Source organism: Mercenaria mercenaria, chromosome 3 (genome assembly GCF_021730395.1).
Source record: "Mercenaria mercenaria strain notata chromosome 3, MADL_Memer_1, whole genome shotgun sequence".
Lineage (NCBI taxonomy): Eukaryota > Metazoa > Mollusca > Bivalvia > Venerida > Veneridae > Mercenaria > Mercenaria mercenaria.
Genome location: NC_069363.1, coordinates 23422117 through 23687475, shown reverse-complemented (window position 1 = coordinate 23687475; position 265359 = coordinate 23422117). Strand labels below are relative to the sequence as shown.

Here is a 265359-nt window from a genome sequence, read left to right as displayed (position 1 = left end):
CTCCTGATTACATTAGTTCAGAAATACACTCGAGAGCCACATTTTAGCTCGCCTGAACCAAAGGTTCAGGGTGAGCTATTAGTATAGGTGGATGGTCCGGCATCCACATTTTCACTTAAACATCTCCTCCTCTGGTTCTGGGACGATCTGTATATGAAAAGAATTGGAACCACTGCCTTACCCTTGCATGATCGTAAGAGGTGACTAATAGGGTCTTAACACTTGGTTTTGCAGTAACTCTGATTCCAGAAGGTATGCAAATTTTGATTCCATAACTCATGTTTTTATTTCGATGTAAATGAGATGTGGAACCAAAATTTGTAGTCCTGTTTGGTGCCATATAACCTATACAGTGTTGGTGCGCCGTAAAACCCAAATAAATAAATAAATAAAACTTCTCCTCTGAAACTACTGGTCAGAATTACACCAAACTTGGTCAGTAGCATCCTGGCATAGCCCTCTATCAAGTTTGTTCAAATGATTCACCTTGGGGACCCCTTGTAGGGGCCGCTAGAGCAAAAATTTGGAATACCTTTAAACAACTTCTTCTCATGAACGGCTTGAAGGATTTCCATCAAACTTGGTCTATAGCATCATTATAAGGTCCTCTCCCAAGTTTGTTCAAATTGGGGCACTTGGCCCCTTTTAGGGGCTGCTAGATCCAAAAATTAGAAATAGCTTTAAATGACTTCTTCTCATGAACCGCTAGAGGGATCTTCATCAAAGTTGGTCTGTGGCATTATAAGGTCCTCTACAAATTTTTAGCTCGACTATTCAAAGAATATGGGAGCTATCCTACTCGCACCGGCCTGAGCGTGAGCATCACACAAACGTTAAAGTTTGCGTACCACCCCAAATATTTGCAAAGTCCATTGAGATATTGCTTTCATATTTTGCATACTTGTTTACCATCATGACCTCAGTCTGTAAAAAGGGGGAGGCAACTCTATCAAGCATTTTGTCTGAATTATGGTCCCTTTTCAACTTAGAATATGCTTATTGTAATGTTAAAGTTTTACTCATAGCTTATATTATACTATCAAGCACTGAGAATAGTTGAGCGCGCTGTCCACTGACAGCTCTTGTTTTCAAATGGGGACAGTTGGCCCTTTTAGGGGCTACTAGAACTAAAAATAGAAAGGGCTTCTCATGAACCACTTACTGAATCTTCATCAAATTTGATCTATAGCATCATTATAAGGTCCTCTCCCAAATTTGTTCAAATGGGAGCACTTAGCCCCTTTTATGGGCCACTAGAACTAAAGATATAAATGCCTTTAAAAGACTTATTCTCATGTACCACGTAATGGATCTTCATAAAATTTGATCTATAGCATCATTATAAGTCCTCTCCCAATTTTATTCAAATGGGGGCACTTGGCCCCTTTTAAGGGCCGCTTGATCCAAAATTAGAAATACCTTTAAATGACTTCTTCTTATGAACCACTAGAAGGATCTTCATCAAAGTTCGTTTGTGGCATTATAAGGTCCTCTTCCAATTTTGTTAAAATGCCCCTTTTAGAGGCCACTAGAACTAAAAAAAAGGAAATTACTTTTAAAGACTTCTACTCATGAACCGCTTGATGGATCTTGGTCTGTAGCATCATTTTTAGGTCCTCTCCTAAATTTGTACAAATGGGGGCAGTCTGTCCCCCAGCACAAAAATGTAAATGCCTACTTTTAAGCCTTCAAAAGACCTTCTCATGAACTGCTTGATGGATATTTATCAAACTTGATTTTTTGCATTATTATAAGGCCCTTTACCAAAATTTTTCAATTGTGGACACCTGGTCCCTTTTAGGGGCTGCTAGAGCTAAAACTAAAAATACCTTAAACAACTTCTAATGAATGGCAAGATGGATTTTCATCAGACTTTGTAGGATCATTATAAGGTCCTCTCTCAAATTTGTTCAAATGGGGGCAGTTGGCCCCTTTTAGGGGTTGCAAGGGCTAAAAGTAAATATGGTATACATTTTAATGAAAACTTATCGTGAACCATTCAGTGGATCTTCATCAAACCTGGCCTGTGGCATCAATATAAGGTCCTCTTCAAAATTTGTTTAGTTTGGGGTGTTTGGCCCATTTTAGGGTAAGATGGTTATGGTCCTCTTCAAGTGAGCGACTTTCTGATCATCATAATCTTTGTTAGAATGTTTGTCTCTATAAAATCTAGGTCAAATTTAAAACTTGGTTACCAGAGGTCTTAAAACTAGGTCACGGGTTCAAATCATTGAAAAACATTTTTTTTCACACTAGTATTTGATGTCAGAATATTTGTATCCTTGAAATCAAAGTCGGAATTAAAACTTGGTCGCATGAGGTTTTAAAATAGGTCACAAGGTCAAATCAAAGAATAATCTTGTTAACACTAAGGCCACGTTTTCTACTTTATCTTCATAAATTTTTGCCAGAATGTTGCTCTCTATGAAAGCTAGGTCAAGTTTGAATCTGGATTATCTAGGTCAAAAGCTAGGTCGTCATAGGACATTGTTAACACTCTAAAGGCCACATTGTCTTCCTGGTCATTATGGGACTGGTCAGAATGGTTGTCTGTTTGAAATCCAGGATAAATTTGTAGCTGGGTTACTTGAAAACTAGGTCATTAGGTCAAGTCATAGAAATCTTTGTGAACACTTTAGAGGCCATTTTTTCAACTTTATAAATCATTGCCAGAATGTATGTATGAAATCTGTGTCAATTTCAAAAGTGGGGTTCCTGAATAATCTTAGTTTCAGGTGGTGTTCCTGTCCTCGTAGTACATCGATAATGCTGATACAGGTATTCCCAGGTACCTCCCTTAAGATTTACGAACATTGGCTGCAGTGAAAATCTGAGATTCTTTATTTTCGTTTCTTCACCCTTCTTCAAAATAATCTTCCCAACTAGCGTGATATGACCATTTTCGTTTATACAACGTGTTTCAGTCATATACGACTGTTGTTCGGTACTCCGCATTTGAATTGGCATCTTGAATGATCTGTTAACTCGTGCTCGCAACGCTTCATATTTGGCAGTTCAATTTTCGCGCTTGTCAACCTGAAAACAGAAAACGTTCGTTCTAATATATCACTGAGAAGCAAACATGACTTTTACCGCTCAGGTAATGCAGGAATTTAATCGTCTTGTATACATTCAATAGGTACTCTCAGTATAGGTCAGAAATAACGTCTTGTAAAGAAAAATGGTTTTATAGTTTTAGTTTTACAAGAGAAGAAGCTCTTTACAACGACTAGGAGAGCTTGACGCATTGAACCGCATCAGTATATGCTATGGGATGTTTGTTCGAGAAATAGGGCATACTGAACTGTTGACGGATTTTCAATATACCGGTTACATACGTCCAAAGAAGGCCTAACTACCGGAATTTAAAATAGTTTGGTGCTCAGTTAATTCTGTATTCTGCACTGGAAAAGTGAAGTCCAGTCAAGGACACCCACTACAACCTAGTTCCTGTATGGAATTCATGAACTTCGGGAAAATTATTCTAAATACAGCTATACTAAATTTAAGGCTCTTCCAGGGGACTTTATGGACTTACTGTTTTTAGCATTTCTATTTAGTCAATCACTTCAGTATATTTTAAAGCTTTAAAAACACATTTGAATAATTATCTTGCATTGACACACAATGCAGTCTAAAATACCAGGTACAAGTATTCAGTGTGCATACTGCTCCATTAATAGACATTGGACTCCTCTGTAACGTAGAGTCTATTTCTTCCATTTCACGACAGATTAGCGGCTGTATCACTAGCGCTGATCCATATTCACAGTTATTTTCAAAATGACATACTGAATATGATTATTCGCCAAAATTTTGCCCGTAGAAACGAGAGTTCGAAAACTCGTTTGAAAAGTATAAAGAGCGTAACTTTGGTTACATTTAATGTGTCACGCGTAAAATAGGCTGTTGTACTCTACCAAAACGATGGACTCGAGCCAAGATCTGGTCCGCTTCGGTCATCTTCGGGGATGGTATAAGATACACTGTGAAATCAGTTTGATGTGCCGACAAGGAAAAACGGTCTAAACTGTTACACATTGATATTATGGTACTTCTCAGACTGGAACCCTTGTTACTGTTTAATTCAAACAGTTCAGGAAGGCTGAAAAAGCACATTGAACGATGTCAATACGTTGCTGGATGTTTGTTAATTAAATAAATAGGACATACTAGTACTGTGGTGACGACAGAATTCAGTGTGCCGGTGTAATGAAGTATTTCGACCCCCATAGAATAACGAACCCCCGGTCATTATTCTATAAAAAATGTGACTCCTTTCCTGTAAAATATTGACTCCCCTTATAAAAAACTGACTCCCTTTGAAAACTCTATAAAATAACAACCCCCGGTCATTATTCTATAGAAAAACTGACCCCTTCAAGTAAAATACTGACTCCCTAAAGATGACTCCCTTCGAATCTCATAGAATAACGACCCCTGTTATTCTTCTATAGAAAAAGTGACTCCTTCCATGTAAAATACTCACTGCGGAAATTACTACATTCGAACTCTCATACAATATCGATTCCCGGACATTATTCTATTTAAAAAAGTTACTCTTTCCGTGTAAAACACCGGCTCCTAAAAAGACTTTCGACGATAATATCTATTAAAAAGTGATCCCCACCAAACCTAACGGACAATTTTACTAGATCTACAACTCTAATACCCTCCATTGCCAATAGTTAACATTTTGATTGTACTACTACTACTGGTGCCGCTACTTCTATTGCTATTACTACATGTACTTCTTCTTCTTCTTCTACTACTACTACTACTTCTACTACTACTACTACAACTGCTACTACTGATACTACTATACCTGCTTCCACTAATACGTCTTGTACATCTACCTCTTCTTCTCCTGCTGCTGTTGTTATTGCTGTCACTTATTCCTTTGCTGCTGCTGCTGCTGTTACTGCAACTGCCACTACCATTGCCACTACTACTACTACTACTTTCTATTGTTGCCGCTACCGTACTTTACTGCCACTGCTAAGTATTGCAACTTCTATTAATACTTAGTTCTATGCTAGAAGTTTCTTGTGCAGTTTTCTTCTGAAAAATTACTTCATACCGAAGTTTGCAGGGATTATTGACACTGGTGTGTTTTGTGAACGTATTGTGAATTGTTATTTTCCTGAAAAAAATGTATACACCAAGATACTGCGTCTAGAAATAGAATCCCTTTTCCCGTTGCGGAATGCTCTAATTTCTGTGTCAAATGATGGTATCTGGGGCTAATGGTCAAACGGAAGGACGGACGGACGGACAAGGGCAAATCTATATGCCCCCCTCCCCCGAGTGGGGGCATAAAATGCAGCAATTAGGCCTTAGATACATGAGTTATCACTAAATTTGACCAAATGACCGGGGGTCGTTTTTTTATGGGAGTCAATATTCTTCGGGAAGTTCAGTTTACTTCACGTGGGGGAGTCATAGTACTATGATCTGGAGGTCATAATACTATGACCGGGGGTCACTTTTTCTATAGAATAATGACCGGGGGTCATTATTTTATGGGGGTCGAAATACTTCATTACACCGGCGGCATAGTCCAGGTAATGAGGCCTCATAAAGGAAGTTGAACATGTTTGGGTGCTCAGTTATTGTTGTATTCTGTACCGAACAATGGTCTCGAGCCAAAATTTGGTCCCCATGTCATCGTCGGGGACTGTATGGGACAAAACTATGGAATCAGTTTTTTTTGTAATTAAAGCAAAATGTGCCGACGAAGAACGGTATCGTATTTTTCGACATTTTTATTTGTCAGAAAATGCGCTCGAATCCTTGTTATTGCTTAATTCACAACGTTCAGAACTTATGCCGATATATTGCTTGTATGCTTGTTCGATAAAAAGTACATATCACATTGCGGACAGATGTTCAGTATGCCGGCGGTATAACGTCCAAGGAAGGCCTCATAATGAAAATTGAAGATGTGCGGATGGTCATTTACTGCTGTTTTCTGTACCAAAACGATGGAATCGAGCAAAACATCTTGTGAAATTTGACAAAGCGGCCATATGATTTATAAAGTAACACTATAAAGCAATATTACTGCAAAGTTCTTAATTAGAATTTTGTTTTTAGAGTATTATTTTTTGTCGAATTTATCAGAAATTGTGTAAAAAGAATGTTTTTCATAAAGTTGTTCGACTGCTGTGACCAGTGATTTATGCCTGCTGGGAATAAAACGGAAAGAGAAAAAAAAGTCAGTTTTAAAGCCGGTGTTTGCGCTCTTTCTCTCACATTATTTTTAACTTTGACTTTGAAAACATTATATACCTTGCTTGCTTGAGAAAGTCAGTGTGAAATTATGTTATTTTTTCGATGTCTACCAATGTGTCCCAACAATTTAATGTGTTCCGTTCAGGTCCTACCGCTGAACACCGAATTTTATTGTATACCTGTAATATTCAAATCCTTATTGTTTTTGTATCTTTTATCTTTTGTAATTTCATTTTGATCACATCATTTCAGTAAATAAATTCATTAAAACATATTCCTTAATAATTACAGTATATTTATAGATTCAATGGCATTACAAATTTTTTTAAAGAAATATCAGATTTTACCATACTTTCAGGAAACGATGTCTTTGAATAAAATTAGATGTATTTTGAATCATATAAATTATCACGTGCATGTCGAATTTACATTTCTATACGAAAACATAGTTCATATAATAATAAATATCTGACGCAAGGTAAAATGGCCCCAGTTTTGTGCGTAACGTCTATGCCAAAGTTAAACAAAATTGTTGAATTTGTAAACAAACTTGGTTAAAAGTTAAGTTTTTCAACGTGGAGAATGTTTTGCTTGCTAATGTTTTTGTTAATGACTCCCACAAACAATTTTTGGATTTCACTTTAGTCCAGCTTTGGAGACGGAAAAAGTACTGAATGTCATCACGCCTTTTCATGCTTGTTCTCACAACGGTGGAGATCGTCTGCATCACGTAAAATTAATCTTCTTAACGAAACAGCCAACCTTTATGAGATGAAATTTGCCGGAGAACCATGCTAATGAGCAGCATAAAAGAGCAGATTAATTTGTTCGAGGACAGCACATTACGCAAGAGCGTCAAAGTGTTTTTTTCTTTTCCTAGGTGACAGGAGACTGAACAGAAGGAAAATAATTAAGTTGGAACTAAGGTTTCGAATCAGTCAGATTGTCTCGCATCACACGTATATGTGTTTCAGGACGATAGCTGTTGATTTGACATCCACAATATCATTGTCAATAGTTGTCTGCGGAGTGCGGAGTTGAATTAGAACGAGAAAAAAACCAGTGCTAAATGTAATTTTGGTTTCGAATCAATCAATCAATCAGTTATTTCCGAACTTTTTTTTTTTATTAAACATCATATTAGCTTTAACGTAAATGTATCATGTGTCTATATCCGCCTTTCATGAACCCTCTTAAAATCTTCTGCGAATACTGGAATTGGATTTCTGTGCACATGCGCGATGGCGGTTCCATCGATTTTGTGGAAGAAGAATTTTTTCCAATAATTTGGACAACCACACATATGGGTAGTTAAAATTCTAAGTGTTTTAGTAAAATTACGACGTAATGTTCTCGTATTTTTTTATATTGATTATGAAGGATTGATATACATACTCTTTAAGGTAGGCCTTCTATCATTTTGTACATTTTTTGTTGTTTTACACATATCAGGAAAGCTGTGATTATTGTTAACTGAAATACTCCCTAGAGATTTCAGTTTATGCATTATTATTGCTTTGAGGAGACGGACATTGCTGTATGATAAATGGAATTCCTATCAGCACCAAGTCTCCGCAATGGTTCGTATTAAATAACGTAAACAAGAATAGGTGGTTTTTCAGTTAACAAGTTGTTGCACTTCTTTACATATTGTATTTGTAGCTTTATTAATCAATCGCAAAATTTTACTATGCGTGATACAGGGAGCATTCTTGATAAAAGTGTATAATCTCAATGTATACACCTGCTTCAAATCAAAATATAAATAAAACTGGCATGTTTTTTATAAGTATTTTCCTCGATTTGTGTGTTATCGAAGAGACAGCTATAATGGTAACAAAAATAATTCTTAATCTCTCTGAAATATAAGACAATGCATTTACTGTTTTGCATCACTTTATAGAACTCCGAGGGTTGTAATGGGAACTTTCTTTTATTTTCAACATATATTAGTTTTTATTTCCACCGCCAAATTTTATATGATAGGGTAAATTTCATTGTGAATTTCGGGTGTTGTTAACACCAACAAAGTTTTACTATTTCGTTTTTACTTTGGCATTATTTGCTGAAGGGTTGTGGTAAAAAATTCAACATATCTTATTGAGTATGAATGCAACATTTACCTTCCGAAAAAAAAATGTTTGGATTTTTTCATGGGTCAGAATTTAACACAGGGGAAAATAATAAGGTTTTGGTGACAAAATTTACATTGTTAAAGAGATGTTTCAAATCTTAAAAGTTCTACGATGACCCTTGGAATGATGTGAAACTGGATCTTGCAAAATAAAAGCCTAAATTCAAGGAAAATTGGTGGATCAGACAGTATATGTCCTCTGTGGGTTAACAGATAGATATATTCCCTGGTTCAAGTTTTCATTTGTAAGAAACCGAAAAGTTTTCTATTATTATTCTTCTTATAACGTCTTTATCCAGCCATTAAAAGAAGAAAATCTCGTATATCTATTGATTTGAGTATGCTTATCTGTGCAGGAGACACGATAAAAGTCGACAGAACGATCAATTAGTTCCAGCAGGCTACATTCCCATAGGTTTTCTAAGCCACCGCGACTAATACATATTTCATCCCGGAAACACTTTTAATTACGAGTCTGTAAAAAATTAAAGTGAACAAGTCTGTAAAACTTTCGGTACAATTAATATGAATATTCTGCAAACTAGTGTAAATCTATATGGGGGAAGTCTATGACGATCACAGAAGAATGAAAGCTATTTCAGCGCGAGCAATTTTGAATTACCAACATTTACGTTCCATGCGGACAAAAGAAATACTTTGATGCTTTCTGACAACACTTTTCCGGGTATTTATTGAATACAACTCGTATGCATTAAATTTGATGAGAAATCATTCTGAACCTGTTATAGAACATAAAACTTTGAGAGGGAAATGTACGGAATCCTGTTGGGGCCATTTATAATGTCGCCGTCGCGTTTGTGGGGTCGACACACGACAACGCGAAGTGACATAGCGACATTACGAAGTGACACCCGGCAATCGCAAACGACGATGACAATCCCAAACGACAATGTCGCGATATCCACTTTGAAATGTCGCCTTTCAAAAGCACGATATATCGCGATGTAACTTCGCGTTGTCGAGCGTCATATCGCATTGTCGCTATGTCACTTCGTAATGTCGCGATGTCACTTCGCGACGGCGACATTATCAAACGACATGCGATAATCTCAAACGACGCTCGACAACACGAAGCGACATTTTCCTAATGTCGTATCGTATGTCGCGTGTCGCGGGTTTGGGTGAGGGTCGACGCGCGACAATTCCATACGATACACGACACGCGAAGTGACACTCGACAATACGAAGCGACATTTTCATAATGTTGTATCGCCTGTCGCCCGTCTACCGGTGAAAAGGTAAAATATTTCCGCTACTGTTCTATTCTGCTCTAACCTGTGTCTTTGATAGGTCAGTTCATGGTTTACGCTATTGTATTTTGTTTCATGTTTTGATCTGCTTAACTTTAATTTAAAAGCTATGTATCTTATAACTGTAATGTAATTTTAAATTCTTTCTATAATAGTTCAATTATCATTTTTATGGAACATTATATAAATGCTTTTATGTAAAGCACTTTTGAACGTATTTTTATATGAAAAGAGTGCTATATAAATGCGGTATATAATAATAATAATAATAATAATAATAATAATAATAATAATAATAATAATAATAATAATAATAATAATAATAATGATAATAATAATAATAATAATAATAATATGATGATGATGATGATGATGATAACTACTGATATGTTGTATTTTAACAAGAGCACACTCATTGTTCATGAAACTGACTAAACAAATGTGTTTTCAGTTTTGATCTAAAGCTGACTTCAGACTGAATGTCTTTCAGATAGCTAGGTAGATCGTTCCACCATTTGAGACCAACGACCTGCTAATTTTGTTCGAAGGCTGGACGCCCGTGTAATTCTTTCAGAAGTTCTACATTCTAGCGGCATGGTTTTTGACTCGTTGTAGTTTATTGATTTGGTAGGCTGGAATTTCGGTAAATAAACTGTTGCAGAAGTCAATGTGGGAATGAACCAATCCATGCACTAATGATTCAGTTGACTTTTGTGAGAGATGTTTCCGTGTAGCTCTAAGGTTTCGTAACTGCACATGAGCTAACTGACACTTTTTCTGGATGTGATGGTCAAAGTTGAGTGTATTGGTCATGGTTACATCCAGGTCTCTGACATGATCGGCGCATTTTACGTTTACACTTGTGATGTTCAATTTCGCTAACTCTTGTCTGGTTTCATACATAATTATTTCAGTTTTAGACTGATTCATTTTCAGTTTGAAGGTTGTCATCCATTTTATGATTTCACTGAGACAACTGTCAAGTTGTTGAAGAACAGTTGTCTCATTTTGAGAATTTCCCGCTCGAATTTTCAACGCAATCTTGTGGTCATCCGCGTATCCATAGAGATCGGCTGGATATTTCTGCACAACTCGGTTGAGAGCCGATATATACAGGGTAAAGATCACCGGTCCGGCACAAGAACCCTGCGGGACACCAAGCCTCAGTGGCTCTGTGTCAGATGCTGACTGTTCGACTAAGACTTTCATTGTTCTGTTCGTGAGATAAGATTCTATGCATTTCAGGGGAGTGCTATGTATACCAAATTCAACTTGAAGGATTTTAATCAGTATCGGGATACCAATGGCAAGTCGATTATGACCACGATTGTTGCTTGATTTTTTTCTATGGTTTCCAAAAGATCATTATACATTTTGGCCATTGCTGTTTCAACCCCGTGATATTTTCTATAGGCACTTGGTAAACTGGGAGGAGACTGTTAGCCTCAATATGCTTATTGATTTGGTTTAGTGCAGCTTTTTCAAGAATTTTGGAGAGAAATGTTAAATCACATGTTCTATTTGCGATAAGAGCATAGGACCGAAATATCACTCTGAAATGTTTACAATTTTTATTAACAGATACAAAGTTATGTTACGAAAGCGAAATTACTTTTAAAGGATGCATTCATCCACTGATATAAATAGCTGTTTATTTGAATAAGCATTCAGTAATAAGTATTTGGCATATAGTATTTCGCATTTCACAATTAAAACTTAGCATTTATCATTTGACAATTATCCCTTGACAATCGAAATTTGACATTAAGAATTTGGTAAATAACATTTGCACTAACTTTCTGGCATTTAGAATTTGACAATAAGCATGGCGCACCAGTCTTCCATACAAACTGGAAATTAGCAACTGGTAATTAGCGACAGGTAAATAGCAGCTGACAATTGCATATCAAAACTTCATTTGAAAATAGTAAATCACAATAAGTAAATGACAAATAGCAATTGACTTTTAGCGAGGGGAAATTGGCATGTCCCAACCTGCATTCCATAAACATTTATTGCTACCGTTTTTAACTTCTTTTTAAATAGCAATTGGCAATTAGAAAACAACGTGTCATAACCAAAATTCCATAGCAACAAAATACCACGGAATATTGAAATGCTTAAAACTTGTTCATTGCTCGGACTCAGTGTTATGATTCGCGCTTTGTGAGCTTACGAAGTCCATTCAATATTAAAGGAATAATATATATGAGCCGTGCCATGGGAAAACCAACATAGTGGGTGTGCGACCAGCATGGATCCAGACCAGCCTGCGCATCCGCGCAGTCTGGTCAGGATCCATGCTGTTCGCTAATGGTTTCTCTAATAATAATAGTCTTTGAAAGCGAACAGCATGGATCCTGACCAGACTGCGCGGATGCGCAGGCTGGTCTGGATCCATGCTGGTCGCAAAGCCACTATGTTGGTTTTCCCATGGCACGGCTCATATAATAAAACCATATTTTGATATATTTAAACACGACGAAGACGTTATACGCTATACGCCTGCGGAATAATTTTCTACGCGTCGTTTAACCAATTCGGAGTGATTAAATATCTGCTATATATTATCCGAAATTCTAATATGTCTTTTAAGTAAAAACGTGGATGAAACAGGGAAACACTAGTTATGCATGTACGGCGCAAAATACTTGGCAGACGTGACGTCAACGATACCGTGTTTAATTAAAATATTAAAACAAAGCTAGGTTTTTGTGTGTGTGTTTTTTTTCTCGCCTAATAATCGATCCAGAGTATGTAAATTAAGCGTAATATAGTTCTATGATATCATTAATATATCTTTGATTCTGAAATGTCTTTTATATAAAATTGTAGATAAAATATAGTCCCAATTTTCCCGGTGTCTGTACGTTGCTAAATAATCGAATCGGTTATACTAGTAATTCACTCTTGCTATACTTTCATGAGCGAATAGCCTCTTTGTTTTATTTCGATATGTTAAAACAGCATTTTATATTATTTCTTAAAATGCGTTCCCGTTGGAGATAGAGGTGTTGGGAAATTTATTACCTTTCAAGAACAGTCTCTGTTAACCGTGTCTGCTACTATTTTTCTTGGTGTTCTGCAGATGGCATCAAAGTACATATTTGTTTGCATTTGCGGAAACTGCTTTATCTCCAATAGAAGGGAAGAAGGGAAGAAGTGAAGAAACGAATTTTATCTCATTCAAGAATACTAGAGGACTGTAATAATTTAGTCTTTTAGTTTAGTCATGATAGGATATATTATGATTTTCACTAAGACTAAGACTTGATTCACCATGACATTAACAGCTTCTCGACATTCTTCGTTAGACTTCGGTTAATCGCGTAGGCGTGGAAGCTATTTTCCAGTAAACAGAAGCGCGTATATGTCGTTACGCGGCGCCTCTTTGCCAGGAACAAGATGAAATTACGCTGTCAAGTGCGTTAGGATATATGGGAACCTTGCTCAGAATTGAATTACTGTCACACTGTTAATGTTGTTCTGTCTTGTAGTTAGGATTGGCGACAAACGGCTTTCACCTCCGTAGGAGAGTGGGCTTTGGCGCCAGTAAACTACAATGTAGTTCAAACTTTGCCATTGACCATTCCAATGCAATTGCCTGTGTTCCTTCATGCATGTTTTTTTTATAATTATTACAATTATTTGTGTTTACGTATGCATGTACATAGCCGGTGTGCATACATTGTATTTATATCTTAACACATGTCGCTGTTTCCACGTGGAGTGCTATATGTGCGACTGCGTTCTTTGATTGTGACGTATCCTGTTGGACTTTCCTCTTTTTCCTTAATCTGACGCAAAACAGTCACATTCCATCCTAACTGTTTGCACAGTTAACACTAACTGATATCCTTAAACTCTGCAGAAGGAATCAGACGCAATCCCTTTGCTATATAAAGAAATATAAATCAAGTTCGTCACACAGTTTTATCACAGGAATACGCTGTTAATTACTATTGCTTTAAATAACTCCAGTACCCCGTTCCCCAAATCACTTGCTCATAGCATTACAGGTATTGCAGAAGTATTTCATGAACAATTAATTTCCTTAAGTAATGGCAGTTTTTTTTTTCATTTGTGATCTGTTTAAAGAAAGCAAGAAAGCAACTTATTCATCACCATCGACATTCTTAGAATCGACATAAAATTATATTTTTTTTTTGTTCTAAAAGGTTTTTGTCTTTTTGTATAAAACAAAATTTTGACGTATGATTGGTTTTTTTTCTGCATTGTGTACATGCTACGGAATAATGTCAATAGTGTTTTTAACTGAACAAACTCGTAGAATTGTACCCTGTTAAAAGAGATATGGTCAACATTGGCTCGAATGACAAGGAACAAGTAAGAATGTAATTAGGTAATAATCATGTGTTTGTCTGTTTTTAGATGACATAGAATTACTGAAGATATACGTTATCGTCTTGGGCGATACACACAATGGCAGCTAAGGAAGACAAAAAAGGCTTGTTAGAAGCAGAAGAACGTGTAGATACATCAGCAGATGTCGCGGAAGAAATCCATGATGCTCCTTCCCAACCGAGCAGCTGGAAATCAAGTAAATTTACGACGTCGCGGAAGAAACCATGTCCGGACTATTTTGGTGTGAAGTCGTATCTGCACGACTTTTACGAAGCAACTTACAAAGACCCATCGATTTATGAGGAAGAAGAGGACTTCCGGTTCCTGTTGCGTTCTAATCAACGTCGACGAAGATGTCCTCAAATATGGTGGAAAATTTTCATGTGGCTTGGTGTAAATTTGCTCGTATTTGGAATTTTAGGGATTCTTGTTGGATATCTAGTGCCGCAAAAATCGATTTTCTCTAAAGTAGATGAAGAAAACAGTGAAGGATATGTTGATCGAAGTGCAATGGCTTTTAATACGACTTTAGATATATGTAAATTGATTGGATTAATTCTTTTCTGTATCGGCGGAATGACTCTTGCTATGGCTCTGCTGTTTCCAAGTTTTCTGACGTCATACTGTGATGAGGACCCAGCAGACGACAATTTCAGAGTGAAGCTTGACGATGAGACAACTCCACTCAGTCCTGTCGAAATGTCAATTCCGAAATCATCAAAGGTGAAAAGTGTTCAGCCGTTGCGTACAGTACCGGAAGCTGTTGTGACTAACGAAGGCGTCGTGGAATACAGAGACTAAGGAAGACTATCTCATCCTTTGTAGAAATGATTATTTTTAGATGGCTTTACGTGTTTGGTACATTGAATAGGTGTGATATTACAATATTTACATTCGAAAATGGCAAACAGTTTAAACTTTATTTTACTAGCCAAAATTAGAGTTCATACGATTAAAAATGGTTGTGTTTATAAACTGGAAGAATAAATATTCCATCGAATTTGTAGTTCCAAATTATCATAAAAAATCTGTGAAGGACAATTGCTTCCAAAATTATAATTATGTTTTACCTTTCAGTATAAACTGTTTATGTATTGAGCTACCTTCTCATTTCATAAATGAAATCACATCTTCTTAATCTTCACGCTTACATTGATACATATTCGTTTTAGAACCATTACGATTTATGGTAAATTACTCTCGGCAATGTAATATAAACGTGCAAATATAGCGAAAATACACGTGCACAGTATAGTCGTAGAAACGATTTGGCGGATGCAACACATAATATGAAAGGACGAGGAACCGCTCTTCTCAAATTAAGGATGATCAAGAAAATGAGACAGTTTGGTTCTGTTCTATGATCAATATTAGGCTTCAAATAGATCTAAGAAGAAATAATTTCAGTTTCAAAATGAAACAGGTAACCTAATAAATAGAAAGAGCTGTCAGTGGACAGCGCGCTCGACTATTCTCAGTGCTTGATAGTATAATATAAGCAATGAGTAAAACTTAACATTACAATAAGCATATTCTAAGTCGAAAAGGGGCCATAATTCATTCAAAATGCTTGATAGAGTTGCCTCCTCCTTTTTACAGACTGGGGTCATGATGGTAAACAAGTATGTAAAATAAGAAAGCAATATCTCAAGGGACTTTGAAAATATTTGGGGTGGTACGCAAACTTTAACATTTATTCTTCAGTCAAAACTTGACAGAGTTGCCTCCTCCTTTTTACAGACTGGGGTCATGAAGGTTAACAAGTATGCAAAATATGAAAGCAATATATCAATGGACTTTGAAAATATTTGGGGTGGTACGCAAACTTTAACATTTGTGTGACGCCCACGCTCACGCTCACGCTCACGCCGACGCCAGGGCGGATAGGACAGCTCCCCTATTCTTCGAATAGTCGAGCTAAAAAAGGAAGCATTGCCCTGCATGAAGAACTCATTTACTGTGTTTTCCTTTTAATTTAAACATCGAAGTTAAAATGTCACCACAAAGCATAATATGATTATGGCTGCAATCACAATATGGATAGAACATTTAAAAATGATATTGATAATGTTAACATATGTGTTTATTTGCATATATTTATATCAGGAAACAGAAGATCATTTTTATTGATGATTTGTTGATGTGGCGCCGTAACTAAAAGCTGAGACACCAATTCGAAGCACAAGGTGCTATATCGCAAATAAAATATTGATCAATGGGGAACTTTAAAGTACTTCACATTATGCCAATGCGAAATATTCACGCAAATTCTTCATATATACTTGTGGTAAGAAGACTAATCCCTTTCAGTAAAATATATTTTTGTTTGGTTTAGAGGAGACACACCGACACAGTTTTGGTTATATGGCAGCTTTTCCAGCTTTTGACGGTGGAGGAGTTATCTCTATGAGCACTGTTTCAGGCAACCTTCTGTAAGTCTGGTGTATTGCTTCAGCTCATAAGAATTTTACGTCCAAGCGAATTATCGAACCCACATTGGTGAGGAGCAAGTGGCATGAAGTCAGCGACCTTAACGTCTTGGTCACGGGTGCCCAATGTAATAAAAAAGTTTCCTTTAATAGAGATACGTGTATTACTACTGCTGGTTGATTCACGCGACACGAATCATGTGTACCAGTATATTTTATACCTCCTCCCCCAATCCGGCGTGCATACATTTTTATAATCTGAAATTGAGATTTCGATTCGCTTTGATCACAAAACATTATAATTGCTGAAATGCATTTACCAGACAACAGACAAATTAAAAGGCTATAGTCATATATTTACATTCAAATGTACACCAGATTACACAATTTGAAATATACTTTTCATAATTTTTCTTCGGGTGCATTACACATCTAGAAATTGCTCCCCTCCTAACCGAACATCTTTGATCTGTACCTGGTTAACATTGCTTTCAAACATTGTCGAGACAATGAAATATGTATGTTTTGCTGTAAATATCGAGCCAGAAAAAATGACGACCATATTCCTGTTGGTGTAAAACATAGTTCAGAAGACTCCGATCTGAAAATAATCCGTGTTTCGAATCGCTGTAAAGACCAAAATTTGATATATCGCGGTACGAACATAACCCTACGAACGTTCCGCCTTTGGAATAGTCGCGTTTTAGTTATGAAATTCTATTCACAAGAATTTCTCCATCACTGTAGACCAATTTAAGTAACTCGACAATAATTATTGTATGTTACATCTTGCTTGAAAATCATTATTGGACGTCATGACGAAGGTCGTTAATTATTCCATCATGTGCCCACTCGAAACCTGATAATGGCGCACGTGATGTACCATGAAATTAATAGAGAAGAGAAGGGATGGTGTATACAGATATATGAAACTGGTATACACGTTTTAACTCCTCTGCCAAGCAACCACGCGATGGTTGGAAAACAGGGACGACTGCGTATACAAGGCCATTTACTGGTCTTACAAAAGATCTAAATGTCCATTCCAAACATTTTCACATAATAGTAGTTTCGTCATGTGTGACGGTCTGGAGCAAAAGCGTTTTGAATGTCCTCTTGTCCAAATTCAGTAACTGATTTGTATAGCGCCTAGCTTTTGCAAACAAAAAAACACACATTCATAAAAATACGACATGTCGAGGTTAGATAATCATTACATGTATATGTTGAGCGCAAATAACCAATCTGCGCTATTTACCAAACGCGCAGCGCATATAACAAATTTTTGTACGTTGGTTATATGCGCAACGATTTACCAATCGTTGCGCAGGATAAATTTAACCTGCCCGATTTACCAAATGCGCAGCGCAAATAACAAATGTAACTTTATATATCAGAAATTTGCATTTCGTGTTTGATAAATCATGCAGTTGGTCAATTTATTAATAAATATAGATGTCAAATGCTGAATATCTCGGTACTTAAATTAGGTGTCATAAATTTGTTTCTACATCAGTAAATTCACGGCAGTCGGCCACCAGGTTTCAATACCTCCAATCTTAATATACAAGATGCAATAAAACCCAAACATGCGTGAAGGTGTGATTTCCTCCAGCTTGCACACGTCGTCCCCTGGTATGTTTTAGGCTATTTTTATAATTTTCTAAATGGATCTATAATGTTACACCTGTAACTTGCGTGGCAGGTCGGTCCTGCGCTAATAGCAAAGTTTGAAATTACACTGTATTTCAGACATATTTCATTCGTAAAACATACTATTTATGTAACTTTAAAATGAATACTGTAGAAAAATGAATAGAAAAAGAGTGATTTCTGTCATAACGAGAACGAAATATTACATTTTTTATCCGCGCAAGATGTGTGTCTGCGCTAATAATAAATCTGGAAATTACTCTGATAACTTGAATGTTTCTCATAAACTATGTTAACTTAAACTCTTGCGCAGATAACAAATGTAATATTTCGTTCTCGTTTTGACGGAAATCACACTTCTTTCTATTTTTTTTCTACTCCGAAAACATTTTTATGAAGTTACATAAATAGTATCTTTTAGAATTGAAATATGTTGCAAATATCAACGTCAGTTCAGAAATTGCTATTAGCACAGGAACAACATCCCGCGCAGGCTACGGATGAAACATTATATTCAGATTTTCAAAAGCTACTTTTTTAGATTGTAATCGAAAAACGAAGTAAAAGTTAAAATGGTTTATAAAAGATATTCAATTTATTGGAGTAATTTTCAGACTTCTATTAGCGCAGGACACACATCTTGCACACCTACAAAATGTAAAATTTCGTTCACATTTTGAGGAATTTTATTAGTTATTCATTCTATTTATCTCACTATAAAACATTAAACAATTATATAAGTATAAAAGATCTGTAAGTTCGTTTTTTAATTCTGCTTATTTTTGTTTTATTTTTAATCTTGGTCATGTCAAGAGATATGCTCACGTCGGTAAAAAGAATTGCGCTTTTTCAATATGATGAAAAGAAAAGCGATATGGTGAAATGTGGTAAGTGTGTGGCAATTCAGTCTGTTATGTAAGTCTCCTTTATGTTCTATATTCGGTATAAAATGACTGCGTGTGATCGAATGAAGTAAAATACTTTAGTTATAAAAAGAATAGAGAGGACGATGTGGCTATCCGAAGGAAATCACACCTTCACGCATGTTTGAGTTTTATGGCATATTGTATCACATTGCAGGTATTGAAACCAGGTGACCGACTCCCATGAATTTAATGATGTTGAAATAAATTTATGACACATTTTTAAAACCAAGATTTGCAGTATCAGTCTGTAATTGTTAAACAATGTAAAAGTTAGCATGGTTTATGGCAGATATGCATATTAATTATCAGAGTAATTTCCAGATTTTATGTTAGCGCGGGATCGACATCCCGCACAGGCTACGGCGTTTAAAAGTTAAAAAAAGTATAAAAATAAATAAAAAAAATACTTGTGTTATTAAATATACTTGGGATATTTTGTATCATTTTAACGTTTTTTAACACCTATGACAAATGACTCTTAATACCGTCGTCAACAGAAATTTATAGGCCATAAACTACCAGGGACGTGAGAAATTACCGTATAAATACGCTCATTTACTTTAAAAAATGTTTTTTCTTTTTCTTTACAAATTCACACCTTTACGCGTGCCTGATCACCGTCAGTTTTACAATTTTATGTAGGCCTACAAGTCTAACACTCTAATGATATTCAATTTTATCGGGAGATATCATTCATATGTTAAAAGCGCAGACTCATTTACCAAACGCGCAAGACAGTTGCCCTGCGCACATAAGAAATATATAAGGTTGCCCGATTTACAAATCGTTGCGCAGATAACAAATTGGTTATTTGCGCTGCGCGATTTACCAAATGCGTAGATTGGCTATATGCGCGTAACATATATATAGTAGATTAAGTCAGAACAAACAGAAAAACTCCAATCTCTGAAATAACGAATCATATTATAAAATAGCTGCAGAATGATTAATCGCTAATTTTAATTAAACAACAAGAGAATCTCATTTTCCAAAACAAAAAGAGAAAGTTTGGAGTATTTGTATCGTCAGTAGGAAGATACACCAACAATGACCTCCCTCGGGATATTCATTATACAGAGATAACTCTATCAGAATACTAATAATTCAAAATGATGCATGGTCCTCGGAACAACAAGAAGCCATAACAAGAAACAACAGCGACAACAAAAAACCAAGTTCTCAAGTGTGCTTTCGCTGAAAGCTTGCTTTCCAGCGTCTCACATTTGTTTCAATGCTTTCTTAGCGCCACTTAATAGAAGCCGCCCCTGGAGGACAATGTCTATTAGAATATGGTAAAGATGTCTCGCATTCTGTCGTGTAGTAGACCGGGAAGAAGTTCAGTTCATGAGAAATATCAGAAACATGTGAAACACGCAATAATTTTTCATAGAAAAATACTGTTACAGAATATTGTATAAAAGAGGTTTTTCAGCCTATTATAATAAGGAAACATTAAATATATGATCTGAATACATAAAAAGTAACTGCATGTAAAACTCTGTATTAGATAGACAGTGTATATAAAAATACACGTAAAAATGGTACTAATAGCTTCCTCGCTTGGTGCTCAGCATTAAGAGGATAGTGCTAGGACAGGTCAACCCGGTGTCAGTATAATGTGACTGGGTGGGATATCATGTCACGTCTACGGCGTGATATTCCAGTGAGGCAGTACTATAAAGTTGGGCATTGTGCTCACTGCTACAAGAAGACACCTGAAAAATTGTTGAAAAAAAAAATTGAACACGCACGCATGCACGCACACACACACATAAAATACAAACTTCATGAAGGCACTACATGTATTTTAGAGATGCAAAAAAAAAAGCTACAACCTCAAACAGTAATAAAAAGGATCTTTTTCTGGGGGAAAAATGCCCCCCAAAAAGATCATGGGTAAATCAGTGGTAAAAATAGAGACAGATACGCATAGACTTTGTTGTAGTCTTAGGTACAAGGTACTTTTCATCTCCTGCAAACTATGCACTTTTTACTGCTAGGCATGGACAAAATTTGGTTTGAGCAGAGTATTTAATTAGTCAGTGATAAGTGAATCTACTATGTCCTATTTACTGAATACAGAAATTGACAGCGACTGGCCCAGTTGTTCCCCTGGTATTGATTGGAACGACTGGCCGGCAAGATCACAACAATATACGTCCTCTTCCTTGAGGGACACAACAAATAAATGTGTTATAAGTCTTCATCAACAGCCATACAAACTTTATTTACTTGAAATTGATTAATCGATTTGTACGTCTACAAGTTTACAAGAAACTGTTTATGCAAATTAAACAACGGCGGAAGCGCCTAATTGAAACAATAAATAGAAAATTGTCGGAAACTTAGATAAATGAATATGCAGTGGTAATCAATTCTCACACAAACAATTCCCATGATTGATAAATGCCCTCGTCAGGAAATCACATGCACGCATATTGTTAGTTCAAGAACTCTCTAGAATTCCATTAAATGGTACACAATCAAATTTGAAAATGCCATGGTGCGATTTAATTTCGCAGAAATATTTAGAATTTTTGACGCGAGATAATATCACCTTCTACTAGATAAGTGCAAAGAAAGGCTCTAAATAGCATCTTGTTTTCAAACCAACATTCGGTCCGAGTACAGGAATGTTGAGACTGTTGGCAGAGGTTACTCGAACCTATGGCCTCCACATATGTAGTCAGACACTATAAATGCTAAAACTTTCCATGATAACACCAAACGCGCGCGCCGTCATTTTACTAATACAAATTTTACAGACCGGATTTGAGAAATGAGCCTGCGTTGCCGTAAGAGCGAGTTCACAGTTTGTTTCTGTTAAAGACTTAAGAATTATGTTCCACCTTGAAATTCGGGAACTGAGTCTATAATGCGGTATGTCGGCTGACTCCAAACACAACTTTGGCGGTAGGAACAACACCATGTTATAATGATCATAGCTATTATTATTACGAATTACAGACAGTACGTAGGAACGTACCTGTATAAATTACTAATTACTTTGACCTCTAAATGTAACAATCACCAAATGGAGCTCTGGGCTTCTTACAAAAGTACGACATTATTTTTGAAATACCTCATAAAAGTTACAGATCAGAAAAAAGTGTCTGTGTCTCATTGGATGATGTGAACGATGCCCCCTGTCTTGACGATGTCTTCGTTTTTGCATCGTTCTATTATGTTGATGTCCTCTGTACTGACATTATGAACGACTAACTCTGTGTGTGTAGACGTAACACACCCTATTACCTGATATCCCTCACGCCGAGTGATGTGTCTACCAAGGAGTAACAAAATCAATAATGCCGTGTTGTAAGTGACTTTTATTTGTATTATGACTTATATCTAGACATTAAGAATATATTTGTTTTGTAATGTGCCCTTTGTCTCTTCAGACACTGTGAGCGACTCTTATTTGTACTATGACTTTTTCTCTAGCCATTATGAATATATTTGTATTGTACTGTGACCCCTTCTCTTCAAACACTGTGAGCGACTCTTAAAGACACTGTGGACGACTTTTTATGTACTATGACTTTTTTCTGGACATTATGAATACATTTGTATTGTACTGTGACCCCTTCTCTTCAGACACTGTGAGCGACTGTTAAAGACACTGTGAACGACTTTTTATGTACTATGACTTTTTTCTGGACATTATGAATATATTTGTATTGTACTGTGAACCCTTTCTCTTCAGACACTGTGAGCGACTCTTATGATACTGTGAACGACTTTTTATGTACTATGACTTTTTTCTGGACATTATGAATATATTTGTATTGTACTGTGGCCCCTTTCGCTTCAGACACTGTGAGCGACTCTTAAGACACTGTGAATGACTTTTTATGTACTATGACTTTTTTCTGGACATTATGAATATATTTGTATTGTACTGTGACCCCTTTCTCTTTAGACACTGTGAGCGACTCTTAAGACACTATGGACGACTTTTTATGTACTATGACTTTTTTCTGGACTTTATGAATATATTTGTATTGTACTGTGGCCCCTTTCTCTTCAGACACTGTGAGCGACTCTTAAGACAATGTGAACGACTTTTTATGTACTATGACTTTTTTCTAGACATTATGAATATATTTGTATTGTACTGTGACCCCTTCCTTTTCAGACACTGTGAGCGACTCTTAAGACACTGTGAACGACGTTTTATGTACTATGATTTTTCTCTAGACATTATGAATATATTTGTATTGTACTGTGACCCCTTCTCTTCAGACACTGTGAGCGACTCTTAAGACACTGTGAACGACTTTTTATGTACTTTGATTTTTCTCTAGACATTATGAATATATTTGTATTGTACTGTGACCTCTTTCTATTCCGACACTGTGAGCGACTCTTAAGACACTGTGAACGACTTTTTATGTTCTTTGGCTTTTCTCTAGACATTATGAATATATGTGTTTTGTACTGTGACCTCTTTCTCAGCAGACACTGTGAGCGACTCTTAAGACACTGTGAATGACTTTTTATGTACTTTGATTTTTCTCTAGACATTATGAATATATTTGTATTGTACTGTGACCTCTTTCTATTCCGACACTGTGAGCGACTCTTAAGACACTGTGAACGACTTTTTATGTTCTTTGGCTTTTCTCTAGACATTATGAATATATGTGTTTTGTACTGTGACCTCTTTCTCAGCAGACACTGTGAGCGACTCTTAAGACACTGTGAACGACTTTTTATGTACTTTGATTTTTCTCTAGACATTATGAATATATTTGTATTGTACTGTGACCTCTTTCTTTTCCGACACTGTGAGCGACTCTTAAGACACTGTGAACGACTTTTTATGTACTTTGACTTTTCTCTAGACATTATGAATATATTTGTATTGTACTGTGACCCCTTTCTATGTACTTTGACTTTTCTCTAGACAATATGAATATGTGTTTTGTACTGTGACCTCTTCCTATTCCGATACTGTGAGCGACTCTTAAGACACTGTGAACGACTTTTTATGTACTTTGACTTTTCTCTAGACATTATGAATATATGTGTTTTGTACTGTGACCTCTTTCTATTCCGATACTGTGAGCGACTCTTAAGACACTGTGAACGACTTTTTATGTACTTTGACTTTTCTCTAGACATTATGAATATATGTGTTTTGTACTGTGACCTCTTTCTATTCCGACACTGTGAGCGACTCTTAAGACACTGTGAACGACTTTTTATATACTTTGACTTTTCTCTAGACATTATGAATATATTTGTATTGTACTGTGACCTCTTTCTATTCCAACACTGTGAGCGACTCTTAAGACACTGTGAACGGCTTTTATGTACTTTGATTTTTCTCTAGACATTATGAATATATGTGTTTTGTACTGTGACCTCTTTCTGTTCCGACACTGTGAACGACTTTTATTTGTACTTTGACTTTTCCAACATTGTGAATATATTTGTATCTTACTATGACCACTGTCTCTTCGACACTGTGAACGGCCTTTATTTCTACTTTGACTTTCTCTACTTTCTCTATACATTGTGAATATATTTGTATCGTACTGTGATCACTGTCTCTTCAGACACTGTGAACGACTTTGGGTTTGTCCTCCCCTTGATTCATCAATTGCCCTCTGTTTCGACACTGTCAACAAATATGAAACGACTTTGTTTTGTACTCTTATCTTTGTCTCTATTTACACTATGAATGGTTCTAATTGCTAGACCATAGTGAAGGTCTACTTTTCTACGTTGACCTTGTACACTACACAGTTTTCTTTACACCTTTTAACTGTGAAAGATTTTGCTTTGTGTTATGACCTTTCTCTTGATTCTGTTAACTACTTTAATTTCTACTACGACATCTCTCTAGACACTGTGAACAACTTTGCATTGCACTTTGACCTCTCTCTATAGACACTGTGAACTACCTTGACTTGCACTTTGACCTCTCGTATAGACACTGTAAACAACTTTGATTTGTCCTTTGACCTTTCTCTATAGTCACCGTGAACTACCTTGCATTGCACTTTCATCTTTCTCTTTAGACACTGTGAACTACTTTGATTTGCACTGAGACCTCTCTCTTTAGACACTGTGAACTACATTGCATTGCACTTTGATCTCTCACTCTCTCTCTCTCTCTCTCTCTACAGACACTGTCATCTACCTTTCATTGCACTTTAACCACTCTCTTTAGACGTTGTGAACTACTTTGCACTGCACTTTAACCTCTCTCTCTCTTTAGACGTTTTTGAAATACTTTGCATTGCACTTTAACCTCTCTCTCTTTAGACGTTTTTGAAATACTTTGCATTGCACTTTAACCTCTCTCTTTAGACGTTGTGAACTACTTTGCATTGCACTTTGACCTCTCTCTAAAACACTATGAACAACTATGCATTGCACTTTGACCTCTCACTATTGACACTGTGAACTACGTTGCATTGCAATGGGGCCTCTCTCTATAGACACTGTGAACTAGTTTGCAGTGCACAGTGACTTCTCGTTCTAGAAATTGTGAACTACCTTGCACTGCACTTCGACCTGTCTCTATGGACACCGTGAACTACTTCCCATAGCACTTTGACCTCTCTCTATAGACACTGTGAACTACTTTGCACTGCACCGTGACCTATCTCTATGGACATTATGAACTACTTTGCATTGCATTTTAATTTCTCTCTATAGACACTGTGAACTACTTTTCATTTGCATTTTGAACTTTCTCTAAGGACACTGTGAACTACTTTGCTTTGCACTGTGACCTCTCGTATAGACACTGTGAACTACTTTGCACTGCACTTGGGCCTCTCTCTAAGGACACTGTAAACTACCATGCATTGCACTGTGATCTATCGATAACTACTTTTCATTTTCACTTTGAACTTTTTTCTAAGGACACTGTGGACTGCTTTGATTTACACTGTGACCACTCGTATAGACACTGTGAACTACTTTGCATTACACTTAGACCTCTCTCTCTAAGGACACTGTTAACTAACTTGCATTGCACTTTGACCTCTCTCTATAGAAACTGTCAACAACATTGCATAGCACTTTGACCTCTGCCTCTAAACACTGTGAACTACTTTGATTTGCACTGTGGCCTCTCTCTATAGACACTGTCAACTTCTTTGCATTGCACAGGACCTGTCCCTATAGACATTGTTACCACTTTGTTCTGTACTGTGACCTCTCTCTATAGACACTGTCAACTTCTTTGCATTGCAGTGGGACCTCTCTCTCCCTCTAGACATTGTTACCACTTTGCTCTGTACTGTGACCTCTCTCTGTAGACACTGTGAGCAAATTTGCATTGCAATGGGACCTCTCTCCCTGTAGAATTTGTTACCACTTTGCTTTGTAACTCTCTCTCTCTCTCTCTCTATAGACACTGTCACCTTCTTTGCATCTCTCCCTCTAGACATTGTTACCATGTTGCTCTGTAATGGGACCTCTCTGTATTGACACTGTGAACAACTACTTTGCTCTGTAATGGGACCTATCTCTATAGACACTGTCAACTTCTTTGCATCGGATGGAAACACACTCTCTCTCTCTTGACATTGTTACCAATTTGCTCTGTACCACGACCTTTCTCTATTGACCTTCTGAACAACAACATTGCTCTGTAATTGGACCTCCCTCTATAGATACTGTGAGCAGCCTTGCATTGCAATGGGACCTCTCTCTCTCTCTCTAGACATTGTTATCACTTTGCTCTGTAATGGGACCTCTCTTTATAGACAGTGTCAACTTCTTTGCATCGCAATGGGACCTCTCTCCCTCTTGACATTGTTACCACTTTGCTCTGTACTGCGGCCTTTCTCTATTGACACTCTGAACAATTACTTTGCTTTGTAATGGGATCTCTCTCTATAGACACTGTCAACTTCTTTGCATTGCAATAGGACCTCTCTCCCTCTTGACATTGTTACCACTTTGCTCTGTACTGTGACCTTTCTCTATTGACAATGAACAACTACTTTGCTCTGTAATTAGACCTCCCTCTATAGAGACTGTGAGCAACTTTGCATTGCAATGGGACCTCTCTCTCTCTCTCTCTCTCTCTAGACATTGTTACCACTTTGCTCTGTAATGGGACCTCTATCTATAGACACTGTCAACTTCTTTGCATTGCAATGGGACCTCTCTCCCTCTTGACATTGTAACCACTTTGCTCTGTAATGGGACCTTTCTCTATAGACACTGTCAACTTCTTTGCATGGCAATGGGACCTCTCTCTCTCTCTTGACATTGTTACCATTTTTCTCTGTACTGCGACCTTTCTCTATTGATACTCTGAACAACTACTTTGCTCTGTAATGGGACCTCTCTTTATAGACACTGTCAACTTCTTTGCATTGCAATGGCACCTCTCTCCCTATTGACATTGTTACCAATTTGCTCTGTACCACGACCTTTCTCTATTGACACACTGAACAACTACTTTGCTCTGTAATGGGACCTCATTCTATAGACACTGTGAGCAACTCTGCATTGCAATGGGACCTCTCTCTCTCTCCAGACATTGTTACCACTTAGCTCTATAATAGGACCTATCTCTATATACACTGTCAACTTCTTTGCATTGCAATGGGACCTCTCATCCCTCTTGACATTGTTACTTTGCTCTGTACCGCGACCTTTCTCTATTGACACTCTGAACAACTACTTTGCTCTGTAATGGGACCTCTCTCTAGACACTGTGAGCAACTTTGCATTGCAATGGGACCTCTCTCCCACTTGACATTGTTACCACTTTGCTCTGTACTGCGACCTTTCTCTATTGACACTCTGAACAACTACTTTGCTCTGTAATTGGACCTCTCTCTAGACACTGTGAGCAACTATGAATTGCAACGGGACCTCTCTCCCTCTAGACATTGTTACCACTTTGCTCTGTAATGGGACCTCTCTCCATAGACACAGTCAACTTCCTTGCATTGCAATAAAACACGAGTGTCATTATGGTCCTAAAGATGCTGACCTTGGAACTTTTAATCTTAAATATATATCATGACATACTGCATCATGATATCTTTTCACTAAATAGTAGCTTTAGCAAGAATCAACACTACATACAAACTTTTAACCTGCTGTGATATCGCTGAAGACGGCAGAAAGACATTAATTCTAATCATTATAACTTCATAAGATTTGGCAACATTTATTGGTGACTATAATTTAACACCACCTTCTGCTTGAACTCATTGTCAGATCCCGCCAAAATTGCTATGTTTTATATTGTTTCAGTGGCTCAAACTAACAACAACTCAAACAAATTTTGTTGGTCCTGTTGTGTTTCGAGCAAATAAAGTCTGACTGTATTTACCAAACATTTGTAAATCTACTATTATTAGAGTCATTTTGTAGCATTACTGATGCATTTGAACTGAATTATACAGAGTTAGTTGATCAAATTAGTAAAATATATTAGTAAAATGATAGCTAATAAACACTGCAAAAAATGATTCTCTGCAGATGACAAATTGATGGATTACAGAGGATTACAATATATCCTCATTGATTTGGTTAGCTGAAACATTAGTGAAATGATACAGACAGTATGTGGGTATGTAATAGCATTGATTTAAATGACTTAATGTTACTGTTTTCTTCAGATTTAATATTCATATGTGATCTGTAAAGTATACTGGAGTTTGATAACCGTACATTAAGTTTTTACATTTTGTTAGGATGTGTACAAAGTGTTTATAATCTGTCAAAACACTGATCACTCAAAGCCACAAGAAAAAGAGTCAACTTCTAAATTTATCTGGGGTTTTTAGTGGCACAATATAAAGAAAGTAGCTGTGGACCACATGAATAGTTGGAGTAAGTCAAGGTGAACAGGCAAAAGATGCTAGAGTAAGTCATGGTGAACAGGCAACAGATGCTAGAGTAAGTCATGGTGAACAGGCAACAGAGATGATAGAGTAAGTCATGGTGAACAGGCAAAAGATGCTAGAGTAAGTCATGGTGAAACGGGAAGCATATGCTAGAGTAAGTAATGGTAAACAGGCAACAGATGCTAAAGTAAGTCATTGTGAACAGGCAACAGATGCTAAAGTAAGTCATGGTGAACTGGCAACAGATGCTAAAATAAGTCATTGTGAACAGGCAAAGACATTAAAGTAAGTCATGGTGAACAGGCAACAGAGATGCTAGAGTAAGTCATGGTGAACAGGCAATAGAGATGCTAGAGTAAGTCATAATGAACAGGCAACAGATGCTAGAGGAAGTCGTGGTGAACAAGCAACAGAGATGCTAGAGTAAGTCATGGTGAACAGGCAATAGAGATGCTAGAGTAAGTCATGGTGAACAGGCAACAGATGCTAGAGGAAGTCGTGGTGAACAGGCAACAGAAATGCTAGAGTAAGTCATGGTGAAAAGGCAACAGACACTAAAGTAAGTCATGGTGAACAGGCAACAGAGATGCTAGAGTAAATCATGGTGAACAGGCAAAAGAGATGCAAGAGTAAGTCATGGTGAACAGGCAATAGAGATGCTAAAGTAAGTCATGGTAAACATGCAACAGATGCTAGAGTATGTGTGTGTGTGTTCGGGTTTAACATCTTTTTCAACAATTTTTCAGTCATATAAACGACAGTGTCTACTTGTAGCAGTGAGCACAATGCCCAACTTTATAGTGCTGCCTCACTAGAATATCACGCCGTACACATATGGCATGATACCCCACCCAGTCACATTATACTGACACCGGGCTGACCAGTCCTAGCACTATCCTCTTAATGCTGAGCGCCAAGCGAGGAAGCTACTAGTACCATTTTTTATGTCTTTGGTCGTGGTGAATAGGCAACTAGTCGTGGTGAACAGGCAACAGACACTAAAGTAAGTCATTGTGAACAGGCATCAGAAATGCTAGAGTAAGTCATGGTGAACAGGCAACAGATGCTAAAGTAAGTCATGGTGAACAGGCAACAGAGATGCTAGAGTAAGTCATGGTGAACAGGCAACAGAGATGCTAGAGTAAGCCATGGTGAACAGGCAACACAGATGCTAGAGTAAGTCATGGTGAACAGGCAACACAGATGTTAGAGTAAGTCATGGTAATATGCTAGAGTAAGTCATGGTGAACAAGCAACATAGATGTTAGAGTAAGTCATGGTGAACAGGCAACACAGATGCTAGAGTAAGTCATTGTGAACAGGCAACACAGATGCTACAGTAAGTCATGGTGAACAGGCAACACAGATGTTAGAGTAAGTCATAGTAATATGCTAGAGTAAGTCATGGTGAACAAGCAACATAGATGTTAGAGTAAGTCATGGTGAACAGGCAACACAGATGCTAGAGTAAGTCATGGTGAACAGGCAACAGAGATGCTAGAGTAAGTCATGGTGAACAGGCAACACAGATGTTAGAGTAAGTCATGGTAACATGCTAGAGTAAGTCATGGTGAACAAGCAACATAGATGTTAGAGTAAGTCATGGCGAACAGGCAACAGAGATGCTAGAGCAAGTCATTGTGAACAGGCAACACAGATGCTACATTAAGTCATGGTGAACAGGCAACACCAATGTTCGAACAGGTTTCTAGGTGTAACATGTCTATGTTGCCTTTTAACACTTTTACATAAGTATGTTGTAGACAGTCAGATGAATTGTCTTAATGTTATTTTCATATTTCTTCTTTAAAAAGGACATAGACTGTGGAAACATGATAGAGGGTAATGTTTTGAAATATGCACTGTCTGATTAGAATAAGCAAAGTGGCGAACTAAATCCCTAGTGGCATACTGAATGGCTTGATGGTCTATAATCAAAACTATTGACCAAGGTCCAGAGGAATGAGGACCATAATTTTGAGTATTGACCAGCAAGCCATTCAATCAGTGTTTTGTTACATGACACAAGAAAATAGTTATATTTTTTAATTTTTAGACTTGTAGCCCAGTAAATGTGTTTGGACTTGCAATTTATATAAGGAATCATGTAAAAAAAAAAAATGAACAATTATATTGCAGATAGAAATAACTAGAGCTATCACTGAAGGTGATGAATGCACCCCCCGCATGCACTGACACTGTACATTGCAATCTGACGCACACAAGATTGCATAATTATGTGGACTGTATGTATATAGACTCTATGTATATAATATAGTAACAAAAATCAAAGTCCCATAACTCTGCAGAATAATTTTCTTAAAGAACCTAACATACAACATGCACAAGTAAGGTTGGTACTGATCACTTGTGTGCAGTTTCATTAAATTGTGTGCAATGGTTCAGGAGATTAGGCGCGCACAAGATTGCATATGCAGACTCTATGTATATAGTATAGTAACTAAAAACAAAGTCCCATAACTGTGCAGAATATGTATCAAAAAGAACGTAACATGCACCATGCACAACTAGGGTTAGTACTGATCACTTGTATGAAGTTTCATTAAATTGTGTGCATGGGTTCAGGAGATTAGGCGTGCACAAGATTGCATATGCAGACTCTATGTATATAGTATAGTACAAAAAAAAAACAGTATATGTATCAAAAAGAACGTAACATGCACCATGCACAACTAGGGCTGGTACTGATCACTTGTATGAAGTTTCATTAAATTGTGTGCATGGGTTCAGGAGATTAGGCATGCACAAGATTGCATATGCAGACTCTATGTATATAGTATAGTACAAAAAACAAGAGGGCCAAGATGGCCCTAGGTCGCTCACCTAAGAAACACACCATAACAGTGTAAAACATGTTTGACCTTGTGATTTCATGGAAATAAATATTCTGACCAATTTTCATTAAGACTGAACCAAAAAATTGGTCTCTTGCAATAAAACAAGCATTTTCTTAGATATGACCTAGTTTTTGACCCTAGATAACCCATGTTCAAACTCGACCTAGATTTTATCAAGGCAATCATTCTGACCAAAATTCATGAAGATCAATTGGAAAATACAGCCTATATCACATACACAAATTTTTTCTTTGATCTGACCAAGTGACATGTTTTTGACCTCAGATGTCCCATATTCAAATTCGCCCTAGATTTCATTAAGGCAATCATCCTGACCAAATTTCATAAAAATCAATTGAAAAAAAAAACAGTCTCTATCGCATACACAAGATTTTTCTTTAATTTGACCTAGTGACCTAGTTTTTGACCTCAGATAACCCATATTCAAACTCGACCTAGATTTCATCAAGGCAATCACTCTGACCAAATTTCATGAAGATCAATTGAAAAATACATCCTCTATTGTATATACAATGTTTTTCTTCGATTTGACCTAGTGACCTAGTTTTTGACCCCAGATGACCCATTTTCGAACTCGGCCTAGATTTTATCAAGGTAATCATTCTGGCTAAATTTCATGAAGATCAGTTGAAAAATACAGCCTCTATTGCATACACAAGGTTTTTCTTTGATTTGACCTAGTGACCTAGTTTTTGACCCCATATGACCCATTTTCGAACTCGGCCTAGATTTCATCGAGGTAATCATTATGACCAAAATTCATGAAGATCAATTGAAAAATACAGCCTCTATCGCATACACAAGGTTTTTCCTTGATTTGACCTAGTGACCTAGTTTTTGACCCGAGATGACCCATTTTTGAACTCGGCCTAGATTTCATCAAGGTAATCATTCTGACCAATATTCATGAAGATCAATTGAAAAATACAGCCTCTATCGCATACACAAGGTTTTTCTTTGATTTGACCTAGTGACCTAGTTTTTGACCCGAGATGACCCATTTTCGAACTCGGCCTAGATTTCATCAAGGTTATCATTCTGACCAATATTCATGAAGAATAATTGAAAAATACAGCCTCTATGGCATACACAAGGTCTTTCTTTGATTTGACCTAGTGACCTAGTTTTTGACCCGAGATGACCCATTTTCTAAATCGGCCTAGATTTCATCAAGGTTATCATTCTGACCAATATTCATGAAGATTAATTGAAAAATCCCGCCTCTATCGCATACACAAGGTTTTTCTTTGATTTGACCTAGTTTTTGACCCGATATGACCCATTTTCGAACTTGGCCTAGATTTCATCAAGGTTATCATTCTGACCAATACTCATGAAGATCAATTGAAAAATACAGCCTCTATCGCATACACAAGGTTTTTCCTTGATTTGACCTAGTGACCTAGTTTTTGACCCGAGATGACCCAATTTCGAACTCGGCCTAGATTTCATCAAGGTTATCATTCTGACCAATATTCATGAACATTAATTGAAAAATACAGCCTCTATCGCATACACAAGGTTTTTCTTTGATTTGACCTAGTGACCTAGTTTTTGATCCGAGATGACCCATTTTCGAACTCGGCCTAGATTTCATCAAGGTTATCATTCTGACCAATATTCATGAAGATTAATTGAAAAATACAGCCTCTATCGCATACACAAGCTAAATGTTGACAGACAGACGACAGACGACGGACGACAGACGCCGGACATCGAGCGATCAGAAAAACTCACCTGAGCCTTGCTCAGGTGAGCTAAAAACAGTATATGTATCAAAAAGAACGTAACATGCACCATGCACAACTAGGGTTGGTACTGATCACTTGTATGAAGTTTCATTAAATTGTGTGCGTGGGTTCAGGAGATTAGGCACGCACAAGATTGCATATGCAGACTCTATGTATATAGTATAGTAACTAAAAACAAAGTCCATAACTCTGCAGAATATGTATCTAAACAAACGTAACATGCACCATGCACAACTAGGGTTGGTACTGATCACTTGTATGAAGTTTCATTAAATTGTGTGCGTGGGTTCAGGAGATTAGGCACGCACAAGATTCCATATGCAGACTCTATGTATATAGTATAGTAACTAAAAACAAAGTCCCATAACTCTGCAGAATATGTATCTAAACAAACGTAACATGCACCATGCACAACTAGGGTTGGTACTGATCACTTGTATGAAGTTTCATTAAATTGTGTGCGTGGGTTCAGGAGATTAGGCACGCACAAGATTCCATATGCAGACTCTATGTATATAGTATAGTAACTAAAAACAAAGTCCCATAACTCTGCAGAATATGTATCTAAACAAACGTAACATGCACCATGCACAACTAGGGTTGGTACTGATCACTTGTATGAAGTTTCATTAAATTGTGTGCATGGGTTCTGGAGATTAGGTGCACACAAGATTGCATATGCAGACTGTATGTATATAGTATAACAAAAAACAAAGTCCCATAACTGTGCAGAATAATACACTGAAAGAACCTAACATGCACCACACACAACTAGGGATACTACTGATCACTTGTGTCAAGTTTCATTAAATTGTGTGCATGGGTTCAGGAGATTAGGCGCGCACAAGATTGCATATGCAGACTCTATGTATATAGTATAGTACAAAAAAAAAAAAAACAGTGTATGTATCAAAAAGAACGTAACATGCACCATGCACAACTAGGGTTGGTACTGATCACTTGTATGGAGTTTCATTAAATTGTGTGCATGGGTTCAGGAGATTAGGCACGCACAAGATTGCATATGCAGACTCTATGTATATAGTATAGTAACTAAAAACAAAGTCCCATAACTCTGCAGAATATGTATCTAAACAAACGTAACATGCACCATGCACAACTAGGGTTGGTACTGATCACTTGTATGAAGTTTCATTAAATTGTGTGCATGGGTTCAGGAGATTAGGCGCACACAAGATTGCATATGCAGACTGTATGTATATAGTATATTAACAAAAAACAAAGTCCCATAACTGTGCAGAAAAATTTTCTGAAAGAACCTAACATGCACCACGCACAACTAGGGATACTACTGATCGCTTGTGTCAAGTTTCATTAAATTGTGTGCATGGGTTCAGGAGATTTAGCGCGCACAAGATTGCATATGCAGACTCTATGTATATAGTATAGTAAAAAAAAACAAAGTCCTGTAACTCTGCAAATTTTTTTTCTGAAAGAACCTAACATGCACCATGCACAACTACTGTTGTTACTGATCACTTGTGTGAAGTTTCATTAAATTGTGTCTCGGGGATGAGGAGAGATGGTGCGCACAAGATTGTGTCTACAGACAGACGGACAGACAACCTGAAACCAGTATACCCCCCACTTACAACTTCGTTGTTCGGGGGGTACAACTATTACAGTATTCAAATTATTCCTTTTTTATAATTTCATTGCATTGCCCAACTACATTTAAATGTGTAGAACTTAACCACTGGCATTTAGGTAAGACCTTGACTATTACCAGAGAGCATAGAAAGTTTGTAATATCTGTAAAGCAATGCCTATCAATTCACACCCATTTATAAAAAGTCAGAAAAAGAATTTAATCCATGTTATGAAATGAAAATATCTAAATTCATAATCTGTTACAAAAACAAAGATAAATAAAGAAATATAAAAGAAAAATATGTCATTTCATCAACAAAAACAAAATTTTTACTGTTGATTTGATGTATTCATGGCTGTCATTCCTACCAATAACTAGACCTATCACTGAAGATGATGAATGTACCCCCCACATGCACTGACACAGTACATTGCAATTTGACGCACACAAGATTGCATAATTATGTGTACTGTATGTATATAGACTATGTATATAGTATAGTAACAAAAAACAAAGTCCCATAACTCTGCAGAATATTTTTTGAAAGAACCTAACATGCACCATGCACAAGTAAGGTTGGTACTGGTCACTTCTGTGAAGTTTCATTGAATTGTGTGCAATGGTTCGGGAGATTAGGTGCGCACAAGATTGCATATGCAGACTGTATGTATATAGTATATTAACAAAAAAACAAAGTCCCATAACTGTGCAGAATATGTATCTAAAAGAATGTTACATGCACCATGCACAACAAGGGTTGGTACTGATCACTTGTATGAAGTTTCATTAAATTGTGTCCAAAGGTTCGGGAGTTTAGGCGCACACAATATTGCAAATGCAGACTATGTATATAGTATATTAACAAAAGACAAAGTTCCGTAACTGTGCAGAATTTTTCTAAAAGAACCTAACATGCAACATGCACAAGTAAGGTTGGTACTGATCGCTTGTGTCAAGTTTCATTAAACTGTGTATATTGGTTCAGGAGAATAGGCACGCACAAGATTGCATATGCAGACTCTATGTATATAGTATAGCTACAAAAACAAAGTCCCATAACTCTGCAAATATTTTTTCTGAAGAACCTAACATGCACCATGCACAACTACTGTTGTTACTGACCACTTGTGTGAAGTTTCATTAAATTGTGTCAAGGGGTTGAGGAGAGTTGGTACACACAAGATAATGTGTCTACAGAAGGACAAACAATTTGAAACCAGTATAACCCTCCTTACAACTTCGGTGTTCAGGGGGTACAAAAATGTGCTAATTTTACCTAAATTAAAAGTTTTGTCCATGTTCTTTGACTAAAAATGTGATCTATAAAATGAATGAAAACATATTATTTAGTTTTCATTTGGGTATGGCAACATATTTAACTTAATGTCTTTTTTCCTTAGATATATTATATGTAATTTGTCTCCAGAGACCATTTTTATGTATAACAAAAACCCTTTCATTTAACACTTAATTTTTTCAGATTATCTTGGGGATTGTCCCCCAAACTTCCACCCTCTCTGTGTGCATAAAGTGAAAATCACTCCAGGAATGTCCGTCTGTAACCATTGAGCTCAAGATTTTAGAAAAACCAGTTCACTCATTGAACGTGTTTAGTACTAATAACCAGTATACTCATTAAAGACTAACAAGGTCAATTCTATCTAATCAGACTAGTGTGCATGCTTAAGTGCTATTACACCATACTTATATACTGATGACAGTACTTTTGCAGTACAGCATGAGATGATTAGGAAAAATAATTACAGTTTTAGTCCACAAAGTTTCAATTTCTAGATGAAAGAGCAGAGAAACTGTTTGCCAGACAGACATGATACTAGACCGCTGTAAATATCTTGTAAATCATGGATATCTTTTGAAATTCTTCAACCTATGAACATCCAAATTCAGTGAATTGGTATTGCCCATCAATTGGGATAAAGGTTTTGCCCTTAAAAAAGCATTTTCTGCCAACAAAAAACACTTGTTTTTTCAAAGTGGATATCTCATCCCTAACTTACTGTTACTTAGCTGAACAGCCATTATATAGTTAGTAAAATACCTATTTCTAATAGAAGGTACTAAGTAAAACAAGGGGGCCAACATGGCCCTAGGTTGCTCACCTGAGTAACACACCAAAACAGAGTAAGCATGTTTTACCTAGTGATTTCATGGAGACAAATATTCTGACCAATTTTCATTAAGATTGGACCAAAAATCGTGGCCTCTAGAGTGTAAACATGCATTTTCTTTGATTTGACCTAGTGACCTAGTTTTTTACCCCACATAACCCAGATTAAAACTTGTCCATGGGAAGATTGGAGCAAAAAAGTTGCCTCTAGAGTGTATACAAGCTTTTCCTTCGATTTGACCCAGTGACCTAGTTTTTGATCCCTCGTGACCCAGATTTGAAATCACCCAAGACTTCATGATAACAAATATTCTAAGTTTCATGCACATCAAATGAACATGATTGTTAACAAGCTTTTCCTTTGATTTGACTGGGTGACCTAGTTTTTTACCCCATATGACTCAGTTTCGAACTTGCCTAGGAATCATCAAGATAAACATTCTGACCAAGTTTCATGAAGATAGGGTCATAAATGTGGCCTCAAGAGTGTTGACAAGCTTTTCCTTTGATTTGACCGGGTGACCTAGTTTTTTACCCCATATGACCCAGTTTTAAACTTGGCCTAGAAATCATCAAGATAAACATTCTGACCAAGTTTCATGAAGATAGGGTCATAAATGTGGCCTCTAGGTTGTTATCAAGCTTTTCCTTTGATTTGACCTGATGTTTCGATCCAGGCCTAGAGATCATCAAGATAATCATTCCTGTTCAAAGCATAAATGAAACCTCTATATGGCTGAAAGGGCCAAAATAGAAAATTTACTCTAGAACTCATGATGGAATCTAGCCGGTTTTCAAAAGGAACCGCGATCTTATTGTGACTTAAGTTGTGTGTAAGTCTGGTTAAAACCAAATATAAAATGTCACTTCTATCGTGTTCACAAGGCAAAATGAACAAATTGTGGCTCTTTCAGGGGTCAATCAGGGACCGTAACTCAGGAACCTATAAAAGGATCAGACAGATTCATCATGGAATCCAAGAGTTTTTGTTGTTAAAGACATTTTGCAAGTCTATATCAAATCAAACCATAAATGAAGTCTCTATATGGCTGCAAAAGCCAAAATAGCAAATTTTGGCCCTGTAAGGGGCCATAACTCTGGAACCCATAACTCTGGCCAGTTTTCGAAAGGAACCGAGATATTATGTCGATACAAGTTGTGTGAAAGTTTGATTAAAGCTGATTGCAAAATGTGGTCTATCGTGTTCACAAGCCAAAAATAGCAAATTTTGGCCCTTTAAGGGCCATAACTCTGGAACCCATGATGGGATCTGGCCAGTTTTCAAAAGGAACTGAGATATGCCAATACAAGTTGTGTGCAAGTTTGAAGAAAACTGATTGCAAGATGTGGTCTCTATCATGTTCACAAGGAATTGTGAACGAACGACGGACCAACGACGGACAAAATGCGATCACAAAAGCTCACCCTGTCACTACATGACAAGTGAGCTAATAATATACATATTTTAAATTAATACATGTGAAACAATGATCTTGACCCAAGCAAACCAAATGCAACTGAACCTTGGTCTCTGTGTATGATAGCCAAGTACCAAGTTTAGTGTAAAGTTATATGTCTCATTCCTAACAGGTTACCAACCAAGTTTTTTCTTCTTTTTTTAATAACACTGTCGTAGAACTTGACAAAAGTAACCCAAAATGCAACTGAATTTTCGCTTTCACAAAAGCTACCTATTATACAAAGTCTGGTTGCAATTTCTCATTCCTAACTTAATTTTTGATCAAAAACCTCTTTTTTATATGGAGTAATAATGACCTTGACACAAGCAACCCAAAATGCAACCAAAAACATTTGTCGCCATGAAAACTACCTATTTACCAGGTTCATCTCATTCCTAACTGAAATTACTGCAAGAAGAGCATTTTTTATCTATTTTTAATGATCTTTACCTATGCAACCCAAAGTGCAACTAAGATCTTGGTCTCCATGCAAACTTCCTAGATTCCAAGTTTGGTCCCCGTATCTTATTCTTAACTGAAGTTAGTGAGCAGAAACAATTTTCTACTTTTAGTAACAGCGACCTTGACCTCAGTGACCAGAACACATACTTCAGTCTCTAAGAAAGATATATAACTATATACTCTGCTTGCTCGCAATACTCCATACTAAAATTGGATCTATGCCATTTGCAAAGAAAACTTCTGTATAGTAAACATTATGTATCAAGGGCCATAACTTTTGCATTCCTCAAGCTATTTCAGTGAAACTTGCAGATACGCATTTTCCCAATAACTGTTAAGTTACATTATCATGTTTTACTGAAATATTCCTTACAATGTCAGACAGAAACACTAACACTCAAGGACTTTAAAAACATCTCATCCATATATGGAAGTTATTTCATTCTTTCAACTTGAATGCAAATACTTTGACATTCAGTTATTATTATTCATTAAATCTGATCTGAAATGGTGTTTTTTGTGATACTTGAAGCACAACCATCATCACCTGAGCACATGCAGCTTGTGTTGCAATTTATGTCAGGAAAATTTCACATTGCAACTTTACAAAAATTGAATGTTATAACAAGTCTCATGTCTAAATTTCCCTACTTTTGTCTAAATTAAACAACTATTTATTTAAGGAGGTAGGTTACCTTGTTACCAGGGTAAATTCAAATTAGTTGAACCGCAGGAATTTATTTAAGGAGGTAGGTTACCTTGTTACCAGGGTAAATTCAAATTAGTTGAACCGCAGGAATTTGTTGTATTTCGTGTAATTCAATGTTTTAACTGCTTCAATCTCAATTCAGTTTATCTCTGTCCCTTCAAGTACATTTTTTATCCAGGTTTGAAGTACATGACCCTCCGAAGGTATTTTATATTGAAAGAAGGAAAATATGGATATTTAACACTTTTCAGTGTATTTTGGTTTCATTGTTATCCGTAGAAGTCTGCATAATTGATAATTTTACTAGTATGTACATTAGCTTTCCAATATAAGCTTAAAACGTATATGTCGCGGGGCTCGTGTATCCGTGGTAACTCATTTTCTCTCATGTTTTTAAAAACTATGTATGAAAACCTTTTGTTTTTTAAGGCTTCAGCGCCATTCTATTAATGACCAACATGGAATATTTGGGTAATATAATTAGCAAAAAACAAAGCACTTTACATGGTACCCTATTTTTCTTAAAGTTTAAAGTAACAATGGCAACAAAGATGTTTAAAATAGCTTATGTCTTGCTTTTAATCGTAATTTCTTATAAAAAATATCAAATAAAATTATCTTTCTTGTTAATATAGCTTTAAAACATCTTAATTCTAATGTAAGTAATATTTTCGTGTTATTTGCATTAATTTAAACAGATTTCCCAAAGTGAAATCAATAAAAATAGGTGGAACATTAGCTTCTTGAGTGGTAGTCACTGAATAGTTTGTAAAAATATACATTACAAAAATCTTTGATTAAAAAAAAAAAATGTTTCGATCAGGTTTTTTTATAGAAGAACTATGTCTTAAGTATGGATGCGGACGGGCAGAAAATGAAATAAAAACACTTTTTATGTACAATATATATGTACAAAGTGCCATAAATCTTGTTTTCCTCAAACAATCTGAATAAGTCTTGCATGGCAGCAGTTCCCTATAGCAGTTAACATTTTTACCATGTTGTATTGAAACCCATCAATCCAAGTCGGAGATAGGACTCCGGACAGATAGAAAATTGAATACAAATACTGTATGTTTTATATACATATAATATATATATATATATTGTTTTCCTCAGGTAAGGTAATCTAAAAAAATGCAAGGTGTCATCTCCCTATGGCAAGCAATATTTCTATCATGTTTTATTCAAATACTCTAAACCATGTCTTAGATATGGCTCTGGACGGATGGACAGACAGACAATGCCAAAATCATAACCCCAGGCTGGGGATAACAAGACCTGTTTCTGTATGTGCTATGAAAACATTGTAATTCTGGATAACCGAATATGTTATAGTGAGGCTTGAAATTAATTATGACAGATCATCATAATATTAAATAACTGTGAAAATAAACATCAAGGAAAATTAATTATTCAATTTTATTTTTTACAAGCAAATGCATTTTACATAAAAAAAAACAATACTCAATGTAAATAGAATATATAAAATACTTAACAATTTCATCACAGACTTTCAGAGCAAATATGCTCTTGAAAAATAAATCATGTTATCTGTATGTAAAAAGTTCTATGTAATGAATAACAACCCGCTATTGTGTTGTTTTAAAATTTTCTCAGGAATTTGTATAATGCACTTAGATAAATGTCACTCAAAAAGAGCGAAAATAAAAAAAATATCAAGAAATGAATACATGATTGTACTTTCTTTGTTACAAAACTAAACAGGAAAGTAACTTCACCCTTTGCTAGGCCCAAATAAGAAAAAGATAAAAAGTTCACAAATTTCAGTATCTTTTGAATAAGTACAATCTTTCCATAGGAAAGAACAAAGTTAAACATGAAATTCATGACTGGATCATATAGTATACAGCATATTTATATCACTGTATGCCCTATTTTTTTTTTATTACACCAAGATTTCAAATCTGAAAAGTTACGGAATCAAAATATCTTGACAACATAAAAAGTCATGAAGCTGGTAAACAATGTTTTGAATATTCATGTTATCACACCTACAAGCTTGTTCTGATATCTTGTACAAGTGGTTAATTTTCTGATGAGAAACTATTACAATTTTTGCAAATGGGATATAATTGTACCTTAGTCATGCATTTAGCTTAAGCCAAAAACACTACCATAAAATATAACCATTTTTAAATTAGTAAGTTTTTTAACATTTATATAAAAATTAAACAGTTTAATACCTTAATCAATTAGATATAACATGATATGTTACAACAAAAGAAACAAGAGCTTTCAGAGGACAGCAATGCTTGACTATTGATCCCTATTATTAAAAAAATAAAATGTGTGAAAACCCAAAAAGGACAAATGAAAAATTGAATCTGTGCATTGCATGTCAGATCAGTAGACAAAGTGTGAAGTTTCAATCCATTTCAAGAAATGGTAACTGAGATATTAGCTTACACATAAAAACTTAACCAAAAATTGCTTAACTGAAAAAGGGGCATATAATTATATCAATAAAAAAGCAAAATAGATAGGACTCTTTTCAGTGCATGTCAGATCATCAAAGTGAACAAGTGTGTGAGCTTTCAAGCCATTTCCACCAGTGATGACTGAGATACTAACTTACATACAAAAACCAAATCAGGATGTGGAAACTGAGACAGATGCCACAACAGGAAAGTGCAATAGCTCTACCTATTCTTTGAATAGATCCACTAAAAACTGCCTGATGGAAAAAAAAAGTATCTCAACCAACTATGTATTGATCATTATTCAATCACATAAACATTTCAACATAAAAAATGTCAATTTCTGTGTTAAGTGAAATCTTTTACTCATACAGTGTAGTAGCTATAAAAAGGGAAGAAAGAGTTTGTAGAAACGTAGTTACAACTTTTTTGTATCAAACTGAGGTGTGGACTGAACAACATTTTAAATAATTTCTACAGTCAAATAGCTGATGAGAAAAGACATCATCCTAAGGATCAAACTGATATGTACTGCATTTGACAGACAATGTCTCACGTTGTGTACAGCATAATGACAGAAATATGTGTATGTGTCTTTTCTAAAGTCGAGTAGAGTATAATGACAGAAATATGTGTTAATGTCTTTTCTAAGTATTCTGTCAAATATAGAAATGAGACACTTTCAATGCACGGGAATGAAACAACAAATCACAAAATGGTATAAAAACAATATACATGTAATACTATTTTTAACAGTTGATGCATCTTGTTTTCAGCAGACAATATTACTCAACCAATACTGTGGATACATCTAAAGTTAAGTTTACCACAAACATTGCAAGAACTTGACAAATATGACAACAGTTAGATCCACTTGCCACCTGCGTTATAAATGAATGACTGTCTTCCCATATTAACTGGTCTGTAGTGAGCTGAAAATACACAAAACAAAAATGTCATAAACATCTTGTTACCATGGAAACTGTAATTATCTAAATAAAGGAAACAGTTATAGACTTGTATTCCTACTTAGAATACAATCAGATATAGGGACAGTGCGGTGGTGGTGGTGAAAGGATATTAAAGGGCAAGAAACTAAATACAACAAGAGCTTGTAGAACACGAAATGCACCCCTTGATGCATTATGTAATTGCACAAGGAACAGCATTTATTTCATCACTGTACACAAAAGTTCTACTGTTCTGGGTCAATGTGACCTTGACCTTTGACCTACTGACCTCAAAATCAATAGGGATCATCTGCTGGTCATGATCAACCTCCCTATTAAGTTTCGTGATCCTAGGCCCAAGCAATCTCAAGTTATCGTCCAGAAACTGTTTAATTGTTCCGGGTCACTGTGACCTTGACCTTTGGCCTACTGGCCTCAAAATCGATAGGGGTCATCTGCTGGTCATGACCAACCTCCCTATCAAGTTTTGTGATCCTAGGCCCAAGTGTTCTCAAGTTACCATCCGGAAACAGTTTAACTGTTCCAGGTCACTGTGACCTTGACTTTTGACCTACTGACCTCAAAATCAATAGGGGTCATCTGCTGTTCATGGCCAACCGCCCTATCAACTTTCATGATCCTAGGCCCAAGCATTCTTGAATTATCATCCGGAAAACATTTAATTGTTCCAAGTCAATGTGACCTTGACCTTTGACCTACTGATCTCAGAATCAATAGGGGTCATCTGCTGCTCATGACCAACCTCCCTTTTAACTTTCATGGTCCTAGGCCCAAGCATTCTTGAGTTATCATCCAGAAACCATTTTACTGTTCTGGGTCACTGTGACCTTGACCTTTGACCTACTCATCTCAAAATCAATAGTGGTCATCTGCTGGTCATGACTAACCTCCCTATCAACTTTCATGATCCTAGGCCCAAGCGTTATTGAGTTATTATCCTGAAATGGATTGGTTTACATACAGACCGACCTACCGACCGACATCTGCAAAACAATATAAAAAAAAGGAGAAAAATTTTGCAATGTAAATTGTTGCAGTCTGCATAATCGTCTTATCATGTTTTTGGTGCAATTTGAAGTGAATTGCTGAAGTCCTATTTCATAACCAGTCGTCCATTTTTCCAACATAGAGGTTATTCAATAATCCTGAAGCTTCTTAATTTTCACAAACTCTGTTAGCTGCTAAAAAACATCAGTTTTATCTGACCGCTGCAAATCATACACAAGTGCAATGATGGTCCTGTATCACTTATATGAATACATATGCCATTAAAGGTCAAGGCAACACAGTCACTTATGACTGAGCTCAATTTCAAGTGATTTTCAAGATCTTTTCAAGTATTATCTTCACTTTTCAGGGCTTATTTTCCTTGCAACCTCGTTCTGAAATCTTAATCTGAATACTGTTTCAAATTGGCTTTACTTATCATTTATTGTAAAATGTATATCTAAATCTAAAGGGTGACAAGGCCTAGGTACAAAGAACATCATCTCTTCAGATGTGATGGTGATGCTGTTGCTGTGCCTTTTCAGCCCACTTCCCCCATTGTTTACACATTTGTCAAACATGAAACAGATGTGCTTGCTTTTGTCGGCTTTGTGTGTGTTTAGCCAAGGTGGTGTCCAGTTTATGTCGGGGTACACACTAAGTCAGTGTATACACACAGGCCTTTTTCATCATTTTGGGAATGCTACCGATACCAGTGGAATTGGGAAAATGCTCTCGGAAAATGTCTTAATTGGGAAAATTTGCAAATTACCAAAATCTATGTGAAGATATTTTTTGTGTAAAATAGTAATGAATTGCATTTCAGTAATTGTTCAACAGTATAACTGTTGTTTTAATAATCAAAATATACAAATTAGCAAAACAATTTTAAAACAAGGTAACACTCATTTGGGAATTTCAGATTCAGAACTGGGAAAAAAACATACTTTTTTGCTTTGGGATTACCTCCTTTTACCGGAGGTAGATTTATAGGGAAAAAATGCCCTGTCACACTATGTCTTGTTTATCTTAAATCACAGTACTATTTTTACTATTTCACTAATTTAAAATCTCTTGAAAAACTAACAGCTAAGTAGGTGGCAGGGGAGAAGTTTCCAACTTTGGCTCCAGCTGATATTCTAAAGATATTTTTGGATACCCTTATTCAAACAGCATGAAAATAAATATTTAAATTACTGACAGTATATTCTAAAAGAAACCAATTTGCATGTGCAAGTAGCTTCTAATACATTTGTATAAACATTTGGTGGCAAAGCTCCATAATTTTTTTGGACATTATTTTAGAGGCATATTTGAAAGAACTGTTATGGCATTTTTACTGCAACAAGTCAACAGTACCGGTGTTTTTTAGCCAATTTTTCTCCTGAACCATCATGGATGGCAGATACTTTACTTTTCAGGGATTTACATACAAACATGCTTAAACTGTATTTAAATATACAAATTTGTGTGTATTTGTATTTAAAGGTCCAATACTAAGGAAAGTGAACATTTTAATTTCTTTTAAAAAGCACAGAAACTATTTCATTTTATTGGAAAATGAAAGTTGGTATGTAGAAATTCGAAATAAATCGCAGTATATGTACAATTATTTTTCTATGAAGTATGAAGAAAGTTAAAAAGACCTGGGGGGTCATTCTGTCGATTCATTGAAATTTCAACATAATACACATACATTTCTTTGAGTTCCAAAGACCTTCTGTAAATTTTGACCTGCCAATCTTCATTATTTAGTGTCTTGCAGAAGTCTATGCACTGGCTATGAAAAAAATTGCCAACTCACTTTCCCTTAGTAATGGACCTTTAAGTATACAAATTTGTGTGTATATCATTTTTTGAAAATAAGGGAAAATTTTTTTTCTAGTAGTTTTGGGTATATTCAAGCAATTTTAAAAGAAGAATGAAATATATTCTGTGTTAATGTCAAAGTAAGCTATTTCACTGATAAAGGACCTGTTGTAAACTCTGGCCTTAAATTCTGATAATGCAAAAATGCAAAACTGACCACAGAAACCAATTCCCATCATTAATCTGTCTTTATCATGAACATTTACATGAAATCTGGAATCAATAACCATGTTTAGACTCTGCATTGATAACCTGTCAAACTTTCAGACCTTCATCCAATAATAATCAGCCATCAAATTCACACTTGTTTCTGAGCTAAGGCGATGACAAACAAGCATATTGGAAAATGTCAGCCATGACGTCAAGGGAAAAACATCACACATGCGTAGGTAGAAATCTGGTGTTGTTATTAATTTCTGTTTTTACAGTACCATGTAGTACATCAATCATGCTATTACATACATACACAGAGATACTGAACTTAGATGTTGAGCCATTCATAAATTATGTACAATATATATTTTACCCCAAAATATTTATTTTTACTGGCAGTATGTAATTTATGAGATGCATTCAGAAACATAAAGGAACCAAAGTAGGCAAATGAATATTGTCGAATGCTAATTCTATCTTACATTCTTTCTCCATTCAGTATTACTAAATTAATTTCATGACATAAAAAATATTAGTAAAACTGGTGTATGCTCGGCTAGTCCTGGTATAAAGGCAATCAATAACAAGAGCTGTCCATAGGACAGCGCGCTCCACTATTCGGGGATTTCACAGTAAAATGAATATATATGTCTCAGTAAGAGACCTCCACTTTAAAAGGAAGATACACCAAGGGGCATAATTCTGTCAAGAACACAAATTAGAGTTATTGGGATTGTTACCGCACATGCAGATGATGAAGGTAAAGATATATTTTGAGTTTCAAGTCATTATCTTATATAGTACCAAAGTTATGTCCAGAAAATGAAGTTTGTTAAAAAATTTAAGTATGAAAGGGGCATAATTTGGTCAAAAATACAAATAAGAGTTATGGGGATTGTTACCACACATGCAGATGGTGATGATAAAGATACATTTTAAGTTTCAAGTCTTTATCTTATATTGCATTAAAGTTATATCCAGAAAGCGAAGACTGCAAAAAAACTTTAAGTACAAAAGGGGCATAATTCTGTCAAAAATATAATTTGAGTTATGGGGATTGTAACCACACATGCAGATGATGATTATAAAGAAATATTTTTAATTTCAAGTCATTATCTTTTAAAGTAGATCTACCAAAGATATGTCTATAAACAAAGCTTTCTAAAAAATTCAACATGAAAATAATTCCAAGTACCTTGACCTTGGGTATAATGGGCCCAGCCCCTGCACATACTTTGTTTGTATGCTGGACAATGTTTATGTGAACTTACAGTAAGATATAAGCAATAATAACAAAGACATGACAGAAAAACAAAGGTTGCCGAAAAACTTTAACCTTAAAAATAACCCAAGTATAACACCTTGGTGACCTTGACCTTGGATATAATGGGCCCAGTCCCTGTACATCAAGATAGAATTATATTTATGTTTCTTGCATCTCAGTGTTATCAATCAATATTCATTAAATCCTATTAAGTAGTTACAGCTATTAAAATGTAAAATAATATACACAAATGAAAGAAAAGTCAACAAAATATACCAAGTACCAAAAAGGACAAAAATAAATAACCATCCAGGATCGTGTTATAATGGTTACTGGCATTTCTTTTCTGGTTAGTGTTCATTGGTAGTTCCAAAGCTCTTTTCTGAACAAAATGAAATGAAGTATGGAAAATTAGATAAATTTATTCATGAGTGAGAGAGAGAGAGAGAGAGAGAGATGGTAGAGATGGTTTTTGCTAGTTTAATGCATAAATATCCTATGGTTTGGGCTATATCCTTTGAACTTAAAGAAAATACTTGAAAAAGTTTCCACTAACTACTCAAGGGGATATATAACAAATAATACTGTAACATTCAATGGACTATAATCTATTAACTGGGCATAGTACATGTATTTCCTAGCCTTCAAGTACTTCAAGTCAGTTCCCTTGTAAACTGTTACAGTGTTATCAGCACAATGATAAACAGCTTTTAGTAAAATTTCAAAGTTCTGAAAGCTTGCCACCAATGCCTTGAAAACTGTAGCAGGATTTTGGACACAAAAAATGGCAATTATATGCTTAGAATGTATGCTAGAAAACATTTCAACTGTTTTCAATTCTTTTCTAGTCTATGTAATTCATAAAGGTTGTCACTGTTGTATAGAAACATTTTCTTATTCCAACATAATGCTTATAACTTAGAATTAAAAACTATGAGTTTTGTAAGGCTTTAAGCTATATTCCCTAATTTTCAAGACTCTATGTTGTATTCCCTCATTTATTTTGTATTTTGTCTGGGCTAAAATTGCTGTCGGCTGAATGAATTGTTTAACCAATAATTAAGTATTGTTCTTCAGCGTGTATTCATCCATCAATATAAATGGAAATTCTAGAACTGAGAAATTGTGAAGAAAAATGTGAAAATCAATAAACCTTTGATACAGTGTTGATATTTCCAGAAACAAGCACACCAAGTTAATCAATGCTGAATGGATATACTGTCTTAGATTTCATTGATTCTAGCTGTTCCATACAGCTGCTATACATATCCAACAGCTTTCTTGGCAGTTGAAATATAAAAAAAATTAATGAGAATACTGACTTCAGGTGATAGAATGTCAGACATGTGTATGTGAAAATTCCTCCTATTTCCTTCCATTTTAAAAAGGGGAGAACAATTCAGGAGAAATGGTAACTTTTAGAGGAAGACACTAGGAGACTCATCTAACATTATTTCAACCATGGTAGCTGGGCTGAAACACTGACCATTTGCTAGTAAGTCATATATTAATCATCAATGGAAGTCTCCTCCCCAAAATAATATAGAAACAGAAGTTTTTTTTTGTAAAACAAATATGCCACAAATGATGACCAGGCAGTAACTTAGGCCTTTGATCTAATGACCCCAAGGCAGAAGAAGTTGTTAACCAAATGGTCTACTAATGGACAGACAGACAAATAGACAAACAAACAATTGGACAGACAGACATCAGAAAACTGTTAAGAAATGGGACCACTCTAGGTGGATTCTGCTTTAAAATTTTGAAAATTGTTGAAACAATCCACAAAAAATATTCATTTATAGGATGATGAAACCAGGGTTGTCCTTGAAACACATTTCTGTGACCCCCAAAAGTATTTCTGACTGTGTTGCCAATGAAGCAAATGAACTTGTGACCAAAGTTTCTGTAATGCAAATTTTCGAACCCAATCTAATTAAATGAGCACTGGTTCGCACAAAAGTATGAAATAGTAACATGGACTGTGCAACCAATATACCTCAGGGTCTCTATTTATTGTAAACTGGCCTATACCATGTTGCAATTTAGACTGTGTACAAAGTTTTACATTTTGATTCACTTCAACTTCACATGCTATATAACAATCCTCTAATGTTTTGTGACTCTAGGTCAAGTACATTTTGTGATACATGGGACACAAACTTTTATTTTTTGACTAAGTCAAGGGCTAAAACTTTGGTCTTGTAAAGTGAAATAAAAAGGTGCACAAATTCACATGTTGGATAACATTGATTCCTACATGGTTTCATGACTCTTCTGAAATTTCTTTTAAGATATATGCAACACAAACTTTTAAGCACTTTATTTCAATTTTTCATTATGTTGTGAAGAAAACACAGCTTCACTGCACTAGAATAGCCTTAAGTGTCCATTAATACCAGAACCTGCTCTAGGTCAAATACTTTATGAGATATAATATATGACACAAACTTTGGCTCTTTTTATGCATATTTTTGACTAAGTCAAGGACCATAACTCTGGTCATGCTGTGCGAGACCCCAATTAAAACACCATGGGCACAACTTCCTGTGTTCAATAACAATCCTGTGAGGTTTGATGACTCTTGATCAAATACTTTTTGAGATTTGCATGATACCAATTTGGATGGATGGATGGATGGATGGATGGACAGACAGACAGACAGACAGACAAGGCAATGCTAAGTGCCCCCACCCCCTCTCCTCCAAAATTTTGGAGGGCACAAAAATGACCCCTCAAAAATGGAAAATGACCCCCAAAGCCAAACACAAAAGGGGTCATGATGACCATATCAAAATCTCCTAGTGAAAACCTTGTGAAATGTTCCCCTGATCAGTTTAAGCCATACTGTATACAGGTTGTAAAAGTAACAAAGAGCCGAAACTACGACAGGTCAGAGACCATCAATTCAAATCAAAGGCCTGAATGGCCTGAGTCGGCTAATGATTGATGTACTGACAGTATAGTCTACCAGTTTCAGTTTGTTTTTAGTTTTTTTTCTTAAAATTTCATAACACAGCTCGATATTTACCCAAAATATTATATCCGGATACGATTACACTTTTCTCCAGTTTGAACAATATATTTTACAAATTGTGATGATACGAAGACATTTAGCAGCAATTGGCAGTATCTGACATTGAAGTTTACGGTTAAATTACCTCTTATTTAAATCTTTTCATAAAAAAGTTATTTCGTTTCGTGAAAGCAGCCAAACATAGACGATCTACTTTCGATTTCAAAAACTACAAGAAAATACAATTTAATGTTTCGCCGATTTGTTAATTTCACGAAAAATAAGAATTAAAATCATTTTTAATATCACTACTAACTAAACAAACCAGTAAGAGCCTCTTCTTCCGATAATTTATCCGTTTACTGACTGCAAAATTCAACCCACGCAAAGTTTATAGAAATCATACGATGCGTGTTTACGTTCAATGTGGGAGTCTTAAGGCTGATGTTACCTAACGCATCCAGACGATTCAGATTTTGTTTTTAAAAAAGCATTGTGTGCGTTTCTGTAATTTTATTTACGTTTTTATACGCTTAAGAAATTATTAGACATGCGTATTTGCATTATTTCTATACGTAATTTACGCTAATACGCATCTTAACTGGAGCCCTGTGGAACTATTTTTTTGTCTTTCGCTGGATGTTACCCAAGCTTTGTAAGCCTGCGCAATTCTTAAAATGCACATTTATGCTTAATGAGTTACATTCGAGAATTGCACAATTACAAGTCATAAATATGACAGATTACATCGTATATTGGTCATAGCAAAGGGAATTGACACAACTTAACTTCATTCATGCAGTGAACTGTTTGAAGTTTGAGAAATCTAATGGAACTACATCCCTTCACTGTGTTATTTGGTCCATTTAGAGAATCGTTGGATAGCAAGGACTCGTCAAAAGGCTTTCAGCCTTTAGCCGACTCAAAAAGTACAGGGAACTTACTGGGAATGAGGTAAGTGTATACCTGGGAATAAGGTAGCATGTGTGCATTCTGATTGGTCAGTCATGTAAACAAACCCAAGAAGTGATTATTTTTTTCAAAATGGAATATTTTTACTGCATTTACAGTATATCATAATTTATACATTTTGACAAAATTTGCTACATTTTATGTGTATTGAAAAAAAGTTTCGTCAAATGAATTTCTCCCGCCATGACAACGATGTAAACAGGGGGTCATCTCATTCACACGAAAATTACTTAAATAAAGTATCACTATTCATATGTTTTTCGTCCGATATTTTGGTGGAACTAAGATAGTTCTTGAAAAAAATGTGTTTGGATATACATGTTTCGATTTATGGAAGGCCGTACACGCCATAATGTTATAATGGAAGTCTATGGGAAAACAATTGGTGTTCTCTACCCTATATTAGAGCTAAAACGTGACTTTTGTTGAAAGCGATCACAGGTAATGTTAATGGTCACAAATCTGTTGCAGATGATGTAGAAAGACGTTTTCATACAAAAGTAAGCGTGAATTTTGAATATTTTTTAAATTTTGGCCTCTTTGTTTGACAGGTGTGCCCATTTTTATCTGAGGTTTTGGACCAGAAAGGCTCATTTTTATGTCTGTAATGTCAGAGAATGATCAAAATTGATAGACTTTATTTCTATTTCTTATGGAATGAATCATATTTCAGCTTCCAAACAAAATCCTATGCCAATAACTTAAATTTTCGCGAAAAAATGCAATAAAATGACGACAGTGTCTGAATCTGGGCCTGTAAATCGACAAGGGGTGACCTTAGTAAACTGTCTATATCTTTCTTAAAACTGAACATTTCTTGATGAAACTTTGTGAAACAATTGCTATTGGATTGTACTTAACAATAAAACTGTAAAATGGGAAAAGGTGAAACGAAACATTCATCTATAGGTCAGAGATAATCAATTCAAAAAAGTACAGGGAACTTACTGGGAATGAGGTAAGTTTACACCTGGGAATAAGGTAGCATGTGTGCATTCTGATTGGTTAGTCATAAAAACAAACCCAAGAAGTGATTATTTTTTTCAAAATGGAATATTTTTACTGCATTTACAGTATATCATTATACATTTTGACAAAATTTGCTACATTTTATGTGTATTGAAAAAAAGTTTCGTCAAATAAATTTCTCCCGCCATGACAACTATGTAAACAGGGGGTCATCTCATTCACACGAAAATTACTTAGATAAAGTATCACTATTCATATGTTTTTTGTCCGATATTTTGGTGGAACTAAGATAGTTCTTGAAAAAAAATGTGATTGGATATACATGTTTCGATTTATGGAAGGCCGTACATGCCATAATGTTATAATGGAAGTCTATGGGAAAACAATTGGTGTTCTCTACCCTATATGCCTTTAAAACAGAAAATGGGTGGGATAGAACGATACTTTATGCAGAATACACTGTTCCCTAGAAGGTTGGACTTTTTTGCCTCTATTTCTGCCTTTTATGGAGCGCTGTCAAGATAGGTCAGAGAATGACCAGGGACCAAATCAGGTCTAAGGCAAACCATCTGGAAACAAAAGGGCCATGATGGCCCTGTATCGCTCACCTGAGTACCATTGCTCAAAATGATATGATCAAGTTTTGACATAGAGCACACAGACATACACATTAAATATCATCAGGATAAACATTTTCATGTAACAGTCCCTTCTGACCTAATCAGGGCCAATATCAATACCTAGTTTGAGGGTCCTAGGCTCAAATGCTGCATTTTTGTACTAACATGACTATTCCTTACCCTGGAAGACTTAAATAACATTTAAAACCAATCTCATTAGATGCTGCTGAGATAGATTGGTTTACATAAAATAAAGGGAGGTAATTTGTCGTAAATTCAGTCAATATGTATCTTCACTGATTGTCCAAGTCCATCTGTTGACATAAATGAAATTTCAGATCAGTATCTTCATGAGTTACGAAGATATACCCATTTTAATTTGAAATAAAGGGAGGTAATTTGATATAAAATCAGTTCATAGTTATCTACCCTGATTGTCTCAGTCCAACTAATGACAATATTGAAATTTCAAATAAGTCCTATAAGTACTTACTGTTATAAATCCATTCTGATTACAATCAGGGGAGGTAATCAGATATAAAATAACTCTGGATCTGACAGATTCGTCATGGAATGCAAGATTTATTGTTGTTGAAGATATTTTGGAAGTTTGTATCAAATCAAACCATAAATGAAGTCTCTATATGGCTGCAAAAGCCAAAATAGCAAATTTTGGAATTTTAAGGGGCCATAACTCTGGAACCCATGATGAATTCTGGCCAGTTCAAGAAAGGAACCAAGATCTTGTGGTGATACAAGTTGTGTGCAAGTTTGGTTAAAATAAAATCATAAATGAAGCTGCTATTGTGCAGACAAGGTCAAAATAGTCAAAATAGCTTATTTTGGCCCTTTCAGGGGCCATAACTCTGGAACCCATTATGGAATCTGGCCGGTTCAAGAAAGGAACCAAGATCTTATGGTGACACAAGTTTTATGCAAGTTTGATTAAATTCAAATCATAAATAAAACTGCTATTGTGCAGACAAGGTCAAAATAGCTAATTCTGGCTCCATCAGGGGCCATAACTCTGGAACCCATAATGAAATCTGGCCAGTTTATGAAAGGAATCAAGATCTTGTGGTGATACAAACTGATGACGGATGACGGACGAAGGGTGATCACAAAAGCTCACCTTGTCACTATGTGACAGGTGAGCTAAAAACTTCAGGGAGATCAATCCAAGGATGCTATAGATTAAGTTTGGTGAAGATCTATCAAGTGGTTCATGGAAAGTTGTTTAAAGAAGAATTTAGTGCCTGAATGAAAATGGATGACAGTTTCTTATAACATATTATTAACTCATCCAGTCTTTGACTCCTGTGCTATAGACCTTAAACATGTGTGTTATGAATTGTTAGCACAAATACGCCTTTGAAGTTTGTCAGCAACCTTTGAAGACTTGTCTTGCTGTGTCACATGCCATCACATTATGAAGAATGGTTATATCATTTATTCTCATAATTCCATAATGAATGGAACACAATATGACTTATCTAAATGTGTCTTTGTCTTGAGAGCTATAAGCATGGAACTTCTGCATGGCATTTTATATGATTATGTTAACATTTACACTGTACCTCCTTTCAGGTCATTAAAATCAATTCCCTAACTAATGTTACAACATGTATAAAATAACAAATACATTCTAAATTAAATTAAATTAGTCATGGATTTCATAAACATATTTCCATAGAATATGGCCCAGACCAGAGTACAAAATTGTTTTCAGAGACAATTCGTCCTGCAACAGAGTTCACTAGTCTATTCCTGCAATTTTAAAATGTCCAACATTTTTTTGTAGACGAAACTTATACATTGTGATGAAACAGAAATCTGTTTTACGTAATATGCATCACAGCAACACAAGGGCACCTGTTTTAGATAGGTGATACATATGGAATCAGTAATAAACAGCCAATAAACTAAGACATTGTGGCAGCTTTTCTTGATTATTTCAGATTAATTGGTACATTCATTGCATTACTGATTTGCACCGAGAAAAATGCACTAATCCTGCAGGATGACCTAAAAGAAAAATCCACTCATTCTTAGGCTGTTTCTACTAATCAATACCAGCAGATGAGTGGAATTTTTGTCCCCTGTTGACAAAAAAAATAGAAAATAGTCAACAGACAACCATACTTACTGCTGACATTTAGCTTCTTTCAAGCATATCAACTGAACCTCTTTAGAGGTGGAAGATAAGTTATCAGTCGTGCATCTTGGAAGATTAAACTAAGGTTAAGACTGCATCTTCACACAAGACACCAGGACTTCAAGCAAGCACAACCTATTATGATTCAATCCATACACTCAAATGAACTGAACACACTGTTAAAAATCATCATCTCCTGATATGCGAAATTATCTCATAATTTAGCTGTAAGGTGAAGAGCCTTACCTGGTCCTGGCTGTTCTATATTTTTAGCATTAGAAGTCCATCTACTGGTTGTGGAGACAAACGCTGCTCCAGACATATAATGTCTAGGTGGTCCTTCATAATCAACAACATCGTAACTCCCTGGGCCAGGAGGTGGAGGAGTTTCCGGCAATGGCATGGCAGGTGCTGATATACACAAGTAGTGTTTTCTCCTGTATTAAGAAAACAAGAGGGTCATGGTATGTAGTATTACCTAGTGGATCTCTAACTATAGTGTTCAAATTATGCCCCTGGGGTGAAAGGAGGCCCCGCCCTGGGGACTGGGCCTCTTTTCACCCCAGGGGCACAATTTGAACAATCTTCATAGAGGACCACTACTGAGGCTCTATGCCTTGCAGTTTTAAACAAGATTTTTAAAGTGTTTTCCTATATATGTCTATGTAAAATTTGTGACCCCCGGTACGAGGCCTCTTTTCACCCCACAATTTGAACAATATTATTAGAGATCCACTAGGTAATGCTACATACCAAATATTAAAGGCTAGGCCTTGAACTTTCAGACAAGAAGATTTTTAAAGTTTTTTCCTATGAAAGCCATGTAAATGGGACCCCCAGGGCAGGCCTTATTTCACCCCAGGTATATATTTGAACATTTTTGGCAGAGGACCACTAGGCAATGCAACATCCAAATATCAAAACCTAGGTTTTGTGGTTTCAGAAAGAAGATTTTTTAAACTTTTCCTATATAAGACTATTAAAATCAAGTACCCCCCCCCCCCCCCCCCGGGACGGGGCCTCTTTTCACCCCAGGGGCACAATTTGAACAATCTCCATCGAGGACCACTACTGAGGCTCTATGCCTTGCGTTTTAAACAAGATTTTTGAAAGTGTTTTCCTATATATGTCTATGTAAAACTTGTGACCACCGGTGTGAGGCATCTTTCACCCCAGGGGCACAATTTGAACAATATTGTTAGAGATCCACTAGGTAATGCTACATACCAAATATTAAAGGCTTAGGCCTTGAACTTTCAAACAAGAAGATTTTTAAAGTTTTTTTTCCTATGAAAGCCTATGTAAAACTTGGGACCCCCAGGGCAGGGCCTTATTTCACCCCAGGTATATAATTTGAACATTTTTGGCAGAGGACCACTAGGCAATGCAACATACCAAATATCAAAAACCTAGGTTTTGTGGTTTCAGACAAGAAGATTTTTAAGTTTTTTCCTATATAAGACTATGTAAAATTTGTGACCCCCCCACCCCCCACCCCCGGGACGGGGCCTCTTTTCACCCCAGGGGCACAATTTGAAAAATCTTCATAGAGGACCGCTACTGAGGCTCTATGCCATGCAGTTTTAAACAAGATTTTTAAAGTGTTTTCCTATATATGTCTATGTAAAACTTGTGACCCCCGGTGCGAGGCCTCTTTTCACCCCAGGGGCACAATTTGAACAATATTGTTAGAGATCCACTAGGTAATGCTACATACCAAATATTAAAGGCCTAGGCCTTGAACTTTCAGACAAGAAGATTTTTAAAGTTTTTTTCCTATGAAAGCCTATGTAAAACTTGGGACCCCCAGGGCAGGGCCTTATTTCACCCCAGGTATATAATTTGAACATTTTTGGCAGAGGACCACTAGGCAATGCAACATACCAAATATCAAAAACCTAGGTTTTGTGGTTTCAGACAAGAAGATTTTTAAAGTTTTTTCCTATATAAGACTATGTAAAATTTGTGACCCCCCGGGACTGGGCATCTTTTCACCCCAGGGGCACAATTTGAACAATCTTCATAGAGGACCACTATTGAGGCTCTATGCCTTGCAGTTTTAAACAAGATTTTTAAAGTGTTTTCCTATATATGTCTATGTAAAACTTGTGACCCCCGGTGCGAGGCCTCTTTTCACCCCAGGGGTACAATTTGAACAATATTCATAGAGGACTATTAGATGATGTCACATGCCAAATATCAAGGCTCTACAAATTGCGGATTTGGACAAGATGATTTTTAAAATTTTTCCTTTCAGTTGCCATGGCAACCAGAGTTCTGCATGGAATTCAATTCTTTGAAAAAATTTGAAAGGAGGTCACCTAAGGATCATTCCTGTGAAGTTTGGTGTAATTCTGCCCAGTGGTTTTCAAGAAGATTTTTTTAGAGAATGTTGACGGACGGACGACGCACATCTGAGGACGGACATTGAGCGGTCACAAAAGCTCACCATGAGCCTTTGGCTCAGGTGAGTTAAAAAGCTTTCAGGTCTGTTCATAGAAAATACATTATTTACTTAAATTGTGCATTTTTTAACTTTTTAGCAGTTTGTCAAAAAGCCGTCCGTAAGACAGCATGCTCGACTTTTCTCAGTGCTTGACTCTGAATAAGAGCTTTGCCAGTAAAAACTTTATACAACTTTAACCAAAAAATTCTAAGTTAAAAAGGGGCATAATTCTGTCAAATTTCAAATCAGAGTTATGGGTATTATTTCTCCTGGTGTAGACTTTGATAGTAAATGACTATTTTAAGTTTCAAGTCAAAAGCTTTGATAGTAACAGAGATATTTGACTTTATCAAAAACTTCAACCAATGGCGACGGCAATGCCAGGGCGAGTGCAATAGCTCTACTTTTTCTTCGAAGAGTCGAGCTAAAAACTGTCCCACACCTAAAATTCTGAACTTGACTTTCAATTAATTGAACTGCAGAAATCAAAATGGACCAATCAAAGTCTTTAAATGGGTAAAATAAGAAGTGTGTGAATTTATGCATGTATGGCCTGGATTCATTAGTCCAGAGACTAAATTGTGACCAACCAAAAAGTCTATAAATATTGTTTTATTGCAGCTGTCTACACATTTGTTCAACAAAGTACTTCAGAGACACAAAATGTGACACAGTAATAATAAGTATTCAAACTTCCATGATCTAATAATCTTTCACACCAAATTTATCAGAACCAACATTCGGTAAAGCAGAGCAAAACATTGAGATAAATATAGCCCTCCTACTGACTGCTGAAGACAAAAAATAATCCCTGTTACCTGATTAATAATATTTTCCTCAAAAATACCTTTCTTTACAATTTCATTAAATCTTGAAAAAAGGTGAAAGTCAACACATACCCATTCATTAAAAATCTACCTTAAAGGGCAAGGAAAGCTTGACAATAAGTTAATTTTATATGAACACCACCCTCAAGCCTTTCATAACGCTGAAAGAATTTTTAAAATCGGATAACTATTTAAAAAGATATGTCAGTTTGAAATTAAGAAAATGGCTGATCATGGAGGCAGCCATTTTAAGTGTGTTTATGACGTCATTACACACTACTGAATTCTTTATTTAGCAACACCCTTTTAGATAGATTAATTTTATATGTTTCTTGAGTGGAAGATGTAAAACATGGTAATTTCTTTCATTATAGCTTGAAAATGTATAGAAATTGTTTTACAGAAATAAGTAAATACAGTTCATTAATGTAACTAGAAATTTAATAAATCCGCCATTTTGTTTTTCGTTGCCATGGAAACAAAATGGCCACCATTTTGATCACATATTTAAATGCTCATAACTTTCTCATTTTTAAACCGATTTTGAAAATTCTTTCATTTCTTTAAATGATTCAAGAAATTCTAGCAGATGTAATTAACATAAGAACAACGTTCCCTTTCCCTTTTATCCTACAAGACTGATATGTGCTTCTCCATACTAACTCTATCATTTGCTATATGTAAAGCGCCTTCGAACGTGTTTATCATGAAAAGTGCACTATATAAATCTGGAATAATAATAATAATTATATTATGGCAAAAATTTGTGTCGTTATTTTGGAACGCTTTGAAAGGATAAAAAGTTACAGAATGGACATGAGATATTGCAAATTTGACTTCGCCAAGTAACTTCTAACCAGTTTAACTTCTTAGTGATCTGTCATAAAGTTTTCATCTATGGGATTGTCACTGTCTGTATTCTGCTTTGTTTAATAGATTGCATGATGTTAAGTCTTTTTAGTTTTATGTACTCATTAATAATTAACTGCACAATCCAACCTGAAATCCTGTTTGTGATAAAAACTGTTTATGTGATCTTTTAGATACATCTGCACTTGTATCTGAATGTGAATTCCCACTGGTGACTTTTATCAAATAGTTACGCTCTGTCTTAGGCTGCATATTTATTTATTTTGTGTAGTATGTGCTCCCTGTTATAAGTACCTAATAAGCTTACTTAAAATTGTGTTGTCTTGCTTGTATATTCCACTTGTAAATGAAAATTACTTTTCTTGACTTGAAGTTGCATTCTGCACATTTTCTCGCGACAGCAAATATTTGTTCTAAGATAATTAAATATCCTTCAAATATATGGAGCCAACATGAAAACCAGCCTATCTGACCTCTGATCAAACTGAACATTCTTTACTTTGAACTGACATGTATTAAAAGTTGTTATGGATGTTGCCTCATTATAGCAAACATTTGAATCTGTCCAGTTACAGGGATTGTTTAAAAAATATATAGCAGATACAACAAATGGGTGATAGTGAAGCTACATATCTGTCATGACAAAGTCATTTATATGAACAAATGAAAAGTCTTACATTAAAATCCTTGAGAATCAAAGTGACTTATATGTATATATGTAAAGAAAAAACATAAACTTACGGAAAAAGCTGTTTATTTGCTGGATCTACTGCTTCTCCAGGCTTGTATGCACCAGGTCCTGGAAACTGTAGATCAAACATGGAATTACTCATCTCATATTTCAAGACAGATTATCAACATTTATTTTTGATTTAAGTGCATAATTTTAACTGTTAATTTTTCATTTTTCAATGCTTTACAAGAATGATAAATAATCTATGTCAAGGTCTAAACAGTCAGAACCATTCTCTATTGAAATAGGGGGCAGAGCCAGACGAAAAATAGGAGGTGCCCAAGTTCATATCATGATAAAGACTCATGCAAGGTTTCATCGATTTATTTGACATACTTTTTGAGCTAGGTGCGTCACAATTTTCGGACGCACGGACAAGATCAGATCTATATGCCCCCTCCACTCAGCTGTGGGGGCACAAAAATAAGAATATAAATACCTATAAAACATTATATGGTACATTATAAGAGAATGTAAAAGAATATAAAAATCTCAAAGAATTATTTAACTTTTTTCAACATTAACTGTGCAATGCCATGATTTTGTTTCACACATTTCCCGTGACATATTTTGTCAATAATACATTGAAATTACATGAAATAAAAGTTGTATGTTTTACACGCAAGAACAAAAGATTTTTCACTCATTAACATCAGATTTTAAATTTTTATTTGTGGCTGCACCACTCATGAAAAAATAGCATCTGATATTCACTTGGTAAAAGATATCTTGATCTTAAACTGAAACAAATAAATATCCTCTATAAACACATTGTAAGTTGAATTGTTTTTACAATGTTCAGTTCCCAACTCTCAAATAAATAAAACCCAAATCTGGTCCGATCCTTAAACATTTTGTATTATCCCCTTTTCAATATTTCTGAAAACTTACTTTGGGGGGATCTGGAGCCATCTGTCTTTTTGAAGTTGATTTAAAACTAGAGAAAGGTATTTTCACATTCTCGTGTAACAACGTATCATTTACATCATACTGACCTGAAAAAAAAAAAGACTTATAAACACTGTTTTCTTTTGAGTACAACCCTGTGATTTCTTTGAAAAGACAAAAAGTGCAAGCAAACAGCTTGTGAGATGAGCAGTTCATTGGATTTATAAATGAATTATGCATACATCTAAGGTATGCATTTGGTAACAGATTTCGTGAAAGTTGCCAAGCTTTCTGAACGTCAGAAAAAACTAGCAAATATTCCAGAGCTGGCAAGAGGTTACCCTTAAATGGACTAACTGAGTACTCTGAAAGTGCCTAGTGGTATAAACTTATTGACATAAGATTTTTGCAAAATATTCTTACAAACAACCAAAACTATTGTGCATCAGGTAATAAACCATTGCAACGCTTTTGAAATATTGCAGAAAATTTACATTCTTCTTGCATTTTTACCAATACCTCACTTTTATTTTCACCCACATTCTGTGCCAAACTTGGTGGAAATGAACATGCTGAAAAATTTCACTCAAATTTAGGGCAAGTAGCTTTAGTTTCAAACTACTGTTTTCATTTATAAGTTAGTATTTAGCAACAAATCTGAACTGGTTTTGAATCAAAATACTACATGTAGAAAGCCTTTTATATGAATTGTGAAAATGTCAATCTGACATTTTTTCTTTTGAGAAGAAAAACATGTAGTCTGGTAAATAAATGTGATACCGGCAGAGTTCGACACTAACGGTGTCCCGGGATCCCGAGGACACCAAAAATCCGCAAGGGATCCTAAAGTTCACAATTTCGGTGTTCCGTCGGGACTCTTGATTTTCAGATAAAATATGATTCTAAAAAAATGAAATTTCCAAGCCTTGTTTGCTCAAACATCGCTCTTTTGCTAAGCTAAGCGTTCAGTTGACCAGAGGTCCCGGGTTTTGACCCGCGAAAATCGAGAAAAACTCGTATTTTACCCGCATAAATTACGGCACGTGCATCAGCTTGACTCGCGGAAATTTACTTAGATGCGTTCCAAGTTCGATAGTTCTGCCCCCTGTCAATCAAAATCCCAGTGAATTTCAATATTGTTCGCCAGCACAAGCGGAAATATGACAGTAGGCGGAGCGTCGTATGTTAATTAGCTACTGACAGATGTCAGTCATGCCACGCGCCAAATGACACGTGCTTATCTCGCGGTTTGTATTTAGTACAATATGCCTTGTCATTATCAAAGGTGTTTATTGATCAATGTTTACATGTTAATTGATACACAATGCAGCCTTAGATTATCATGTTTGTACCATTATTTTGTGTGCTCGATACGATTACATAAGCCGGTCGGCCGTTACGGTCTATAACAAATTTATTATCATTGCCGAGGCTTTGTTTGGGCAAAACAAATTAAATAAGCAAAATTATACGTGGTATGATGAGAAAATAAAGTTAAAACAGTTATCTTTTCAAGAACTTTAACTGTTACTTTTGTTTTTCGTATTTGTCTCTCGTTTTCTAGACCGACATTTTCGAACATTTTTATCATTTCTTACAAGATTTTTCTAGTACAAACTAAAATAAAAAGCCAATGAAACGTCTGCATTTACGAAAAATATGATCACTGTTGCCAAAGCAGCTCTTATTTAGAAGAATTTGCTGATAATAAAAGCATGCAAACACTAAACCCCACCCACTTTTAGGCAATGTGCAAAATAAAACAACTAAAATATGAAATGTTTAAGAAAATCTGTTATGACCAATGTACTAGCTGTAGATAAAGTCTGTGGGAGTTGCATTAATAAGGCCTAAAAAATCTTTGTATCTGGTAACATGCTAAAAAAATTACGGTAGGTAGGTCGGAACATTTTTTTTTTTTGAATTTTTTTTATTTAAGGGAGACTTTGGAATTTTTTTTTATGTCAAAAAAAAAATGATTACAAATAAGGGGGTTATAAGGGGGAATGAACTAGGCGGCATACATTTAGACGAACCACAACAAATGGCAGAGGAGTGCAATGGTAGTGAAGATGAGGGGGAAAAGGACTTGGACAGAAATGACATTATTCTTTTACAGCAAAAGTCATACAAGCTATTGTTGTCGTTGATGTAAAATGGAAATAAATCGAAATAAAATACATGTAGTACTGTAAACAGTTGTGTTTGTTAGATTTTAGTTTTTTCATGTTCTTACCACATTTTGTTATCAGGGACTCCTAATTTTCAGCAGGGATTCCTAAATTTCCCAGCAGGTATTCCTTTGGGATACCTGGCAAAAAAGTTAGTGTCGAACGCTGACCGGTATTTGTTTTAGACCCTGCATTGGATTGTATAGTAAATGTTTAATGGTATTCTGTTAGGGAATATGTTGTTATTGAAGAATCTGAATGATGCCCAGCTGGCATCATTGAGCATTTTGAGAAATTCAAGATGGCGTCCAAGATGGCCACAGAAATCAGAAAAAAATATATCAGTGATGAAATAAGTAAGTTACAAATTGATATTTGCAGACTGATTGTACTTTAAATATTTCAAACATATTAATATATCTTTATTTATCGAATTAGTCAATCTAAGATGGCATCCATAACGGCTGGAATTCAAAATGACGGCTAAAATGGCCGCCACAATTGCCTTATTGGCATACTGTATTAACAAAGCAACTATGGTAATCAAATTTGTTGATATAAGTGTTGCAATATGTTATAAAACGATACATAACCTGGAGCAGGTTTCTTTGAAGCCTCTTTGAGATTTATAGTTTCTCTCTTTGATTGTGACTTGAATGCAGCATCTGCTGTGACATTGTTTGACTTCCCTACCTTGCTCTTCAGTACCTACATAACAAAAAACAACAGTTTTCTCATATTTTGTGTAACAATTCTCTATCTTCAAGATAACATTTTCCTATTTTAAGTTATGCACGTGCTTCTAAAAGGCCATTACATCTTACATTCTTTTTATAAGAATTAATACTGCAACAGACACATGAATCCTTTCTTACTTTCAGTAACTAACAAATGAAATTATTTTCAAAACTACTAACAATTAGAAATGATTTTGGACGTTAGCCCATTTTAATAGGAACAAGGCAGTTTGAAAGACAGCTAAATCCCCCACCACTGTTATGGATAGTGAAAGGGTAAACCTTTGACCTTTAGCTGTGACCTTGACCTTGAACTGATATGGCTGACTCATGAAGTCTGCACAATGTCTTGATGAGGTGATCATTTGACCCAAGTTTCATGAAAATCCTTCAAGGGGTTTAGGAGATACAGAGCTAAAACCTTTGACCTTGAGTTTACATGGCTGACTCATGAGCTCTTGATGAGGCCATTATTTGACCCAAGTTTGATGAAAATCTTTCAAGGGGTTTAGGAGATACAGAGTGGACACAAAATGGAAGGCTCAAACCTTTGACCCTAAGCTGTGACCTTGACCTTGAGCCAGCTGACTCATAAGTTCTGCACATTGTCTTGGTAAGGTGATCATTTGACCCAAGTTTTATAAAATTCCTTGAAGGGGTTTAGGAGATATAGAGCGGACACGAATTGGAAGGCTAAAACCTTTGACCTTGAGTTGTGACCTTGACCTTGAGCCGGTATGACTGGCTCATGAGTTCTGCATATCGCCTAGATGAGGTGATCATTTGACCCAAGTTTGACGAAAATCCTTCAAGGGGTTTAGGAGATATAGAGCGGACACAAAATGGTTGGCTCAAACCTTTGACCCTCAGTTGTGACCTTGACCTTGGGCCGGCATGGCTGACTCATGGGTTCTGCACACCGTCTTGATGAGGTGATCATTTGACCAAAGTTTGATGAAAATCCTTCAAGGGGTTTAGGAGATATAGAGTGGACACAAAATGGAAGGCTCAAACCTTTGACCTTCTGTTGTGACCTTGACCTTGAGCTGGCATGGCTGACTTATGGGTTCTGCATATCGTCATGATGAGGTGATCATATGACCCAAGTTTTATAAAATTCCTTCAAGGGGTTTAGGAGATATAGAGAGGACACAAAATGGTAGGCTCAAACCTTTGACCTTGACTTGTGACCTTGACCTTGAGCCGGCACGGCTGACTCATAGGTTCTGCACATTGTCTTGATGAGGTGATCATTTGACCCAAGTTTCATGAAAATCCTTCAAGGGGTTTAGGAGATATGGAGCGGACACCAAAGTGTAACGGACAGACGGAAGGACGGAGACCATTCCAATAACCCTCCACCATTTGTAGCGGGGGATTAATAATGAGTTCTGTTGCAAACAATAAGTATGTGACATGTTTGTGAATGTAATTTCTGTGTAAGCTGTTTGTTCATTTTTATGATCTAATTATTCTTAGTCAATCAACATTTCCTTACTGGATAACATAAAAGATGGTACCCAGCAAACAACCGCTACGATAAAAGCCTTTCACTGGTCAATTCTATTTGTGCACTGGAAAAGCATACCTAAAACATCAAAGAGAAAAAAAATCTTAAAAAGTTATGAAACTTTTCCCTTTCCAGTATCCACAATGTCACACTATAAATACAAAAAAAAAAAAAATGTACTTACATTATATGCATTTGGAGCAGGTTTTTCATGTTTTGGATCATTTTCTATAGGTACTGCTATAGGTCTGTGGAAGTTACCCGTTGTTCCAGATTTATTAAAATCTTTCTGTGTGGTGAGCAGACTTGGTAATGCATATATTCCAGGGCCTGGAGCATTAGACATCAAATATCTTGTCTGCCTCTTGGTCTGAAATTATGTAATACATCTAGTCAAGGTCCTTACTGACAGAAAAACATTTGCATTCTTTGTCTTAATCATTCATAGTTAGGGAAGTATAAAACTGCATATATTCTACAAATTGAAAAACAATGACCTTGTCGTGAAGTACGTTTTACCAGAAAAAAAACTCATCTCATAAATAAAATGAGTATGAGAATAACTTTGTTATGTTTTCTCCTATCATTTTTGCATCACAATAATTTATTCATCAAAGGCAAGCTGATACTAAAATAATTACTGTAACTTTAAATACCAAGCAGGTAACTTGATGTAATGCAGTATGTAGATTCATTTTTCAAAATGATATATTTTAAAAAAGTTTAAAATATACTTGTAAAGAGAACATTGATGTGGATTGTAATACCTTTGATGCAAATCCACCAGTTCCTTTTTTAGAGAAGGATGTACTGTTATTATCAACTTTTATATGTCCAATGTAGCTGCCTGGTCCTGGTGCATCTGTCTGCAAGCAAGTCAAAATCAAAATGTACATTAACTAAGAGATAGATTCTACAACAAGGCACTTATACTTGATACTGAAACTAGACAAATGTACAATTTTCTTTCTTGAATCAATTCTTCAACTTCAGTGATTTTTGTGCAATGCCTGAATGTGACAGAATCTGTAAATTGATGCATTGTAAAAAGGTTCATACTCAAACCATAAACAAAAACAGTATCTGTTCCATCTGTTTGAGTACACTGGAACTGGGGATTTCACCTTGCTCCACAAATCACACTACATGGTAGACAGGACTTCATCTTGCTCCACATGTCATAGTATGCTGGCAAACTTAAAGGGTCAAAATACACTGTTAAAGGGATTTCATTTTGCTCCAGATGTCAGACTACAGGATAAAGGGGACTGCATGTTCCTCCACATGTCAACGTACACTGGTAAAGATTTCATCATGCTACAAATGACAAAAGTGCATGGTAAAGGAAATATCTCATCTTGCTCTACATGTCAGGTAGACTTTAAGATTTTGCTAAAAAAACAACAGAGTAACTGGTTTTTGCAATATCATCTGGCCACAACTTACAGCTAAATATAGAGGAAACCCTGTGTGGGGAAAAATAAATATTCAGGAAATGTAACCTATTCTCATTTTTTTTATTCCCCACTGTAAGCTTCACACATACTGAGGAAGATAAATGTATGTCAAAATATTTCTTGCAGATAGGACTAAATAAATTCTGTGTATTCTGTGTATTTTGAAAATTGCCTTAAAATTGTTGTTTCTCTATTGTCCAAGTTTGAGCAAATATTTGTAACATATATGAAGCAATATAATTATGAATAAATACATTTTTATAACTGTTCCTTCCTCTTAAACTTCTATATTCAAAAGGGAATGAATGGAACCAATTTGAACTATGTCAGTAGCTGAGATTTCTGAGTTTCAAAGATGACAAGAGCTCGTAGAACATGAAATGCCCCCCTTGATGCATTCAGTAATTGCACAAGGAACAGAAATTATTTAGTCACTGTACACAAAAGTTCTAGTGTTCTGGGTCAATGTGACCTTGACCTTTGACCTATTGATCTCAAAATCAATAGGGGTCATCTGCTGGTCATGATTAAGCTCCCTATCAACTTTCACGATCCTAGGCTCAAGCATTCTCAAGTTATCGTCTGGAAACGGTTTAACTGTTCTGGGTCAATGTGACCTTGACCTCTGGTCTCAAAATCAATAGGGATCATTTGCTGGTCATGTCTAACCTCCCTATCAACTTTCATGATCCTAGGCCGAAGGGTTCTTGAGTAATTCCTCTGGAAATCATTTAACCGTTCCGGGTCACTGTGATCTTGACCTTTGACCTACTGAACTCAAAATAAATAGGGGTTATCTGTTGATCATGATCAACTTCCCTATTAAGTTTTTGTGATCCTAGGCCCAAGCGTTCTCAAGTTATCGTCAAGAAATGGTTTAACTGTTTCGGGTCACTGTGACCTTGACATTTAACCTACTGACCTCAAAATCATTAGAGCTCATCTGCTGGTCATGATAAACCTCCCTATCAACTTTCATGATCCTAGGCCCAAGCGTTCTTGTGTTATCATCCGGAAATCATTTAACTGTTCCGAGTCACTGTGACCTTGACCTTTGACCTACTGACCTCAAAATCAATAGGGGTCATCTGCTGCTCATGACTAACCTCCCTATCAACTTTCATGATCCTAGGCCCAAGCATTCTCGAGTTATAATCCGGAAATGGTTGAACTGTTCTGGGTCACTGTGACCTTGAAATTTGACCTACTGATCTCAAAATCAATAGGGGTCATCTGCTGGTTATGACCAACCTCCCTATCAACTTTCTTGATCCTAGACCCAAGCATTTTTGAGTTATCATCTGGAAACCGTTTAACTGTTCTGGGTCACTGTGACCTTGACCTTCGACCTACTGATCTCAAAATCAATAGGGGTCATCTGCTGGTTATGACCAACCTCCCTATCAACTTTCTTGATCCTAGACCCAAGCGTTTTTGAGTTATCATCCGGAAACCGTTTAACTGTTCCGATTACTGTGACCTTGACCTTTGAACTACTGACCTCAAAATCAATAGGGGCCATCTGCTGGTTATGACCAACCTCCCTATCAACTTTCATGATCCTAGGCCTAAGCGTTCTTGAGTTATCATCCGGAAACGGATTGGTCTACATACCGACCGACAGACCGACATCTGCAAAACAATATACCCCTCCTTCTTCGAAGGGAGGCATAAAAATTGTTGTAAGTAATTATTTATTAAAACTTTAATGGTACTGATAACTGTACCTGAGGAAGGATGATGCACTCATAGGTTACAAAGCCTTTTTGTTTCTAAAATGATGCAAAATTCACATTTCTAATGCATGGGTTTCAGCCCAAAACAGTGTCTAATCAGACAAAAACGATTGTAGGACATTTGCCCCCCAGGACATTTGCCCCCCAATGAAAAAATGATCTGCTGGACATTTGCCCCCCAGTTGAAATGGCAGATAGGACATTTGCCCCCCATGGCTTATTTTTGGAATGGACATTTGCCCCTCAATATTTTTGTCCAATATGCCAGTATATATAACTGTATTTTTTGTTGTTTTATTATCAAAATTACTCTAAAAGGCAATTTTCAGTAAAAAAAATACTGTTTTATTAATAATAATTTGATAAATATGTTAATTACTTTTAGGTGTTAAGGTAAATAATAGCATATTATTGAGTAATAAAAGTGCTCATAACAGCGTTATAATTTCTTAATTAGTGCAATGATTTTAACACTCAAACTTGTTAATTTGGCTATTATCTACTACAAAATTGTATAAAACAAAGATATTGTACCCTAAAATATGATGAATATCTTGTACGAAGTTCCTAAAAAGTCACTGGGGGACAAAAATATTGGGGGGCAAATGTCCATTTCAGAAATAAGCACTGGGGGGCAAATGTCCAATCTATCATTTCAACTGGGGGGCAAATGTCCAGCAGTCCACTTTTTCATTGGGGGGCAAATGTCCGAATGTAGGACGTTTTGGCCAGCGGACGTTTTGGCCCGGACGTTTCGGCCTAGGATCTTTCGGCCAGGCATTTGTTGGGGGTAGGACGTTTTGGCCAAAAATAAACTGTGGTTCCATATCATGCAAATATGGTCTGGAGATTATTCTAAAGAATGTTATAGTCAAAGAAGTATAAAAAACATTTATATTTATAGCTCTTTGTTATGGTGTAAGTGAATAAATTAAACTGATAATAAAACATATCATGGTATTTTATTTTTATTTCTTTACAATCTTTTATATGTATACACATATATATATATACATTGTGTATGTGTGTTTGTGTATGTGAAAATATTTGCCATTTACAACAAATCAAAAGAGTTATGAAAATTAATTTTTCTTCACAATTATTTTTCTTAAAAAATGATCAATTATACTATTATAACATATTAATATCCAGATCATATTTTGCATATTATGGAAATAATTTTTTTTTTTGGCCAAAACATCCTACCTCAAAAATTTTCTTGGCCAAAACATCCTAGGCCAAAAGATTCTAGGCCAAAACGTCCGTGGCCAAAACGTCCGTCCTCCAAATGTCCTGGGGGGCAAATGTCCGGATCCCGACAAAAACACATGGTCATTTTTATGTAATAATTTTAATAACTATGTAAAAAAATCAGTTACATAAATTTCAAGTTATGAAACAATAATTATCTATGGTTAGGTAACAAAATGTTGAGAAAATGTTATCAATACATTAACAAGATTACAACCAATTGTGAATAAATAAATCTATCAGTATCAAAAGACTGTGATAACAGGTCCCTTTATTTCACTGCTTACATAAATGGCCCCAAGGGGCTTACTGATTACATCACCTTGCAAACTGACATGTTGTATAACCTTAACCAATGAAGCAGAACAAAACCTTATATAACTTTTTTTTCTTTTTCTTACATAACATAAAAAATGAAGAAAAAAATAACTTTGTAAATTTAGTTCAAACTTTGTACAGAAGAAAATTTATCACTTTTAACTGTGCAATGCAGAAATATTAGTGTTTCTTTCATCCCCTTCCCTTAATATTATGAATTTCATTATTTATCTTAGTTCAGAGAACAGAGCCTACACTCATCAATGTTACAAGTCTGAAACTTGGACAAAAGAATGACAACTATTCACAATACTGAGGTAGTGTAACTTATGTTGACATAGCATATTTATAATTGGGATTTTTCAAAGCTGATTGTAACTGCACAATGTACATTCACACAATTTCATTTCTATCAATGGTACTCAATGGCAGAGCAAACAGAAAATCGAGCATTTTAAGTCATATGAAATATGGGTCATTATATGCCCTATTATATACATGTAAATCCTGCCCAGATCTTAATGAAACTTTGCATGAATATCATAGCATATACTACAACAAACAGCTATGTAAAGTTTCATTGATAAGTGAAGAAGGCTAACAACTTCACAATACTACTTCCTAGAAACCTGTCTCCATGCCTCGAGAAAGTCATGGCCACATGCTACAATTCTTAATCCAGCCACAGTAAGAATAGGTTTTAACTGTATGGGACCTGTCTAAAATGGCCAACACAGTCAAGACTGTAGCAGTGCAACACAGAGCTGCTCTCGTTACACAGGTGACTATCGCTGAACTCCTTTACTTATGGCATCAGGCTATTGAATTCCCTACTGACAAGCATTATAGTCCCACCATGCATCCAAGCATTACAGGCTAGGATACATTAGTGGAGATGGAATGATCAAATATGTGATTTTTTAAAACTGTATTTAAATGCATGGGGAGCGGTGGTCTAGTGGATAAGGTGTTGGCCGTTCAATCCAGGGGTCGTGGGTTCGAGCCCCACTGGGGTCACAAGCATGACTTCTCATATGACATCAGTACTGGTTTTTCCAGGAAGCGGACTTGAGAGTGGTTACAATAAGCTTGAAGCTTTCATCACAATCGAGCTAAAACAAATTAGTATAAACTAAACTAAACTAAATGCTCAATCCTTAAAGGTATCACAAAAGCCGGTAATATGGCGCAAATGACATCGCCATTGAAAATACATGTAAAATACGCATTTGTGGCAAATTTGCTGGATAAAAACAGTTTAGGGAGGTACAAAACAGTGAAGTACATGAATGATCAGCAATAGAAATTTTAAGCAAGTGTTAATTTTACACTAAGCACATCTTTAGACTTTGGAACGACATCGATTATATGTTTCTACTACAACAAAAACATGCATACCACTGTATTATACGGCGCAAATGGGTTTGGATAGATTCGAATTATTAAAATTTGAACGTTGAATACTTCATAGGATCCATGTTTTCAGGCAGAAATTTAAAATCTGATGAATAATCTTAATTCTGCAAATATTAAGCATGCAAACTTATGTTAAGATGATATTGTCATTTTGTATATTGTGTAATGTTAGACACCATGTTGCATTATTTTAGACTACTCTAATATTTTTATCACTTGAGATTACTCCTGTACTACTGATCCCTACTAGAATTACTAAAACACTTAAAAATATACATATTGTACATGCCAGTAGCTAAAATCTGTTTTATATGACTTATATTACACTGCACACGGCTACGTCCTTGTGCACCATATTACCGGCAATGTAAACAGAGAGCACGGAGAAGGTTTGTGTTATTACAGACGTGAAAACAAGTTATGTTTAATATTATATTTGCTTGAAAATCAGTATGATAGATCAAGTGTTGTTTGTTTTTATAATGAATTCACATGTTGGTGAAAAAGTAGGCGTTTTAATATTTATAGCAAATCAAGAAGTCTTAACTGCGCCATATTACTGGCCACAGGGCAATATTAGGTACAAATTTCATATTTAAAAACACGAATAATTACTTCATATAATTTATGTAAACATAAAATCAACAAGTTTATGTGTATTAACAGCATTAAGTTTAACATAGTGCACACTCAGTATACATGTAATGATGTATAGACAAACACAGTATAAATATGTACCACCATTTTAACACTCAACCTTTACTACATGGCATTTAATCATAAATGTAGCTCTGTAAGAAAACTTAATTTATATATTTAGTAAAGTTAAATACATCTGATGAGGATTTTATACATATGAAGTAAATATTTAAAGATAAAATAGTATAGTGAAAGATAGCCATTGGATATCTTTAATGCATACTATTTTTTTCAAAATGTGCAACATTATCCCCTAAAAAAAACAACGACAGAAAAACTATATTTCACTATTGAAGATTCAGGTATTGCATAAAATAAAATAAATACTAAAAGAAAGAAGTTCAACTATGCTCCAGAGGAGCCATGCACAGTCTTTTGGAGTAGAAGAATACTACTTTTGTTTAAGATAAAGGTAGCAGAAAAAAAAATTGACATAGATATTGGTTTATAATTTCTTCAAAATAATCAAAATCAAATAAATAATAATACTAACAAAGTGACTCTCTAGTTGAAACCTCTTGGCTTGAGCAGTGAAACCTTTCCTGTCAGCATTGTCTGTGACTATTGTTTGATATTTACTTGGGATTGAAGATGTGGCTGCCACTATTCCATGACCTACAAAGACAGACAATAATTATTATTGATCTATTTTGAAAATATCTTTTTTATGAAATGAATAAAAACAAGTGAATGAAGTATTGCCATGCAATACAAAGTCCCCTACTGGAAGGCACCTAATTTTCTCTACTGCAGTATAACATAATGAACTGATATCTGTCAATGATGTATTAACAATATTGTACTACATATACAATATGTTATAACAACACACTTGGATTAAAATGTGCATATATAAAAACCCACCGTTGTTTTCATATTGAATTTTTTTGGCTGATTATAAAAATGTTATCATGTAAGTTATTTATAGTAACAACAAAGGGAAATTAATCTTAAAAAAAAAAAAAAAAAAAAAAAAAAAAAAACATATAATGTAAGTCCACAAGAAACTCTTTACCAGGTAGAGATAGGTCAAAATACACTTAAAAATTGGATGTAACATGCATGCTGTACCACAGAAAAGTGGTCTCGATTTTTCTCTACCGCCAGTAATAAAAAAGTTACAATAAAATCTATTTATAGTAAAAACAAAGGGACGTAATTCTAAAAACAAGGGTGCCTCATGGTGGTGAACATTTGGTCCAAGTTACATCAAAATCCCTCCATGCATGAAGAAGAAATGTTCCTTACAAAGTCATTCTTGAATCTGACCTTTGACCTCTAAATATGACCTTGACCTTAGACCTAGGGACCTGGTTCTTGCGCATGACATGTTGTCTCATCCAGGGGAATATTTGTGCCAACTGATATCTAAATCCTGCTTTGCATGACAAAGTTATAGACCGGACAGGAAAAAAATCCTCTTGACCTTTGATCTCAAAGTGTGACCTTGACCTTTAAGCTAGGGTACTGGGTGTTGCGCATGACATGTCGTCTCACCATGGGAAACATTTATGCCAAGTAATATTGTAATCCCTTGATGGATGACAGAGTTCTGGATTGGACAGGGAAAACACCTTATTGACCTTTGACCTCCAATTGTGACCTTGACCTTTGAGCTAAGGGTTTGGGCTTTGCGCATGACATGTTATCTCATCATGGGGAACATTTGTGCCAAGTAATATTAAAATCCCTTCATGGATGGCAGAGTTATGGACGGGACAGGAAAAAAACTCAGTTGACCTTTGACCCCCAATTGTGACCTTGACCTCTGAGCTAGGGGTCCGGGATTTGCGCATGACACGTCATCTCATCATGGGGAACACTTGTGCTAAGTGCTATTAAAATCCCTTAATGAATGTCAGAGTTATGGACCGGACACGAAACAGACCCTGTTCATGCTATGTTAACATTTGACTGCTAAGTGTGACCTTGACCTTTGAGCCAGGGGTCTGAAAGTTGTGCCTGACACATCATCTTATTATGAGGTACATTTGTGCCAAGTAATATTAAAATCCCTTCATAGATGGGAGAGTTATGGACCGGACAGGAAAAAAGCCTTGTTGACCTTTGACCTCCAATTGTGACCTTGACCTTTGAGCTAGGGGTCCAGGTTTTGCGCACAACACGTCGTCTCCTCATAGGGAACATTTGTGCCAAGTAATATTAAAATCTCTTCATGGATGGGAGAGTTATGGACTGGACAGGAAAAAAGCCCTGTTGACCTTTGACCTCCAATTGTGTCCTTGACCTTTGAGCTAGGGATCCGGGATTTGCGCATGACACATCATCTCATCATGGGAAACATTTGTGCCAAGTAATATTAAAATCTCTTCATGGATGGGAGAGTTATGGACCGGACAGGAAAAAAGCCCTGTTGACCTTTGACCTCCAATTGTGACCTTGACCTTTGTGCTAGGGGTCCGGGTTTTGCGCATGACATGTCGTCTCCTCATGGGGAACATTTGTGCCAAGTAATATTAAAATCCGTTCATGGATGACAGAGTTATGGACTGGACACGAAATTGCGGACGGACGGACGGAATGACGGAAAAGTGCATTCCTATAGTCCCCGAAACTGGTTTTCAACCAGTAGGGGACTAATAATAACTGGAGATAAACAAGGAGCTGTGTTCAATAAACGCTTGATGCCCCCGGTGGCATCCTTGTCGATACAAAGCAACCTAAGTCCAAAATGAGGTCAAGGTCAAACTGAGGTCAGGTGATGTCTAAAGATGAGGAATAGTCACAGGTTACATATGTATTAGTATCAATTCATTCTTGTAAGCAGTATTGATGCTAGACGAAACGGTCCCATTTGGTTAACCAAGAGATGGCCCATATAAAGCAACCCAAGTCAAAAATGAGGTCAAGGTCAAACTGAGGTCAGGTGAAAAATACTGATGTCTGAAGATGAGGAATAGTCACAGGTTACATCTACATCTACATCTTTCACCCAACCGTCGATTTCCGACTATCACTGGGCGGCGCTGTCAGAGAAACAGTTGTTAAAGAAATGATATGTTACAATGTTAAAATTAATAAAAGATAAAAAAGACAGTATGCTACAGTTGAAATGGGGCAGAGGCAATAGAATTACATACTGACCATCGCCAGCCTCTCTCTATAGATACTGAGACTGGGGCTAGATTTAACATAAGTTGGTAGGGAGTTCCAGAGACGGATGGTCCTTGGGAAGTAAGAGTTAGAAAAGTACTGAGTGTGAGACATGGGGATTAAGTAATTTAGGTTTCTAGTTGGAATAAGATGAGATTGGTCGACTGCAACTGTCTGCGTCCTTATTTTATAAAACATTACTAATGAGCTGTGTAACCTTCTATATTGGAGTGTATTCCATTCTAAAGTTTTCAGCATTTGTGTAACACTACTGGTGTAACTGTAGTCGTACATGACGTACCTAGCAGCTGACCTTTGGACATTTTCGACTTTGCTAGTGAGGGTTTTTTGCCAAGGATGCCAGACGCTTGAACAGTACTCAAGTTGAGGGCGGACATAGGTGTTATAGGCAGCAATTTTGACCTTTTTATTGTCAGTTTTCACATTCCGTTGTATGAAGCAAAGAGTGGAAGTAAGTTGCTTTGGGAGTGATATTGTCAATGCGTCAACATCCTCATTAGTATCAAGTCATTCTAGTAAGGGGTATTGATGCTAGACAAAACGGTCCCATTTAGTTAACCTCGTACGGACGGACGGACGAACGAACGGTCAGGACAATCACTATATGCCTCCTGCATCAGTAGATGCCAGGGGCATAAAAATATGCAGACATGTAATACTGTTAAAATTCAGAAGCTTGAAAATCTCCTTTTCAAAGCCTAAGACATGCTTTTCCTAGAGAAATTCAGGACCATTAAAACATCCCATGCCTGAATGTAATGGCAATCTCCTGGCAGCCAGCTTTAACACCCAGGGAATCAGCTCTATGGAATGAATTACATTGTCACAAAATGGTTAGTTACAGACCCACATTCATTCCGTAGAGTTGATACCAAGATGCTTAGATTATTTCGAAATTTTTTATCTTCATTGTCACAAAATGGTTAGTTACACACACACATTCATTCCGAAGAGTTGATTCCATGATGCCTAAATTATTTTGAAATTTTTTTATCTTCTAAGTCACTTTTATATATTCATAGTTTAGCCCCCGGGGGCTAAAGCAGGAGTATATATAAGGCATTCATTCCGCAGAGTTGATAACATGACTCCTAAATTATCTCTATTTTTTTATATGATGATGGACTTTGCAACATTCTCAGGTCCATTCTTATAGATGAGTAGTCACAGTATAAACTCTACGGAATGAATCTAATCAAAATTACGATAGTTAGTTACACAAACACATTCATTCTGTAGAGTTGATACCATGATGCCTAAATAATTTAAAAATTTGTGTCTTTTCCCATTGTCTTATATATACTCCTGGTTTAGCCCCCATAATGTATGTATGTATGTATGTATGTATGTATGTATACTGCTTGACGCCCCTTTCGGGTATAACTAGCAGGTGCGCGTCTGTGCCAGAATAAAGTTAAAAGAATGACAGTAAGATGTCAAAAGGAAGATAGTGCAAGATAAAACTGTATTAACAAGAGTAAAATCAGGATAAAACAGGGTGTAGTCACTTAATAGTAGTGGGATGCGTTAACAGCATGTCTGAAATGTTCAGGATCAGGCTGATTAACGATCAGGGGTGGCAGCTGATTCCATAGGGTAACGGTGTATGGAAAGAAAGAGAACTTAAAAACATTAATGTTTGTATGGATCTGCCTAAGGGAGTGTTCGTGCATGTGACGTGTTCGTCTCAATGGCTGTACTAGATACGGAGGGACTGGAATAGCTACGTAACCATGAACGATTTTGTAAAACATGAAAAGTCTAGCAATTGTCCGTCTGTCCTCGAGTGTCTGCCAACTGAGATCATTTAACATGTTTGTTACACTATCATAATATGAATATTGACCCTTTACCCACCTGGCAGCTCTCCTTTGCACCATTTCTATTTTATGTATGTTTCTTTGTGTGTGTGGTGACCATACCGTAGAGGCATACTCTAGTTGTGGCCTAACTCACTGCTTTATATATGCCCTTTTCTCGTTATTCCGAGCCCCTAAGCCGGTTTTTCAGTGCTGGTCAGTAGAAGATTTAAGTTTCAAAAGAGTTTTTGCTATAGTTTGGTACTCCAACATCTAAACTTATAAAATCCCCATGAAGAAAAATTCTAAGGATTTTTGTAAATGAATAATCTAGGCTTTCACATGATGACCCTAACCCTCTGAAACAGCCAAATTATTTCTTGTTAAAACCGAGACTTGCAATAATTTGTACTAGCGCTGAAACATTAAGGCTTTTTTGAAAAAGTTCTTTGTTAAAATTATTGTGTTAGCGGACAAAAAAGTTTTAAAATAAGTGCTTTCTGTTTTCTGTAAGAAGGTTATATATTACCCCAATGATTTTAGATAAGCAAATTTTGTGCCAAAATTTTCTGTTGTGTATATTTCTATTTTAATGCAAGTAATTCTATTTTCTTTTTACTTTTGCTTATCTGTCATATGATTTTTTACAACATACATAAAATTTAGAAACAGGAAATAGCTGCAAGTGCAAATTTTCCAAAGGCTCGGTTCAATGAGAAGGCTCGGAATTACGAGAAAGAGGCATATACTCCTGCTTTAGCCCCCATAACCACTATCATTGCTTTATATATATACGGTTCCCTCATATCACGGTAAACTCCCTTTGCCGGAAATTCTCCGCTGATCAGCACCGCAGTGACTTACATTTGTAAACCGGAACCACAGGATTTTGTTTACAAACATTTTTTTGCAAAATTCCATCGTAAATGGTAAGTATCGTCGCACCACGTAATTTTACGCACACCTATTTCGACGCCATTTTTGTTTTGACCTCGTTCTCGATTAACTTGGGGTTTCCGATGACGTAGTACTCGGTGTAATGACAGAAAACATCATGGTTACTTTTACCGATAAAAAAGTTGGAAAGTTCAGGATTTGAAGATATTTATCAACTTACATTTAACCTATACATAATTTTTAATGTTTCTACTAATGCAAAATTTCATCCATTTTAAAAACGTCCCAGTGGAAGCTAAGATTAAAAAAGTTACTGGAAATTTTGTTGTACGTCTGCAGCCGACTTTGGTGCTATCAAGGTCACATCACTGCCATGTGACATATGTAGTCGCACAATTTTATGCACTGTTTTGGAAGGTGTACGCATTATATATCAATGCGATCATTACTACACACTTCATTTTTTTTCTCTCTTGTCAAGTAGGCTGCGAACACTGGGTTCATCTAAAGTTTTGTATAAAACAAAATGTGCCAAATTCCTCTGTAAACATTGCAGTCCAGAAAAATGAAAGAAAAAACATCAGACAGGGTGTATAAAAAATCAGAGTGATTATTTATGTTCTTAGCCCCTTATGTCCATGAATGTTAGAATGTTTTCAGATTTATTTATATCATTTGGCCTTAATATTGATTATCTACTTGCATCTGCTTTTGTGTCAAGTTTTATTGCAGCATTCATGACAGTTATGGTGTAGCACATTACTTACAGTGATTGCACAAATATTTAAGCCAATCAAAAGCTTCGTAACAAGTATCATGTAAGATGCGTCGAAATAGGTGTGTTAGAAATAAGTATGGCCGACCACACTAGTTGTTGTTTACCTTTTGATTTCTGGCAGTCAGTTGTTTAGAATAAGATGTTATTGGTATGATTCAATGCATAGAAGGTTGGTGCACATGCAACATCTAATAGAGTCACGTATGTTACTGAATGAAAAAGCGCGGCTATGTTGCTTGTTATGTGCGTCGAAACTGGTGAGTCTGGGATATTAGTTAGTTTTATCGCAACCATTCAATATCTCAAAATTATACATCTGCTCATCACCTATTCACACCCAAAAACGTCTTAAACTTCACATTATGAGAGAACAATGAATGACCTTTATGTAAATGGCCTGATGGGTTTCGACTGTGAATTCTTCTCACATAATCCTCGTCGACAACTCGGATGCTATCGGTGGCAGCCATATCTAAACAACCGAAGAACACTTCCGATAGGAAGTAATACCGAGGCAAAATAATTCTAAAATAATAAGAAGATTGTGACAATATAAACGCAATTGTTTTACTTTGACTTAAATTTGCGATAACTGTTTCTATTTTTGATTAAGTATTCGTAAGAAAATATTCTTAAATGTAAGTAAAATAATCAACAATTATTACGCATACGGTCTGAAAAGTAGTTCTGTTGCTTAGGAAGCGTGTGGGACAGATCTCATTACGTATAGGTAGTCTGGCATTGGATCATTGACCCTAATAAGAATTTCATAGCCCTTATGGGGTATTCAGATGTTGTCTTTTCGAATTATACAGTGTGTTTGTATTATTTATGATAACTGAAGGATGCGTATGGCAATAAATGGAATATTATATCCTTTTTGGGCTTACATAAGTACACAAGATCCCTATCAATTCGTAATGGAATCGACCATAAATATAACCTTTTGGCCAATGAAAACATTGTATTGTAGCGTACTACATTTTCATTGGACAATTATCGAGCGCGCGCCATATACAAAGCACTACAACAACTTTCTGCAGTACAACTGGGCATTTCGAGCTGTCAGGACATAATTTTTTTTTTGGAAATCAAAATTCTGCAACACTGTTTCAGTAAACTTTTACAAAACAAAATGCTTTCTACAAATTCCGCAAGAAAAGAAAACGAGCTGTCATCAAACCTTGGCAAAATGAAGATAATTGACGAAAATCAGGTAGGTGAATTATTTTATGGCGGGAGTTTATTTTTCATTTATGTAACTAGTTAGTAGTAACTCGTTGTCAAGTATGATTTACTAAGATGTGCTTAACTGTGTAATATTAATAATAGTACAAATGCTTATAGCAATATCTAATTTTGTAATAGTATCTTATAATCTTTTACGGTCCTGGTTGATCATTATGGCGCCAAAAATCACAGACACTTGGCCAAAAGGTCTAAGAAAATCGTTGGATTAATTTGTTTTACTTACCGTTTGCAAAAATATTGGCAAGATTCAGTCATTTCTTCCGACATAATTTGACTTAATTTTACTAAAAAGGAAACAGAAACACAAAAATCAAAGACACAGATGACCAAGAATCAAGAATCCTTTTCATCCTTTGTGCTTACCTCTATCACTACAATGTAATATATGTCTTTCAATTAAATTTTTAGGTTTGATACTGTGGTTTTAATCTGAAGAACTTAATTTTAATATGTCTTAATGATGCTTTTATTCAGTTTGTTTGTTTGTTTGTATGTTATAGGATAATATGTTTATGTTGGATACAAGCTTCAAGCTTATGTTGTAACTTTTATATACATGGGTGAAAGTTTTCCGGAGTACTCCGGAAGTTCCGGATTTTCCATCTCGGCCGGGATCAATTTTCGAAATCGTCTAAATCCGGGTCGAAATTCGGGGGGGGGGGGGGGGGGTATGGTGTCATCAATCAACAAAGCTTGAAAAATCAGTCGATCGCCGACAAACACAGTCGACTCTGTTTATCACATTTGCCGTTTGCAGTGCATCTCGCATATCGTCAATATGTAACGACAATTTTGATTGGCCCACATAGGTGCTGTACTTCAATGAAAACAACTGTTACGTTTTTCATAAATTTTACATCATAACATGCGCCGAAAAGTTCCCGCGCGTCAGAATTTGCACGGACTTTTGTCTGCAGCATGCATTTCTCGATTTCTTGCATGCAATTTTATCTTCAAACACCACGAACATGTAGACGCCTCGTATATTGCGAGTTATGTCTTATACGAGTATTGGCGGTTTAAAGTCTGGATAGGGACGAGTGGACCTCTCTGTATGCTCATCCGATCGTACGAGTGGATTTTACCTCGTATCTTTATCAAATGCAGAAATTACATCCCTAAAAATAACCTGGATTGACTGGAATTTACCCGCGAATTGTAAAGATATCAAAACGTCATACCAGTAATTTTCCATTCCACGAACACGTGCGACCTATCGTAATAATAATGTCTAATTTAGGCTAGATCGCCGTTACTTTTGTTTATCGACACGTACACAAAAAACGCGCGTAGTGCATTCATTTTTTGATATAATCGCTTCAAATTTCCAACACCGCTTGAGAAGTAATACAGTTTGAATTCTATAACGATTTTAATAAGATATCGACAGAAATGTAGGCAAAATTCAATAAAAACGATCGAATTTTCATACATTTATTTGTAAAATTTCAAACAGCGCGATCTTAAATATTTATTTATTTCTGAAAGTAAGTAAATAATACATTCTATGGTCATAAAATTCAGACTTTTGACAAGAAAGTACAAAAAACAGAATTAAAAAATCTTAAATAATAAAAAAGCGACAGCTATTTCGATACATGAGTAAAACAATTTTTGGCAAACAGATTTCTGTGTAATGCGGCAGAATAGGTTACGTGACCTCGTGAACGTAAATAGAAATGTGGTTTTAAAATAAAGCAGTATGATGTCGCTGTGGTTTTAAATAAGTTTGATATGTAAGTGAATGTTTGTAGATGTATTTTTGACACGACACTATGTGAGATATTCTTCTCAAACAATAATGTAAATTTTTTGAGGGCAAATAGGTCACTTTTCGTTTGACACATTTACCTGTCAGTTTATACGGGATATTGCACATTCGCATTTAAAAAATTAAAGAAGATACTTTTTTACTGTTTTAAAGAACCGAGGCAGTACGATCAGACAATGATGTGTCACATGGCGCGAAAACATGACGTAATGCCATGACAATCTCGGGCAACTTTGATCTCCACTTCAGAATGATGCCATGATACCGACACACTTCTTTTAGCTCTTTAAGGGGTTTTAACTGATGACGAAAACAAGGCCAGTACTTATTTTATCAACAGAATATTTACCGATAATTGTTAATGTTTTTTTCCGCTTTGAGCATGGGTGGGTTGATGATAATTATTTTTCGGGATTTTCGAATCCAAAGCAATCTAGATCAGATAGGATACAAGAAAAATATATTAACAGCTGCATACTGATAAAAGGAAGCAAGATTCCTGTTGTTTCATATTTAATGTTCGTCCCGGCAGTGCAGGACCGAATGTCCGGATATTTTTGGCAATTTTCGTGATGTCTGGATTTTATTATACACACCTTGTAAAGAGTTCCAATTATAAAACAAGCGTCAACCACGGAAAAGTCACTTTTATAAAAAATATTGCAGTGATGATTACTCGATCCCGTTACGTACCGAAATTTACTTCAACTGTTTGTTTTAAAACATCATTTTAGACGACCGTTTATATAACTATTCAGTATTCACTCACGTTTTTCATGACTTTCACGTGCGCCTAAAAGTTGCCGCGTCAAAGTTTGCACGGACTTTCACACGCATGTCTTGATTTCTACGCTTTGCACGCTTTTTATCTCCAAAGTATCAATCTTTCCACGGGGAACAGGAGGATCAAGATTTCTTTTGGGGATTAACACGCCGTAATTAGGGCAGCACGGGATAGTGCGTGAAAAATAATGTTTTTACCGCCAGCGTACAATACTTAGGACTTAGAAAGCAAACATGGTAACAAATGGAGATGGGCTTGGCTATATGAATGTGACACTGATGGTGATCGATGGGGTCTTTGGCTACGAAAACCGGATATTGCAGGGTCTGCATTTTGTGAATGTTGTGCCAGAACATTAAAATATGGTGGCATGAAAAAACAAAAATGTTGCTAGAATTTTCAGGTTGTTTCAGTCTGAATCTTACAAAAATATGTTGAGGGTATATTGTTGAAACAAGTCCTTGACTTGGAAAAGTTACTGTTAACTGAAAATCATGCATTTTGTGCAATATAATAAGTAAATTTTTGGCACACATATAAGGGTAGAATAGGGCTGTTCTAAGCATTCAAAATCACTAATTCTCAGAAGCTTCCGGGGGGCTTTGCCCCCCTGGCCCCCCTACCAGGGCTTTGCCCTGGACCCACCGGGGGCCCTGGCGGCCCCCAAGCCCCCAGCAAATTTTTCAGGATTTTCAATATTCCATACTTTCACCCATGTATATATAACCAGCGTTAAATAAATATCTTATCTTATCCTTCGATTTCCAGTACATTAAAGTATGCTGCATGTACTGGATATAGTGCTCTAGGGTATAGCGGATAGCTAACTAATTTTTCTTGCATTCTTATTCAAAGAAATGTAGTAATAGTAAGTTTATAGGCCACTTCCAACAGCCTTGCTGTTGGGTTAACCCTTTAGCGACGTGGTTGAGTGTCCGCCTACAGATGTCGAGGTCCGGTGTTCGAGCCCCAGTAGGGACCTTGGTATTTTCTCTCCCAAGATTTACTTTAGAAACAAAATTGAGTAGGTTTTTTTTTTCTGTATATCGGACAGAAAACAGCTATTCTTTGCAAAACCTTCAGCATTTAATAGAAATTCATGTGATTTTTTTCTCTTCATGCTATTGTTTACGTACGTGCTGTACAGGATAGCAGTGGTCATTTTTTTCATTATTAGTTTAAAATCCACGTCTAAACAAACTTCCCAGTATTTTTTTACTATAAATCTCTTTTCAAAAACATTCAGCTTTTTAAATTTCTGTCAAACACTTTTCCCTCATTGATGTTTTTTACATACACACTCATTTAGTCAGTAAAGGATAGCCTCGATTTTAATTTGATAACATGAAAAATAACACAACAAGCAATCATTTAAAATGTATGTCTGTCTGCATGTCAGTAAAAGAATGATATTAAAAATTTATACAATAATTCAAGTCTAAATGCAAAATTTATCAACCTATCCCCTATACCCTAAAATCCGCTACTATTGCCAGCCTTTTTATGCCCCCGAAGGGAGGCATATTAGTTTTCAACTGTATGCCGTTAGTTCATTTGTCACAACGTTAACTTTTTGCAAGAAGGCACTTTACTCGTGAACCACTGCACCCAGGACCTTTAAACTTGCTGATAGTACTTATTGAGTACACAACCCCTACGGACTGGGGTCACCAGGTCAAAGGTCAAGGTGCTGCGGGGTGCATTTGTCACCATTAGTGACAGCTCTTGTTTTATTTTCGTTGGCTCTAGTCATAACAAAGTTTTGTATGGAAAGTAGATCAAAATTTCTTTTAATTTAAAACAATTCAGCAAATCAGCTTCAGAGTTGTTATATGCTGTTTTTGATCTCTGTCTTAGTGGACCATCAAAATATAAGAATAGCGTCACTTAAGTTATGGTAGCCAGAACTAGCCTTAGATTTGATGAACATGGTAAAAGTTACACATTTGCCCTTCAGAGACTGGCCATGGTGAATTTTAGCATTTTCTGGTATTTATTTAGGCAGTGGCTAGGTAGCCGGCTCTGAATATACATATCATATTTGAACGTGTAAGTCAAGGTAGCCAGCTCTTTATTAAACTGTTTTAAACTCTTGTGATTACTATTTGTGATTTACCAGTTTATTTCGCCATATTTACGCACTCCTATCATATCGGCCGCCACTTGGTTATGTTATCAACGAATGATCAGTGTCGTTATCATCATCGGCATGTTTAAATGGTACAAGACTTTCTATCAATAAAATAAATGCATGCGTTATAAAACAATTTTAACATATTTCTGTATTTTAATTTAGTATCATCTAGTTATCTAGTGCTTATACCAGTAGGCCAATCTTGACTTGCATGTTAATGATACGAGATGTATATATACAGCCCAAACTATTATGCACCTGTATATATTTTTATCATCATCATTATATATCCAGGCACAGACTTTAATCACACAAGTAATGTTAAACTTATTTGAACTGATTTGAAAATATATATACTAGTAATCTCCCACTAGCTTAAAAATACTTGAAGATAGTGGGAGATTATATATATTTTCAAATTAGCTCAAATAAGTTTTTACATTGCTTGTGTGATTATAATCTGTGTCTCGATATACAATGATGATGATAAAAATATATACAGGTGCGTAGTGGTTTGGGCTGGAGGGGTTGGGGGTTCCAGACACCACGTGTCTGTGTATACAGCCGGCTACCTAGCCACTGCCATTTTCTTACTAGTAGTATTACTGTGGACTCCACAACATGGTGACCTACTTTTGAATACCACATAAATTTCATGATTTCAGATTTTTCCCAGTAAGTACTAAGTAGTAGTCGAAGAAAATGAAACCAAAGAGGTCTGAAGATTTACTTTGATAGAAAAAACCCAGTTGAAAGCAATGTTAGTTAGATACTTTACATTTCTGTAAAAAGGGTGGATTGTTTCATATATGCATATTAATTGTAATTTGTTTTTGTTTTCAGCCAAAGAAAAAAATTCTTGGAGAAATTACGGTAAGCAGCTTAATTTTTATAGATTTACATAATTTCAATTTAGCTAAAAACTAGAAACAACTGTGGTCATAAAATTTTGTACAAAAAATATCTTTAGCATATTGTGTAAGGGCACCAGAAATTAAAACTTGAACATGGGATCAGAATGTAAATGTTTCTTTTTGTATTTGTAGAACTTGCAAAGAAATACAAACAGTGGAACGAAAAAAATAGAGGTAAGATCTTTATTGTATTCAAAGTGGTTTTTTTTTTTTTTTTTAAGAAATTCTGTGTAATTCATAGACTAATGATTATTTTCACACAAAAGCATAATCTGATAAATAAATTGCATTTTTAGCTCGACTTTTCGAAGAAAGGGTAGAGCTGTTGGTTATAAAGTTTTTGATAAAGTCGAACATCTGTTTACTATCAAAGCTTTTTACTTGAAACTTTAAATAGTTATTTACTATCAAAGTCTACACCAGGAGAAACAATCCCCATAACTCTGATTGAATTTTGAGAGTTGTGCCTCTTTTTAACTTAGACTTTTTGGTTAAAGTTTTATAAAGTTTTTACTGGCAAAGCTCTAATTCAGAGTTGAGCCTGCTATTTTACGGACATGTTTTTTCAGACAATTTGCCTGTTACTGTAACCTAGCTTCAAGTAAATTTACATATATAACTCATGTTTTGCAATTTACAGTTGCCTAAACCTGAGAAGAAAAAGTCTGAGAAGGAAATCGAACCACTGTTGAGAGACAATCCCCAACGATTTGTCGTTTTACCCATTCAGTATCATGACATCTGGAAGATGTACAAGAAAGCAGAGGCATCATTCTGGACTGCTGAGGAGGTAGATCTTTCCAAGGATTTGACTCATTGGGAGGCACTGAAGCCCGAGGAAAGACACTTCATCTCGCATGTGCTTGCCTTTTTTGCTGCTAGTGATGGGATTGTAAATGAAAATTTGGTAAGTAATGAAAATTTATATTAATCATTTAACATTTAAGGTAGCATAAACCTGATAAAACGCTATTTAACTTCATTTGATAAAATTTAAACCGGTTTGTCCATTTGTTCTTCTTTTAAGTGTTTAAGCATATTGTTTTTGAATCTCTTAAAGGCGTATGCTAGAATTCCCTGTATATGAGATGGGCGAAATTTTTCCCAATAACAGAATTTCTTTAAACTTTGGATATTGAAGGACAGTCATCTAAAAAACAAAAATATGCAATAAAAATCATAGGTCACCGGTATCGAAAAAGAGTTATCTGCCCTTGAAAACATCATTTTTGGGGGAAATGCCGTTTTCAAGGGCAGATAACTCTTTTTCGATACCGGTGACCTATGATTTTTATTGCATATTTTTGTTTCTTAGATGATTGTCCTTCAATATCCAAAGTTTGAAGAAATTCTGTTATTGGGAAAATTTTCGCACCAAATTCTAGCATACGTCCTTAACAGAACTTGATATCCATGTCACTTACAGTGCTGAAAGATACAGGTAGTCTTAGGTAATAAAATATTTCACTTTGTGCAAGGATTAGGGGGCATCTGTGGCTGAGCGGTTAAGGTTGCTGACTTCAAATCACTTGCCCCTCACGAATGTGGGTTTAAGCCTCACTCGGAGCTTTGAATTCTTCATGTGGGGAAGCCATCTAGCTGGCTTACAGGTCGCAGGTTCTACCCACATACCTGCCCGTGATGATATAATGCACATAGGGGCACCTGGGGTCTTCCTCCACCAGCAAAGCTGGAATGTCGACATATGACCTGAACTGTTTGGGTGCTATGTTAAACCCAACAGAACAATTGTGCAAGGATTAGACTAAGTGGCCCTAGCTATGAGTCTTTAAATAAAATATCACCTGTTTCTTTCATGTTTTCAATGCTGTTTAGGTTGAGCGATTCAGTAAAGAAGTTCAGGTAACAGAGGCCAGATGTTTTTATGGATTTCAAATAGCTATGGAGAACATTCACTCAGAAATGTACAGTTTACTCATTGACACATACATCAAAGATCCTAAAGAAAGGTCAGTTATGTTCTGCATAGTGATTTAATAGTAAACAAGATGCGCAATTGCTGCATGCATAATTAGCTCACCTGAGCACAAAGTGCTCAGGGTGAGGTATTGTGATCACTCACCGTCCGGCGTCCGTCCGTCCGTCCGTCCGTCGTCCGTCCGTCCGTCCGTCCGTCGTCCGTCCGTCCGTCCACACTTTCCTTTAAACAACATCTCCTCCTAAACCAACAGGCCAATTTTGATGAAACTTCACAGGGTTGTTCCTTGGATGGTCTTCTTTAAAAATTGTTCAAAGAATTGAATTCCATACAGAATTCTGGTTGCCATGGCAACCAAAAGTAAAAACTTTAAAAATCTTCTTCTCAAAAACCAGAAGCCCTAGAGCTTAGATATTTGGTGTGAAGCATTGCCTAGTGGACCTCTACCAAGTTTGTTCAAATCATGACCCCAGGGTCAAAATTGACCCCGCCCCGGGGGTCACTTGATTTTACATAGGAAAATCTTAAAAAATCTTCTTCTCAAAAACCAGAAGCCCTAGAGCTTAGATATTTGACTTGTAGCATTGCCTAGTGGACCTCTACTAAAATTGTTCAAATCATGACCCCGGGGTCAAAATTGACCTCGCCCCAGGGGTCACTTGATTTTACATAGGAAAATCTTCAAAAAATTTCTAAAAATAAACCAGAAGGCTTAGAGCTTAGATATTTGACATGTAGCATTGCCTAGTGGACCTCTACAAAATTTGTTCAAATCATTACCCCCGGGTCAAAATTGACCCCACCCCAGGGGTCACTTGATTTTACATAGGAAAATCTTCAAAAATTTTCTAAAAATAAACCAGAAGGCCTAGATCTTAGATATTTGACATGTAGCATTGCCTAGTAGACTTCTACAAAATTTATTCAAATCATGACCCCGGGGTCAAATTGACCCCGCCCCATGGGATAACTTGATTGTACATAGAAAAATCTTCAAAATAAACCAGAAGGCCTAGAGCTTAGATATTTCATATGTAGCATTGCCTAGTGGACCTCTACAAAATTTGTTCAAATCATGACCCCCGGGGTTAAAATTGACCCCACCCCAGGGGTCACTTGATTTTACATAGGAAAATCTTCAAAAAATTTCTAAAAATAAACCAAAAGGCTTAGATCTTAGATATTTGACATGTAGCATTGCCTAGTAGACTTCTACAAAATTTGTTCAAATCATTACCTCCGGGGTCAAATTGACCCCACCCCATGGGGTTATTTGTTTAGCTTTAGCAAAGAATTTTTTTCAAGAAAGCAATTAAACTCAGGTGAGCAATATAGGGCCATCATGGCCCTCTTGTTTTTTTTTTATTTTGTACAATTTAGCGTTGAAAGTAATACATATTGTTAATCAATGGCTTGGCATTTGAGGTACTGCTTCCATTAGAAATACTAGATAGATGTACGTGGAAAAGAGTTGCATTTTTAAAGTCTTTATAATATTAATGTTGAAGCTTCGGTCCAAACAAAAACTGAGAAGAGATTATTAACTAAAGCTTTATGAAGTACTGGCAGCTGTGCCAAATTTTTAATACTTGATATTTCAGTACAAACAGAAAACTCGTGTCCAGAATTTGGGTCTACTGTTTGCTCAGCATATGGATTGAGGTTATTTTAAAATACCTCGTGTGGATTTGACATAAATAGCAGCATGAGAAGTGAAAGCTATGATATTTAACTTATGTTTAAATTGTGTTTATATAATTTTCAGAGACCATCTGTTCAATGCAATAGAGACAATGCCATGTGTGAAGGAGAAGGCTGACTGGGCATTGCGCTGGATCAATGATGGACAATCTCCATATGGAGAAAGAGTTGTGGCCTTTGCAGCAGTAGAGGGCATATTTTTTTCAGGGTCGTTTGCTTCTATATTTTGGTTGAAGAAGCGTGGAATCATGCCTGGTCTTACATTCAGTAATGAACTGATCAGTCGAGATGAGGTAAGTAAATTCAGTAAATTGGGTTTTATTCTTCAACATTTATTTCAGAAGGTATTTTCTACAAGTATATTATATACAGTATACAAGCCGAATATTAAGATACTGAACTTTTGTAGACATCTAGATTTGGAAACAGTTAAAGTAGAACAAGATTTGTTTGTTTGAGTAAGATATAACTGCATTTCAAATAGGTGCTGTAAAGATCCGAACCTTCTGTGACTATTTGTGTACAAATCTTGCTGTTGAAATGTAAGGCAATGGTTGAAAGCTTTAAATTTTATTTTAGGTCATGTAGATAGACAGGAGCTTTTTCTAAATACCAGTGTTATGTGAAACATTTACTTTTCAGGGTCTTCACTGTGACTTTGCTTGTCTGATGTTCAGCCACTTAGTAAATAAACCTTCACAGGAAAGAGTCTACCAGATTATTGATGAGGCAGTGAAAATTGAGCAGCAATTCCTCACTGAAGCTCTTCCCTGCAGATTGATAGGAATGAATGGGGATCTCATGAAACAGTATATAGAGTTTGTTGCTGACAGGCTTCTTCTGGAACTCAAATGTGAAAAGGTACATAATGTTGTCTTGAAGATCATTTAATAGTATGAAATACAAATGCAAAATTTTATATGTAAACTTGCAGGACTTGGGCCAGTAAAAAATTCCATCTCCAGCCAAGACTTGGCAAGTAGGTTTAAGGTGCTAATGACCAAACACAAATTTTGGATAAGCTGATTTGCTGAATTTTTAAATGAATCCTGCAGAGCAATTCTACCAGACAAAATTCGTGTAAACTCTCCTCGAAGTACTCTGGTTTTGATGATTTATTTCTTTTTCTTCAGCTTTACAACAAGGAAAACCCCTTTGACTTCATGGAACATATATCACTGGAAGGCAAGACAAACTTTTTTGAAAAGCGAGTAGGGGAATACCAGAAAATGGGTGTTATGGGCGGTGGAAGTTCTGAAAGTCATGCATTCACTTTAGATGCCGATTTCTAATGAAGTGACCAAATAGATGCATCATTAGTGCCAACAAACATTAGAAACCAAGTGTGTTCATTTCTGAAAAGACATGATCTCAGATACTGTTACAAATTGATTCTCGTTTTCTGGCGGAAGATGTTCAGTGATTGCCAAAGTTTTTTACTAGGGAGTGTCCTAACAAAAGTTAATGTGGCATTACATACGGATGTCAGAAATAGTGCCTATGTCTACTTTGATTTTAATTGTGCAATTTAAATGATCTTAATTCATGTTTTACACTATTTATTTTTGTAAATATTTGCCGTGCCATGAGAAAATCAACATAGTGGGTTTGCGACCAGCATGGATCCAGACCAGCCTGCGCATCCGCGCAGTCTGGTCAGGATCCATGCTGTTCGCTAATGATTTCTCTAATTGTAGTAGGCTTTAAAAGCGAACAGCATGGATCCTGACCAGACTGCGCAGATGCGCAGGCTGGTCTGGATCCATGCTGGTCGCAAACACACTGTTGGTTTTCTCATGGCACGGCTCATTTGGTTTGCCATTTTTTAAATCTGAGTAAGTTCCAGATAAATTTTATATTCAAAAGCATAATTTAAAACTTGGGAAAATTTTATATCTTAAAATTACACACAAGATTGAGAGGAGTCAATCTTTTAAATGCGGGTACATGTGTTTTATGTTTATTTATTGTAGTTGTAAGTGAACTGGCATGTTTTATGAATGAGTGTTTACTGAACAATATCCATGTGTTTTAATTGTCTTTTATATAAATAAGTGTTATATTAATTTGTATTTTCTTTTTTAAATGCTCCAGTGATAACATTAATTCCTCGGCTACAGCATTTTTCTAACTCCCTTAGAAAAAGGCGAATGGGATTCAAGTGCTCACGATTGAGCTATTGTGGTCATTCTTTGTCTGCCACCAAATTCAATATTATCACATTGGATTTTCCCTTAAACCCCAGGGCTCAGTATATAGTATAAAAGGAAAGGCTCCACCCACAAGATGTCAGTCGTTGCATATTCAAAAACCATTCGGACATCCTTCAGACAATTTTATCCAAATAACTCTGATAATAATGAAAATTATTAAATATAGTTTGCCTCATAAATTCTCTTTAAGTTCAAATCTAAAAATATTTAAGGTATACAAAAATATCTAATAGGAGTTATTTTGATAGCAAAATAAGAATTTTGACATTTGAAATCTGAACTCTGACATTGGTCATGTGATAAAGCAAAGCAGTAAGCAGGAAAATGTAAACACACAGGTCATGTCAGGTAGCAAGGCACTAGTTCACAATATTGATTTATCACACTGGCTACTTTACTGATAATCTTGCAGTTCCAGTGATATTCTAGAAAGTCCATAGTAATTATAAATTATGTAAAAAAGGGATGAATGGCACTAGTCTATTATTCTCTCATAAAACAAATTCATACAAATGTGTATCCTGCTACTATAGTTTTTTCTTTTGTTACATTAGTTCAAATTTGTTACTGTAATTCCTACTAATGTTTAACAGTGAGTGAATGTGTTGTATTTTTAACATTTCACAAGTCTATATCAAAGACTATTCACACTTCTAATCACAAAATGTGATAAAGCTAAGTAATATACATGTACCAATTAAATCCAGAAGATATCTCATAAAGTCCTGAAAGTAATTCTTTGTACATTTCAACTAAAAATCCTTCAATGTTTAGAATTCAACTGTTATTCAATGAGTTTTAGAGTAACACAATTCACTTATGTATCTTCCATTTTTCTTCAATCAACTAAATTCCAGCAGTAAATTATAAATACTTCCTCTGACCTTAGGTACATGTGTAGCTGACCAACAGGGATCAAATACTCTACTAATCTTTTATCGGGGTCAGTCATCTGATTCACCTGGAAGGAGCGAACTGGCCGTTTCTTGACCTCACTCACATTATTTCAGTAAGCTCCTCCTACAATTTTGGTGTAGGGCCTACACCAGACTGGCCTTTAAAGAATTTTCATGAAACAACAGAATTTATTCATCTAGAAGTAATGCAGAAACCAAATGGCGATGTTGTAGCTTTAATAAATTCTAGGTCAGACAACGGTTTTAGTAGTCGAGAGATATGGAACCTAAAGTTTAGGAGTATATCATCAAAACACTGAAATATCTGGAAAACATCTTTACCAACAATCTACCTGTCCATTACATGTTCTTCTGTAGTGTTATTTCTAGAGCTCAAAAAGGACAGGGTGCTGCCTAAAAGGGGCAGGGTGCTCTTTTAGACGTGAAAGTTGACGTGACTTAGATGTGAAAGCAGTAGTTGCATTTCTAGATGTCTATAGTTAATATGTATTCCATATATCTTTATTGCACACTTAAAAGAAATGTCACAGAATCAAATGGTAAATCTTCCCAAAACCAGTAACATAGTTTACAAAGGCTTTTTACTTACTTTTATAAGTTAGGTTAAACCATTCAAGCCTTTCTCTTAAAGAATGTCAACTTATTCATATGAATATGAAATAGTGGAGGGCCTTAATATAAGCTTAATCTTGAAACCAAGATCATGTTGTAAACAACATAGTAAAAGGCCCATTTTAGGTCACATTGTAAACTAATAATTATCAAGTCATGTTGTATTGATCAGGTATTTCATCAATATTTTATTAATAGGAAAGTGCTAGAACAGTCAGGTTAAAGTTTACTCATATCCAAAATATACTATCCGGATACTGGTACACTTCCGGAATGTTGTCTGAAAGTAGTTTTTACTCGGTTTACATGACCCACTAGGGTAAACAAGAGATAGTTCCTCAAATTTTGATGTTTCTCATCATAAAAAAATACACCGACAATCGGCTTTTTTGAAGGAAATATGGAAAATTTGCATACGACATCGGGAGTAATAAGACTCGTGAATGAACATTCTAAACTTTTACTTTCGATACTCATTAAAATTTGTGCATTTTCTAATTGAAATTACAGTAGAATCAAACTGCATTGATATATACTTTTAAATTTTGCACAAAGAAATCTAGGGCACTTTTCACGTGCTCTGTAGTCAGCTGGCCGCTTTCGAACGCCTTTTTGACATTATACAGGATCCATACTCTATCAATTCGTTTTAACACTTCATTGATTCTCATTACCTGTGTGCACTCGCCGTGACGTAACTTGCTGATAAAAAAATCGCCAAGGCATGTCAACGGAAATTGGCGGGATTAAGCAGAAGATCAAAGGCAAGAGGGCACATTTTAAGGGCAGCATGGCGGCAGTATAAAAGGGCAGGGCGGGGTGCCCCGCTGCGTCGCTCTAGAAATAACACTACTGTCCTGTAGGACTGGATACTTAACTTTCTCAATGGCCCCCTTTAAAAGTGAATGTCATTTGTGCAGAAAAACAATTGCTGAAAGCTGTTCCACCTAGTTTTGGCAGTGCTTGTTGAGTCTTGTGACAAGGTTTGGCAGTGCTTGTTGATTCTTGTGACAAGGTTTGGCAGTGCTTGTTGATTCTTGTGACAAGGTTTTTTATTTTTTTCTTCAAATAGCTCTATTTTTATTTCACCTGCTTGCTCCAAAATTTTTTGAAACAAGAGGACCATGATGGCCCTGAATCGCTCACCTCTTCCCACATGACCCAGTTTTGAGTATGACATCGTTTTTTCTATTATTTGACATAGTGACCTAGTTTTTGAGCTCATGTGACCCAGTTTTGAGTTTGACCTAGATATTATCAAGATAAAAATTCTGACCAATTTTCATGAAGATCCATTGAAAAATATGGTCTCTAGAGAGGTCACAAGGTTTTTCTGATTATTTGACCTATTGACCTAGTTTTCGAAGGTACGTGACCCTGTTTTGAACTTTATCTAGATATCATCAAGGTGAACATTCTCACTAATTTTCATGAAGATCTCTTGAAAAATATGGCCTCTAGAGAGGTCACAAGGTTTTTCTATTTTTATACCTACTGGCCTAGTTTTTGACCGCACATGACCTAGTTTCGAAACTGACCAAGATATCATCAAGGTGAACATTCAGATGAATTTTCATGAAGATCCATTGAAAAATATGGCCTCTAGAGAGGTCAAAAGATTTTAATTATTTTAGACCTACTGACCTAGTTCTTGACCGCAGTTGACCCAGTTTCAAACTTGACCTAGATATCATCAAGATGATTATTCAGACCAACTTTCATACAGATCCCATGAAAAGTATGCCCTCTAGAGAGGTCACAAGGTTTTTTTTTTTATTTGACCTACTGACCTAGTTTTTTAGGGCACATGACCCAGTTTCAAACTTGAGCTAGATATCATCAAGGTGAACATTCTGACCAATTTTTATGGAGATCCATTCATAAGTATGGCCTCTAGAGAGGTCACAAGGTTTTTCTATTTTTAGACCTACTGGCCTAGTTTTTGACCGCACATGACCCTGTTTCGAACTTGACCTAGATATCATCAAGATGAACATTCAGACCAATTTTCATACAGATCCCATGAAATATATGGCCTTTAGAGAGGTCACAAGGTTTTTCTATTATTTGACCTACTGACCTAGTTTTTGATGGCACGTGACCCACTTTCGAACTTGATCTAGATATCATCAAGATGAACATTCAGACCATTATCATACAGATCCCATGAAAAATATGGCCTTTAGAGAGGTCACAAGGTTTTTCTATTATTTGACCTACTGACCTAGTTTTTGATGGCACGTGACCCACTTTCGAACTTGACCTAGATATCATCAAGATGAACATTCAGACCAACTTTCATACAGATCCCATGAAAAATATGGCCTCTAGAGAGGTCACAAGGTTTTTCTATTATTTGACCTACTGACCAAGTTTTTGATGGCACGTGACCCAGTTTCAAACTTGACCTAGATATCATCAAGGTGAACATTCTGACCAATTTTGATGAAGATCTCATGAAATATATGGCTTCTAGAGAGGTCACAAGGTTTTTCTATTTTTAGACCTACTGACCTAGTTCTTGACCGCACGTGATCCAGTTTCGAACTTGACCTAGATACCAAGATGAACATTCTGACCAACTTTCATACAGATCCTATGAAAAATATGGCCTTTAGAGAGGTCACAAGGTTTTTCTATTATTTGACCTACTGACCTAGTTTTTGAAGGCACGTGACCAAGTTTCAAATTTGACCTAGAAATCATCAAGGTGAACGTTCTGACTAATTTTCATGAATTCTTGTGAAATATATGGCCTCTAGAAAGGTCACAAGGTTTTTCTATTTTTAGACCTACTGACCTAGTTTTTGATGGCACATGACCCAGTTTCAAACTTGACCTAGATATCATCAAGGTGAACATTCTGACCAATTTTCATGAAGATCTTTTGAAATATATGACCCCTAGAGAGGTCACAAGGTTTTTCTATTTTTATACCTACTGACCTAGTATTTGATGGCACGTGACCCAGTTTCGAACTTTACCTAGATATCATCAAGATGAACATTCTGACCAACTTTCATAAAGATCCCACGAAAAAGGTGACCTCTAGAGTGGTCACAAGCAGAAGTTTACGGACGCACGGACGATGGACGCTGCGTGATCACAAAAGCTCACCTTGTCACTATGTGACAGGTGAGCTAAAAAAATCCAATGACCAAGAAATTTGGTGTGGTCTGTGAAGTGGAGTTCATTTAAAATCAAAATGATGAAGCAATACATAAATGGAGATTCTGGCTAGTCATACAGAAATGACGGCAAAAATAAGTCCAGTTGGTACCAGACTACAAATCTTACACTCTAAGGTAACCAATAACGACAAGTTGTTATAATTTTAGCATTTATTTTTTCATTGTGTTGTATCAGATAAACAATGATCAAAACATCACAATAATAAACGAGTGAAGTAAGTATTGTCAAGCAATACAAAGTCCCCTACTGGTTCAGGGGATATAGTGTAACCTCCATTAACTAGAACAACAAAGAACAAATATCTCTGCAAAGGTTGAAAATGTTTTCTCATTAGATAAATAAGTTACAATCTCTATAACTTAAAGGTGGTCAATCACATATCATCAACATTTCAGTTTTTATATATTCTGTTATGAGATTTAAGGACAAAAGAAGACCCATTACAGATCCCTATTGAAAATACATATTTTAATACTTTTTATGAAATTCCTTTGATACGAGTATTCAAAAATTGGACTACCTTTGATTTCAATATAATTTCTAGTTTTACATTTGCACTGGAGAAATTTTTGGTTATTTCAACTATCTGAAACAAAAAGCCAGTTCTAATTTCAAACCATCTTGGTTGCGCAACCGAAATAGACAAAGGGAGGTAATAATAATTTTATAAACTTGTATTTCTAATGCATTTTGGCAAAATATGTATTTATCAATGCAAATTTTTGACAACCTTAGTTCAACAGTGCTTAAATCCATATTATTAATTAGGCAAAATGTGTTTGTTAAATTTATATGTATGCTAAAATAACACTTTCTTGGTTGAGCAACCGGGATAGGAAAATAAAATTCAATAAAATCAATACTTCCATTGAAAATCTGACGTGTATTAAGAACTTAGTGAACACAAATAAGTGTAAATGATCAGTAAGTTGTTTCGAACAAATCCATTAAATGACCAAAATCTAATTAACCACCTTTAAAGATATTTTTTACTTCTCAGAAGTGTTTTCTCTGCAACATTGTCTTGCCATGGTGAATGTTGAGATATTTTAAAATCCAACTGTACATTGCAAATAACATTCTATTATAACTTTGAACAGACAAAAATGGGACAAACTGACACAAAAGCGCAAAACTTAGTGGCCATAAAAACTGGTTTTTAACCAGTAGGGGAGATATAAACATTGTACAAGAGGGTCATGATGACCCAGGATCACTCACCTGAGTAATATGAGCTAAATGTTTTTAAATGGCTGATGCTAAAATATTTAGAAAGTAGGTCACATTCATGGTCACTGAAAGTCAGTGTTAAGATCGGTGTGCAAAACTATATGTCATCCAAATTTCAAGGCTGTATCTTCAAAAGCAAGAAAGTAGGTAAGTAGGTCAAGGTCACAGTCAAGTGACCCCTAATTACTTGGGGTCATTAGGTAATTACAGTCTAGGAAATATGATCAGATATTTTTTTTAAGTATTTTTTCCTATATAACTCCTATACAAGTGTCCCCCGGGGCAGGGGCTTAATTTTAACAATCTTGCTAGAGAACCACTACGCAATGCTACATACCAAATATCAAAGGCCTAGGCCTTGAACTTTCAGACAAGGTTTTTAAAGTTATTTCCTATATAAGTCTATGTAAAACTTGGGACCCCCAGAGGAGGGCCTCTTTTCACCCTTGGGATATAATTTGAACAATTTTGGTAGAGAACCTCTAGGCAATGCAACATACCAAATATCAAAAGCCTAGGCCTTGCAGTTTCAGGCAAGAAGATTTTTAAAGTTTTTTTTTCCTATATAAGTCTATGTAAAACTTGGGACCCCTGGGTGGGGCCTCTTTTCACCTCTGGGACATAATTTGAATAATCTTTGTAGACCACTAGGCAATGCAACATACCAAATATCAAAAGCCTAGGTCTTGTGGTTTCAGACAAGAAGATTTTCAAAGTTTTTTCCTATATAAGTCTATGTAAAACTTGGGAACCCCTGGGTGGGGCCTTTTTCACCTCTTGGACATAATTTGAATAATCTTTGTAGACCACTAGGCAATGCAACATACCAAATATCAAAAGCCTAGGTCTTGTGGTTTCAGACAGGAAGATTTTCAAAGTTTTTTCCTATATAAGTCTATGTAAAACTTGGGACCCCCGGGGCGGCGCCTCTTTTCACCCTAGGGTAATAATTTGAACAATCTTGGTAGAGGACCACAAGGCAATGATACATACCAACCATCAAAGGCCTAGGTCTTGTGGTTTCAGTCAAGAAGATTTTTAAAGTTTTTTCCTATGTAAGTCTATGTAAAACTCAGGACCCCCGGGGCGGGGCCTCTTTTCACCTTAGGGGCATAATTTGAACAATCTTCATAGAGGACCATTAGATGATGTCACATGCCAAATATCAAGGCTCTATGCCTTGCGGTTTTGGACAAGAAGATTTTTTTAAGTTTTTCCTTTTGGTTGCCATGGCAACCAGAGTTCTGTGTGGAATTCAATTCTTTGAACAACCTTTGAAGGAGACCATCCAAGGAACATCCAGGCCAAGTTTCGTCAATTTCCACCAAATGGTTTCAGAGGAGATGTTGTTTAAAGGGAAGTGTGGACGGCCGGACTGTGAGCGATCACAATAGCTCACACCGAGCACTTTGTGTTCAGGTGAGCTAAAAAGTATCACAAACATATATCTGTCCAAACACTGGCACTGACAACAATAAATAAAGGTTCTTGTTTGACAACTGTAAACTTCGTACTTGTAGGAAAAGTACACCCAAAGTACACCCACATAACTGCATGTACTATTTTAGGCCAGCAGGGTTTTTAGTGGTTCCTAAGATTTAACAATTATTCAACAAAAATGCTCCTTCAACCATCAAGTGGGGAAATAACTGAAACAGATAAATGCAACCCTGACAAGCAAAATAAACTGGTATTTACGTATAAAATATGGACATCTTTCATTTTCAGGATGTATGTATCTGAAGAATATTCCGATATTCTTACTTGTGTTATGTTTCAAACACACCTGTTCTTTCTAAGTAACTTTAGATACTATATTTGATCTTTGCACATGTTGACTGTCGTATAAATCAGAAAGTATCGTTTTCACTGCAAACAACATAATTCGTACTAAACATGATTAAAATAAAATACTGTTTTCAGGTGTAAGGTTTGCGTCGTAATAAATATTAACAAAAGACAACATATCTGAATAAAATCATATGTTCTCTGAACATATAAATTGTTAATAGTCTTACATGACTGTAACACAATGGTTGTTGTGTTCCTATCACAGGGCTCCATTTGAGAAAGAGGCATTTAGGGAACACTATTTTACTGTTTATAAGCAGACTGTTCAAATATTACCAAATACATTCTTGCCTGAATCTGACAGTGGGTACAAAATGTTGGTGAAAATCAGGTTTGAAAGATCACAGATATATATATATATATATATATGCACATCAATAATGTGGTCCAAGAAAAGAACACCTACAATATGATACAAAACATGTATATCAATTTTTACAACCAAGATATTTACTTATATAATGAATCAGCATGAAAGCCAAGAGATCATGTAGAATGAAATATGGACTGTAAGGTATAATGAAACAAAGCAAGTTTTCCCCTTTTTCCACATAGGAACAGATGTTATGTAAAGGGTGTGTGAACTGTTTATTCCTGTTTTGAAAGTCTGTAAGTGTGGCAAAATCATGTAAAATGATGACCTGTTGACATATTACTGACAATGATTTTTGAAATTAATGAAATATTACTTCATTACTGATCGTAACATTAACGTTTTATGTTATAACAATTTAATAAGTGTGTGAGCGATAAAAACCAAACAATCCTGTGAAACAAAACAGCTAATCTCTAAATATATTGAATACAATCATTTTAACAAGAGCTGTTTGTAAAAGATAAATGGTTCCCCACAATGGTCTGTTGGAGTCAACAATGCATGTAATTTCATATGTTGCGACTTTTAAATAAATCTCCAAACAAACAGGGGTCATCCTATGAAGTTCGAAGGCCATAGGCTCAAGTGTTCTCAAGTTATATCAGAAACTGTTTTTCAACCTCAATGTCATTGTGACCTTGCAAAACCACGAAATTCCATGCCCACGAAATTAAATGATTTTACAGTACAGGCAATCATTTGATGACCGTAAACCCAGAAGTGCTCCAGGTAATGATCAGGAACCATTTTCAAGTTAAGGTCACTTTGACTTATTGATCACGAAATCATTAAATCACCTGTTGACAACAGGAAAAAAATTATGTAAGATTAAAATGCAGAAGGAATAGGCAAATTTGCAGTTTTAAGGTCAATGTGATCTTTGACCTACTGACCCATAAAATACTAGAGGCTGTCTACTGATCACAGGTAATCATCCTATGAAGTTTGAAGACAGCAGACCAAAGGGTTCATTTTCAGTCTTGAGGTCACTGTGACTTTGACCTAGTGACCCTCAAAGTGATAGGGGTCAAGGACCTAAACAATATTCCCATCTTCTTTGAACGCTGTCATAATACAGGGAGTCCCAATAATTTTGTTACCATTTTAAACAGACGTCATTTTATCATTTGTTGGTAAATTTATATTATTTATGTACCAAAATAAGAGGGATAGAATAAAGTTTTAATGGCTAAAATTAAGGGAAAATACATCATTTGACATAACTTGTTATTCAAGATGATGTTATCAATTAGTTTTGACAGTGAAATTGTTAAATTGTATTATGCAATTTCTTCTCCAATCCCAGTTATCCGAGAAATGGCAAAACGGCACCCCCAAGAGAAAAGGGTTATCAAAGATGCAAATAATACGAATTGTTGACCAGTTCGAAGAGAGAGATTTGGTTACAGATGGACGGCATTCGAATCCTCACGACCCAAGTCTGTGAGGAGCACAGAAAATATTGCTGATGTCGGAAGTGTAATTTCTGAAACTCCACAGAGGTCTGTATGGAAACTTCTGGGTGATAATACAAACACCGTTGTTCAAGTGTGCATAGAATATTACGTTTGGACTCGAAATTGATGCCATACACATTGTCTGTAATGCAGCACCTCAAGGATAATGATATTCAGAGTCGTTTACACTTTGCTCACTGGGTGAGACAATCCTGATATCGTTGACTTTTTTATTTAAATTCTGCATTAAACAAGAAAAACTGTCATCATTGGGGTTGTGAGAAACAAGACTATCACCTTGAAAAATCATTGCATAGTGACAAAGTAACAGTGTGGGTGGCATTAAGCACCTAAGGCATAATTGGGTCATTCTTCTTTGAAGACGAGGACGGTGAGGTTGAAAACATAAACAGTGAGCGATACCTAAATATTCTCAAACGCAAGTTTATGCCAGCACTACACCAAAAAGGAATAAATATTTCCGAGATGTTACAAGATGGGGCGACACCCCATACCCCGGCAGTTGTTCTTAACTGGCTGCAGGACATTTAAAGACAGGATCGTTCCTATGAAGACAATTATGCATGGCCACCACACTCACCAGACTTGAGTCTGTTTGACTTTTACTCGGGTGGATATTCGAAGGATAGAGTGTACAAGCCTTTTCCAGGTTCTGTGCAAGAAGTTAAGTTGAACATTAGAAAGGAAATCAGGCATATAAACATTAAAACTTGCCACGCCATGATCAACAATTTTAGAACACGTCGCGACGTAATTATCAAACAAGAGGGCCAAGATTCGCTCACCTGAGAAACAACCATAACAGTGTAAACATGTTTGACCTAGTGATTTCATGGAAACAAATATTCTGACCAATTTTCATTAAGATTGGACCAAAAATGTGGTCTCTTAACCCTTAGCCTGCTAAATTTCTAAAATGGACTGGTCCATCATTCAATCTGGGCAATACCATTTATTATTCGAACGGGTGTTCGCTGAAAATTTACTGACTGAATAGCGAACAGTGCAGACCATGATCAGCCTGCACAGATGTGCAGGCTGATCTTGGTCTGCACTGGTCGCAAAGGCATAATCACTTGCCGGCAGCAGGCTAAGGGTTAAGTGTAAACAAGTATTTTCTTCAATTTAACCTAGTGACCTAGTTTTTGAGCCAAGATGATCTACATTCAAACTTGACCTAGATTTGATTAAGGCATTCATTCTGATCAAATTTCATGAACCTCAATTGAAAAATACAGCCTCTATCACATACAAAACGTCTTTATTTGATTTATCTTATCGTCCTAGTTTTTGACCCCAAATGACCCATATTCAAACTTGACCTTAATTTCATCAAGGCTATCACTCTGACCAAATTTCATGAAGATCAACTGAACAAGAACTGTCACTAATGGTGACAAATGCCCCCGCAGCACCTTGACCTTTGACCTGGTGACCTTGACCTTTGATCTGGTGACCCCCAAAGTCAGTAGGGGTGGTGTACTAGTAAGTACTATCAGCATGTGAAGTTTGAAGGTCCTGGGTGCAGTGGTTCGTGAATAAAGTGCCTTCATGCAAAAAGTTAACGTTGGCCCCTGTTACCTTGACCTTTGATCTGGTGACCGCAATGTCAGTATGGGTGGTGTACTCAATAAGTACTATCAGCATGTGAAGTGTGAAGGTCCTGGATGCAGTGGTTCGCGAGTAAAGTGCCTTCATGCAAAAAGTTAACGTTGGCCCCTGTGACCTTGACCTTTGACCTGGTAACCCCAAAGTCAGCAGGGGTGGTGTACTCAATAAATACTATCAGCAAGTGAAGTTTGAAGGTCCTGGGTGCAGAGGTTTGCGAGTAAAGTGCCTTCATGCAAAAAGTTATCGTGATGAACGAACAAACGAACGGACGGACAGTTGAAAACTAATATGCCTCCCTTTGGGGGCATAAAAAATCCAGTCTCTATTGCATACACGAGGTTTTTCTATGATTTGACCTAGTGACCTAGTTTTGACCACAGATGACCAATATTCTAACTTGACCTAGATTTCATCAAGGCAATCATTCTGACTAAATTTTTTTGAAAATGCAGTAAAATGCAGCCCCTATTGCATACACAAGGTTTTTCTTTAATTTGAACGGGTGACCTAGTTTTTGATCCTAGATGACCCATATTCAAACTCGACCTAGATTTCATCCTGACAAACATTCTAATCAAATTTCATGAAGATCCGGTGTAAAATGCAGCCCCTATTGCATATATAAGGTTTTTCTTTGATTTGACCTAGTGACCTAGTTTTTGACCCCAGATGACCCATATTCGAATCTGACCTAGAATTCATCAAGGCAATTATTCTGACAAAAATTCATGATCAATTGAAAAATACAGCCTCTATCGCATACACAAGGTTTTTCTTTGATATGACCTAATGACCTAGTTTTTGATCCCAGATGACCCATTTTCAAATTTGACTTAGATTTCATCAAGGTAATAATTCTGACAAACATTCATGAAGATCAATTGAAAAATACAGCCTCTATCGCATACACAAGGTTTTTCTTTGATTGGACCTAGTGACCTAGTTTTTGACCCCAGATGACCCATTTTCGAACTTGGCCTAGATTACATCAAGGTAATCATTCTGACAAAATTTTATGAAAATCAGCTGAAAAATACAGCCTCTACCGCATACACAAGCTAAATGTTGATAGACGTCAGACAGACGCCTGACATCGCGCAATCACAAAAACTCACCTGTGCTAACAAAAGAGACGTCATGTGAAACATGTGCTGAAATAGACTTACATGATATTTTCAGTATGTGTAATATATTCTGTAGTATTATGCACACAAAATTAAACTTTATTATGTATACAATGTTGTCATATAACATTTATATAGGGTGTTTACTCCAATTAAGAATTATAAGCGTTTGAAATGGTAACAGATATTCTGGGGCACCCTGTATGACAGGAAACAAGCCAAACTTACATCTACCTTGTGCAGTAATAAAGCCTGTATCATGATCATAAACTTTCTCCATACAGCAATGACATTTCTATATCTGTTTTACATCTCAGTAAGATTATATAGCCATTTAAAGATTATACAGCTATTTGTCTAACAGGAATAAACTTTTTACACACCTTTTATGTCAGTAAATGCTACCTGTAGCTTCAATTTATCATGTTTGAGAAGAAGAGTAACTGTGAATGAAAACTGCTGTGACACAGTATCTGAATACCAACCTGGCCAGCAGGATTGGAAAACATATAAAACATAGCACAAGAATAAAGAAGCAAGAGATGTGGCAATCTGTCAATAAAAACAATAACAAAACATGAGGGCTATGGTGTCCCTAGATAGCTCACCTGAGTTTCAAAGCTTGAATGGACAATTTTCATAGAGGGTCCCAAAGTAAAATAATAAGAAAATTATATAATGGGGCAAGCATTTTTTGAAGAGAAGAAAGAAACATTGCTGTGAATAAACTCTTTAAACTGGACCAGTGCTCTATAAGAAGATCTTTTGGTTGCCATGGCAATCAGAATTCTGCAATTTGAGGTAGTCTGCAAGGGGTCCATCGAAAGTATATTCCTATGAAATTTGGTAAAAAATGGCATTTTGAAATTGTGGACAGATGGGCAATGGACAGCCAATAATCCTAAACTGCAATAATATCATGCAACCTCATGATAAACATTATATATCAATGACACAAACTCTGAGACCTAATAACAATGTGAAAAATAATTGACAAATGTTTAAATGTGAAAAAATCTCAGAATGAAAATACTGGAGATATCTGCAAATTGATCAGTAAATGATGATCACATAGGTTCTGTTACTAATAAAAAATTATCTTAAAAGCTCATGTAATAATTAATAATTAAAACAAGAGGACCATGATGGTCCTGAATCGCTCACCTGTCCCCACATGACCCAGTTTTAAACCGAGTATGATGTCGTTTTTTTCTATTATTTGATATTGTGACCTAGTTTTTGAGCTCATGTGACCCAGTGTTGAATCTGATCTAGATATCATCAAGATAAAAATTCTAACCAATTTTCATGAAGATCCACTGAAAAATATGGCCTCTAGAGAGGTCACAAGATTTTTTATTATTTGACCTACTGACTTAGTTATTGAAGGCACGTGACCCAGTTTCGAACAAGACCTAGATATCATCAAGGTGAACATTCTGACCAATTTTCATGAAGATCCATTCAAAAGTATGGCCTCTAGAGAGGTCACAAGGTTTTTCTATTTTTAGACCTACTGACCTAGTTTTTGACCGCAGTTGACCCAGTTTCAAACCTGACCTAGATATCATCAAGATGAACATTCAAACCAATTTTCATATAGTTCCCATGAAAAATATGGCCTCTAGAGAGGTCACAAGGCTTTTTAGCTATTTGACCTACTGACCTAGTTATTAAAAACACTGACCAAGTTTCGAACAAGACCTAGATATCATCAAGGTGAACATTCTGACTTATTTTCATGAAGATCCGTTGAAAAGTATGGCCTCTAGAGAGGTCACAAGGTTTTTCTATTTTTAGACCTACTGACCTAGTTTTTGACCACAGTTGAACAAGTTTCGAACTTGACCTAGATATCATCAAGATAAAAATTCTGACCAATTTTCATACAGATCCCATTAAAAATATGGCCTCTAGAAAGGTCACAAGGTTTTTTTGTTATCTGACCTACTGACCTAGTTATTGAAGGCACGTGACCCAGTTTCGAAACTGACCTAGATATCATCAAGGTGAACACTCTAACCAATTTTCATGAAGATCCATTCACAAGTATGGCCTCTAGAGAGGTCACAAGGTTTTTCTATTTTTAGACCTACTGACCTAGTTTTTGACCGCAGTTGACCCAGTTTCGAACTTGACCTAGATATCATCAAGATGAACATTCTGACCAACTTTCATACAGATCCCATGAAAAATATGGCCTCTAGAGAGGTCACAAGGTTTTTTTATTATTTGACCTACTGACCTTCTTTTTGATCGCAGTTGACCCAGTTTCGAACTTGACCTAGATATCATCAAGATGAACATTCTGACCAACTTTCATACAGATCCCATGAAAAATATGGCCTCTAGAGAGGTCACAATGTTTTTTTATTATTTGACCTACTGACCTAGTTTTTGACGGCACATGACCCAGTTTCGAACTTGACCTAGATATCATCAAGATGAACATTCTGACCAACTTTCATACAGATCCCATGAAAAATATGGCCTCTAGAGAGGTCACAAGGTTTTTTTATTATTTTACCTACTGACCTAGTTTTTGATCGCAGTTGACCCAGTTTCGAACTTGACCTAGATATCATCAAGATGAACATTCTGACCAACTTTCATACAGATCCCATGAAAAATATGGCCTCTAGAGAGGTCACAAGGTTTTTTTATTATTTGACCTACTGACCTAGTTTTTGATCGCAGTTGACCCAGTTTCGAACTTGACCTAGATATCATCAAGATAAACATTCTGACCAACTTTCATACAGATCCCATGAAAAATATGGCCTCTAGAGAGGTCACAAGGTTTTTTTATTATTTGACCTACTGACCTAGTTTTTGATCGCAGTTGACCCAGTTTCGAACTTGACCTAGTTATCATCAAGATAAACATTCTGACCAACTTTCATAAAGATCCCATGAAAAATGTGACCTCTAGAGTGGTCACAAGCAAAAGTTTACGCACGCACGCACGGACGCACGGACGCACGCACGCACGGACGACGGACGCTGCGTGATCACAAAAGCTCACATTGTCACTTTGTGACATGTGAGCTAAAAAAGTGAAAGTTTTACCACATCACGTAAATTTCTTTTAACAAAAATCGGCACTCAATTTTTCAAGTCAAATGGTGTATCTGAATTGGAGAAAAATCTCAAGCATCAAATTAGAAAATGTACATTGTGCTTTTTCATTCACTTTTCTCATAACAAAGAATTATTAATCTATTTAAAACATTCACATGGGTATTTAATGCAATGTAACAAATCCAATCATATTGCTTCAGTCTGAAATTTTACAGAACAAATCTATTCTTATCCGTTAATACTGATAGCAAAGTTTGATTGACAGTTCAGATACTTCCATTATTAGTAACAATAGGTTTTGATGAATTATGGTTTATCAACAATAATGTAGTGGATAAAAATCAAACACGCAGTCAATTTACTAATATGCCAACATTTTGGCTACATACTTTCGTCAGGAAAGAACAGTAATAAACAATGGATATAATTATAATCATAGTTTTGTGCGAAAAATATGGCAGTATAACTGATGCAACCTTATCTAGCTGATAAAACTGGTTATCAGTACTTAAATAGCAGATCATAACAGAACAGAACAGAACATATATAGCAGGAGTGAGCAAAATATTTGCACTCTTTACAATTAGTCATCAAAATATAAGCTATCATCATTATTGCACAACACCTATCACTGACACTGTACCGATATAAAGCATTTCTACACTTTACACTGAACTGGAAAAAAACAACAACAAACCAACCAACACTGTTAGCAGAAAATCATGTTCCAAGCTATTTAAGAAATAATATATCCCAAACTGTGATTTGTTGTTGAACAAAATCATTCAGATGCAAAGAAATTATATCAAAAGGGCACAGCCTAAGTGATAAATAATTCGCCTCTGGATGACAAATAATAAGTTTATTCGAGAACAAATCACTGTTAGAGATACATTATTTTGATTTTAACATGTTATCAAGAATTATTATCTATATCCTTTCCTTTTCCAGCACACCACTCTGAAGTTTAAGGCTACGTCATCATAACTGTGACATAAAATAGTGAATGTGTTGAAGAATAACACCCAGATTTGGTTTCCTTTATTTATTAGGGAAATAAATTATTTAAAACATCACAGACTGTTTCGATTAATCTCATCTTTAGTTTACTGCATTATCCTCTAAGTTTATTAAAAAAATTATTTTGTAATATAAACAGTGGCAAAATTTAACTTGCTGTACAATTTTGACATATTTAAACACTGAATGCGACATTTACACTGTCCTTTTGAACAAGGCTTCTTGTAATTAAGTAGTTCATGGTGCCAATTTTGAAACTATTATCAACAGGCCTTCTCAAAGACATTCAGGGAACAAGGTGTGAAGTAAAATCATGGAAAGTTTAATGTTTTTGTCAGACTTGTCTAAATAAGACCTAAACTTCAAGGGAAAGGCAATGTTTTCTTATGTAAATTCTGTCTTCTAGAATTTCATAAATCATTTAAAGAAGTGAAAGAATTTTCAAAATCCGCTTAAAAATGAGTAAGTTATGAGCATTTAAAAATTTGATCAATAGGGTGGCCATCTTGTTTCCATATCTTTTTCAGTCGTGGTCCGATTTTAAAAATTCTTTCAGCATTATGAAAAGCCTGAGGGTGGCTTTCATATGAAATTAACTCATTGTCAGGTATGCCTTGCCCTTTCATCTTTTATCCCTTTGCTGTCTAGTTCAGCAGTGGGTATGTCTGTGTTTTTCATACTGCCTATTAGCTATATAGAAATTCTATATCATTCTAGAAAAAAAAATATACTGCTGTAATGTCTGGCATGTTGTTAAAACAAGAGGACCATGATGGTCCTGAATCGCTCACCTCTTCCCACATGACCCATCGTTTTTTCTATTATTTGACATAGTGACCTAGTTTTTGAGCTCATGTGACCCAGTTTTGAACTTGACCTAGATATTATCAAGATAAAAATTCTGACCAATTTTCATGAAGATCCATTGAAAAATATGGTCTCTAGAGAGGTCACAAGGTTTTTCAATAATTTGACCTATTGACCTAGTTTTCGAAGGTACGTGATGCTCTTTTGAACTTTACCTAGATATCATCAAGGTGAACATTCTCACTAATTTTCATGAAGATCTCATGAAAAATATGGCCTCTAGAGAGGTAACAAGGTTTTTCTATTTTTATACCTACTGGCCTAGTTTTTGACCGCAAGTGACCCAGTTTCGAAACTGACCTAGATAGCATCAAGGTGAACATTCAGATCAATTTTCATGAAGAGCCATTGAAAAATATGGCCTCTAGAGAGGTCAAAAGATTTTAATAATTTTAGACCTACTGACCTAGTTTTTGACCGCAGTTGACCCACTTTTGAACTTGACCTAGATATCATCAAGATGAACATTCTGCCCAACTTTCATACAGATCCCATGAAAAGTATGGCCTCTAGAGAGGTCAAAAGGTTTTTTTATTATTTGACCTACTGACCTAGTTTTTGACGGCACATGACCCAGTTTCAAACTTGACTAGATATCATCAAGGTGAACATTCTCACCAATTTTTATGGAGATCCATTCACAAGTATGGCCTCTAGAGAGGTCACAAGTTTTTTCTATTTTTAGACCTACTGACCTAGTTTTTGACCGCACATGACCCTGTTTCGAACTTGACCTAGATATCATCAAGATGAACATTCAGACCAACTTTCATACAGATCCCATGAAAAATATGGCCTCTAGAGAGGTCACAAGGTTTTTCTATTATTTGACCTACTGACCTAGTTTTTGTCCGCACGTGACCCACTTTCGAACTTGACCTAGATATCATCAAGGTGAACATTCTGACCAATTTTCATGAAGATCTCATGAAATATATGCCTCCAGAGAGGTCAAAAGGTTTTTCTATTTTTAGACCTACTGACCTAGTTTTTGACCGCACATGACCCTGTTTCAAACTTGACCTAGATATCATCAAGATGAACATTCAGACCAATTTTGATACAGATCCCATGAAAAATATGGTCTTTAGAGAGGTCACAAGGTTTTTCTATTATTTGACCTACTGACTTAGTTTTTGAAGGCACGTGACCCACTTTTGAACTTGACCTAGATACCATCATGATGAACATTCAGACCAACTTTCATACAGATCCCATGAAAAATATGGCCTCTAGAGAGGTCACAAGGTTTTTCTATTATTTGACCTACTGACCTAGTTTTTGTCGGCACGTGACCCACTTTCGAACTTGACCTAGATATCATCAAGGTAAACATTCTGACCAATTTTCATCAAGATCTCATGAAATATATGGCCTCTAGAGAGGTCACAAGGTTTTTCTATTTTTAGACCTACTGACCTAGTTTTTGACCGCACGTGACCCAGTTTCGAACTTGACCTAGATATCATCAAGATGAACATACAGACCAATTTTCATACAGATCCCATGAAAAATATGGCCTTTAGAGAGGGCACAAGGTTTTTCTATTATTTGACCTACTGACCTAGTTTTTGAGGGCACGTGACCCAGTTTCGAACATGACCTAGATATCATCAAGGTGAACGTTCTGACCAATTTTCATGAAGATCTTGTGAAAAATATGGCCTCTAGAGAGGTCACAAGGTTTTTCTATTTTTAGACCTACTGACCTAGTTTTTGAAGGCACGTGACCCAGTTTCGAACTTGACCTAGATATCATCAAGATGAACATTCTGACCAATTTTCATGAAGATCTTGTGAAATATATGGCCTCTAGAGAGGTCACAAGGTTTTTCTATTTTTACACCTACTGACCCAGTTTTTGAGGGCACGTGACCCGGTTTCGAACTTGACCTAGATAACATCAAGATGAACATTCTGACCAACTTTCATAAAGATCCCATGAAAAATGTGACCTCTAGAGTGGTCACAAGCAAAAGTTTACGGACGGACGCACGGACGGACGACGGACACCGCGCGATCACAAAAGCTCACCTTGTCACTTTGTGACAGGTGAGCTAAAAACATCTTCAAAATTCAGCATCAACTATACAATTCATAAATGCACATTTTCCCCTAGAAAACATGTAGGGATCTTGGATCAATAAAGAACATTTCTTAAAATATATTATCTATAAATTTCTTCAATAAAGGTAGAGGTATTGCAAGCAACATGCTTTTAAAATTTCTATATCATTGCAGTGCCATTTTCCTACTTGTGTATCACAACTGATTAAAAGTTGTCTAGCTTATTTAAAGCAACATTTTTATAACAGTTTTCACTTTTTCATTTATTCTGTTAGATTTATTACAGGAACAAAAAGGCCTGTAACACAGACTTAGATCCAAGTAAGAAATGTATGTTTAACTGCCATCTAATTTTTTGTTTACTTACTTCCTTTAAAGGTGAAAATATTTTAACAGCTGAGTACTTCTTTTGATTTTAATAAGGAGAGGCAAGTTTTAAAATTACCTGAAGCTTTAGAATCAACTTATTTTCAATCCTGCGAAAGGGAGATAATCAAAATTTTAGGAAATTGTATTTCTGTTGAATTGCTGCCATGTATTTCTATCAAACTGTTGCTATACATACCATTTTCATTTTCAAAAAGTTTTTGACAAGTATGTAAAATGTTCTTATATCCCAATCAATTCTTATGCAAAAAATGTTTAACGAATAATAAGTCAAATTTATTTAATGCTTAAAAGTCCTATCTTAGTTGGAAAACCAGGTCAGAAAACTCAGATTTTGAGAATAACTAAATATATCTAAGATGTTCAAAGTTTCATGCAGTCAAGTCCACTACATGACCAAAATCTGACTGACCACTTTAAATGTTATTCCTGAAGTACTCACATGTTACTGCAGATAATTCTATATTTGTGCGTGTGTTTTTTTCTGGGAAAAATAAAATGTCACTTACACTATACATTTTGTGTAGACATATTACTGATATATAAAGTTAGGAAAGAACATTTTCAATTTAGATGAACAATGTAGATGAAGCTGACAATGCAACAACACAGTACACAATTTTTTCCTATAGAACAACTTTTTGAATGCTAATATTGGGTTGAAAATTCTTACAAGCACAAGAAACAGCAAGAGCTGTCCGTAAGACAGCTAATGCTTGACTAGTCAAACTGCTGACCCAGAAGCAGGAATATTACCCTAAATGTTAAAATATCTATAGATTCTCAATCCAGTACCTGCATTATTTTTTGAGATAGAAACTTGCATGTAAAGGATTTCTAAGTCCAAAAGGGGGCAAAATTTGGCCAAAATACATGTCAGAGATATGGGACTTGACCCAGTGTGGTTGGTAACTGAGCTAGAAAAAGAAAAAATAAGTTTCAAAGCTATTTGCCTTTAAATGATAGCTATACATACTTGCATGCCAAACTTGAACAAAGGTGTGACTCCGATACCGATGCCAGGAAGAAATATCAACCAGTAAATCCTCAATTAATATTAACCTTCAAAATTATGCATGTATACATCAATATAGGGGCAATCTGACCTCTTATATGACTTACAATTATGGAAAAACTTTCAGATCTGCAGCTGAAAATGAGGTGAATATCAGCTGAGTCAAGACTTTATGTCAGAAATATCAACAGAAATTACAGGATGGATATTTTCTTAATCTTATAAACAGAAACACAAGAAAAGGTAGTTTAAAGGTTTCTCTATAATAATTTTCAATTCCATTAGACCCTAAAATTGGAACAAACTTGAAAAAAGTTTAACAAGGATGCTTTAAGACCCAGCACACCTCAAAATAGTCAGGTGGAACCATTTGAACAAACTTGAGCGAGGTCCATACAAGAATGCTACAGATCAAGTTTGATTCATCAAGTGGTTCATGAGAAGTTGTGGAAAGATTTTTAAATTCTTAGCTGTGGCAGCCTTTAAAAAGAAAAGAGACAAGTGCCCCTATTTAGCCAAATATATGAAAGGACCTTACAAGAATGCTGCAGACCAAGTTTGATGAACATCCATCAAGTTGTTCATGAGATAAAATCATAATTATAAAGCTTTTTCTATTTTTAGTGGTCAAATGAAATCATTCGAACAATCTTTAGATGGTACTTTGCCAGAATGCTACAAAATTTGGTGTAATTCTAATCAATAGTTTCAGGGAGATTTTTAAAGAGAAAATGTTGACACTGGACCATCCTCCTGTACCAACAGTTCACCCAGAACCTCTGCTTCAAATAAGCCAAAAATAGAATAAGGTGTCGTTCAGTCTTCACAGTACAAAAAAACTTAATAACCAATTAATAACAACATAACTATCTTATCTTTACACATATCTTAAATAAGTATTTCATCAATAAGTGATGGTTTGTAAAGAAACATGATAAATACAATTTTGGAATATATACAGATGATATACACACTTTTAAGTGGTTGTCTTTTTTCTATCTACTGACTGGAATGTAGGGACTAGATTGTGACTTACAATAGTGGTCACAACACTCTCACTGCACACCTGTGACAAACAATAGAGATCACAACACTCTGACCAATGTGACTCACAATAGTGGTTGCAACCACAGGTAACTGACAAAAGATGTCACAATACACTGATCACAGGTAAGTCAGAACGCATTTAAAAGCACAAAATACATTTGACATCACTATATACACAATGACACCAGTATCTTCATGACATATGTATCAATTTGGCATGAGTTTAAATGTTTGTCATCACTTTTAAAAACTGACAAAAGTTTAGATTCAAAAACTAGACTTAGAATCACAGGGTGTTTTTTTCCCAAGACACAAATGTATGCATTTTACATTACAATAATAAAACTGGTGGTTTTCAACTGGTGATAATGTGTGTTCAGGTATTGTAAGCTGGTTGTTGTCTCTATGTCTGTACTGCTCTCACATGACACACTTCCATCAAGTCATACAATGCAGCCAAGGCAAACCTGATTGGATGAATAAAGTCACATGACATGGTCAGGTGGATGTTGGTTCCCCATCATCATCTTCACAACACTTGCACACTTTGCATTTACAGCACAAAATGCAGGGCGCTGCTAGTAACAGGAATGGTGAGGCAACAAGTAACAGAACTCCAAAACCAGCAAAGATACCTATAACCTGCAAACAATATATAACAAATATTTAAATCACCTGTATCAAAAAACAATTAACCCAGAAAATAAATTTCCAATATAATTTACCCTCGATACATCAATAATTGACAACAGTCATTGTTAGATCAAGGGAATAATTTTGCAATGTTTACAAGAACCATCAGACGAATATAACAAGAGGGTCATGATGACCCTGGATCGCTCACCTGAGTCATATGAGCTACATGTTTCAAATGTCAAACTGATGATTTTTAGAAATTTTTTGGAAGATTTTCCGATGTACAATGAAGTAACCCCTGGGGCGAGGCCAATTTTCCCCCGGGGTCATGATTTGAACAAAGTTTGTAGAAGTCTACTAGGCAATGTTACATATCAAATATCTAAGATCTAGGCCTTCTTGTTTATTTTTAGTAAATTTATGAAGATTTCCCTATGTACAATCAAGTAACCCCTGGGGCTGGGTCAATTTGACCCTGGGGGGTCAAGATTTGAACAAATTTTGTAGAGGTCCACTAAGCAATGCTACATGTCAAATATCTAAGCTCTAGGGCTTCTGGTTTTTGAGAAGAAGATTTTTTAAGATTTTCCTATGTAAAATCAAGTGACCCCTGGGGTCACTTTCGGATGTACAATGAAGTAACCCCTGGGGCGAGGCCAATTTTACCCCGAGGTCATGATTTGAACAAAGTTTGTAGAAGTCTACTAGGCAATGTTACATATCAAATATCTAAGATCTAGGCTTTCTTGTTTATTTTTAGCAAATTTATGAAGATTTCCCTATGTACAATCAAGTAACCCCTGGGGCTGGGTCAATTTGACCCGGGGGGGGGGGTGTCAAGATTTGAACAAATTTTGTAGAGGTCCACTAAGCAATGCTACAGGTCAAATATCTAAGCTCTAGGCCTTCTGGTTTATTTTTAGAAAATTTGTCTATATACAATCAAGTAACCCCATGGGGCGGGGTCAATTTGACCCCGGGGGGGGGAGGGGTGTCATGATTTTAACAAATTTTGTAGAAGTCTACTAGGCATTGCTACATGTCAAATATCTAAGATCTAGGCCTTCTAGTTTATTTTTAGAATTTTTTCCTATGTAAAATCAAGTGACCCCTGGGGCGGGGTCAATTTTGACCCCGGGGGTCATGCTTTGAACAAATTTTGTAGAGGTCCAGTAGGCAATGCTACATGTGAAATATGTAAGCTCTAGGCCTTCTGGTTTATTTTTAGAAAAATTTTGAAGATTTTCCTATGTAAAATCAAGTGATCCCGGGGGTCATGATTTGAATAAATTTTGTAGAGGTCCACTAGGCAATGCTACATGTGAAATATCTAAGCTCTAGGCCTTCTGGTTTATTTTTTAAAATTTTTTGAAGATTTTTCTATAGAAATCTATGTAAAATCAAGTGAACCCTGGGGCGGGGTCAATTTTGACTCCGGGGCCATGATTTGAACAAATTTGGTAGAGGTCCACTAGGCAATGCTACAAGTCAAATATCTAAGCTCTAGGGCTTCTGGTTTTTGAGAAGAAGATTTTTTAAAGATTTTCCTATGTAAAATCAAGTGACCCCTGGGGGGGGGGGGGGGGGGGGTCAATTTTGACCCCGGGGTCATGATTTGAACAAATTTGGTAGAGGTCCACTAGGCAATGCTTCACACCAAATACCTAAGCTCTAGGGCTTCTGGTTTTTGAGAAGAAGATTTTTAAAGTTTTTCCTTTCGGTTGCCATGGCAACAAGAGTTCTGCATGGAATTCAATTCTTTGAACAATTTTGAAAGGGGGCCACCCAAGGATCATTCCTGTGAAGTTTGGTGTAATTCTGCCCAGTGGTTTTCAAGAAGATTTTTTTTTAGGAACTGTTGACGGACGACGCACAACGCACGACGGACATCAAGTGGTCACAATAGCTCACCTTGTCACGTGACTTTGTGACAGGTGAGCTAAAAATACAGCCTCTATCGCATACACAAGGTTTTTCTTTGATTTGACCTAGTGACCTAGTTTTTGACCCAGGATGACCTATATTCGAATTCCACCTAGATTTTATCAAGGCAATCATTCTGACCAAATTTCATGAAGATCAATTGAAAAATACAGTCTCTATTGCATACAAAAGGTTTTTCTTTGATTTGACCTATTGACCTAGTTTTTGATCCCTGATGATCCATTTTCGAACTTGGCCTAGATTTCATCAAGGTTATCATTCTGACCAAATTTCATAAAGATCAGTTGAAAAATACAGCCTCTATCGCATACACAAGCTAAATGTTGACAGATGAGAGACGACAGACAGACGCCGGACATTGAACGGTCACAATAACTCACCTGAGCATTGCTCAGGTGAGCTAAAAATGTAACATTGCCTCAGCTGACATTATATTTCTCAGGTTCATAATATCAGCCAACACACTCAAATGCATGTGATATATGTATACTGTTGTTATCATACCATATCATACAGTACCATAGTTTCTTCACCTTTATGCAAGTTTAACGACAGAACCATCAGTTTTATGGAAATCTATTTCCTGGTTTAAAGTAGTCAAAAGCATTCAACAATTCCCTGACGTAAATGTACAGATCATGGTTGACTTTCTGTACTGGCTGGAACTGTTAGTTCAGTGGGACAAACCTGGAAAATCTATAGGCCATTTACCTCATGCTCATGCTGGCATAAATATGGCTTGATCTAACCTATGCAACTTTGAAAGGTGCAAACATTTCTGAGTGGTAAACCTAATAATCCAGTTTGTTTAGAACTAGATGACAAATACACAAGTACTGAAAGTCAGCTAAAAGTAACAAAGAATATTTACTTGTGTCCTGTGCCATATCACAGATGCCCGGGAATGTCCCAACTTGTTTTTGCATGGTCCCTTGTCATAGTGCCGTAACAAAAAATCATCCTAAATTATAAAATAAGTTTTAATTAAAATTATAGAAGTACAGACATCTTAGTGTTCTTTCCAATGCTGTTATAGCCATAAAAAAAACCAAAGTATGCTACATAAATCTACTGAATGAATCAGATTAAGGTATTTCCATGGTGTTCTAGACACACAATTCAATTTAATTCTATTCTATGGCTGGGCAGATATAACCATCAATTATTATATCCTGCTTTCCTAAACTATGTGAATTGTGAAAGAAAGTTACAAAGTAGTTTTGTTAGAACTTTGTAGAAAAGCGCATGTCTCCCCTAAAGCATAGTAATAATAGGCAAGAAAATAGAGGACAGGGGCGAAAATCAAAGAGACACTGATGGTTGACATAGTGACTGAAATGCAATAGGGATCATCTACTCAGCATGTCCAATCATTCTATGAAGTTTCAAATGTTCTGGGTCAAGTGGTTCTCAAGTTATAGATTGAAAACAGTTGTCCATGTTTTGGCCCCTGTGACCTTGACCTTTGATTGGGTGATCCTAAAATCTATAGGGGTCATCTACTTTGTATGCCCAATCATCCTACAAAATTTCAACATTCTGGGTCAGGCTGTTCTTGAGTTATTGGTCAGAAACGGTTTTCCCTGTTCAGGCCCCGGTGACCTTGACCTTTAATAAAGTGACCCATAAATCAATAGGGGTCATCTGCTCTGCATGTCCAGTCACCCTATGAAGTCTACATTCTAGGTCCAGTAGTTCTCAAGTTATTGACCGGAAACAGTTTTCCATGTTCAGGCCCCTGTAACCTTGACCTTTAACGGAATGACTCAAAAAACAATAGGGGTCATCTACTCCATAAGCCTAATCACCCTAAGAAGTTTCAAGGTTCTACGTCAGATGGTTCTCAAGTTATTGATTGGAAATGAAGTGTGACAGATTCTGGCCCCTGTGACCCCAAAATGAATAGGGGTCATCTACTCAGCATGTCCAATCATCCAACAATGTTTCAAAATTCTGGGTCAATTGGTTCTCAAGTTATTGATCGAAAACAGTTTTCCATGTTAAGGCACCTGTGACCTTTGATGGAGTCATCCCAAAATCAATAGGAGTCTTCTATTCCATAAGCTCTACCACCCTATGAAGTTTGAAGGCTCTAGTGTGATGGACTGATGGACGGACAGGGCCAAAACAATATGTCTCCCCCCACCATAGGGGGAGACATAACATAATTTCTTGGTTCATGGAATTTAATTTTGAAAATGAAGTTATTGGAAATTTTATATTCTTTGAGATTTAATTTTGTGGATTGATACGAAACAAACTTTATATAAAACTTCTAACCAAACAATAATGACTTTACAGTTATAACTGGAAGGGAAAATTACTCATACTTACATCTAGAGAAGTGAGACAGTACCAACAGAAAACATGTTTACATCGTTTACACATCATCTGAGCACAACCATCATTTCTCTCTATAGGGACATGGCACACTGGACATCGTTTAATTTCTGACTCCTCGACACAATTAAATGGAATTCTACAATATTGTCATTTCACATTAGCAGCAATAATTGCTGGACAAACAAATCTAATACTGTAAAACTGCATCTATTTAAGACTATGCATTTACTGTTTATAACGTATGTTTTCAGGAAGAAAATATGTATGATAAAGCATTCTATATAGCTTTTCAATGCTGATATGAAGTACATTAAGCCCTGGATGTATACTTCAGTTATACAGCTTCAAGTGGAGGAAGTCAAATCTCCACATACCCTGACTGTTTACCTTTCTACGTCAGGAATTTTGACTTCAATATGAAACTCTTCAACTGGTTTCAATTTTACCTATTTGTGTATTCGTGTTATGTAAGATCTGCATAAATCTTGACTACAATGTTGCATTTTTAACAGAATTTGTGGCATTTAATAAAAATTAGAACAGATAGCATAATCTGCAATTCAAAACTGAACCTTGAATTCCTCACTGAAAACATTACTGAATACTAGCTGAGTTAGTTACCCTTGATCCTCCATTATAACTTCATCACATGACTTTGCCTGGTGCCATCTTGACTTACACACAGAACAAAACTTTAAACGACACTGGAATATACATACAGTATTCATGGTAACAAATTATACACAAAATACTCTTCATATATGATCCAATGACAAGAAACTCTAGGACAATAAAGGAATGCTTTCAAATTACTGATTATAATAAGTCATTTCATAGCAGCTACCTTGACTTTTTAACTATCTGACAGTGTTTCTCCTAAGAAGTAGTGCATATGTTACAGGATTAAAATAAACTAAGTTCAAAACATGTATGTTTTTGCTGAAGTGAATGTGAAAGAACAAGAGCTCGCAGAACATGAAATGCCCCCCTTGATGCATTCAGTAATTGCACAAATAAATAATTATGGGTCATTTACCAATCATAAGTAAACTCTGAATCAAATGTGATCTTAGACCAAAGTATTCTCCAGTAATTTGGAAAAAAAAGTTCTACTGTTCTTGGTCAATGTGATCTTGACCTTTGACCTACTGACCTCAAAATCAATAGGGGTCATCGCTGGTCATGACCAACCTTCCTATCAACTTTCAAAATCCTAGGCCTAAGTATTCTTGAGTTATCATCCAGAAACCATTTAACTGTTCCTGGTCACTGTGACCTTGACCTTTGAGCAACTGACCTCAAAATCAATAGGGGTCATCTACTTGTCATGACAAACATTCCTATCAAATTTCGTGATCCTAGGCCCAAGCATTCTTGAGTTATCATCCGGAAACAGTTTAACTGTTCCGGGTCACTGTGACCTTGACTTTTGAGCAACTGACCTCAAAATCAATAGGGGTTATCTGCTGGTCATGACCAATCTCCCTATCAACTTTCATGATCCTAGGCCCAAGCGTTCTCGAGTTATCATCCGGAAACCAATCGATCTATGGACAGACAGACATACCGACCGACATCTGCAAAACAATATACCCTACCTTCTTCGAAGGGGGCATAAAGGGGGGCATAAACATGGTCCAAAACATGGTACAACTAGAGATGCTTTTAAACTGCCCCTATGAAAAATGTTAGTTTCTCTAGATGTTTTAGATGAGTGGATCCAATTAGATGGTCTGGATGAGTGGATCCAATCAGTAATTCAAGGGCCATAAATCTAAAGTGCCTGGGCGGATTTGGCTAGTTATCAAACTTGGGAAAGGTCTTATGGCCAAACACATTTTGTTCAAGTTTGGTGAAGATCGGATGAGAAATGTTCGACTTAGAGAGCAGACAAGAGTAAACAGACAGATTTTTTCGGTAATTCAAGGGCCGTAACTCTAAAATGCCTGGACCGTTTTGCTAGTTATCGAACTTGGCTGAGGTCTCATGGTCAAACACATTTTGTTCAAGTTTGGTGAAGATCGGATGAGAAATGTTTGACTTAGAGTGCGTACAAGAGTAAAAAGGCCAATTTTTCGATAATTCAAGGGCCGTAACTCCAAAATGCCTGGACCGATTTGGCTTTTTATCGAACTTGGCCGAGGTCTCATGGTAAAACACATTTTGTTCAAGTTTGGTGAAGATCGGATGAGAAATGTTTGATTAAGAGTGCGGACATGAGTAAAAAGGCAAATTTTTCGATAATTCAAGGGCCGTAACTCCAAAATGCCTGGACCGATTTGGCTAGTTATCAAACTTGGCCGAGGTCTCATGGTCAAACACATTTCGTTTAAGTTTGGCGAAGATTGGATGAGAAATATTCGAATTAGAGTGCGGACAAGAGTAAAAAGACCCGATTTTTGGTAATTCAAGGGCCATAACTCCAAGACGCCTGGACCGATTTGGCTAGTTATCGAACTTGGCCGAGGTCTGACGGTCAAACACATTTTGTTCAAGTTTGGTGAAAATCGGATGAGAAATGTTTGACTTAGAGTGCAGACAAGCTTTGTGACAGACACACACACACACACACACCAATATGTCTCCCACACCACTATGTGGTGGGAGACATAAATACTACAGTTCATATAGAAATTAAAATTACCAAATCAACTTTTCCCATTATTTAAAATACTACTAGCAGTACTGTAATTTTAATAAGGAAGTTTAAAAATCATTTTTCACCAACTGAACATTCAGTTATTATAAAAGCACTGTAAAAAAGAACTGTTTCTTTTTGTACCTTTTAAAAAACCAAAAAAAAAAACCCAATAAACACCACTCCTCTTTTCAAAAGACTATAATGTTATATACTGGTTAAGAACCAGTATCCGCACAGGAGACCAGTTTCCGGACACAGGTAATAACTGCTTTATTTCAGCGTTATTCACGCAATTGTTTCATCTGGATCATTTGGATGTTTATTCTTCATGTCTACAACAAACTACTGTTTCATAAGGCTGTATAATTTTAGGTTTTATGATGATACCTCACCTGTGTTTACAAAACAACTTTCGGTCTTAATGGGGCTTGAAGATAGCATTGCGCATGCGCAGTAGTTTTAACTTGTCGAGGTACCAAGTGGGGAAGAAACAAGAGCTGGCACAGGAGACAGCATGCTTGACTATTTTGATGCTGGATTGTTAAATTGGGAACATCTGAGGTAGCTGGAGTGTTTAATGACTCAAATGTGGATGAAGATATTGGACAATAGCTTAAGTCTCAGAACATTAAATCAGTATAAAAGGAACATTATTCATGGGAAACTTCTGCAAAAGTAATGCACCATGACTCATATCATGCGGCTAATAATTCGGAACAACTATTTTTAGTTTTAATCAAATATATTTAGTAATACTGGAGATACAGCAAAAGTGCATCACAACTTGAACCGGAAATTCTACTAGTAAAAAAAACAACATTTTTTTTGAAGTTTGAATCAAATCCCTTGTGAAATAACAGAGATAATAGTGAAAATGCATCAAAATTAACATGAAATTCTAAGTCAAAAGGGGGCATAATTTATGAAAAATAGGTGCCAGAGTTATCAACCTTGGGTCATATGATGTGGGTGATGATGTGTAACAACTATTTTAAGTTTGAATCAAATCCATTTAGTAATAACTGTGATAAAGTGAAAAAGTGTACCAAAACTTTAACCTGTTTGTTTGTTTGTTTGTTTTTGGTTTAATGCCATTTTTCAACAGTATTTCAGTCATGTAACGGCGGGCAATTAACCTAACAAGTGTTCCTGGATTATGTACCAGTTCAAACCTGTTCTTCGCAAGTAACTGCCAACTTCCCCACAGGAATCAGAGGTGGAGGACTAATGATTTCAGACACAATGTCATTTATCAAATAGTCACGGAGAACATACGCCCAGCCCGAGGATCGAACTCAAGACCACGCGATCCGTAGACCGTTGCTCTACCAACTGAGCTAAGCGGGCGGGTTAAACTTTAACCTGAAATTCTAAAATAAAAGGGGGGATAATTCATGAAATATTGGTGCCAGAGTTATGACCCTTATGCCATATGATGTGGGTGATGATGAGGAACAACTATCTTAAGTTTGAAGTAAATCCATCAAGTAATAACAAAAATAAAGAGAAAGTGCATCAAAACTTTAACCAAAGTGCGGACGCAGAAGGACGCTGATGCCAATGCCGGGTCGAGTAGGATAGCTCTCCATATTTCGTATAGTCGAGCTAATAAAACTGCATACTGATTTTCTGCTGATAAGGTTTTGTTGTTTTGGGTTTAACACCGTTTTTCAACAGTATTTCAGTCAGTAACGGCAGGCAAGTCAACATAACCAGTGTTCCTGGATTCTGTACCAGTACAAACCTGTTCTCCGCAAGTAACTGCCAACTTCCCCACATGAATCAGAGGCGGAGGACCAATGATTTTAGAACATGTATTACTTTTAATTTCACGGTAATAGTTACATAAAATGCAGGGCTGTTGACTTTGCACTAATATTATACTATATCTATTTGAATTATCAAGAATTCGTGTCAGACAAAATTCGAGTTTTTGAGTGTTAGCCTCCCTTTGCTTTCGTAGCTGCTATTGAAAGTCAGGTTATCTTTCATGTGCATTTCTGGAGAGATTAATGATAAAGAAATGTGTAAAAATAGTTTAATTAGTTTTCTGATATCAAAATAACAGCAAACCATCGTCAAAATATTTGTCCCGCTACTGGTTTACCTCACTGGGAAAATAACTTCTTTTTGTGATCCCATGGAACCCATATTTTATGTCACAATGCGATGCTGATTACAATATCGAATGCAGAAGGAGCTGATATTTGTGCAGTGTGGGCTTCATTTATGTCAAATATTTTTGAGAAAATAATGGAGCCGAAATATGAAAATTTGTCCGGCTACTGTTTCCCAGCCTGTTGTATGAAAAAAGAAGTTTGATTAATGACAGTGACACTGATATTGGAGTCATACCAAAATAAAAATCTGAATTCTGTCTACAGGCATAGTGTACAGGAACTATAAAATATTTATACAAACCTTTGGACAGTCAACTGGAGTTGGTCTACTTATGGCCTCGCTGGTAGATGTACTACATACATGGCACACTGTTTCACAACCAGCTTCTGGACAAAATGTTCTGTTAGGGTCAAGGTCAACCTCTACAATAGAACAAGGGGTCTGTGAAAATAACACAAACATGATTTTAAGACAGTCTGCAACAACAAGAAGTCCTTCTGGACATAATGACAGCATTGTTCTCTATATGGTTATCAGGATAATACTGTTCTGACAAACATATGTGCTTCCATGACTACTTGTTAAAGGTACTGTGTAGGGCTTTGGATTCACTGATTTTTTTTCACTATTTTTCCAAATTGGGCTGGTTCACATTTTCTTAATTCGCACATTTTCACAAAACGCGAAATGATATTTTCGCACGTGTTCTTCTATAGTCTAGAGTATACTTTGTTGCATTTCTGATTGTCCGCTTTTTAGCACTTGTTTTGAAAATAACCACCATAATCGGGTATAAATAAGGTAATCATGAAAATCTGATTCGCTCACAACACTGTGAGGAGAATAAAGTTAAATATCATTATTATAACAAGTCATGCACATTATTATCACCTTGCTTGAAATTATATTAACTTGTTTGAAAACAGTTCACCAATTACTCACTGGATGATAAACTCTTTCAATAAACTGTCACAACAACTGGAGCTCCTAAAAAAGATCTTTTGTATCGGCAGGTTTAATCACACCCGACAACAAGAGGGCCATGATGGCCCTATATCACTCACCTGAGTACCATTGCTCTTAATGATAAGATCAAGTTTTGACATAGATCAAATAGGCATACACTTTAAATATCATCAAGATAAATAATTTTTTCTAACAGTCCCTTTTGACCTATGGGTCAAGTACTAGTCAGGACCAATCTCCATACCAAGTCTGAGGGTCCTAGGCTCAAATGCTGCATTTTTGTACTAGCATGACTATTCCTTACCCTGGAAGACTTAAATAACACTTAAAACCAATCTCATTAGATGCTGCTGAGGTATACTCATTTACATAAAATAAAGGGAGGTAATTTGTCATAAATTCAGTCAAAAGTTATCTACCCTGATTGTCTGAGTCCATCTGATGGCATAAATGACATTTCAAATCAGTATCTTCATTGGTAACTGAGATACACCCATTTTTATTTGAAACAAAGGGATGTAATTTGACATAAAATCAGTCCATAGTTATCTATCCTGCTTGTCTCAGTCCAACTAATGACAATAATGAAATTTCAAATGTGTCCTATAAATACTTACTGAGATAAATCCATTTTTATTAAAATCAGGGGAGGTAATCATGCATTGGTATATGCATGTAGAAGATACAGAGTACAAGCCTTTACAACAATATATTAGAAAAGTAAGAAAAAGTAGAAATTTCTTACCATGGAAGACATAAGCAATGTTTCAAACCAATCTCATTAGAAGCTGCTAGGTATATTCATTTACATTAAAAATAAAGGGAGGTAATTTGTCATAAATTCAGTCAATATGTATATTTACTGATTGTCCAAGTCCATCTGATGGCATAAATGAAATTTCAGATTAGCATCTTCATTAGTTACGGAGATATACCCATTTTAATTTGAAATAAAGGGAGGTAATTTGAAATAAAATCAGTCCATAGTTATCTACCCTGATTGTCTCAGTCCAACTATTGACAATAATGAAATTTCAAATGAGTCCTATAAGTACTTACTAATATAAATCCATTTTGATTACAAGGCAGTCTGAAAGACAGCTAAATCCCCCGCCACTGCTATGGATAGTGAAAGGGTAAACCTTTGATTTTAACTGTGACCTTGACCTTGAACTGACATGGCTGACTCATGAATTCTGCACAATGTCTTGATGAGGTGATCATTTGACCCAAGTTTCATGAAAATCCTTCAAGGGGTTTAGGAGATACAGAGCTAAAACCTTTGACCTTCAGTTGTGACCTTGACCTTGAGTTGACATGGCTGACTCATGAGTTCTTGATGAGGTGATCATTTGACTGAAGTTTGATGAAAATCCTTCAAGGGGTTTAGGAGATACAGAGTGGACACAAAATGGAAGGCTCAAACCTTCGACCCTTAGTTGTGACCTTGACCTTGAGCCGGCATGGTTGACTCATAATTTCTGCATATCGTTTTGATGAGGTAATCACTCTACCCAAGTTTTATAAAATTCCTTCAAGGGGTTTAGGAGACATAGAGTGGACACGAAATGGAAGGCTCAAACCTTTGACCTTCAGTTGTGACCTTGACCTTGAGCCGACATGGCTGATTCGTAAGTTCTGCACAACGCCTTGATGAGGTGATCGTTTGTCCAAAGTTTGATGAAAATCCTTCAAGGAGTTTAGGAGATATAGAGCGGATAAAAATGGAAGGCTCAAACCTTTGACCCTAAGTTGTTACCTTGACCTTGAGCCGGCATGACTGACTCATGGGTTCTGCACTCGTCTTGATGAGGGATCATTTGACCCAAGTTTATGAAAATCCTTCAGGGTTTGAATATAGGCAGCACAAAATGGAGGCTCAAACCTTTGACCCTAGTTGTGACCTTGACCCTTGACCGCATGGCTGACTCTGGTTCTGCACATCGTCTTGATGAGGTGATCATTTGACCCAAGTTCTATAAAATTCCTTCAAGGGGTTTATGAGATATAGAGCGGACACAAAATGGCAGGCTCAAACCTTTGACCTTGAGTTGTGACCTTGACCTTGAACCGACAAGGCTGACTCATGGGTTCTGCACATCGTCTTGATGAGGTGATCATTTGACCCAAGTTTCATGAAAATCCTTCAAGGGGTTTAAGAGATATGGACCTGACACGATTTTGTTACGGACGGAAGGACGGACGCAGACCATTCCTATAATCCCTCCGCCACGGCGGGGGATTAAAAATCAGGGGAGGTAATCAGATATAAAATAACTCTGGAACCTATGATGGGATCTGACAGATTCATCATGGAATCCAAGATTTATTGTTGTTGAAGATATTTTGCAAGTTTGTATCAAATCAAACCATAAATGAAGTCTCTATATGGCTGCAAAAGCCAAAATAGCAAATTTTGGACCTTTAAGGGGCCATAACTCTGGAACCCATGATGGGATCTGGCCAGTTTTCGAAAGGAACCGACATATTATGCCAATACAAGTTGTGCAAGTTTGATTAAAGCTGACTGCAAAATGTGGTCTCTATCGTGTTCACAAGCCAAAAATAGCAAATTTTGGCCCTTTAAAGGGCCATAACTCTGGAACCCATGATGGGATCTGGCCAGTTTTCGAAAGAAACCGAGATATTATGTCAATACAAGTTGTGTGCAAGTTTGATTGAAGCTGATTGCAAAATGTGCTCTCTGTGTTCAAAAGCCAAAAATAGCAAATCTGGAACCCCCAAAATGAGATCTGGCCAGTTTTCGAAAAGAACCGAAATATTATGCCAATACAAATTGTGTGCAAGTTTGATTAAAATTGCTTGCAAAATGTGGTCTCTGTCGTGTTCACAAGAAATTGTGGACGGACAGACGACGGTCGATCACAAAAGTTCACCCTGTCACTATGTGACAAGTGAGCTAAAAGAATAACTGGACATGAAAGTAGCACCCAAAGAATGAACCCACATCTACCATTAAAATATAAATTCTTGACAGAAGGGCTGAGCTAGTCCTTGGGCAAGACAAGGAACGCCCTTCGTCAATAGCATAGCCTTTATTTACCATTGATGAAATGTTACCTTTCTGATATCTGATTTTCCTGTATCTTATAAAGCTTTTATCATCAACAAGTTTCTTGACCTGTAATAAATACAATTCATAATGTAAGAAAACATTACATTTTACCTAAAATGATTACAAGACAATGGATCACAGTTTTAGGGGTGACCCCTTATAGTCTCATAACCATGTCATGGTCCAATTGATGCCTAGCATATCTGCAAGCAGTTTGCTGACATTCCCTTTTGCTGCATGAAATATTCAAAGTACAAGTTACATTTAATGTGAATGATATTATTTTTTATTTGATATAATCTGAATTTCCCTACCAAAAATTAAGAAGAAATCAACAGATCTCCAATTTCGTTTCGTTAAAATCTTCATGTATCATGACTGAGACCTATAACCCCGAAACAGTTAACAAAATTGTTGCATACACCTAAATCTAGCTCTCTTTAATGGCAACAACCTATTTTCATTTGTGGAGGCTGCCATTTTAGTGTTTATGACATCATTACACACTGCTGAATTATTTATTCAGCAAATTTCCTTTCAAAAAGATGATCTAAAGTTACAGTTTCCAGAGTCGAAGATGTAATGCAAAACAATATCTTTTGTTCTAGTTGGCAAAAATAACAGTCTTAACAAATACTTGCCCAGAACTGTCAACTATTTCGATGCTGGATAAGTGAGAAAGGGCATATCTGAGAAAACTACAGCTATCACTGGATTATCGCGTGACTGCAGCATTTTCCTTTTAAGTTTTGTGTTTACTAAATTCTGGTATCACCACGGTTAGCTGTGCTCTAAATTCCGTTGCACACAGGTATCGCTCACAGTTTTAACTAGAACTGTCACAGGAGTGACGAATACCCCATATAAATTGGACATAATTCATGGAATATTTCTGCCAGAGTAATGTACCTTGTATCATATGATGTCAATGATAATGTGGAACTATTTCAAGTTTAAATCAAATCTACATACCGTAGATACCCATGTATAATGCGCACCCGTGTATAATGCGCACCCCCGATCTTAGTCCAAAATCCTGGGAAAAAAAAAAAAAAAAAAAAATTTGGTCAATTTTTGAGGTGGATGGAAAACGAAAGTAGAGTTTACATCGACACCAGTAATAAATTTTATCTCCGCGGCGGAGAGCAGCATCAGTCTCACGGTACTATCGATTATTGTTTTCTCGAAAATAAAACCAGTAAATTATTGTTATATTTGTTGTTTTACCTTTTTTAATTCACTATTTTGAATAAATAAGTAGCAGCTGATTCAATATTTCGGAATGGTATCTTTCAAAATGACATGAGCTTCTCAATTCAAACTGATAACAAAAGGTGTGATAGTCTTTTTGTCACGATCATAAAGCCAGTAATTACCGGCAATTAACGTGTCACCTCGTGTCAATTATGTTGTTCACAGCTTGATCTCGGTTAAAGATAATTCTCGATCTTTAATTAGTATCATAATTTTTGTGATTTATAAACATTTCTTTCGTCAAAATACTTTTAAATTTATATGAAATTAATTTTGTTTCAAAGAAAAATAAACAATTCGATCTTTTACGGAACGTAACGGCAATCTTAGATTTAAGCGGAGACAGTAAGCGCGGGGAGTAGTTTCCCTTTACCAAAATGGCGAACATCGGTAACAAACTTGTTTTGAAGTAGGAAAATTGTCTATACCTGTATATTATGCGCACCCACGATTCAGGGGTGGTCCCGGGGGTCAAAAAACTGCGCATTATATATGGGTGTCTACGGTAGTAATAACCTAGATAAAGTGATGGTGTATCACAACTTAACCTGGAATTACAAAGGGGGCATTCTTCATGAACTGGATTTATGGTCTTTGTGCCATATGATGTGGGTGATGATGTGCAACTGACCTTCAAACATCTTTTTTCTAGTAATTTATTCGCCCTGACAGGGTAGTTGCAATAACCTCCTTATCAAGGTACTGGTATAAATTATTAGTTGAATCCTCGATGTGTCTTCTTCAATCGCTGGATACAGAATGATCTCTCTGTCATCCATCTACCTATTTATACCTTAGCAGACGTGAGCTTTGATTGGTGCTATTTACAGAACTCGTTTCCGATTGGTCCAAATTAGTACATAGTATTTTACAACGGGTACTTGCTTTAACAAATAGCTTGTTCCCTTTAACTATTGTATAATTATAACATAATATGTGATGCTGGGATCCAGCTATCACCATAATTAATCCAAATTCGCCATTATGGCCACTCCAAATTGAAAAGTTGTTCATCGGATTTTTTTCTGAAAAAACTGAGGCGACGAGCGAAAAAATAATTTAAATATTTGTTTTGGTTTTTGACAAAATCAGGAGCGAGCGAAAAGCAAAGAAATATATTTGTCTTCATTTGGCTCTCGACTGACTAATAAAAACCTTCAAATAGAATGTATAGCCCTTTTACATTAAAAAATAATTCTCCAGGGATTGAGAAAATCTGACCTGCAGACGCACAACAAAGCGAACTCATGAAAAAGGTAATAACATTGGCATACAGTACAGTGTAATCAAATAATGTAAGCTTTGGAAAATGCTGTTAGAAAATATGTAATAAACAACAATGCACAACCTTAAACCATACTTATCACATATTATGTGACTTGAGTATTTACTGCTAAAATGTAGCATTTTTAGCTGACTTTACAAAGTTTTTGATACATCAAATATCTCTGTAAGTGTTACTAGATCTATTAAAACTTTTGATTTGAAACTTAGAATAAGTATTTACTGTCAAAGTCTACACCAGGAGAAACAATACTCTTAACTCTGAATTTAGACAGAGTTATGTCCCTTTTTAATATAGAATATTTTTGTTTAAGTTTTATATAATGACCAATAGCTCTGTTACTTTCAAAGCTTCTGGCTATTATGCCCCTTTTACTGGCAATTTAAAGCTCTGATTCAGAAAAGTCGAGCATGATGTCTTATGAACAGCACTTTTTCTAACTTTCTATAACATATTAAATTTGTTATAACAAAGTCTCAATTAAGGACGTAAATGGAGATTAGCGTGCATTAACATTAGTCTTAGGGCTGTCATCGATAGAAACGATATCGATGTATCAACGATATTTTTTGGTCGATCGATTATCGATTCCCATTTTCAAAAATCGATTTTTTACAGAGAGAAAAAACAACTGTCTAGATAAACACTCAGACCCTCTAAAACAACTTTTTCTGCCTGCAAAAATGTGCCGAAAGTAACGGAAGTTGTCAAAAAAGGTCATGTCTAAACTTGTACCGTAGCAGTCTTTTCCCACTAGCCGGCACTGTATATGGTTAGAAGTAAAAAGGGCTCAACTTCAGAATCTATTTGCAAAAAGTTACGTTGTCCTGTCTTGAAAGGTCGCTTCGTTGTTTGTGCATGTAAAAACATAGAGTATATATACTGTTTCTACGTCAATCTCGGCTTTTTACTTGTTCGCGTATAGCTGATCACTCAGTAAAAGGTACAGAATTTAGCTAGTGCCCGTAACAATAACAATCAAAGATGGCCGAAGAGGAAGCCGTCGCCGGCTTAAATAGTGGAAAAACAGTCAAAAGACGGAAGGAAAAGCTTTGTTTTGGTTCGTAGAAACACAGGGTGTTGCTTAAACATGCCTTTCAGTACAACAAACAAACAGTCAAACACTACAAATTTGAGGCCCATTGAAAACTTGGACAGAAGTTAAAAAAGAAAACAAAAACAACAAAAAAAAAAAAAAAAAAAAAAAAAAAAAAAAACACGCGGTGCCAGTACCTAATCCGAATGTAAACTTATGCAAGGTAAAAATTAAGACAGGGTATGGAACAGGCTAAAAATAAATAAAAACATTGTAAATAAATAAATTAATTAATTCAATAAATAAATAGATATCTATGGAAGAGAAATGCAGAATTTTTAGCTGTTTGAAACCCAACTCCAGTGCCTGGTATTATAGTTTACTAGGTTGTAAAGTACGATAAATGCAAAAAAGGAGTGAAGGCACAATGAATATCTATAAAAGATTTCATTAATTTTCATTTATTTTATTTATTTCATAGATACAAATACAACACAATCAAACAGTAATATAAAAAGTAGGCAAAAAAAAAAGACATAACATTAACAAGAAGGTATATAGCATGCCCATAAACAAAGAGATTGTTAATCTAACTTAATAATCGATATATCGATGTATCGTCGATATTTGTCTTCCGATATATCGGTATCGTCGATATGCAAAAGACCCAATCAATGACAGCCCTAATTAGTCTACTGAATGACTGGAAAATTTGAAAATCGAAACTGGTCTGAAAACAATTCATAATGTAAATTCCTTACCCCACCAACTTTCGTATGCAAATGCTGGACATTTGGACAGGAAAAACAGAAAACAGATAAGTGTTATGCATCAGTAAGTATTTACCCTTACCAAAATAATGTAGATTGATGTTGCCAAATAAATTAAGATGTTTTTCTTCATCCAGTTTTCAATGAAATAAATCAATTTTTGTAGCACGTAATTTGGTAAACATTTGAAGAAAATGGCGTAACTGCATAAAGGGGAAATAACTTTAACGCAACTAAAAATAAGTGTTATGATACATTATAGATGATGTGTGCGTAGTATGTATTTATTTTGATTAAAATCCATTTGAGAACAATCTGGGACTGGAATTTATAAGCATTTATATACTTTTAAGTCTGTAAAAAGTAGCGCACCAAAAAATTTTAACTTGATTTTTTTCAATGGGGCGAGCGCAAGCCAAAAACAAAAAAATATATTTTTTTTGTGTTTCTGAAAATATACGAGCGGCAAATCCGATGAACAACTTTTTAATTTGGTGAGGCCTAATGACCCAAATTCCATTATTTACAGCAATTCAAACATAATTATAGCAATGGTAGCATGAAAAGGGAATCTATATCAAATATACAAATTATTCTGACACTGTCTAATCATCTGACATGATTAGGTCTTGGGGCATATATGACTAAATACATTAGTAGTATGTGAGTCCTTTATGTGCCCCATGGGCTGAGCAATTTTCGGTAATTCAAGGGCCATAATTCCAAAGTGCCTGAGCCGATTTGGCTAGTTATCAAACTTGGCCGAGAACTTATTGGTAAACACATTTTGTTCAAGTCTGGTGAAAATCGGATGAGAGTATAAACCCTACTCCCTATATATACTTAATTCCCAAACAGACTTTCAGCGCTTTGATACAACCCAATCAGACTTTCAGTGCTTTGATACAACCTAATCAGACTTTCAGTGCCTTGATTATCAAAAACAATGTTGCAAGGGCCATAATTCTGAAGTGCCTGGGCCGATTTGGGTAGTTATCGAAATTGACAGAAGAATTATTGGCAAACACATTTTGTTCAAGTTTGGTGAAGATTGGATGAGGAATATCCGTCTTAAAGAGTGCGGACAAGATTTGTGACAGGCGGACGGACGGACACACAGACAGACAGGTGTAAATCAATATCTCTTCCACCACACAGTGGTGTGGGAGACATAATTAAGCTGAAATTCTAAGTAAAGAGGAGGCATAATTCATGAAATATTGGTTCCAGTGTTATGGACCTTGTGTTGCAATACACTGGTGATGTGGAACAATAATTTCAAGTCTGAATCAAATCCATTCAGAAATAACAGAGACAAAGCAGGGTGTCAGAAGTCTGCTAGGCTATTAATAACCCACAAGGCTGTCAATATTACCAATGTTATAGTATGGTGGCCCAAGTTTGGTAATATCTGCTTGATGCATGTTTACTATAGTAACAGTTAGATAGAAGGCATAAATTTATGTAAGTTTTTTTTTTAATTTTAGCCAGACTCACATGTTCAAACAGATTTTATTTTGCAAAATTATTACCCATTTTTCCCCTAGGATTTTACATTGGAGTGCAGAAGAGAACAACTAGTTAAATTAGGAATTTTTCTCCTTTGAGTTATTGAAAAATGACAAAATGACAAAATATATCAGGCAATTTTTCATGTAAATTCCTTATAGTATCAAACGCAAATTTATCTCTCATATAATCATTTAGAATCAATAAATAATTCTGTCTGATCCTAAACATTCTGTAATAAGTAGTTTCAGAAATGGAATTAAAATCAAGTAAATGGAGTCTCTCCCACTTTCTTGAACCTGTAACTGCATTTACGTTTGTCTAAAATAATACAAATTTGCTGATTTTTGTAATTAAAGGCACTTGCCTCCAGACTGTACAACTAAAAATGACAGAATTTTTTAGGTAACAGGAAATTAATGCTATGTAAACAGCCTTAATTATAAATATCTATATTTAAAGAGTTTAGAAACAAACACTCATAAACCAATGTTCACAATATGACCAAAATTCAATTTTAAAGAAAGATCACTTTTAGCCAAAATCTGGAGTTCATGGCTTTAAACAAGGATCAAATTTTATGTGTTTTGCAGGTATTTAAAGTCTGTGAGCCCATGTATGTTACATAATTTCTCCTCACAAAGGGTAATTTGCAAACAAGAGGGCCATGATGGCCCTGTATCGCTCACCTGAGTACCACTGCTCAAAATGATCAAGTTTTGACATAGAGCACATAGGACAGAGCACATAGGCATAAACATTTTAACAAGATTTGAACAAATTTGGCAGAGGTCCACTACAAGACTAGGCAATGCTACATGTCAAATATCTTAAGCTCTAGGCCTTCTGGTTTATTTTTAGAAATTTTTTTGAAGATTTTCCTATGTAAAATCAAGTGACCCCTGTGGAGGGGTCAATTTTGACCCCGGGGGTCATGATTTGAACAAATTTTGTAGAGGTCCACTAGGCAATGCTACATGTGAAATATCTAAGCTCTAGGCTTTCTGGTTTATTTTTAGAAATTTTTTGAAGATTTTCATATGTAAAATCAAGTGACCCCAGGGGCAGGGTCAATTTTGACCCTGGGGTCATGATTTGAAAAACTTTAGTAGATTTTCACTAGGCAATGCTACATGTCAAATATCTAAGCTCTAGGGCTTCTGGTTTTTGAGAAGAAGATTTTTTAAGATTTTCCTATGTAAAATCAAGTGACACCTGGGGCGGGGTCAATTTTGACCCCTGGGGTCATGATTTGAACAAATTTTGTAGATGTCCACTAGGCAATGCTACATGTGATATATCTAAGCTCTAGGCCTTCTGGTTTATTTTTAGAATTTTTTTGAAGATTTTCCTATGTAAAATCAAGTGACCCCTGGGGCAGGGTCAGTTTTGACCCCGGGGGTCATGATTTGAACAAATTTGGTAGAGGTCCACTAGGCAATGCTTCACACCAAATATCTAAGCTCTAGGGCTTCTGCTTTTGAGAAGAAATTTTTTTAAGATTTTCCTATGTAAAATCAAGTGACCCCTGGGGCGGGGTCAATTTTGACCCCGGGGTCATGATTTGAACAAACTTGGTAGAGGTCCACTAGGCAATGCTTCACACCAAATATCTAAGCTCTAGGGCTTCTGGTTTTTGAGAAGAAGATTTTTAAAGTTTTTCCTTTCGGTTGCCATGGCAACTAGAGTTCTGCATGGAATTCAATTCTTTGAAAAATTTTGAAAGAAGGCCACCCAAGGACCATTCCTGTGAAGTTTGGTGAAATTCTGCCCAGTGGTTTTCAAGAAGAAGATTTTTTTACAAATTGTTGACGCACGACGGACGACGGACATCAAGCGGTCACAATAGCTCACCTTGTCACTTCGTGACAGGTGAGCTAAAAAATTCCTCTGGAAAAAAACAGAAGTACACTTTGACAGGTAGCTGGAGATAAGACTGGTTTACAAACTGGTTTAAACACAATGCTTTATCGATTTAAATGCTATTGGATCAGTCTAAAATCTTGCTGGGGTACATGTTTCTTGCATGATTACAACAGGTACTTGTCTCAAGATTATGTTAATGTCTCCAGAGCACATCTCGATAAACAAAGAGATTACCCACATCATGAAAACTAAAATACCGTCATCCTACGAATATTTATTAAAGACGCACATTTTTTACCGAGATTTTGGTCTTGAAAGACCGATGTGTCCTATATATGGGGATAGAAAAAGACCAAACATTTCCCACGACTCAAAAATTAAGAAAATCGATCTTTATTTACACCGCGTACCTCTATATTGAAGAGAATTCAAGGGGAGTAAATACCAATGACTCGGGCATAGCTAATAGCCGGTATCGGGACCCGGTGTCTTAAATTACTTTTGTATAAAATGTAAAATTTTGAGTAGACATAAAATCTTCAGATAAATAAATGCTGTTTTTCATTAAAATATATTTTACAACGCATTTCTGTAACTGATCATTAATTTTTTAACAAGACCTGTGTAAAACTTTCCCGGCGTGTTTTCACACATTTTGCATTAAAATACTTGAAACTCCATATTAGGTAGCCCGGAAATCGATTATCTAGTCTTCAAACATAATTTTGATAGTTGTCTATAATCCTCTTGTTCATCGAGAAATTCACCCCGAGGCATTACTCATCTTACACCTACTGTCACAATCTGCAAACAATTAACTGTTTAATCATAACCGGAGGCAGCATGCGAGATTTTAGACTGATCCAATATGATCATAGTCACTGATCCATAATGTTCAATACAATTTGCAAACCAGTCTTAAAATTACGTCATTTTACTGCCACATGCCAAAGTGTACTTTCGTTTTCACTGGCGACAATATTCATGGAGTGATCAGAGGATGCTGCAGTTTAGTGCTTACACAGAGTTTATGCTTTTTCAATTTAAACACTTGCACAACATGCAAAAACATTGACAATGATTAAGCAAAAACCGGCGAGTTCGTAGAAACTATAGCAAATTTCGGACAAACATAAATTCGGATAAATGGTAAGTGGGTATAAGCATTTTTCCAGAATTCTGCTGATATTTTTTCATTGCGTCCTATACACGAGTGCGACCTCATATAATCGGCCAGTTACGGTACAGATTTCAAGGCAGCCCTATGGCGCGACACAACATTCTCGGAAGGAAGGACGGACGGATGGACAAAAGCAAATCTATATGCCCCCACCACTCATGGGGGGGCACAAAAATCAAAGTCCCATAACTCTGCAAAATATTTTTGTGAAAGAACCTAACATGCACCATGCACAAGTAAGGTTGGTGCAGAGCACTTGTGTGAAGTTTCATTCAATTGTGTGTAATGGTTCAGGAGATTAGGCATGCACAAGATTGCATTATGCAGACTCTATGTATATAGTATATTAACAAAAAACAAAGTCCCATAACTGTGCAGGATTTTTTTCTGAAAGAACCTAACATGCACCATGCACAACTAGGGATACTACTAATCACTTGTGTGAAGTTTCATTAAATTGTGTGCATGGGTTCAGGAGATTTAGGGAGCACAAGATTGCATATGCAGACTCTATGTATATAGTAGAGTAACAAAAAACAAAGTCCCGTGACTCTGCAAAAAAAATTTATGAAAGAACCTAACATGCACTATGCACAACTACTGTTGTTACTGACCGCTTGTGTGAAGTTTCATTAAATTGTGTCAAGGGGATGAGGAGAAATGATGCTCACAAGATTGTGTCTACAGACAGACAGATGGACAGACAACCTGAAACCAGTATACCCCACCCCCCTACAACTTCGTTGTTCAGGGGGTACAATAACAAAGATAAAGAGAAAGTGCATCAAAACTTTAACCAAAGTGCGGATGCGGAAGGATGCCAAAGCCAGGTCAAGTAGGATAGCTCTCCATACTTCGTATAGTTGAGCTAAAACGGGTCATGTTCTATTATAAATATCTGACTGCATCCAATCATGCCATTCAGAAGTACAGATATGTAACCCCATTTTTCTATTTTTAATTACACTGACCTTGATCTGACCCAAGTGACCCCTAAATACATTCTCAACCTTTGTGTGACAATAAGTGTACCAAAATTAAAGATATTGGTGGAAGTGGAAGTCATTTCTCTATTTTTAGCACACCTGTCACATAGTGGCAAGGTGAGCTTTTGCGATCACCCTTCGTCCGTCCAAGCGTGTGTCAACAATTTCTTGTCTGCATGATAGTGGTTTCATTTATGATTTTGTTTTAACCAAACTTGCACACAACTTGTTTCACCATAAGATCTCGGTTCCTTTCTTGAACTGGCCAGATCCCATTATGGGTTCCAGAGTTATGGCCCCTGAAACAGCCAGAATTAGCTATTTTGACCTTGTCTGCATAATAGCAGCTTCATTTATGATTTGAATTTAATCAAACTTGCACCAAACTTCTGTCACCAAAAAATCTCGGTTTCTTTTTTGAACCGGCCAGATCCCATAATGGGTTCCAGAGTTATGGCCCCTGAAAGGGCCAGAATTAGCTATTTTGACCTTGTCTGCATAATAGCAGCTTTATTTATGCCTTGATTTTAACCAAACTTGCACACAACTTGTATCACCACAAGATCTTGGTTCCTTTCTTGAACTGGCCAGATTCCTTTATGGGTTTCAGAGTTATGGCCCCTGTTAGGGCCAGAATTAGCTATTTTGACCTTGTCTGCATAATATCAGCTTCATTTATGATTTGAATTTAATCAAACTTGCATAAAACTTGTGTCACCATAAGATCTTGGTTCCTTTCTTGAACCGGCCAGATCCCATAATAGGTTCCAGAGTTATGGCTCCTGAAAGGGCCAGAATTAGCTATTTTGACCTTGTCTGCACAATTGCAGCTTCATTTATGATTTGATTTTAACCACACTTGCACACAACTTGTATCACCACAAGATCTCGGTTCCTTTCTTGAACTGGCCAGATTCCGTCATGGGTTTCAGAGTTATGGCCTCTTAAAGGTCCCAAATTAGCTATTTTGGCTTTTGCAGCCATATAGAGACTTCATTTATGGTTTGATTTGATACAAACTTCCAAATATCTTCAACAACAATAAATCTTGGATTCATGACGAATCTGTCAGATCCAATCATAGGTTCCAGAGTTATTTTATATCTGATTACCTCCCCTGATTGTAATCAAAATGAATTTATATCAGTAAGTACTTATAGTATTTATTTGAAATTTAATTATTGTCATTAGTTGGACTGAGACACTCAGGGTAGATAACTATGAACTGATTTATGTCAAATTACCTCCCTTTATTTCAAATTGAAATGGGTATATCTCCGTAACTAATGAAGATACTGATCTGAAATTTCATTTATGTCAACAGATGGACTTGGACAATCAGTGAATATACATATTGACTGAATTTATGAAAAATACCTCCCTTTATTTTTTATCTAAATGAATACACCTTAACAGCTTCTAATGAGATTGGTTTGAAACGTTATTTAAGTCTTCCATGGTAAGAAATAGCCATATTAGATAACTCTTGATTGAACATTTATCGATATGAATACTTTACTAATATATTGTTGTATAGGCTTGTACTCTGTATCTTCTACATGCATATACCATTGCATGATTACCTCCCCTGATTTTAATAACAAGAGGGCCAAGATGGCCCAAGGTCGCTCACCTAAGAAACACACCATAATAGTGTAAAACATGTTTGACCTAGTGATTTCATGGAAACAAATATTCTGACCAATTTTCATAAAGATTGGACCAAAAAATTGGTCTCTTGCGATAAAACAAGCATTTTCTTAGATATGACGTAGTTTTTGACCCTAGATGACCCATGTTCAAACTCGACCTAGATTTTATCAAGGCAATCATTCTGACCAAAATTCATGAAGATCAATTGAAAAATACAGCCTCTATCACATGCACAAGTTTTTTCTTTGATTTGACCAAGTGACCTAGTTTTTGACCTCAGATGACCCATATTCAAATTCAACCTAGATTTCATTAAGGCAATCATCCTGACCAAATTTCATTAAAATCAATTGAAAAAAAAACAGTCTCTATCGCATACACAAGATTTTTCTTTAATTTGACCTAGTGACCTGGTTTTTGACCTCAGATAACCCATATTCAAACTCGACCTAGATTTCATCAAGGCAATCATTCTGACCAAATTTCATGAAGATCAATTGAAAACTACATCCTCTATTGCATACACAATGTTTTTCTTCGATTTGACCTAGTGACCTAGTTTTTGATCCCAGATGACCCATTTTCGAACTTGGCCTAGATTTTATCAAGGTTATCATTCTGGCTAAATTTCATGAAGATCAGTTGAAAAATACAGCCTCTATCGCATACACAAGGTTTTTCCTTGATTTGACCTAGTGACCTAGTTTTTGATCCCAGATGACCCATTTTAGAACTCCGCCTAGATTTCATCAAGGTAATCATTCTGACAAAAATTCATGAAGATCAATTGAAAAATACTGCCTCTATCGCATACACAAGGTTTTTCTTTGATTTGACCTAGTGACCTAGTTTTTGACCCGAGATGACCCATTTTCGAACTCGGCCTAGATTTCATCAAGGCAATCATTCTGACCAATATTCATGAAGATCAATTGAAAAATACAGCCTCTATCACATACACAAGGTTTTTCTTTGATTTGACCTAGTGACCTAGTTTTTGACCCGAGATGACCCATTTTCGAACTCGACCTAGATTTCATCAAGGTTATCATTCTGACCAATATTCATGAAGAATAATTGAACAACAGGACCATGATGGTCCTGAATCGCTCACCTATCTCCGCATGACCCAGTGTTCAACTGAGTATGACATCGTTATTTCTATTATTTGACATAGTGACCAAGTTTTTGAGCACATGTGACCTAGATATCATCAAGATAAAAAATTCTGACCAATTTTCATGAAGATCCATTGAAAAATATGGCCTCTAGAGAGGTCACAAGGTTTTTCTATTATTTGACCTAATGACCTAGTTTTTGAAGGCACGTGACCCACTTTTAAACTTGACCTAGATATCATCAAGGTGAACATTCTCACCAATTTTCATGAAGATCTTGTGAAAAATATGGCCTCTAGAGAGGTCACAAGGTTTTTCTATTTTTCGACCTACTGACCTAGTTTTTGACCGCACATGACCCAGTTACGAACCTGACATAGATATCATCAAGCTGAACATTCTCACCAAATTTCATGAAGATCCATTGAGAAATATGGCCTCTAGAGAGGTCACAAGGTTTTTTCTATTTTTAGACCTACTGACCTAGTTTTTAAACCCACGTGACCCAGTTTCGAATCTGACTTAGATATCATCAAGATGAACATTCTGACCAATATTCATGAAGATCTCATGAAAAATATGGCCTCTAGAGAGGTCACAAGGTTTTTCTATTTTTAGATGTACTGACCTAGTTTTTAACCCCACGTGACCCAGTTTCGAACTTGACCTAGATATCTTCAAGGTAAACATTCTGACCAATTTTCATGAAGATCCATTGAAAAATATAGCCTCTAGAGAGGTCACAAGGTTTTCCTATTTTTAGACCTACTGACCTAGTTTTTGACCGCACATGACCCAGTTTTGAACCTGACCTAGATATCATCAAGGTGAACATTCTGACCAATTTTCATGAAGATGCATTGAAAAATATGGCCACTAGAGAGGTCACAAGGTTTTTCTATTTTTAGATCTACTGACCTTGTTTTTGACCCCACATGACCCAGTTTCGAACTTGACCTAGATATCATCAAGGTGAACATTCTGACCAATAATCATGAAGATCTCATGAAAAATATGGCCTCTAGAGAGGTCACAAGGTTTTTCTATTTTTAGACCTACTGACCTAGTTTTTAACCCCACGTGACCCAGTTTCGAACTTGACTTAGATATCATCAAGATGAACATTCTGAGCAATTTTCATGAAGATGCATTGAGAAATATGGCCTCTAGAGAGGTCACAAGGTTTTTCCATTTTTAGACCTAATGACCTAGTTTTTGACCCTACGTGACCCAGTTTCGAACTTGACCTAGATATCATCAAGATAAACATTCTGACCAATATTCATGAAGATCTCATGAAAAATATGGCCTCTAGAGAGGTCACAATGTTTTTCTATTTTTAGACCTACTGACCTAGTTTTTGACCCCACGTGACCCAGTTTCGAACTTGACCTAGATATCATCAAGGTGAACATTCTGACCAATTTTCATGAAGATCTTTGAAATATATGGCCTCTAGAGAGGTCACAAGGTTTTTCTATTTTTAGACCTACTGACCTAGTTTTTGATGGCACGTGACCCAGTTTCGAACTTGACCTAGATATCATCAAGGTGAACATTCTGACCAACTTTCATAAAGATCCCATGAAAAATGTGACCTTTAGAGTGGTCACAAGCAAAAGTTTACAGACGCACGGACGGACGACAGACGACAGACACTGCGCGATCACAAAAGCCCACCTTGTCACTTTGTGACAGGTGAGCTAAAAATACAGCCTCTATAGCATACACAAGGTTTTTCTTTGATTTGACCTAGTGACCTAGTTTTTGACCCGAGATGACCCATTTTCGAACTCGGCCTAGATTTCATCAAGGTTATCATTCTGACCAATATTCATGAAGATTAACTGAAAAATACAGCCTCTATCGCATACACAAGGTTTTTCTTTGATTTGACCTAGTGACCTAGTTTTTGACCCGAGATGACCCATTTTCAAACTCAGCCTAGATTTCATCAAGGTTATCATTCTGACCAATATGCATGAAGATTAATTGAAAAATACAGCCTCTATCGCATACACAAGCTAAACGTTGACAGACGACAGACGACAGACAGACGACGGACGACGGACATCGAGTGATCAGAAAAACTCACCTGAGTATTGCTCAGGTGAGCTAAAAATAGATTTATCTCGGTAAATATTTATAGAACTCATTTGAAATTTCATTATTGTCTTTAGATGGACTGAGGCAATCAGAATAGATAGCTATGGACTGATTTTATGTCAAATTACCTCCATTTGTTTCAAATTAAAATGGGTGTATCTCAGTAACCAATGAAGATACTGATTTGAAATGTCATTTGTGCCATCAGATGGACTCCGACAATCAGGGTAGATAACTTTTGACTGAATTTATGACAAATTACCTCCCTTTATTTTATGTAAACGAATATATCTCAGCAGCATCTAATGAGATTGGTTTTAAATGTTTAAATGTTATTTACGTCTTCCAGGGTAAGGAATAGCCATGTTAGTACAAAAATGCAGCATTTGAACCTAGGACACTCAAACTTGGTATGGAAATTGGCCCCGACTAGGTCAAAAGGGACTGTTACAAGAAAATGTTTATCCTGATGATATTTAATGTGTATGTCTACGTGCTCTATGTCAAAACTTGATCATATCATTTTGAGCAATGGTACTCAGGTGAGCGATACAGGGCCATCATGGCCCTCTTGTGTTACTATAATATAGCTTATTTAGTAACTTTTTTACTACTGGCCGTAGGGAAAAACCGAGAACACTTTTCTGTGGTACAACATGGATGGTACCTCCAATTTTATGTGTATTTTGACATATCTGTACCTTGTAAGAATTTTTTTTCTTTTTGGTTAAATTTCTTCCCTTTGTTGTTCCTGTCCTTTGGACTTATGGCTATATAGAAAACTGATTTCAAAACAATTTTACACAAGAGTCTTGGAAGTGGGAAGACTTTTCCTACCGCAATGATGTCGAGTGATTCGAAAGGTGGCTGTAATTTTCTTGTTTCTTGATAAAAAGTATTGATGTGACCATTCATTTTCTTAGTTAGATCATTTCCTATACAGTGGTTATTGTTTCGTTGAAAAAAAATCGTTTTCAAAATTCAAGCCGATTCTGTAAATGTAACCCGCCAAATTTTGGTTATATCTTGTATGAAGTGTTTATTATTAACACCGAGTCATTCACCGAGGAATGTCAGAATCTCACTCGAATGAAACTGAAAGTAAACTGTGTAATCTAGAAATACATATTCAAATAAATTCAGCGATGGAAGTCAATTTAAACATTGTTAATACATTACATGTTGTTCTTTTATCATAGATAACAATAATTGTGTACCAAATTCCAATTAATCGCATGGTTAATCAGCAGTTTCTTAAAAAAAAAAACCACTTTGCTTTTTGCACTCGAACATGTTGACAATCAAAAACGCTAATTGGCTGAACACAATCAACGAGGTGTATCGGATAATTTGATTTGCTTTCAAACTTCTCGGGAAAATCTCGCAAGTACCTGAAGTAGGAGGAGCTTAAATTATGCTACCGGCGTGTGTTTGTGTATTCGGCACTCGTTATGACACCGTGCAAATTGTCAACAGTCCGGGTAGCACTAATTAGCGAGTGTGGAAATCAAAGAAAATCGGGCGACTTGCATTTCGCTTTGAGGTTAGATTTGAGCGAAGTTTGAAGTTCTAGAGCGCCTATTTCACTCAAGTCGCCCACTCGCGAGAGCCCTGAAGACTAGTGTTCCTTGGGTGACCTTCTACTATATTCCTTCAAATAATTTTGATTCAGCGTAAAACATGGCCCCCAAGGGGTTTTGCTTATTTTCCCTATCTGCCTTTATAGAACTTTGAAAGTCTTTTTGTCAGAAACTGCTGGTCCCTTTTCAAAAGAATTTTACACAAATGTTTCTTGGGTGACCCTTTACCAAATTCCTTCAAATAATTTTGATTCATTGAACAAGAGTGCCAGAATGTCACAATATACGCCCGTCACAGCAAATTTCTTTACTCTAGCACCTGTATTTGCAAATGGAATTTTAATTTTGTGGTTGTTTAGTAATCATTGTAAGTCTTTTGTTTTTCTAAGTCCAAAAAAAAAACTCCTTACCAGGTAGAGATACCTTACAATCACCTAAAAATTTGAAAGTACATCTATGTTGTACCACAGAAAAGTGGTCTTGTTTTTTCCCTACGGTCAATTATAAAAAAGTTACAATATAAGTTATTTATAGTAACAAATAAGGGAAGGTAATCTTTAAAGAAAAAAAAAAAAAAAAAAAAAAATCCAAAAAAAATTGTAAGTCCACACAAAAATCTTTACCAGGTAGAGATTGGTCAAAATACACCTCATAATTGGATGTAGCATGCATGTTGTACTACAAAAAAGTGGTCTCGATTTTTCCCTACGACTAGTAATGAAAAAGTTACAATATAAGCTATTTATAGTAACAACAAAGGGAAGTAATTCTAAAAAGGGAACTGCGCATGACACTTCGTCTCATGATGGTGTATAATTGTGCCAAGTTACATCAAAATCCCTCCATGCATGAAGAAGAAAATGCTTCGGACAAAGTCATTCTTGTATCTGACCTTTGGCCTCTAAGTGTGACCTTGACCTTAGACCTAGGGACCTGGTGCTTGCGCATGACACTCCGTCTCGTGGTGGTGAACATTTGTGCCAAGTTATATCAAAATCCCTCTATGCATGAAGAAGAAATGCTCCGGACAAGGTTTTCATTCTTGTATCCTTTGACCTCTAAGTGTGACCTTGACCTTAGACCTAGGGACCTGGTTCTTGCGCATGACACTCCGCCTCGTGGTGGTGAACATTTGTGCCAAGTTATATCAAAATCACTCTATGCATGAAGAAGATATGCTCCGGACAAAGTTTTCTTTCTTGTGTCCTTTGACCTCTAAGTGTGACCTTGACCTTAGACCTAGGGACCTGGTTCTTGCGCATGACACTCCGTCTCATGATGATGAACAACTGTGCCAACTTTCATCAAAATCCCTCCATGCATGAAGAAGATATGCTCCGGACAAAGTCATTCTTGAATTTGACCTTTGACCTCTAAGTGTGACCTTGACCTTAGACCTAGGGACCTGGTTCTTGTGCATGACACTCCGTCTCATGATGGTGAACAACTGTGCCAAGTTTCATCAAAATCCCTCCATGCATGTAGAAGATATGCTCCGGACAAAGTCTGTGGACGCCGCCCGCCCGCCCACCCGCCCGCCAGGGGCGTTCCCATAATACGTCCCGTTTTTCAAACGGGCGTATAAAAAGTGGCCGCCTAGGGGAGGGGCTCATTTTCCCATAAGGCTATACAGAAAACTTCTTGTATGAAACTACTGGCCTGATTTGAAAATAATTTCATCTGAAGTAACTTTAGAAAATTTCAACTCTATTTTCTCATAATTCTTTTGATTGATCTTGATTATGATTTTTTGACCTTCTTGTCCTTAAGTGCAATGATAACAAGTGAATGATATAGGGCCATTATGGCCCTCCTGTTAGTAACAGTGACCCCAAATACCATACAAAGCTAATTCTTGAGATAAGCTTGCTGTACACAAAGTTTGGTGGCAGTAATGAAGTCCAAACTAAAATTATACAGTGGAATTCACATTTTTGATGATCACATTGAGAAAAAAAATCTAGTTTTAGTAACTGTGACCTTGACCTTGACCCAATAGCATGAAAATGACCTTTTCTATCACATAAAAAAGAAAAAAATTCTTCTTTTATCTCAGTGGGATTTGAACCAACATCCTTCCGTTCCACAGGCAGAAAAATAGCTTTTGGCCCAATGCTATAGACCACTGCGACCTCTGGAATTTTCTAAGTGACGATTAATTATTTGTTTGTTTTGGGTTTAACACCATTTTTCAACAGTATTTCAGTTATGTAACGGCAGGCAGTTGACCTAACCAGTGTTCCTGGATTCTGTACCAGTACAAACCTGTTCTCCGCAAGAATCAGAGGTGGAGGACGAGTAAGTTCTGAAACAATGTCTTTTATCAAATCATCATGGAGAACATAAATTATGGCCTGCCCAAGGATCAAACTTATGACTCTGCAATCTGTAGATCTGTGCTCTCCCTACTGAGCTAGGCAGGTGGGTTAATCAATTATGCTGACCTTGAGCTTGACCCCAATGACCCCATATACAATCCCAACCTTGGTTTTTCTATAAGCTACATATAGGTAAGTTTAGTTTCAATATATCAATGCAAACTAAAGTTATCGAGCGGAAAGCATTTTTTCTATTTTCAGCAACAGTGACCTTGACCTTGAACCTAGTGACCTCATATTCAATCCAAAAACCGTCTCTATGCAAGATACCTATATACCAAGTTAAATTTGAATCGGTCACTCCTAATTCAAGTTATTGAACGGAAACCAAAAGTTGATGCCGCCTGCTAGGAAACCACTTTCAGCAGTCTAATAACCAGTTTTTTTAAAAAACCTGGTTACAAAGTTATTCGATATTTTTCTATTTTTAGCTCTGGCTGCCACTAAAATGGGCCAAGTTGAACCATTTTAACAAACTTGATAGAGGTCCAGGCCAGGATGCTACTGACCAAGTTTGGTGTGATTCTGACCAGCAATCTCAGAGGAGAAAATGTTTAAGTAAAAATGTTGACGCAGGACGCAGGATGACAGACAACAGACCATCCACCTATACTAACAGCTCACCCTGAACAAACGTCAGGTGAGCTAAATACAAATGCAGTGTTTTTTTTTCTTCTAGAAAGCCAATTTATGAGTAGTGCAAATTAAATCAAGTTTTCTTCAAAAAACAATTAAATAAAGTAGTAACAACTTCATACACTTACCTCACAGGGAAGAATTTTTCCTTGTTTTCTACATTGAGCATCAGGACATGTTATAGAGAGAACATTCCCCTCTGTTATCATCACAACTAAATACTGTCGTACACACTGAAACCAGATGAAGCCATAATTTTATTAAATTTGTATTGGTAAATGTACCTACAGCTTTACTTGGAAACAATCATAGGAAACAATCAGTCACATATAATATTGTTACCTGACACTCCTGAGTATACATTACTTTTTCATGTCTGAAAGAAATACAATAATCATACAACTGTCATTTTCTTTGTTGCTGAGTGATCATATTATATAGATCAACTTCCTTCAAACTCATATCGCTCGAATACTTTTCTTGTCTTGAACTCAATGCATGCAAAATCTTGACATTACACATACTGTTCTACTATGGATCACTGAAACAAAGATGCTTGGTCCAACTCTGTTTTTTTTATGTGTAAACCTATTTACCTTCGCCACCAGAAACACTCAAGAAGACTGTTAGTTATTTTAGTTTGAGGACAGTGCCAGGTACAGAAGACTCTCCAATTCCAGAAGCTTCCTTAGATCTTTTGCGTGCCTGGTGTAAAGCACCCATATACTGAGCTCTTATCCCAATATTAGCAATTTTAGTTGGTGGAGCAGGGCTCATATTAATTACCCCTGGTTTCGTACTAAGACAGTATTACCACTGGACCACTGAGTCTGCTCTCCAACTCTGGTCCTGGCAAACATATTACATGTATAGTGTAAATCATTTCTTCCAGTCGAACTGAAACAAGAGCTCGCAGTACACAAAATGCTCCCCCCCCCCAACCCCACCTTGATGCATTCAGTAACTGCACAAGGAACAGAAAGTATTTGGTCACTGTGCACTGGACATTTAACGTACTGAACTCAAATCAATCAAATGTGATCTTAAAGGAAAGCATTCTCTAGTTATTTGGCAAAAAAACGTTCTAAAGTTCTACTGTTTTGGTTCAATGTGACACTGACCTGTGACCTAATGACCTCAAAATCAATAGGGGTCATCTGCTGGTCATGATCAACCTCCCTATCAAGTTTCGTGACCCTATGCCCAAGCGTTCTCAAGTTATCGTCTGGAAACGGTTCAACTGTTTGGGGTCACTGTGACCTTGGCCTTTGACCTACTGACCTCAAATTCAATATGGGTCATCTATTGGTCATGAACAATCTTCCTATCAAATTTCATGACCCTAGGCTCAAGCGTTCTTGAGTTATCATCCGGACACCGTTTAACTGTTCCGGGTCACTGTGACCATGACCTTTGACCTACTGACCTCAACATCAATAAGGGTCATCTGTTGGTCATGACCAACCTTCCTATCAACTTTCATGATCCTAGGCCCAATCGTTCTTGAGTTACCATCCGGAAACTGTTTAACTTTTTGGGGTCAATGTGACCTTGACCTTTGACCTACTGACCTCAAAATCAATACGGGTCATCTGGTGGTCATGACTAACTTCCCTATCAACTTTCATGATCCTAGGCTCAAGCGTTCTTGAGTTATCATCCGGAAACTGATTGGTCTACATACAGACCGACATACCGACCGACCGACATCTGCAATACAATATATCCCTCCTTCTTCCAAGGGGGGCATAAAAACTGCCAGCCAAATCTTGATATTTGAAATCAGGTTGTATCATTAAAACTCTTACTGTTGTTTTAAGCCATGTATTTTAGCAGCCACTGAGATTTGCAATGATTAAAGGTAAGTTATAACAGTCTATATTTACAGGTGATACCCACAAGCCACTCAACATTTGCTATTAAAACTACAAACTGTTTTTGCATTTAGTGGCAAACTGTTTGTGTTTAAAGTTAAAGATAAAGTTGTTACATGTTAAATGTAAATTAAAGAACGGTTGTGATTTCATACTTCTATGAGTATGATGTCCTACTTTCTTTCAGTAAGTATCTGAGGTGTCAAAATTCAGCTTATTGCAAGCCATATGGGGGCAGGGGATAGGAGCCATTGTGGCCCTAAGTCCCTCACCTGAAACTGACTATTTGACCCTGAATATAAACAGGGCTTGAATCTAAGGACTGCCCTATTGCCCAAGGCAGGTGAAAGTGTAGGGCAGGCAGGCAAAAAATCATACTCAGTTGCCCGTTGGGCAAACGAAATACATGAAGAAATAACATCATGTACTACTGTTTTTGCTGCTATTCCTAATTGTTATATTTCATCACATTACCATATTACATTTGGGCAACTAAAAATTGGGTTCGAGCAAGTAAAAATATCATTGAAGTTAGCCTATGGGCAAGCGCTCTTCCGAGTTAAAGTCATTGACAATGATAAGTATGACACACAGAATGGTAACAACTGTGTTTAGTATAAAAGTTTTTTTCTATTTTTAGCTCTGGCAACCCCTAAAATGTCAAGCGGAAACATTTGACCACTACTGAACAGGACCTTACAAACAACTATATTCCCTCTTTTTTTTTTCAGAAATAAAAGCTCTGCACCATTAAAGCAGGTACCATCACTAATTGTGTAAAGTGTTATAATATATACAAAACCTTAAGCATAGTGACAATCCTGTTTAATTATAGACAGTCTGTGGCTAGACTTCGTAAGTGAAAAAACATGATAGTGTTTCCATAGAAACACTATATCAGATTCCCAGTGAACCTTTAAAAGACATACTAAATGCAAAATAGATATTTAGGCTTGTTTCTCTATCCATTTTATAACTACAGATTCTGCTACATAAAACCAGGCAAATGATTTTATTATTGGTTAAAGCCAGCATTATTTACAAATATAAATGGCAGAGACATTTTACAATGTTGCCATATAAAGAATTGGGAAAGACACATTCATTTAGTAGTGTATGAATAATTTCATATTTAGTGTAAAGAAGTATAATGTTAATTTGCCCCTGGTCAACTGACCATACAAACTGTGCACCTATGACTGATTACATAACAAGCAACTGGTAAAAATTCCCTAGAACAATCATCCAATAAAATATATCCTCTATGTCTTTGTAGGTATCATTTCTGAGGAGTCAACTACTTGTTTAAGGAGATGTAACAATGAAATATGTGCATAACTGAAGCATCTAAAGGCAGTAACTCCATGAAAAATTATCCAACCATGTTACCACAACACAGCAAAGACAAGTGCAACAGTTACTGAACTTCATAGTTATCATTGTTCTTAAGTTTCATTGTAATTTGACAAGCAGTTCAAGAGAATAAGCAGCTAGTGATCCCTAACCATTTTTAGTCTCAAGGCAACTATGACCATGAACTTTGACCTCCCGACCCTTAAAAAATTAGGGTCATTACTGGACATTGTTAGTCATGCTTTGAAGGCTGAAGGTTGCAGGCCAAAGCATTCTCCAGATATTAATCCGAAACCATCTTGAGGCCATTATCATGATTATGATCTTGACTCACTGATCCTCTGAACAACAGGTGTCATAATTATACTGACCATAGACAATACTATGAAGTTTGATGGCTATACATCAAGCATTCTCTAATTATTGATCATTTTTAGTATTATGGTCAAAGTGACCTTGACCTTCAACCAACAGACCATATCTCCAGACGTAAGGACAGACGGATGGCCGGAGAGACAGACAGATACACTGTCCTACCAACCAACATGAGCAAATCTGCTTCAGATGGAGCAAAGTAACTAAAAATTTGAGTTTTGTAAAAACACTGACTTTAAAGTGTAAATTTCACAGAAAATATACAAAACTGTTTGCAAATTAAAATGAAACCACAGAGTATACATGACTTACTGATTCACAGTAGATGCAACCACAGTCTTGCAGGGTATAGGTATTGTGTTTGGTGTACTCTGTCAGACACAGCTTGCAGGTGATCAGGGGGTCTATGGCAAGGTCAACAGAACTCTTACTAGCAGAGTATGCTGCCATCACCTGTAAATGAAAAGAGAACTGAGAGCTGAATGTAAAGCTAATGTCTCAATTACACTTTCTCTTACTTCCAGGTAACAACCATTTCCTGATTTTTTTTACCCATTCACAAGTGCAGCTTTACATATACGTACATATTAGTGATTTCCACATAAAATCCTGACTTTAAAGAATAACTACAATAAAAATGTCAAGTAACAGAGAGCATACATAACTGCTTGAGACTGCCACTCCTCGTGACTTGGATATCATAATGTATCCATACTGCTTACTCAGATATAACAAGAGCTGCCATGCTGGATACATCTGAGGCAGCTGGAGCTTTCACTGGACTCCAATGTGGACAAGGATATTCGACAACAGTTAAAGCTAAGTGTATAATATAATAAAAGTACAAAACGTACATAATTTATGGAAAATGTCAGCAACAATAATGCACCATAGATCATATCATGCAGCTAATAGTGTGGAACAACTATTTCAAGTTTGAATCAAATCTATTTAGACTTAGTATTAACTGATATAGAGCAAAAGTGCAACCTGAAACATGAAATTATATGCAAAATGGGGCATAATTCTTTAAATATTGGTGCAAGAATTATGGACCTTGTGTCATATGATGTGGGTGATGATGTGGCATAATCATTTTAAGTCTAAATCAAATCCATTTAGTAACAACAGAGATAAAGTGAAAAAACATCAAAATTAAACTGAAACTCAAACTAAAATCAGGACATAATGTATACATGAAATATCTGTGCAAAATTAATGATGGTTTAGTTTTTGGTGGGACATATAAGGGGATGGGAGGGTAGAAGGGTGTTTGTGCCCAGTGCTGGTGACAGAAGACAGGATACTAAACAGCAAGAAACTAAATGAAACAAACAAAAACAAGAGGGCCAAGATGGCCCTAGGTCGCTCACCTAAGAAACACTCCATAACAGTGTAAAACATGTTTGACCTAGTGATTTCATGGAAACAAATATTCTGACCAATTTTCATTAAGATTGGACCAAAAAATTGATCTCTTGCGATAAAACAAGCATTTTCTTAGATATGACCTAGTTTTTGACCCTAGATGACCCATGTTCAAACTCGACCTAGATTTTATCAAGGCAATCATTCTGACCAAAATTCATGAAGATCAACTGAAAAATACAGCCTCTATCACATACAGAAGTTTTTTCTTTGATTTGACCAAGTGACCTAGTTTTTGACCTCAGATGATCCATATTCAAATTCGACCTAGATTTCATTAAGGCAATCAACCTGACCAAATTTCATAAATATCAACTGAAAAAAACAGTCTCTATCGTATACACAAGATTTTTCTTTATATTTGACCTAGGACCTAGTTTTTGACCTCAGATAACCCATATTCAAAACCGACCTAGTTTTTATCAAGGCAATCACTCTGACCAAATTTCATGAAGATCAATTGAAAAATACATCCTCTATTGCATACACAATGTTTTTCTTCGATTTGACCTAGTGACCTAGTTTTTGACCCCAGATGATCCATTTTCAAAATCAGCCTAGATTTTATCAAGGTAATTATGCTGGCTAAATTTCATGAAGATCAGTTGAAAAATACAGCCTCTATTGCATACACAAGGTTTTTCTTTGATTTGACCTAGTGACCTAGTTTTTGACCCCAGATGACCCATTTTCGAACTTGGTCTAAATTTCATCAAGGCAATCACTCTGACCAAAATTCATGAAGATCAATTGAAAAATACAGCCTCTATCGCATACACAAGGTTTTTACGTGATATGACCTAGTGACCTAGTTTTTGACCCCAGATGACCCATTTTCGAACTCGGCCTAGATTTCATCAAGGTTATCATTCTGACCAAAATTCATGAAGATAAATTGAAAAATACTGCCTCTATCGCATACACAAGGTTTTTCTTTGATTTGACCTAGTGACCTAGTTTTTGACCCCAGATGACCCATTTTCGAACTCGGCCTAGATTTCATCAAGGCAATCATTCTGACCAAAATTCATGAAGATCAATTGAAAAATACAGCCTCTATCGCATACACAAGGTTTTTCTTTGATTTGACCTAGTGACCTAGTTTTTGACCCGAGATGACCCATTTTCGAACTCGGCCTAGATTTCATCAAAGTTATCATTCTGACCAATATTCATGAAGAAGAATTGAAAAATACAGCCTCTATTGCATACACAAGGTTTTTCTTTGATTTGACCTAGTGACCTAGTTTTTGACCCGAGATGACCCATTTTCGAACTCGGCTTAGATTTTATCAAGGTTATCATTCTGACCAATATTCATGAAGATTAATTGAAAAATACCACCTCTATCGCATACACAAGGTTTTTCTTTGATTTGACCTAGTGACCTAGTTTTTGACCCGAGATGACCCATTTTCGAACTCGGCCTAGATTTCATCAAAGTTATCATTCTGACCAATATTCATGAAGAAGAAATGAAAAATACAGTCTCTATCGCATTCACAAGGTTTTTCTTTGATTTGACCTAGTGACCTAGTTTTTGACCCGAGATGACCCATTTTCGAACTCAGCCTAGATTTCATCAAGGTTATCATTCTGACCAATATTCATGAAGATTAATTGAAAAATACAGCCTCTATCGCATACACAAGCTAAATGTTGACAGACGACGGACGACGGACGACAGACGACAGACGACAGACTACGGACGCCGGACATCGAGCGATCAGAAAAACTCACCTGAGCATTGCTCAGGTGAGCTAACAAGAGGGCCAAAATGGCCCTATATCGCTCACCTGTTATCATTGCACTTAAGGACAAGAAGGTCAAATAATGACCTAGTTTTTGAAGGCATGTGACCCAGTTTTATACTTGACATAGATATCATCAAGGTGAACATTCTCAACAATTTTCATGAAGATCTCATGAAAAATATGGCCTTCAGAGAGGTCACAAGGTTTTTCTATTTTTAGACCAACTGACCTACTTTTTGACCGCATGTGACCCAGTTTCGAACTTGACCTAGATATCATCAAGGTGAACATTCTCACCAATTTTCATGAAGATCCATTGAAAAATATGGCCTCTAGAGAGGTCAAAATGTTTTTCTATGTTTAGACCTAGTGACCTAGTTTTTGACCGCAGCTGACCCGGTTTCAAGCTTGACCTAGATATCATCAAGATGAACATTCAGACCAACTTTCATACAGATCCCATGAAAAATATGGTCTCTAGAGTGGTCACAAGGTTTTTCTATTATTTGACCTACTGACCTAGTTTTTGACCGCGTGTGACCCAGTTTCGAACTTGGCCTAGATATCATCAAGATAAACATTCTGACCAATTTTCATGCAGATCCCATGAAAAATATGGCCTCTACAGAGGTCACAAGGTTTTTCTATTATTTGACCTACTGACCTAGTTTTTGACCGCACATGACCTAGTTTCGAACGTGATCTAGATATCATCAAAATGAACATTCTGATTAATTTTAATGCAGATCCTATGAAAAATATGACCTCTAGAGAGGTGACAAGGTTTTTGTATTATTTGACCTAATGACCTACTTTTAGATCGCATGTGAACCAGTTTCAAACTTGACTTAGATATCATCAAGGTGAACATTCTGACCAATTTTCATGAAGATACATTGAAAAATATGGCCTCTAGGGAGGTCACAAGGATTTTCTATTTTTAGATCTACTGACCTAGTTTTGGACCGCAGTTGACCCAGTTTCGAACTTGACCTAGATATCATCAAGATGGACATTCTGACCAATTTTCATGCAGATCCCATGAAAAATACGGCCTCTACAGAGGTCAGAAGGTATTTCTATTATTTGACCTACTGACCTAGTTTTAGACTGGACATGACCCAGTTTCAAACTTGACCTAGATATCATCCAGATAAACATTCTGATCAATTTTCATGAAGATCTTGTGAAAAATATGGCCTCTAGAGAGGTCACAAGGTTTTTCTATTATTTGACCTACTGACCTAGTTTTTGACCGCAGTTGACCCAGTTTCAATCTTAACCTAGATATCATCAAGATCAACATTCGGACCAACTTTCATGCAGATCCCATGAAAAATATGGCCTCTACAGAGGTCACAAGGTTTTTCTATTATTTGACCTACTGACCTAGCTTTGGACCGGACGTGACCAAGTTTCGAACTTGACCTAGATATCATCAAGATGAACATTCTGACCTATTTTCATAAAGATCTTACAAAAAATATGGCCTCTAGAGAGGTCACAAGGTTTTTCTATTTTTAGACCTACTGACCTAGTTTTTGACCGCACGTGACCCAGTTTCGAACTTGACCTAGATATCACCAAGGTGAACATTCTGACTAATTTTCATAAAGATCCCATGAAAACTGTGTCCTCTAGAGTGGTCACAAGCAAAAGTTTACGCACGGACGACGGACGCTGCGTGATCACAAAAGCTCACCTTGTCACTTTGTGACAGGTGAGCTAAAAACAAGAGGGCCAAGATGGCCCTAGGTAGCTCACCTGAGTAACACACCATAACAGTGTAAACATGTTTGACCTAGTGGTTTCATGGATACAAATATTCTGACCAATTTTCATTAAGATTAGACCAAAAATGTGGCCTCTTGAGTGTAAACAAGCATTTTCTTTGATTTGACCTAGTGACCTAGTTTTTGACCCATTCGTACTTGTCCAAGAATTCATAAAAACAAACATTCTGACAAAGTTTTGGGAAGATTGGTGCAAAAAAGTGGCCTCTAGAATGTATACAAGCTTTTCCTTTGATCTGACCTAGTGACTTAGTTTTTGACCCCACGTGGCCCAGATTCGAAATCATCCAAGACTTTAAGATAAACATTCTGACCAAGTTTTATGAAGATAGAATCAAAAATGTGGCCCCTAGAGTGTAAACAAGCTTATTCTTTGATTTGACCCGGTGACCTAGTTTAAGACCCCCCAGGTGACCCAGATAAAATTCATCCAAGATTTCATGCAGACAAATATTCTCAGTCTGACAAAGTTTCACGCACATCAAACGAACAAGAGGGTCATGATGACCCTATATCGCTCACCTGTTAAACTTGGCCTTGAAATAATCAAGATAAACATTCTGACCAAGTTTCATGAAGATAGGGCCATGAATGTGGCCTCTACAGTGTTAACAAGCTGTTCCTTTGATTTGAGCGTGTGACTTAGTTTTTGACTCCACATGACCCAGTTTCGAATTTGGCCTAGGAATAATCAAGATAAACATTCTGACCAAGTTTCATGAAGATAGGATCATAAATGTGGCCTCTAGGGTGTTAACAAGCTTTTCCTTTGATTTGACCAGGTGTAGGGCTGTCATTGATGGGTCTTTTGCATATCGACGATACCGATATATCGGAAGACAAATATTGACGATACATCGATTATTAAGTTAGATTAACAATCTCTTTGTTTATGGGCATGCTATATACCTTCTTGTTAATGTTATGTCTTTTTTTTGCCTACTTTTTATATTACTGTTTGATTGTGTTGTATTTGTATCTATGAAATAAATAAAATTAATGAAAATTAATGAAATCTTTTATAGATCTTCATTGTGCCTTCACTCCTCTTTTGCATTTATCGTACTTTACAACCTAGTAAACTATAATACCAGGCACTGGAGTTGGGTTTCAAACAGCTAAAATTCTGCATTTCTCTTCCACAGATATCTATTTATTTATTAAATTAATTAATTTATTTATTTACAATGTTTTTATTTATTTTTAACCTGTTTCATACCCTGTCTTAATTTTTACCTTGCACAAGTTTACATTCGGATTAGGTACTGGCACCGCGTGTTTTTGTTTTTGTTGTTTTTTTTTTTTTTTTTTCTTTTTTAACTTCTGCCCAAGTTTTCAATGGGCCTCAAATTTGTAGTGTTTGTTTGTTGTACTGAAAGGCATGTTTAAGCAACACCCTGTGTTTTCTACGAACCAAAACAAAGCTTTTCCTTCCGTCTTTTGACTGTTTTTCCACTATTTAAGCCGGCGACGGCTTCCTCTTCGGCCATCTTTGATTGTTATTGTTACGGGAACTAGCTAAATTCTGTACCTTTTACTGAGTGATCAGCTATACGCGAACAAGTAAAAAGCCGAGATTGCCGTAGAAACAGTATATATACTCTGTTTTTACATGCACAAACAACGAAGCGACCTTTCAAGACAGGACAACGTAACTTTTTGCAAATAGATTCTGAAGTTGAGCCCTTTTTACTTCTACCCATATAGGTAGTGCCGGCTAGGAATCTTGGACGTTTCGACCCAAGGACATTTCGACCCCAAGACATTTCAACCCCAAAATTTAATTTTCTTGGACAATTCGACCCCAAGACATTTCGACCCCTCAGAAATAGTTGTTTGTTTTCATTTTATATTTCTTCCATTTTGCATATTTTAGAAAATATGAATATATAGATCTATATAAATATTCTATTTTTAAATGAATCATACATAAAATACATGTCAGTGAATAAACCGCTCTGACCGGAAAGGATCGGCCGTATGTTTATTATTGGAACTAATTGAATTAATTCTTCATGTTTACTTTGATAATTTAAGAAGAAAATATATTATGAAAAATCAGTTTTTAAAAGAATTATATCATGTTTATATATGAATATAAAAACGTTTACTGCAGTTATTGCCAAAGCACAATTAATGTTCTTTGAATATATGCGGCGTAACAAACACGTGCCTCTGATTAGTCTTGATAGAGTTTGATTGGATTATCACACCTATTGATTATATCAATTAAGCAGTATATTTGTAAGCACACACAAGTGACATGTGACAAATAATGTCTAACAAGGTAAGTGCAGTTAAATATGATAAGCTTTTATTTAATTTAAAAGCTAACAAAATTATGGCGATTCATCCACGAGTGCGCAAATTTCCCGTGCGCTCAACAAATTTTCAACTTCGTATAAAAACGTTTTGTGCATTTTATTTTCCTTTTGTTAATTAATTATTTATTTGAGATATGATTGAATTCTATCATAAACCCTAAAAATACGATTTATTAAAGAAATACCTGTGTACATTAGAGAATTTTTGGACATGGAAATTCCGAATGCACAAATTTCCAGTGCGCACGCCGATTTTCAAATATGTACAAGAAGTAACGCGCAAAAGTATTTTAATTTCCTTTTGAAAAATAATAATTTATGAACTATATGTTTGAATTCAGTCATAAATCACTTCAAAAATACCATTTGTTGAAAAAATACGGGTGTATTTCAGTTATGGCAATTTCCCGCGTGGTCGCCGAATTTCAGTCTCTTAATTTATAAAATCGTTTTGCGTTAAAGAATTTTATTTATCCTTCTGAAACTTATTATTTATATTATACATGAATGATTTCTGCAATAAACCCTACAAAAATACCATTTATTAATAAAATAAGGGTGTATTTCGGTAATGAAAATTTCGTATTTTATTCATTTATGATATATATATGTTTAAAAAAAACAACTTCAAAAATACCTTTAACTTACAAAATACAGGTGTATTCCGGTTATGGAAAATGTATTCCGGTATATCCTGTTCTTAGGTGGATTCCGGTTTAATGTGTGACCGAAATCGCTTGAAGTTGTTAAAATCGTACTTTTAAAATCATACTTTAAATCACGTGTATAAAAATTTGCTAAAATATTTAATATAGAAAAAAGTAATATGGCTGCCACATTTTCCTTACAGATATGAAATATGATAATATTTTTTTCCCCGTTTTTAACAGAACAGTACTCTCATATTCTTATATTTTGCAGTATCGGGGATTTCGTGTTTGATATTTTACAACTGGAAGGAATGTCGTTCATAGAAAAGAAAAGAGCTGTTTGTAAATAACAAAAATCATATTCTGTATTCTGTAAAGCAAATACTTTATGTGTGCGTCAAAATCGCTTACGAAAATAACATTAAATGCGAAAATAAGCAAAATGTTGATTAATTTCCTATTGTTTTCTTTACATTTTCGCCCAAATTAAAGATAATGTTGACACATGTTTATAAATATCTGATGTCACCACAATCGCTTAATTGATTGTTAATTGCAATGCGCACTGCAGATAAATATACAAATGCTGTATATCACCATTAATTTAATCAAGGTGTGATAATCCAATCAAAAGATCACGTTTTTCTGATTATGATTTTAAATATCAATATAATGAAGATGGTGACATCTTAAACTTCTTTGAGTTACATTATAATTATTTATATTTGGTTGAATCCCATAGAAATGAGATGCATATATCTTTCACACACACACGCACGCACGCACGCACGCACGCACACACACACAAAAGTCAAATAAAAATAAATAAATAAATAAAGAGGTATTAAAGATGTGACTTTATTAAAGTTATTTTCATAATTAAAATCAGCAAAATCGCCCCATGATTTAAAAATCTTCTTTTTTTTAGTATAGCCGTGTACTAAAATAGTCTTTAAGATGATTTGAAAATATAAATAAACACCAAGTATGAAAAAATGTTATATGAAGGTTATTTTAAGATAGATAATCAGAACGATTTGTTCATAAATTATTTACGTAATAAACGCGGCTGATACAAAAATCCCGTTATTTTCGTTAATAAAAAAAATAAAATTATAAATGATGATTATTTCGTTATTGTGAGATAAAAATCACTCACTAATATAGTCTTTAAGAAATTTTAAAAAAGAAGAATTTTAGAAAATAAAGAAATTTAGACAATTATGGCTCATTTTCGTAAAAAAAAATCTTATTTTCACGAAAATAACCGTATTTTAACATTTTAATCGGTAAATAAGCATCATTACATTTTGAAATTGCTCAATTATCTATAGATTAAAGCTTAATTATAATAATGACGGCATTCTTAGATGTTTTCAGGCATATCATTGAATGGGGTCGAAATGTCCAAGGAGTTGGGGTTGAAATGTCTTGGGGTCGAATTGTCTCTTGGGGTTGAAATGTCTTGGGGTCGAAATGTCTTGCTAGCCCGGCTAGTGGGAAAAGACTGCTACGGTACAAGTTTTGACATGACCTTTTTTGACAACTTCCGTTACTTTCGGCACATTTTTGCAGGCAGAAAAAGTTGTTTTAGAGGGTCTGAGTGTTTATCTAGACAGTTGTTTTTTCTCTCTGTAAAATATCGATTTTTGAAAATGGGAATCGATAATCGATCGACCAAAAAATATCGTTGATACATCGATATCGTTTCTATCGATGACAGCCCTAACCAGGTGACCTAGTTTTTGACCCCATATGACCCAGTTTCTAACTTGGCCAAGAGATCACCAAGGTTAACATTCTATGCAAGTTTGTATCAAACCAAAGCATAAATGAAACCTCTATATGGCTGAAAGGACCAAAACAGAAAATTTTGCCCCTAAAATACTCTAGAACCCATGATGGAATCTAGCTGGTTTTCAAAAGGAACTGAGATCTTATTGTGACTTAAGTTGTGTGTAAGTGTGGTTAAAATCGAATAAAATGTCACTTCTATCGTGTTCTGACACAACGTAAAAATTAACAAATTTTGGCTCTTTCAGGGAGTCAATCAAGGGCTGTAACTCCGGAACCTTTAACTGGATCTGTCCAATTCATCATGAAATCCAAGATCTATTGTTGTTTAAGATATTTTGCCAGTTTGTATCAAATCAAACTATAAATGAAGTCTCTATATGGCTGCAAAAGCCAAAATAGCAAATTTTGGCCCTTTAAGGGGCTATAACTCTGGAACCCATGATGGAACCAGTTTTCGAAAGGAACAGAGATATTATGCCAATACAAGTTTTGTGCAAGTTTAATTACAGTTGATTGCAAAATGTGGTCTCTATCGGTTCACAAGCCAAAATAGCAAATTTTGACCCTTTAAGGGGCCATAACTCTGGAATCCATAGCAGTATCTGGCCAGTTTTCGAAAGGAACCGAGATATTATGCCAATACAAATTGTGTGCAAGTTTGATTAAAATTGATTGCAAAATGTGGTCTCTTTAATTGTGTTCACAGGAAATTGTGGACGGACGGACGAAGGGTGATCACAAAAGCTCACCATGTCACTATGTGACATGTGAGCTAAAAATGCAGCCCCTATTGCATACACAAGGTTTTTCTTTGATTTTAACAGGTGACCTAGTTTTTAACCCCACATGACCCAGATTTGACATTGGGCTAAATTTCATCATGGTGGATGGATAGCTCAGTGGTTTGCACACTGGCCTTCAAATCCTGAGGTCGGGGGTTCGATCCCCGGCAGCTACTCGGGAATTTTCAGAAACGCTTTTCAGTGTTTCCCACCCAACTAGAGGTGTACTGGTCAGGAACCCAGGCAAGCCTTGCGTGTACATTTTGTATCTGTGCTATACACTGGGCACTTTAAAGAACCAGGCTGTCTATTCGCAACGAGCTAGGCTAAGTTAGCCGGACAAGCCTGTATCTGATTTCTCTGTCGTGGGGGCTTTGCCTCACTCTGTCCCTCTGGTCAGATCGCTCTTTGTCTGTACTAGTAGAGGATGAATTATGTGCCCTGTGTGGCTGCATTTGAACTATGTAAAGCGCCTTTGAACGCGAAATTGATCATGAAAAGGGCGCTATATAAATCTGGTATAATAATAATAGGGATGGGAACGAATATTCGGATATTCGAAAATCGGCCGAATATTCGAATACGAAAATCAAATTCCAATATTCGTAAGGTAGTGTATATTAAGTATAGTTTATTTGGGGCAATATAAGCATGCTAGTTTTTCAGAATAAAACGGTTTGTTCTGTCGTGTTTGTTTATCATATATCAAAAGATGTCCAATTAACGAGAAAAATGCAATGCATAATTGGCAGGGGCTACTGTTACGGATTAATAATTTGCAACAGGTGTAAATGTGATGCATGTCAAAAATGGTCCAGTTAACAAGAAAATTGCAATGCATAATTGACAGGGGTCATCGTTACAGATTAACAGTTTGCACCAGGCGTAAATGTGATATCTTTTATCTTTTGTTCATTTTTATTGGCGCCTGTTTTATGTAACAAATTTTAGATTTTTTTTCGAAAACAATACCAACGTTAAGTTTGTCGGCTTTTTACATGCCGATTGAAAATTTTCAAAATGGCAGTGGTAATACAACAGCGCGACACGTGCTTAAATTGGACGACCTGCTATTTCTAGATAAAGTTGCGACGGTCTAAATTTTAATCGATTTGAATGTTTCTTCTAAAAGTCTGAATTCGTTAAATATGCTCATGATTATACTCACAGAATCGTGAAATAAAACACTAGGGTCGGGGATCTAACTAGGTAGGGTCGGTTTACCTGAAACAATCATTTTTAGGCCTTATTACGTACGATGATTCCAAACATGCCGAATATTCGAATATGGCAAACCGAATATTCGAATATTGATTTCAGTATTCGTTCCCATCCTTAAATAATAATAATAAACATTTTGACTAAGTTTCATGAAGATAAGGTCATAAACGTGGCCCCTAGAGTGTTATCAAGCTTTTCCTTTGATTTGACCAGATGACCTAGTTTTTGACCCCACATGACCCAGATTCAAACATGACCTACAGGTCATCAAGACAAACACTCTGAGCATTTCTCATGAGTTTCAAACTTAAATTGTGGTCTCTAGAGTGTTAACAAGATTTTCTTTTGATCTGGCCTAGTGACCTAATTTTTGACCCCACATGACCCAGAACTTGTCCTAGAGAATATCAAGACAAACATTCTGACCAAATTTCATAAAGATTGGATCAAAAATGTGGTCTCTAGAGTGTTATCAAGGCAAATGTTGACGCACGACTGACAACGTACGACGACGGATGCCAGACAATGACCGGTCACAATAGCTCAGCTAAAAACGATGACCGCGTTGGGAATCGAACCTGGACCGCCGCGGCAATAAACAAAGGAAACAAACAAAACAATACAGGACGCGAATAAGTACAGATAGGTACAAGGTACTACGCTGAATTAAGTTTTACTGCACCTTGCAACTTGCCCAGCACACGGACGGATCTGCGGTAAACTATACTGAACTATGCTTAAGTACAAGCAGCCTCGGGTTACTACGTTCAGCTACAGCGAGGTACGTAACAGCACGGATAACTACGTTTAACTAACTATGGATGAATAAGTTTCAGCCAAGTTGGCCTTAAGCCACGCTCAAATGGCTATAGTTCGCTCAAACATTTGTGCATGTTCAAAAGTTGGAGAAACTTGCAAGTTTGGAATAAGTTTTGACCATGTTTTGGTACAGATTAATACGAATGTCTACTCTGAGGTACAGTTCAGGTACGGATCGATAGTATCATACGGATTACTACGTTTCTGTCCGTAGCTAGACGTAGCTATCTGTGCCGATTGTGTGACTGGGGTATTAATGTCAACATAAATTAATTATCAGACATGTAATCCTTACAAATACATTGTACATGTACCAGAACATTCCCAACAGATTTCATTGGGGATTGGGGATTTCCTAACAGAAATAAGCAGAATAAGTTTGGACGTGACGGGACAGCGACAGTCAAAAGTTATCACGCGGTCCCAAAACGTCCTATTATTTGGATGGCAGTGGCTAGGATTACGGTACCATAATCCTAGCCTCCGATTCTAGGATTACAGAAGTTCCTTATTTTGCTAGACAACCCTATGAGGATAGGCTAGGATTATGGAAGTATTTAAGAGTCATTAAATATATGTTAGGACTCACTTCAGGTGTATAAACAGAGTAACAACTGTTAATAAACTGTAGCCAAATGTTTAAAAAGAAAGACAAAAAGAAAAAAGAAAAAAAGAAATAAAAAAGAAGAGAAAAGAAAAAATCTATAGAGAAGAAACAAAGAAAAATGAAAGAAAAATGAATATGAAATAACATACTCTAAACAAAAAACAAAATTACAACAATAATTAAAAAAAAAAATGATTATTTTTTATGGAAATTGAAAATAAAAAATAAAAAATTGGGCCATGAACTGAGCGCCTCCTTGTGGTGTTGGACAATTATGTAAACATTTAAACATTACTATTTTCATTAAGAAGATTTTAACTTTTATCATTCATAATCATTCATCAACAGCGCATAAATAATTGTCCACCTATAACTAATTATACTAACCCAAAATGGCGGATCGATAACACGAAATATTTACAGCAGGAATGAAAAATCGCTATTTTAAGTGAAATAAGTAAGTTTACAACATCATTTTAGTCCAAATAATTGTACTCGAGAGTTGAATATCGTTAATATTTTTTGACTTGTCGATATCCGCCTCCGAGTACAAACCTTAAAAGGAAAAGAATGTGATAGCACTGTCCCCTTCTTTGCGTATATAACACCCAACGGAATCCGTTGGGCGGGAATTGTGTTGTAATAAAGCAACGGATCAAACAAAGAAATACATACACAGAAAGCCTGTAATTTTTCCTTTCCAATGATGTATATATTATCTAGATTCCTTAAAAATCTTTCAAACTATGGCAGTTAAAAAAATTCAGAGGTTTAAATCGCGTGTACTACATATTGGAAAATGGCCGATACAGGTAAACACATTACTACACAAAGCATTTTCATTGGTCACGCCTCCGACCGCCATTACATGAAGACGACTGAAACGTTAGAGGTTTAAATTTTTTACAACAGAAATTCTTGATAAATATGTCCTGTTGTTATGTTTTTTATTTACTATTTATGATTTAAAATAACAGGTAAGCTGTTAGGGCTAAAGAAAAATCGTGACTACTGATAAATCGAAATTTCAATCGACCACAGTTTCCACCACAGATTTGATTGTTGGCAATCTCCTGCTTTAACACCCCAGGGAATCAGCTCTACGGAATGAATCACATTGTCACAAGACTCGCATTCACTCCGTAGAGTTGATACCATGATGTGTAAAATATTTCGAAAATTTTTATCTTCATTGTCACAAAATGGTTAGCTAAGCACTCACATTTATTCCGTAGAGATGATACCATGGTACCTACAGTAAATTATTATGAAAATTTTTATCTTCTCAGTCTGTATTACATACTCCTGGAGTTGATACAGTGACTCCTAAATTCCATTTCTCTTTATTCTCACTATCTCAGTCACTATTATATACTCCTGGTTTAGCCCCCGGCGTCTAAACCAGGAGTATATATAAGGCAATGATGATGGACTTTGCAACATTCTCAGGTCCATTCTGATAGACAAGTAGTCACAGTAGATCTATAAACTCTACAGAATGAATCTAATCAAACTTATGATAGCATACATGTGATCTCCCGTGCGGGAGGGTCAAAATCCCGATTTTTTCACCTTGCCTCCCGTTTCCCGACCAAAACCATAATTCTCCCGCTTTTCAAAAAAAAAAAAAAAAAGTATAATGACTGGGTTTGATAATTACTGAGGAGTGCCAAACATGTTAACACAGTAAATCGAAGTGTCACGGACTGTTGTGTATTATACATGTTTGACACACATGTAGCTGGAGGAAAGAGTTGTTTTTTTACAGGTGAATTTTCATAACATGATTAATTGTTTGTTTTAATAAGGGATTAGACAAGCTGGGCCTTTTCCACCTGTCTCATGGGCCGAATATCTGTCCATTCTCAATGCCAATTAGGCTCCATTTTTTACCAGTTTGAAGCAAAAAACTCCCACTCATAAGAAATAATTCCCAGCTGAAATTATTTTTTGATTATTCAAAGAAAAGTTTTGTTCGATAATAAAATCACAAATAATTATTGGAAAAACCAACCAAATATTTTTAGAAAATGAATGTTATTTCCCCTTATGCAGTTACGCCATTTTCTTCCAATGTTTACCAAATTAATTTGCTAATAAAATCAGACTTATTTCTTTGAAAAATGGATGAAAACACACACTCACAGATTTGATAACATCAATCTACATTATTTTGGTAAGGGTAAATACATGTTGATGCATTTCTATTTTCTGTTTTTCACGTCAAAATCAATAATTATCAGTATTTTTATACGAAAGTGGGTGGGGTAAGGAATTTATGAGTTGTGATCAGACCGATTTAGAGCTTCGTTTTTTTTTTCAGTCCTCGTGTAGAATAATGTTAATGCATGTTCACCACCATTTCAGACCTAAATTGAGACTTTGATTCTACAAATTTAATCTGTTAAGAAAGTTTAAAGTTAGAACAAGAGGGAGCTTCTGTAAGACAGCATGCTCGACTTTTCTCAGTGATTGACTCTGAATTAAAGCTTTGCCAGTAAAAGGGGCATAATAGTCAATAGCTTTGAATGTAACAGAAATATTGGACATTATATAAAACTTTAACAAAAAAATATAGTTAAAAAGTGGCATAACTCTGTCAAAATTTGAATCAAGAGTTATGAGGATTGTTTCTTCTGATGTAGACTTATGCATTATTGTGTGGCCTAAAATGCTGGATTTTGTCTCTTAATTTTGTGTCCGCGCACTTAATTTATGTCGATAAAAAACCTCCAGTTTTGAGACCCCAACTCCTGCTGAAAAATGGCAAACATCCAGTTTTGGGATTCTGAACTTATCACATGTATGTATGATAGTTAGTTACAAAAACACACTTATTCCATAGAGTAGATGGTTGCCTAAATCATTTCAAAATTTTTGTGTTTTCCCATTGTCTTATATATACTCCTGGTTTAGCCCCCATATCCACCATCATTGCTCTATATATACTCCTGGTTTAGCACCCGGCGGCTAAACCAGGAGTATATATTAGTGACTGAGATAGTGAAAAAAAAGAGAAATGGAAATAATTTAGGATTCACTGTATCAACTCTACGGAATGAATGTAAGTGAGTAACTTATAAGAAGATGACAGTGATGTTCTTCATTCCGTAGGAATAGTCCCCCTGGGGTCTAAACCGGTAGATTACTGGTTGAGACCTCTAGGTAGACAACGTAAAATATCAAAATGTAAAATCGGTCTACCCGAGGTCTCTTATTTAGACTAAACATCATTTATGCATGTCCTAATATATATTTGATGCCTATTAAATACTTCCGATATCCTAGCCTATCCTCATAGAGTTGTCTAGGAATACAGAACTGTAATCCTAGAATCCGAGGCTAGGATTATGTACGGTACGTAATCCTAGCCACTGCCTATACCCCCCCCTGTCCAAACCCAAAGCGTCTGTGGAATCAAAATAAACCGTTAGTCTATAGCATTTGAAATATTTGTCCATATCATCTGAATTAGACTGACATACATATGGCACGATTCCTGGGTAGGTCTAAAAAATTACAGCAGGGTCATAAATTTTCAGCTCAGAACCCACACAAATTCTTAACTATTTGTATCAACTTACCTTTTCATTATACAAGTTATTTGATAGATCTATTCTCTTACTCTCTGTATGAATATTTCAATTAGCTAAATTTATCAACTTTAAGCTATATTCATGATATTGTGTTTTCGTTCTTTCTGTCATTTTGACTGTTCCTTTAGGATAATTTTTTATTCACACAGATGCTTAGAAAAATATCAAGTTGTAAATCAGTCTGGGAGTGCTTAAAAATTTAACCAATGAGAAAAGAGATTACAAAAGCTCTGCAAAGCGAAGTTTTGAAGAAATTTCATTGGTCAACAATCGGCGATCGCCATTTTACCGCGATATTTTAAGAAGACAATTTATAGCAGAAATATTTATCGAAAACATGTCTGACGAGTCTAAAGAACAGTTGTCATCAGCAGATGTAATCAAAAATTATTTTTTTCTTCTATTTGCACGCTGAATTTTTCCGTAAAACTTTGCAGTTTTGCCAAGAATCGTTGTGTATAATTTCTGCTCTGTTGTAAAAAGTGGGTGGAGAAGGGTATTTAAGATACCGGTACGAATAACCATAAAGAGTCGGCATACTTTATGATAATGTCATTTATAATTTAGGACTTTAAACGTGTTCAAAATAATTCCAGTGTATTTAACACCAAATACGCATTTATTTACTGAGAACAAATTTTGAGATGTCAGTAGTTTGGGGTAAATAGAATGACCGGAAAGCACCGGATAGCACCGAAATACCGGAAAGCACTCAAATTTCTTATAAAAAACATATAAGGGATGTTCTGGGTGAGTTTTCAATGGTTTAAATCGATTTATTATTGAAAAAAAGATATAATTTGATGAAATGTTGACCAATTAACTTGCTTGTATCAGGATAGTATGATAATTGACATTTCGCGAGTGCTTTCCGGTTCTGCGATCCTGTTAAATTATGAGAGATTAATAATATTTGAAGGAAATTCGAATGTATAAGAGCAGCAGAAATGCAGATAATTATTTAAAGTTTTATTATATTACTTGATTATAAGCGAATTTATCAATGTCTACATGAAAACTAAATGTCCGAGGCACATGTCCATTCACTTCGTGAATATATCAACACGACCGGAAAGCAATCTTTAATCATAGCGTTGAATCTGTTTAACTTGTAATGATTGAAAAAGTAATAAAAACTGATAAATATTTGGTCAAATTAAGTCTCATAATTACGTTCATTTGATAATATTTATTTCAATAGTGCTTTCCGGTTTTGAGAAAACTGTTAAAATAAATAAACTTGTTAAACAGATAAAGAGAATCAAAGCATATCTGAAAACAATTTTCATATTTATTTTTGTGACAACTGTCAAAATAACATACAAACATGTACAAGCACATTACGACATATAATATACATACAAACGTAAAGCAGATGACGGTCTGTAAAATTCATCGTAGTTGTTGAACTTTTATGATCACAAATTGAAGACAAGACTTACATATAAAAACATTAAAAACATTAAAAATACGACGATCCAGAATTACTAAACATTTTTTTTTTCTTTAACTATTTTATGGTGCATTTAGAAAGCAGAAAACCGGGAAACAATGGAATGCACAAATACCAGTGCTGCCTATGCAGAATAGTGTGTAATACATAAAAACCAACGGTCCTTTTAAGGACCACACAACGGTCCTTTTAAGGACCACACATTTATCACACATTAAAATAATTGTTCTTTATTAACTATTTGTTGGTCACATATATTGTTTAATGTAAGGTGTATGGTGTGTTTATCAAAAGGAAACCGCCGTTTGAAAATTTGTCGGAAAATTCTCATGTCATCTCTTTAAAAAAAAAGGTGTCTGTACTGATTATCTCAGAAAAAATAAATAAAAGAATTAAATGGATCGTACATTAAATGTTTCCTCAGTTTGGCCATATATGCTTTTGATAAACCGCTGTTAATAATATCCTTTTTCAAAATTAAAGCCAACCGGTCGGTGCAATTTAGATTAACACTTGTTATACTACTGCTAGATCTATTGTTTTTATTAATTCTAGTGGTTATCGTTAATTTTATTTATCAATGTTTCTTATCAAGTACACATAATAATGAATTAATATTTCTTACAAAGTACTTATATTTATGAATTAAAAATCTTAAGTAATAATAGTTCTGATCCCGCTGACGTCGTGTGTGCTTTCCGGTGATCTCGAGTGAATATTGAGTTTATTAAGTCTGTTTCTTGCTCGTTTTTTTTTCGTGTTTATTTCTTGTGTTTATCGTTTTTTTTTTAAATTAAAGTTTCTTATCAGGTTATCAGGTATTCTAATAAAGAATTAACTGTCTAACTTTATAAATAAAGCGAGTTATTTTTTAACATTACATATCATAAGTAATATATTGTGATGTCTTATGTGCTTTCCGGTGATCTAGAAATGTTTAATAGTCAGTCAAAGTTAGTTCGTATAGGTCTGTTTTTGCTACATATAATCCAGATATTGAAAACTAAAATATAAAAACACATTTATTTTATTTTATTTTTTATTCAATTTCTACAAAAACACTTCTGTTAGTGCTTTCCGGTTTCAGATGTTATGTTTTTATGAACTGCTTTTCGACAGCTTGGGGAATATGGTTTACTCACATAGACCCAACATAATTGCATCATTTACATATTTTTTGGCATCATTATTATATATCTTATATATTTCTCACATTACTTAATGCAACGTTTTTTTAGCTCATCTGATTTTTTGAAAAAAAATGATGAGTTATTGTCATCACTTGAGCGGTTGTCGGCGTCGGCGTCGGCGTTGCCTGGTTAAGTTTTGTTTAGGTCAGCTTTTCTCCTGAACTATCAAAGTTATTGCTTTGAAACTTGGAATACTTGTTTACCATCATAAGCTGACCCTGTATAGCAAGAAACATAACTCCATCTTGCTTTTTGCAAGATTTATGGCCCCTTTTGTACTTAGAAAATATCAGATTTCTTGGTTAAGTTTTATGTTTAGGTCAACTTTTCTCCTAAACTATCAAAGCTTTTGCTTTGAAACTTGGAATACTTGTTCACCATCATAAGCAGACCCTGTACATCAAGAAACATAACTCCATCCTGCTTTTTGCAAGAATTATTGCCCCTTTTGGACTTAGAAAATCAGTTTTCTTGGTTAAGTTTTATGTTTAGGTCAGCTTTTATCCTAAACTATCAAAGCTATTTCTTTAAAACTTGCAACACTTGTTCACCCTCATAAGCTGACCCTGTACATCAAGAAACATAACTCCATCCTGCTTTTTGCAAGATTTATGGCCCCTTTTGGACTTAGAAAATATCAGATTTCTTGGTTAAGTTTTATGTTTAGGTCAACTTTTTCTCTTAAACTATCAAAGCTATTGCTTTAAAACTTGCAACTCTTGTTCACCATCATAAGCTGACCCTGTACAGCAAGCAACATAATTCCATCCTGCTTTTTGCAATAATTATTGCCCCTTTTGGACTTAGAAAAATCATTTTCTTGGTTGAATATTATGTTTAAGTCAACTTTTCTCATAAACTATCAAAGCTATTGCTTTAAAACTTGCAACAGTTTTTCACCATCATAAGTGGACACTGTACATCAAGAAACATAACTCTATCCTGCTTTTTGCAAGAGTGATGGCCCTTTTTAGACTTAGAAAATCATGGGTAGGACAATATTTCTATTATACAAAAAAAATCAGATGAGCGTCAGCACCCGCAAGGCGGTGCTCTTGTTTTAAATTCTGACCGAAAAGCACTACTCAAATCAACATAGTCACATCATCAGTATGATCAAATATAAATCTATGTGAAACAGATTATTTAATAAATAAGTAAAACCACTTAAAAGCATGTAGAAAGATAAAATTGCACTATATTTCTAACAGAAATATATATATTTCTTCTTTTTTCACTGACCGGAAAGCACTCGCTAATTGTCAATTATCATACTATCCTGATACAAGCAAGTTAATTGGTCAAAATTTTATCAAATTATACGTATTTTTCAATAATAAATCGATTTAAACCATTGAAAACTCGCCCAGAACATCCCTTATATGTTTTTTATAAGAAATTTGAGTGCTTTCCGGTGTTTCGGTGCTATCCGGTGCTTTCCGGTCATTCTATTCACCGAGTAGTTTGGGCAATTCATTCAGACAATACCAGGTTTCTCGGAAACGCGGAATTCGGCATCCCTGTATGCATAATTGCTCCTGGTATACGCATGTTTAATGAAACTTTGAGGGTCACCAGATGCTAGATTCTGCAGTGGGACACAGGCTTTAATTACATAATTATTGTTTACAAACGCCTTCAAATACACAAGTTTTGGCACTCTGTAATATAAGTGGGTGAGTCACCCGCTTGTCATCGATAGCCGCTATAGCCAATCAGTGTTGCCTGTTTGCACTTCACTGTGAGACATGATGGCATATGTATGATCTACGCAATAATATGTGATTGTCAGGGCCTGAAATAAGATATTGTTTATTTTCCCCTCCCACGACCGAGCCGGGAAAAACACCGTGACCCAAAATATTTTATTGCAAGATCCAGTAAAAGAATTTTATTTTTTCTTCTAAGTCAAAAATGTTCGAATAGTTTTGAGACGAAAACAGACAAGTACAATTGTACTTGTACAAAATTCACCTTGTTGCCTGTCTCTATGTCAAAAGTGTTAAATTTTTTTTTTCAAGTACCGATAAATTGTTCGCTGCCATGTTTGTTTGAAATACTTCTTGACTTCTGGTTGGTTTACATTGTTTTAAATCAAGTGTTGAAAAAGGCAGAAAAAATCGATACACAGTTAGCCTAGAGATCCTAAAAACAACATCCAGTGTCAGTTTCTGTCAAAAAAATTGATATACGATACTACCACCAAATAACTGAGAGTTGATAAGTAATGACTGAACAACCAGGGCTCTCGCGAGTGGGCGACTTGAGCGAAATAGGCGCTCTAGAACTTCAAACTTCGCTCAAATCTAACCTCAAAGCGAAATGCAAGTCGCCCGATTTTCTTTGATTGCCGCACTCACTAATTAGTGCTACCCGGACTGTTGACAACTTGCACGGTGTCATATCGAGTGCCGAATACACAAACACATGCCGGGAGCATAATTTAAGCTCCGCCTACTTCAGGTACTTGCGAGATTTTCCCGAGAAGTGTGAAAAGCGAATCAAATTATCCGATACACCTCGTTGATTGTGTTCAGCCAATTAGCGTCGCGTTTACATCTTTGACACTTCGTTTTTAATTGTCAACATGTTTGAGTGCAAAAAGCAAAGTTTTTTTTAAAGAAACTGCTGATTAATCATGCGATTAATTGGAATTTGGTGCACAATTATTTGCTATCTATGATAAAAGAACGACATGTAATGTATTAACTATGTTTAAATTGACTTCCATCGATGAATTTATTTGAATATATATCTCTAGATTACACAGTTTACTTTCAGTTTTATTCGAGTGAGATACTGACATTCCACGGTGAATGACTCGGTGTTAATAATAAACACTTCATACAAGAAATAACCAAAATTCGGCGCGTTACATTTACAGAATCGGCTTCAATTTTGACAATGACTTTTTTTCAGAATTTTTTAACGAAACAATAACCACTGTATGGGAAATGATCTAACTAAGAAAATGAATGGTCACATCAATACTTTTTATCAAAAACATTACAGCCACCTTTCAAATCACTCAACATCATTGCAGTAGGAAAAGTCTTCCCACTTCTCCCTAAAGTATCCCCACTTCTCCCTAAATCAGGTTGAGGGAGAAGTGACTTCTCCCAAAAAATTGGACCTAGCTAGACCCCTGAACAACCCATCGGAATATTTTTGTAACATTTAAAAAAGATATAAATAATGCAGCAGAAAAGTAGTCTGCTGTTTGAGAACCGTTTTCATTAGTTTTCAACTGTCCATCCGTTAGTTCGTCACAACGTTAACATTTTGCCATGAAGGCACTTTACTCGCGAACTACTGCACCCAGGACTTTCAAACTTCACATGCTGATAGTACTTATTGAGTACATGACCCTTACTGACTTTGGGGTCACCAGGTCAAAGGTCAAGGTCACGGGTCAATGGTAACCTTTTGCATGAAGGCACTTTACTCGCTAACCCAGTGTTCACGAAAGACCCTGAACATTCACAGGACAGTCGGTCTGGTAAACATGGTTTTTTTACAGGACCGGATAATATTTTACCAGACCGATTTCTTTTTAATGAATTTGATATCTGATCTTTAAAACTGGTATTACACATAGTCTATATAGACAGCATTACACAAATTACATCCTTTAAGTTTATTTCAACGTCATATTAATTGAAACAGATCTTCAGACATTAAGTTTTCAGGCTGTAAAAAATCTCTCTGTACTTGGATTCAGTTATATTTTCTGGTCCTTTGGGACCATGGAGTCCATTCAACATATGTGTAATAAATCTAGAGTCCCGCTTAAGCCATTGCTAGGGGGCGTGAGAGATGTTGCACATTTCATTACCTCTCGCGAAGACTCAGTCAACGAGTCTGTTGTTATTCTTCTCGGTTGCATTCTTTGCTTCCAAAGGACCTTTTAGTAATTTTACAGATTTTATTCATATTCATTTGCTATATCATCGCTGTTTTTTACCCCACAAGTCTATTGTTTGCATCAAGTCACGTTGATGTTGACTTAAAGAGAATTTCTGGAAATTCCCGTCTGGTTCCCGCGTACATAAATCGAGTACCATCCACGATTAGTACGCATCCAATGATAACGCGCGTTCTTAGAATTGTCGTGACGTTGTGAGGGGTTTCCACTGTTTCTATTTTAAGTACCAATGAAACAGGCGCTTACTAAAATATAGTTTTACATCAATTTCTCGGGATTCCATTTTACAATTTAATGATGAAAGTCGAACTTTCGCGAAATCGTGGAGGACTTTCTTCTTATTTTATCATATTGACCTGCAATTTTTATCGGACACTCGGTCTTGTGAACTTGATATATCATGCCGGACCGGATCAAAATTTACCGGAAATGTCCGACGGTCCGACGGCTTTCGCGACCTCTGCTAACCACTGCACCCATGACCCTCAAACTTCACGTGCTAATAGTACTTAGGCCTAAAAAAAAAATGTTTGTTTCCTGTAACATGCTGAAAACAATGGGGGTCGGTAGGTAGGAATTTTTTTTTTTTTTTTTTAGTAGGTGTCAGAACATTTCAGTGTTTCTGCATTTTTAATATAGAAGGTAATAGGGGTTGAAATCCTGGCAATAGTAAATAAATTGTGCTAGATGTGACTTGAGATACTTGATACTGGTAACTGAGTGAATATGTGAATCAGATAACATTTAGACAATTATTTTTTTGATTACTGAACACGACAAGAATGGTGACAGAACCACAAAAAATATCTAAAATGGCATATGACTAGAACTGAAACACATCATACAGTTTGATTGTAATCAACTGACACAATCACCTTCTTTTATTTATTGTCCATCTTTGGACAGGTGATTATTTATCTATTATTTAATCATTATACAGGGCGTTTGGTAGGTTCTGAAACTCAAGTCATAGACTCTTCTGCCTAAATTTTCAACAGTCAAAATCAGATTTTCAAGAGTCAAGATCAGCTAATCAGGGGTGAAGCTTTTCTGTTATAAACTTTATCTAAGACAAATACATTAGTCTCCATGCAAGTCTTCAAGAAAACAAAGCCATCCAGTTCTGATTGAACTTGTGTTTAATTTTAGACTTGGGTGTTTCAGCATCATTAACATCATCATTCTTTAATAGAATGTTTGGTTAGTACGGCACACACTGTCATTATCACTGTCATTAGAACGTTTCTGACCACCTATAAATCCTAAATCAAATAGTTTTCTTTGAGCCATAGTGTCATAAAATACTCAAGAACAGTTCATAAAGGTACAAAATAACCAGTAACAGTTGTCATATTTTTCTTAAAGCAGACTTTTTATTGGCTTAATATTAAGATTTGCACTAGAAAATCTCGTTGGAAATCACAGAAATGTCCGAAAATCACGGTCGTGAAAACGGGTGACAAATACGGAAAACGAAAGTTGGAGTTTAATTCTTAAAATAAAATGCATCTGTTTAATTTATTTTCTACCATCATAGCTATTCACTACTTATAATTTCTGCTTATCAAAAGATTTTTTTTATTTGTTTCTGCCCAAACTAAGCCTCGACAATACTAGAAAATTTGCTATACATTGTAACTTTCGATTATAATTATCCAATTTGTTATTTAGTAACCTTATTATCGCCAATTAACTGCCTAATCAGGCCTCGACCTGAACTTTTTCAGCAGTTGCCAGCAGGTTCAGCAACTGCTAAAATCTAGTAGACCTGCTCAGACTTTACTGGACCTTCAATTCTATCCAAAGAGCTATAAAAATAATGTATTTTAAACTTCTTTGTTCTATCTCATAAATTGTGATGCTGTAGACGTCATAACTTCATATGACTTAAAGAAATGGGACTTATTTCTAAAATAATTAAAAATGGAAGACTGTAGCAATCTGTTATCCCGAAAAATAATTATTTTGAAAAGTGTCCCAAAATATGGACACAATCATCATCCTCCAGACCAGTGTTGAAAGTGAAAAAAAAAACCCAGCAATTATCGGTTATCATTCTGATGATAAACTAAGTAATTGGCCTTGTTTTCATCATCAATTAACACCCCCTCAAAGAGCTAAAAGAAGCGTGTCGGCTATTGTGGCATCTGCAGTGGAGATCAAAGCGGTATAGTTTCCCCGAGATTGTCATTGCATTACGTCATGTTTTTGCGCCATGTGACACATCACTGTCTGATCTTACTTTCTCGATTCCTTTAATTGTTGAGAAGAAATCGGTAAAAAAGTTTTTTCTTTAATTTTTTAAAAGCGAACGTGCAATATCCCGAATAAACTGACATGTAAAATGTGTCAGACCGTGAACGATGATGACCTATTTGCCCTCAAGAAATTTACATTATTGTTTGAGAAGAATATCTAACAAAGTGTTGTGTCAAAAAATATATGTACGAAGAATCATTAAAAACTTACTAAAATTCGCAACGACATCATACTGCTTCATTTTAAAACCACATTTGAGCCGTGCCATGGGAAAACCAACATAGTGGCTTTGCGACCAGCATGGATCCAGACCAGCCTGCGCATCCGCGCAGTCTGGTCAGGATCCATGCTGTTCGCTAACGGTTTCTCTAATTGCAGTAGGCTTTAAAAGCGAACAGCATGGATCCTGACCAGACTGCGCGGATGCGCAGGCTGGTCTGGATCCATGCTGGTCGCAAAACCCACTATGTTGGTTTTCTCATGACACAGCTCATTTCTATTTACGTTCATGAGGTCCCGTAACCTATTCTGCCGTGCTAACAGAAATCTGTTTGCCAAAAAATCGTTTTACTCCATGTATTTAAATTGCCGCCGCTTTTTCATTATTTAAGATTTTTTAATTGTGTTTTTTGTACTTTCTGGTCAAAAGTCTGAATTTTATTACCATAGTATGTACCGTTTATTTTCTTTAAAAAGGAAATAAATAATCAAGATCGCGCTGTTTGAAATTTTACAAAACATTATATGAAAATTTGATTGTTTTTAAAGAATTTTGCCTACATTCCTGTCGATATCTTATTAACATTGTTATAGAATTCAAACTGTATTAGTTCTCAAACTGTATTAGTTCTCAAGCGGTGTTGAAAATCTGAAGCGATTATATTAAAAAATGAATGCACTACGCACGTTTTTTGTGTCAAAAGTAACTGCGATGTAAATTAAGTATTACAATAGGGCGCACGTGCTTGTGGAATGGAAAATTACCAGCATGACGTTTTGATATTTTTACGATTTGCGGGTAAATTCCAGTCAAACCAGGTAATTTTGCCTGATGTAATTACTCAGTTTGGTAAAGTTACCACGTAAAAACCACTCGCCTGATCGGTGTAGTAGTCCATTCGTGCTATCCTGACTTTAACTCGCCAATGCTTATAACTGTAGAATGCCGTGCTTAAGGCAAAATCAACTTTCTTTTTGTGAATTCGCCGATATGGGTACGATTTCCCCCCCTATTTTTCACTTTTATGGGTTTTATTAGCTCACCTGTCACAAAGTGACAAGGTGAGCTTTTGTGATTGCGCGGCGTCCGTGCGTGCGTGCGTCCGTAAACTTTTGCTTGTGACCACTCTAGAGGTCACATTTTTCATGGGATCTTTATGAAAGTTGGTCAGAATGTTCACCTTGATGATATCTAGGTCAAGTTCGAAACTGGGTCACGTGCCATCAAAAACTAGGTCAGTAGGTCTAAAAATAGAAAAACCTTGTGACCTCTCTAGAGGCCATATATTTCACAAGATCTTCATGAAAATTGGTCAGAATGTTCACCTTGATGATATCTAGGTCAAGTTCGAAACTGGGTCACGTGGGGTCAAAAACTAGGTCAGTAGGTCTAAAAATAGAAAAACCTTGTGACCTCTCTAGAGGCCATATTTTTCATGAGATCTTCATGAATATTGATCAGAATGTTCAACTTGATGATATCTAGGTCAAGTTCGAAACTGGGTCACGTGGGGTCAAAAACTAGGTCATTAGGTCTAAAAATAGAAAAACCTTTTGACCTCTCTAGAGGCCATATTTCTGAATGGATCTTCATGAAAATTGGTCAGAATGTTCACCTTGATGATATCTAGGTCAGGTTCAAAACTGGGTCACGTGGGGGTAAAAACTAGGTCAGTAGATCTAAAAATAGAAAAACCTTGTGACCTCTCTAGAGGCCATATTTTTCATGAGATCTTCATGAATATTGGTCATAATGTTCACCTTGATGATATCTAGGTCAAGTTCGATACTGGGTCATGTTGGATCAAAAACTAGGTCAGTAGGTCTAAAAATAGAAAAACCTTGTGACCTCTCTAGAGGCCATATTTCTCAATGGATCTTCATGAAAATTGGTCAGAATGTTCACCTTGATGATATCTAGGTCAGGTTCGAAACTGGGTCACGTGCGGTCAAAAACTAGGTCAGTAGGTCTAAAAATAGAAAAACCTTGTGACCTCTCTAGAGGCCATATTTTTCAATGGATCTTCAGGAAAATTGGTCAGAATGTTTACCTTGATGATATCTAGATCAAGTTCGAAACTGGGTCACGTGGGGTTAAAAACTAGGTCAGTAGATCTAAAAATAGAAAAACCTTGTGACCTCTCTAGAGGCCATATTTTTCATGAGATCTTCATGAATATTGGTCAGAATGTTCACCTTGATGATATCTAGGTCAGGTTCGAAACTGGGTCACGTGGGGTCAAAAACTAGGTCAGTAGGTCTAAAAATAGAAAAACCTTGTGACCTCTCTAGAGGCCATATTTTTCATGAGATCTTCATGAATATTGGTCAGAATGTTCACCTTGATGATATCTAGGTCAGGTTCGAAACTGGGTCACGTGGGGTCAAAAACTAGGTCAGTAGGTCTAAAAATAGAAAAACCTTGTGACCTCTCTAGAGGCCATATTTCTCTATGGATCTTCATGAAAACTGGTGAGAATGTTCAGCTTGATGATATCTAGGTCAGGTTCGTAACTGGGTCATGTGCGGTCAAAAACTAGGCCAGTAGGTCGAAAAATAGAAAAACCTTGTGACCTCTCTAAGAGGCCATATTTTTCACGAGATCTTCATGAAAATTGGTGAGAATGTTCACCTTGATGATATCTAGGTCAAGTTTAAAAGTGGGTCACGTGCCTTCAAAAACTAGGTTATTAGGTCAAATAATAGAAAAAGCTTGTAACCTCTCTAGAGGCCATATTTTTCAATGGATCTTCATGAAAATTGGTCAGAATTTTTTATCTTGATGATATCTAGTCACGTGCTCAGAAACTAGGTCACTATGTCAAATAATAGAAATAACGACGTCATACTCAGTTCAACACTGGGTCAGGTGGGGATAGGTGAGCGATTCAGGACCATCATGGTCCTCTTGTTTTATTTGCAGACCGTGACTGAAAATTGGTTGACCGTCGGTCTACCCAACTTTTGATTGTGGACCTGCCGATATTTTGGTTGCGTCGGTCCAACGGTCCACCGCTAAGGTCGAGGCCTGCAGTTATCAAATAAAATTGTTGAAAATTTGCTCCCGCCTAGTTTGGGTACAACTTAATTATCCCTATAATCAATAAAGATATGATCAGAATCTCGATTTTCGGCCCATAAAAAAATTGCGGTCGGCGGTAAAAACTTACGGTCGGTCGGGTTACAGGAAACAGACATATTTTTTTTTAGGCCTTATTGAATACATGACCCCTACTGACTTTGGGGTCACCAGGTCAAGGTCACAGGGGCCAATGTTAACTTTTTGCATGAAGGCACTTTACTTGTGCACCACTGCACCCGGGACCTTCAAACTTCACATGCTTCATGCTGATAGTACTTACTGAGTACATGACCCCTACTGACTTTGGGGTCAAAGGTCAAGGTCACAGGGGTCAATGTTAACTTTTTGTCTGAAGGCACTTTACTCACGAACCACTGCACCCAGGGCCTTCAAACTTCACATACTGATAGTACTTATTGAGCAGCATTCCCACTGATTTTTTGAAAAGTGGGTGCATGTACCAACATACTTTAGAAAATGTGGGTACATGCAGTGTTCGAAATTCACGGTAGTCCGACAGCCCGTGGCTACCAAATTTCAGCTCGGGCTACTGATTATCCACAGGTACAAGCCCGACTGGGCTACCGAATTTTCCTCATTTGTTTAAAAAAATATGATTTCCAGACTGAGAAACGCTTATGGAATTATTGGTTTTTGCACTCTCACGTGTTGAGAATCAAACTAAGTGTCAAAGACGTAACTGCAGCGCTAATTGGCTGAATACAATCACCCCTAGCGTAACGGATAATTTGATTAGCTTTCACACTTCTCGCGAAAATCTCACAAGTACCTGCAGTAGGCGGAGCTTAAATTATGTTATGAGCGTGTGTGTAAATGTGTATTTAGCACTCGGTATTACATCTTACAAATTGTCAACTGTCCGAGTTGCAGTAATTGGCGAGTGCGGATCCTAAAAAATCGGGCATAACAGTTTAGATTTCGTTTTGGCAAGGAGTGTCATGTCCGATGCTTTTGGACTCTGACGATGCTGATCTGGACTGGAGTATTTCGAGTTAAAATTTTTCAAAAACATGGCAAACATGTACTGTATGTCTTTTTTATTACTTCAAACATGCATAGAGATGTCTGTAAAACAAAATGTTATATGGTGCAAAAATTATGTATTTTAAGGTGTTAAAGTTCGGGCTAGTGAAATTGGTGTCGGTGTTGGTGAAAATTTTTAATCTGGTAGCCCGAACGGGCTATTGGATTCAAATCTGAATTTCGTACACTGTACATGATAAAAAAGTTGGGTACAATTAACCATATAAATTGAAGAAGATGTTCCAACTGAAAAAAAAATTATAAAGAAGTATATGGGAAGTGACTTTTATTCAGCCTGTGTTATAATGACAGTGGTTTGTTTTACACATGCACCGCAGGGATACAGCGTAGAAGTCTCTTCTCCTTACTGAAAAGTGGAGAGACTTCTAGTTGAAAAATAGAAATTTATCCCCCCCCCCCCCCCCCCCCACCATAAAAACTATTGATGTAACCATTCTTTTTCTTAGATACATCATTTTCCATGCAATGAGTTTTTCTTTATTCTATAATTCTGGAGAAAAAAAACTGTTTTCAAAAATTCAAGCAGACGATGGTAGGTATCACCCGCGGAGTTTTTATAACATTTTTTTTTGGCTGCTGTATCTTGCTGCAACATATAGCAACAAAAAATTATGATACTTATTTAGCATGAACAGTATCGGGCTCGAATAAAAATGAAAAGTAATTTGTAGCAAATTGCCTGATGAAAGTCAGTCTGCCGGTCATTTTGTAAATATTAATAAACAAGCAGCTTACGAGTTTTTCTTTTACAATGGAGACCAAATAATTGTGTAGTAGATGCCAGCTGACCACTTAATTATTCAACAACTTGTTGAAAAAAAGCGTCCAAAAACATTGTACATGTTGACAATTATCGGGAAGTGTCAAAGATGTAAAAGCGTCGTTGATTGGCTGAATACTATCGCGCCTAGTTTTACGAATAATTTGATTCGCTGTCACAGTTCTCGTGAAAATCTCACAAGTACCTGGAGTAGGCAGAGCTTAAATTATGCTATCGGCATGTAAATTCAACTCGTCTTGACACATAGCAAATTGTCAACAGTGTGTAATGCGGTAATTTGCGTGTGGGGATCAAAAATAATGTCTGGTTACTTGAATTTCGGCTCTTTATGGACGACAGTGTATTTTCTGTCAGATTTACGCGTGCATTGTACCCGTGGAATTTTAAAACTTGCATGCAGATGACTTTTTATGCGTGAATTACGCGGATTTTTGTGTGAATGGGAATGCTGTTGAGTACACGACCCGTACTGACTGGGTTCAAAGGTCAAGGTCACAGGGGCCAATGTTTACTTTTTGCATAAAGGCACTTTACTTGCGAACCACTGCACCCAGGACCTTCAAACTTCACATGCTGGTAGTACTTATTGAGTACACGACCCCTACTGACTTTGGGGTCACCAGGTCACAGGGGCCAATGTTAACTTTTTGCATGAAGGCACTTTAATCGGGAACCACTGCACCCAGGATCTTTAAACTTCACATGCTGATAGTACTTATTGAGTACATGGCCCCTACTGACTTTAGGGTCACCAGGTCAGAGGTCAAGGTCACAGGGGCCAATGTTAACTTTTTGCATGAAGGCACTTTACTCGCGAAACACTGCTCCCAGGACCTTCAAACTTCACATGCTGATAGTACTTATTGAGTATACGACTCCTACCGACTTTGAGGTCACCAGGTCAAAGGTCATGGCACTGCGCGGGCATTTGTCACCATTAGTGACAGCTCTTGTTTTGTGTGAATTTCAGCTTTATTAGCTCACCTGTCACATAGTGACAAGGTGAGCTTTTGTGATCACCCTTCGTCCGTCGTCAGTCCGTGCGTCCGTCCGTGCGTGCGTCAACGATTTCTTGTCAGCACGATAGCGGTTTCATTTATGATTTTATTTTTACCAAACTTGCACACAACTTGTATCACCATAAGATCACGGTTCCTTTCTTGAATTTTCCAGATCCCATTATGGGTTCCAGAGTTATGGCCCCTGAAAGGGCCAAAATTAGCTATTTTGACCTTGTCTGCACAATAGCAGCTTTATTTATGATTTGATTTTTACCAAACAGGCACACAACTTGTATCACCATAAGATCTTGGTTCCTTTCTTGAACTGGCCAGATTCCATTATGGATTCCAGAGTTATGGCCTCTGAAAGGGCCAGAATTAGCTATTTTGACCTTGTCTGCACAATAGCAGCTTCATTTATGATTTGAATTTAATCAAACTTGCACAAAACTTGTGTCACCATAAGATCTTGGTTCCTTTCTTGAACCGGCCAGATCCCATAATGGGTTCCAGAGTTATGACCCCTGAAAGGGCCAAAATTAGCTATTTTGACCTTGTCTGCACAATTGCAGCTTCATTTATGATTTGATTTTAACCAAACTTGCACACAACTTGTATCACCACAAGATCTTGCTTCCTTTCTTGAATTGGCCAGATTCCTTTATGGGTTCCAGAGTTATGGCCCCTTAAAGGTTCAAAATTGGCTATTTTGGCTTTTGCAGCCATATAGAGACTTCATTTATAGTTTGATATGATACAAACTTCCAAATTATCTTCAGCAACAATAAATCTTGGATTCCATGACAAATCAGATCCAATCGTAGGTTCCTGAGTTATTATATATCTGATTACCTCCCCTGATTGTCATCAAAATGGATTTATATCAGTAAGTACTTATAGGACTAATTTGAAATTTCATTATTGTTATTAGTTGGACTGAGACAATCAGGGTAGATAACTGTGGACTGATTTTATGTCAAATTACCTCCCTTTATTTCAAATTAAAATGGGTATATCTCCATAACTAATGAAGGTACTGATCTGAAATTTCATTTATGTCAACAGATTTATTTGGCAGATCCTTCTTTTGTTCACTTACAATTTTTTTTTAATTACTTCTCTTTACGTTACTATAAATAGCTTATTTTTAGTAACTTTTTTATTATTGGCCGTAGGGAAAAACCGAGACCACTTCTGTGGTACAACATGGATGGTACCTCCAATTTTTAGGTGTATTTTGACATATCTATACCTTGTAAGAATTTTGTTTTTCTTTTTGGTTAAATTTCTTCCCTTTGTTGTTCCTGTCCTTTGGACTTAAGATATTTTTTCTGAGGGCCTTCTTGTCCTCAAGTGCAATGATAACAGGTGAGCGATATAGGGCCATTATGGCCCTCTTGTTTTTGATAGACAATTCTAAAGGTCTTCGGTGTTGGTGGTAGGGTCTTGTTTTCATCTTATCACTAACCATTTAATTAAATAATGCTTTTTTGTGACTAAAATGCATTTTTCCATATGTCAAATTGGGATCCTCAGATTGGGGCCTGTGAAAAATTTCGAAATTTTTTTTTTATCAAAAGTTCAATTTTTTTTACACTCATTCTTTTATGATATAAACCAGGGCTCATACTGGCCTCCAAAAAAATAATAGCCAACTTTTGAACCTATAAAAAAATAATAGCCAAAACTGATATGGACCTTTGCCTGCAAATTTTATAAAAGTAAAAAAGGACAATTTATTTATAAATTTTCTTGATTGCTTTGAAAAGTGGTAGGCCCCAACAGGGGGGTGGGATGGAATAAGGCATTAAAATGCTGCAACCTGATGGATTCTGAACGCATTTACTGGACACATACTTAGTTTGTGTAAGGCGGCTGAAATGGTTGATATTGACTGACATTGCAGGGTTGTCAGTAAGTTTGTGTTGAACAGGCTGAAATAGAAAAGTAGCTGACCAGGTAGTGGGGTCTGGGGCATGCCCCCCACCCCCTGAAAATTTTGAAATCCAGGGCTTCATTTTGATCAGTGGCCCTAAAATTCCTAAAAATCCTTTGTTTTAGGTCTCCCTAAAATTTCTAAAAAAACACTCAGAAAGGGCCAAATTCCTGAAAAAGCCCTTATTTTTATGCCCCCAAAGGTGGGTATATTAAAACTTGCACTGTGTCCTTGCGTGCGCCTGTGTAAATTCTTGTCTGGGCTGTAACTCTGCCATCCATAAAGGGATTTTGAAATAACTTGGCATAAATGTTCACCATAATGAGACGACATGTCATGCGCAAGACCCAGACCCCTAGCTCCAAGGTCAAGGTCACACTTAAAGATCAAAGGTTAACAGGGTCTGTTTCGTGTCCAGTCCATAACTGCCATCCATGAAGGGATTTTGAAATAACTTGGCATAAATGTTTACCATAATGAGACGACATGTCTTACGCAAGACCCAGACCCCTAGCTCCAAGGTCAAGGTCACACTTAGAAGTCAAAGGTTAACAGGGTCTGTTTTGTGTCCAGTCCATAACACTGCCATTGATGAAGGGATTTTGAAATTACTTGGCATAAATGTTCCCTATATTGAGATGATGTGTCATGCGCAAGACCCAGACCCCTAGCTCCAAGGTCAAGGTCACACTTAGAAGTCAAAGGCTTTTCTTGTCTGGTCAATAACTCTGCCATTTATCAAGGGATTTGAAAATAATTTAACACAAATGTTAACCGTATTGAGGTGTGTCACGCTTATGACCCGGGTTTCTTGGGTCAAGGTCACAAAATGATGTGTGATTTTTTTCGGGCAGACAACTATTAGCATTCTTGGGCATGCTTCGGGGGCATTTGTCACCAATAGTGACAGCTCTTGTTTTTTAAATTATCCCTATTTTTTAGCTCACCTGTCACAAAGTGACAAGGTGAGCTTTTGTGATCGCGCAGTGTCCGTCGTCCGTCCGTGCGTCCGTCCGTAAACTTTTGCTTGTGACCACTCTAGAGGTCACTTTTTCCTTGGGATCTTTATGAAAGTTGGTCAGAATGTTCATCTTGATGATATCTAGGTCAAGTTCGAAACTGGGTCACGTGCGGTCAGAAACTAGGTCAGTAGGTCTAAAAATAGAAAAACCTTGTGACCACTCTAGAGGTCACATTTTTCATGGGATCTTCATGAAAGTTGGTCAGAATGTTCATCTTGATGATATCTAGGTCAAGTTCGATACTGGGTCACGTGCGATCAAAAACTAGGTCAGTAGGTCTAAAAATAGAAAAACCTTGTGACCACTCTAGAGGTCACATTTTTCATGGGATCTTTATGAAAATTGGTCAGAATGTTCATCATGATGATATCTAGGTCAAGTTCGAAACTGGGTCACGTGCCTTCAAAAACTAGGTCAGTAGGTCTAAAAATAGAAAAACCTTGTGACCTCTCTAGAGGCCATATATTTCAAAAGATCTTTATGAAAATTGGTCAGAACGTTCACCTTGATGATATCTAGGTCAAGTTCGAAACTCGGTCACGTGCCTTCAAAAACTAGGTCAGTAGGTCAAATAATAAAAAAAACCTTGTGACCTCTCTAAAGGCCATATTTTTCATGGGATCTGTATGAAAGTTGGTCTGAATGTTCATCTTGATGATATCTAGGTCAAGATCGAAACTGGGTCACGTGCGGTCAAAAACTAGGTCAGTAGGTCTAAAAATAGAAAAACCTTGTGACCTCTCAAGAGGCCATATATTTCATGACAGCTTCATGAAAATTGGTCAGAACATTCACCTTGATGATATCTAGATTAAGTTCGAAAGTGGGTCACGTCCCATCAAAAACTAGGTCAGTAGGTCAAATAATAGAAAAACCTTGTGACCACTCTAGAGGCCATATTTTTCATGGGATCTGTATGAAAGTTAATCTGAATGTTCATCTTGATGATATCTAGGTCAAGTTTGAAAGTGGGTCACGTGCCATCAAAAACTAGGTCAGTAGGTCAAATAATAGAAAAACCTTGTGACCTCTCTAAAGGCCATATTTTTCATTGGATCTGTATGAAAATTGGTCTGAATGTTCATCTTGATGATATCTAGGTCAAGTTCGAAACAGGGTCATGTGCGGTCAAAAACTAGGTCAGTAGGTCTAAAAATAGAAAAACCTTGTGACCTCTCTAGAGGCCATACTTTTGAATGGATCTCCATAAAAATTGGTCAGAATGTTCACCTTGATGATATCTAGGATAAGTTTGAAACTGGGTCACGTGCCATAAAAAACTAGGTCAGTAGGTCAAATAATTAAAAACCTTGTGACCTCTCTAGACGCCATACTTTTCATGGGATCTGTATGAAAGTTGGTCTGAATGTTCATCTTGATGATATCTAGGTCAAGTTTGAAACTGAGTCAACTGCGGTCAAAAACTAGGTCAGTAGGTCTAAAATTATTAAAATCTTTTGACCTCTCTAGAGGCCATATTTTTCAATGGATCTTCATGAAAATTGATCTGAATGTTCACCTTGATGATATCTAGGTCAGTTTCGAAACTGGGTCATGTGCGGTCAAAAACTAGGCCAGTAGGTATAAAAGTAGAAAAACCTTGTGACCTCTCTAGAGTCCATATTTTTCATGAGATCTTCATGAAAATTAGTGAGAATGTTCACCTTGATGATATCTAGGTAAAGTTCAAAACAGGGTCATGTACCTTCGAAAACTAGGTCAATAGGTCAAATAATAGAAAAACCTAGAGACCATATTTTTCAATGGATCTTCATGAAAATTGGTCAGAATTTTTATCTTGATAATATCTAGGTCAAGTTCAAAACTGGGTCACATGAGCTCAAAAACTAGGTCACTATGTCAAATAATAGAAAAAAACGACGTCATACTCAAATACTGGGTCATGTGGGAAGAGGTGAGCGATTCAGGACCATCATGGTCCTCTTGTTTGTAATTTCTGCCTGAACTTAAAAAATGTTTGGCACAAAGTCATGCATATAATGAAGCAATTAAGTTATTGAAGTTAATATTCTTTAAGGTTCATTTACAGAAGATGCACTATCAATTCCTAGGCTACAGCTTCATGAAACATATATATACTTCATTGAGTGATGATGAAAAGCAACAATATATATGGTCGAAGGGCGGGCTTGACATGTTGGCCGTGGGCATCTAGCCCTAATTTTTTGCCAAATAGTGCTTGAAAGCCTGTTTGATTAATCATAAAATGTAAGATCTGGTCAATGAATGCATGCATTAATTTGTGCTCTCAGAAATTCCTGGTACAATTTGTCTGCCATGCATGTTCTTGCTCTCGGAAATTCGTTGATTTGTTTCAGTGTCTGCTGTGAAAATTTGTGTTCACTGATATTACAAAAAAAAAATCCCTACCTACCTACCCACTCACAAAAATCAGGGTCGGAGCACTACAAACAAATTTTTTTTATTATGGCCTGATTTATTTTAATGATATAATGCTCCAAAAGTTGTTGTGTCCAAGATTTTAAAATGTCCCCACTTTTTTCTTACCAAGGGGACATACATGACTGTGTCCTCACCATTTTTGATTTCGGTACAGAACACTTGTCAAGTTTATCATGCTAACCAGTACAGTTGTCTTCATGTTAAAGAGCACTGACCTTAAAACCCTTAAAAACTCCAGTAAGATTGCTAGTTCTGTTAATGTTTCAGACTAGTAAAGAAGAGGTGGAAGCAGAATCTCGAGACACAAGCATGGAGCACGAAGATGCTGAGACTTCTAAAGAGAAGGCTGGTGATAAATCTGAAGAGGAGAGTGAGGATAAGGAGGAAGAAGAGTCAGATGATGAACCACAAGGTGAATTTTGTAACTGATGGCATTTCTTGCTCCTTTTTAGCTCACCTGAACTATGTGCAGGGTGAGCTATTATTTTAGGTGGATGATCTAGTGTCCTGCATTTTACTGAAACATCTATTGCTCTCAGTCTAGTGGTCAGAATTACACCAAAATTGGTCAGTAGCATCCTGGCATGGATTTCTTTCAAGTTTTTATACGCCTGTCTCTGAAAGAGCGGTGCGTATTATGTGAATACCCGTGGCTGGCGGACGGTTGACATCCAAAGCATGTCCGCTCTCTAAGTCGAACAGTTTTCATCAGATTCTGATCTTCACCAAACTTGCTGACAATGTTTATGGTCATAATATCTTGGCCAAACTGAATATTTAGACTGGTGTATTTTATGACAGTCTGGCACTCTTGTTTCAAATGGTTCAGCTTGGCCGCCAGAGCTAAAAATAGAAAAACCTTTAAAAAACTTCTTCTCATGAATCGCTGAATGGATCTCCATCAAACTTGGTCTTTAGCATCATGAAAGTCCTCTTCCAGTTTGTTCAAATGAGAGCCGTCTGCCCTTAGGACTACTAGGGCTAAAAATAAGAACACCTTTAAAGATATCTAATGGCTATCTTTGACTAAAATATTTTATAATTAGATATTTACTTAAAATGTAGAAAATTTTGATCAAACATATTTATCTTTATTAAATGTGTAACTTAATTGTGTATGTAGAGTCACATTGATAATTAAATGTCATATAGTAACAGCTATTGTTAAAAATACTTCCAGTTATACTGTGTTAAGCTTTACATGTATACAGCATGAACTATTTTTAACCTAATGTATATTACTGTTAATACACATAAACATGTTAATTTTATGTTTACATAAACTATATATGTGGTATTTGGTCATGTTTTCAAATATGAAATGGGTTTTGTATAGCTTTAATCAACTTATAGTTATACTAATGAATGCTTGATGGATCTTCATCAAACTTGGTTGGCAGCATTATTATAAAGTTTTCTCAATAATTTGTCAAATGTGGGCGACTGACCTTTTTTAGGAGCCACTGGAGCTCTAAATAGAAATGCCTGTAAACAACTTTTTCTCATCAACTGATAGATGGATTTTCATCAGAGTTTGGTCAGTAGCATCATTATATGATTCTCTCCCAAATTTGTTTTAAGTGGAGGTACTTTGCCCATTTAGGGGTCACTGGAGCTAGAAATAGAAATAGAAATGCCTTTCAATGACCTTTTTATCATCAATTGCTTGATAGATATTCATCAAACTGGATTTGTGGCATTATTATAAGGTCCTCTACGAATTGTTTTCAGTTGGGTTTATATGGCCCCTTTTAGGCTTCTAGACCTAAAAGTAGAAATGCATTATATGGTCTTTAAACAACTTTGTTCAATTAGGGGCACTAGCTACTGAATGTACACTTTAGCAGCGTTAGGTATCTAGTCATATGTATGTATTTTATCTGGACAATTTGAATCATCAGTGTGGGCAAGTTAATGTTTAGTCTGACTTGCTGCACAGGCAACTTAGTTGGAGAAATGTCAAACACTGATTTGAAAACAAATGTTCTGTTTTTCAGTTGGCCTTTTAGAAAAGCCACTTATATTAGAGGAGGGTAAGAAAAGAGAGAGAAAAAAAGTAGAGAGAATATCATTTCAGTCGGAAGAAAAGGCACATGAAGGCTTGGAAATCAAAGAAGGAAAGGGCAGGTCCCTAGGAGATATACCATTTAGTAAGTAATTAGTTTAACATTTAATGGAGTAACAATACCCTGAATGGTGAGAGCTAACATCTACAGTCTAACTTGTTATTATTTATGTCCAGGTTCTTCTTGGATTCTTTCAAGCGCCTTAACATAAGACTTTGTCATGATAGGTATAAGTTGATGTGGGTGGGGTTATCTTTCAATTACTGTTAGAAAAAGTAAAATAGAAGACAGAGATAATTATTTGATGTGTTAGTTTTAACACAGGGTTTCCACAATTTTTTTTCCACCACTTAAATTTTTTAAAGAAAATGGTGCGCGCGGCAAAGGATAAATAATGTCGAAAAAATTAGAATAAATATAATATCACTCAATTAGTTCGGTTTTTAGCTCGACTATTCATAGAATAGTAGAGCTATTGGACCCGCCCATGCGTCGGCGTCCCGATTTGGTTAAGTTTTTGTATGTAAGCTGGTATCTCAGCAACCACTTGGGGGAATGGATTGAAACTTCACACACTTATTTACTGTGATAAACTGAGTTACACTGCACAGGTTCCATAACTCTATTTTGCTTTTTTACAAAATTATGCCCCTTTTTCGACTTAAATTTTTTGGTTAAGGTTTTGTATGTAAGCTGGTATCTCAGTACTCACTAATGGGAATGGATTGAAACTTCACTTACTTGTTCACTGTCATGATCCGACATGCACAAAGCAGGTCCCATAACTTTATTTTGCTTTTTTACAAAATTATGCCCCTTTTTCAACATAGAAATTTTTGGTTAAGTTTTTGTATGTAAGCTGGTATCTCAGTATCCACTAATGGGAAAGGATTGAAACTTCACACACTAGTTCACTGTCATGATATGACATGCAGTGCAAAGGGTCAATAACTCAAATTAGCATTTTACAAAATAATGCCCCTTTTTCAACTTAGGATTTTTGGGTTAAATTCTTATATGTAAGCTGGTATCTCAGTACCCACTAATGGGAATGGATTGAAACTTCATACACTTGTCCACTGTCATGAGCTGATAAGCACTATGCAGGTTTCATAACCCTATTTTACAGTTTTACTAAATTATGCCCCATTTTCGACTTCCGTATTCATTCAAGCGACAAGGCTGTTGAATAGTCGAGCGTTGCTGTCCTCCAACAGCTCTTGTTTAAATTTATTTTCTACATTCCACAAATAACTCAACAAGCAGATGCATAAGCATTAACATTGATTTATCATGTAAAGATAAGTAGTCAGTTCAAAATTATAGATCTATACCATTTTTTTACAGTCTCTTCTTCATTTCATACTTTAACTATGCAATTTGCTCTTGAACCAGTCTATCCTAATATCACATTGAGTCAAAAATAGGTTTTAATCTTAATTCTTAACCATTTTCAAAACAAATCTATAAAACTATCCCTATATATAGTTTGCCAATGTTGAATCATCTCCCTTTAATGGTCATTTTTCACTACTAAGATGTTTCTAAAACATGAACATTTAGCTCTTTAATTTCTAACTTTTTATTTCAAAATTTATATAAGGTCATTTATCCAAAACAGTGTGTTTTATTTTATTTTATGCAGTGTCCGACAAATTTATAATCTTACTGGTAGCCCAGCATTTCTTTGTAGTTGCCGAAAAATTTAAACCCCGAAAGTATAAACTTGCTCTATCCGAACCCGACTTACTGAGATGTGAGATTCAAAGGGGTCTAAAACAATGTTCGGTTGAAAATTTAAAAACATCAAAATAAACCTGTGCATTTGTTTCCAGTTCCGCAGACACATTCCTGTCATATTAGTCTAGGTTTTTTGGAAAAGGGCCCCTGGTCAAATTTGGATTTTTAGCTCGACTATTCATAGAATAGTAGAGCTATTGGACTCGCCCATGCGTTGGCGTCCGCGTCCTGATTTGGTTAAGTTTTTGTATGTAAGCTGGTATCTCAGCAACCACTTGTGGGAATGGATTGAAACTTCACACACTTATTCACTGTGATAAACTGACTTATATTGCACAGGTTCCATAACTCTGTTTTGCTTTTTTACAAAATTATGCCCCTTTTTTGACTTAGACATTTTTGGTTAAGGTTTTGTATGTAAGCTGGTATCTCAGTAACCACTTGTGGGAATGGATTGAAACTTCACACACTCATTAACTGTGATAAACTGACTTACATTGCACAGGTTCCATAACTCTGTTTTGCTTTTTTACAAAATTATGCCCCTTTTTAGCTCGACTATTCGAAGAATAGTCTAGCTATTCTACTCACCCTGGCGTCGGCGTCACACCTTGGTTAAGTTTTTGCATACAAGTACATACAGCTATCATTTAAAGGCATATAGCTTTGAAACTTATTTATTCTTTTTCTAGGTCAATTGCCAACCTCAATGGGTCAAGTTCCATAACTCTAACATGTATTTTGAGCAAATTATGCCCCCTTTTGGACTTAGAAAATTCTGGTTAAAGTTTTACATGCAAGTTACTATCTCCAAAACTAATGCAGATATTGAATTGAAACTTCACATGTGTCTTTGGGGTTATAAAACTAGTTGATAGCACCAAGTCCCATAACTCTGACCTTCATTTTGGCCAAATTATGCCCCCTTTCGGACTTAGAAAATTCTGGTTAAACTTTTGCGTGCAAGTACATACAGCTATTACTAAACGGCATATAGATTTGAAACTTATTTTTTCTTTTTCTAGATCAATTACCTACCTCACTGGGCCAAGTCCCATAACTCTGACATGTTTTTTGGCCAAATTATGCCCCCTTTTGGACTTAGAAAATCCTGGTTAAAGTTTTACGTGCAAGTAACTATCTCCAAAACTACTACAGATATTAAATTGAAACTTCACATGTGTCTTCGGGGTTATAAAACTAGTTGATAGCACCAAGTCCAATAACTCTGACATGTATTTTGGGCAAATTATGTCCCCTTTTGGACTAAGAAAATCCTGGTTAAAGTTTTGCGTGCAAGTACATACAGCTATTACCAAAAGGCATATAGCTTTGAAACTTATTTATTCTTTTTCTAGGTCAATTACCAACATCACTGGGTCAAGTTCCATAACTGTTAACATGTATTTTGAGCAAATTATGCTCACTTTTGGACTTAGAAAATTCTGGTTAAAATTTTACATGCAAGTTACTATCCCCAAAACTAATGCAGATATTGAATTGAAACTTAACATGTTTCTTCGGGGTTATAAAACTAGTTGATAACATCAAGTCCCATAACTCTGATAAGTATTTTGGTCAAATTATGTCCCCTTTCGAACTCTCATCTTTTTTGGCTGAATTATGGCCCTTTTTGAACTTGGAAATTGGTTCTATTTTGTAAATGTCCATGTTTTGTCAAGACTATTTGACATATGGCTTTTAAATTTTAAGCACTTGTTTATCATTATGATTTCCATCTGTAGGCAAGAGTACATAACTCTGACAATTATTTTGACTGAATTATGGCCCTTTTTGGACTTTGAAATTTGTTCAGTTTTTCTTACAAGTCAGCGTTTTGTCAAAACTGTTTAAACTGTGGCTTTGAAACTTTCAACACTAGTTTATCAACATGATTTCCATCTGTAGGCAAGAGTGCATAACTCTGTCAACTATTTTGACTGAATTATGGCCCTTTTTGGACTTGGAAATTAGTTAAATTTTTCATATAAGTCCATGTTTTGCCTAACATATAACTTAACATATTTGCCATCATGGTCACACATTGCCATTTAGTGCAAGACTAATCGAAATCCACAAATACAGGAACATTTTTTGTTTAATCCATTGTTTTGTTTAGTCTGAAAATCTATGGAAATATTTTGACCCCATTCTTCAATCTATTCTTCGAATAGTCAAGCGCGCTGTCATCCGACAGCTCTTGTTCAACTTAGGAGTTTGGGGTTAAGTTCTTATATGTAAGCTGGTATCTCAGTACCCACTAATGGGAATGGATTGAAACTTCATACACTTGTCCACTGTCATGAGCTGATAAGCACTATGCAGGATCCATAACCCTATTTTACTTTTTTACTAAATTATGCCCTGTTTTCGACTTTCGTATTCATTCAAGCGACAAGGCTGTTGAATAGTCGAGCGTTGCTGTCCTCGGACAGCTCTTGTTTCACATGGTGAATTGTCAAAATTAATCATATTAGTTTAAAACTTTATTTTCAAATTTTATGGTAAGCATTCAGATGCATTAAAAAAATCTTAAGTATCCCCAAGTGAAATTTAGAGAATTTTTTCCAAGTTGCTGGTTCTAGACAGACCTTGCAAAAAATAACTACTACTTTGTCATGTTCAAACTTTTGTTTACACTCATTAAGTTTCCACGCCAATAACAACTGCATTTTCCAAACAGCAGAGAGTGTGTAAATTCGAGGGGGGGAAATCGGGTCGCGAAAATATGTGACATTTGACTTTAATGGTGTACAAACTATCTGTCAACACGCTTTCGTTGCTTTATTCAATAAATGGTAATGTATTTATGTGTTTTGAGATGTTTGTACGTACAAAACATAAAATTTTCTGGCAGAATCATGTATTTAATTTTTACCGAGGTGCAGACGGTCATGTCGTAAAAATAGAAACAAGCTGGTTTTTCCAGTATTTTTTTGGATTTCATTAGCGAACAAAACAATCAAAACTGGATATAAGTTGGGATTTTTTTCTTTGGATTGGGAATTGTTTGCTTCAGATTGGAGAAAATGAATAGGAAATTTTTACTGGGCCGAAATTTGGCCCCGTGAGACAGGTGGGAAAAGTCCTGGCTTTACATATTCGATACGCGTAGGCGGAGACTGTTTCTGCAGCTAGATGATGGGCGGGATTAAACCAGTTTGAACTGGTTACGACTAGGGCTGTCATTGATTGGGTCTTAGGCATATTGACGATACCGATATATCAGAAGACAAATATCGACGATATTGATATATCGATTAATATTAAGTTAGATTAACGACCCGTTTGTTCATATGCATACTATATACCTTCCTGTAAATGCTATTTTTAGTTTTACTGCCTACTTTTCATATTTCTGTTTGATTGTGTTGTATTTGTATTTATGAAATAAAAGAAATAAATAAAAATTAATAACATCTTTCATTTTTATTAGCTCATCTGATTTTTTGAAAAAAAATGATGAGTTATTGTCATCACTTGAGCGGTTGTCGGCGTCGGCGTCGGCGTTGCCTGGTTAAGTTTTATGTTTAGGTCAGCTTTTCTCCTAAACTATCAAAGCTATTGCTTTGAAACTTGGAATACTTGTTCACCATCATAAGCTGACCCTGTATAGCAAGAAACATAACTCCATCTTGCTTTTTGCAAGATTTATGGCCCCTTTTGTACTTAGAAAATATCAGATTTCTTGGTTAAGTTTTATGTTTAGGTCAACTTTTCTCCTAAACTATCAAAGCTATTGCTTTGAAACTTGGAATACTTGTTCACCATCATAAGCTGGCCCTGTACATCAAGAAACATAACTCCATCTTGCTTTTTGCAGGATTTATTCCCCCTTTTGGACTTAGAAAATCAGTTTTCTTGGTTAAGTTTTATGTTTAGGTCAGCTTTTATCCTAAACTATCAAAGCTATTGCTTTAAAACTTGCAACACTTGTTCACCATCATAAGTTGACCCTGTACAGCAAGAAACATAACTCCGTCCTGCTTTTTGCAAGATTTATGGCCCCTTTTGGACTTAGAAAATATCAGATTTCTTGGTTAAGTTTTATGTTTAGGTCAACTTTTTCTCTTAAACTATCAAAGCTATTGCTTTGAAACTTGCATCACTTGTTCACCATCATAAGCTGACCCTGTACAGCAAGCAACATAACTCCATCTTGCTTTTTGCAATAATTATTGCCCCTTTTGGACTTAGAAAATCATTTTCTTGGTTGAGTATTATGTTTAAGTCAACTTTTCTCATAAACTATCAAAGCTATTGCTTTAAAACTTGCAACAGTTTTTCACCATCATAAGTGGACACTGTACATCAAGAAACATAACTCTATCCTGCTTTTTGCAAGAATGATGGCCCTTTTTAGACTTAGAAAATCATGGGTAGGACAATATTTCTATTACACAAAAAAAAATCAGATGAGCGTCAGCACCCGCAAGGCGGTGCTCTTGTTTTGCCTTCTTTTTTGCATTCATCCAAATTTACAACTTTGTGAAATTAAGTTGTTTTTTAGGGTCTGAGCTAGTGTTTTTTTCGATAGTTTTTCTCTCTGTAAAATACCGATTTTTGAAAACTGGAATCGATAATCAGTCAACAAAAAAATATCGTTGATACATCGATATCGTTTCTATCGATGACAGCTCTAGTTACGACCGGATAATCATTACACATGGTTAGTTTTGTTTATTGCAAGCTATAATCGAGGAAACGACCAGATGTTCATTTTGTAAAATATACAAATACCGGGCTACTAAAGCGTTAAATTTATGGTTGCCCGGCGGGCTTACGTCGGGATTTTTTTGGTAGCCCGACGAAAATTTCTGGTAGCCCACAGGCACCGGGCAATGGATTTGTCGGACACTGTTTATGACTTCTGAAAAGCTTAAGTTTTAAATTATGCCCAGAGGTGTAATTCGGTACTGACACGGTGTATTGTCTTCGTGTATTGCTAAATATCGGATTATCCGTGACACGCTGTGTATAATTATTGATCAGTGATAGTCGGCACATTTCTATTGTACTATAACGTTGTTTCCGGTAGTAAAACAGATGTTTATTTTACGGAAATTTAAAATTGTTAACTGTGGAAATTTTTTTTCACCAAAAAAGGAATTGGCGCAAATAGCAGTGGAAACCCTGTAACATGTAAGAATTTACAAGCATTTCTTCAATTTCAGTTGAATTCAAATTAGGAAGGACAAAAGCAGAAGACTGTAAGCCTCTACACCGCTTGCTTTACCGCAGACAGGGGTCTGTATGTATATTTTTAATTTTATTATGCCCCCCTTCGAAGAAGGAGGGGTATATTGTTTTGCAGATGTCGGTCGGTCGGAATGTAGACCAATCCGTTTCCGGATGATAACTCAAGAACGCTTGGGCCTAGGATCATGAAAGTTAATAGGAAGGTTGGTCATCACCAGCAGATGACCCCTATTGATTTTGAGGTCTGTATGTCAAAGGTCAAGGTCACAGTGACCCTGAATAGTAAAACGGTTTCCGGATGATAACTCAAGAACACTTGGGCCTAGGATCATGAAAGTTGATAGTGAGGTTGGTAATGACCAGCAGATGACCCCTATTGATTTTGAGGTCAGTATGTTAAAGGTCAAGGTCACAGTAACCCTGAACAGTAAAACGGTTTCTGGATGATAACTCAAGAACGCTTAGGCCTCGGGTCACGAAAGTTGGTAGGGAGGTTGATCATAACCAGCAGATGACCCCTATTGATTTTGAGGTCAGTATGTCAAAGGTCAAGGTCACAGTGACCAGGAACAGTAAAATGGTTTCCAGGCAATAACTCTAGAACGCTTGGGCCTAGTGTCAGGAAAATTGATAGTTAGGTTGGCCATGACCAGCAGATGACCCCTATTGATTTTGAGATCATTAGGTCAAAGGTCAAGGTCACATTGGCCAGAAACAGTTAAAATGGTTTCTGATCTTCTTGTCCAAAACCATAGGGCCTAGGGCTTTGATATTTGGTATGTAGCAAAATCTAGTGGTCCTCTACCAGGATTGTTCAGATTATTTCCCTGGGGTCAAATATGGCTCCACCCCGGGGGTCACATGGTTTATATAGACTTATATAGGGAAAAACTTTGAAAAACCTCTTGTCCAAAACCACAGGGCCTAGGGCTTTGATATTTTGTTTATGACATTATCTAGTGGTCCTCTACTAAGATTGTTCAAATTATTCCCCTAGGGTCAAATATGGCTCCGCCCTGGGGGTCACATGGTTTACATAGACTTATATAGGGAAAAACTTTGAAAATCTTCTTGTCCAAACCACAAAGACTATGGCTTTGATATTTTGTAATGTAGCATCATTTAGTGGGACTCTACCAAGTTTGTTCAAATTACCCCTCTGGGGTCAAATATGGCCACCCCCCGGGGGCCATATGGTTCATAAAGACTTATATGGGGAAAAACTTAGAACCTTCATGCCCCATAACTTACATCATTCAGAGGGGGGCCCATGTTTTTTTGGGAGTGGAAATTTTTAAACCTTGACATGAGTTGCCCTTGACTTAACCTGGCCCTTTACTTTCACATTTCGCAGCTAAAACCCTTCCCTTTGGGGCCCAATGCATAGGTTTGTGTCCGAAAAAAAACTTGGCCTTTTTTATTGACCTAGTGACCTCCTTTAACATTTTTAAAGGTACAGGCTTCACTTTGGACCACTTTCATGCTCAGTGGATGGCGCCAAGACCCTCTTTTAATTTTTGGTTGGTTAATAGGTTAACGGTCAAGGCCCGTTAAAACCCAGAATGGTAGAACTTTTGTTTACAGTAAAGCATATAATTTCTGTTCCTTGTGCATTATTAAATTTGCATAAATTGGGGCATTTCGTTTTCGACGAGCTCTTGTTTTCTTGAACTTAGCAAAATGTTTTTGGCCAAGATAATCTGAATATTGGAATAAATGCAAACTTTTGTCGTAGGTCAACAAATAAATGTTTGAGGTTCAGCTGGTGTTCATGTGTTAGCGTTTTAGCTCACCTGAGCCAAAGGCTCATGGTGTGCTTTTGTGACCACGATGTCCGTCATGTGTTTGTAAAACATTTTCAAAAAAAAAAAAATCTTCTTAAAAAAACCAATAGGCAGAATAACACCAAACTTCCGGGAAAGTCTTTGGGGGCCCCCTTTAAAAAATTTTTCCCAAAAAAATTAAATTCCACGCGAACCTGGTTGCCAGGGCAACCAAAGGGGGAAAAACAAAAAAAATCTTCGTGCCCAAAATTGAAAAAGGGTTGTAGAGCCTTGATATTTGGCATGGACATATCAAAGGTTTTCTATAAAGTTTGTTAAAAAATTGTGTTTATGGGGGTGAAAAGGGGCCTCCCCCCGGGGTTTTGTCCCAGTTTTACATTTATTTTTGGGAAAAAAAAGTTTAAAAATCTTTTTTGTCTAAAATTTCCCCAAAGCCCCAGACCTTTGATATTTGGTATGTAGCTTTGCCTTTTTTGGTCCTTCCCGGGATTGTTAAAATTTTTTCCCCGGGGGGTGAAAAGAGGCCCTGCCCTTGGGGATTCAATTTTTTACTTTGACATATGGAAAAACCCCTTTAAAAAACCTTGGGGTCTGAAACTCCCGGGCCCGGGTTTTGATACTTGGTATGTTACATTGCTTAGAGTTCCTCTACAAAAATTGTTAAAATTATGCCCTGGGGTGAAAAGGGGCCCTGCCTTGGGGCCCCAATTTTAAACATAGCCCATAGGAAAAAAAATTTTAAAAAATTTCTTTTTCGGGAAAATTTTTAAAGGGCCCTGGGCCCTTTGATTTTGGTATGCCCATTGCCTAGGGGGTCTCTAACAAAAATTGTTCGATTTCCCCCGGGGATGAAAGGGGGCCCCCGCCTGGGGGCATTGTTAAAAGAGTTTATGGGGAAAAAATACTTTAAAAAACATCGACCATATTTTTTAAAAAACTTTTTAAATTAAAAATTCCCTGATGCCCCCAAGGTTGGGGGTTTCCCTGATGCCCCCTTTGGGCCCTTTCTGACCTACTTCCTGAAAACCCCTTGAATTTTGGGATGACGTACTTTTTGACCCCAATTTAAACTGCCTTTCAGGGGAAATTTAAAATGTGACCTACGGGACTTTTTTAATTTTTTAGAAACAGTTTGAATTTGAAAAAAGTATTTATTTTTGGGGGCGACCCGGGGTACCCTGCCCCTTTTGTTTTGAATATTACTGTTGGCCAATGTTCAAAAAAGAAGTGAAATAGATGATGCATTTTTTTTGTGTTATTAAAAATAATTTTGGTTAAAACGGATGTGCCCAAATTAAAATGAATGTAGTTTATCAACATTTCCCCCACAATAATCAGAGGTATTTATTCGTGTGAAAGGGGGACAGTTACATATGGGATTTTTTTTTTTTTTTAAATTTTTCTAGTTTTAACAATAAAATATGTATTTTATCAGCATCGAATTTCAAAAAGTAAACCAAACTGTAACACCCATGAGTATCTCACATGCTCCCCCAAGCAAAACACAACTTAAAAAAACTGCAAGAGATTCTTTTTCCCAGGTCTTTTAATTTATAATCCCTTTCCCCCCCCCCCCCCCCCCCCCCCCCCCCCCCGGATTTTACCAAAAAACCGTTACCTTTCCCCAAAAATTGGAAAAAAAAAAAAACCCAAAAAACCCATAGTGGGACATCAGTTTTCAAAAAGTGTGGAGAAAATTTCCCTACACTGACCCCGGGGAATAAATTTAGTTATTGCCCAGTAAAAAATTTGTCCCAGCTTAAAAATATGGGTAAAGCTTTTAAAAGGCCCAGTTTTTTTGGGGAAAACAGAAAAAAGGGGTCAAAATCAACAGTTTGTTCCACTTGAAAATTGTTCCCTATGTTTTTTTACAAAAGTAAATTTAAACTATTTGGATTACTTTACCCTGTTTCCCTGCCCAATCCAGTTTTGTTTAAATTCATTTTTTGGTTTTTGTCATAAAGTGAAGAAGAAAAAGCCAGTTCTCGGGTTTTCCTTTCTCAAAGGATGAGAGAGTATAAAAAAAGGGATGCGATTTGAAAGGAAAGTAAGTATTACGGGAGTGGGGGGGATGATTTTGAAAAATGATTTTTTGCTTTAAATAGGGGGGACTTTCCTTTCCAAAGATTTGTTAAACAGTTCAGACTTCCCAAAAAAAGGGTTGCATTTTGTGGCATGCAGTTCTGGTTTTTCCTGTGGGGGAAAAATTTACCCATTGTCACCCCCCAATTTTTAAGACCTGTAAACATTGAATATACCCTAGGGGGCGCAAGGGAGAAAAAAAACCTTGTGCTAGTCAATTTTAAATGTAGCGGGATGAAGTATATGGAGAGTTTCTACTGGAATTGATGCCCAAACCCCTTTGGATAAGTTTTGTTTGGTCTTCCACATTTTTTCAAAATTTTTCCCCCCTTTTTTTAGCCTTTGGGAGCTTTTTTTTCCCGCTCAGCCCGCCCGTGGGGTCTGTCAACTTTTTCCCAAAAAAAATCTTTTAAAAACCACTGGGCGAATTCCCCAAACTTACAGAAATGATCCTTGGGGGGCCCCCTTTCAAAATTTTCAAAAAAAATGTTTCCATGCAGAACTCGGGTTGCCATGGCAATCGAAAAAAAAAATTTTAAAAAAATCTTCTTGCCCAAAAACCCCAAGGGCCCTACGGCTTTGTATCTGATATTAGCTCATCTGTGGCCCTTTCTCCCAAAAATTGTTAAATTTTTTCCCCCTAGGGTCAAATTTTGGCCCTACCCGGGGATCGCAAGTTTTACATGGACTTATTTTAATGGAAAAACGTTTTAAATCTTTTGGGTCTAAAACCCAAAAAACCTAGCCCTTTTGATTTTTGGGTTTTTTTAGCATTGCTTTGGCCCGAAACCAAAAAGTGTTCAAATTATACCCCTGGGGTAAAAAAGAGGCCCTCCCCGAGGTCAAAGGGTTTTACATTGATTTTATGGGAAAAAAATTTAAAAAAATCGGCCTGAAATCCCAAAAACCTGGGCTTTTAAATTTTTTTGGTATGTGCATTGTGGTAGTCCTCAACCAAAATTGAAAAATTATCCCCTGGGTAAAAAGGGAAAACCCTGCCTGGTTATATGGATAAATACTAAAAAAATTACCCCGACCCTTTTTTCCTAGCTGTTTTAATTAAAAATTCCCTGAAAAACTTAAGATGCTTATTTTTTGTATTCCCCAAAACCAAAGCCTGGGGCCCGTGAAATAAATTTGTTATTGACCGAAATTTGGGACAAAAGTACTTGATCTTCAAAACGAAAAATTTTGGAGAACCCCCCAACCCACATTCTTTCTTTGTTTTTTTGGTTTTAAATATCCCTTTTTTATTTTCGAAAATTATTTTTTGTTTAAACCCAATTTCAGAAACTTGTTGGGAATGTAAAAAGAGTAAAAAAAAATTTGCATTTAAAATCCGGGCTCAAACCCGGGGGACCTCTCATTAAAAAGGGAAGTGCCCTACAAAGGGAGTAAACGGCTATCTAAATCTGTTGCCCAAAAAAAATTGTTGATTTAAAAAAACCTAGGCTTTTTAAAGTTGCAGGATGTTGTAAGGTAGTTTTTGGGATTGGCAAGGGGAAAGGGGATGTCAGAACGAGGCCTGAAAGCTCTTTGTCAGCCCTATGCGTGCGAAATTTGGAGTTTGTACTTCAGTCAGATTGTTATTGCCCGAAAACGGCGCCGGTATGTAATGGTATCGAGCACAAAAAATAATGGTAAAAAACCCCGAAAATTTAAAGGTGCATTGTTTATCAATTAACTTGTAAACATTTATCAAAAACAAAAATTTGATAAAGACTAGGCCATATTTACTAAAAAACAAAAACCCCGGTAAGCCCGTGTCATTTGGTGCGTTGGCGGGGCTGACATCTGTCGGTAGCTTAAATTTAAAAAAAGACGCTCGCCTACTGCCATATTTACGCTTTTTTGACGGGAAAAAATATTTGAAATTCCCTGGGGTTTTGGGTTGACAGGGGGCAGAACTATCGAAAATTGGAACGCACCCAAAAAAATTTTCACGAGGGCAAGCGGAGCACGTGCCGAAAATTTTTGCGGGTAAAATACGAGTTTTTTCGAGTCAAGGGGCAAAAACCCGGGGGGCCTGGGTCAACTGAAGCCCTGGCTTTGCAAAAAAGGGCCCATGTTTTAGCGAACAAGACTGGGGAATTTCATTTTTTTTTTAAACATATTTTAAACTGAAAATCAAGAGTCCGACGGAAACACCGAAAATTTTGAAAATTTGGATCCCTTGCGGATTTTTGGTGTCCTCGGGATCCAGGGGGCACCCTTAGTGTCGAACGCGCCCGTTAAAAGGCAAAAGCAATAACTTATTTAAGGGGGTTTTTTGGGTTTTAATTATGGGCCCCTTTTTTCTTTTTAAATTTGGTTAAGTTTTTTGTAACCGTTCATATTTTGACAAAGTCTTTTTAAGGGTAAAAGTTTGAAAATTTTCAAACCCTTTTTTACCCTCACCAGTCCGTTATAGGCAAGAGCAAAATAAAAACCATAAAAAATTTTTTGGGTGAAATTTTTGCCCCTTTTTTACTTAGAAAAATTTTGTTAAATTTTTTTGTACAAGTTCCTATTTTGGCCAAAAAACTTTTTAGAAAAATTTTTAAAATTTAAAAACTTGTTTTCTATCACCATGACCCGTTTTAGGCAAATGTACATAATCCCTTTAAGGAAATTTTTGGGGAATTTTTTGGCCCCTTTCTCCTTAGAAACTTAGTTAAATTTTTGTACCAGTTTATATTTTTTGTTTTTTAGTGGGTTTTAATTGGCCCTTTTAAACTTTTATTTAATTATTCAGTTTTAGTCATATCTGTAGGAAAGAGTACATTTAATCTATCATCTATTTTGGGAGAATTACAGCCCCTTTTTGGGGCTTTGGGAAACTGTTGTTTTCCTACAAGTCTATGTTTTGTCAAAATATTTGACATATAGCTTTTAAATTTGAACACTTGTTTAAACATTAAGATTTTCCCTTGTGGCCCAAAAAAAAAGTTTAAAAATAAATCGGGCAATTATTTTTGGTGAAATTTTGCCCTTTTTTGGGCTTTTTAAATTAGTTCACACATTGCCATTTAGTGCAAGGGCCCTTTTCAAAAACCCCAAATACTGGAATTTTTCCCATCTATTTTTTTTTTCTCACCTGTCCATATGACAAGGTGAGCTTTTGTGATCCCTTCGTCCCTGTGTGTCTGTGAGTCCCTCCCTTAACAATTTCTTGTTGCCCGACAGTGGTTTTTTTTGTTTTATTTTTAACCAAAAAATTGCACAAAATTGTGTTTTCCTTAAAATCTCAGTTCCCTTTTTTGAACCCGGGCCCGATCCCCCAAAGGGTTTCCCGGGGTTAGGCCCCGAAAGGGCCAAAATTAGCTATTTTTTACCTTGTCTGCCCCAATAGCAACTTCATTTTGATTTGATTTTTTAAACCAAAATTGCCCAAACTTGTATTTACCACAAGATCTTTGGGTTTTTTTCTTAAACTGGCCGATTCCCTTTTATGGGTTCCAGGTTATGGCCCCCTTTAAAAGTCCAAAAAATTTGGGTATTTTGGTTTTGCAGCCCTTAGAGACTGCCTTTTTGGTTTGATTTGTACCCAAAATTCCCAAAAAAAACTTCAACAAAAAATAAATCTTGGATTCCAAAGACAAATCAGATCCAATCGTAGTTTCCAGGGGTTATTTTATATTGATTACCTCCCCCGATTTTAGTTTAAAAAGGTTTATATCAGTAATTTCTTAAGGGGCTTATTTGAAATTTAATTTTGTCCCTTAAATTGGACCGGCCAAACAGGGTAGATAATATGGGGGTGATTTTATGTCAAAATTTCCCCCCTTTATTTCCAAAATTTAAATTGGTATATCTTCGTAACTAATGGGGATTTCGATCGGGAAAATTTTATTTTTGTCAAAAGATTTATTTGACAGTTTCCTTTTTTTTGTTAATTTCCCCTAAATTTTTTTTTGAATTACTTCCTTTTACGTTATATAAAAAAAAGCCCATTTTTAGTAACTTTTTTATTATTTGGCCCTAGGGAAAAAACCCCAAGACCCCTTTTCTGTGGTTCAACAAGGTGGTACCTCCAAATTTTTTGGTGTATTTTTTAAAAATCTGTTTTCCTTGTAAAAAATTTTTTTTTTCTTTTTTGGTTAAAATTCTTTGCTTTGTTGTTTTTGTCCTTTGGACTTAGATTTTTTTCCGGGGCCTTTTTGTCCCGAGTGCAAGGGTAAAAAGGTGAGCGTTTTAGGGCCATCATGGCCCCCTTGTCTTTTTTTGAAAAATTTTTAGTTAATATTTTGACCCCCTTTTTCAATAATTTTTCGAATAGTCGGACGTTTCATTCAGGGCAGCTTTTTGTTTAAGATAAAAGCCTTTAAATTTTGGGTGCATACACAGTTTTTTCACACCGTCTTAAAAAAAAAAAATTCATTGATCATGAATTTGAAACCTTTCCGACTTTTTTAATATTTTAGCATCAGGGTTTTACCTTTGAAAATTTTAGCTCATATTTCTCAGTGAGCGATCCCGGGTCATCATGACCCGTTGTTTATATTGATTTTTTGTTAAAGTTTGTGGTGCATTTTTTTTCTTGGTTTCAAATGTTTGGATTTTGTTTAAATTTTTAATAGTTTTTTCTGTTTCCATCCGTGCATCACATGACACAAGGTCCATAAAATTTGGTCGATATTTTTAAAGGAAACATGCCCCCCTTTTTTCCCTTTAATTTTTTTGGGTTTTGAAAAATAAATAAAAATTTTGGGGCCTAAAGGTTGGGGGTTTAATGGGTACCCGTACAGGGATCACTTTTTGGCCCCGTTTTGGGATATTCTCGCATTATTTTGGCGGGAAAAACGCATAAATTTTGTCCAATTTCGTTAAAAATCGATCCGCGGGGGCCGTAGATCTTTTTCCGAAAAATTTCAACTTTTCGCTGAAATGGGGGCTTTCCGTTACTTAATTTTGTGTTTTACGTTTTTTAGGGGTTCTTGGGAAATTTTGCTTTTTTCTTTCCTTTGAGCGTCCCATGTTATGACTAAAAAAACAAAAAAAAATTGGGTTTTTGCGATTTTTTCCAAAAAAACCATTGAAAAAGAAATTTAAGCATTTGGGAAAAGGAAACTTTCTGCCCCCATTCGCGGGGGACGGAAAAGCGATGAGAAAAAACAAAATTTGGGGGAAAAAAACCTCCGCTGAAGTCCTTCATAAAAAACGCCCGAAAGCCCCCAAATTTTAATTAAAAATGGTTTAGGGTAGGGTTTATAAATAGTTTGGGCTTTAACTTGTTTTGAAACCCAACCGGAGTGTTCATGTCCCGAAAAATTAAAAAATTTAAATGGAAATTCAACCCTTTTACAAAGCAGCTTTGGGAAATAAAAATTTGGGGAAAAAGGCATGTGGACCCAAGGGCTTGGGTTAAAAAAAAACCCCTTTTTTCAACCTTTACAGCAATTTTTCCCGGCCTGAATTTTAAAAGGTTAAAAAAAGGTGGTCTGTGGGAAAAGGGTATGTTTTTTTTTAAATTTTTAAGATAATTGTTTTTTACAAAAAACAGATGTTTTTTTTTCAGTGTAAAAAAAAGCTTGGGGGTTGCCCAATGTAAAATCCCTTATAGAAAGAAAAAAAAAACCCCTTCTTTTTTTCCCAAAAAACCATTGGGTTCAAGGCAAATGGGAATTAATCTCATTTAAAAGTATTTTGCCCCAAAAAGGGTCCCTGCTGTTTATTTTGTTTTTTTAAAGGGCTTACACTGCCCTTGCAAGGGAAAAAAATGGGGGTGTTGATAAAAACCAAAAATTTCCCCCCCCCGGGAGTAAGATGAATTTTATTACAAGGCTGATGGAGTGGGTTAAAAAAAACCCCGACTGGGTAGGAAAGATACCCAAACCCCAAAAAGTAAAAGTAAGGTTTAAATTTTTATTCCCCCTTTTTGAATTTTATCTCCAGGCCACATCAATTAGCCTCTCTTTTTAAGCAGTTTTTGGTGTTCGAAATTTGGAGAGATAAAACCCCACTTGAAAAGTGAAAGGGAAAATTTTGATGCACAAAACCCAAAAAGAATTGCCCCCTTCTGTTAGTTATAAAAAATTTGTGGGGTAAAAGCTGTTGGGGTAGTAACGTTGGGTTTTTGTTTTTTTGCTGACTATTTTGAAGGGAATGTTAGCTTTCAATCACCCCCGGCGTCGGCGTCACACCTTGGTTAAGTTTTTTCATGATTTGTACATACGCTTTTATAAAGGATATTTTATTTGAAAAATTATTAAATCCCCCATGGTTGGGAAAACCGTTTGGGGGGCTATAAGGGAAAAGCACTTTTCCCCCGTCCCTCTGTTGTCCGTACGCCCTCCGCAAAAATTTGTGTTCCCGGGCCCTAAAAATTTTCATCCCTGAAAAGGGGTTTTAATATTATTTGGGCCAAAAGTTTCCCCTGATGGGGCCCACGTGTCATGCACCCAAAACCCCGGGCCTCTTTGCTCAAAGGTTTAAGGTCACAAATGGGGGTCAAAGGTCAACAGGGCTTTTTTTCCCGTTTGGTCCACAAAATCTCCCCTCCTTGAGGGATTTTAGTATTAATTGGGACAAATGTTCCCCATGATGAGAGATGTGTCATGCGCAAAAACCCGGACCCTAGCTCAAAAGGTTTAAGGGCCAATTTTGGGGGTCAAAGGTAAAAGGGCTTTTTTCCCGTCCCGTTTCCCTAAACTCCCCATCCCTGAAGAGATTTAATATTTTTGGACAAATGTTCCCCCTGAGGAGAGACGGGGTCATGGCAAAAACCCGGACCCCCAGCTTAAAGGTCAAGGTCACAATTGGAGGTAAAGGTCAAAAGGCTTTTTTTTGTCCGGTCCATAAAAACCTTTCCCCTCTTTGAAGGGATTTTAATATTACTTGGCAGAAATGTACCTCATAATAAGACGATGTGTCATGCACAACTTTCAGACCCCTAGCTCAAAGGTCAAGGTCACACTAAGCATCAAATGTTAACATAGCAATGAACAGGGTCTGTTTCGTGGGCCGGTCCATAACTCTGACATTCATTAAGGGATTTTAATATCACTTAGCACAAATGTTCCCCATGATGAGACGACGTGTCATTCGCAAATCCCGGACCCTAGCTCAAAGGTCAAGGTCACAATTGTGGGTCAAAGGTCAACAGAGTTTTTTTTCCTGTCCCGTCCATAACTGTGCCATCCATGAAGGGATTTTAATATTACTTGGCACAAATGTTTCCCATGATGAGACGACGTGTCATGCGCAACACCAGTACCCTAGCTTAAAGGTCAAGGTCACACTTTGAGATCAAAGGTCAAGAGGATTTTTTTCTGTCCGGTCTATAACTTTGTCATGCAAAGCAGGATTTAGATATCAGTTGGCACAAATATTTCCCTGGATGAGACAACATGTCATGCGCAAGAACCAGGTCCTAGGTCTAAGGTCAAGGTCATATTTAGAGGTCAAAGGTCAAATTCAAGAATGACTTTGTACGGAACATTTCTTCTTCATGCATGGAGGGATTTGATGTAACTTGGAACAAATGTTCACCACCATGAGGCACCCTTGTTTTTAGAATTACGTCCCTTGTTGTTACTATAAATAGATTTTATTGTAACTTTTTTATTACTGGCGGTAGAGAAAAATCGAGACCACTTTTCTGTGGTACAGCATGCATGTTACATCCAATTTTTAGGTGTTTTTTGACCTATCTCCTCTGGTAAAGAGTTTCTTGTGGACTTATATTATATAGATTTTTTTTTTTTTTTTTTTTTTTTTTGAAGATTAATTTCCCTTGTTGTTAGTATAAATAACTTACATGATAACATTTTTATAATCAGCCAAAAAAATTCAATATGAAAACAACTGTGGGTTTTTTATATATGCACATTTTAATCAAGTGTGTTGTTATACATATTGTATATGTAGTACAATATTGTTTATACATCATTGACAGATATCAGTTCATTATGTTATACTGCAGTAGAGAAAATTAGGTGCCTTCCAGTAGGGGACTTTGTATTGCATGGCAATACTTCATTCACTTGTTTATTCTTTTTCTAGGTCAATTACCAACCTCACTGGGTCAAGTTCCATAACTCTAACATGTATTTTGAGCAAATTATGCCCCCTTTTGGACTTAGAAAATTCTGGTTAAAGTTTTACATGCAAGTTACTATCTCCAAAACTAATGCAGATATTGAATTGAAACTTCACATGTGTCTTCAGGGTTATAAAACTAGTTGATAGCACCAAGTCCCATAACTCTGACCTTCATTTTGGCCAAATTATGCCCCCTTTTGTACTTAGAAAATTTTGGTTAAAGTTTTGCGTACAAGTACATACAGCTATTACTGAAGGGCATATAGATTTGAAACTTATTTTTTCTTTTTCTAGATCAATTACCTACCTCACTGGGTCAAGTCCCATAACTCTGACATGTATTTTGGCCAAATTATGCCCCCTTTTGGACTTAGAAAATTCTGGTTAAAGTTTTGCGTGCAAGTACATACAGCTATTACTAAAAGGCATATTGATTTGAAACTTATTTTTTCTTTTTCTAGATCAATTACCTACCTCATTGGGTCAAGTCCCATAACTCTGACATGTATTTTGAGCAAATTATGCCCCCTTTTGAACTTAGATAATCCTGGTTAAAGTTTTGTGTGCAAGTACATACAGCTATTAGTAAAAGGCATATTGATTTGAAACTTTTTTTTTCTTTTTCTAGATCAATTACCTACCTCACTGGGTCAAGTCCCATAACTCTGATATGTATTTTGAGCAAATTATGCCCCCTTTTGCAGTGTTCGAAATTCACGGTTGTCCGACAGCCCGTGGCTACCAAATTTCAGCTCGGGCTACCGATTTTCCACAGGTACAAGCCGGACTGGGCTACCGAATTTTCCTCATTTGTTTTTAAAAACATGCTAATTAAACGAGTACTGCATCGTGATTTTCCAGACTGAGAAACGCTTATGGAATTATTGGTTTTGCACTCTTACGTGTTGACAATCAAACACAGTGTCAAAGACGTAACCGCAGCGCTTATTGGCTGAATACAATCACCTCTAGCGTAACGGATAATTTGATTAGCTTTCACACCTCTCGCGAAAATCTCACAAGTACCTGCAGTAGGCGGAGCTTAAATTATGCTATGAGCGTGTGTGTAAATGTGTATTCAGCACTCGATATTACATCTTACAAATTGTCAACAGTCCGACTTGCAGTAATTGGCGAGTGCGGATCCTAAAAAATCGGGCATAACAGTTTAGATTTCGTTTTGGCAAGGAGTGTCATGTCCGATGCTTTTGGACTCTGATGATGCTGATCTGGACTGGAGTATTTCGAGTTAAAATTTTTCAAAAACATGGTAAACATGTACTGTATGTCTTTTTTATTACTTCAAACATGCATAGAGATGTCTGTAAAACAAAATGTTATATGGTGCAAAAATTATGTATTTCAAGGTGTTAAAGTTCGGGCTAGTGAAATTGGTGTCGGGCCTGGAAAATTTTTAATCTGGTAGCCCGAACGGGTATTGGATTCAAATCTGAATTTCGTACACTGCTTTTGGACTTAGAAAATCCTGGTTAAAGTTTTACATGCAAGTTACTATCTCCAAAACTAATGCAGATATTAGATTGAAACTTCACATGTGTCTTCGGGGTTATAAAACTAGTTGATAGAATCAAGTCCCATAACTCTGACATGTATTTTGGGTAAATTATGCCCCCTTTTGGACTTAGAAAATCCTGGTTAAAGTTTTGCGTACATACAGCTATTACCAAAAGGCATATAGCTTTGAAACTTATTTATTCTTTTTCTAGGGCAGTTACCAACCTCACTGGGTCAAGTTCTATAACTCTTAACATGTATTTTCAGCAAATTATGCCCCCTTTTGGACTTAGAAAATTCTGGTTAAAGTTTTACATGCAAGTTACTATCTCCAAAACTAATGCAGATATGGAAATGAAACTTAACATGTTTCTTCGGGGTTATTAAACTAGTTGATAGCATCAAGTCCCATAACTCTGATATGCATTTTGGTCAAATTATGTCCCGTTTCAAACTTAAAACTCTTTCGATATTTAACATTTTGGGTAATAATTTCCTGCTTCTGTGACAATATTTCGAATAGTCGAGCTTGGCTGTCTTATGGACAGCTCTTGTTTTATCAACTGTGATATTAAGTACATGGACTTCTTTTTTTCATTTGTTTATATATATATATATATATATGTGGGTGTGTTCACCTCTGGAATAGATTTATTGAACTAGAAGTATGATAAAATTTGGTAATGCTGATGTTGGTGTACTGCAGGGTTCACAATGGCCTCCAAAAAAATAATAGCCAACTTTTGAACCTGTAAAAAAAAATAAGCCAAAACTGATGCAAACTTTTGCAATTTTTATATGCCCGTCTCTGAAAGCGGGGGTATTATGTGAACACCTGTGGCGGCAGGCAGTCGGCTTCCAAAGCATGTCCTCTCTTTAAGTCAAGCAGTTTTCATCCATCTTCACCAAACTTGCTGACAATGTTTTTGGGCATAATATCTCGTCCAGGTTTGATAACCAGCCAAATCGCCTCAGACACTCCTGGATTATGGCCCTTGAATTATTCGAAAAACTGCATTTAGCCTTGTCCGCTGTCTAAAGTCGAACAGTTTTCATCAGATCTTCACCAAACTTGCTGACAATGTTTGTGGGCATAATATCTCGTCCAGATTCGATAACCAGCCAAATCGCCTCAGGTACTCTTGGATTATGGACCTTGAATTACTTGAAAAACTGTGTTTTAGCCTTGTCCACTCTTTAAGCTAATCTTCACCAAACTTGCTGACAATGTTTGTGGGCATAATATCTCGGCCAAGTTAGATAACCACCCAAATTGCCCTAGGCACTCTTGGATTATGGCCCTTGAATTAGGCCAAGTTCGATGACGGGCGTATTTTGTGACAGTCTGACACTCGTTATGAAAATAAAAAAGAACATATATATATATATATATATATATATATAAACTTATATATTTTTTTGATTGCTTTGAAAAATAGTAGGCCCCAACAGGGGATGCAGCATGCCCATTCACGCACTGCAGTACGTGAATCACGCACAAAATATCAAATGCACGCATAAAAATCACTTGTTGGGGGTACATGCACGCAGAGATTCGGAACTCCTGTTCAGCTGGCAAATCTCTGGTTATTTCATCATGCACTTGCCAGTTGTTTGGTACAGTCTTAAACGCAGATCCGGTCCAGGGACGTGATAATTTCGTTTCCATCACCGAATTCTCGGTGTAATTGTCAGTCGCATAGAGGGGTTTCGTAAGTGTTTTAGTCAGACGTCACATGGGTCGTTTGCAAAAAAAGTATGGATACAAAATGCAAAAAGGCATTTTAGTTTTTATAAACTCAACAAAAGGTTAACAGTATTTTATTTTTGGATATTTAACTGCAATTTTGATACACATTGCATATCTGTAATAGTTTGGGCATTTATTATTGATTGGCGATTTTTATCAGTCTTCAGTTGACTGTATGTTATTTTTTCGGACAAATCATGTTCCGTCCACGAAATCGGGAATACATGAACCGTGCTGAAAACTTATTTATATTAAGTATAATATTGGAAGGGGTCCTATGATTCAAAATTTCCTATCTTAACTTTGGAAAAACATTCTAAATTTTCTAAAATTATCTCATCTGTTATACCCCACCCACGAGAGTTCTGCATGAAAAAAAACATGTATATACAAATTTCAGTAGTTAAATAGAAAAAATTCAGATCTACCATGTAGTGTACCCCCAGATTTTGAAGTGTACCCCTATTTTGCAAAAGCAGGGGGTACATGCTCAAGCCCCATTCGTGCACACACAATATGGGCACAGTTGCACACAAGGGATAGTTTTATACAAGTCTTTGAGTTACATTCATGTTTATACTTTTTTTTGTTGAGCCAGCTTGCAGTTTGCTCGATTTAGTCGCCACTTTTTGCCACTTTTATTAGCCCACCATCATCAGATGGTGGGCTATTCAAATCACTCTGCGTCCGTGGTCCGACGTCCTTCCGTCCGTCCGTCCGTCCGTCCTTCCGTTACAATTTCTCGTTATCGCATCTCCTCAGAAACTACCAGGGGCATTTTGACCAAACTTTGTCAGAATGATGTATTGGTACTCTAGTTGTGTCCCCCTGAAAATCAGACTGGTTCAACACTTTTTTAGTGAGTTATGGCCCTTTGTTTATTTCTATAATTTACATAGATTTATATAGGGAAAAACTTTGAAAATCTTCTTGTCCAAAACCACAGAGCCTAGGGCTTTGATATTTGGTATGAAGCATCATTTAGTGGTCCTCTACCAAGATGATTCAAATTATTTCCCCGGGGTCTAATATGGCCCCGCCCCGGGGGTCACATGGTTTATATAGACTTACATAGGGAAAAACTTTGAAAAACCTCTTGTTCAAAACCATAGGGCCTAGGGCTTTGATGTTTTGTATGTGACATCATCTAGTGGTCTTCTACTAAGATTTTTCAAATTATCCCCCTAGGGTCAAATATGGCCCCGCCCCGGGGGTCACATGGTTTACATAGACTTTATAGGGAAAAAACTTTGAATATCTTCTTGCCCAAACCACAAAACCTAGGGCTTTGATATTTGTTATGTAGCATCATCTAGTGGTTCTCTACCAAGTTTGGTCAAATTATCCCCCTAGGGTCAAATATGGCCCGCCCTGGGGGTCACATGGTTCATATGACTTATATAGGGAAAAGCTTTTAAAATCTTCTTGTCAGTAACCTACAATATTCAAATTTGGACCACATGTATGGTTTTGAGTGGCAAGATGAACCTTGACATGAGTTGACCTTGGTATTGACTAGTGACCTACTTTCACATTCTGTAGCTACAGCCTTCAATTTGGACCACGTGCATAGTTTGAGCACTGAAAAAACTTTGACCTTGACATTGACCTAGTGACCTACTTTCACATTTTTGAGGTACGGCTTCAATTTGGACCATGTGCATTGTTTGTGTTCCGAATGAAATTTGACCTTGATTTTGACCTAGTGACCTACTTTCACATTTCTCAAGCTACAGCCTTCAAATTTGGACCACATGCTTAGTTTTGTGTACCGAAACAAACTTTGACCTTTACATTGACCTAGTGACCTACTTTCACATGTTTGAAGGTACAGGCTTCAAATTTGGGCCTCATGCATAGTTCTGTGTTCCAAAAAAAATTGACATTGATTTTGACCTAGTGACCTACTTTCACATTTCTCGTACCGAACAAACTTTGACCTTTACATTGACCTAGTGACCTACTTTCACATTTTTGAAGGTACAGGCTTCAAATTTGGACCACATGCATAGTTCTGTGTTCCGAAATAAAATTTGACCTTGATTTTGACCTAGTGACCTACTTTCACATTTCTCAAGCTACAGCCTTCAAATTTGGACCACTTCTTAGTTTTGTGTACCGAAATGAACTTTGACCTTAAGATTGACCTAGTGACCTACTTTCACATTTCTGCAGCTACAGGCTTCAAATTTAGACTACATGCATAGGAGTGTGTACCGAAACAAACTTTGACATTGACCTAGTGACCTACTTTCACATTTCTCAAGCTACAGCCTTCAAATTTGGACCACTTGGGTAGTTTTTTGTACCAAAATAAACTGTGACCTTAAGATTGACCTAGTGACCTACTTTCAAATTTCTCAAACTACAGCCTTCAAACTTGATGCACATGCATATATATATTTTTGTGTACAAAAAACTTTGTCCTTGAAATTGATCTAGTGACCTACTTTCACATTTCTCAAGCTACGGTACAGCTTTTGAATTTGGACCACATGCACAGTGTTGTGTACGGAAATGAAATTTGACCTTGAGCTAGTCAGTAAGTCTTGAAATTTGGAACACTCAAAAATGGCACATTGGTGGGCGCCAAGATCACTCTGTGATCTCTTGTTTGTAATAAGCCATTTATGGCCCATGAACAAAGCATCAATTCAGTCTGCGAAATTAGCACTTGTCCGGTTGTCAGGGACAAGTGATTATTGTTTTGGACAAGTAACTTCTGCAGGAATTATGAATAGAATATAAAGGAAAGCTATTCAATTTTGCCGGATTTGAACAAGTAGTTTCAAATCCTAAATTCACAGACTGTCAATTATCATAGTATATAAAACACAATTATAATATGGCAAGTCACGTCATGCAGATAAGAATAACATTACACAAGTGAGCAATATAATGTATCATTGGAATGCTATGGTTCAGAGATTTTCCCTGGTTATGGTTCTTAATTAGTGGCATTTTACAATTTCTGGATGGTAAGTTGTGGGAGACATACATTTTTAGCTCATCTGATTTTTTGAAAAAAAATGATGAGTTATTGTCATCACTTGAGCGGTTGTCGGCGTCTGCGTCGGCGTTGCCTGGTTAAGTTTTATGTTTAGGTCAGCTTTTCTCCTAAACTATCAAAGCTATTGCTTTGAAACTTGGAATACTTGTTCACCATCATAAGCTGACCCTGTATAGCAAGAAACATAACTCCATCTTGCTTTTTGCAAGATTTATGGCCCCTTTTGTACTTAGAAAATATCAGATTTCTTGGTTAAGTTTTATGTTTAGGTCAACTTTTCTCCTAAACTATCAAAGCTATTGCTTTGAAACTTGGAATACTTGTTCACCATCATAAGCAGACCCTGTACATGAAGAAACTAACTCCATCTTGCTTTTTGCAAGATTTATGGCCCCTTTTGGACTTAGAAAATCAGTTTTCTTGGTTAAGTTTTATGTTTAGGTCAGCTTTTATCCTAAACTATCAAAGCTATTGCTTTAAAACTTGCAACACTTGTTCACCATCATAAGTTGACCCTGTACAGCAAGAAACATAACTCATCCTGCTTTTTGCAAGATTTATGGCCCCTTTTGGACTTAGAAATATCAGATTTCTTGGTTAAGTTTTATGTTTAGGTCAACTTTTTCTCTTAAACTATCAAAGCTTTTGCTTTGAAACTTGCAACACTTGTTGACCATCATAAGCTGACCCTGTACAGCATCCAACATAACTCCATCCTGCTTTTTGCAATAATTATTGCCCTTTTTGGACTTAGAAAATAATTTTCTTGGTTGAGTATTATGTTTAAGTCAACTTTTCTCATAAACTATCAAAGCTATTGCTTTAAAACTTGCAACAGTTTTTCACCATCATAAGTGGACACTGAACATCAAGAAACATAACTCTAACCTGCTTTTTGCAAGAATGATGGCCCTTTTTAGACTTAGAAAATCATGGGTAGGACAATATTTCTATTACACAAAAAAAAATCAGATGAGCGTCAGCACCCGCAAGGCGGTGCTCTTGTTCTTGAAAAACAATCTAGTTGTTATATAACAGTTGAAAGATGGAAGTTTGGAATTGACAAGAGTAAAGATAATTGTAATGATAATGACAGGGAAATCAAAAGGTGGCTCAGAAAAAACTACAAAAGGAAAGAAAGATAAGAAAAAGAAGGAAAAGAAGAAAAAAGAGAAGAAGACAAAGGAAACAGCTGACGATGATGATGAAGATGATGATGATATGGAAGAAAAAGATGTTGAGGAAGAAGGTGATGATAAGGATGATGATGATGACAAGGTAGACAGTGACGTATCTGATATATCTGAATCAGAAGAAGATGTGAGTTAATTTTGTAGTTTATAAAAATATAATGAATGGATTTAATATGATATACTAAAAATTATGGCATGATGGAAAACATTTCTCAAACCTGGAGAACACATTGGCCAACAGTTGTCAAACTTCATAGGATAATTAACTGTAGTCAGTTGAGGTCATAGTGATTTTCCGACATATGTTGATGAGTCTAAGAGCAGCATGCTATGTAATACAGGCTTTGTGTAGACCCTGGTTTAGTATGGCTTTTTCATTCTGTAGCTCATTAGGCAAAGTAGATACTGGCCATATTGAAATGAATTCAGTTTTATGTGCCTTTATCTACTTTGATGAATAAATGGAAGATAATTCAAAATGATTATTTCAGGAGCCTCCCAAGAAAAAAATAAAGAAGTCAACCCCAAAACCAGCAAAAGAAAAGAAGACAAAAGAAAAGGCTACACCAAAACCCAAAACTCCCAAGGCTACAAATAAAAAGAAAGCAACTCCTAAAAAGAAAACAAAAGGTTCCATTGAATTTTACTTAGTTAAAAATGAAGAAAGTAAAATTTAAATAAAAAATCAGATTTTTAAGCGTGTTTGAATAAAAATTTATGATAAGTAGCATATTCTATTCATCTCTAACTTTACATGGAGGTGGCCGTGATTCATTCTTCAGGCAGTTGTTTACTACTTTAGCTGTTCGGTGACGGTTTATTTAAAGTGTAAGAAATATGTTTTCACTGGTTTAAAAAAAATGAGAAGTGCTAGTGCATTTTCCTCATGTATGCAAAAACAAAAGATAGGGGAAAATGCGTTTTCTGGATGACTTTTAGGTATATATCTGTCTATATTCCTCACTATGTTTCAAACTGTTGTGTAACCAATTTCAGTATCGAGTGAGGAGGTTTCGGATGTTAGCTCAGACTCTGATGACGAACCATTGGTCGCAAAAAAGACACCTAAAGGACCACCAACAGTAAGTACCCACATATGATAGATACGAGAAGCTGTAAGTCTTGTCAGAAATGCATATCATTAGCTTGACTATTCGAAGAATAGGGGAGCTATCCTACTTGCCCTGGTGTCGGCGTGAGCGTTAGCGTGAGAGTCACACAAATGTTAAAGTTTGCGTACCACCCCAAGTATTTGCAAAGTCCATTGAGATATTGCTTTCATATTTTGCGTACTTGTTTACCATCATGACCCCAGTCTGTAAAAAGGAGGAGGAAACTCTATCAAGCATTTTGACTGAATTATGGCCCCTTTTTGACGTAGAATATGCTGATTGTAATGTTAAAATTTTACTCATTGCTTATATTATACTATCAAGCACTGAGAATAGTCGAGCGCGCTGTCCACTGACAACTCTGGTTTTATTTTTACCTTAGCAGGTAGTGCTGATAGTGAGCTTTTAGTGTAGTTATCATTCCACAGTTTCTTTGGTCAAGTATGCATGAAAATATTTATTGCTGCAGCGGCTCGGATTCGATTCCCGACTCTGGCATGATTTTTTCTTGCTTTCACATTTTTAGCTTACCTGTCACAAAGTGACAATGTGAGCTTTTGTGATCGTGCGTCGTCCGTGTGTGCGTAAACTTTTGCTTGTGATCACTCTAGAGGTCACATTTTTCATGGGATCTTTATGAATGTTGGTCAGAATGTTCATCTTGATGATATCTAGGTCAAGTTCGAAACTGATTCATGTGCGGTCCAAAACTAGGTCAATAGGTCTAAAAATAGAGAAACCTTGTGACCTCTCTAGAGGCCATATTTTTCAATGGAACTTCATGAAAATTGGTTAGAATGTTCACCTTGATGGTATCAAGATCAAGTTTGAAACTGGGTCAAAAACTAGGTCAGTGGGTCTTAAAATAGAAAAACCTTGAGACCTCTCTAGAGGCCATACTTTACAATGGATCTTCATGAAAATTGGTCAGAATGTTCACCTTGATGATGTCTAGTCCAGGTTCGAAACTGGGTCACATGCCTTCAAAAACTAGGTCATTAGGTCAAATAATAGAAAAACCTTGTGACCTCTCTAGAGGCCATTTTTTTCATGGGATCTGTATGAAAGTTAGTCAGAATGTTCACCTTGATGATATTAAGGTCAAGTTCAAAACTGGGTCACGTGCAATCAAAAACTAGGTCAGTAGGTCTAAAAATAGAAAAACCTTGTGACCTCTCTAGAGGCCATACTTTTCATGAGATCTTCATGAAAATTGGTGAGAATGTTCACCTTGATGATATTTAGGTCAAGTTCAAAACTGGGTCACGTGCCTTCAAAAACTAGGTCACTATGTCAAATAATTGAAAAAACGACGTCATACTTAGTTCAAAAACTGGGTCATGTGGGGACAGGTGAGCGATTCAGGACCATCATGGTCCTCTTGTTTAAAGATAGTTTAGAAACAAAATTTCATGTTCTTACGTTCATAATATGATGAAACTGTTGTTCTAAAGAAAAATTATTTTAGCCAAAATCTGAGTCCAGTCGCTTTTAACCAAACGCTAGTTGAAACGAGTCCTCTGATTGGTTCAAATGAAAATAGATTGGTGGAAATAAAATAGCAATATTGGAAATCCGATTATACAGAAAATGAATTTGAATAGGCTGTCTTTCGATCTAACTTTTAGAAAGATCTAGAACTTTAGTCAGATTGATAAAACCTAGTTTATAAATTGTTGGCAGAATGAAGAATATGCAGGTCCTTTTATTTGGTTGCAGTGATCAAAATAGGAGAATTTGCAAATATTTCCAGTATTTGCCTACATTTAAAACTTTTTCCCTTTGTTTTACTGGGCTTGACTTTTGAAGAGCGCTTACTTATTTACTGTCATATTATTATGTCTCCCACCACACAATGGTGTGGGAGTAATATTGATTTACTGCAGTCTGTGTGTGTCTGTCTGTGTGTCTGTCACAAAGCTTGTCCGCACTCTAAGTCGAACATTTCTCACCCGATTTTCACCAAACTTGAACAAAATGTGTTTGACCATAAGACTTCGGCCAAGTTCGATAACTAGCCAAATCGGTCCAGGCGTCTTGGAGTTATGGCCCTTGAATTACCAAAAATCAGTCTTTCTACTCTTGTCCGCACTCTAATTCGAATATTTCTCATCCAATCTTCACCAAACTTAAACAAAATGTGTTTGACCATGAGACCTCGGCCAAGTTCGATAACTAGCCAAATCGGTCCAGGCATTTTGGAGTTACGGCCCTTGAATTATCGAAAAATCGGCCGTTTTACTCTTGTCCGCCGTCTAAGTCGAACATTTCTCATCCGATCTTTGACCATGAGACCTCGGCCAAGTTTGATAACTAGCAAAATCGGTCCAGGCATTTTAGAGTTACGGCCCTTGAATTACCGAAAACCATCTGTTTACTCTTGTCCACTCTCTAAGTCGAATTTCTCATCCGATCTTCACCAAACTTGAACAAAATGTGTTTGGCCATAAGACCTTACCCAAGTTCAATAACTAGCCAAATCAACCCAGGCACTTTTGATTTATGGCCCTTGAATTACTGATTGGATCCACTCATCCAGACCATCTAATTGGATCCACTTGTCTAAAACATCTAGAGAAACTAACATTTTTCATAGGGGCAGTTGTGGGAGACATGCGCTTTTCTCAAAAGCATCTCTAGTTAGCAGTAGTTTTTGTTTGTAATAGCAAATAGAACTTCTTCAGTGTTAATAGTGAAGTTAAACATTAATTGAAAACAATTGCTAAGTACTCTCCTGTGCTGATCTTTCTTTCATAAAAATGATTTTCATGTATATTTATTTTACAGAATGATGAACTAAAAGATATCATAAAGAAAATGTTAGACAATGCCAACTTGGAGCAGGTTACCATGAAAACTGTGTTAAAAGATGTAAGTATTACATCAAATTTGTTTATTTATGTTGTGGGAGAAAACCTTTTGGTTACATTTACCCAATTTTTGTGCCCCCCCCCAAAAAATGTAATGTTTTGGGAGGCAGAGCGGGCTTGTTGCCCTTGTCCATCTGTCCAAATTTGTGTTGTGCATATCTGAAAAAGTGTTTGACCCTGGATGATCAAACCTCACATAATTGTCATTCAGCATGTCAAGTTGTGCACCTGGTCTTTTACTTGATTGTCATTCAACATGTCAAGTTGTGCACCTGGTCTTTTAATTGAGTTTTCAAACAGGCCAGATTTACGGCCCTTTACATAGTCAGAAATGTGCATAGAAAGTTTGTGTCACATGTATCTCGAAATGTATTTGACCAAGGGTTATGGAACACTATAGGAATATTATTCAGCACGTTAAGTTGTGCACCTGGGGTTTTGTTTAGATTTCACTTGGCCAGAACAGAGTTATGGCCCTTGACATGGTCAGAAATATGCATTAAAGGGCATAACAGATTGTGTTTCCTGCATCTCAAAAAGTATTTGACCTGTCATAAAACGTAAGAGGATTTTTATATAACATATGTTGTGCTTATGGTGTTCTGTTTGGGATTTCACTCTGCCAGACCAGAGTTCTTGTCCTGACTTAGTAAAAAATACACATGAATTGCTAAAAAGTTTATGTTGCAGTTATCTTTAAAAAACTAGTCATGAAACCATTTACAGTGACAGGAAGAGTATGGGGTGGCCTCAGTGTCCTATGGGCACACATCTAGTTTTGTTTTGTACTGTAGATACTGAACTGGCTGCTCAAGAATGAGGTTGTTATGAAAAGCTTACACATATACTTGTTTATGATGGGGGTCTTACGATGCACCCAGATACAAAGTATTGGAGTCATACATCTGTCCATTATGTCCACTCCACATCTTCTTAACCACTGGAAAGATTTTCATAAAAGTAGCATCCATTGTTAACCTCATCAAGACCATGTGCAGAATGCACATTCTAGGTCATTAGGACAAAGGTCAAGATACATTTGGAGGTTAAAGGTCCAGTAGCTTTACTTCATGTCTGATTCATATGTTAACTGCTGGGAAAATTTTCATAAAACTAGCATTGATTGTCAGCCTCATCAAGACTACGTGCTGGGTGGACAGCTCGGGTCACTAGGTAAGTTGCAGTGGCTTTAATTTGTGCCTGCTGCATACCATCTAAATAGCTTGAAAATATTTCATAAAACTGGCATCAGTTGTTTACCTTTTTAACAAGATGATGTGCTGAGTTACGACCTGTGTCACTAAGGTCAAGGTCAAGATCAAGGTCTCAGAGGTCAAAGATTAAATAGTTTAAATTTATGTGTGCTTCATATCTGTAGGATTTTCATAAAAGTAGCATCACATGTCGACATTATCAAGACCACTTGCAGAGTGTACAACCCGATCTCTAGGTCTAAGGTCAAGGTCACACTTGAAGGTCAAAGGTCATGATCACAACATTTAACTTCCCAGTATCAAAGCAACATCTTGGTGTATTTCTCACCTTAAGTGATAGCACTTGTTTGTTCTGCTCAGTGAATCTGCCAAATATTATACGTTATCATTGTCCTGTCTTACAAAGTTTTATATAATTCATATACCAGTTGTTATTTTGACCAGTCTAATATCAAATGTCCTTTTCATTTATTCAGGTTTTTTCCAAGTATCCTGATTTTGATTTGTCAGACAGAAAAGACTTCATTAAAAACACAGTAAAACAGGTAAGAAATTCATATATTTATTTAGGGACTTAAATGTTGGACTGTAGTTAGTAATGAGTGTAGGTCATTTTTAACTCTTATGCTGGACACAATTGATTCTGCCTTTGCGACCAGTGTATATCATGAGCAGCCTGCACATCCATGCAGTCTGATCAAGATCTGCACTGTTCACCATTCAGTCAGTATCTTTTTGGTAAGCACCCCTTATAACAGTTAATGGTACTGTCCAAATTGAAAGATGGATAAGTTCATTATTGAAATTAAGCAGGTTAAGGTCATTGATCAGTTCTTCACCGCGGTTAGTGATTTTGCTACTTTGATATGATTTAAGGACCCGGTAGAAGGGTCACTTTGCTTGAGACATAGACTAAGTAGGGTAACATCAAATGACTTGAACTAAGATTGGCAGAAGATTGATAGATGATTGTTCAGCTGATTATGCAAGAGAGTATAGAAACTATTGGACTGTTGAGATTGCAATTCCTGTTCGAACATTCTGATTTATGTAACGGTTCGGTACCATGATTATTGATATCTGGTATTGTTATGGTAAAAGATTTTATTAATAAAAAACTCCAGAAGGCTCCTAGGTCTTCACCTTGTTTTCTTGTGAAGAAGTTGTACTGTTTAGATACAAGGATTTGGGTAAAGACAAAAGGTAGGAATAAATTCACCAAAATACTGTTAGAAAAAAATGCTTTTCAAGTTGATGTTGACAGTAACTTAGTTTTTATCTAGCTGTTTCTGTAATATTTAAATAAATATCCAATTTTATTTTGGTTAACGATATATATGGATTTGGTGTGTAACAACTAACAGTGTATAGAATACAGTGCTATCACTCTTGCTTTATTTCCAGATAATTTCATGAGAACCTGTACAGAATGGATTCATTGGGAAATAAATGAGTACGCAAATGTTGTCCTCAAATGACTACAGACTACAGGTTTAAAGGCAGCTACATATCCCACATAATTATGGAGTAATGTAGATCTCGGAAATGTTTATCTCCAAGAGAATGAAATACATAATCGGCTGCAAATGGCATAGAACATTATCATAAAGACAGTATGTTGAGAAAGCAAAATTTTAATGCTGTTAATGTAATTTGAAGAAAAAATATCTGATCAGTTGCAAGTTTTTTTTTATCAAATTTAATACTTAGTTATAAAGAAAGTTTTGGGAGATCATTCTGTATGAATGTTAATGCATTTAAAAGCTTTTATACCGTGATAAATTTTAAAATGTTGCAGTCGTCCAGTTTGATATGCTCCTAGCAATAGTATGGAATTAATTGAAGACAAGAAAAACAGTTGATTCTTAGATATTTATTTGTAAAAAAAAGTCTGGAAAGAATTATTACCAGTATATATAAAGTAAATTATTTAAATCTGTCTTTTTCTTTTTAATACAGCATGTTTCTGTACCTTTAAAAAATACTTGCTATTTTAAGTTTTTCAGAATTTAGTTTAAAAGCAATCTATTTCGAAGTATATCAAATTTGTAAACATGTTTTAGTCCAAAAAGTCAAATGTTGCATGTGAATTTAATGCTTTAAGAGCAGCAAACAGTTTTAACTGAAGTGTGAATTTTATGATTTTAATTTATAGGAGATTACTGTAATTGTGTCATATTAGATAGTGTGTGTATGGCCGATGTGAGATACACTGTCATTTTACTGGTTGTAAATACTTTTATCATTATTATATCTTACTTGTAAATGTGTTCATATCATTTGTAATTTACCAGGAACACCACTAGAACAGTGCAATTTTAGTGATTGAGCTTAGAGGATATTTTAACGCCTTCTCTACCTGACTTTGAAATGGTTTATTGTACTTTAGTAGAGTCAGTTGTTCACACATCAATTTTAGCCTTAAAAGGTTAACCAGCATTTGTTCTGTTCTGTATTTAATGTTGTCAAATTAAATTGCAAACATTTAGTAAATAGACAGATAAATTTATTCTATAAGAGTACCTGTTTGTAGCTTTCACACTGGCAAGTTAGTTGAACAATATTTGGGTTCAATTACTGGCAGTTTACACTGAAAATGTTCAAAAGTTTTCGGCTGTCATAATAAGAATTAGCCTGTTTGATGCTATTTTCACGGAACTATGGGACAAAATGAATAAAGGAAAGAAAACATGCTTAAGTTGCAGTTATTTCATACAAACTTAGAAAATATTTTATTTGTAAACATTATTTCAAAGAGAAAATCATTTTTTCAGTCCTTGTTTACTTTTGAATCCATCATGGCTCTGGTAAATGTGACTCACTTTTGCCCAGGGAGTTAATTCTAATTTCGCAGGCAGTCATCCTATTTGATAGAGCACTTCCTTACAAAGTGCAGAATTTATCGGGCCCCAATATTTTTTAAAATTATTTCATGAATAAGACATTAACAATTATTGCAATGTAAATTTAAAAACTGTGGCAAGGTAATTTTGTCAAATATTTGGGCTACACATGATTTATTACCAGTTTTACATTGTCAAACGATCAATGATGGCATTTAGAAAAAAATAGCTTACTCTTTCCAAAATAAGGTGTGAAACGTATTCGGCTTTTAGAGTAGGTCAAATTTGTTTCCTGTAGGTAGCGCTGGACATTCTTGTTCCCGCCAAAATTAAATACCGCGACACGGGATGTAACGCAAGAATGGCAGCAAGTAGTACATGTTTGCTCAGAAGGTATTATAAATACTTCATCAATAGCTAGAAAATGTTTTGGCCTAGAGTAATCAAACCTGATAGGATAATTACCTGGGGTCAGTAGAGGCCCATATTGCTTTTGGGATCAGTAGGTCAAAGATCAAGGTCAGAGTGACCTCTAAATTAAACAAGATTTTTGTATCAAAAGCTGGAGAATGCACATGCTTAAAGTCATTAAAAATCATAACCTGGTTAGTCTGGATGATTAGGTCAAATGGCGAGGTCACAACATAATTGAGACTGAAAATTACATACCCAGCTACTACTGACAGGCCTTCATGAGGGGCATATATGTGTTTTACAAATGGCTCTTGTTTGTATTTTAATAATGGAACAATTGTCCCCAAAACAATAAGATTAAGTTGATCAGAGTTCTAGCTCTAAATGGATGGATGCCTGTTTAAATGGGTTTAGGCAATTGGTTGTGTGCTTTTTACTCAAAATTTGTGATTTCATACATGCATTGTAAAACAAATTCCAAGTGCTTTGTTCATTGGCTGGTGATGCTTAATATTAGTTGCTGTTATTAATAAAGCTCTTTTCTCCCCTGTAATTTAAGAAAAGGGATTAGTAGTATACATTATGACAGTGGGGCCTGCATGGCCGAGTGGTTAAGGTCACTGAATCACTTGCCCCTCATCATGTGGGTTCCAGCTGGCTTACGTAAGGTCGATGGGTCTACCCAGGTGCCCGTCCATGATGGAATAATGCACCTGGGGTCTTTCTCGACCATAAAAGCTTGAAAGTCACCATATGATCTTAAATTGTGTCATCGAGATGTTAAACCCAACAAAAAAAAAAAAATATGACAGTTGTAATTGTAACAGAAATAAAACTTTTCAGTCCCTAGCCGAAATTGCCTTACATTAATATGTATTAAAAATTTCTTTTTAAAAACTTGAGATTGTTAGCCTTAATATTTCCAGAATTTCTGCTAGCCAAAATTTTCTTATACAGAAATTTCTACCAGTGTAGTAAGTCGTAGTTCTTCTTGAAGATTATAACGTCCAGCTATTATAAACTTTAATATTTTTATCATATGAAACATGTTTTAATGGCGTTGAGTATACTTTTCACAAAAAATGAAGACTAGACAGAACAGGAATGGCCATATTTTGTACAAAGTTAAAGTTTCCTTGCTCCATATTTTAACCAGATGCTTGTAGTGTTTTAGTGTAAATAGATATTTTGTGAATGTCAAGATGTTGTGCCTGTTGAGTTAGACTTTGTTTATGGTATTAAATAAATGAGTTCTACCGAGATGATTGCCAGTGATGAAATATGTCTATCAAAATGATTTAATCCAGTATTGGCCCATTTATATTGTATTGATCCTGATTTTTAGCTCGACTATTCGAAGAATAGTCTAGCTATTCTACTCACCCTGGCGTCGGCGTCGGCGTCACACCTTGGTTAAGTTTTTGCATGCAAGTACATACAGCCATCAGTTAAAGGCATATAGCTTTGAAACTTATTTTTTCTTTTTCTAGGTCAATTACCAACCTCTCTGGGTCAAGTCCCATAACTCTGACATGTATTTTGAGCAAATTATGCCCCCTTTTGGACTTAGAAAATTTTGGTTAAAGTTTTACATGCAAGTTACTATCTCCAAAACTAATGCAGATATTGATTTGAAACTTAACATGTGTCTCCGGGTTATAAAACTAGTGGATAGCAGCAAGTCCCATAACTCTGACTTTCATTTTGGCCAAATTATGCCCCCTTTTGGACTTAGAAAATTCTGGTTAAAGTTTTGCGTGCAAGTACATACAGCTATTTCTAAAAGGCATATAGATTTGAAACTTATTTTTTCTTTTTCTAGATCAATTACCAACCTCACTGGGTCAAGACCCATAACTCTGACGTATATTTTGAGCAGATTATGCCCCCTTTTAGACTTAGAAAGTTTTGGTTAAAGTTTTACATACAAGTTACTATCTCCAAAACTAATGCAGATATTGATTTGAAACTTCACCTGTGTCTTCGGGGTTATAAAACTAGATGATAGCAGCAAGTCCCATAACTCTGACTTTCATTTTGGCCAAATTATGCCCCCTTTTGGACTTAGAAAATTCTGGTTAAAGTTTTGCGTGCAAGTACATACAGCTATTTCTAAAAGGCATTATAGATTTGAAACTTATTTTTTCTTTTTCTAGATCAATTACCAACCTCACTGGGTCAAGACCCATAACTCTGACATGTATTTTGAGCAGATTATGCCCCCTTTTAGACTTAGAAAATTTTGGTTAAAGTTTTACATGCAAGTTACTATCTCCAAAACTAATGCAGATATTGATTTGAAACTTCACCTGTGTCTTCGGGGTTATAAAACTAGATGATAGCAGCAAGTCCCATAACTCTGACTTTCATTTTGGCCAAATTATGCCCCCTTTTGGACTTAGAAAATTCTGGTTAAAGTTTTGCGTGCAAGTACATACAGCTATTTCTAAAAGGCATTATAGATTTGAAACTTATTTTTTCTTTTTCTAGATCAATTACCAACCTCACTGGGTCAAGACCCATAACTCTGACATGTATTTTGAGCAGATTATGCCCCCTTTTAGACTTAGAAAATTTTGGTTAAAGTTTTACATGCAAGTTACTATCTCCAAAACTAATGCAGATATTGATTTGAAACTACACATGTGTCTTCGGGGTTATAAAACTATTTGATAGCAGCAAGTCCCATAACGCTGACCTTCATTTTGGCCAAATTATGCCCCCTTTTGGACTTAGAAAATTCTGGTTAAAGTTTTGCGTGCAAGTACATACAGCTATTTCTAAAAGGCATATAGATTTGAAACTTGTTTTTTCTTTTTCTAGATCAATTACCAACCTCACTGGGTCAAGTCCCATAACTCTAACTTGTTTTTTGAGCAAATTATGCCCCCTTTTAGACTTAGAAAATTTTGGTTAAAGTTTTACATGCAAGTTATTATCTCCAAAACTAATGCAGATATTGAATTGAAACTTCACATGTGCCTTCGGGGTTATAAAAATAGTTTATAGCAGCAAGTCCCATAACCGATATGCATTTTGGTCAAATTATTCCCCCTTTTGAACTTAAAACTCTTTGATATTTAACCTTTTTGGGTAATATTTTCCTGCTTCTGGGACAATATTTCGAATAGTCGAGCTTGGCTGTCTTACGGACAGCTCTTGTAATAAGTGTATGCAACTGGGCATACTATGGGAGCACCCTCAGCAGATCCACAGAAGTTTTCTTGATTTACTGCCCTTGAATTACTATAAAAAAAAAAACATTGACTAGAGTCCTCTTAATAACTAGAGTAGTTCTTATCCAGTGTTCACCAAACTTGGAATGTTTATGAGCATTTTGGTCAAGTTGGATAACCAACCAGATAGTTTTTGTTGTTCTGAAGATACAGCCCTTGAATTAGTTGAAAGAGGAAATTGACAACAAGCCTGTTCAGTAAGTAGAGTATATCAGAAGTGCTTTTTATTTGCTGTGACAGGCATACACATATATTGTTCTAGTGTGAAGCTGTTGTTTTGTAATGGTCCAAATTTTCTCTTACAATTTGATATTCGCTCCATCTGTTTCATATGTTATGCACGGTTTAACAGGTACTGTGTCCAGTATTGCAATGTGGGATAATAATTTGTTGTATGAATTGATGTCGGTCATACTTGAATACATTGCCTGAACTCTGAAAGCACTTCATTTTTATTCCCATCCTCATGTGAAACATCTTGTAAATATGCTTGCATTATGGGTCAGTTAGAATCTTGCTTCAGTGCTTTGTGAAGTATATGAAATGAAGAGTTTCATGTATAGCCATTCGGTTTTTGTTTAAATTTGGTATGGTTAAAAATTGCCCTGGGTATACTTTAAAACTGACATGGAATTTTATTACTAGTTATTTATTGATTAATGTAGTGATTTTATGGACACTGATTGTATAGACATAGATTGCTCATTTTTAACAATCCAGTACATTACAAATGAGGTACTTAATAAATCAGTCGCCTGTGGAGCTGTCTGCTGCTAAAAATGAAAATTGTTTCACTTTCCCCCACCTGAAGGTATAATTGCAAATAATGACTATTGCCATAAAGTTTATGAATTTGGAAATTTTATCATATTTTAAACTTAAGCAGTACCATCTGACAAATGGTTAACATGCAATTTATGTCAGTTGAGGAAAGTTCTTCACTGGGATTACATTTTTCTCCAAACTTCACTTTTCCTATATTAATTTTTGAATCTTGTAAACAATTTCTTCTCATCATCATGTATTGAATTTATTTCATGTACTCATTGTCTCATAGCTATACATCTAAGATGGTGTCTATAAATACAATGCTAAAACAAGAGTGGCTTACTTTTTTATCTTTGGTTGGTAAATATGGGAATAAGAGCAGGATAAAACCTGTTCAGTGCCAGAAGTGTGATCAACAGGTTTTCAGTATTTCTATTAGTGAAGACTTCATTTAGCAGGATGTCAGCCAAGAGGGAGAATTGTCTTCATCCACAGAAATAAAATTTTCTTTGGTTTGTGTGTGACCAGGCTCCCAGTCATAGCATAAAATCTTCAGACATTTTAGCAAGTTACTGCTCATGGCGTTCTGAATAAGACTATGTGATGTAAGATCTGGCAGATTGAAGGATGTGGCCTGTCTATTTTGTCTGGTGTTTTGGAAATATTCCTACCTTGGACAGATCCAGAATATTTAAAAAACTGCCCTAGAAGTATGCCAGTTCCCAAAAATTTATCAATCACTATGAATCCACATATAGGATGCATAATTTACCTCTCTTCGAATTTCTTGAACCTGATGGAAGATTGCAATATTAAACACAATTGCATGGTTTTCAATGCATTTTATCTTGTAATTTCACAGTACAAAATATCAAATATATAAAATTTAGTTGAAACCATTGAAAAACATGAAATGCTAAAGTTACATGTAAGATCACGTGAAAAACATGTCTTAAATTTTCAGTCATAACTGTCATTTGTAAAAGCATTGCATCTGATGTTCACTGGGTGAAAGATAATTTGAGCCACGCCATGGGAAAACCAACATGGTGGGTTTGCGACCAGCATGGATCCAGACCGGCCTGCGCAGTCTGGTCAGGATCCATGCTGTTTGCTAACGGTTTCTCTTATTGCAGTAGGCTTTAAAAGCGAACAGCATGGATCCTGCGCGGATGCGCAGGCTGGTCTGGATCCATGCTGGTCGCAAACCCACTATCTAGGTTTTCTCATGGCACAGCTCATTTAAATCTTGCACTGAAACAAACAAATGTTGTCTACTAGGTAATAGAAAGAGCATTGAAACTCGAGGGTAAACGATTTGTACGAGGGGGCTGATCATCTGTTTGTAAATATTTGAAACAAAGTAAGGTGTACACAGAATTTTTTAAAATTAAATTAGACATGTCACCAAAAGACAATGTGCAAATTGGAAAGCTAGGAAGACTTGTATGTGCACACACAAGAAAATATGCAGCATGCATATTTCTGCGGTGTCTCCATAGTAACGAGCCACTCGATTTATCCAGAATTTTAGCAAGTGTAGGGGTTTCACATGTACTGACTTAATGTCCTGACTTTTCAAGAAGATTAGCACTACCAACATGCTAAACGTAGAACCAACACATTTTTAGCTCGACTATTCATAGAATAGTAGAGCTATTGGACTCGCCCATGCGTCCGCGTCCCGATTTGGTTAAGTTTTTGTATGTAAGCTGGTATCTCAGCAACCACTTGTGGGAATGGATTGAAACTTCACACACTTATTCACTGTGATAAACTGACTTACATTGCACAGGTTCCATAACTCTGTTTTGCTTTTTTACAAAATTATGCCCCTTTTTTGACTTAGAAATTTTTGGTTAAGGTTTTGTATGTAAGCTGGTATCTCAGTAACCACTTGTGGGAATGGATTGAAACTTCACACACTTATTTACTGTGATAAACTGACTTACATTGCACAGGTTCCATAACTCTATTTTGCTTTTTTACAAAATTATGCCCCTTTTTCGACTTAGAATTTTTTGGTTAAGGTTTTGTATGTAAGCTGGTATCTCAGTACTCACTTATGGGAATGGATTGAAACTTCACACACTTGTTCACTGTCATGATCTGACATGCCCAAAGCAGGTCCCATAACTTTATTTTGCTTTTTTACAAAATTATGCCCCTTTTTCAACATAGAAATTTTTGGTTAAGTTTTTGTATGTAAGCTGGTATCTCAGTATCCACTAATGGGAAAGGATTGAAACTTCACACACTAGTTCACTGTCATGAGCTGATAAGCACTATGCAGGTTCCATAACCCTATTTTACTTTTTTACTAAATTATGCCCCTTTTTCGACTTTCTTATTCATTCAAGCGACAAGGCCGTTAAATAGTCGAGCGTTGCTGTCCTCCGACAGCTCTTGTTTATTCGCTCAAGTCAGTATCTCTTAACATTTGGTTGCTCATCTTGATTTTCTACTGACATTTAAGGCACCACCTTCTTTCAGGAGATACAAATCCGAGTATTAGTGTGCCATTTCTACCTATGTATTTCAGACACTGAGTAAATAAAACAAAAGCACCGATGTTATACTGAGCAAACAGAGAAGCCGCCATTTTACAACTTGGCTAACGTCTTAAAAATACTCGTGTACATTTTTGAAATTCGCATACATTTAGAACAAGATGATGTAAGTAATAGAAAAAGCATTGAAACTCGAGGGTAAACGATTTGTACGAGAGGGCATAAATCGTTTATCAGAGAGTTTTAATGTGTATCATTATTTTCTGCTCTCGCATTGGTTTATTTTACCTGGGCTTTACACATTTGTAAAGCAAGGATTTTAAGTACTCACTGAACTGCTGTGTATGGCAATGTGGAACCCCTACAACTACCATATATGCATGGCTATGATACAAAACAGAAAGAACATTAAAACTCTCGGGTAAACGATTTATACTCGGGGGGGGGGGGGGGGTACGCCCCCCTCGTACAAATCGTTTACCCTCGAGTTTCAATGCTCTTTCTATTACTTATGCAAGGATGTTACCGTGCTACATCATTCCATTTTGACAATGACGTCGGTTTTTTTGGTCAAGTTCTTTTCAAATAAAAATTCGTAAATTCTAGACATTAGAGTATTTTTTTGTTCAAAATCTGTTGAAATGTTATTTGATGGATAAGTTTGATTTTGTTGAAATTTTGAAAGTTGTCAAAAACGCATTGTTAATTTCAGAAAAGTATCTTCAGTGTTTTTTGAGATACTGGCAAAATAGCAAATGTCAAGTTAGCCGTTTTGTTACTGAAAATGGTTTTCTTTTTAATCTGTTTAAGAATTTAATGTCACCTTTTCCCAAGAATAGCCCGGCATATAGTCGACCCTTGGCAAGGCAAAATTTAGTAGAGGCCTAATCTCTTTAATATAATTTTTGGATATCCATGGAACCGTCAGTCATGGCTGTTTTATGACGTCATTCAGTTGTAACAATGGGAATGGCGAAGAAATACTGAACTGAGCCTGGTCCATTTGTTTGTGATAATTCCGTTGTCAAAAAAGTTATAAATGTGAAAAGAAAGAAAGAAAAATTATATTAGTTAAACAGTGTTATTACAGAATTTGAAAGAGACCGATGAATCTGAATTTATTAATGAACTGGGGAAAATTTCCGTTGACTGTGAAGATGCAATGCTTTTACAACTTGTTTGAATCAGAAATTTATAAGGTTCTAGATAAATATCTCCTCTTACAGAGAGAAAACAAAAATTTGTAGAGCACCGAAATATTGGCTTTAAAGCAGCATGCCTCCAGATTTGGCTAAAAAAATAATCTTTCTTTCAAATTGAAGTTTGGTCATATTATGAACATTAGAATATGAATTTTTGTTTATAAAATATTTTAAAAATTCCAAATCAAGAAGAAAAAAAAAAGATGACCGCATCTGGAATCGAACCCCGGGCCGCCGCGGCAATAAAGACATTTTCCCGTCGTCGTAACCAATAGCGATATAGCTGAAGTAGTGAATAATGACTTCGAACTACAGATATTTATAATCGAGACAGTTTACCTTGAGTAAAAGATTGACAAACGCTTTTCGATTTTCATCGTAAAAAGTAGTAAAAACAGCAAAATCTCATGTATTTCCGTAACATAAAGTTTGTCTGTAATTAAGTTTTAAAGCCTTCTTAAAAAATATAGCATTTATTTCAAGATACCTAAAAATATATTTTGTTGTTGTCGAACGATCTGGAGGCATGCTGCTTCAATGAAATCATAGCACATCTCGAGCAGTTATTTCGGAAATCAGGAAATTAAAAGCCGATTGAGGAAGTGTAGAGCAGTACATTAATTTGGAGAATTCAAATCATACATTAATTTGGAGAATTCAAATCATCACGTAACAAATACATTTATGAAACCAGACGACTCTTAGTCACAAAGTTCTTAGTGCTAAAGGTGATTTAAAAACTACCATCTGGTGTCTGAAATGACCACAACCAAATCTGATATGTTTTTGTCAATTGGAGAAAATAAAAATACACTTGGAGCAAAATTTGCTATCATTTTATAAACAAAACCGCCAAAATAAGACAGCCACTCAATCAGTTTTAAAGTGTAAAGAGCATGCATTAATCAGTTCCATGATCTGCTGATGATAACACAATGCAGCCTCTCAGGGCGCCAAATTCATCTAGTACACACAGCGATCTGACCAGAGGGAGACAAAGCCCCCAGAACAGAAATAGATAAAGGCCTGTCCGGCTAACTAAGCCTATCACTTTGCGAATAGACGGTCAGGTTCTTTAACGCGCCCGGTGTACAGCACCGATATTTCCTGGAAAGAACAAGTACTGGCCTTCTAGTAAAGAGAAACTCGAGATCATCTCAGAAATTTCAAGTGCCTGGATCGAGATTCGAACCTCGGACCTCTGGATTGACAGTCAAGCGTGTTATCACCGGACCACCTATACAATGATCTTCCCAGGAGCCAAATGCGTTTGTAGACGTTCATTCAAATGAGTCACCATTACTTAGGCTATTAAATGACTCACACTGGCCATAGCTTTATCAGATCAAGTGGTTCCAACGTTGTTTGAGCGGTGAATTTTACGCCGATCAGATGGAGAAATATGGCCGATACTACAAATTTCCGGTATTGTAAGTATGATTTTAAGGAATTTCTACCTGTTTTATAACTAATCAAATGAAAACGATGGGTGCACCGGGAGCGCAAATATGTCTATGTTTTAGCACATATGTCCATTTAGCTGAGATGTGTGCCGTTTATTCAAACACTTCTGTACAGTTCGGCGGGGAAAGGAGATTTTTGACAGTTTTTGACAATATCGTATGAAATACAGTGTTAATCGGGAATAAGTAACTGTTAAAACACTTTTTATGTAAAGGGCTATCTCTTTAAACAAAACGTGTGTATTTTCATAGAATTATTCAGCGTTATTTCTGAAAAATCGGCTGAAAACCTAATGCAACGCCGTTTCGAGTGGGTCGTTATGCAACGCAATCAAGTGGATACCGTTCTATGTCTTAACTTGCGAAGTATTATCCGTCTTAAAAACAGTCATTCAAGCCTAACAATGAATACATTTAGTGAGATTTATAGCATTTTAATATCCCGCCATTTCTAATATATTGTACATCGAACAATATCGTTAAGTAAATAATAGTAATAGTTCGTAAAAACAAGAACCAGTTCACGGATATCTATCTTCTCCGCGAATGGTACTGAACAGCATACCAAAATCGGGTTGACTCTTTAAATCATTTATAGTTAAAGTTGGTTACTTTTTACTCCCTTAAAACCAGTACATTGAGATTTCGTTACTAATTTATTGTGCATTTAAGCTGTTCATTCAAAATAAATAAACTTTGGTCCTTGATATAAGTATTGATCAGTTGTTTGTACATATTTCATTCATATTGCTGTGGTAGTTTTCGTTTATTTTCAGAGAAATTAATCACAGAGAACGTTAAAATTGGCCTGGGAAAAGACAAGATTTTATTAAATTTTGTCCTCCATAAAAACAGAAACGACGTAATAAACATCTATGGTCGCCGTTCAAAAATGAAAATACAAATGAAATACAGACACCAATGAAAGAAAATAAACCGGACCAGCAATACTAATAGAGATGTACCACAGTTGTACTATTTAACTTTCTGTAACCAAAGAAGAAAAGCCAATAGGTACTAATTCGATTTGATAAACAGTTAGAAATATTGCAAAATAATGTGTCTTTTGCTTTATTCACTTTGACTGAAGACCAGAGGCCACCATTTCATACCTGTATTTCAAAATTTTCCAGGGGGAGAACCCCTTGACCCCCCCCCCCACCCCACGATCAAGAGGGGAAATTGTCCCTCCAAAAATCTCCATTACTAAACTAAAATGCACAAGGCACCATTTTATGCACTTATTTAAATTTTCCAGATAAGTTACCTTTTCCCGGCCCGGCATCAGTCACCTTACAAGGCAAAATAGGCGGGCCTCTCTTAATAATTAATCATGGACCTCGTCAGGTGTTATGCTCTTGTTTCAAGGGAATGGTGAAGAAAGATATGACTGAGCCGCCATTTGTGATATCTCCGTAGTCAAAAAAGTTCTGGATCGAGAATGAAATTATTGTCTTAACATTGTTTTTACAGTTTTGAAACGGGACCATAGAGTGATTTATTAATGTATGTTTCGTTTTTGAGATGCCAACATTTAAACTTGTTTTGAATCAGATTTATAAGGTTTCTGAGATAATACTCTCTGAAAACTAAATGAAGCTACACAAAATGTTAAGAATGTCAAAAATTATATACAAACAATGAATAATCTTTATCTATCAACATTTTTTCTATTTTGAACATGGCTTAAATGAAGTATTTGTTAAAAATCATTTAATATTAAAAGGGACTAAAAAAAAGATGACCATCTGAAATCGAAACGGCCCCGCCGCTTTTGTAGTCAGTTACATACCATATCTGAGATGAAAAATACTGAAATTACTGATTTTTATCGAACTATTTACTTGATAAAGATTAAGTTTTGATTTTCTCTTGCCATTCATGTTTTTCGTATAATTTGTTGTAATGTACCTCAAAAAATATAGTTATATGTTAAGATACCTAAAAATGTAATATGTTGTTGTCGAACATGGGGGATGTGTTCAATGATCATAACACTCCACTAATTTGGATCATATTAAAGCGATTGGAATGACTTTTTGGAGAATTAAATCAAGTAATCCAGAACTTAAATCTCACTTAATCGAGTTCATTGATGAAACGGCGGTCTTATACAGAGTTCTTGTGCAATATTTAAAAAACCTAATTGGTGTCTTGAAAATGACACAACAATCTGATATGTTTTTTAATGGAGGATACACATTACATTAAAATGTTTTTTCATTACTTTTCACCGAAATTAATACAGACTTAATGCGTTTAGTTAAAGACATGCAAAATCAGTTCCTCCTAACCATGCGCCTCCCGCCAAACTAGTACAAAGGATTGACAAGAAAACAGACGAAATAATAACTCAACTAACGCATATTGCAAAAACGTCAGCTTTGCGCCCAGGTGTGCACCGATTTTCCTGAAATATGGTTCTTAGTAAAAGGAACTCGAGAATTCTCAGAAATCAACCTGACAATAACCGGAACACTTGGTTAAGTCAGCGTGTTATTCCCAGATCGCTAAAATTTCCACGCCAAACACGTTGTAACTCATTCAATGATCGATTACTAGGCATTATGACTTGCTTGACGGAATGGAGAGACAAGATGTGTACTAATGAGGAATATCATTGCTGGTGATAGGATCCAATCTGCAAGTAACAAGAAGGTATCTGGGTGTTGTTTTTTGTAGATGAAATACCGGATTTCAAAGGGCATATTAAAACGTACTGCCATGCAGCTTTGTTGAACTACTTTTAAGCAATATAGTGACCGTTAATAACTATCGATAGGTGCTACAGAAATACTTGTTTTGACGCTGATTATTTCTTATTTCGACTATAACTACTCTAATAGCCGCCGGAAGGTAACGCCTTTGTCGTTTTAGAGACCTATAACTGCCAAAGTGTGCAAATTTAAACAGTTTTGATGGAAGAGATATACATTTGTAAATATGAAATTTACATCGAGGTATAGTCATTTGTATCAGGGTACAAAATATATAGTTGTGTTTAAAGTGCGCGTGATGACATTCGGCTTCCACATTCTAAACACGCTTGTATATTTCATACCGAAATGTAAGCTATTAAACCGAGATATATTTCTTACTGAAAATGAATGTAAGATGGACAGAAATGGTTTGCTACATTGCGTTTACTCTAGGCCTAATACGACTACACAACTGGACGGGTAAAAATGCAGGTGTCATACCACAGCCTCTTAGCTTTTGAGGACAGGGTCGATTGGAAGTGTTTCTCATTGGATGCTCCGGAATTAAAATGTTATAAAATGGACTGCGCCCGAGAAAATTACGACAAATTTTGTGATGTCCGCAACCATTTGAAATAGTAAATATATGGACTAAAGGTTAGGGTTAGACTCAACATGTTCAAAAATATACACTTAAATATCTGTTACATTCAAATGTTGATTCGCTATTTACGTGTAAGTCTGTAAATATACCAGTCAACAGACTTATTTGACAGTGATTGAATGGATGTTTAAATATCGGTAAGGTCGTTCAAAACGCTCACGAGTTAATTTTTAGGCGTACAACAATACAGCAGAGAAAAGTCTTCAGAACGTAGCACGTTGTGTCTACACATGTGTGTCTATAATGCGTAGTTAAATCTACCGTTAAATCAATACTAGGAAAGTCGACCCTTTTAATTTTTAAAAAGGCACAGATAACATATTTTTTATGAAAATGAAGTTGGTGAAAATTGATAAATCGCAGAAATTAGTATATGTACTAATGATTTTTTGAAAATGAAAAACGTGCTTAAAAGACCTGGGGTCGTGGGCGGTAGGTTTCTGCAAGAAATATTATATACATCGTCATTTTGTGCGTTCATAGCTTTGGTAATTTTGACCGCCTTACTATCATTATTTAGGTCAATCTCAAGTTTGACGTAAGTAAAAAATGCAACTCACTTCCTTAGAAATATTAAAAGGAGCTTGTCCTGAAACATGAACAAAATAAAAAATGTGAGATAATAAAATAATTAAAAACATGTTGTTTCTACAAATCCCAAAATTGAAGTGATTTGATTCACCCAAATACAATGGATTAAGTACAACATGTTTGAGCGTGACGTAAGAAGTCATGACGCAATTTGACGTCGTTGTGCATGCCCGATTTTCAGAGTCTATTCGGATCAAATTAGTGCTCACATTTTTACAATAAAATTATGAATATATAGAACAGCTTTTAGCGTTTACTGTATTACTAATTACCGTTATTTTTAGTGTTAGATCATAAACCATCGAATACAGCCTCTGTATTTTCTGCGCATTCTATTGGGAATTGTCCGATAATGACAACAAAACAACCATATTATTGTTAACAAACAATATGGTAGATTATGATTTTCTAGCTGTACATTACAGTATTTAGTTTTTATCTGGGCTACATAAAAAACGACGATTGTTCAGTATTTCTACCACTACCATAAAACAGTTATATCATTACATATTAAGTGTTTAAAGGAATGGGCCACTTTATTGAGCAATTATATTTTGTGGGTAGTAATAAATGTTGATTTAAAAGTTAGTAAAATATTTATAACGACTGACAGTTCTTATTTTTTTTATTTGAACACTACACATAGGCTACATTGAATGTATAATAAATGTTGAACTTCTACGACATTATTATTTACTTGTATTCATAGATTTAAGATTCAGTAAACACTCATAACAGAGAAATGGAAGATTTTTACGGTGGCTGATTTAACATTTCATCAGTTCGCCACGCGACCCCGTCGAGAGAAAACACGAGAATTAAGAAAAGTTAAACGTGGAGTGTTTAGCGAGCAAAAATTCGATAACGTGTACGGAGGGAAAACACGATTATGGGGGATGGGGGGGGGGTGCTGGCGTTGAGTGAGATTCAAGATGTAAAGCGGCTGGGTGCCCGGGTGCCCACCAATGTTATGCCTTTCAAACCTCAACTCCTTGCTCGGAGCCCGCTGATCAGCCAGTTTTCGCTCGACTCCCCCCCAACGATTTACATATTAAATCTAAACTTTTAGTCTGCGATTCTCCATAGAGAAAATACTAGGAATAAGAAAGGGCGGGAGCGTGGATTGAAAACATGATAATTAGTGGGCGCCCAAAATTAGCGGAAAGACGGAATGGCATATATCAGCCATTAAAGAATTTTTTTTAAAATGCCTGTTAGGTTCAAAAGACGCTCATATTTTAATATCTTATTAATTCAAGGAATTTATCAATTAATGAGTTCTTGTTTGGCTCTCTCATGAATTGATGTGAGTCATTCCGATTTAATAGCAGACATGAGACGTGATGACTAGTTCCATTAACTACTGTTTAATCCAACATCAGACTCTTCTTGGTGGTGTTATCTCTACCACACATAACTAACCAGTCCGATTCATCTCTTTTCTGTTGTAGTTGCCTTAGAGCTGACGATTTCTCCACATTTCTGAAGACCTTCTCTAGCTGTACTTGGTGAGCGTCAAAAAAATACACACCTGTGCCATGTGAGTGCCGTTTTGAAACCCCATACCATCTTTAAACACGAGTCATTCTTTAAATATAACAAATTAAGTCTTGGAATTGGAACTGGTTATTGTAGGAAGATATGACTATACGATACTGTATCAAAAATGAATACATTTGGTGTATTTACTGAGTATTTTACGTGTTTTTTTGACATTTGACATTTTTGAGTCAAACGTTCACGTTTAACTCGCCGTAGTTTGTTTATTTCAAGATGAAATGTTGTGACACTCACAGAACATAGTCATCAATTATTCACCAGGGCGCAGATATCTTTCATTTTACAAAAATTTTTGAATTACCGGAGATACAATAAGAAATACTTACACCACCGCTCCTCCAAAATCGCTTATCGAGCGCTGTATGTGTGAGTGCCACCTGTACTTGGGAGCGCCGGTACCAGGGTGTGTACACTAGATGAAGAAAAATGAAGTTCGTCTATACACACGCTCTTGGCTTCTTTTTGAGATCACATCGCTCGATTGGCAACGATGTTTCTCATTGCCGACCTGCGCATGCCCGGAATTAAATGATTATAAATTGGAGCGCACGGCAAAATTACGCAAATTTTTGCATGTCCGCACGCATTTAGTGTATAATATGTATAATATACTGACTAAAGGTTAGGGTTAGTATCACCATGGTTACAAAATATATACATTTAAGATACTTTTCATTCAAATTGCTTGAATCCGCTATTTACTGGAGTCTGTAATATATCACAGGCGCACCAGATCTGTTTTAGACACAGTCGATTGGCAATGGATGTTTACATACGTTAAGTCGTCATAAAGCGTACGAGTATTTTACCGGACGTTACCCATAGCAAACGAGCACTAAGACTGGACGGTAGCACGATTGCTGCTACAACATAGGACTACTCCAACCCCTGCCGGTAGTTAAACAGTTAAAGGTCCAATACTAAGGAAAGTGGACTTTTTAATTTCTTTTAAAAAGCACAGAAACTATTTCATTTCATTGAAAAATGAAAGTTGGTATGTAGAAATTCGAAATAAATCGCAGTAGGCTATATGTACAATTATTTTTCTATGAAGTATGAAGAAAGTTAAAAAGACCTGGGGGTGGGGGGGGGGTCATTCTGTCGATTCATTGAAATTTCAACATAATACACATACATTTCTTTGAGTTCCAAAGACCTTCTGTAAATTTTGACCTGCCAATCTTCATTATTTAGTGTCTTGCAGAAGTCTATGCACTGGCTATGAAAAAAATTGCCAACTCACTTTCCCTTAGTAATGGACCTTTAAAGAGTTTGTCCTGAACTGAACTAAAATGTAAAAATGTATGTAATATTAGATGAATTAAAACAAGGTTAAACAAAAAATCTAACATGGCTCGATTTGATTGCCACAAATAGGAAGTGCGATAAACAACTGTTGACGCGCGGACCGGTAAGAGAGTACCATGACGTCAATTCTGACGTCAGATTGTCGCATGACGCCCGATTCATAACTAGATTCTACTCGGATAAATGGTGCTCAGCATAATTTTTATCAAAGTAAACATGCAAGAATGAAAAGAATCAAAGCCTTCTTGTGGGTTACTAGTATCTTCTAATTTACCACAGTTCAACGTTCCTGAAGATGCTTAGATATTAAACCACTCGAGATAACGCCATCGTGGTTCAATTGTTGCGCATCTTAACTCTGAATTGTGATAAACTAAACGACAAACCACTCGAAGGCCTTTATTATTTGTTACACAAACAAAACTGTAAATATATGAATTATTACTCGCTGTATTTCCAGTTTGGTTTGAAATACATGGGCGTGCATAAAAACGACATGTTACCCAAACAATGTATTTCATGGCCATACCACTAAATCGTGATATTCTTACTTAATATTTAAGTGAATGTAAAGGAGAGTTTATATCTAGCAATTTAATTTATTAGATGATCTATACCTAAAAAGGAGATTTGAAAATGATTAAGTGACACAAAGGTAATACAATTCTGACACTGTACTTATTGATCTGTATTTATTTGGAACATTTCTCAAAGGTCATTAAGCAAAAGCAAATATATCCGGAATCATTCAATGGCATTATTATCCGGCCATTACTCTTGCGAGCGTGATTCAATAAAATCTTCCTTTGTCTTCCTTTGTCTAAATTATTCAGTAATCATATCCGGACAATTTTCACGTCATCCTTTCAAAGGATTCCTGCACAGTAACACATTTTTTGTTTGTTTTTGTCGTGCTATTCATGATCTAAATGCTGCACAGTAGTTTACCCTTTTATACTGCTGAGACACTGAAAAAACCCACAGGGCACTTACTTCTAGTGACAGAACGTTTACCTTCGAGCAGTTTTAGCCAGGGAAATAAATAGTGACATAGGTGAGGAGAATAAGGTGGGTGCTCAACATGAATAACCTATTCTTGTTCTAAGACTTTTAAAGACGTAACAATTTGACTTTTGTATGTGGGCGCATTATCATGAATCAGCTGTATGCTGCTGTATTCCTTTCGGGTCACTGCCCGCTCCCTATGATCGCGAAGCGCGAAGGTATGATGATTCGATGGCAAAACGTGACATTACGATGGCGAAGCGAGACAGTACGCTGGTGCCAGTCTATCGTACTGTTCATCAAAAAACCAGAAATGTGGACAATTTTTGAGAAAATCTGTTGAAGATTTTTTTTTCATAAATCACTTATGAATGTTTAATGTTTAATTTCGTCAGATTAATCCTTGTTGCTATCCATTATAACATTTAAAAAATGCAAATACTGACAAAATATTTTTGGAAACAACATTATACATACCAGTTTCTTTATGTGAACTACGTTACATTGTGAGTGGATACATTCACTATATCTGTATGACAACTAGAATAACATTAAAAACACGATTCTTTTTTCTAACATTTTACCGAAACAATCAAAAATCTGTTTAAAAAAAGAACATATTTACCACAGACATACACTTTTGTCAGATTTTTGCATTTTAAAATGTGTCTGTTAAAAAAATTCTCTGTTTTACGCCATTTTCTAAATATCTTATTTTGAAGTTTAACTGAGGATGGCAAAATAATGGTTCAATACAGGAAAATACATTAATACATACAGGTATTATGACTTCACTTTATGAATAATCCAAGATTGGAATCTAGAAGAAGCAAAATCTGCAATACTCGTTTGGACAAAAACAAATGGTGTTTGGTAACGTAGTTCACAATTCTATAGTTGGCAGATTATACACGTGACGTTGCCGTTAATTTATGTAACATAATTTTTCATAACCAAGGCCAAATACTTTCTTGACAATTTTATATTGCAATATAGTAATTTTATACATCTTATATTTTCGCAAAATTCTTATTATACAGTATTTTAAGAAAAGTGGATTATGAAATTTATGAATTCACTTAACTGGACTAGCTGTGATGTAAAGTATCCTGCCATATTTATCCAAAATAGACATATAGTCACCACAGTTAACGAATGATTGACTAGGGATCACAATAAAAACAGGAATGTATGGGGGCATAGCTAATGCTGACTATATAACTAGTAAAACGTGTAACCAACATTTATATACAAGGATTTCAGTTGAGAGTGTTTTGATCAACTGTACGCTAAGTGCTGCTTTACGCTTAAAATTACAAATAAAAGTAGTCACAGTTAATGTAAAGAAATGTGAACTAGATGTAACTCGATTAAAAGAACAAAGAACGAAAAGGACATGGAGCTAATGCCGACTAGTACATGTACTTAGTAACGTAGTTCATATAAATTCTTTTTTGTAAGAACTATATCATTGCTTATGATACAAATACAAGTTAAACATGTGACATAATGTTTAAGTCTATGAAACAACAATGCAACGCCATTTTCTGAAATGATAAAAACAATGCTGATCACAAATAAAGTTATGTGAACTACGTTACCATTTTGTGAACTACGTTACCACCTCCAGCATGATCTCCATGTATTATGCCTATGTTTGCATTTAATGTAGCAGTAACACACAACAAAGTCATCTTAATACCACCAGAAAATGTAGAAAATTAATATATATTATTTGGTTAACTTACTTGATCTGTTATTAAACGATGACTGGTTAAAATCTGATTGTTTGTGTTACTTTTATTTGATAAAATCACACATGGGATGCAGCATCCTTGTTTACACAGAACACCGTGAAGGGTAGTTAGTGCCCATGTGTATTGTTCCCCAAGAAATTAGGCCTAGAATTAAATATTAGACATTTTGCTAATTTGATAGTAACATAGTTCACGGTAACGTATTTCACAAAAAAAATAGGATAAGTCTGTCTGACTAAATAAATACAATTCACTGTAAAACTTTTTTGCTTTAAAATAATACCTTTTGCTAATATGTATGTAGTGAGAAATAGGCATACTTTTGTTTTATTGCATATAGCAGTAATGTATGGTAACGTAGTTCACAAAATAATGTAAAAATAACGGGGAATCGATTTTAAGGGGATTTTGTTTTAAAATTTATCAAGACATATGGACGAAATAATTTCATACTGTACCTTTTCTATGTTCTGACTGTCTTTGAGACTGATCACAGAACATATCTATATGCGCATTGATTTTTGAATGTTCAATTCAAAATGATAACGTAGTTCACAGTGATTTCTGTGACAAGACAATATCGCTAAAACTGTTTTTATGTTTCTAAACTGCTCAAACTTTTTGCTAGGTTGTTTTTGTACATATCACCAATACAATGACACGAAGAAAAAAAAACTGCATACAAAAGCATCTTTCTGGCAAAGTTTGTAGACCAAAGTTAGAGTTGTGAGAGGGTATTTTTGCCAATTTCGGAAACTAATTATACGTACCATAATATTATAAAAGCACCATTGTCAGTGGCCAAACCTTTTTTTAAAAGTAGATAATGACTATAGCCTTAAATCAAAGCAAACTTGTTATATCTTCTACTCTTAAAAATGGAAGAATATGCTTGAAACGGAAGCTTTTGTAATTATCCACTTCTCCGGTTTTTAATGTGTTGCGCTTCGTCATCGTACTGCCGCGCTTCAACGTCATAAGTGTCACCCTCGTACTGTCGCGCTTCGCCATCGTAATGCTGCGCTTCAACGTCGTAAGTGTCACCCTCGTACTGTCGCGCTTCGCCATCGTACTGCCGCGCTCCAACGTCGTAAGTGTCACCCTCGTACTGACGCGCTTCGAAATCGTACTGTCGCACTCCACCATCATATGAACTATAACGTGTGACAAATATTCCCAATATTACAGTCGTTATTGCCTACTTGAAATTTAGAAAATTCTAATTTATAGAATTGGAATATATGGAGTAATACATATGTGTTTTACAATACTATTTCTAAGATATGTTTTATACTTGGGTATTATTTCGCCTCAACTATACTATTTACATTTGATGTCATGTACAGTTTAATGTATGTGTATGATGATGTAGTATGTACAAATCAAAATAAATAAATGCTCTGTTCTGTGAATTGCAAACTCAGAGCGATGGTGAATCAGAGTGATGGTGAATCAGAGGGAAGGTGAATAAGAGCGATGGTGAATCAGAGCAATGGTAAATCAGAGCAATGGTGCATCAGAGCGATGGTGAATCGGTGAATCAGAGCGATGGCGAATCAAAGCGATGGTGAATTCGAGCGATGGTGAATCAGAGCAATGGTGAATCAGAGAAAAGGTGAATCAGAGCGATGGTGAATCAGAGCAATGGTAAATCAGCACACTATGTACCCGGATAACCCTAACTCTGTTCAGCGACCCTAACTTAGTGCCAATATGGCTGACAGAAAGACGATGTATGTAGTTAATTTCCTTGTCTTTTTGCATGTTTTTTTTGTAAGTATGCAGTGTTAGCATAAAACGTTTGAAAGACATAATATCCTGTATTGATAACATGTTTTGTGTACTAAGTATTTCAATCGACAAGTCACATTATGTGGCTGGAATTCATTAAAATGTACTTAAAGAAGTCTTCAAAATGAACATGTTTTATGTTTCTAACTGTTTTAAAGTACCAGAAATTGCAATAAGACCTTCAACTGTATTAGTTCAATAAACATCTCATTGACAATGTTTAACAGTATCAAAGTTTGAAAGTCATTTTTTGTAGCTTAAAAACTGTATTGATTATGAGGTGGGTTTAGATTTATGGATAATTCCTGACTGGTATAGAAAACAGTGCTGGATAAATACGAACTTAGAATGGATAAACACCTAACCAAACAAAAACAGCTGTTCGTCTGTGCTTTATGTATGAACATTAGATGCTCGAAGTTCTTTGACCCACCCACCCCTGCAGGGATGTGGGATTCCTATGTCCAACTTGTGACTTTTGCCGGCGGACAAGTGCATTTTTCATTATGTGTCCGCGGACAAGCAGACTTTTTCTGGTATTAAATGAGAAAACAAAAAATATCATTTAGATTGTGTGTTGCTTCGAGTGTATGGAGGTGATAAAGATAATTTAATGTATGAAATCCGTGATGTACTTGCTGAGAGCCCCTCGATTGCTGCAGTTTTAGAAAAAAAAAAAAAAATAAAACATACATCTGTGTCTTTAATTCGCTATATCTCGCGCACACTATAACTCGGTGACTATGATACAAAATCAGAAACGTAAACAATTTAAAAAAGTATTTCGACAAGTTTGTTAGTAGAATTCCAATTGCTGAAACAATGTCACTGTCAAAGGAAATATGGGAGCCAGTAGTCCACAGAGATCGCATGTATGACTAAAAACAAGTCGGAACGTTTTAAGAGTTTTTCTTTGAATTCATCTGGCTTTGCACTATTGCGTGGACAGTGTTTCGGGCATGGCATCAAAAGATCCCGAACGCTGCTTACGCGATTTCAGACTCTCATAAAGGTTAAAAGGCAAATATTTTAACAGCATATTTTTTACCCCAGTTACTGTGATATGCTTTTCTTTTCATTGTCCTAAATAAAGAACTCTCCGGTCTATTTGCAGTATCGAGAAGGTTTAATATTACAAACCCGAGCGAGTGAAATTTGACTATGGACAAGTGGATTTTTATGTGTCCGTAGATAATTAAAAAATGTGAGGATTTCCACACCCCTGCCCTGTCAGTCCATGCATCAACCCCCCCCCCCCCCCCCCCCCCCCACGCACACACACACTTCTTCCCTACTTACCGTCTGAAAAATATCATATTTAATAATTAATCATAAATCTAATCCAATTTAAACAATATCAAAATATTCCATTAGCACCTCTATAAAATCTCTTACACTATAAGATATACAAGATTTGAAACAATTGCAATTCTTCTGAAACATTGTGAGTGAGAGAATGAGAGAGAGATGGAGGGAGAGAGGGTTGGGGGGTTACAAAACTTCGAATATCGGTGGTATTAAATGATTTCGTATAATTATAAAAAATATCATAATAATTTTGACTTTTATATTTAATAATTTTCGACGGTTTATCCAGATGTTTGCAAACATTGCTATTTCCATATAAGATAACATCTGGTAAAATTAATGATGAAGTGTGAAGACAATACCTCTTATAAAGTAAAGTAATGTTTACGTGTAATAATCAGACCATGTACATGTCAACTCATTCATTTCTATTGAATACTAGTCAGTTAGGTGTTTATCCTTCCCGCGATTTCGTGTAAGTTAGGTTTTATCCATTCCTCATGTAAACTAAGTTCGGTTTTTATCAACTCGAAGTTAGGTTTTTATCCCTTTTCTCACTGTCAGTACATTTGAACATGTATTGTGGGAACATGTAGTGGGTAAACAACATAGTGTATACGGGCCTATAAAGCAGTATATCTTTGGTTTCAAACAACAAAATAGTAGAGGCATCAAAAGCATTTAAGCATTTTTTAAGATTTTTTTGTAAAATTTTTCATTGACAAGTTTGCCTTGTTCCTCGGTATCCCACCTGAAAACACAAGGGTTGATATATTTAACATGACACATTTTGAAATAAATATACACTTGATCAATGGAGACAGATATAACAACTGAAACATTCCTTTATACATAGAAATAACACCAAAAACAAAGTTGTATCGGCTTTACATCCGCCATGTTGGCACTGAGTTAGGATTGCTGAACAGAGTTAAGATTATCCGGGTACATAGTGTGATCAGAGCGATGCTGAATCAGAGCGATGGTGAATCAGAGCAATGGTGAATCTGAGAGCGATGATGAAGCAGAGGGAAGGTGAATCAGAGGGAAAGTGAATCAGAGCGATGGTGAATCAGAGCGAAGATAAATCAGAGCGATGGTGAATCAGAGGGCTGGTGAATCAGAGCAATAGTGAATCATTGCAATAGTGAATCAGAGCAATGGGTAATCAGAGCAATGGTGAATCAGAACAATTGTGGATCAGAGCAATGGTTAATCAGAGCAGTTGTGAATCAGAGTTATGATTAATTAGAGCAATGATAAATCAGTGCAATGGTGAATCAGAGCAATGGCTAATCAGTGCAATTGTGAATCAGAACAATTAATTAGATCAATGGTTAATCAGAGGGATGGTGAATCAGAGCAATTGCTAATCAGAGCGATGGTAAATAAGAGGGAAGGTGAATCAGAGAGAAAAGGGATAATTAATCAGAACAATGGTTAACCAGAGGGAAGGTGAATCAGAGAGATGGTGAATCAGCGTAATGGTGAATCAATGCAATGGTGAATCAGAGCACTGGCTAATCAGCGCAGTGGTGAATCAGAACAATGGTGAATCAGGGCAATTGTTAATCAGAGCAATGGTTAATCAGAGCAGTTGTTAATCAGAGCGATGGTGAATCAGAGCAATTGTTGATCAGAGCGATGGCTAATCAGAACAAAGGTGAATCAGAGCGTTGGTTAATCAGAGCAATGGTGCGCAATTGTGAGAACAAACTTTACCTTCAGTCAAAGCAATAATGGCTTTTAATTAGCGGCATTTTGACAACAATGATCAATGATGACTTTTATTCAGAACAATGGATACAGCAGTGGGTAATCCAAGCAATTGTTACTTTTAACCAGTTCATGGGTTAATCAGAGGAATGGCCACCTTTAATCAGAGTGATGGATAATCGGAACATTGCTTACCTTTGGTTTTAATGTCTGTCGGACATTTTTATAATTTTCTGTTGTTTCCGATAAAGAATGTGCATAGAACATCTAAAAATAACCGTCACAGTCAGAAATTTCAAACCGTTATTTGGTTTGCATCTGTTATACCATTATATACGTATACAACCATACACGATCGTTTAGAGAATGCATCAGTTTTTTATGTGGTAACAGGATATTCTGGCATTGTATACTGTGCAGAGATGACAATAGTGTTTGATTTCATCGTTATGCATTTAATGAACGTGGAAATCTCTTTAAAACGAAACCTGTAAATCACGATTTCAATATCGCTGTTCCTCAGATAGTAACTTGATTATATTTGATCAGGGAGAAAAGCGTGTTTTTCTCCATTAGGAGATGTTTTGTCATTATTATATTGATCTAAATCGGTATATCTGCACTTTGTGTGAGGAGATGCTGCTAATTATTGCTAATTTGCATTCTCTTATGAAATGAACTGGAGTATATTCGGGTAAGTAAAAACATGGAAAAAGTTTAGCTAAACTTTCTATCTTCTAACTTTGTATGTGTTTCACTTCAACACATAGAACCATATTTTCCAACGTAACTGTTGGGTAAGTCATTCCCTTTAAAAAGATAAAAGTAGCTGCCCTCAAATGTCCGAAGTGGCGATCGGATCGATTGTGATTTATAAAAAAGAGAGTAAAATTCGACCTTATTGTACTTGAGCGATATGCTAGCGCGCGACATGACGGCTGAATATGGGAAATATTTATGACAAGTAATATCAAATACTCTGTTGAATGGTGAAATTATGGAACGGACACCATCATCACTAAAATACCGTTACAAACTTACAACTAGACCTACTTTGAGGGAAAAAAGAGCTGTTGCTGTCATCCATTAAAGATTATTTGCGTTTTTTTACGTTTGAAGCTAGATATAACATAGACCTATCTAAATCTACGTAACAATTGTAATCTAGTAGATCTAAATATCAATGATCTAGGTTTAATCCATATGTACGCAGAAAACAATGAATGTAATCATATAAACTTACTTATCAACCTAAGTCACAAATTCAGTTATTATCACTTCAACTCCGCATTAAATTCATATAGTATTAAAAAGGTTAGACTCACAGTAGGAATTTCAATAACCCCTAATCGGCTCATTTTTGAAACCAGAACCATCGTCTTCATTATTCGAAACAGTATTTCTGCAAAGGAACAGATATGGAAAATTTACTCATACGAGATCGAGTCATATTTTGCGCTTGCTTTCTAATTTTCAAACTCAAATGTTATTCTGGCAATGTAACTGTTCGTCACAATGCGACACGACATCGCGACAATGCGACATGACATGACCTTGTTGCGATTTCATGTCACATTTTCGTGCGTCGACTTCAAAGAGCGACGGACTCCTAACAGGATTCCGTAAACTATTGCCAAACAAGAAATATCTTTAAAAATGATGGTCGGCGAATTGTAATAAGGAAAGAAGTTTATGAATTTTTCATCAAACATTCATCTTTCATCTAACATTTTTCAAATTGCAAAACTAAACACCGCACTATAACAATTTAAATGTTTCTCTTTTAATTTTTCGCAAAGGTTTCGTAGGGTTGCAATTTTGTTTCGTTTATCCTTGGACGAATAATTACAGCAGTAGTTTGATGAAGATTCATGAAGCGGTTCATGAGAAGAGGTCATTAAACGTGTTTATATTTTTAGCTAAATTGGTCCCTATCCCCATTTGTAACAAAATAGCAGGAGACCTTACGATATTGTTACACATCGGGTTTGATAAAAATCCATTACATTTTAGTGGTTAATGCGAAGAAAGGCATATCTACTTTTAGCTATAGTGGTCCCTAATAGGGCCCAAGTTCCTATATAAATAAATTTGGAAGAGGACCTTATAATGATGCTCCAGACCAAGTATGACAAAGCTCCACCAAGCTGTTCATGAGACGCTGTATAAAGGCATTTCTAGTTTAGCTCTAGCAGCCCCTAAAAGGGGTCAAATGTCCCAGCTGAACAAAGTTGGCTGCGGGCCTAATAAAGATGCTACAAATCAAGTTTGATTAGAATACATGAGAAAAAATCAATTAAAGGATTTTTTTATTTATTATCTTTATTTATTTCTAAAATAGGCCGACTGATCCCGTTTTAACAAATGCATATTCGCTATTCATGTATCTTTGGACAATGACGTCACACCTATAAAAAGTGAAGGTCAAGCAAAACATACAATTGTAATTATTTCAATATTTCTGTTTCATAAGCAAAGTTAGACCGTAGTCATATCACATAGATAAACTGTATGCAGCGTACCTTCATTTCAGTGTAATGAGATTTAGTCATTATATAGCATATATATAATAAAACAGATTTCAACTGAGTTCAATATTTGCATACCATACTAAAGAAAAATATTTATATATAATAAATCAGTTAAACAATTTATAACAAATATATCAAAGCAAACAAGTACTCATTTTAATATGCAATCTGAATAAGTCACAAAAGCAAGAAACCTTCTCATATACAGACGACAATTGTAACAAGGAAACTCTTTTAAAAAGCACTTCTCTACATAAAAGACTGTTATCACACCCTTATTCGTGTGATACGCAGACCGTATTCAGCTCTTTCTTTAATTTGATATATGTTGGTATTTGAACAGGTTTTTATCATATTCATTAAACTTACGTATCATTTTGAGATATATCAATATTCTTGCTAAATATACTGAGCCAAAGTTAGCTTTATAACTGTGAACAGCGCCGTTTAGGATAAACGCTTTGTCTACATTTCACTCAGCGTAGCACAATCAACAGAGTGAAAGAAATTGACACTCTCGTCCAATCAGGCAGAGTGTTGCATAAATCTTCCATTTTGATAAATTATCTATAATGCGTTATCAAGTAGTTTGATTTGCAAACTGAAGTCACGTGGCATAGATAACGAAAACGAATTTAGACGGCGTCGCCGAAAAAAGAGGCTTATTTCGAGAGGTGGGTTGTGCCTGAAGTATAACACAGAATGTTATATCAAAATGTTGGCAAATATCCCGAGTTTGTGATTCTGGCAAAAATACTTTTTTCTGACGTTATGCAGAATGAGAAATTCAGGATGGAGTCCAAGATGGTTGCCGTTTTCTTCCAGATATGGTCAGAGACCACGAATTAGTTTCCCATAGATTTCCGTTATAGTATTATGGTGTGTACGACCTTCCATAAATCGAAACATGTATATCTTATCACATTTTCTTTTCAAGAAGTATCTTAATGCGACCAAAAAAAAAAAAACGGATGAAAAACTTATGAATAGTGATACTTTGTGTCTTATTCGTATAAATAATGTGACCTCCTGTTTATATCGTTAGCATGGAGGACGAAAACCGTTTCATGAACACCTTTTTAATACCCATCAGCTATAACAAATATTGTAAAAAGGTGCAATAAAATATTCTAAACGCACTAGAATGGCTTAATTTAGAAAAATAAATTACTTCTTTGGTATGTTTACACTACTGACCGATCAGAACGGACAAAACTTAACATTATTCCAAGGTATGCGATTGCATCATTCCCAGTAAATTTGAATTGCTGGTCTCTAGTTTAAACATATTTATTCCCAAGAGTACATAACATAGATTTGTATATTTACAATAACAAGTTAACATGATACTAAGGAAAGGATAAGAATGAAAGACATGTCTTATAGAATTCTTCTCCTTAGGCGGACAATAAAGTTTGTATGTAAACACAAAAGAGCATTATATCATATTATACTCGTAGTGGGAATAGGTCGTGATACAAGTATCTGTATAGTGTAAAATGATAATGATAATTAAAAATAGAAAATAGAACAACGTTAAGTACTAAAGACTAAAGTAATCAGAAAGAGGAAAGGCAGAGAAAGATAGGGGGGGGGGGGGGGGGGGCGAGTATTGTCTCGGAATGAAAGGAAAGGCATCACGAAAATCTCTTACTCTCAGATATGTAATTCTGAACATGCGTGAATATTATAGTATTATCCTGGTCTGAAAGGAATGGGTTTCCAAAGAGCAATGTGTTGAGATCAATCTCATAGTTTTGTAGATTAAGTAGTAAGACGTTACGGCAAGCATTGTATAATCTACATTCGAAAAGGAAATGGAAGTTTGATTCAATTTTTCCACACGTGCATAAAGGAGACGGAGAAATGTTTTTCATAAAGAGGTGATGGTTGAGGGAACTGCATTTAGTGCGAAGTCGTGTGTGAAGAATTTGGAGTTTTCTGCTACCAACGTAATAATACTGTGGCGTTTTCGTTTTGTTCTTGTAAATTTGACTTTTAAAGGCTGACAAAGTTGAGCAGTTGCGAACGTCTGCTGGTAGTTGGTTCCAATCACGAATGACTGAAGATAAAAAGGAGTTGTAATATAAAGCAGATTTGGCATGTATATTATGTATGTCATCAGAGCTTCTTAGTGAGTATCGTGGGTTATCAGCGTCGGGAATCAAAGATGAGAGATAATCGGGTGTTTGATTTGCCTGCATTTTATAGAATATAACGAGTTTGTGCTTATATCTTCTTTCCGATAGGGGTTCCCAATTGATTTCCTGGTGTAGATTTTCCAAAGAGATGAGTTTTGTTGTCCCAGAAGCAATACGTGCACACTCGTTTTGAATTTTGTCAAGTTGATCGAATTCGTACTGGGCACAATTGCTCCAAACAACGTCAGCATACTCTAATATTGGCCGAATAAAAGATGTATAAATAACTTCTAGGGATTTACGGTCTAGTGAGTACTTTAATTTACGCATGATGTTAACACGTTTCCATGCTTTGTCTGTGATGTAGTTGATATGTTTATGCCGTGTACAATCACTAGAAAGAAAAACACCAAGGTGTTTATGCTCAAGGACCCCAGGTATTTCTTGATTGAACATATGTAGAGGCGGATGTTGCGGACGGTTACGTTTTCTGGTTACAAGAAGAGATTCAGATTTAGATGGATTGAATGTTACTAACCATTTGTTGGCCCACGACGAGATTGTCTGGATATCTGACTGGAGAAGAGTTGCGGCTGAATCAGGCTGTTCTACTATTACATAGAGGCTAGTGTCATCTGCGAAGAGATTTATACAAGATCGTATTTCTTGTACAATATCATTAATAAAGATAAGAAATAGCAGAGGTCCCAAGATTGACCCCTGGGGAACTCCTGCTTTAATGTGAGCCCATGATGACTGAGTGCTAGGAAGTATAACCCGTTGACGCCTATCTGATAGATAACTTTGAAACCAAGAGAGCAAGGGTCCAGTAATACCTGCATATTCTAGTTTGGATAAAAGACCTTTGTGCCATACTTTGTCAAAGGCTTTACTTATGTCAAAGAAAACGACACGAACTTCCAGCCCATCATCAAGAGCTTTGCAAAGTGTTTCGTAAATGAGGACCAGTTGATTGACAATAGAGTCACCAGGAATGAAACCGGACTGAGCTGTAGTTAGAAAGTTGATATCTTGAAGATGATTAAAGACGTGCTTAAAAACCAGACGTTCGAACACCTTTTCAGTTGTGTTTAAAGAGAAATTGGCCGATAATTGCTTGGAAGTGATGCATCGCCTTTCTTGTGAATAGCAGTTACATGGGCCTCTTTCCAAGCTGACGGCAGTGTACAAGATTGTAAAGATGCATTGAATAATTTACAAAGAGGGAAGGAGAGCTCATGTGAAATTTCTCGTAGGAGTCTGTTACTGATACCATCTGGTCCAGCTGCTTTGTCAACTTGTAATGATTTGAGGACATCTTCAACTTCGACTGGGCGTAGAATTAGATTAGATAGAAAGGACAAGGAGTTGGGAGGGCCAAGGTCAGGTGCTTCTCTATTGTCGTCGTCAATATTTGTTTGCTGAACAAAGTAGTCGTTAAGAAGATTAGCCTTATCAAGGTCAGAGTATGTTATTTGGGTGGTGTTAAGGTCTTGAAGAGGGGGAATGTTTATCTTATTTGGTTTAGAAATAAAGGATTTAAGAGTTTTCCACCAATCCTTGGACGATAGAGAACCGCGTTTGAGTTTGTCAGAAAGTTTAAGAAAATAATTTGATTTGGCCTCGCGTATCAATAGGATTGTTTCGTTTCGAACTGTTCTAAATTTTTGCCAGTAGTGTTGTGTTGATGTTATTCTGGCCTTTCTGTATAAACGTTTGCGTTTACGTATATTTCTTCGAATGTCATTTGTCATCCAAGGTACATCAAGGGGTCTTACTTTAATAGTCTTGTTAGGAATGTTTTGTTTTGCAAGGTCAGATATAGTTGTTATTACTTTATTGGCATATGTGTTGATATCTACATCAATGTAGTTATCCCATGGATGATTTTGACAGCATCTCTCAAACTATCATAGTCACCGCGGTCGTATTCCCAAATAAGTCTATCAAAGCAGTGGCGTTTTGGTTTTTGAAATTTAAGAAGTCCAAATACAGGAGTGTGATATCTTTGTTCTTGGTCAAGAAAGTGTTCACCAACACCAGAATAGAGAACGTTGTTCTTGTTGGAATCAACAATAAGATCAATCAAAGATTCGGAGTGTTCGGTAAAATGAGTTGGCTGATCAATTAATTGCTCAAGATTAAATTGTTGTGTGATTGAAGTAATTTTGCGATTTGTTATCGGACTGAATACATTGTAGTTGAAGTCACCGGTAATTATGACATCAGATATATTGGTATCAATTGCAAGACCGATAGAATCCTCAACAAGATTGTTGTAAATAGTATCAGAATTTGGAGGACGATAAAACACTCCGAAGAGAATATGTCTGTTACTGTATAACGTTATTTCCACCCATATACATTCCAAACGATTTAACTCTAAATCAAGCCTCCTCCGATAGTGAAGACTGTCTTTAATATACAAGATAACACCGCCGTGGGTATCACCCACCCGATCTCTGCGTTCAGGCGTATGAAAAGATGATAATAGCAGATCTTCTGTAGGAACAGAATTGTTAAGCCAAGTTTCTGAAAAGGCGAGAATGTCAAAGTCACATAGTTCTGTGTAAAGGATATCAAGTTTGTGCTGTATACTTTGAACATTGAGGTGGATAAAAGAGAGATGATTTGGAATGTTTATCATTTCTGTTGATGTGGAAGACACCGATGAGTAAGAGGAACTTGGACCTGGATTTGAGTGGACATCTCCAGCAGTTAGCAGAAGTAGAGATAACCATGTGTAAAAGTTTACTACAAACAAAACCTTGAGAAGGAATTGTGTAAAACGAAGGTTAGTATAAAAATTCTTAGTGTACACAGAGGCTTTTCTTAGGTGATGCTTGTTGTGTTTCTGCTTTTGAAAATATATTATATACGTGTAAAGTGAGAACGAATTTTCAGGTAAACTAGAAAAATGCATCAAAAACAAGATATGCATAAACATTGGGAAGCGCCCTTGGAATCTATATGAATGCATGACGGCTTCTTTTGAGATTTTGTTATTCATGTAACTAAGTAATTAACAGTCCAAACAGTAGGAAGACTTGCTGGTCTCTGACCATATGAAAAACGGTAATTAAATTTTTAAATGCATCTAAGATTTTAAACTTGCTATAAAGATTTACTATTGCTATAAAAATCATCAAATGGTTTAGCCAGTTTAAATTCTTAGACATGGGTGTTGGAATGTTCAAATTCAAGGCCAAAATCAAGATAAAACCACTAATTCATTTTTGGAATTTTCTTTTGAATATATATTATTACAGACATTTTCTTTGTATATTGACAAATGTGTAATTTATTGTTATGCAAGGCAACACTAATAGGTATTGTATTTCATTTATTCATAACAGAACTCATTCATCTACTAGTATGTTACAACGGAGAAATTCTATATTGCATCCAAGACTGTCGAAATTTTCGCAAAAGTACATTGGAAAGAATAAATTTTTATTTCTTATACCGTCCGCGCACTCTAGCCCTGGATTGAGCAGGACTCAACATTTACATAGTACCGAACACCAGCAGGTGTGTTCATACGGCGGTGTACATGAAACCGCAATGATACACAGAGTGCAATTCCTTGAAAAGCGGCCTATGGTCACCAAATAAGTCATAGTTCATGTCTCCTAGAAACATTACAGTTTTCAAATTTTGTGAAACACTTATAAGCTATACTTTCAAAACTTTTAAAAAAAAAAAGAAAACAGAACCATGTTTGGGGGCTATAGATACATAATATTGACCATGTACATTTATTAAATACAACCTTAAAAGTAATACTTTCAAGATCTTCTGCTTCCAAGTCCTCCCTTCTCCTAGCAGGGATGTTAGACCTAATGAAACATGCATGTGCAATACCTCTTCTATGAAAGTTTTGGTTCTGTGCTCCGTCTGATAAAGCATTGCTATTTAAAGTTCTCTTGTAAATAAATAATATTAGATAACTTAGAAGTAAAATTACATAAGCGTAAGCAATGTATTTCTTATATTCTTAAGTCAACACATGTTGTAACTTTGACTTGCTCATCACTTTGTTCTTTATCAGGCACTAAAGGCACATTTATACAAGCAGTACTACCTTCGTCTCTGACACCTTTTCTTCTTTCAGAAATATACTCCTGTTTATACTTTAATAAATTCATATAATTTTGTATCTCAAATTTTGGTGTTTTGAACTTTTCACGTGATACATATTCCGAGTAATAGTGTGCCATTTCTGCCTCTTCTCTTTCTCTCCTGATGTATTTCACCATAAGAATCACCATACTTAGTGAATAAAACAACAGAACCGTTACTATATACAGAAGGGCGTCATGCGACGTCCTGGGGTTCTCCGATATGACGTCGGTTGCATTACTGCAAATAACTGACGTGGAAGTATGATGTTGTGAAGTTTCATTGTCTCCAAACCTCTCCATACTTGAAATCGTTGCATTGTCCGTGTCTACCGAACTAGAGTTAAGGTCTGTTGTATAGTAGTAAACCAACGCTGTGTGATTGTAAACGATCATGCCTGGTTGATGTAATAAGATAAAATAAGATAAGATAAGGTAAGATTTATTTAAAGTCTGCAAGATAGCAAAGAAGTACAATATAAGCTCATGCGAGCTTTTGAACCGACTACAGAGTAAGAAATAGTATATGTGAGAACAGATGTATAAAAGCTGCAATAATAATATAGATATTAATAGTATAATTATAAACTTAATCTAGTATGTTAAGAAAAGGAATATGGAAATAAAATTTGAAAACACATTTAAAAACTAAGACAAGTGCTTAGCCATGTTATCTAAGATGTCACTTAATGAGGGAGAATAAATCAAAAGCTTTAAAAAAACTATTAAAATATAACAGTTCGTGTAATTGGTTGTAGGGATTGAACGGAAAGACACACAAGTACAATAGATTGGCATATCATAGTTTGCAACACTAATACAAAAGCAAACAAACACGTTAGCAAGTGCAACAAAGCAAAACAAGAAGAAAATAAATAGACTGCAAGTAAAACTAAAGGAATTTTACAATGTCATAAATAGCATATGCATGTACGATTCATACAAACACAGGCACATAGTACATATGTACAAAAATAACAAATAACTGAGTAGTAAGCAATGCCGAACTAAGAAAATCTACAGTCAGTGCAAACACAAAATAGTAGATACAAGCATGGGAACCTGGAGATAATTTGTGACACTACAAAACCTCATAGCAGCAGGCACGAAAGCACAAAAAGCTAACACAGATTGGAAAAAGCAACATGCAAAAAAAAAAACCGAGCGTCTTATACACATACATACACATATAACTAATTAAACTTTGCGCAGGCCCCACCAATGCTGTAGGAGCTCACTGGCCTAGTTTACAAGCAAATTGCACTTGCAGTCTCTGCCACTGCAAGATATGAGGCTTCTGCATTGGCTGAAGCTGCATCCCGAAGTGTTCTTTAAGCGAGCTCCACAGCACTGGCGCAGCATACATGAAGGATTTTTTACCATAAGATGATGTTCAAACAGCTGGCACCTGTAATATATTTAACTACCTGTAGATTGTTTAGCAACAAGATCAGACAAAAAAGGTGGTGCAATATCAGTAACTATCTTAAAATGTTCCAAGGCCGTAGTTCGCGTTCTGCGTGCATGTAATGAAGGTAAACTTGCTTTGTCAGGTAAAACTGCAAATGTGAAAGAATAATCATCGTACACAGATCGTTTTTTAATCTTTTCCATTTTTAGTATAAGTTTCAGAGCAGAAATGCCATGCAAGTGAGTAAAAGTTAAAATTTGGCAATACAAAAGTGTAAAATATGGTAAGCCTGTTTAGTTTACTCAATTTAAGACAGGTTAGGTTGATTATTACTGTTGGAAGACAAAATCCTTTCCAGTATCCCTAGCAACATTCGTTAAAAGGTCATTAATATTTCAGAAACATCTACATTTTCAGTTACAATTTTATCTTTCTCATTTTAAACAATTTTACTAATATATGGGTGTTATTTGATTTTCTTGACAATTATGGCTTGGCATTTCCCCAAAAATCAGATGACTTACAACCGCCGACACATCTCTCTTGGAAGTACTTTAAAACCTTTTCTTTACGTTTTTTACAGTATTTCTTAAGATCCTGTATTTGTCCAATGTTTTAGCATTTTTATTTTCAAGTAATTGTGATATAACATGTTTTTATTGATAACCTTACGTAATTCTCTATTCATGTATGGTAACTGGGCATTTCGTTAATACATTTGTTTTGCAGGAACATGTTTATCAATAACTGATATCACTTCATTTTCAAAAGCATCGTGCATATTGTTTATATCAGCTGATTCTGTAATTTGAATATTTTTCAGGTCTGATATATATATTCCTTACATTAAGCATAATCATAATTGGGCTTTTCAGATTTTGACACTTTATTGTTAATAACAGTACCAATAAAATTATAATTGAAACACCTATGGTAAGGTTCAGGGTCCTCATGCACAACAGTTTTAATTAGTAAGTTGTCACATCCACAAAAGATGGCTGCATATTTTTTATGAAACATGTAGGCTTTCTGACCAAATTTGCAAGGTCAAGGAGGTCAATAATGTCAAGAAATGGTTTCCCTTTAGTTTCACTGAGTAAGTCATAGTTTATATCTCCTAGAAACATTACAGTTTTTCAAATTTTGTGACACACTTATCAGCTATACTTACAAAACTTTCTAAAAACAAACAACAACAACAACAAAAAACAACAACAAAAACAACAACAAAAAATAACAACAACAGATTCATTTTATGGGGTCTGCAGATACATGATATTGACCGATATAACCTTAAAAGTCATACTTTCAAGATCTTCTTCTTCCAAATCCTTCTACTTCTAACAGGGATGTCAGACCTAATGAAACATGCAGTTCCTCCTGCGTGAGAGTTCCTATCTCTGCACTCAGGCTTATATCCAGGAGCAACAAACAGCTGTATCTAATTTAGTCTCTGAAAAATATATCACATCCACTACTTTTTTCAGACAAAATTTCATCAATTTCTGAGAATTTGTTACGTAAACTGTAATCAGTCCTCACGCTGTGCAGGCCATGCGACAGTTACCAGTTGTCTCAGTGGAACAAATCAAAAACACTGCACGTCAGTCATGTTTTGTTCAGTATGGTAGCAGACTAAATATAACATTTCTTGGCAAAAGCAATATATTTCAAAATAACCAAAGTTGTGTAATTGTACTTACGTTTGATAAATGGCAAATGGTGTCTTTTTCTGAATTTTTCTGGCATGATAAATCATTATTTCTGACTCTCTTTAAAAGAGACAATTCAGAACAGTGCAACAGCAAATTGTAGATATTATATAGTACAACGTTTTATCATCCATAAAATAAGATCTGTTAAGACTCAAACACTCCGAGATGGAATGCTACATAAAATCAATCGACTGTTTTAAAAGTTAGTCTGGAAAGAAACAAAAGTAAATCACGGAATGGTATTGAGTTAGCTCAGAACGCATTAACACGTCAGAATCACACCAATATTTAAATGTTTTCGCATTTTAAATATTGTAAAATTAAGTGGAAATCATGCGACGTAACACCTGTATTTGATTATATCTAGATAATAGAGATATTGAAAGCAATTTTGCACCTACGACGACACGTAACGTTAATGAGTCAAAACGTCATTGCTTGTACCACACCGCAAGGGGTGGTCACACATGCTAACGTTCTTTTACTTTATTGACTTATATCAACTTTGATTTGCAAATGTTTATTTCGATTCATGGGTTCTTTAGGTAGCAAATTTATTAGATAAACATTATCAATTTGCAAAATTGATACATCGACGTAAATTCAACAAAATGTATCAAACACGATATAACTTGATTATTATGAAATGGAGACTTTAAAGGAAAAGCTACAATATTTCAGTGTACGTGTACAATGTGCGTTCTATAAACTTGTCAAATGTGTGTTGTTGCTATTCATGGGATGTTAACGTTGTGGTCAGTGTTGATAAATGGACTGGTCTGATTTTAATATTAGTATATGTATAAAAATGTTCAATGAAACTTTCTTTTGTTTCTGTAAACATGGTAAAAGGAAATTGCAGTTAATGAGGTGCACTTAATGGCTTTTAGAAATTAAAGATAAAATTAACTCGAAAATCTTTAACTTAATACATAAGAGTTATGTGCTATCATGTATATACAAAAGAAGAAGTTTTATATAAAGTCATAAAAATACAAGTTATTTAGTGATTGCAGTGATGTGTTATTCACTAACAAAATATTCTGCTATTATTCATGTACTGTATTATAAAGATGGAAATAATGCTGATGACCTCAAGACAATTTACATTCCATTGACGCAAAATACTAATTAAAACGAAATCTGTAAATCGCGATTTCAATATCACTCTTTATGAAATGGTAATTTTATTCCATATAATCGTGGAGGAAAGCAATTTTCTCCATTAGGAAATGCTTCGCCATTATCAAATTGCATCATGCGCTTTAGTCTTAATCAATACCTGGATGTTTTCTGAGGAGAAACGGCTACCTTTACTAACATTTCATTTCCCATATGAATTGAACAAATGCACAGTATGAAACACTTTTTGTACTCTTGCAACATTAAGAAAATGGTCCTTTATCTGCGATTATGAAACAAAGGAACGGAAAGTATCAAACTATTCCCAATTGTGTCCGCCTTAAATGTTAACTTTAATATTTTACAATATCTTATAAATATTTGCATTCAGTTAGTAGGATGTTGAGTTTTAATTTGTCTTTATTTAAATAATCTTATCACTTGTATTCTATAACAATATTTTCAAAACTTGATCATATGGTTTATGATTAAAGATTAGTTTAGGGGCTTCCGTGGCCGAGTGGTGAAGGTCGCTGATTTTATATTTCATTACCTCTCATCAATGTGACCTCTTTCGCGGCGTTGAATTCTCCATGTGAGGAAGCCACGAAGGTCTGTGGTTCTACCCAGGTTCCCTCTGCATGGAGGGGTACCTTGTGTCTTCCTCCACCATAAAAAGCTGCCATAGGACCTATAACTGTGTCGATGTGACGTTAATCCCAACAAAAATAAAAAAAGTGTGTTTAGCAGTTAGACAATACTATATACAACTTGAGTAAAAAATGACATCTATATAAAGGCATGGTGTTACAGAATATACTTGTTTGTTGATTTCTATTAATAACGGATCTTCATTAACATTTATCCATCTGAAAGCAAAAAATCTGTATCAGAGAGCAGCTGTAGAGAAAAAAGCAACAAATAATGTAAGAAATTATTTAAAGTCAGGTTTAACACAGACTGAAAATTAGTTTTGAGCAATAAACTACAAATGGTTATTTTCGCGAGTGAATTTGGATTTCCGAATACCCCCCCCCCCCCCCCCCCCAAAACACACACACACACACCACCACCACCACCACCCTTCCTGGTCAAGACTGTACATCCTGTTTAATTCAGAATTTTCCATGCGTCAAAACATTATTACATCTACGCCGTTTGTCTTTTTTAAAGACATTTCTTGTTTACTTTTTCCTTCTATATTTTGCATATAGGCCTGAACAATGCTTCTTTTGTTAATCCAGTGATTTTACAAAAAATCTTACATAGACACACAGCTGATTTCATTTGACTTTTTATAACATTAGATATTTTCTATGATTCTATGTCCCTCAAATGAATTAATTTTAAGCGTAAAATATAATATAAATAAATCAAAACTTAAATTTATTTTTAAGAAATAAACGGAGATTACAACGTAAAGTATCTTTATATCTTTGCTGATTTTTTAAACAACGACCGCTTTGTGATTAAAGATTTCTGGAATCACAAGTTATCGTTAGCAAATTACACGATTTTTTTCACAATGGCTGAAGAGAATCTCTAACTTAAATGCTTCATCTAAGGCTATATTTTCATACTTAACAGGATTATACCAAACTTGAGATATGTAAGAAGTACGAGAATATAAAAATAAAAATAACAGAGAGATATATTAAATGATGCGCAACGCAATCTTACTGAATCGCATTCAAGACGTACTTACCCCCTTGAACCTACATCCCAATCACTATCCTTGTAATTATCCGCACTCTGTTGATCTTCTTTTCGCCTGACAGATTGCTTCTGCTGAGTATATTATTATTTGTGGTTTGTTATTTAAACGCTGGAGAAACAGATGTACTCGATCGATTTTAAATTCAGATCCGATGTAAATTGCTGCATCATTTGTAGGCCTATACTAACTAGAGACATTCTAAACTCTATTAAATCAAATCATTCTTTCCTCTTATTCACGGATGAAAATCATACGTAAGCGATAATAAGCTCGAAAGCTGTTCAAATGATTGGATACATATTGTTTTCATACTACGCTGAATATCACTATTGAATATCAACCTATGTACAATGTTTTGTGGATACTTTGTATGAAGATGAAACAACAAAGATATATTACAGTCTTAATTATTAAAAAATGGATGCGATATCCCGATAAATGGAAGCCGCTAATATTGTAAACAGGAAATCAATGGTTTCTATAGAAACATAATGGTTATTTTCATCTGAAGCTACAGTAGTTTTCTAAAGATATTGACTCTTGAGCATTATTATTGACGCAGTAACGGAAACAGGCAGTGCCCAGTTCATGTCGACTTACTAAGACAAATGGACAGTGTACACTTTCAAGTAATATTATGATGTGCAGACACCACGTACGTACCATTATTCCGATTTTCGTCTGATGATTAAAAGAAAATGAAGTGTTAATAGGTTATGTTTATGTCGTCAACTATATGGCTCCGGCCCCTCCAGATGAATATTAGTCATTTTGGTTAACTTTCCTGTTTCTTTTACGTACAAAATTGTAAACGGTTTACAAGGGTCTGCAATTAAAACTCGTTCCGGAAGACCAACAATAACTTCAGCTGTAGGGGTTCGAACTCGCTATCCCTAATTTCGTTGTTCAGCATCGAACTAATATCACTGGACGTGTTTCCTAACATAATATAGCAGAACTCCTCAACAATATTAACACCGTGTCCAATCGGATCATTAATTGGAAATACTGGTAGATTTACTAATCTTTTACGGACGAATATTCGATACCGACTCTGCATATCAGCGAATATGAGATACACGACAGGCAATCACGCTCCATGTATCACAGAAGAAAAAAATTATGCATATTTCACAAACATACACATTTTATATTCAAATATAATTTTAGGAAATTTCAATTACATTTCTTCTTTTGTCCATGGAAAACCTTTCCTAAGGGAAACATACCCCTTGGATATCATTGAGAACTGTTTTAGATAAAATGGTCATCTTACTTTTAGGAAATGTTCTATCATTTCTGTAGGATTGGGTGATGGGGGTCCTGTCACCGAAAGTTTTGAAATTCGTGAATGCCAATTCCTGTATTCTAAAGAATTTCGACACTGTAAATATGATTGTCGGTTACTTTATGTTTACGTTATATAATGACAACTTGGCCGTGAAAACCTAGAATTGTCAGAGAACAGAAACGCTCGACTATTCCATAGCCCTGTCGGTAAAGAAAGTTAAATGAATGAATACAAATGTTGAAAAGGGTACAAATGGAACCTATACAATGCATGTCAGCTTATCAAAGTGAACAAGTGTGTGAAGTTTCAAACCATTCCCATCATTGGGTACTGAGATACCAGCTTACATGCAAAACACTTAACCATAAATTTTTAAGTTTACATAGGGGGCAAAGTTTAAAACGATTCTCATAAGTGGAAATAATCAGGACGCTGACAAGTGGGGAGTGCAATTCCTCTACCTATCCTTCAAATAGTAAAGCTAAAAAGGAACTTTAATTAAGAGTGAGACCATTGTTCAAGTGGTACCATAGATGGTTTTGAATATTTCAAAAGCCAAATGCTGAATTCTGGTGAGTTTTTAGGATATAAATATCAGTATGGTCTTATCATTGTAATTATAAAAGCAATTTTAAGGTAAAGAATATGACCTTCTTTTTAAATATCCGAATTAAAACCAGATTTTTTAGTGATTTTTCTCAGTAAGTTGCAGCCAGAATATTTTTGTCAAGCAAATCCAAGGTCGGATTTAAAAAAGAAAAGGATACCATGCCCCAGAATATCATTAGTAAAGGTACTGTAGTCCCACAGTTTATGGCTGAATTTGGAAAGATTTGTCTTCATATCAAAAGTGAAGAATAACTTGTGTTTATATTTTGTTTTTGGTATGTGGTCAGAAAGAGAAAATATTTACAATAAAATTTCTTATGTCAGTAATAGAGTTCAAATCACTTTTCATTGCCAAAATTACTCTGTAGCTCCTAAATTTATTCTAATGATTTACATATACACAAGAAATTGTGATCTATGTGTTTCAACTATATACAGTCTATGTTTGTACATTATATATGCAGTGTATACTGATTTGTGTACAGATGACAACCCAGTCATTACATAATGAATGTTGTTGGTGGTGTTGTCGTTGGTAACAAAAAGGGACAAAAATGCAACAGGAAAAAACATTAAATGGGGGATGTAAAAAAATGAATCGTTTCAATTTTCCATAAAAATCGATGTATAAACTATGACTTTACAAGGTATTGATCTGGCACTCATGAATATTCCATATATTTCCGTAAATTAATTTTCGTTGTCCGAACCTAATTAGTACGGAAGAGCATCGGTGCCAGGTGCGCTTTATTTATTAATTCTGAATTTCGAGACACTAACTCGAAATTTTGACTTAGTAACTCGAAATTTTGAGTTACTTAATTCGAAATTTCGAGTTAAGTAACTCGAAATTTCGAGTTAATAACACGAAATTTCGACTTCGTATCTTGCCCTTTTATCCGCAAAATTTGAACGTTTGTCCGTCTGTCAAAGGCCAAAAATGTAATGGCCGACTTTTGACTCTTTGAGGTGGAGTCAT

The 265359-nt window shown here is 36.0% G+C and overlaps 6 protein-coding genes and 1 long non-coding RNA gene across 12 annotated transcripts; 4 read left to right on the top strand and 3 right to left on the bottom strand.

The window, feature by feature from the left end:
* Positions 1–7442: 7442 nt before the first annotated feature.
* LOC123525275 (neurensin-1-like) lies at positions 7443–15004 on the top strand. Of its 2 annotated transcripts, none has more exons than XM_045304187.2 (2): positions 7443–7541; positions 14032–15004. In XM_045304187.2, exon 2 carries the CDS (start codon positions 14083–14085, stop codon positions 14803–14805), a length of 723 nt encoding a protein of 240 aa, XP_045160122.2. In that variant the 5' UTR covers positions 7443–7541; positions 14032–14082; the 3' UTR covers positions 14806–15004. The 2 variants fall into 2 exon arrangements, with proteins under 2 accessions (XP_045160122.2, XP_045160121.2); XM_045304186.2 differs by having other exon boundaries at positions 7458–7637.
* A 26253-nt stretch (positions 15005–41257) lies between these two features.
* LOC123525276 (O(6)-methylguanine-induced apoptosis 2-like) lies at positions 41258–79480 on the bottom strand. The gene is made up of 9 exons (XM_045304188.2): positions 79317–79480; positions 72819–72940; positions 66216–66314; positions 65633–65818; positions 63795–63909; positions 61034–61137; positions 60151–60215; positions 55513–55703; positions 41258–43222 (listed from the first exon to the last, which is right to left on the bottom strand). The coding sequence occupies exons 1-9, from the start codon at positions 79402–79404 to the stop codon at positions 43155–43157; spliced, it is 1038 nt and encodes a 345-aa protein (XP_045160123.2). The 5' UTR covers positions 79405–79480; the 3' UTR covers positions 41258–43154.
* Positions 79481–79952: 472 nt separating this feature from the next.
* LOC123525277 (ribonucleoside-diphosphate reductase small chain) lies at positions 79953–91494 on the top strand. The gene is made up of 8 exons (XM_053538001.1): positions 79953–80150; positions 85718–85747; positions 85921–85962; positions 86429–86695; positions 87625–87758; positions 89493–89721; positions 90071–90289; positions 90562–91494. The coding sequence occupies exons 1-8, from the start codon at positions 80070–80072 to the stop codon at positions 90718–90720; spliced, it is 1161 nt and encodes a 386-aa protein (XP_053393976.1). The 5' UTR covers positions 79953–80069; the 3' UTR covers positions 90721–91494.
* A 10906-nt stretch (positions 91495–102400) lies between these two features.
* LOC123525884 (probable E3 ubiquitin-protein ligase RNF144A) lies at positions 102401–167147 on the bottom strand. 3 transcript variants are annotated; one of them, XM_045305041.2, is made up of 9 exons: positions 166962–167147; positions 150515–150655; positions 146729–146833; positions 127249–127309; positions 123502–123623; positions 119061–119143; positions 118431–118575; positions 116968–117057; positions 102401–114158 (listed from the first exon to the last, which is right to left on the bottom strand). In XM_045305041.2, exons 2-9 carry the CDS (start codon positions 150650–150652, stop codon positions 114015–114017), a joined length of 888 nt encoding a protein of 295 aa, XP_045160976.2. In that variant the 5' UTR covers positions 150653–150655; positions 166962–167147; the 3' UTR covers positions 102401–114014. The 3 variants fall into 3 exon arrangements, with proteins under 3 accessions (XP_045160976.2, XP_053393971.1, XP_053393972.1); XM_053537996.1 differs by lacking the exon at positions 166962–167147 and adding an exon at positions 156414–160295; XM_053537997.1 differs by lacking the exon at positions 166962–167147 and adding an exon at positions 156592–160295.
* LOC128555525 (protein DEK-like) lies at positions 156775–196701 on the top strand. Of its 3 annotated transcripts, none has more exons than XM_053538000.1 (4): positions 156775–156828; positions 187598–187742; positions 189328–189480; positions 196311–196701. In XM_053538000.1, the coding sequence occupies exons 1-4, from the start codon at positions 156790–156792 to the stop codon at positions 196490–196492; spliced, it is 519 nt and encodes a 172-aa protein (XP_053393975.1). In that variant the 5' UTR covers positions 156775–156789; the 3' UTR covers positions 196493–196701. The 3 variants fall into 3 exon arrangements, with proteins under 3 accessions (XP_053393975.1, XP_053393973.1, XP_053393974.1); XM_053537998.1 differs by lacking the exon at positions 156775–156828 and adding an exon at positions 161066–162732; XM_053537999.1 differs by lacking the exon at positions 156775–156828 and adding an exon at positions 167205–167349 and having other exon boundaries at positions 196311–196696.
* Positions 196702–215566: 18865 nt separating this feature from the next.
* On the top strand, positions 215567–228482 carry LOC123525278 (protein DEK-like). The gene is made up of 6 exons (XM_053537995.1): positions 215567–215818; positions 216183–216321; positions 216688–216773; positions 219591–219674; positions 221364–221432; positions 222292–228482. Exons 1-6 carry the CDS (start codon positions 215582–215584, stop codon positions 222301–222303), a joined length of 627 nt encoding a protein of 208 aa, XP_053393970.1. The 5' UTR covers positions 215567–215581; the 3' UTR covers positions 222304–228482.
* Positions 228483–256674: 28192 nt separating this feature from the next.
* Positions 256675–262933, bottom strand: LOC123525279 (uncharacterized). The gene is made up of 4 exons (XR_006681427.2): positions 262469–262933; positions 259233–259379; positions 257896–257923; positions 256675–256913 (listed from the first exon to the last, which is right to left on the bottom strand). It is a non-coding gene; the product is annotated as an uncharacterized LOC123525279 (long non-coding RNA).
* Positions 262934–265359: the final 2426 nt, after the last annotated feature.

Coding starts and splice junctions, on each gene's coding strand:
- LOC128555525 (XM_053537998.1), top strand. CDS start 162,685: ATGCTTAAGTACAAGCAGCCTCGGGTTACTACGTTCAGCTACAGCGAG. Junction 187,743..189,327: donor GTCAGATGATGAACCACAAG/GTGAATTTTGTA, acceptor TCTGTTTTTCAG/TTGGCCTTTTAGAAAAGCCA. Junction 189,481..196,310: donor CCTAGGAGATATACCATTTA/GTAAGTAATTAG, acceptor CTTCAATTTCAG/TTGAATTCAAATTAGGAAGG.
- LOC123525884 (XM_045305041.2), bottom strand. CDS start 150,652: ATGGCAGCATACTCTGCTAGTAAGAGTTCTGTTGACCTTGCCATAGAC. Junction 146,834..150,514: donor GTTGCATCTACTGTGAATCA/GTAAGTCATGTA, acceptor ATCTGGTTTCAG/TGTGTACGACAGTATTTAGT. Junction 123,624..127,248: donor GAAAATCAGATATCAGAAAG/GTAACATTTCAT, acceptor GTTCTATTGTAG/AGGTTGACCTTGACCCTAAC.
- LOC123525275 (XM_045304187.2), top strand. CDS start 14,083: ATGGCAGCTAAGGAAGACAAAAAAGGCTTGTTAGAAGCAGAAGAACGT.
- LOC123525276 (XM_045304188.2), bottom strand. CDS start 79,404: ATGGCTGCCACCGATAGCATCCGAGTTGTCGACGAGGATTATGTGAGA. Junction 72,941..79,316: donor ATCAGGCCATTTACATAAAG/GTCATTCATTGT, acceptor CTGTCTTTGTAG/GTCATGGAATAGTGGCAGCC. Junction 63,910..65,632: donor CTGCTCCAAATGCATATAAT/GTAAGTACATTT, acceptor TTTGTTATGTAG/GTACTGAAGAGCAAGGTAGG.
- LOC123525277 (XM_053538001.1), top strand. CDS start 80,070: ATGCTTTCTACAAATTCCGCAAGAAAAGAAAACGAGCTGTCATCAAAC. Junction 87,759..89,492: donor ATCAAAGATCCTAAAGAAAG/GTCAGTTATGTT, acceptor TATAATTTTCAG/AGACCATCTGTTCAATGCAA. Junction 90,290..90,561: donor TGGAACTCAAATGTGAAAAG/GTACATAATGTT, acceptor CTTTTTCTTCAG/CTTTACAACAAGGAAAACCC.
- LOC123525278 (XM_053537995.1), top strand. CDS start 215,582: ATGATAATGACAGGGAAATCAAAAGGTGGCTCAGAAAAAACTACAAAA. Junction 215,819..216,182: donor TATCTGAATCAGAAGAAGAT/GTGAGTTAATTT, acceptor TGATTATTTCAG/GAGCCTCCCAAGAAAAAAAT. Junction 216,774..219,590: donor CACCTAAAGGACCACCAACA/GTAAGTACCCAC, acceptor TTTATTTTACAG/AATGATGAACTAAAAGATAT.